The following is a 288,358-nucleotide window of genomic DNA, read 5'->3' on the forward strand; positions in this document are numbered from 1 at the left end:
GCCTAGTCGGTTCATGATCACCGTGTTTCCACCTTTGTCGGATGGTTTTATCACTATGCCCTTGTCATCTCTCAGGGCCTTAATCGCACGGTGTTCTTCAAATGAACAGTTATTGAATCTCAGAGTTCCTTGCATTTCCATCATATCAGCAGTGACAAGTTGCAAGAAGACGTCCAGACATGATACATCTGCTGGCGTCATTTTATTACTCTTATTGCGCAGGAGTGTGAATGGACCCAATCCTTGCAAAGTATGTACATCTGCTGATAGGCTATGCAGTAGTTCAACATCTGAAAGAAGGTCTGTAGGTATACCTAGGTGCTGACATTTCTTCTTATCTATCATTTTGAATGGCTTATGCCACCGAAGTTTACGTTTAAATAAATGCAGATCCTTTACTCATGTGAACATATCATACTGACGAGTAGGGACAAAAGAAAGTCCCTTAGATAAGACCGCCATTTCACTGTTGGAGAGGGTGCAGTTGGAGAGATTAATCACCTCGGCGCCGATTGATCCCGGCTGTTGGGGCGATTCCTCAGGTGATAATTGACACCTTGATCTAAAAAACCGAGGCAGGATTCAAGGCAGTGAGCTATTACCTGAGCATGCGTGGACAGCAGTTCATGGCCCATAATGAATTTGTTCTTCAATTGCTCAGGTTTTTGCTCACACATAACTTTTTTATGTTTGACAGTCGCCTTTACCACCAGCTCAGGGGCACAGCTCAGGGGCACGGCGAGGGTGATTCGATGACCGGGCCCATAACTCTATGGGCCCGGTACATCGATGACATTCTCATAATTTGGAATGCCAGCGAATCTGCCTTCAAACTCTTTGTGGAATCTCTCAATGATAACACTATCGGCCTCCGTTTCCCCTATGAGGTTGATGATACATCACTCCCCTGCCTGGATCTACGTATATCCAAGAAAGGTGGGGGGGAGCTGTCCACAAACATTTTTCGGAAAACAACAGCTACCAATTCGGTCCTTCACTGGCAAAGTCATCCCTTGCCACTGAAGAGAGGAATTCCCTATGGGCAGTACCTATGCATGCGGAGGAACTGCTCAGAGGAGCAAGAATTTAAAGATCAGGCTGCAGATCTCCGACAGAGGTTTCGGGCTAGGGGCTACCCAGATCAGGTTTTGAAAAAGACTTTCCAGAAGGCTGCCAACACCCCTAGAGACACACTCTTGATCCCTAAAAAAAAGCAGGAAGGAGACAGTAGGATACGCTTCATCACCACATTTGATGGCTCCACTAAAGAATCACGAGAGATTCTTGGGCGACACTGGAGTCACGGAGTATATAGGAAAAACGAAACGGGAGCTCCGCAGGCGTGTAGGAGAACATCTCCTGGACATAGAGAAGCGACGAGACACGGCTGTGGCTCGTCATGTATGTGAATTTCACCAAGGAGATTCGAGGGTCATTAAAGTCATGGGCATTGAAGCAGTTAATCCCCCTAAACGTGGGGGAGACTGGGTTAAGATCTTACTACAGCGTGAGGCACGCTGGATCTTCCTTCTACGGACAGTTACACCGACAGGTCTCAATGAGCAACTGAACTACAGTTGTTTCCTGTGAACTAGTAGTTGCCCCTGGATACTACCATCATGTATATAATTTGCCTGACTAGTTTTATCAGCCCCTCTATGCCCTAGTCTTTAACTTGCTACATATAGCTTAGGGGTGATACCCCTTTTTCTCTAGTATTAGTGAGCGTCCTTGCACTAATGAGTTACCTATCTCATTATTGTTTTTTGACAATTCTGCGCTGCCATTATTTATGATTTGTTTATTTATTTATTTATTTTTTGTGCCACAAACAATGGTTTTATTGATGGAAGACCTCCACAATATCTATTTGTTAATGCCACAGGCCGTTTTCTGTTGTTGGACCACTGTCCAGGTGTCTATTTTGTCTTGTATATGATAAATAGCCTCTAATACCTTTTGTAATATTGGGTCCGATTGTGGGCCGGAGTACTTCGGTGGTGATTTGAGGTCCGATCATCTCACCACCAAGGAGTGCATAGGAGCAAGAGGTAAAGTGTATTGCTTCTACTGCGGCTGTCATTACGGCCGGCTAGCGTGATCTCGCATGCGCAAGAGTGCTATGTTTCCTCAAGCACTTCCTTGCGCTCGGGAGTGTTTTGTGGATCTTTAGGGACATATAGCATTTTAGATCTTAGGGACAGGTTCCGGACGGGGTCGTTCTTGTTAGGACGAGTGCCCCGTGGTCAGGCTGCTACTCATAATCTAGAATCAGGGTTATACGGCTAGTCAGCCATAGGGCTTGAACAGGGACCCTGCACAGCCGTGTATCACTGCCAGAATTTTTGTCTATTTGAACATCATCTGTGGATAGGCATCCAACGAATACAGCTGGTGGTGAACGATCTGGTGTCCGTCCCATGGTACCGGTAAGACCTGCTGGTTACTAGTGCCGCCGCGCACTTTATATATATATCTTTTGTATGTATTTCATTTGGGATAATTACCATTGCGTCAATTGGGGGTCCATCACCCTCTATCTCAATGTTTGTCTTTGCACACTATATTTAGGACTCTCATATTTTATCTGCATTATTATTAAATGTTATGTTTTATGATTACCCCTTTCTGAATAATGCAATATATGCAACTTCATATTTTATCAGGTCTGAGTATATATTACTGATCGGTGCACTAAGTATTGTTGTGACATCACAGCACTATGTCTGTAGCATGTATGTATGGACAGCAGAGAAACAGTAATTCCTATCACACTACCTAACACCCTGCACTGGAACCTATCAGCTACACTATATAACTATCTAACCTACACTGACTATCTCCCACTAACTATCTGTATTATATATATATGAGCTAACTAACTCTCTAATGTAATTGGATAAGGAATAGGATCCAGAGGAAAGCACAGAGCACAGTAATGACACTGCTCTCTCTCTCAGAACTGCAAAAAACAGCATACCTCCTTTTAGTGCTCCTAGTATAGTCAATGTCCCCAGATTGCCCTCATGTGATCCAATGACCCGTACTGTGTGCCACTACAAAAAACACTTAGTGCCCCCAGTTAAAATACTCCTATATAGTGCCTCCAGAAGATGCCCCATAGTGCTCCTCCCTGTCCTATATAGTGCCCCCAGAAGATGCCCCCATAGTGTTCCTCCCTGTCGCCATAGTGCCCTTAATAATGTGGCAGTATCAAATGCCCCTATAGACTGCCCAGCATAAATGCCCCCATAATGTTTCTCTCCCCCCTTCACCATAGGGGCACCAAAATGGGTGCCAGTATTAAATGCACCTATATAATGCCCCCATAGTGCTCTTTTCTGCCCTTCTCCATAGTGCCCCCCATAATGTGCCAGTATATAGGGCCCCCATTAGATGCCCCCATAGTGCTCCTTCCCTCCTCTCCATAGTGCTCCCCCCCATAATGTGCTAGTAAATAAGACCCCCATTAGATGCCCCCATAGTGCTCCTTCCCCCCTTCTCCATAGTGCTCCCCCCCACAATGTGCCAGTATATAGGGCCCCACCCCCCTTCTTGCCATACTGTACTAAAAATAATTAAAACAATAAACACTTATACTTACCTCCATGACACTGTGATGAGATGCAGGCCTCTTCCGTCCTGTGTCCCGCTCTGTACGGCTCAGGCGGCGCGATGACGGCATCGCGCCACCTGCACTGGCCTCTGATAGGCTGCAGGCCTAGTGTAGCCTATCAGAGGAACGGGCAAGAGAGACGCCTCTCCCCTGCTCCTCCGCACTATTCATCTGTATCGCTGTCCTGAGGACGGCAATACAGATGAATATGGAGATGAGCGCTTCCACAATGGAAGCGCTTATCTCTCCCTGCCGCTGCCACCGCCGCCGGGCCTGGAATGTTCAGTCCACTGTCCGCCCCTGGCTCTCACTACATTCTCGGGAGGGGGGCAATTGCCCCGTTTCCCCCCCTGGATCCGCCAATAGTTCTAAATGGCTGCTGCTCTGGCCTGCATCATGCCACTTTCTAACCATCACATTCTGTATGGCTGATGCTGCGGTCTTCATCATGCCGCTAATGCCACTTGACAATCATCACGCTTTTTCCCCCCTCATAACTCTGTGTGTGTTTTTAAACATCATCTGCCCCCTGATAAGGGACAGTTTTTGGAAGCTTTGGAATATGAAAAAACATGAGACGTGCAGGTGCGGTGTGTTTTTAAACCCACTGTATGTTTCATGTCACCACAGTTGGCAGTATGTCTGTGCATGTTATTGCTTCCCTCTTTACCAAGCCACATTGAGCCCACTGATTGGTGCCTTTGTGCCTTGGAGCAGGGGGCTTAGGAGGTGAGATGCAGGCCACGGCAGTTGAATTCAGGAGGACATGTGTGGTTGTCGGACCACATTTACAAAGCTTCACAGATAATAGTCTCACAAGTTTAACACATAAAATAAGTGAACTCTTTTAAAAAAAAAATGTTTTATTTTTCAAAACTTATTTCCAATAGTGCAGTTATATGTGGATTTCAATATATAAAAGGATGTAAATGCACAATGTCTGCCGCTTAAAATGTATAGTGTATTACTGTGCTCAATACAATTAGCACATATCTAACTGTTGAAGAGACTGCAGAGGATGATACTAAAGAAAACGAGGCACATTCTGGTGCTTCTGAAGTATACGTCTTTACTTCAGGGGGTGTCAGTAGCATTCCCTGAACCTGTAAATAATCACACAAGTTGTGGGTTTAATTGAGGTGGATCTAAGTATGTATGCAATAACAGGTTAGTATATAAATATTTTTTTTTTTTATAAAGTCCAAAGATTAGTTCATCAAAACATCTTTCAGACTAAAACCTAACTAGGACTTCCTTGTGATGTCTCAGCAGCTTACCTGAGCGATACACATTTGTGATGTCACAGCATATTACCTATTTGGAAACCCAATTGTGATGTCACAGATGCTGACAGCTGTTCGACTAAAACCCAGTTGTGATGTCACAAAAGCTTATTTGATTTAAACAGTTATAATATCATAGCAGTTAATTGGCAGAAATACATCTGTGATGTCACAGCAGTTTACCTGACTAAAACTCACTGTGATGTCACAGCAGCTTACTTGATGGAAATACAGTTGTGATGTCATGGTAGCTTACCAGATAGAAATATGATTATGATGTCACTTCTGATGTCAGCTTACTTGACTAAAACCTACGGTACTTGTCATGTCACAACTGCTGTACTTATGGAAACACTATTGTGAATTCACAGCTAGTTTTATTTATGGCCTCCGTGCACATTAGGCTAGTGTCAGCCAAATCTAATGTTTTTATTGGGCCATTCAACAGTCTAATGTTTAATGGGGTGCCATCAGGTGAGAAAAGGATTATTGTTCTCCCAGGAGACAAATCGCTGCCAGAGATGTGTCTCTCCCCATTGGAAACACACACAGGCTGAGTGTGTATGGGAAAATCAGGAGAGATGTCAGAATAAGTGTTCTGCTGACTTTTTATGGTGTATGGGCACATTTAATTCCGCTGCTGTAATGATGCTGTAGTTAAGAAATATATGTCTGCCTATGTTTGAGAATGGCCCCAGTCTAATAATGATTATTCACATCTCCTTAAGGCATTACTATGAACATATAGTTAACAAATTCTCACAGCTGTCTATTCCTTCCACATAGATTCCCATGAAAAGAAAAAATATTGTTGCTTCCCGTCCAAATAGGTGGAGGCAATGAGCCCAGATATTGGCGGCATGGCATGGGAAAGGAAGGCAGCCAAGATAATTTGTGCTGTTGGGTCTTGGCTGTCATTTTGTAATTGTTGTGATATCTACAGCCTCAGTTCATATGGTAAACATCTGTTCATACCAAGCATTATTTGCCTGTAGTGACAACATCCAACTGACCAATACAGAAAGTGCCTACACTTACACTCCATTCTCTGCTTTCATGTTTAGAACATCTGACGTTGATTGGTATTTGTTTAACATGTTCGTTAAAGGAATTTCCTTTCTTCTTAGACCATTGATAGACATTCATGGCCTCTGTAAAAGTTAGATTGTTGTAGCGTTTTGGACTCTTGATTATAAAGGGCCATGATCTGCAATGCAAAGCAAAAAAGCATTCAGAAGATTTTAGGTCTAGAATATGTATAAAAGAATCCAGTCTATTCACAACATGTGACAATGTACATAATTATTACAATGCCTTAGGATACGTCTGCGCTCTATAAAAAACACATTGTGATGACAGCTCTGCTAAGATATTAGCCAAGATGTCTATGTTCTTCACAACCTGCATTTATTAAAGGCTTATAGACACCATTGGGTGATTTTTATATTGCATTGGGTGTATGATGGCTTAAAAACTCCAATGTGTTCTTGTATATTGCAGGCAGTCCCTTCAGTGTGAAATCCATCAGATGAGCTTTCTGATGGCTCGGTCAGTAGCCCTTCTCTCTTGAATGCTCTTGGTATGAGTGGTCCACAAAATTGGTCCACTATCAGTCAGTATATTAGAACATTAGTGGTCAGTTAGTTTACATACTGTAGATAAATTATATAACAAGATAATAACACATTTATATTGTAATTTGTTTATGTTTCTACTTACGTGACGGGTTTATATATTTCCTTCACTCCAATGAACTGAAGCTGCTCCTTTATGTCTGGGATACTTTCACAACGGGCAAGATTAATTCTTGGATAATACATTAAATAGGAAAGACACATTTCATCTCTTGTACTCAGGCCACCCTAAAATATGATTGATATTTATATAAACAATTAAAGAAATAATAAAAATATTAGTAGTGGTGAAAGTTATAGTTTTGCAACATATGGATTAGTAAGTATAATGTACATTCTCTAAAGCTGCATTTTATGATAATTCTAATGAATACTGTATACTCTACAAGATTACAGAAATATTATTTTAATTGATTCAGGCCCAGGTTATTTAGGATCTTCGGTACCAGAAACAGTTTATCCATTTTTAGTACATGATGCTCAGGTTTTAAGGACCTGTATCAGTTGCTCTCTCTCCCTCTCTTTACATATACAGTACAGACCAAAAGATTGGACACACCTTCTCATTCAAAGAGTTTTCTTTATTTTCATGACTATGAAGGCATCAAAACTATGAATTAACACATGTGGAATTATCTACATAACAAACAAGTGTGAAACAACTGAAAATATGTCATATTCTAGGTTCTTCAAAGTAGCCACCTTTTGCTTTGATTACTGCTTTGCACACTCTTGGCATTCTCTTGATGAGCTTCAAGAGGTAGTCCCCTGAAATGGTCTTCCAACAGTCTTGAAGGAGTTCCCAGAGATGCTTAGCACTTGTTGGCCCTTTTGCCTTCACTCTGCGGTCCAGCTCACCCCAAACCATCTCGATTGGGTTCAGGTCCGGTGACTGTGGAGGCCAGGTCATCTGGCGCAGCACCCCATCACTCTCCTTCATGGTCAAATAGCCCTTACTTTCAAAGTTTTCCCAATTTTTCGGCTGACTGACCTTCATTTCTTAAAGTAATGATCGCCACTCGTTTTTCTTTACTTAGCTGCTTTTTTCTTGCCATAATACCAATTCTAACAGTCTATTCAGTAGGACTATCAGCTGTGTATCCACCTGACTTCTCCTCAATGCAACTGATGGTCCCAACCCCATTTATAAGGCATGAAATCCCACTTGTTAAACCTGACAGGGCACACCTGTGAAGTGAAAACCATTTCAGGGGACTACCTCTTGAAGCTCATCAAGAGAATGCCAAGAGTGTGCAAAGCAGTAATAAAAGCAAAAGGTGGCTACTTTGAAGAACCTAGAATATGACATATTTTCAGTTGTTTCACACTTGTTTGTTATGTATATAATTCCACATGTGTTAATTCCTAGTTTTGATGCCTTCAGTGTGAATCTACAATTTTCATAGTCATGAAAATAAAGAAAACTCTTTGAATGAGAAGGTGTGTCCAAACTTTTGGTCTGTACTGTATATTGTGGGGGTTTGCTCTGATAGGCAGGTTAGCGGACACAGTATAGAGGCAACAACAAAGTCTTTAAATTAAACAGTTCATTGTTTAATGTGAGGAACAGAAGTATTTGAACACCCTGCGATTTTTCAAGTTCTCCCACTTAGAAATCATGAAGAGGTCTGAAATTCACATTGTAGGTGCATTACTACTCTGAGAGACAGAATTAAAATAAGTATTAATATTTGGTACAGAATTACAGAGGTCAAACGTTTCCTGTAGTTCTTGACCAGGTTTGCACACACTGCAACAGGGATTTTGGTCCACTCCTCCACATAGATCTCCTCTAGATTTGTCAGGTTTCGGGGCTGTCACTGAGCAACACGAAGTTTCAGCTCCCTCCAAAGATGTTCGATAGGATTTAGGTCTGGAGACTGGCTAGGCCACTCCAGAACCTTGATATGCTACTTACAGAGCCACTCTTTGGTTATCCTGGCTGTGTGCTTTGGGTCGTTGTCATGTTGGAAGACCCAGCCACAACCCATCTTCAATGCTTTGACTGAGGGAAGGAGGTTGTTGCTCAAAATCTCACAATAAATGGCCCCATTCATCATCTCCTTAATACAGTGCAGTCGTCCTGTCCCCTTCGCCGAAAAGCACCCCTAAAGCATGATGTTACCACCCCCATGCTTCACAATAGGGATGGTGTTCTTGGGATGCAAGTCATCCTTCTTTTTCCTCCAAACACGACGAGTGAAGTTTAGAACCAAAAGTTCTACTTTGGTCTCATCTGACCACATGACTTTCTCCCATGCCTCCTCTGGATCATCCAGATGGTCATTGGCAAACTTCACACAGGCCTGGACATGTGATGACTTGAGCAGGGGAACCTTCCGTGCAATGCATGATTTAAAACCATGACGGCGTAGTGTCATATCGACAGTGACCTTTGAAACTGTGGTCCCAGCTCTCTTCATGTCTTTAACCAGCTCCACCCTTGTAGTTCTGGGCTGATTCTTCACCTTTCTTATCATCAGTGATACCCCACGAGGTGAAATCTTGCATGGAGCCCCAGTCTGAGGGAGACTGACAGTCATCTTTAGCCTCTTCCATTTTCTAACAATTGCTCCAACAGTTGATCTTTTTTCACCAAGTTGCTTGGCAATTGCCCCGTAGCCATTTCTAGCCTTGTGGAGGTCCACAATTTTGTCTCTGGTGTCTTTTGACAGCTCTTTGGTCTTGCCCATGGTAATAGTTGGCGTCTGACTGACTGTGGGATGGACAGGTGTCTTTTAAAGAGCTCAGACAGGTGCTACTAAGTTAGATTAATGAGTAGAGTAGAGGTGGACTTTTTAAAGGCACAGTAACAGGTCTTTGAAAGCCAGAATTCTTGCTGTTTCTCAGGTGTTCAAATACTTATGTTCAGCAGTGCAAGACAAATAAATTGTCACGATCAGTGTGGGGGGAAAACTCCACATTGAACACAGGAGGGAAGGGGAACAGTAACTAGGCCTGGAAACTAGGGATGGAACAGGTCACCTACTAAACAACCCTAATCCGGGCCCTGACTACCTATTAATATGAATAGACCTTGAAGGTAGGAATATTCATATGCTGTATACCTTGGCCCTTATAGCCCTATAATGCCCTGGAATGAGGTAAGGACCCGAGACAACCCATTCCTCCCCAGATGGACGAATGAAAGTCTCTGTTTCAGGCCCAGATACAAACAACAGGGAATAAAACAAACACCAAACAATAAGAAAAGACAAGACTTATCTGAAAGTAGAAAACTGGCAACTCCAGAAGCACCACAGAGTACAACCGACCAGATAGTTAGAAGGCAGGAAGAAAATCTATAAACCACACCTCCAAGTGTGAGAAGCTGCTACTTATGGGAAAGGTAAATTATCAACAAGCAACACCTGAAGCAAGGGGTGTGGCATTCACCAAAACACAGACACAATAAGATCCACAGTGAACTTGTCAATTTAACCTATGAGTTGCCAGTCTCTCCGATCTCCTGATACCTGCCACGGGAACGTCCGTGACATAAATTATTTAAAAATCATACAATGTGAGTTCCTGATTTATTTATTTTTATTCTGTCTCTCAGAGTGGGAATGCACCTACAATGTATCGCAGGGTGTTCAAATACTTCTGTTCCTCACTGTATTCACACATTAAGTAAGTGACAAAACAAAAAGTCAGTTTTAAGGAAAACAGTCACCTTGTGATTCTGGTGTTTGTTCAGAATCCACCTGTTTTGACACCAACAAGGTAGCAGGCCTTAATCCAGGCCCAAACTCCCAGGACCCAACACAGAGACTGACAGAGCTTCACTGTCAGAGAGGAGTAATCCACACCACCTGATAGTGCTGCCTGTGTTTTATAGCCCAAAACCAAGACCCGGCCTGGAACGTGGGGAGTAGTCCCGGCCATACTAAAATAGTAAAGTTTCAATCAGCATTAGCTGCCACTGACACCTGAAAATACCGTCTCTTACTTCACCGAGGCCAGGAACCTCGGTGACACATACCTTCCGTCAACGACGGACCCTTGCGCCTTCCTACAATATATATGTATTAAGGCCGATTAATTGGCCTGCATTTGTGGGAGGGGCGCCCTGCCCTATATCTAGGACGCACCTTTCTCCAGAGGGGACGGACGGCAGCAGTGTTCCTGTTACAGCCGGCGGCGTCAGCATCTCCTAGGCGGCAGAGCGTCACTTCCGGTCGGCGCTTTCTCCTGCAGTCCCGCGTCCTGTTCCTCCTCGTGCGGCTGCCTCAGCGCAGTGTCGGCTCCTTAGTCCGGTCGGTGGGGTCGGTCCCTCTAAGGTATGAGAGAGACATCCCCACACCGGAACGGCAGTCTGGCAGCACGCCCCGCTCCCACGTGACTTGCACGCAGGTAGCAGGAGTCAGCGGGACTCCGTTCGTATATTTGCTGGGGCTACTCGCATTAGGCTCTATCTTTCTGCATTGGGGGAGGCTTGTAAGGGAGTAAGGACGGGGGGAGGGGGGGGAATGTCAATGAGAAGGCTAGTCTTTGAGGGCGGAGTTTCAATCTGCCTGATTAATCACAGCCTAGCTGTTTTTAACTTTTCTGTCAAGATGAATTTTGTATATTCACCATGACTGCTATATGGGGGGCAAAGTCTGGCACGGGCCGCCGTGCTGTCAGTTAGGTAGGGGGTTAATGCCATACAGCGTGATGGTGATGAGTTGTTGGGGGTAGTACCCCCAGTAACAAGCGCCCCTAGACGTAGGCCAGCAGGGGCACGCCAGACCCTTCACATTGTATGGCATTTTATTCCATTGTTCTGTTTCAGATGGGCAGGTTTCTCATTTGCCTGTCTTCATACACTTGTCGCAATTTGCTTGCTACATAGATAGCTGTGTTTTATTTTTTGGCATATGCACGTCAGCCGTTCAGCCAACTTCGTGAGAACCCCGGCAATCTGACAATCGTGTCTCGTCACCCAGCTTCGGGTCACTTGAACGCAGGCGCAAGCGTTGTTAAAAAAATAAATAAATAAAAAATACTTATTCTGCTTAATTCGTGCGGACAGGTCTATCTCCACGGTTGGTTCCTTGTGTTCTTCTCATATCAGCATCGTGTCCTGTTTCCGGTAAGGTCCTCCTTCTTTGTCTCCAATTTATTTTCCACTGTCACACGTCTCCTCTTTCTCCGTACCTCAGCTGTCAGGTGGTCACCAGGGTCGGTTACCTTTGCATGACGGTTTCTGCAGTGGCGGTGGTGGTGTCTAGGCACGGGTGGTAGTCAAATTGTTGCTAAACAGTGGTAGTGACGGTCCGTCTTTTTGCTTGCTTTACAGTCACAGAGAGCATGTCAGCTAGGTTGCCGGGAGACAAGTTGGTTAGGGTCCGCGCAGTCATTCACAGTTTCGTCACTGGTAGGGTCACCACCAAGGTGGAACTGCAGTCGTTGTTAGGCATGTAAATTTTGCGATGCACGTCATTCCTCAGGGTAGGTTTTTGTAGCCAGATTGTTACCACTCCCACTGTCATAGTTATCATCCAGCCATGTCTCAGTTATTCCCACTGTCATAGCTATCATCCAGCCATGTCTGTTATTCCCACTGTCATAGCTATCATCCAGCCATGTCTCAGTTATTCCCACTGTCATAGCTATCATCCAGCCATGTCTCAGTTATTCCCACTGTCATAGCTATCATCCAGCCATGTCCCAGTTATTCCCACTGTCATAGCTATCATCCAGCCATGTCTCAGTTATTCCCACTGTCATAGCTATCATCCAGCCGTGTCTCAGTTATTCCCACTGTCATAGCTATCAACCAGCCGTGTCTCAGTTATTCCCACTGTCATAGCTATCATCCAGCCATGTCTCAGTTATTCCCACTGTCATAGCTATCATCCAGCCATGTCTGTTATTCCCACTGTCATAGCTATCATCCAGCCATGTCTCAGTTATTCCCACTGTCATAGCTATCATCCAGCCATGTCTCAGTTATTCCCACTGTCATAGCTATCATCCAGCCATGTCCCAGTTATTCCCACTGTCATAGCTATCATCCAGCCATGTCTCAGTTATTCCCACTGTCATAGCTATCATCCAGCCGTGTCTCAGTTATTCCCACTGTCATAGCTATCATCCAGCCGTGTCTCAGTTATTCCCACTGTCATAGCTATCATCCAGCCATGTCTCAGTTATTCCCACTGTCATAGCTATCATCCAGCCATGTCTCAGTTATTCCCACTGTCATAGCTATCATCCAGCCATGTCTCAGTTATTCCCACTGTCCTAGCCATCATCCAGCCATGTCTCAGTTATTCCCACTGTCATAGCTATCATCCAGCCATGTCTCAGTTATTCCCACTATGTCATAGCCATCATCCAGCCATGTCTCAGTTATTCCCACTGTCATAGCTATCATCCAGCCATGTCTCAGTTATTCCCACTGTCATAGCTATCATCCAGCCATGTCTCAGTTATTCCCACTGTCATAGCTATCATCCAGCCATGTCTCAGTTATTCCCACTGTCATAGCTATCATCCAGCCGTGTCTCAGTTATTCCCACTGTCATAGCTATCATCCAGCCGTGTCTCAGTTATTCCCACTGTCATAGCTATCATCCAGCCATGTCTCAGTTATTCCCACTGTCATAGCTATCATCCAGCCATGTCTCAGTTATTCCCACTGTCATAGCTATCATCCAGCCATGTCTCAGTTATTCCCACTGTCCTAGCCATCATCCAGCCATGTCTCAGTTATTCCCACTGTCATAGCTATCATCCAGCCATGTCTCAGTTATTCCCACTATGTCATAGCCATCATCCAGCCGTGTCTCAGTTATTCCCACTGTCATAGCTATCCTCCAGCCATGTCTCAGTTATTCCCACTGTCATAGCCATCATCCAGCCATGTCTCAGTTATTCCTACTGTCATAGCTATCATCCAGCCATGTCTCAGTTATTCCCACTGTCATAGCTATCCTCCAGCCATGTCTCAGTTATTCCCACTGTCATAGCTATCCTCCAGCCATGTCTCAGTTATTCCCACTGTCATAGCCATCATCCAGCCATGTCTCAATTATTCTCACTGTCATAGCTATCATCCAGCCGTGTCTCAGTTATTCCCACTGTCATAGCTATCATCCATCCGTGTCTCAGTTATTCCCACTGTCATAGCTATCATCCAGCCATGTCTCAGTTATTCTCACTGTCATAGCTATTATCCAGCCGTGTGTCAGTTATTTCCACTGTCATAGCTATCATCCAGCCGTGTCTCAGTTATTCCCACTGTCATAGCTATCATCCAGCCATGTCTCAGTTATTCCCACTGTCATAGCTATCATCCAGGCATGTCTCAGTTATTCCCACTGTCATAGCTATCATCCAGCCATGTCTCAGTTATTCCCACTGTCATAGCTATCATCCAGCCATGTCTCAGTTATTCCCACTGTAATAGTTATCATCCAGCCATGTCTCAGTTATTCCCACTGTCATAGCTATCATCCAGCCGTGTCTCAGTTATTCCCACTGTCATAGCTATCATCCAGCCATGTCTCAGTCATTCCCTGTCAGGATAGTCCAGTGTTCCTGGACAGTCAAGCGCAAGCGGATTTGAGCATGTGGGACCACTTCTTGAGTCATGGGAATGGCGTGTCCATGTTTGTCCCGGCGGTCTCCCACAACTCCCCCGTCATATTCTCCAACAGCGGGGTCAGCACTGGTTTCGCTGCTATTTTTGGCCCCCATTGGCTGAATGGGGCGTGGCCGGAGGAGTTTTGTGAGGCCACGGGAATTTCCAGTCAACGGAGGCTAGGGACCTGTATCCCGTGGTGGCAGCCTCGCATGTTTGGGGTAACCATTGGACAGGCCGTACTGTGGTCTAAATGACCAAGACCTCCCAGTCAGGTCCCCCTACCCAGGTCAAATTCTTCCCCCACGTCTCACAAATGGGGTCCGGTCCACGTCCTGCAGGGATTGTCAGGGGCACTGGCCGGTCGCGGCACTAACACCCCACTGTTACCCTTCGGGACAGCAGCGTTGTCCACCTCCCAGTTCATAGCGCATGCGCGTATACTGGCGGTCAATCTAGGTTTTGACCCCCTCACGGTGTCAGGGCATTCGTTCAGGATTGGGGCAGCCTCGGCCGCTTCAGGAATCAGGTGCCAGCACACATTATCCGTAAGTTGGGCCGGTGGCGCTCGTCTTGTTACAGCCGATATGTTCCGAACCCCGTTAGCGAGATTTCTTGTGCCTTTCAGAATTTGGCGTTGTAATACGTCAATGAACACGCTTTGTATTTTCATGCTGGGTTTTTGGCCTCTTTCAGGTGTACTCTCGACGGAAGCGGTTATGGCACAACTCAAGCCGCTAGTTCTGTTGGGGCATACATTAGGGGGTAGGTTCTTTCACACATAGCCCCGACCACAAGTATTAAGGCCGATTAATTGGCCTGCATTTGTGGGAGGGGCGCCCTGCCCTATATCTAGGACGCACCTTTCTCCAGAGGGGACGGACGGCAGCAGTGTTCCCCTCCCAGCCCGCCCTTTTCCTTTCACTCTCCTACAGGGTATGCCCTCTTTCAGGTGTACTCTCGACGGAAGCGGTTATGGCACAACTCAAGCCGCTAGTTCTGTTGGGGCATACATTAGGGGGTAGGTTCTTTCACACATAGCCCCGACCACAAATATATATATATACACTGTAAAAGAAAAAGTCGCCACCAAAAAAAAAAGAAAGATTCTCAATGGGGTTAAGTTCTGGACTCTGTGGTGGCCAATCCATGTGTGAAAATTATGTCTCATGCTCCCTGAACCACTCTTTCACAATTTGAGCCCGATGAATCCTGGCATTGTCATCTTGGAATATGCCAGTGCCATCAGGGAAGAACAAAGAAATCCATTGATGAAATCACCTGGTCATTCAGTATGTTCAGGTAGTCAGCTGACCTCATTCTTGGAGCACATACTGTTGCTGAACCTAGACCTGACAAACTGCAGCAACCCCAGATCATAGCACTGCCCCCACAGGCTTGTACAGTAGGCACTAGGCATGATGGGTTCATCACTTCATCTGCCTCTCTTTTTACCCTAATGCGCCCATCACTCTGGAACAGGGTAAATCTTGACTTATCAGACCACATGACCTTCTTCCATTGCTCCAGAGTCCAATCTTTATGCTCCCTAGCAAATTGAAGCCTTTTTTCTGGTTTGCCTCACTGATTAGTGGTTTTCTTACGGCTAAACAGCTGTTGAGTCCCAATCCCTTGAGTTCCCTTCACATTGTGCATGTGGAAATGCACTTAATTTCACTATTAAACATATCACTGAGTTCTACTGTTGTTTTTCTAAAATTTGATTTCACCAAACGTTTAAGTGATCGCCGATCACGATCATTCAGGATTTTTTTTCCGCCACATTTCTTCCTTGAATACTATGGGTCCCCACTATCCTTCCAGTTTTTAATAATGTGTTGGACAGTTCTTAATCTTAACCCAATTTTAGTAGTTTCTTCAATCTCCTTAGATGTTTTCTCTGCTTGATGCATGCCAATGATTTGACCCTTCTCAAACAGACTAACATCTTTTCCACGACCACGAGATGTGTCTTTTGACATGGTTGTTTAAGAAATGAGAAGCAACTCATTGCACCAGTTGGGGTTAAATAACTTTTTGCCAGCTGAAAGATAATCGCCCATGCAATAATTATCCAATAGGAGGCTCATAACTGTTTGCTTAGTTAAATCCAGGTGGTGACTTTTTTTTTTTACAGGCAGTGTATATACAGTATACTGCAAGTGGGCATCAAGCCGCTGCCCAGCCTTCTTCAATAGTTGCACTCTCCTTAAGATAGGCCATCACTAACAGATTATTTGGGGTCAGCACCCTACACCCCCTTGATCAGCTGTTCAGTCTAGCTCCAGTTACTAGAAGTCGGCACTGGCGCTACACACCATCAACATTGTAAAAGAGGGCTAACTACTACAGCACTGCTCTTATTAAAGTCAACACAGATGTAAAAACACCATGAAGTTTGAACTACCATATGTTAAAAATGTGATTCAATTTCTGGATGTGGCGTTAAGGATTGAGGGTGATCGGTTTCAGACCACACACTATACAAAGCATATGGATCAATATAATCTTTTATTGTATTCCAGTTTTCATGTCCTTGATGTCTTTCAAAGTACTGTCAGTTTGTAAGAGCGAGAAGTATCGCGAGTACAGATGATACATATGACAGTAAAAGAGTTAAAATAACAAAGAACTTTGTTAATGGCAGATATCCTAGTAAAATGGTGGACATGCCCCTACATGAAATAGAGAAACTCCTATCTTTAAATATCGAAGAGGTAAAATGGTGAGTGACTTGTTGATTAGAAGCAACGTGAAATGTGAAAGCTAGGATATGTCACCAATGTCAGATAGATGCCACCTCAGGGACCTGCACCTATCTCCAGAATGTGCCTCAGATAGTGAAGGAGAGCACACCACACATTTGCAGAACGTTCTTCGTTCATCTCTATGAGGTTCCAAAAATAGAGTGATCATGCTTGGCTATTTTGTGAAGTTTCATAGAAATGAATAGAGAACGCATTGCACTACGATATGCCACCAATGTCTCAGACGAGACAACCCCTTTAAGAGATACAAACAGTCGAGGATGAAAAATGCAGATAGTGAGTGTATATAAGAACAATCAAAAGAGTGGAAATATGGAGGGACTGCTCTAGTAAAACATTTGGGACATTTGGGATGTTTGCAGGTAATGACATTGAAAATAAGAGGAGGTTTTTATAGCTAGAGACTTTTAGGATTGAGGTGTGTAATCTGAAGGTATTTTTGTGAACGCTCTTTGATTATGTTTTTAAATTGTTATATACATTGTGTTGACTCACGAGCAGCCATTTCTGAATACTATAGGCTAATGGTGTAAAATGTATTAGATTCTTTAAACAGCTTGGTCACTAGTACACATGAGTAAGGAGGTGGGGCCCCTGAGCTGTCGCGCTGGGTGGGGAGTTTCAAACACAGTGTGCTTCTTGATAGCTTTTAAAGAAAAAATCACTCAAAGACTGGACAACCCCTTTAATATGGCACCAGTGGGAACCGATAGCCTTTAGATCATCAAATATTATTATTTTGGGTAACCACAATCATTGTTTAGCTTTAAACAATTCCTCAAACATTTCTGAGCAGTGGCGTACATAGAGAAGTATGGGCCCCATAGCAAGGATCAAACCAGGCCCCTCACATAGGACAGAAGGGTTTCTGCCTAAACCCTTTTCAATGACCCTTGGGCCATTTTTCCCACTGCTTTATTTGCTAAAAGTTGTTCCTTTAGAAGGTAGAGTCCTGACCAAGTTTTCACCTCCCTTGGAAGAGGAGATAATCCCAACTAAGAATGAGCCCCCTCTCGCCCTGGGCCCCATAACAGTCGCATGGTCTGCCGCTATAGTAGTTACGCCCCTGTCTATGAGTTATATTTTGACTGTGTATTCAACTGTAGCTGTAGTTGATTATATTAATGCTGTAATATTAAGGAAGCGGTCAGATCTGTCCTGCTTGAATGACAGAATTTAATTTGATTGTGGTTAAATATGATGGTGGATATTAGACTATATTGTGGATCAGTCTAGGGTTAGAACTGTGTCTAGGGATTATGGGACCTGGAAACCCTAGAATGACCTTAATAAATGTATGATTAAATTAATGGAAACATGTTATAAATAATACATTCTCAAAAACTATATTATAGCTAATCTGTTATGCAGAAGACAAAATGGAAAACATAGAGTTAACTGGTGACTTAAAGGGCTTCTGTCACCCCACTAAACAGTTTTTATTTTTTTTGGTTACTTATAATCCCTATACTGCGATTTATGCATACATACTGTAATTAATCATTTTCGTTCAGCAGATTCTGTTAAAAAACTTTTTTAAAATATGCAAATTACCTTGCTAACAACAAGTAGGGCGGCTCGGTCGCTCCTTCCTCAATGCGCCTGCGCCGGGTGTAGATGTGACGTCATTGGCGCAGGCGCATTGAGGATGGAGCGACCGAGCGAGCATCCGCCTCTCAGTGCGCCTGCGCCGACTGAAGACAGGTACGGCGCAGGCGCCAGATTTTGAATGCAAACAGGGCCAGCAGAGAAAGATCCTGTTCGCTGGCCCTGTCAATCAGCATGTGGAGGGGGTGTCTTTAGGATAGGAGGATGCGGCTGCAAAAAGTAAGTTTTTAACAGAATCTGCTGAACGAAAATGATTAATTACAGTATGTATGCATAAATCGCATTATAGGCATTATAAGTAACCAAAAAATAAATAAAACTGTTTAGTGGGGTGACAGAAGCCCTTTAAATGTTGCATGCACACTAAACAGAACTTTTTATATCAAATTTGATGTTTACAATATCTGAATTGCCTGGGTGGGAGTGTGGTACACCTGTCACACTAGAGCAGATGTGTTTTAGGGATAACACAAGCAGTGTTCCCAGAATGTATGTGCTGGAATGGATAGGGAATCTAGCAGTTACTAGGACTGCAATGTGCATACATATGAAGCATGGAACTGCCTTGTCCATCATATTGCATAATCACATTCTTATTACTACTCATATTACCCATGTATATATTTTGTTTCATTTTATGTTAAAATTAAATCTACAATATAAATGCAAAATTACTTCTGGTCTGAAGGCCATGTGTTCAAATTACACTATTTTAAAGCAATACAGTCAGATTTTAACATAAAGTGCATTGCAAGGTTAGAAAATATTTTGAGGGAGCTTTATCAAGCCTGGAAGTCCGTGCTCCTAAACAGAAATCTATCACAGCTCTGAGCTGCCGTAGATTTCTGGCTTCATTTGCACCAGAAAACTAGTGCAAATGAAGATAAATTTGTCTCTAGTGTTGATCACACCAACTTTAGGAAAATTGACGAGAGGGTGTAAAAAGAGGCACTTGCGACTTTTTTTCTCTCTAGAAAGTCACATTTGAAAGTCACAAACCCACGGCTTGCGACTCTTTAAAGCCACTTTTCTGGCGCAAGGGAGACAATAAATTCCCTCTCCTTAGGCCTAGTTCACACGAACGTATGGCTTTTATAGTTTTTTGCGGTCCGTTTTTCACGAATCCGTTGTTCCGTTTTTGAGTTCCGTTGTGTTTCCATTTCTGTTCCGTTTTTCCGTTCCATTTTTCCGTATGGAATATACAGTATACAGTAATTACATAGAAAAAATTGGGCTGGCCATAACATTTTCAATAGATGGTTCAGAAAAAACGGAACGGAAACGGAAGACATACGGATGCATTTCCGTATGTGTTCTGTTTTTTTGGCAGACCCATTGACTTGAATGGAGCCACGACCCGTGATTTACGGCCAAATATAGGACAAGCTCTATCTTTCAACGGAACGGAAAAAACGGAAATACGGAAACGGAATGCATACGGAACACATTCCGTTTTTTTGCGGAACCATTGAAATGAATGGTTCCGTATACGGACCGTATACGGAACACAAAAAAAGTCCCGTACACTCGCAAAAAAAACGTTTGTGTGAACTAGGCCTTAGTCTCTATAATGAACATACAGTAAGTTGAATCTGGAGCAAGGCTGTAGATGGAGACACTGGATTCCATACTGTCACATACTAAAATCGGATATTTTCGTAGCTAAAACATCATATGCTATGCATCTGCAAACATGAAAAAATGGGAAGTGGCTGCATTATGATTAGCATTGAGCAAATGATTAAATGATTCAAAAGTTTGTTTCGGCTGCTTCACCAAATTTTACAAAAAAAATTTGCTTAATGATGAATGACTTCTTTGTAAGTAGTGGGTGCAATAACAGGGAGAGGTAATTGCGCTGCTGTCTGTCATTGTACCCCTCAGATGCCATGTTCATACATGATCGCGGCATCTAATATAAATAACAGAGTGTAAAAAAAAAATATTATAAAACCATACTCACCTGATCTATTTGCTTGCAAAAGGCCGGGCACCTCCATCTTGCTTGAAGATGTGGTGCAAAATCTTAAGTGGCCTGTGATGACGTCATCATGGTCGCCAGCGTGGTGATGTCATACGTCATCACGCACCGGATTTCGTGTCAGATATTCAAGCAAAGTGGCAGTGTTTTTTTACACATTTTCAGGTTAAAGCAATTACCTACCACGACACACGAGGAAATTCGGCTTTGCGACTAATCAAATTTATCTTGAACAATAATTATGATGAGACATTAGCTTTCTTGCCCCATTGTATAATAGTTGAGACAAATAAATCAAGGTTGTTCCCTGCAGAGGTAATTTTTTTATGTTGTGTTGCAGGAAATATCTGACATTCACTATTTAAATTACTACTTATTTAAATTAAAAATTAAGCACCAATGAATCAGCCTCGAATATATAGTATTTGATCTGATACGCTGTACGGGATTTCGCATATTGCTCATGCTGAACATGTACACGTTGTGGGGTTTCGCACTGGTAGATAGGGTAAGCTGGCGCAGTACAGAGGCAAAATACAAGTTATTAACTCAAAATGGCAATGTTTATTCACACTTAAGGCAATTGCAAAAAACAACACGGAACTTTGCAGTCTTGGTGTTAATTCACACACAGTGGAAAGTTCATATAACACAAGTCACCTTGCTGGCAGTTCTGCCTCCAGTAGTCCACAGCAGGCTTTAGGGGGCCTGTTTCTAAAGCATTCCGCTTTCAGCCCCTCCAGCATCACACAAAGCCTCAGATCCCACAGAGACATCTCTGCTGAGCCCAGCTGACTATTTATGGACAGTCAGATGCTGCCAAAACCTGGACTGGCACTTAAACTCCTGTCCGGTATTTGACCTCACCTTGCTGGAAACCAGCCCATCCGCACATGCTGGGAGGAAAATACCTGCTTTGCCAGGCACAACCCCTCACTGTGTCACATAACCCCTGCTTTTGTTCAACCCTGAGGGGGTGGACACACACCAGACAATGCACCCGAGACAGAGCATCCACGTTTCCCTGCAACCGGCCTGCTGTGTTCTACCGAGAACTTAAAGACAAAAACAATCTGGTGACCCAGGCATTCCTGTTTTTGGCCTGGCTCATCCACTTGAGAGGGGAGTGGTCAATCACCAGGCGGAACTTTCTCCCCAAGAAATAGTAACGGAGAGACTCGAGTGCACACTTGATAGCCAAGCACTCTCTCTCCACTATACTGTACCTGGCCTTGGCTGGGGTGAGCTTACAGCTGAGGAAGACAACGGGATGCTCCTTCCTGTTGACTTCCTGAGACAGTACAGCACCGAGGCCTACTTTGGAGGCAACTGTTTGTACCACAAACTCCCTCTTGAAGTCGGGTGTCACCAAAACCGGTGACCCACACAGGGCCGACACAGCTTTCCGAAGGGAGTCCAATACAGCCTGCACTTTGGGTAGGTGACTTTCCCAGTTGGTACTGTGGATGACAATATCGTCCAGGTAAGCCGAAGCGTGTCGGCGATGTGGACAAAGCAAAATGTCCATTAGTCGCTGAAAAGTGGCGGGGGCGCCATGCATATCAAAGGGTAAGTGTCACGGATGTTGTAGTAGGGGAGAACACCAAAAGACAACAAGAAGGAAGGGGAAAGACACTAGGCCTCACCACTAGGGAAGGAAAAGGGTCCCCACCTATAAAACCCTGCTCCTGGCCCTAACTCATATCCGTATGGGCACCTCTCGATGATATAGATGCCCATACACAGGAACCTAGAAAACCCTGGTGACCCTCGGATGCCCTAAAGGTAATGACAGGGCATAGACAACCCATTCCTTCCCTGGTGAAGGAACCAGCGTCTCGCTGAGGCCTAGTAAACAACTAGGGGTGGGGAATACAAAACACAACAAGCGGAACACTTAAAGGGTTTCTACCACCGCGATCCGCTAGTGTCTGCTCTACCAAACAATGCTATTATAATAGCTTTTTGTGCAGCCGTTTCCATAAAAAACTAACTTTTATTGATATGCTAATGAGCCTCTAGGTGCTATGCGGGCGTCTTTTCAGCACCTAGAGGCTCGGTCTACCTTCACAAAATGCCACCCAGCGCGTCCCTCCAGCCCGCCCATCTCCTCTGGAATGCGATCATCCCTCTGAGTCAGCGGACGAATTCTCGTGCATGTGCCGTGCGCGTCTGTCTTCGGCGCAGGCGCAGTTAATGTCTGACCGCTTTCTGCACAGACATCTCCACGGTCAGACATTAACTGCGGATCGCTAGTGTCTGACAGCTAAATTTCTCAAAACGAGGTGGTAGAAACCCTTTAACTTCTGAGGATGATGGATGAACAGGACTTGAACAAGAACCACACTCCAGCTCTTCCAAAACCAAATGAAGCTATCCAGTGCAAGGAGTGATGGGTAAAGTCAGACTAAATAGGGAGAAGGAAAGGTCACATGATCCACGCCTGAACAGGAGGTGAGGACATACCAGCAACACTCAGACAAAGTGAAAACAAAAGAGGCTGTCAGATCACTCATGTGCAGTCAGTCTTTCAGATCTTCTAACACCTGTCACAGGTGTGACAGTAAGACCTTATATTGATACAGTCCCTCAGGCGTGATGAAGGCAGTTTTCTCTTTGGCAGCCTCCGTTAAGGGCACCTGCCAGTACCCTTTTGTGAGGTCCAAAATAGAAAAATACCAGGCTTGTCCTAACCTCTCGATGAGCTCATCCACCCGAAGCATGGTATAAGCATCGAATTTGGAAACCTCGTTAAGTTTTCGAAAAAACCGCAATGTCCAATCCGGCTTGGGTATCAATACTATAGGACTGGCCCACTCACTTTTGACTCCTCAATGACGTCTAGCTGTAGCATTAGCTGCACCACCTCCGATATGGCTTGTTGCCGAGCCTCAGGTATCAGTATGGTTTTAATCAGACTTTTGCTTGAGGCTCAGTGACAATGTCATGCTGGATTATGGAAGTGCGTCCAGGGAGGTCCAGGAACACATCCATGTTCCAAATAATGAACTCCTTGGCCTCATGAGTCTGTTTAGAGGAGAGGCTGCCAGCAATTTTTACTGTGGCAGCCGCCTCTCTTGCATCAGACAGAGGGGCCAGTACCTCTTCTCCTAGAAAACCCGGCCGCAGGCTGTCTTTTGTACAGGTTTCCCTATCTTTCCACGGTTTGAGTAAATTCACATGGTAAACCTGCTCTGGCTTTCGCCGCCCTGACTGGTGTACCTTGTAGGTTACATCCCCAATTTTCTCAATTACCTCGTAGGGCCCCTGCCACCTAGCCAAGAACTTACTGTCCACGGTCGGCACCAGAACCAAAACCCGATCACCCTGGCTAAAGATCCGGACCTGAGCCTGACGATTTATAGACCCGACTTTGGGCTCACTAAGCTGCCTTCATATGCTCCCTAACAAGAGGCAACACTTTATCTATCCGATCTTGCATCTCAGTAACGTATGTAATGACACTTTTATGTGGAGTGTGTTATCCAAGAGACCGTGAGGGTGTCTGCCATATAGCAGTTCGAAGGGTGAGAACCCAGTAGAGGCCTGGGGTACTTCTCGCACTGCGAACATGAGATAGGGCAGAAGGAGGTCCCAGTCCTTCCCATCTTTAGACACTACCTTTTTCAACATATTTTTTTAAGTTTGGTTAAATCGTTCTACCAGACCGTCCGTTTGCGGATGGTAAACGGATATCCATAGTTGTTTTATGTGCAGCAACTTACAGAGTTCCCTCATCACCTTGGACATAAAAGGGGTCACTTGGTTGGTCAGAACCTCTTTAGGTAGTCCCACTCGGGAAAACATCTCCATTAACTCCTTAGCTATGAGTTTGGCCAAGGTATGTCGCAGTGGCACCGCCTCCGGGTACCGAGTGGCGTAGTCTAGAATGACTAAGATGTGTTGATGCCCTCTGGCGGACTTCAGTACTGGGCTTATGAGGTCCATAGCTATTCGGTCAAACGGTACTTCGATAATCAGAGAGGTACTAGGGGACTACGGAAATGTGGCTGGGGGCTAGTTATCTAGCAGGTCGGGCAAGACTTATAAAACTCTTCCACTTCTTTGAATATGTTGGGCCAGTAAAACCACTGTAGAATATGATCCTGAGTTTTCTGCAGCCCAAGGTGACCCCCGAGAACGTGTTGGTGGGCTAGATCTAACACAAGCTTGCGATAAGCCTTGGGGACCTCCAACCGTTCAATAGGCTCACCCCGTGGTTGGTTTACCCGATACAACATATCTTGATGAACCACAAAACGGGGAAACACTGACTCTGCCCCAGGTTGTTGACTCTGCCCCACATTTTTCCAGGCACAGGATAGGGTTGGGTCCCGATGTTGGGCGGTACCAAAATTTTCCCCGGAGACATTGAGGTCTGCCAATTCAGAACCCCGTGGCAAGTCTTCCATGTCTCCCCCTCTTCCACTGAAGTGGGGGTCACCCCTACCGCTGGCTCTTCGGTCTCAGGTTCCCAGGATTCTGGTCTCCCCCCTGAGCCAGGCTACTCTGCTAGGGTTACCCCTGTCTCATGGGTATCAGTCACTCTCATAGCAGGCCACAGTGCCGGGAATCCCGGGAAGTCTCTCTCTATTATAAGTTCATAGTGTAAATTTGGGGCAACTGCCACTTCGTGAATCCATCTGCCGGCCCTTGTGGTTAGAGACACCAGGGCAATGGGATAGTCTTTTAAGTCTCCATGGATGCATAGGACCCCATTATACTCCACTGACCGTACCAGTGGAGCCCTTACTAAGGACACCAGACTCCCTGAGTCCAGCAGAGCCTCTGCTGGAGTGTCTCCTACCTCCACCTGGCTCCGTTTTTGGGGTACCTGCTGCACACAGCTTCCTGGCATATAGTGACTGACTGTAGCCATAGTTAGTATTCCTGGGTTCCACCTGATGGGGACAGTCAGCTTTTACATGGCCCAGCTCCTGAAACCGCCAGCAGACTATCGGAGCCAGGTCCGTAGAGGGTAAACCCCGGGTGGGTCAGGTTGGTACAAGTCGCCTGGTCTGGGATGGAGATTCACTTGGTTTGACTGCCCCCTCCCAAAAGAACCCTCGTAGTGCTCCACCAGGTCCACTATTTCTAGGGCGTTGCCAGGAGACACCTGGCCGATCCAGTGCTGGAGAGAGGGTGGCAGAGCCCTTCAGAACATATCAGCCAATAGTCTATACAGCATAGCTGTGGGACTCAGCACATCAGGTTGTAGCCACTTTTGCAAGAGGTGTAGTAAGTCACAATACTGGGTCCTCGCAGGCTCAGCCGACTTAAACCCCCACTGATCTACCCACTGGGCCCAGACCAACACATTCACCCCCAGTCTTGCCAAAATCTCACCCTTTACTTTTTGGTAGTCGGCCACTTGATCGTCCGGCAAGTCGAAATACACCCGCTGGGAATCGGATGGCAGGAATGGAGCGACGACCTCAGCCCAATGGTCACAGGGTAGCATTTCCCTGATGGCCACTTTCTCATACATGGCCAAGTAGGTTTTGACGTCGTCTGCAGGGGTCACCTTAGGAATTGCAGCACGGACTGCTTTCCGGGCATCGTGGACGGTCGGGGTTGCTCCTGCTGTCTGCAAAGCCATCACGTGTTGTAGCAGCAACTGGTTAGTCTCCTGCTGCTGCTTATTAGCCTCGCGTTGCTGCAAGTTTGTCTCTCGCTGCTGCAGATTAGCCTCCATGAGGGCCTTTACAACAGCCTCCATTTTGTCTTGGGGCACTGGTTATAATACAGCTGGTTTAATGTACGACACACAACTTTGTCGGGAAAATTTAGAAACCAAAAATATCGGCGTTCACGCCAGCCTCACTGCTCTTGCCCACATCCTATATTAATTGTGGGGTTTCGATCTGGTAGATAGGGTAAGCGGGCACAATACAGAGGCAAAATACAACTTCTTAACTCAAAATGTCAGTGTTTATTCACACTTGAGGCAATTGCAAAAAACAGCACAGAACTTTGCAGTCTTGGTGTTAATTCACACACAATGGAAAGTTCATATAACACAAGTCACCTTGCTGGCAGTTCTGCCTCCAGTAGTCCACAGCAGGCTTTAGGGGGCCTGTTTCTCCAGCATGCGGCTCTCAGCCTTCCAACATGGCACAAAGCCTCAGATCCCAAAAACAGAGACATCTCTGCTGAGCCCAGTTGCCTATTTAAGGACAGACAGGTGCTGCCAAAACCCGGACCGGCACTTAAACTCCTGTCCGGTATTTTACCTCACCTGGCTGGAAACCAGCCCAGCCGCACATTCTGGGAGGAAAATACCTGCCTTACCAGACACAACCCCTCACTGTGCCAAATTGTGTACATTCTCTGTTCTAAAGCACCAGAAATAGTAGATGTTTATTCAGAACCTTGTTAAAGCACTACAAATATTACTTTTACGTCACTACTTTATGATACTTGGCCATAAGAGGTATTCAGAAGTGCCATAGAGATGAGTGAAACCTTGTTAAAGCACTACAAATATTACTTTTACGTCACTACTTTATGATACTTGGCCATAAGAGGTATTCAGAAGTGCCATAGAGATGAGTGGACCAGCACGCCTTTCAAACATGGGACATGCGTCTCCCGTTGTCGTGAGCAGTTGGATTCCCACCAACCGTACAGTCACAGTGATTAGGGGACAACTTTGTCTAATCTGAATACACTTATACATGCAGTGCAGATAGGAAGTAGGGAAAGAGAGAACAAAAGTACATTGCATTTTCTTACCCATGTCATAGTAGATCTGCCTTTTGTGTTGTACTGACATTCAGTAATTAAATGATCACCCTGGAGAAAGCACAAAAAGCAATAGTTATATTTATGTCAAAGTTAAAGAGTCCTTTATGTATATCAGTATAATTAAAGGTCTTTTCCTTCATTTTTTTAGGCATCCTGCTGAATTTTCTAGATTTTAATGCTTTCCCAATCTGATATTATTATCCCAATCACTCCCATTAGCAGTAAGATTGCTCTGTTAAAACATACAGTTGTGGAGAATTTCACATTCCCGATATGAGAATCTTTCAGAAGACTACAACTATGCATCTTATTATTGGTGTTCCTAATTTACTTGAAATAAAATACCTTTTAGTTTAATATGCTCCTCTAGATAATGTCAGCATATGCAGCAGCCCGGGAGAAGCTGGAGAAGAGGATGGGAGTGGTAGTGGCTCTGCCTGTAACAGTCAATCACAGTGGCTTTTCTTACACCTTTGCTTCCTGGGTCCTTACAGTAAAAAGAGGACATACCCTTTCTTCCCTTGGGGCACACTTTGGTTCTGGGGCTTCAGCCTGATGGTAGTTGGGGTGCCCTTGATTTTAAATGTTTGTATAGGTGCAAGACTGGACATGTAGAGTGTAATAGCTGGTGTATGGTGTAGCAATCAGTAACCAAACTGAAAATAATTCCCCAGATGGTTTTGTATGGATTTGCGAAAGGATATAAATTATCATACTCTTTCCTCTCTATATTTCTCAAGTCTCTTTCTGCAGAATCTATGGCTGGCAATCTCACATTTGCAATTGTGCCTGTAATTCGCAACTGAGGCGTACAGATTTTTCAAGATATGACTGGTCAAGTCGTGTCCAAGTGTGAAGTGTGGGTGTCCCCCTCATTGCAGTAAAGTCGAAGTAGCTTAGGTAGCAGGACACCCTACTGACTCCAATGCTCAGCCATGCAGATTGCTGAACGTTCTTGTCTCTTTCTGTCTTTCTGTAGATCATCCAGAGATTGGTGAGTCTTTGTAGCTTTAGTCTAGTCTTGCGAGTAATGGAGTACAAGGAATTGCTTTCTCACTCTTCTATTCTTCAAGCTAACTCCAAGCTAGAACTCTCTTGACTCAACATGAGGCAGATTCAGGATCTACACCCAATCTTTCTGTAGGGACCTGTGCCAGAGTTAATTCACTCCATCGCTTCAAGGCATTACCATGCATAAACATGACAAGCATTAAACAGGAAACAATTCTGCCCTGCTCTAGGGTACTGCACAGATAATACCTCTAGTTCTGAAGTATGATTAGAACAGGCGGCACAACGAATATTATTTGTCTATTAAATCTTTAGACAATATAAAGCTTATAGTATGTCTGGTGTATTCATGAGGATATGACTACCACTATATCCTCCTCCCCTGTCAACCGTGTCTGACTCTCCCACTGTACACAGACTTAAAGAGGACCTTTCACTTGTAAAAACAATGTGAACTAAGTATGCTGACATATAGATCGGTGCCCGGGGATCTCACTGCACTTACTATTATCCCCGGGCGCCGCTCCGTTCTCCCGTTATGCCCTCCGGTACCTTTGCTCTGTAAGTTATAGTAGGCAGTGTCTGACCTTGTCCTGTGGGAGTTTCCTTCTCCTAGGCTGCAGCGCTGGCCAATCGCAGCGCACAGCTCACAGCCTGGGAGAAAAAAACCTCCCAGGCTGTGAGCTGTGCGCTGCGATTGGCCAGCACTGCAGCCTAGGAGAAGGAGACGCCCACAGGACAAGGGCAGACACCGCCTACTATAACTTACAGAGCAAAGGTACCGGAGGGCATAACGGGAGAACGGAGCGGCGCCCGGGGATAATAGTAAGTGCAGTGAGATCCCCGGGCGCCGCTCTACATGTCAGCATACTTAGTTCACATTGTTTTTACAAGTGAAAGGTCCTCTTTAAACAGCCTTCACTCAAATGTGTAGAAGGTGGAAGAGCAGTCTACTAATGAACATGCTAGTTATTGGCAGAACAGGTATTGACTTTCAATGGAGTTCATAACGGATCTGTCTTGGTTATGTTAAAGATAATACATTTTTTGGCATCTTTAGGTACCTTTGGTTTTTTATTTTATTTTTTTGGGAGGTGAGATAGGCAAACATTGCAATTCTGTTTCTGCAATTAATTTTTTATGGGGTTTACCTTGCGGTATATATGATATGATAACTTGATTCTGCATGTCGATACAAATATAGTGATACCAAATGTACATAGTTTTTTTTCATACATTACTAATTTTTCATCATAAAATCAGTTTTTTAATTAGAAATAAGTAGTATTTTTCATCACCAAATACTAACATCCATAACTTATTTTATTTTTCTATCAATGTAGATATCTGAGAGCTTTTTTTTGCAGGAAGGGCTGTAGTTTTTATTGGTGCCATTGGTGCCATGGTACCATATGGCCTTTTGATTGCTTTTTATACCATTTTTATATGGTGCAGTGACAAAAACAGCAATTTTTATTTTTTAACACCATTCACCACACTGGAGGTAGCATGATCCTTTTATAGATCAGATTGTTATGGATGTAGCAAGGCTGACTATGTGTAGTTTATTTTATTTTTTCATTTTGTATCCAATTATAAATGAATGGATACAGGGAAAATATATATATATTTTTTTATTCTTTTACATTTTTATTTGGGGACTCGAAGATACAGTGTATATTATATATATATATATATATATATATATATATATATATATATGTACATACACACACCCACACCCACACCCACATATGTATACTGGAAGTAATTGTGAGACTGTAAGAACTGATAGACTGTAGAAACTGCTGCTCCACAGACAGATTGCATCTGACAAAAGGAATAGGGAGAGAAAATATAGTATACAGTACACTCGGCAGCAGGGAAAAGCTGTTACTGCAACAAACTTTCCTTGAATTACAGTGATTAGCTCTTCCTTGCCCTCATATTAGAGATACCTGACTGAAGGAGGAAGACACCAATAAAGGTAATTTCAGTGAAAGTTTGCTGATCGGTAGGGTAATACAGGGATGAGGTTGTTAATGCTATTTGGTGCCCGGAGGAAGGGGGGAGCTAGGCTTGTAATGCTATATTTTATTACTCAGCCACTGCTGACAGTTTTCAGTGGGGACCTGACTGTTTTGGGTCAGGAGGTTAGTTTTACTCACTACTGAAAAATAGTGTGTTGCAGGGACCTGCTAATCACAGGCCCCTCCTTCTGACAGTGTGATCCGATCTGCCACCAATATAACTGTTCCAAGTGCCCAAAGCAAAGCCAGCCCAGATGGGCACTTTGGAGCTGTATTTCAGCAGCATAAAAATGGTTTTCCTGGACATGGAATAAAGCCATAAGTACATACAGGTATCTTTGGAATGCCTTTGCATTCTTCTGTGGGGCAATACTGTTAATTATATTGGTGAAAATGACGTGATAGACTCCCTTTAAATCAACTATTATTATTTTTATTTTTTTATAATTGAAAAGTATTTTTAGCTGGGGACATAACAAAGACTCAAAGACTTCTTGTGGTACAGTGAAGCCTCTTTGACACTACTACCCAAAATTACATTTAAAAGTGGTCTTTTAGGCGAATGTCCTTTCAAAGACTATGGTCAGTATACATAAAATATTGTGGAACTTAAAATCTGGTCTAGATAAGGAATCTTCTCAAAGAGATGGTCTTTTAGCGGCACTTCACTGTATCTTTAAGACTGATTTAAGATTATGATATGCAAACATTTTAATGTCTGCAATGTGGTCATATCACCTAGACCTCCTGTGGTTCAACTGACCCAAAATAAGATCACAGTAGAATCCCATTTTAATGTGGTTTTGAAGAACCACTGGAACCGTGTGTGTTGTGTGTGCTATACAGATGATGAAATGTGCCAGTTTTACGACTAACTGAAAGCAGGTAATGCCCACATTATGTGTAGACTAACAGACAATAAACGTACAGGCAGAATGGTTCGTTCTTCTTCTAGATATTGGAACTCCTGAAAATTGAAGTCAAATTCATTGTCATATGCAAGTAACTTCTGCTCTTCTCCTTTTCTGAAATGACGTGCACGGAGAACTTGGCCAGCTTGATGAGCATGAAGAAGAACAGCTAGTACATGGATTCCATCTGGTTGTTCATGACTCAGAGCCTGAGAACAATAAAAGATACATTATTTCATCTAAAATTATTATATGCAGATATATTTATTCATCTCCTACAACATAGCTCACTTGCATTTCCTACTTAAATGCAGTCAAGGCAAAGAAGGGAGGAGACAAATTTGTTTCAGGTTTTTCAATGATAGTTTCTCAAAATATTTTAGTGACATTTATCATTGGAGGAACACAACCCTCATTGTTAAGGACAATATACTTTCAATTCATTGATCTCACATCTGGTCTATTTGGGGGAGACTTCCTGGTTAGGCCACAAAAATTCTTTTCACTTCATTGTTTAAAACTCCCTGCAATGAATAAACTGCAGATGTTATGGTGAGAGATGTTATGCACAGCATTATACAATGCTTCTTTTGATTATATATTTCATTAATAGCCTTTGTTTGTGACTTGTACAATCAAAGTAATTGTAGTATATTTGGTGATAATAAAGAGAGGAAACATGACTATGGTATGTGAGGCACATACATGACGGGGTCATGATGGGGTCAGTGGAGAGACAGGGTATTAGCAGTTTAGTGGCGGGCAAGAGGAAAAGATAATATAGCAATTGTAGAAGGGAATAGTCAAAGTAGTGAATGGGAGTAGGGTTATTTATTAATAAGGGGGTAGAAGGAGATATCCATTCACATTTGAACCTGGAAATAGGAGGTGTCTCTGGGCCTTTAGTTGCTCTTCCAGTCTGATTTGAAGGATGACAAGGTCTTTTTGGGATCCATGTGAGAACGTGCTGCTCAGCATGAGATAGCCTGGCTGCAGGGACATTTGGTTGCAAGGTAGAAGGGGCAGGATGTGATGCTGTATTTTATGCAGCTACTCATCCCCACATCAGTTTAGACCATTGTAGAAGCTTAGTCATGTGGCCCTCTTCTGCTACCACTGTGTAAAAGCCCCAACAAAAATGCTCTGGTCGGTTTGGGAGGTGCAAGACAGCCTCTTCTAGTGGCAGCAGACCCAGAAAGAATCCACACAATAGGGTGGCAGCATGGGGGCAAAGAAGAATCCATGCTGGCATCATTCATCAAGAAGAATGGCAGAATACCCTTTTCTGCTAGATGGTGCACATACTGTAGTACTGAGAGGAGGAAAGGTAAACTCGAAAGGTACACAGGGACTTCTTCCAAGACTAGGGCCTATAAGGTGGCCGAAGAAGTTGCTGGGGGAGGCCTGGCCTTAAAATAGTGAATGGGAGGAGACCTGTAGATGTCAGGGGAGCATGATCATGGCTGGGTGCAAGAACTGGGTGCATGAGCTGCACCATTGGCAGCCATTACAGCCTCCAGTTTTCTTGGATATGATGCCATAAGATTTGTGCATGTGGATTTGGGGATTTTCTGCCATTCTTTTTGGCATATCCTCTCCAGTTTTGTCAGGTTGATTGTGGACCATTGGTAGACAGCCTGTCAGGATATGACCGCAATGTAGAACACACACACAGGGTTAGTGTAGCCCTGAAACTCGTATTTGCTATGACGTGCATTGCCAGCTGTGATAACTTATATAGACAGGGGAGTGTCTTTCCAATCAACTGAGTTTACCAAGTGGACTCAGATAAAGGTGAAATATCTCAAAGATGATCAAGAGAAATGGGAGGTCCCCAGAGCAAAATGTCCACTGTCACAGTAAAGGGTCTGAATACTTATGTCCAGGCAAAACTTTAGCTTTTCCTTTTTAATAAATTTGCATATATATATATACCGTACTTTGAGAAAATTTAATCTAGACAGGGAGAATTCTGATGACAGTAAGAATGATAGTATAATTTGACCCAACTTGCTGCAGGCATTTGCAAGATGTAATAGATGAGGATTACTCAGAATTTCTCTATGCTCTTCTACTATGACTTTCATAAACTAGGCCAAGGTGGAAAAGCCTGGCTGTGTTATGGTAAGCCATGAGACAGAGGAAGGTGGTGTGGATTTTATTGTGTTGTGACCATAAGGACATTGGATTTTAGATAATGTGGCAGTAATGGCCGCAACCTAGCCTTTTCTCAGCATGGCTGGGGTTTGGTTGCCAGTGGTAAATCCATGGCCACCCAGAGGTTGTTAGTGACAGTTTAATGAAGTGCAATGCCATTTTGATTCAGTGTGCTGAACAGTTTCAGCCTGCAGCTGGGCCGCTATTTTAAGACAGCTGTGAAGTTGGTGAAAAAGGAACCTCAGTAAAGCTAAGAGCTGTTGTATCTTAATAATTACCCTAATAAGATGGCAGATTATTTTGTTACATAACGGTTTTGTGATTGAGTCTCATATTCCTTCAGATGAAAATGGTGGCTGAACTAAGAGGTGTGCGCTCCATTGTGCATGCATCCCCTTGTCCTCGGAAGGCTTACTAAAGGGGGTGGGTAATTGGCCCAAGGGTTGTGTAAAGTTCAGCAAGGGAGAGAAGAAGTTTTAGTCTTTGCTATAATGCTCCTTCTTTTCTAAATGAACTATTTTGCTCATTATATAATTCCATTTGGAATACAGCCAATCTCCACATGGGCTAGGATTGGCTTCTGGTCTACATATGTGTTGGCTGCTAATGGAACAGCTACATTTTTATATCAGTTTTTGGTACATCAGCTATAATTTTACCATCTGCATGGCAATAGAAATCTAGTCAAAAAGAGGTATAATTTACTTATGCAAGTTATAGAATACATCAAGATTTACTGGAATGCTGTTTGAGGAATAAAATGGCAGTCAGGGGCAGTCACTACACACACCTCTTCCAAACATTCCATAGTGCAGTGTCCTTCGGAGCTGAATGCAGGCATACCTGGTGGGATCATGTGATATAGGCTGACCCAAATGCCTGCCTCTAAAACACCAGCATCATATTTTCTTGTGTGGGGGGTGTAATGCAGTTTAATTCCAGAACTGTCTATTAAACCTACAAAGAACAGAAAGACACATTATAAATGCAAATCCCCTGATACAAATAAAATAAAATGCAGATTTATTAAAACCGGTGAAAAGTAAAATTGTCTTTTACACCGCACGATGTTACAGCTGATCGTCAAGAATGAAGTGTTCTTTCCTGACAGTCGACTGCTCGTTTAGTGAAGGAGATAATTGCATTTACATGCAGCAATCTCTTTCACGGTACGAGCGATCCCTCATCCACATTAGTGATGAGCAGCATAGGCAATATTCGTTTTCACGATATTTCACAAATTTTTGGCCTAATATTCAACATAAATTCGCAAATTCTAGAATTTGTGATCTCCAGTAATTATTTTCTTGATTGCAAAAATCGGCAATGTAATATGCGCATATTGCGTGCGCAATACAGGCGTGGCTCACTTTTGCTAAATTTTTCAAGCTGCTAGACACTAATGCCTATCACATCACAGTAATTCCTATAACACTACCTAACACCCTGCACTGGAACCTATCAGCTTCACTATATCACTATCTAACCTACACTGACTATCTCCCACTAACTATCTGTATTATATATATGAGCTAACTAACTATCTAATGTAATTAGATAAGGAATAGGATCCAGATGAAAGCACAGAGCACAGCAATGACACTGCTCTCTCTCTCTCGGAACTGCAAAAAAAACAGGAGAAAATGGCTGCTGGGGAGTTTCTTATATAGTAAAGGGGTAGGCAACTTTTCTATTGGTTGCTAGGGATGTTGCTAAGCTCAGACAAAGATATTGCAGCCTTCTTATTGGCCCACAAGCAAGAAGCAGTGAGGGTACTGATGAAAATAAATCTAGAATATTCATGATTAGGAAGATATAGCACTATATTCTAGATCTTTGCGAATTCTCGAAGTGCCGATATTCGCAATAAAAATTTGCAATTAGAATATTCGTGATCAACACTAATTCCCATACAGAATCATTGATTTTGGGCAGCAGATCACTGTTTAGACCATACGATCTGCTGCCCAGAAATAATGAGTTATGTGCCTGCAGAAACAACAGGATCATCCGATGAACCAGCATTTTGCTCATTTATTGGGTGATTGGCGGCACATTTAGATGGGCGAGCATTTGCAGTAAATCCACCTTTAGTTACCCATAGCAACCAAGCAGATTGATCCTTTCATTTTCCAAAGGATCTCTGATAAAAGAATGGTTGAATCTAATCAACTGCTATGGGCAACAAAGCCAGTTTTCTTTTGATAAATCTCCCCGGCCCATATGTTTGCTTCAGTGGCCTTCTTGGTGGTCGAATAAGAGTTTCAAAAGTATGTAGTATTTATAAGACATTTTTTTAAATTATTTCTTGTTCCTTAGCCCAATAAAAAGGGTTTTCCATGTTCTGCAAAAAAATGAGCAATGAGAGAAAATATGGTAAAATAAAGAACCATTAATTAACTGGTAAGTCCCTTGCTTGCCCCTCAAAAACATCTCTAGAATCTGTCTTTTTCTTTCTGTAGAAACAGTAAGGGCTGTTTCACACGAGCGAGTCCATTGCGGGAATCACGCTCCATGTGTGAATGTGATCCTCTGCTCTAGACTTGCAGGAGCTCACGGCATTATCATGATTTATAATGCTATGTGTCTCTGCTTGGCCTTTTTTACACAGAATCATAGTGACATAAAGCTGTCAGTATGATTCTGTAGAAATAAGGTGTATAGTGTGGGGTGCTGTATACTGTGGGGGGCTGTATACTGTATACTGTGGGTGCTGTATTTTGTGGAGTGCTATACTACTGTACTGTATAGTGTGGGGGGCTGTATAGTGTGGGGTGCTGTATACTGTGGGGGGCTGTATATTGTGGAGTGCTATACTGCTGTACTGTATAGTGTGGGGGGCTGTATAGTGTGGGGTGCTGTATCGTGTATAGTTTGGGGTGCTGTATACGGTGAGGTGCTATACTGCTCCACTGTATACTGTGAGGTGTTGTATACTGTGGGCTGCTATACTGCTCTACTATATACTGTGAGGTACTGTATAGTGTGGGGTGCTATACTGCATACTGTGTGGTGCTGTATACTGTGGGCTGCTATACTGCTCTACTATATACTGTGGGGTACTGTGTAGTGTGGGGTGCTATACTGCATACTGTGTGGTGCTGTATACTATAGGGTGCTATACTGCATACTGTGGGTTGCTGTATACTATAGGGTGCTATACTGCATACTGTGGGGTGCTGGGGTGCACTGTAATGCTGCACTGTAATGCTAGGGTGAGCCGAGCCCTGGTCTCCTTCCTTCAGAGTGATGCCCACTTCCAGCCTGAGCCCAGCTGCCCAGAGCACTGATCCTGAGCCGCTGGAGTCTTCAGAACTGGAAGTATTTACAGTCATTCACTGTACTCTACCAGATGTGTGGATTTTTTGTGTGTGTGTTGTGGTGGAGGGCGTGATTGAAGGTGTGGGAAGGCAGGATCCAGGGGGCCCAAGTAAATTTTTGCCCAGGGTCCAATCAATATTAAAGACGGCCCTGCCTCTACCGTGTGCCAGTCACTGCACTGGTTGTCCATACATTACTGAATACAATAATATATCACTCACCCACAAAGATCTTCACAGTGCTGCACTACCATATATCTTCTTCCTCATTTTTGTCTACCATCCTACCTGTGCTCTAGGTTCTGCTATTGAGCTAAGAATTACTTCCTCCATAATCTAAATATCTCACTCCCATTTTAGGTTTGTGTTGTTTATATCATTTCCTAATTAGTGTTGAGCGAACAGTTCGAGCATAGTTCGGGTCCGTACCGAATTTTGGGGTGTTCGTGACACGGACCCGAACCCGAACTTTTTCGTAAAAGTTCGGGTTCGTCGTTCGGCATGTATTTTGGCGCATTTTGAAAGGCTGCAAAGCAGCCAATCAACATGCATCATACTACTTGCCCTAAGATGCCATCGCAGCCATGCCTACTATTGGCAAGGCTGTGATTGGCCAAGTGCAGCATGTGACTCAGCCTCTTTATAAGCTTGTGCGCACGTCGGGACGTGCTCACTCCCGATGTGAATAGAACAGGGATAGACGCAGCTGATGCTAGGGCGAGAATAGGCAGGGATAATTGAATAACTGGAAGCAAATTTCTCTCCTCCACCTGTGATTCATCTGAACAACTGCAGCTGAGCTGCTTTTTTGATAGGGATTGGCTATTTTTAGAGTGGCCAGAGTGATTTTTCCATCCACATGTACCTGGGCTGACCGCCGGCCGCCATTTTGCGACTTGTAGTGCTGCAGCAGAAGCTGCCACAGTGTGCATTCCAAAGCTCCAAACAAGTCAGACATCTACACCTGGGAATCAGACCAATAGCGATTTAGCAGCACAGTCCAAGGCTATTTTTTTTAAAGGTTGTGCAGACCATTTTGTGGCACATGTTACTGGGCTGATAGGCGGCGGCCATCTTGGGACTAGTGCTGCAGCACAATCTCTCCCAACGTCCATTAATCACTTGTAATAGTGGTCTGTGCCATAGAAATCCTACATCAGGGACTTGGGTGTGCTTGTGTCACCCCTACTAATACCAGTCCACCTGTAATCCATACAGTGAAAAGCCATAAAGTATTCCAGTGAGGGAATTTTTTTTTTATTTAAAAAAGGCCAAGTTAGTTTATCTGGCGTTCAATATACTAGATACAGTTAGGCCTGCGTTTCATACATCTGGAATTAGCAAACTAATGTGCTGGGGTTGGGAAAACATATATGTACCCATACTAGAATCTGTCAAAGAAAGCGGTACTCACATATAACAGTCATTCCATCTGTAATCCATACAGTCAAAAGACTGAAAGTATTCCAGTGAGGGAATTTTTTTTATTTAAAAAAGGCCAAGTTAGTTTATCTGGCGTTCAATATACTAGATACAGTTAGGCCTGCGTTTCATACATCTGGAATTAGCAAACTAATGTGCTGGGGTTGGGAAAACATATATGTACCCATACTAGAATCTGTCAAAGAAAGCGGTACTCACATATAACAGTCATTCCATCTGTAATCCATACAGTCAAAAGACTGAAAGTATTCCAGTGAGGGAATTTTTTTTATTTAAAAAAGGCCAAGTTAGTTTATCTGGCGTTCAATATACTAGATACAGTTAGGCCTGCGTTTCATACATCTGGAATTAGCAAACTAATGTGCTGGGGTTGGGAAAACATATATGTACCCATACTAGAATCTGTCAAAGAAAGCGGTACTCACATATAACAGTCATTCCATCTGTAATCCATACAGTCAAAAGACTGAAAGTATTCCAGTGAGGGGATTTTTTTTATTTAAAAAAGGCCAAGTTAGTTTATCTGGCGTTCAATATACTAGATACAGTTAGGCCTGCGTTTCATACATCTGGAATTAGCAAACTAATGTGCTGGGGTTGGGAAAACATATATGTACCCATACTAGAATCTGTCAAAGAAAGCGGTACTCACATATAACAGTCATTCCATCTGTAATCCATACAGTCAAAAGACTGAAAGTATTCCAGTGAGGGGATTTTTTTTATTTAAAAAAGGCCAAGTTAGTTTATCTGGCGTTCAATATACTAGATACAGTTAGGCCTGCGTTTCATACATCTGGAATTAGCAAACTAATGTGCTGGGGTTGGGAAAACATATATGTACCCATACTAGAATCTGTCAAAGAAAGCGGTACTCACATATAACAGTCATTCCATCTGTAATCCATACAGTCAAAAGACTGAAAGTATTCCAGTGAGGGGATTTTTTTTATTTAAAAAAGGCCAAGTTAGTTTATCTGGCGTTCAATATACTAGATACAGTTAGGCCTGCGTTTCATACATCTGGAATTAGCAAACTAATGTGCTGGGGTTGGGAAAACATATATGTACCCATACTAGAATCTGTCAAAGAAAGCGGTACTCACATATAACAGTCATTCCATCTGTAATCCATACAGTCAAAAGACTGAAAGTATTCCAGTGAGGGGATTTTTTTTATTTAAAAAAGGCCAAGTTAGTTTATCTGGCGTTCAATATACTAGATACAGTTAGGCCTGCGTTTCATACATCTGGAATTAGCAAACTAATGTGCTGGGGTTGGGAAAACATATATGTACCCATACTAGAATCTGTCAAAGAAAGCGGTACTCACATATAACAGTCATTCCATCTGTAATCCATACAGTCAAAAGACTGAAAGTATTCCAGTGAGGGGATTTTTTTTATTTAAAAAAGGCCAAGTTAGTTTATCTGGCGTTCAATATACTAGATACAGTTAGGCCTGCGTTTCATACATCTGGAATTAGCAAACTAATGTGCTGGGGTTGGGAAAACATATATGTACCCATACTAGAATCTGTCAAAGAAAGCGGTACTCACATATAACAGTCATTCCATCTGTAATCCATACAGTCAAAAGACTGAAAGTATTCCAGTGAGGGAATTTTTTATTTATTTAAAAAAGGCCAAGTTAGTTTATCTGGCGTTCAATATACTAGATACAGTTAGGCCTGCGTTTCATACATCTGGAATTAGAAAACTAATGTGCTGGGGTTGGGAAAACATATATGTACCCATACTAGAATCTGTCAAAGAAAGCGGTACTCACATATAACAGTCATTCCATCTGTAATCCATACAGTCAAAAGACTGAAAGTATTCCAGTGAGGGAATTTTTTTTTTATTTAAAAAAGGCCAAGTTAGTTTATCTGGCGTTCAATATACTAGATACAGTTAGGCCTGCGTTTCATACATCTGGAATTAGCAAACTAATGTGCTGGGGTTGGGAAAACATATATGTACCCATACTAGAATCTGTCAAAGAAAGCGGTACTCACATATAACAGTCATTCCATCTGTAATCCATACAGTCAAAAGACTGAAAGTATTCCAGTGAGGGGATTTTGCTTATAAAAAATAATATATTTCATTGTGGTGCGAGTTCAATCGCAACAATGAAGAAAAATACTATTAAGGGACGAGGACGCGGTCGTGGTGGTGTCCGTGGAGCCTGTGTTGCTGGTAGAGGACGTGGCCGTTCGGCCCCAGGCGCACACAGTAGGGAACGAACTCCCTCAACTAGCCGGCAGAATGTACCGCAATATCTCGTGGGGCCCAATGCCGCTCTTAGGATGGTAAGGCCTGAGCAGGTACAGGCATTAATCGATTGGGTGGCCGACAGTGCTTCCAGCACGTTCACCACATGGTCTTCCACCCAGTCTTCTGCGGAAAGCGCACAGGTGGCACCTGAAAACCAAGCCCATCAGTCTGTCACATCACCCCCAAGCATATCAGGGAAACGGTCTGAGCCACAAGTTATGCAGCAGTCTCTTCTTCTGTTTGAAGACTCTGCTTCCAGGGTTTCCCAGGGGCGTCCACCTAGCCCTTCCCCAGTGGAGGAAGACATACCATGCACTGACGCACAACCACTTATGTCTCCAGATGAAGAGGACATGGGAATACCACCACAGCAGAGTCACCGACTCTCTGATGATGACGAAACACAGGTGCCCACTGCCGCGTCTTTTTGCAGTGTGCAGACTGAACAGGAGGAGGTCAGGGAGGGAGACTGGGTGGAAGACGATGCAGAGGACGATGAGGTCTTAGACCCCACATGGACTGAAGGTCGTGGCGATGACTTTCACAGTTCAGAGGAAGAGGTAGTGGTGAGACCGAGACAACAGCGAAGCCAAAGAGGGAGCAGGGGGCCAAAGCAGACGAGCCGCCGCCCCCAGAGTTCGCCTGCTACTGGACATCGCCAACAGGGACCCAGCCCCACAAAGGCAGCTTCAAAGAGTTCCCTGGCATGGCACTTCTTTAAACAATGTCCTACCGACAAGACCCGAGTGACTTGCACGCTCTGCCATCAGAGCCTGAGGCGATGCATTAACGTTCTGAACCTCAGCACAACCTGCATGACCAGGCATCTACATGCAAAGCATGAACTGCAGTGGGGTACACACCTTAAAAACCAGGCACTCGCTGAGGCTCCCCCTGCTCCCTCTACCGCTGCTGCCTCGGCTTCCGCCTCAAGAGGAGGAATGTTGCCACCTGCCGAGCAGCAAACAGAGGATGTGCCACCGACACCACCACCACCGCCACCGTCAACTAGCGTCTCCACTATATCACACAGCAGCGTTCAGCTCTCAATATCTCAAACCTTAGAGAGGAAGCGCAAATTCCCCCCGAGTCACCCTCGAGCCCTTGGCCTGAACGCCAGCATTTCTAAACTGCTGGCCTTTGAAATGCTGTCATTCCGGCTGGTGGACACAGACAGCTTCAAACAGCTGATGGCCATGGCTGTCCCGCAGTATGTGGTTCCCAGCCGCCACTACTTCTCCAAGACAGCCGTGCCTTCCCTGCACATGCAAGTGTCCGATAAAATCAAGTGTGCACTGCGCAACGCCATTTGTGGCAAGGTCCACCTAACCACAGATACGTGGACCAGTAAGCACGGCCAGGGACGCTATATCTCACTAACTGCACACTGGATGAATGTAGTGGCGGCTGGGCCCCCGGCGGACAGTTCCTTGGCGCACGTCCTTCCGCCCCCTAGGATCGCAGGGCATCATTCTCTGCCTCCTGTAGCCTCCTCCTCCTACTCGGCTTCCTCCTCCACTGCTTCCACCAGCTCATCCGGTCAGCCACACACCTTCACCACCAACTTCAGCACAGCCCGGGGTAAACGTCAGCAGGCCATTCTGAAACTCATATGTTTGGGGGACAGGCCCCACAGCGCAAAGGAGTTGTGGCGGGGTATTGAACAACAGACCGACGAGTGGTTTCTGCCGGTGGGCCTCAAGCCAGGCCTGGTGGTATGCGATAATGGGCGAAATCTCGTGGCAGCTCTGGGACTAGCCGGTTTGACGCACATCCCTTGCCTGGCGCATGTGCTGAACTTGGTGGTGCAGAGGTTCATTCACCACTACCCCAACATGTCAGAGCTGCTGCATAAAGTGCGGGCCGTCTGTGCGCGCTTCCGCCGTTCACATCCTGCCGCTGCTCGCCTGTCTGCGCTACAGCGGAACTTCGGCCTTCCCGCTCACCGCCTCATATGCGACGTGCCCACCCGGTGGAACTCCACCTTGCACATGCTGGAGAGACTGTGCGAGCAGCAGCAGGCCATAGTGGAGTTTCAGCTGCAGCACGCTCGCGTCAGTCGTACTGCCGAACAGCACCACTTCACCACCAATGATTGGGCCTCCATGCGAGACCTGTGTGCCCTGCTGCGCTGTTTCGAGTACTCCACCAACATGGCCAGTGGCGATGACACTGTTATCAGCGTTACAATACCACTTCTATGTCTCCTTGAGAAAACACTTAGGGCAATGATGTTAGAGGAGGTGGCCCAGGTGGAGGAGGAGGAGGAGGAGGATGAGGGCTCGTTTCTAACACTTTCGGGCCAGTCTGTTCGAAGTGGCTCAGAGGGAGGTTTGTTTAAGCAGCAGAGGACAGGTTCACAAGTCGCCAGCCAAGGCACTGTACTGGAGGACGAGGAGGATGAGGAGGAGGAGGTGGAGGGGGACGAGGATGACGCAAGTTCACAGCGGGGTGGCAGCCCAGGCCCATCACTGGTGCGTGGCTGGGGGGATACGGTGGACGATGACGATACGCCTCCCACAGAGGACAGCTTGTCCTTACCCATGGGTAGCCTGGCCCACATGAGCGAATATATGCTCCAATGCCTGCGCAACGACAGCAGAGTTGCCCACGTTTTAACGTGTGCAGACTACTGGGTGGCCACCCTGCTGGATCCCCGGTATAAAGACAATGTGCCCACTTTAATTCCTGAACTGGAGCGCGACCGTAAGATGCGCGAGTACAAGCGCACGCTGATAGAGGCGCTCTTGAGAGCATTCCCACATGTCACAGGGGAACAGGTGGAAGGTGAAGGCAGAGGAGTGGCAAGAGGTCGCCAACGCAGCTGTGTCACGGCCAGCTCATCTGAGGGCAGGGTTAGCATGGCAGAAATGTGGAAAAGTTTTGTCTCCACGCCACAGCTATCTGCACCGACACCTGATACGGAACGTGTTAGCAGGAGGCAGCATTTCACTAACATGGTTGAACAGTATGTCTGCACACCCCTCCACATCCTGACGGATGGTTCCTCCCCATTCAACTACTGGGTTTCGAAATTGTCCACGTGGCCAGAGTTAGCATGTTATGCCTTGGAGGTGCTTTCCTGCCCGGCGGCCAGCGTTTTATCTGAACGCGTATTCAGCACGGCAGGGGGCGTCATTACTGACAAGCGCAGCCGCCTGTCCACAGCCAACGTGGACAAGCTGACCTTCATAAAGATGAACCAGGCATGGATCCCACAGGACCTGTTCCTCCCTTGTGCAGAGTAGTCCTTATTAACTGCCTAAAACATGTCTTGTTGTGCTACGGGCCACTTCTTTATTTGATACAAATTTTATGAAACCCACAGTTGAATGAAACTCTTCTCTGTCTGGGCGCCGGGGCCTAACCAGATGAAAGTGGCCGGTTAAACTAACGGGTGACATGAAGCCATAACCTCTGCCATGCTACCTCTGTCTTCTGTCTGGGTGCTGAGGCCTAAGTCAAATAAAGCGGTCTTCTGCTGTGCTGGGGGATATGAAGCTAATCTCTGACCTCTCTCCTCTCTCTGGGTCCAAAGGCCTAAATCACTGAAAGAGGCCTTCTCCTGTGGTGTGTGATATGATGCCAGAATATGTGCTGTGGGGCCTCTCTCCTCTTCCTGGGTGCAGGGGTCAAATAAACTAAATTGTGGCCTACTCCTGTGGTGGTTGATATGATGCCTGATTCTCTGATGTGGAACCTCTCTCCTCTGTTTGGGTGAAGGGGTCAAAGTAACTAAATGGTGGCTTCTCCTGTGGTGGCTGATATGATGCCAGAATATGTGCTGTGGTGCCTCTCTCCTCTTCCTGGGTGCGGGGGTCAAAGTAACTCAATGGTGGCTTCTCCTGTGGTGGCTGATATGATGCCAGAATATGTGCTGTGGTGCCTCTCTCCTCTTCCTGGGTGCGGGGGTCAAAGTAACTCAATGGTGGCTTCTCCTGTGGTGGCTGATATGATGCCAGAATATGTGCTGTGGTGCCTCTCTCCTCTTCCTGGGTGCGGGGGTCAAAGTAACTCAATGGTGGCTTCTCCTGTGGTGGCTGATATGATGCCAGAATATGTGCTGTGGGGCCTCTCTCCTCTTCCTGGGTGCAGGGGTCAAAGTAACTCAATGGTGGCTTCTCCTGTGCTGATTGATATAAAGCTGATGGTTGTGCCATCTGACATGGTTGCCAGGGTCTGATTCAATGGGGGCCTACTCCTGTGGTGGGTGATCTAAATGCATGATTCTCTGCTGTGAAACCTCTCTCCTCCGTCTGGGTGTAGGGGTCAAAGTCTTTCAAAGTCGCCTTCTCCTGTGCTGATTGATATGAAGCTGATGGTTGTGCCATCTGACATGGTTGCCGGGGTCCCATTAAATTGTGGCCTACTCCTGTGGTGGTTGATATGATGCCTGATTCTCTGATGTGGAACCTCTCTCCTCTGTTTGGGTGAAGGGGTCAAAGTAACTAAATGGTGGCTTCTCCTGTGGTGGCTGATATGATGCCAGAATATGTGCTGTGGGGCCTCTCTCCTCTTCCTGGGTGCAGGGGTCAAAGTAACTCAATGGTGGCTTCTCCTGTGGTGGCTGATATGATGCCAGAATATGTGCTGTGGTGCCTCTCTCCTCTTCCTGGGTGCGGGGGTCAAAGTAACTCAATGGTGGCTTCTCCTGTGGTGGCTGATATGATGCCAGAATATGTGCTGTGGTGCCTCTCTCCTCTTCCTGGGTGCGGGGGTCAAAGTAACTCAATGGTGGCTTCTCCTGTGGTGGCTGATATGATGCCAGAATATGTGCTGTGGTGCCTCTCTCCTCTTCCTGGGTGCAGGGGTCAAAGTAACTAAATGGTGGCTTCTCCTGTGGTGGTTGATATGATGCCTGATTCTCTGCTGTGAAACCTCTCTCCTCCATCTGGGTGTAGGGGTCAAAGTCTTTCAAAGTCGCCTTCTCCTGTGCTGATTGATATAAAGCTGATGGTTGTGCCATCTGACATGGTTGCCAGGGTCTGATTCAATGGGGGCCTACTCCTGTGGTGGGTGATCTAAATGCCTGATTCTCTGCTGTGAAACCTCTCTCCTCCGTCTGGGTGTAGGGGTCAAAGTCTTTCAAAGTCGCCTTCTCCTGTGCTGATTGATATGAAGCTGATGGTTGTGCCATCTGACATGGTTGCCGGGGTCCCATTAAATTGGGGCCTACTCCTGTGGTGGGTGATCTAAATGCCTGATTCTCTGCTTTGAAACCTCTCTCCTCCGTCCGGGTGTAAGGGTCAAAGTCTGTCAAAGTCGCCTTCTCCTGTGCTGATTGATATAAAGCTTATGCTTGTGCCATCTGACATGGTTGCCGGGGTCTGATTCAATGGTGGCCTACTCCTGTGGTGGGTGATCTAAATGCCTGATTCTCTGCTGTGTAACCTCTCTCCTCCGTCTGGGTGTAGGGGTCAAAGTAACTAAATGGTGGCCTACTCCTGTGGTGGGTGATATGATGCCTGGTTCTCTGCTGTGGGACCTCTCTCCTTTGTCTGGGTGCTGTGGTCAAAATAATAGTAAGTGACCTTCTCCATTGGTGGGTGACTTGAAGCCTGATTCTGTGCTATGGGACCTCACTCCAATTAATATTGTTTAATTTTTATTTATTTTATGTTAACTCATCATTTCCCTATCTACATTTGTTTGCAGGGGATTTAACTACATTTTGCTGCCTTTTGCAGCCCTCTAGCCCTTTCCGGGTGTGTTTTACAGCCTTTTTAGTGCCCAAAAGTTCGGGTCCCCATTGACTTCTATGGGGTTCGGGTTCGGGATGAAGTTCGGGTCGAGTTCGGATCCCGAACCCGAACATTTTTCGAAAGTTCGGCCGAACTCGTCGAACCCGAACATCCAGGTGTTCGCTCAACTCTATTCCTAATCCTACTCTTTTCCATTCACCCCTTTTAACAATATTCCTATAAACGTGGAGGGTCATTTATTAAGCAGAAATATGCCTATATTAGATGTATTTCAGGCGCAAGTTGCGGTGCAAAGGTCCTTTGCGCTGCAAACTGAGACTTTATCTTGCTCACGCCAGGTCTAAAAAAGGGGACCTGGTGTGGGCGGGGAAGGAGACGGGCTGGCAGGCCCATCTCATTTACAATTTTCTACGGCTGTTTTAGGTGTAGAACTTGGTCTAATTGCACTGAATGTACATATACAGGTGCTGGCTGGTAGCTGGCTTGTGCATGCAGCATGCAGCTTTATACGTGCTATCCTATTGAGTTAAGATGCCTGGACTATTGCACAAAATAAGCACTTCTCATATTTTAAGTCTCCCTGCTTCCCCATAGATTGTAAGCACTCACAAACAGGATCCTCACTGTTTTGCACATTGTACTGTTTGCACATGTACCCTTTGATTGTAAGGTGCTGTCAAAAATGTTGGCGCTATATTAATAAAGATGATTACTATTATTTTTAACATGCATTTTCTCCTATATACTTGATACCTTTTTCAAGGTGTATTTTTACTTGTATTGTTCTTTAGACATATTTGTACGGTAGAATTTTTTTTAGAGAAGATAAGACTTCAGTTGTAATTTATGTAATAATCTGTTACTGCTTTTGCTTCCTCCAGGCAGAGATAGGCAATAAACCAAAGATGTCTTCAAATCTCCTGGATTTGCCTCCAAGGAACATGTCTTACAGTTCTGAGTACTAAACCAGATGCACATTATAAATGTTTATGTTACTTATTAACTAGAAATGTTTAACCTTTCCACCTACACTTGTCAAAGGATCTCAATTCCATGTACTGAACCATGACAAGCTCCTCTTCATTACAATGGTGAAATATTTCTGCTATTTGGACGAGTACATGCCTATAAAATGTTTGACTTGAGAGTGTCTTGCACAAGCATAACAATAAGATTATATGATTAGTCAACCAGAAGATTTCTGGAATAGTTTTCTAGACATGGAGAGATGAAAAAAACCTTAAGGCAATCTGTGTCTACATATAAAACTTCCTGGGCCTTTCAAATCCTTTTAACTTAAAAATCAACGAAACTGGTGCTGGGTTATACAACAATGAGCCCCTTGTGTAATGATGTTACTTTGTCAATACCTGTTCATGCCCTATAACGGTATATAGATAAGGATCCCTCAGTTTGGTAGAATTTACATCATCCATTGAAAACAATGGCTGGTCGATTGCTCACTGATTTTGGGGTTCATCTGTTGATTCTGTTGATTCTTTGCTTTTGTGGTAGAGGAGTAGCAGGGAAAACTACATAAAGAGGTTATTTTGTCCTTTGGGACCACAGAGCCACAATCAAATTCTTCACTTTTATCACTTTCTTTGTCATTAGGTGCCATAATTAGCAAAAAAAGTAAGACAAAGATTACATGGACCTATGGCATGAATGGGTAAAAAATACATTTGTAGATTACAATTTTATAGTAGAAGAAAAATTATAAGACAAGTGAGACAATGATGCACAGTAAAATTCCATCTATAAGGACATTACCACCCAATGTAATGCCTTGTATTAGATCTGCCGAGGGCCCGCCAGATCGTTAGCTAACAAACGTTTGTAAGAATGCTCGTTAGCGCTGATTTGCCTATGTAAAAGTGCCATTGATTACCCAATGAACAAACGCTCGTTTATCGGGCAAGCGCATCTGTTATGCAGGCGCAAAAATTATTGTTTGCATCGGTAGCATATCGTGCCATCTAATCAAACTCTGCTGCCAACAAATAATGATTCTGTACGAGGAAGAGCAATGTTATTAGCGATCACTCCTTCCCGTACTGTGAAGTAGATCACTGCATGTAATTGCAGTAGTCTTCTATAGTGACCAGCAGGCGATTGTCGGGAAGGAACGCTTCCTTCCTGACAATCATAAGGCTCATCTGTCAGTGTAATACAGCCCTAAGGCACACATCATAGAGTTCTAAACCACGAGTAATCTACTGTAGATCAGTATCGCAAAACCTTTTTAAGCTAAGCACCTTCTAGTAACAAGAAGTTTCAACTGAGTACCCACCAGAGAAATCTTTTGTTATAAAATGAGGCATTGCTCACTCTGCCATCTGAGGATTTTAGATACTTACTCAGCAGTTCCTTCAGATTTGATGGGAAAAATTGCACAGTATTCAGTGTTATTCTTCCTTTCAAAATTACAGACACCACATTAAAGCCCTGATGGACCTCAATATAAGTTAGTGAGGTTCATTGGTGGGTCGTTGGCATTTGCTGTGTGATGGATTCTAGTACTTTTCTATGTCATGTGTAGGCATGCACTGGGTGACATCATAGATGGTAGGTATGTGTCACTGAGGCTGCTACGCTCAGTGATGTAAATCCCGGAGGTAAGTAGTGACCAGTGGTGGTAGATCATTGAGTTGGTGGTAGCTGGAATTTGGGTCCGGGATTTAGGAGTGACTGAAGAGCTTGGGTGGGAAGGTCACTCCCATACTCCATCTCGGGTGTTACCGCCACACACACAGGTGCGAGGGTGATTTTAAAAAGACACTCTGCCAGAGAGCAGGGTGTGTGGATGGTGGTCTGAGAGGAAGACTACTGAACCAAACCTCTTGGCAGTGAGGATTTGCTGGGAGAAAACTGCAGCTGGTGAGAAGCCTGTATCACTGTGTTTTGTTATTTCATTTGGACTGTTCTGTTATTTGAAGAAAGCAAGCCTGTACGGTACTGTGTGCCTAATAAACCCTGAAAAGAGACTGTTTGAGTGGTCCCGTCTCACATATGGTGGAGGATGCGGGCAATTGGTTGCTAGGAGCAACGTCATGAAAACCTGTCAGTGGTGAATGTCGTGGGTTAAGGCAGCAGCAGGATTGCAACAAGAATCTGTTGAAATGGAGGAGCTCAAGCAGATGGTGCAGAGCAATCTGCAGCAGCGGCAGGCACTGGAGCAGCAGCAAATAGCCCATACAGAGGCTTTACAGGCTCAACGGCAGGCTAATGCGCAGCAACACGTGACTAACCGTCTATTGACTGAGCAAATTGCGGCCCTCAGAGATGCTGTGACAGCACCACAAGTGGTGCATATGGCTGGGCAAGCTTCAGGTGGTGTGCGGAAAACTGTGCAGTCTGCTTTACAGAGAATGACAAATGAGGACGACGTGGAGGCTTATTTAACTGTCTTTGAACGTATTGCAGACAGAGAGAAACTGCCTGTAGATCAGTGGGCTGAGGTGCTGGCTCCATATTTGACTGGGGAGCCGCAGAAAGCATACTATGACCTGACCTTGCAGGATTCGAGAGACTAACGCAAATTAAAAGCGGAAATACTGGCTCGCATGGGAGTCAGTCCTGCACTCCAGGCCCAGCGGGTAAAACAGTGGATTTTTTGCCAAGACAAACCACCGAGGTCACAGATGTTTGATCTGTTCCACTTGGTACGGAAGTGGTTGCAACCAGAGTCTTCATCCCCAGAGCAGATGGTGGAAAAAGTGGTAATGGATCGTTACCTGCACTCTCTTCCCAGGCCAGTACAACGCTGGGTTGCCCAGGGAGATCCCCAGAATGCTGACCAGCTGATAAACCTGGTTGAGAGGTACACTGCAGCGGAGAACCTCCTTGCAGGAGCTGAGAAAATAAAAATAACTCCCGGTAACCCCAAGGTTTATGCGGACCCCAGTAAGAGGGGGTTTAAACCCAGGGTAGAGCGGGGACAAGTGCCCGTGGAAACGAAAAAAGAATCACCAGAAACTGGTTCTAGACCTCCACCCTGCCGTCTTGTTTGTTGGAGGTGTCATAACCTGGGGCACATTGCAGCTCACTGTCCCATGACAAATGAACATATGGATTGTGATATGGCACGACGGTGCTCCCTGTTTTCCCATCCCGCCTGCAGTGCCATCCAGTACCAGGCAACCGGGCCTCATATGTGCCAGGTGACTGTCAATGCTAGCCCTGTGACTGCACTACTAGACTCAGGAAGCCTGGTTACACTTGTTAGAGAAAGTCTTGTTCCCGTATTGCCGGCACCTGGTCAGGGCATGGGGGTGATGTGTGTGCATGGGGATGTTAAGAACTATCCAGTTGCTCAGGTCACCATAGCCACTGAATGTGGGACTGTATTGCATACGGTGGGCATGGTGAAGAACTTATTGCATGCCATGATAATCGGGCGGGATCTTCCGTTGTTTTGGGAACTGTGGGGTAAAATGTCACCCAAACAAGTAAAATTTGCACCTGCTTATGATGTGTCTCATGTTGAGGAAATCACAAACCAGGCTATGCCTAGTGAACCAGCTGAGATAGTTGAGGGATTTCCGCTATCTGTCTTGGTGGGAGACGAGAGTGAGACCGTAGAATCTGAGCAGACCATACCCGTTCTGGATATCCCACAAGGGAATTTTGGGACGGCACAGGCGCAAGACCCCACTCTAAAAGGGGCTTTAGCAAATGTGACTGTTCTAAATGGTGTTCCCCAAGAGCCGGGTGCTGACCACAGGTATCCGTATTTTGAAATGCACAATGACCTCTTATATCGGGTTACCAAAGCTCACAATGAGGTGATAGAACAGTTAGTGGTTCCCGGGCCCTATAGAAAAATGGTCCTAGAAATGGCCCATACTCATGTGTTAGGGGGTCACCTAGGTACAGATAAAACCCGCGAACGAATATTTCAGAGGTTCTATTGGCCGGGGTGTTATAAAGAAATAGACGAATACTGCAAATCCTGCCCTACATGCCAATTAAAGGCCCCACTGTCTCATTTTAAAAGTCCGTTGGTGCCACTTCCTATTATTGAGATACCATTTGAAAGGATCGCCATGGACTTAGTGGGACCATTAGACAAATCAGCTAGGGGAAACCAGTATATTCTAGTAGTGCTGGATTATGCTACCCGGTATCCAGAGGCCGTGCCGTTACGAAACTCCTCCGCTAAAACTATTGCTCGGGAGTTGTTTCATATATGCACGAGAGTGGGACTCCCCAAAGAAATCTTGACTGACCAAGGAACCCCATTTATGTCCAGGGTCATGGTCGAGCTGTGTAAACTACTGAAAATTAAACAGTTAAAAACTTCAGTGTACCATCCCCAAACTGATGGCCTTGTAGAAAGGTTCAATAAAACCTTGAAAGCCATGCTGAAAAAGGCCATTGAGAAAGATGGCAAGGATTGGGATTGTTTGTTGCCATATCTGTTGTTTTCAATCCGGGAAGTTCCTCAAGCTTCTACAGGGTTCTCACCTTTTGAGTTGCTTTATGGTAGACACCCTCGGGGTTTGCTTGATATAGCTAAGGAGACATGGGAGACTGAAGTTACTCCATACAGAAGTGTCATTGATCATGTGGTACAAATGCAAGAGAGAATTGCCAAGGTGATGCCCATAGTGAAGGAACATCTCCAGAGGGCCCAGAGAAGTGTGTACAACCGTTCTGCCAGAATTAGAGAGTTCAAGCCAGGGGATCGGGTATTAATTCTGGTACCTACGGTTGAGAGCAAGTTATTGGCTAAATGGCAGGGACCTTTTGAGGTGATGGAAAAAGTTGGGGAAGTAAATTATAGAGTCCATCAGCCAGGGAAAAGGAAACCAGTGCAGGTCTATCATGTAAACTTAATGAAACCTTGGAGAGAACGGGAGTCCTTGTCAGCTACGCTCTTATCTCCCACTGTTTTCGGTCCTGAGTTTGGAAAGGTGACAATTGCTAGTTCCTTATCACGTCCCCAAAGACAGGAAACCAAAGAGTTGTTGCAACGTAATACGGACATATTCTCTAGCTTACCAGGTTGCATTAATGTGGTGGAACATGATGTCATCACTGAACCCCACATAAGGGTTAAAGTAAAACCGTATCGCATCCCAGAAGCCCGTAGACAAGCAGTCTCAGAAGAGGTTCAGAGGATGTTACAATTAGGGGTAATTGAAAGGTCCAAAAGTGAATGGTCCAGCCCAATTGTGTTGGTCCCAAAACCAAATGGAAGCTGGCGCTTTTGTAATGACTTTCGGAAACTTAATGAGGTTTCCAAGATGGATGCTTACCCTATGCCTAGGGTGGATGAACTGGTTGAAAGGTTGGGTCCCGCCAGGTATATAACCACAATAGACCTCACCAAAGGGTATTGGCAAATACCATTAGCAAAAGAAGCCCGAGAGAAAACAGCCTTTTCTACGTCAGAGGGATGTTTCCACTATGTGAGGATGCCATTTGGGTTGAAAGGGGCCCCTGCTACATTTCAAAGGGCAATGGATGACATTTTGCTTCCCCACAGGGAATATGCAGCAGCCTACTTAGATGACATTGTTATCTACAGCCTGGATTGGAAAAGCCATTTAAGTAAAGTCCAGGCCGTTCTAGACTCACTCAGAGAAGCAGGGTTTACAGCCAACCCAGAGAAGTGTGCCATAGGTATGGAGCAAATACTTGGGTTATGTTGTGGGAAGAGGCATGATTAAACCCCAGGCCAACAAGGTAGAAGCCATACAGAGTTGGCCCCGGCCTCTTACAAAAAAACAAGTGCAGGCTTTCTTAGGGATAGTCGGGTATTACCGGCGATTTGTCCCCAACTTTGCCAGTATTGCTGCTCCTTTGTCTGACCTCACGAAAGGGAAAAAGTCAGTTATGGTTCAGTGGTCCCCGGAGGCAGAAAAGGCATTTGTAGAACTAAAGTCCGTTCTTTGTAGGCAACCAGTGCCAATAGTGCCAGATTTCTCCAAGGAATTTATAGTACAGACAGATGCATCAGAGGTGGGACTAGGGGCTGTTATGTCCCAGGAGGTTAACAGAGAAGAGCATCCTGTCATGTATCTAAGTAGGAAACTGAACCCCTGTGAGAGGAATTACTCGATTGTGGAACGGGAATGTCTGGCAATAAAATGGGCCCTAGAGTCCCTAAGTTATTACCTGCTAGGCAGAAAGTTCAGACTCGTCTCAGACCATGCCCCACTGAAGTGGATGAGTCAAAACAAGGGAAATAATGCTAGGGTAACAAGGTGGTTCCTGGCATTACAGGATTTTGACTATGTGGTGGAACACAGGCCAGGTAAATTGCACATCAATGCAGATGCCCTGTCAAGAGTCCATTGTTTGGTTATGGAAGGTGCCAAGCCCCCCGGCTTTAGGCAGAGGGGGGGGATATGTAAGCATGCACTGGGGGACATCATAGATGGTAGGTATGTGTCACTGAGGCTGCTACGCTCAGTGATGTAAATCCCGGAGGTAAGTAGTGACCAGTGGTGGTAGATCATTGAGTTGGTGGTAGCTGGAATTTGGGTCCGGGATTTAGGAGTGACTGAAGAGCTTGGGTGGGAAGGTCACTCCCATACTCCATCTCGGGTGTTACCGCCACACACACAGGTGCGAGGGTGATTTTAAAAAGACACTCTGCCAGAGAGCAGGGTGTGTGGATGGTGGTCTGAGAGGAAGACTACTGAACCAAACCTCTTGGCAGTGAGGATTTGCTGGGAGAAAACTGCAGCTGGTGAGAAGCCTGTATCACTGTGTTTTGTTATTTCATTTGGACTGTTCTGTTATTTGAAGAAAGCAAGCCTGTACGGTACTGTGTGCCTAATAAACCCTGAAAAGAGACTGTTTGAGTGGTCCCGTCTCACACATGCTAAAAAATTTCCTTAAGCCCCTCAAATTTATATAGGACATGTCCCAATTTGAAACACAAACAGTGCATATCACCAAACTCAACAGACCTCAAACTGGATACAGACCTCACACCAGACCCCGTAAATAAAGACATGGACCACAGACCAGAACTTCATGTATAAAGACTTTAGACCTGCTCCCCTTGTTTATACAGCGCTACTAAAATTTAGACTCCTTAGAATTCCTAAAAATGAAAGACCCCAGACCAACCTTATATATACAGGTATTTGTGACAAATAGAAAAGGCCCTTCCTGTTGGCTGATGACACTAGAAGAAGTAGCTTTAATTGCAAAAGTGTTTTAGTGTCATATAAAAGATAGCTTTTAATAGTAGGTTTAAAAATATAAATAATATGTAATCAAAAGACATGCTACTAGCAAAGATAGTAGAAAGCTTCTGCAGGTTGGTAAAGAAGGGTAAAATGATCAGATGTTTAGTGTAGAAAGCTGTGTGAACTTATATCTCTTTGTGCTATGTCTGCAAAAGTGCCCACCACAAATAATTTGTCAGACTGACACCTTGATAAGAGGGAACCTGACCCTCCCTAGGCCCAAATCTTTTATTCCCTGCGCCTTTCATCTGTTAAATCATCTAGGGGCAGTGCTAGGCAAATTGCGGCTCACCAGCTGTTGCAGAACTACAACTCCCAGCATGCAAAGACTGCCTACAGCTTTCAGCCTACAGCAGGGCATGGTGGGAGTAGTAGTTTTGCAACAGCTGGAGAGCAGCAGTTTGTCTATCACTGATCTAGGAGAAAGAAGAGAGGCAATATTGAAAATGCAATTAAAAGTAACAAGAGAGTAAAAAAAAAACTGTAAGGCCTCTTTCACACGGGCGTTGCGGGAAAATGTGCGGGTGCGTTGTGGGAACACCCGCAATTTTTCTGCGCGAGTGCAAAACATTGTAATGCGTTTTGCACTCGCGTGAGAAAAGTCGCGCATGTTTGGTACCCAAACCCGAACTTCTTCACAAAAGTTCGGGCTTGGGATCGATGTTCTGTAGATTGTATTATTTTCCCTTATAACATGGTTATAAGGGAAAATAATAGCATTCTGAATACAGAATGCATAGTAAAACAGCGCTGGAGGGGTTAAAAAAAATAAAATAAAAATTTAACTCACCTTAGTCCACTTGATCGTGGCCCGGCATCTCCTTCTGTCTCCTTTGTTGAATAGGACCTGTGGTGAGAATTAATTATAGGAACAGGACCTTTGATGACGTACCATGTGATGACCGGAGTGACGTCATCAAAGGTCCTGTTCCTATAATTAATGCTCACCACAGGTCCTATTCAACAAAGGAGACAGAAGGAGATGCCGGGCTACGCGATCAAGTGGACTAAGGTGAGTTAAATTATTATTATTATTTTTTTAACCCCTCCAGCGCTGTTTTACTATGCATTCTGTATTCAGAATGCTATTATTTTACCTTATGACCATGTTATAAGGGAAAATAATAATGATCGGGTCTCCATCCCGATCGTCTCCTAGCAACCGTGCGTGAAAATCGCACCGCATCCGCACTTGCTTGCGGATGCTTGCGATTTTCACGCAACCCCATTCACTTCTATGGGGCCTGCGTTGCGTGAAAAACGCAGAATATAGAGCATGCTGTGATTTTCACGCAACGCACAAGTGATGCGTGAAAATCACCACTCATGTGAACAGCCCCATAGAAATGAATGGGTCGGTATTCAGTGCGGGTGCAATACGTTCACCTCACGCATCGCATCCGCGCGGAATACTCGCCCGTGTGAAAGGGGCCTAAAGGTGAAAGAACTGCAGTAGGAGGAGGATGGCAGTGCATGAACAGGCATTGCAGAGAAATCTGCAGGACAGGCACAGCAGTTCCTCTTCCTGCTGCTCGTGGATTGGCCAGCACCACTCATGTGTACAAATGCATCAGGTAGTTTGAGAAACAGTATAACCATCTCACATGACATAATAGTAGTTATGTAATCGGTGGATCTGCAACTGAAAAGATGAAAAAGGAGGGCACTAGGTAATTGTTCTGTTCATTCCAAAAAGTGGCAAAAATCTTGCACAAGTGACCTCAAGAAGTCACAAAGCCTCTATTTTGCAACATTTTGAGGCCACGATTCTGAATTGCAGGACATAAATCCACCAAATGTGCTGCCCAGCAGCTCAGTTCTTCCAGCTCAGGCAGACTGCTCTCCTCCGCACTGTGTGTGTCCTTCTGCTTCTAATGCATAATGTGCATTTGGTAGTCCAAGACAATGGCCAATCTAAAAGCAGGACTGAAAGTATCTTGAACTACCAAACACAGAAACATAAGGTGGTCTGAGAAGGGGTGCAGCCATATTGGATGACAGAACAGGAACATAGGAATTGAAAAAGACAAATAATATCTCCAAAACAGTACAGGGAGTGCAGAATTATTAGGCAAGTTGTATTTTTGAGGATTAATTTTATTATTGAACAACAACCATGTTCTCAATGAACCCAAAAAACTCATTAATATCAAAGCTGAATATTTTTGGAAGTAGTTTTTAGTTTGTTTTAGTTTTAGCTATTTTAGGGGGATATCTGTGTGTGCAGGTGACTATTACTGTGCATAATTATTAGGCAACTTAACAAAAAACAAATATATACCCATTTCAATTATTTATTTTTACCAGTGAAACCAATATAACATCTCAACATTCACAAATATACATTTGTGACATTCAAAAACAAAACAAAAACAAATCAGTGACCAATATAGCCACCTTTCTTTGCAAGGACACTCAAAAGCCTGCCATCCATGGATTCTGTCAGTGTTTTGATCTGTTCACCATCAACATTGCATGCAGCAGCAACCACAGCCTCCCAGACACTGTTCAGAGAGGTGTACTGTTTTCCCTCCTTGTAAATCTCACATTTGATGATGGACCACAGGTTCTCAATGGGGTTCAGATCAGGTGAACAAGGAGGCCATGTCATTAGATTTTCTTCTTTTATACCCTTTCTTGCCAGCCACGCTGTGGAGTACTTGGACGCGTGTGATGGAGCATTGTCCTGCATGAAAATCATGTTTTTCTTGAAGGATGCAGACTTCTTCCTGTACCACTGCTTGAAGAAGGTGTCTTCCAGAAACTGGCAGTAGGACTGGGAGTTGAGCTTGACTCCATCCTCAACCCGAAAAGGCCCCACAAGCTCATCTTTGATGATACCAGCCCAAACCAGTACTCCACCTCCACCTTGCTGGCGTCTGAGTCGGAATGGAGCTCTCTGCCCTTTACCAATCCAGCCACGGGCCCATCAAGACTCACTCTCATTTCATCAGTCCATAAAACCTTAGAAAAATCAGTCTTGAGATATTTCTTGGCCCAGTCTTGACGTTTCAGCTTGTGTGTCTTGTTCAGTGGTGGTCGTCTTTCAGCCTTTCTTACCTTGGCCATGTCTCTGAGTATTGCACACCTTGTGCTTTTGGGCACTCCAGTGATGTTGCAGCTCTGAAATATGGCCAAACTGGTGGCAAGTGGCATCTTGGCAGCTGCACGCTTGACTTTTCTCAGTTCATGGGCAGTTATTTTGCGCCTTGGTTTTTCCACACGCTTCTTGCGACCCTGTTGACTATTTTGAATGAAACGCTTAATTGTTCGATGATCACGCTTCAGAAGCTTTGCAATTTTAAGAGTGCTGCATCCCTCTGCAAGATATCTCACTATTTTTGACTTTTCTGAGCCTGTCAAGTCCTTCTTTTGACCCATTTTGCCAAAGGAAAGGAAGTTGCCTAATAATTATGCACACCTAATATAGGGTGTTGATGTCATTAGACCACACCCCTTCTCATTACAGAGATGCACATCACCTAATATGCTTAATTGGTAGTAGGCTTTCGAGCCTATACAGCTTGGAGTAAGACAGCATGCATAAAGAGGATGATGTGGTCAAAATACTCATTTGCCTAATAATTCTGCACGCAGTGTATAGCTGACAAGGCATGTGTAGAGATGTAGTGTTCTGGGGAAAAAATCAAGCAAAAAACTTTATTCACTCACATTCAGTGAGGATACCAGTCCATAATCAGTTTGGGTAATATGGTCCATAATTCCCATTTAGGCCTCCAAATTAGTAAACCCCATTTGAGGGCCCAAATCAGTGTAATTCCAATTTACACCCCACTTAGTAATAATCCCCATTTAGGGCCCAACTCCACACAGTAGTAATCAACATTTAGGCCCTGTGGGGTTTTGCTCTGGTAGACAGGATTAACGGACGCAGTATAGAGGCAACAACAAGTTCTTTGGATCAAACAGTTCAGTGTTTTATTCACACTTTAGGCAAATGATAAAAGCAGTCATAATCAAGCAAAAAGTCACCTTGCGGTGTTGGTGGTAATTCACACTATGCAGCAATTCTGCCTCAAAGAGTCCTTGACCATAGCAGCACCAACCTGTTTTCACGACAAACAGGTAGCAAGCCTTCATCCAGACGCAAGGCTCCCAGATCCCAACACAGAGACATGGCTTCTGAGCCCAGCTGCCTATTTAAGGAGAGCCAGGTGCTGCCAAAACCTGGACCGGCACTTAAAATCCAGTCCGGTATTTGACCTCACCTGGTTGTAAATCAGCCCAGCAGCACATGCTGAGAGGAAAATACCTTCTTTCCCAGACCAAACCTCTTACTGTGTCACAGTCCCCATGATAATAATCCCCATTTAGGCCCTATGCCCCAGCCCCACTTAAGCTCCAGCTGGGCCAGCCGCATTCACTAACCTAATATTTACATTGCCCATACTCTATAGTCCTTCTATGCATGTTATATGTGCAGTCTCCTATCTTCCCCGTTCTCTGAGGCCTGTGAGATTGAATGTCCAGCAGGGAATATATGCAGTCAGCCCAGGCCGCACTACACCCAGCAAGCAGATGCCACCCTTGCAATTTAATTCCAGGGCAATTGCCCCCACAATACTCCACTTAAAGGAGGGCACCAGGTTAGCCTTCTGTTCATTCCCAGTTTATGTGATTTTTTTTAATGAAATGTAGGGTCACTTTAAGATTTAAATAAGGCAAAATAAATTAAAGATATAAAAAAAAAGAAGAGCAGCCATTCATAGAGTGATTCTCATGGATATAATTCAGCTGAGGATATCCATTAAGGCATATCCCCCTTAATTTATGCCCTCGACTCGACAGATTAACTGTACAGCTCACCAACATCTGGTCAGGATGCACAGACATGTATGGCTCCACACAAAGCAGAAAAAGAAAAATCTAGTATTCAGTAGAATAAAATGCTTCAGGCTTTTTTTTAGCAATCCTTATAAAAGTGACAAAAAGAACGATGGCTTACGCTGTTCAGGTTTCTTCATACCCTTCATCATAGCATTTTATGCTATGGGATGCTGCATTTTTCTTTTTTCGTTTTTAAAGTCGTCAGGTTATTGGTGTCAGGGTCCAGTATTTAACATGTGTGAGTCAAAGAAAAATAAATGAGTATCATTTTTGGAACTAAGGTATACTGTACTGATGTGGGGATCTTGTGATGTTCTGGATCTGATTGCCACCTGGTAAACCATTTAAAGTAAAATAAATAACATTTTGTATACATGGTTAGTAGTGATGAGCGAGCACCAAAGTATTCGGGTGTTCGGCCCAAACACACTGCTATATTCGTGTACTCGGCCGAGCACCCAAGTATAATGGAAGTCAATGGCATACAACCAGGCATTCCCTGCTCGGAAGAGAAGAGGGTGTCTGGTTCATAAAAAAAGGTTAGAAATTGATGGAAACCCCATCAAAATGGTTTGGAAACAGCATTAAGAGGATAACTGGATGCGACTTAGACTCCTATTATGTACGACATACAATAGACAACCACACAAAGGCTGTATGCCAAAAGCCATGGATAGATAGATTGATGGCTTGCACATACCTGGCTTTTGGCATACAGCCTTTGTGTGGTTGTCTATTGTATGTCGTACATAATAGGAGTCTAAGACACATCCAACTATCCTCTTAATGCTGTTGCCAAACCATTTTGATGGGGTTTCCATCAATTTCTAACCTTTTTTTTATGAATCAGACACCCTCTTCTCTTCCGAGCAGGGGGTGCCTGGGATTATCCCATTGACTTCCATTGTATTAAATTGTATTCGAGCACCCGAATTATTCGACCGAGCACTCGGATCTACAGAGCATAGTGATGATCGAGCCGAACAGCAGTTCAGCCGAGCATGCTCGCTCATCACTAATGGTTAGCTGTTAGTTGTTCTGTTAGCAACATTGCAGAAAATTATCTTTCGTTTTCTCTGACTTGAAGCTTTTGTAATCTAGGTCTGTAATCACTAGCAATATCGTCTTCTGTATTTACTCTTCTTGGCTGCACTCTCAGTCCCCTAATTGTGGTTCAACTTTAAAAAATAAAAATAAAAAAATGTATGTATAGAAATTCAAAATTGGATTTGATTTAATTTAAACTGATTTAAATCACTAGTCAGTAAGGCTTGATTTAAATCATAGTTTTCTACATAAAGACTAATTCTTGCTGGTATAACTTATAATATGCAAGTAGATGAAGATTTTTAAAATAACAACTTTTCATATTAGTTTGATTAGGTTGATTCTGTATTCATAGGTTTGTAGAAGTTAGGATTAAGGTCTTTTTCTCAACTCTGTTCATGTTATAACATTTTTGCTGTGAAAAAGAGGCATGTGATCTCTGCCGAGTCAAATTCAGTTTTGAGAACTGCAAAAGTAATTCAAGCATCTGTGATAATATCTTGTAGGCAGAGAAACTGCCCAATAATCTTACAAAAATCTCTGGAAGAGCATGACATTGTGAATGGATTAATGGAATTTATTTACCCAAAAAATGAAACATATACAGCCTTATTCTGCATAATTAACCGCCTCCGGACCGCCTAATGCAGGATCGCGTTCCGGAGGCGGCAGCCCTGCACACAGTCACGCATATATGCGTCATCTCGCGAGACGCGAGATTTCGCTCAAAGCCGGGCCGCGCATGCACATCGCGGGCCGGCAAAAGTTAGAGGACAAGTTCGTCATCAGCCTGCCAGCCAATGATCGTGGCTGGCAGGCTGGCGATTTTCAAAAAAACGAATGAAAAGCCAGATAACACATCATATTAGTAAATATGATGTGTTAAATGGCTTGTCTGCTCCTCTGCTGGTCCTTTTCGTCGGTTGGTTCCAGCAGAGGAGCAGATATCACAGTGAGTAGCACCAAACACTTCACCTTAGCCCCAGATCACCCCCATCACCCGAATTAACCCCTTGATCACCCCTTGATCGCCCCTGTCAATCACCTAGTGAAAGGAAAAAAGTGATCAGTGTAAACTGTCACTTTTTTTTTCCACTGGTATTGACTGTTAGGTTTTAGGATTGTTTAGGCCCCTTGGTTAGGTAGTTTAGCGTCAGTTAGCGCCCAGCCCACTGCACCGCAGTCACTGATTCGCTGATTAGCGTATCGCTAATCAGCATTTGTACTTTTATAGTATCTGTAAGTGATCAAAACTGATCACAGTCAGATCTATAATTGTATTAGTGTCACTTTAGCTCGCCCTCCACCCAAAACGCAGTGTTTGACCGATCAGGCCTGATCGGTCGCCCACACGTGCGTTCACCCACACCCGCCCCGCCGCAGTGACAAAAAATATATATTTTTTTGATCACTGCACAATCACTTTCCAAGCGCTGCGGCGATAAAAAAAACAGTTTTGATATTTTTTATCAACCGCAGCGGCCTCCGGTACTTCGCTAGCCTTCCCTTTGTAAGACAGGCTTGCTTTTTTTCTTGGGTAGTCTCAGGGAATACCCCTAAATTTAGTAGTCCAAATGTCAAACAGGGGGTATTCTTCTGAAGAGGCCTACAGGATTCTGACCCAGTCGGATGAGGAATGGGAACCCTCATCTGACGAATCTAGCGGGTCAGAATATGAACCTGTAGAAAGCAGTGGCAGTCTGACCCAAAGTTCGGACGAGGAGGTGGAGGTCCCTGATAGAACCAGACGTACCCAGCCCCGTGTCGCTAGACCACAGGTTGCGTAGGATCCGCTTCAAGAGAAGCAGAGTGGGCTGGCGCTGTCGGATCACGCGGTGAGGCATACACCAGCAGCGCAGCCCTCCCTGGACCTAGTACCAGCACTGCCGTACAACATGGTGAAGTGGCGAGCACCAGAAGGGCAGTTGAAGCTGGTACGGTGGCACGTGCAGTAGTTACCCCGTCGCAGCCACCGCACAGACAGGCCCGTAGACCCCCTAGAGTCCCTGAGGTGCTGGCAAATCCTGATTGGCAGTCACCAACTTCAGCCGCACCATTAGTTCCCCCTTTCACCGCCCAGTCTGGAGTTCGGGTTGGGACAGCTCAGATCGGTTCGGCCCTGGGATTTTTTGAGCTGTTCTTGACTGCGGAGCTCTTGGACTTAGTCGTGGCAGAAACAAATCGGTATGCCACTCAATTTATATCCGCCAACCCGGGAAGCTTTTATGCCCAGCCTTTCCGGTGGAAACCAGTCCAAGTTTCCGAAATTAAAATTTTTCTGGGCCTTCTCCTCAACATGGGTCTAACCAAAAAGCATGAATTGCGGTCATATTGGTCCACGAACCCGATTCATTACATGCCCATGTTCTCTGCTGCTATGTCCAGGGCACGATTTGAGGCCATCCTGCGTTTCCTGCACTTTAGCGACAACACCACCTCCCGTCCCAGAGGCCACCCAGCTTTTGACCGGCTCCACAAAATTCGGCCCCTCATAGACCACTTCAACCAGAAATTTGCAGATTTGTATACCCCAGAGCAAAACATCTGCGTAGACGAGTCCTTAATACATTTTACCGGGCGCCTTGGCTTCAAACAATACATCCCAAGCAAGCGCGCCCGGTATGGAGTCAAATTGTATAAGCTCTGTGAAAGGGCCACAGGCTATACCCACAAAATTCGGATCTATGAGGGAAAAGATCAGACCCTGGAGCCGGTCGGTTGCCCTGACTACCTGGGGAGCAGTGGGAAGACAGTCTGGGACTTGGTGTCACCCTTATTTGGCAAGGGGTACCATCTTTATGTAGACAATTTCTACACAAGTGTGGCCCTCTTCAGGCATTTGTTCCTAGAACAGATTGGCTGCTGTGGCACCGCGCGAACTACGGCTCGTTACCACCCGTCTTGCAAGGGGGGAGAGGGCTGCCTTGTGTAACGAAGAACTGCTCGCAGTGAAATGGAGAGACAAGCGTGACGTTTACATGCTCTCCTCCATTCACGCAGACACGACAATACAAATTGAGCGAGCAACCCGTGTCATTGAAAAGCCCCTCTGTGTCCACGACTATAATTTGCTCATGGGAGGGGTGGACTTCAATGACCAGATGTTGTCTCCGTATTTAGTTTCCTGACGCACCAGACGCTGGTATAAGAAGGTGTCTGTATATTTAATTCAATTGGCTTCATATAATAGTTTTGTTCTCTACAGTAAGGCTGGGAGAACGGGATCCTTCCTCAAATTTCAGGAAGAGATCATCGAGAACCTCCTGTATCCAGAAGGTTCCGTGGCCCCATCTACCAGTGTAGTTAGCCGTCTACACGAGCGACATTTCCCCAGTGTCGTTCCTGGTACCTCAACCCAACCGTCACCCCGAAAAAGATGTCGTGTCTGTAGCAGGAGTGGAATAAGGCGTTACACCCGCTATTTCTGTCCTGACTGTCCTGACCACCCTGCCCTATGCTTTGGAGAGTGTTTCCGGAAGTACCACACACAGGTACACTTAGCATAGGGATTGCATCTCACAGGACAGGCACACAGGGCTATTAGGGCTCTTTTACTCACAGCTGCTGCAAACCTCTCCTTTCACCTGGGATAAAGTGCATAATGTACTTCGCCACATCTTTGGGCGATTTGCGCTTTGCACATTGTCCCATGGGGAAGGAGAGGTTGTCCTATAAAAGGTAAAAAAAAATAAAAAAAAACACCAGTAAGCAAAAAAGTTAACTTCAGTTCAAAAAGTAAAAAAAAGTTTATATGTTCTGTTCAAAAGTTATTATAAAGTTAATAAAATTTATTGCGTTGCGGCCTGGTTTTTTCTTTTTTGTTTTGTTTTTTTTACCTTCCAGGTGGACCAACCGATCGACTAGCTGCAGCACTGATGTGCATTCTGACAGAAGCATTGTGCTGCTGTCAGATTGCACACAAGTCAGTGTATGTGGCGCTGCAAGATGAGATTTCTCCTCTGCAGTAAAAGATACGTTTGCCGAGGCATATGAGCTGAGGAGGCGGCGGTGTTCATATGCTTTGGCAAACACTTTGTATATATAAAAAAAATAAAAAATCCCGGCAATGATTTATTCATCCACATCGATTGATGTGAATGGATAAATCTGGTTTGCCAGGGCATACGGGCTAAGTGGGTATGGATGTTGGGTGGAGCTCCTATGTCCTGGCAGATGCCTTTCCCCTCCTTTTTTTTTTTTTGGCAGAGTTTTTTTCATCCACATTGATCGATGCGAATGAAGAAATCTGTGCCTTTAATTTTTTTCTTTCAGCCCAGAGGCTGAACGGAAAAAAAAAATCTTATTACCCGTATGCTCAATATAAGGAGAATAGCAGAAACTCCTAATGCTGGCCATACATGTAATGATGGCGGAGACCCTCAAATGCCAGGGCGCACAAACACCCCACAAATAACACCATTTTGGAAAGAAGACACCCCAAGGTATTCGCTGAGGGTCATATTGAGTCCATGAAAGATTGAAATTTTTGTCTCAAGTTAGCGGAAAGGGAGACTTTGTGAAAAAAAACAAAAAAAATCAATTTCCGCTAACTTGTGCCAAAAATTTTTTTTTTCTATGAACTCGCCATGCCCCTCATTGAATACCTTGGGGTGTCTTCTTTCCAAAATGGGGTCACATGTGGGGTATTTATACTGCCCTGGCTTTTTAGGGGCCCTAAAGCGTGAGAAGAAGTCTGGGATCCAAATGTCTAAAAATGCCCTCCTAAAAGGAATTTGGGCACCTTTGCGCATCTAGGCTGCAAAAAAGTCTCACACATGTGGTATCGCCGTACTCAGGAGAAGTTGGGGAATGTGTTTTGGGGTGTCATTTTACATATACCCATGCTGGGTGAGATAAATATCTTGGTCAAATGCCAACTTTGTATAAAAAAATGGGAAAAGTTGTCTTTTGCCGAGATATTTCTCTCACCCAGCATGGGTATATGTAAAATGACACCCCAAAACACATTCCCCAACTTCTCCTGAGTACGGAGATATCACATGTGTGACACTTTTTTTGCAGCCTAGGTGGGCAAAGGGGGCCACATTCCAAAGAGCACCTTTCGGATTTCACCGGCCATTTTTTACAGATTTTGATTTCAAACTACTTACCACACATTTGGGCCCCTAGAATGCCAGGGCAGTATAACTACCCCACAAGTGACCCCACTTTGGAAAGAAGACACCCCAAGGTATTCGCTGATGGGCATAGTGAGTTCATGGAAGTTTTTATTTTTTGTCACAAGTTAGTGGAATATGAGACTTTGTAAGAAAAAAAAAAAGAAAAAAAAATAATTTTCCGCTAACTTGTGACAAAAAATAAAAAATTCTAGGAACTCGCCATGCCCCTCACGGAATACCGTGGGGTGTCTTCTTTCCAAAATGGGGTCACTTGTGGGGTAGTTATACTGCCCTGGCATTCTAGGGGCCCAAATGTGTGGTAAGTAGTTTGAAATCAAAATGTGTAAAAAATGGCCGGTGAAATCCGAAAGGTGCTCTTTGGAATGTGGGCCCCTTTGCCCACCTAGGCTGCAAAAAAGTGTCACACATGTGGTATCTCCGTACTCAGAAGAAGTTGGGCAATGTGTTTTGGGGTGTCATTTTACATATACCCATGCTGAATGAGAGAAATATCTTGGCAAAAGACAACTTTTCCCATTTTTTTATACAAAGTTGGCATTTGACCAAGATATTTATCTCACCCAGCATGGGTATATGTAAAATGACACCCCAAAACACATTGCCCAACTTCTCCTGAGTACGGAGATACCACATGTGCGACACTTTTTTGCAGCCTAGGTGGGCAAAGGGGCCCACATACCAAAGAGCACCTTTCGGAATTCACCGGCTATTTTTTACAGATTTTGATTTCAAACTACTTACCACACATTTGGGCCCCTAGAATGCCAGGGCAGTATAACTACCCCACAAGTGACCCCATTTTGGAAAGATGACACCCCAAGGTATTCGCTGATGGGCATAGTGAGTTCATAGAAGTTTTTATTTTTTGTCACAAGTTAGTGGAATATGAGACTTTGTAAGAAAAAAAAAAAATCATCATTTTCCACTAACTTGTGACAAAAAATAAAAAGTTCTATGAACTCACTATGCCCATCAGCGAATACCTTAGGGTGTCTACTTTCTGAAATGGGGTCATTTGTGGGGTGTTTGTACTGTCTGGCCATTGTAGAACCTCAGGAAACATGACAGGTGCTCAGAAAGTCAGAGCTGCTTCAAAAAGCGGAAATTCAAATTTTTGTACCATAGTTTGTAAACGCTATAACTTTTACCCAAACCAATTTTTTTTACCCAAACATTTTTTTTTATCAAAGACATGTAGAACAATAAATTTAGAGAAAAATTTATATATGGATGTCGTTTTTTTTGCAAAATTTTACAACTGAAAGTGAAAAATGTCATTTTTTTGAAAAAAAATCGTTAAATTTCGATTAATAACAAAAAAAGTAAAAATGTCAGCAGCAATGAAATACCACCAAATGAAAGCTCTATTAGTGAGAAGAAAAGGAGGTAAAATTCATTTGGGTGGTAAGTTGCATGACCGAGCAATAAACGGTGAAAGTACTGTAGGTCAGAATTGTAAAAAGTGGCCTGGTCATTAAGGGTGTTTAAGCTATGGGGGCTGAGGTGGTTAAAAAACGAATCTTTACTTCATGATGGAATAACCTTTGGATGGTAATATATTTTCCTCAAAAAGCATTTTATATAAAAATAAAATCCAATTTAAATTAAAAAAATCCAATTTAAATAAAAATAAAAATCCAATTTAAATTAAAAAAATCATTGATTTTTATACACTCTGATTATATATATATTGAAGAAAAAATGAATGATGCAGAAATAATGATTTGTAATCTTTTTTAAAGCTTTTGTGTTACCTTCCTGTTGAAATGGGTTGTCATAATGGACTTCCATAAGAACATATGTTGGGTCTGTTGGTGTTCCAATGGATAGGCCAACATGGGGTGGGTATGTAAATCCCTATAAAGAACAAACAAGCAGGATAAGCAAAGTTTAAAAGCAACGCTAGGCTGTGAAAGAATGGCTGTCATCCTTAAGGAAGTAACATGTCCAAATAAGTCAGGATAGTGTGCATTGTTAATTAAAGAAGTAGTGAGTTCTGGCAGTTTATTAATGGAAAAATGGTTTGCAAAAAAAACTGTGATGCAATTTTCCAACAGTATCGAGTTACCACTTCTTTCATTTGCAATCTGCAAAGACCAACAGTTATAGTTCCTTGGACTTTTACAGTAAAGAAAACAAATACAGTGCAGAAATATATATATATATATATATATATATATAAATATATATATATTATAGTGCAGGAAATTGTGCTAAGGAAGAATTATGGAATACACCTGGCTTCTCCGACGTGGGAATGGGAGTAGTGGTTGCTCCCATAGCAATAAGGTTGGGAATAATTGATATAGATACTGTAGTTCCTATACTTTTTAATGGATATCATGTGAAAACTTAACTGCAGGAAACAGTTCTTGGGCAAAGAGAGAGAACATACAGGGGCAAATTTACTAAATTGATAGCATGATTTTAGACAGACCATCAAGACATGAACCACATTCATCTCAGTGGCTTAGGCTGGATGATAAATGCAGTCACGGTGCTTGGCTAGGCCCATTTGTTTAAGCATTGGTTGGCTTACTATGAGACAGAATAATACAACAGAATTGTGGTGCAATTTTGATTCAAAACGTATAATCTTAGACCCCATCCTTTTTTGAGCAAATCAGAAAACGTTGTAGAAACCCTATTTTTGCCAAATTGTTCCTTAGTGTGCGAATTTACTCCACTTTTTAGATAGACTATAGGTGCAGACACATTAGTAAATCTGAGGCAAAGTGGCTACGATTGAGTCTATGTTCATGGTTCTTAGAATAGATATTCTCTATAGATTAATGTAAAATCGTTGTCCTTAGAGCTGAGAGCAGAAATTCAGCAATTTATTTGCCTCTATCTCTGCTACACTGAGGATAATACTCAGCAGTTCATTTGTAACATTATATATTATCTATAGAATACTATGTACACTATGGACAGTTTGTCTAATATTCCATTAAGATGACTGGCCTGGTGAACAAAACAGAAAAAGAAATTATCTGAAATTACACGTGGAAATACTAAATATCTAACTGTAGTACTCACCTCCCCACCTATTGCCCAAGCATAAAGGACAGTTTCACATGTATGAAAGATGTCAGGCATATTGGAGTGATAGCATTCATGTCCATATTCAAGTACTGTGTCACCAGCTTCTCTGTCACATTCATACAGTAAAATATGGTGTACAAAACTCTCATGACCTTCCTGTATTAGTGGTTCAACCTAGAAAAGCCACATGAGTATAACTGGTAAATACAGAATAATATTAATAGTCATCTATATTATTTTCAAATAGCACACACCACAAAAAAAAAAAGCTATCTGGGGTACATATATTGAAGACCTATCCTCAGGAAAGGTCATCAATTTCAGATTGGTGGGGTCCAACACCCAACAACCCCACTGATTAGCTGTTTCAGGCAGCCTTGGTGCTGGACACTATAGAGTGTATGGAGCAGAAGCAGAAGGCTCCATACACTGTGTACGTTCCAGCACTGGCGTACTGCAGCTCAGCTTCCAGTCACTTGAATGGGAGCTAACCTTAAGTGCCCGGGCATGGCCACTACACAGGGTACAGAGCTGCTTCACTGTATAGTTTTTGGTGCTGTGGCTGCCCAAAACAGCTGATTGGTGGAGGTGATGGGTGTCAGACTTCCACAGATCTAATATTGATGACCTCTCCTCAGGCTAGGTCATCAATATATGTAGCCTGGGCAATCCATTAAAATTGTAAAACAGACTGGGGGAATTTATCAAGCTCTGCATTCCAGAATTTTGGCTTCAAAAGTCACAAAATAGGGCTTTGCAATTTTTGGGGCTTATTTACATTTAACATATAACATTTTGTGAAATTTTGCATTTCCTCACTACTCACTTTTTTTGTCTGTAAGCCAGATTTATCCACTGCAACTTTTTTAATTGTTGCAAAATTTTTCTTGAAAATATTAGTCCAGTAAAGGGGTGGCATAGAAACTCAAGTAACATCTCAAGACAGAAGTGTTAGACTTACAGATTTATAAATTGATCAAACATAATGTGGCTTTTGACAAATTTGGCACAAGTGATGGCGAAACAGACTCCTACAAAACAAAATGTAAATCTTTCCCTCATGATCAATCTCCTCCTTTCATTATAGTCATATTTGTTTGTTTATAAGTTTAACTATGCTAACTGGAATAAATGAGTTGTTGGCACATCATTATACAAATTTGTGTTGAGTTTGTCCAAAGGGAAGCAGATGGTAAAATAAAAAAAAGGAATTAGATTATTTTCAGAAGTCCTAAATTAAACAGCAGACTTTGTGTTAAAGGGAACTTGACATCAAGTTCATGCTGCCTGAACCATGGGCAGCATGAACTTTAGCAGTGTCCATCATTACAGAGAGTTCATTATAAGCTGGGCACAGGGATAAGAGTCCACAGCACAGCCTTGTTATGTCATGCTTGACTTCATTGGCTAGTGTTTCTCTATTTGTGCATAGAAAGAGACATGTCAAGCTGAGTAGGGCAGGAAGAAACTGCTTAGTGGACTCCTCTCCCCATGTCCAGACTTTTCTACCTGTGACTCGATTTTTAAAAAACATGACCCATATTCACTCATTTGATTGCAACATGGCTTCTTGTAAATTTTCCAAAAAGTGGTGCATTTTTTAGTGCAATTTGTCAAATAAATTTTTAGGAAAATCCACTGCATCATGCTCATATAGGGGGCATAGCTTAGTGACAAAGGGGCATTGTTTAATAGAAAAGGAGGCATGGCCTGTGACAATTTGTGGCAACATTTTGGCACAAAATTTTGTTGAAAAGTAAAACAACCAATAGTTGGTGTACAGTTAGACATACGGGTCTATCTGTGCACCAATCTTATCATTCAGCATAAGCCACTGATATATTATAAAACACTATGTTAGACAGGACTATACAGTGCGGTCTTCATTATTAAATAAAAGGCAGATGCAGGTTAATTGGTCATGTGGTTCTTCACCGCAGCATGGTTGCAACCCTTCCCACAGCACAGCCTGGATATTCCTGATTTATAGTGATTCGTGACAAATTAATTCGTAACAAATCAATTTCTTGGCTAATTTCGGCGAAGTTGCGGAATCCACTTTTTCAAAACTTTGCTCAACTGTACTTATGTTGTGAAAGAATTTTGTGCCAAAATGACGCATGTTCTATCCCAGCACTGGAAGATTCATTTCAGTATCATTACAGATCACGTCTGCTGTATTCTGTAGTTATTAGTTAGGTAACAGCACCATCTAGCGGTGTTAAAAGTGTAATGCGCTTTGTTTTCTTGTTAATAACGTTTATTGTATTGTGGGGAGTGCAATGCATTCTGGGAAGGAGAAGCCCAGTCTACATACAGACTACAGGACATCAGCAGAGCTGTTCCATGCAGTTCTCTTTCTTAAACTCAATTATCCTTGTACATGCATATCTGGTGAGAATTCTATCTTTGTATCAGGGATATGGTTATGCAGAGCTGTTCAGTTAGCTGTAGAATTACTCAGGGAACATGTTATAGCTGTTAGATATTAGATATGTAATCCTATGTATAGACAGCCATTTTGGACATTTGCTCAGAGTTAATGTAATGTTGTAGTACATGTTGTTCTATGCTTTCTGCTGTACATGCTATCTTATATGCCTTATACCTATACATGTCATTTGTATTCTTGTAGTTTTACCAATTCACAATCCTGTTGACCAATAAACAAGTTATACTACAGAAAACAGTCCTCTTATTTGGAAGACAGGAATGGTTTATACTAAATGTCAGCCTGCACACTGTGTGAACGTGTATGAAGACAGAACAACGCATCTTAATCCACATCCATTTCAGCTTAGAGAATACCACATTGGTGAGCTAGCTGCAAGAGATGTTTCTAAAACTAGATGCACCAAAGTTTGTCGCACTTTGCAATTAGGTGTAGCAAAGAACATAGCTCTCTGTCATAAGAAATCTTGTTAGGATTTCATGCAGGTCCATAGTTCAGGCTGCATGAACCTTTCGACAGGTTCCTTTTAAGTAAACTGCCAACCTGTGCGTATTAAAGAGGACCTTTCTTTTTCTTTTTTTTTAGTTTAGATAAATACCTTTTCTTGCGGGGAACCCCTGCTGATGCTGCCCCACTAACTTTTTTTTCAAATATCACTCCTATGCCCCACAGTAGCCCCCTACAGTTTTCCCGCTTTGTATGTTAATACTGAGCATCGGTACAGGGAGGAGGAGATGCCAGGGTTTCTCAATGGGCATCTCCTTCTCCCTGGCTGTGCCATGATCCAATCACAGCAGAGAGAATCATAGCCAGGGAGAAAAAAAGCTCACCTTCTCCGTGGCTGTAACACTCTCTGCTGTGGATCGTGGCACAGCCAGGGAGAGGGAGACACTCCCTGAGAAACCCTGGTGTCTCCTCCTCCCTGTACCGATGCTCAGTATTAGTGGGGTGTAGGAGCGATATTTGAAAAAAACAGGCAGGGTATCAGCCGCAAGTAAAGGTATTTATCTAAACTAAAAAAAAAATACATGAAAGGTCCTCTTTAAGTAAGGGAATGAATGAATGAAAAAATGAATCCAACAGCACATTAGTGTAAAGAAATAAATGAAACGTTTTTGGTTATGAGTCATTTTGGCTCACCCACAGCACTCAGAATAAAGATTTCTCCAGATTGACGGTGAACAGGATTGTCTAAAAAAAAAAAAAGCCCCAATGACTCATAAGATTATTGCACAGTACTGTACACTGACGAATGCCAACTGCTTTTCTATAAAAGCTCCTGTACGCTATGCCCTCAGGAAGTACCCAGTGAATACAAGAAACATCAATGGCACAAATTTGAAGTAATGGGAGGAAAATGACAGACATACAAGCACAAATAAGGATCAGTTCACATTGATTTTGTAGTTTGCAAAGTTTCACAAGGACAACTGTATTCACTTGCTTCACCTTGATGATTATTGTTAGTCTTGCTCCACTGATATCCCAAAGCAGGATTACAATTGCATGTATTGTTGTATCTTCAACTGCACAATGGTATTTTTATATTCACTTTACACACTCAGACCATTTACTTCACATGAGAAACTCTAGTACAGTTATGCCCCTTTCTACCATGGGAAACCTAGCTACATCCCCAAAAAATCAGGTACTGTATGAATCCAGTTAACCCCAATATTCATCTTCTCTTAAATCACACTCACTGAGCTGAGAATTGGACTATTGTACAGGGAGTGCAGAATTATTAGGCAAGTTGTATTTTTGAGGATTAATTTTATTATTGAACAACAACCATGTTCTCAATGAACCCAAAAAACTCATTAATATCAAAGCTGAATATTTTTGGAAGTAGTTTTTAGTTTGTTTTTAGTTTTAGCTATTTTAGGGGGATATCTGTGTGTGCAGGTGACTATTACTGTGCATAATTATTAGGCAACTTAACAAAAAACAAATATATACCCATTTCAATTATTTATTTTTACCAGTGAAACCAATATAACATCTCAACATTCACAAATATACATTTCTGACATTCAAAAACAAAACAAAAACAAATCAGTGACCAATATAGCCACCTTTCTTTGCAAGGACACTCAAAAGCCTGCCATCCATGGATTCTGTCAGTGTTTTGATCTGTTCACCATCAACATTGCGTGCAGCAGCAACCACAGCCTCCCAGACACTGTTCAGAGAGGTGTACTGTTTTCCCTCCTTGTAAATCTCACATTTGATGATGGACCACAGGTTCTCAATGGGGTTCAGATCAGGTGAACAAGGAGGCCATGTCATTAGATTTTCTTCTTTTATACCCTTTCTTGCCAGCCACGCTGTGGAGTACTTGGACGCGTGTGATGGAGCATTGTCCTGCATGAAAATCATGTTTTTCTTGAAGGATGCAGACTTCTTCCTGTACCACTGCTTGAAGAAGGTGTCTTCCAGAAACTGGCAGTAGGACTGGGAGTTGAGCTTGACTCCCTCCTCAACCCGAAAAGGCCCCACAAGCTCATCTTTGATGATACCAGCCCAAACCAGTACTCCACCTCCACCTTGCTGGCGTCTAAGTCGGACTGGAGCTCTCTGCCCTTTACCAATCCAGCCACGGGCCCATCCATCTGGCCCATCAAGACTCACTCTCATTTCATCAGTCCATAAAACCTTAGAAAAATCAGTCTTGAGATATTTCTTGGCCCAGTCTTGATGTTTCAGCTTGTGTGTCTTGTTCAGTGGTGGTTGTCTTTCAGCCTTTCTTACCTTGGCCATGTCTCTGAGTATTGCACACCTTGTGATTTTGGGCACTCCAGTGATGTTGCAGCTCTGAAATATGGCCAAACTGGTGGCAAGTGGCATCTTGGCAGCTGCACGCGTGACTTTTCTCAGTTCATGGGCAGTTATTTTGCGCCTTGGTTTTTCCACACGCTTCTTGCGACCCTGTTGACTATTTTGAATGAGACGCTTGATTGTTCGATGATCACGCTTCAGAAGCTTTGCAATTTTAAGAGTGCTGCATCCCTCTGCAAGATATCTCACTATTTTTGACTTTTCTGAGCCTGTCAAGTCCTTCTTTTGACTCATTTTTCCAAAGGAAAGGAAGTTGCCTAATAATTATGCACACCTAATATAGGGTGTTGATGTCATTAGACCACACCCCTTCTCATTACAGAGACGCACATCACCTAATATGCTTAATTGGTAGTAGGCTTTCGAGCCTATACAGCTTGGAGTAAGACAACATGCATAAAGAGGATGATGTGGTCAAAATACTCATTTGCCTAATAATTCTGCACTCCCTGTATGTAGAAGGCTTGAATTTTCTCTGAGAATGCAGAAGTCATCTATATATTGCTATATAAATTGTTAGGGGAAAAAATGTTGTCCCTTTACCTACAGTGTTACCTCTGCGTTACTTACAGTGACAATAAAATTAGTCTTTGATGCAAGGTTCCTGTGAACAGAAACATAAACCTTAGTTTCTTAGACTTCTGTATGTATTACAAGGGTATTGGAAATTGGAAAAGTAAGTAGCCAGATAAACTGTATTAAATTTAATTTCTTAGAGTTTGGGTAAAGTTAAGATTTAAAGACGTGTGCCGGAAGTAAAAAGAAAAAAAAAGATGACCATTTGACTAATGTAAACAATGAAGGATACATGGCCCATTCATTGGGTGAGGTCCTGTAGGCTAAACACCCACCAATCATTAATGGTCTATTAAAAGGATAGAAAATGAATGTTTAAAGAAGAGTTATCACTAGTGTTGAGTGAATCGAAGCATCTGAAGTGGACTTCGATCCGAATTTCAGTGAAAATTTGATTTGGCGTGAAGCCAAATTTCCTCACATGAATTTCCATTACAGCCTGCTGTTCCGGTCGCCAGATATTTTGATCAGCGCAATGTGGAAATGCAGCTGCAGCCATACAGGGATTGGATAACCCCTATAACACCACTCTCATGAATAGCTTTCAGTATACAGGGAGGTGTTATCAGTGATTGAAATCATTGCTACAGAGAGAGCTGTCAGTCACTTATAGCTATCCTCTTTAAGCTTTGGAAAAATCCTTTTAACATCCCTTTAATCATGTTATTTAATTAGTGTTTAGTGAATCGAGCTTGGGATCATAGAGCTGAAGTCGATTCATTCAAACACTTCGGTTTCAATGTTGTCTTCATACAGCATTAAAATGTATTGCCTCCAAGTAGGCAAAATTTTGTCTCACCCAAAGTCGCATGAGAATTCGGTGAATTAAATTGGTAATCACATCTGTGGGTTTAAAAACATTTTAAAATAGCAATCCAAATTTGGGTTTGGTACCAGCTGGTACTTCGTTACCAAACCCGACTTCAGATTGCTATTTTAAAGTGTTTTATAAAAGGGGCACATGTGATTACCGAATTAATTCACTGAAGTCTGGCGCGATTTTGGGTGAGACAAATTTTGCCTTTAGTTGTTTGTAGCAAGTGTGCAGTTTGTTAGAGAAAAGGTGTAAATTAGATGTGGGATTTATAGTTTTGATTTTGATTTGACATTATGATATGTATTACTCAGAATGATATTTCATGTGTGAAGATGCTGGAACTCATGCTCAAGTGGTATTCCTACAGAAGCTTCTAACTATCCTACATCTTATCTGTTATAAGTCAGACCTGTAGTTTGAGACATACTGTACTTTCAAAAAGTAAGGTGGATTGAGAGAAAAAGACTGAGGATGTTATACTTTGTGAGATTGGTTATCAAAGGTTACCCAAACTATGTTTTGTGATGATCATCTGCTATAGGATTATTAGTATATGGTATGCCTATTTCATTTATGTTATTTATACTTAAAGCAGATCTGAAAAATATGAATAGGCTACTATTTCAGCACATTTCAGGAATAGTTCTGCTATAGGATTATTAGTATATGGTATGCCTATTTCATTTACGTTATTTATACTTAAAGCAGATCTGAAAAATATGAATAGGCTACTATTTCAGCACATTTCAGGAATAGTTCTATCATGTGCATTATTAGTCCAAATGGTGCAAAAATGGAAGCTGAGCAATGATAGATTATTATGGGCAATAAAGACAATTTTTTTTTAGGCTACTTTCACACTTGCGTTTAACTTTCCCAGTATTGAGATCCGGTAGAGGATCTCAATACCGAAGAAAAATACTTCAGTTTTGTCCCCATTCATTGTCAATGGGGACAAAACTGAAGTGAACAGAATGGGATGCTTCAAAATGCATTCCGTTCTGCTTGTTTGCGTTCCCATACCGGAAAGCAAACCGCTGCAAGCTACGGTTTTCTGTCCTGCATGGGATGCGGAGCAAAACAGATCCGTCATGACACACAATGCAAGTCAATGGTGCCAGATCTGTTTTCTCAGACGCAATAGAAAACTGATCCAGCACCAGTTGACTTTCATTGCTATTTTAAAGATAATAAAACCGGATCCGTTCATAATGGATGCAGCCAGATCAGACAAAAACGCAAGTGTGAATGTAGCCTTAGACAGTTTCCAAAATCTGCCCACTAATTATTTTTATAGTCTGAGTAGCTCTATTAGTCAGATGACACAATATTTTATATTCCATTTAGATTAATAGTAGAGCGGACCTGCCACAAGGACCGATCTTCTTGACCCATATACAATCCTGTTGTTGTAGAATTCTATTATGGAATATACCGTGCATATTAGGAAATAACATCACCTGGAGTTTAGTTATATAATATGTGAAAGAAATTAAGTGGTTAATGAACATAATTAGTGCTAATTTTCCTGGATTATTAAGCATTCTCAATTTACAAGTCTTTATGCTTAAGTGTCTGTCTACTAATATCTGATCTTAAAGCATGATTTTTTAGACTGCAAAAAAGAACAGCAATATTATTGTGACATTTGTGTTAAGCAGGATCCATTTTGCCTACCTCCTCCATATATTTAATCATAAGTATATAGCCTGTGTTTTCTTTATTTCCCAATTATCATTAATAAGGAACTTTAATTTAGTTGTATTGGCAAAAAAGGAAACTGCAGAAAAACAGCAAATCATAATTAAATTTAGAAAGTTTATTTTTGCAAGAACACTGCTCATATATGTAATGTTTGATTATAACATATATATCACCCTGTTGCTATACAGTTCTGATTGTTAACTTTAATAAATGTGTTTAATTGGTTATATTGAAATTAAACCTTCCAGGTTATAGTTAAAAAGGAGCTCCATAGGCTGCATCTGTTAGAGAATCCATTACACAACAACAGTGGTGTACATAGCAGTAAGGGCCCTAGAGCAAGGATCAAACCAGACCCCCCCCCCCCACACACACACACACACACACACAGGACAGAAGAGTTTATGCCTAAACCCCCTATGACCCTTGGGCCATTTTTCCACTGCCTCATTTGCTAAAAGTTGTTCCTTTAGAGGGTAGAGTCCTGACCAAGTTTCACCTCCAGTAGAAGAGGGGATGATCCCAGCTAAGACTGGGCCCCCTCTTGCCCTGGGCACCATAGCAGTCGCATGGTCTGCCGCTATGGTAGTTACGCCCCTGCACAGCAAGTTGTCTTTGATTCTTAGGCTAGCCGACTTTTCTTGGCACTGGGGAAGACCATTCACCAATTTGAATCCCACAGACAAGCCAGTTGTAGTCCCCTAGTTTGGGACTTGTCCTAAACTGAAGCTACCTGTTGATGATGGATTCAGCGCATGGGCCAAGACATGCCTCTAGAGAGAGAATGTGTGATCTTCAGTGGTGGGTGGCCGCTAGGCTTCAACAACACTGCCTCCATGTTTGTCCAAGGCATATTCTCAGGCCATCTTACCCATTTCAGAGACTGCAGATTGACTACATTCAGTTTCCAAAGGTGGGACAGCATGAATATATCCTTATCTATCTTGAATTTTCCCTTTAAAGAATAGGAGCTTGAGGTAGTTAAAATTTTCCATGCTAATGCTACAATTTTTACTTGATATGCCATCACAACAGCCGTTGATAAAGTCAAGAAAACTTTTTTTTGCCACTGTTTATTTAACTCGATAACATAAGAAATAAAGAATTCAATATCAATACTTCTTTTATAGCTCTGTCAGCACAATAGAGGTGCTTACAGCAGTCTATATTCTGCCAATGCCTGAAGAAACATGCTGTTTTAATACCCACCATTAGAAAATCAAGTACATTGATAGCATACAAGCTAACATAAAAGGATGTCTGCAGGTCTCTGCCAGGACTTTTAATTTAATTGGCTGCCCTGCAGTATATTATAAGAATGTTCCTGCAGCTAAATGGTGAATATCAAAAATGTTATTGGATCAGAAAATAAAATTTTCATCCAATTCCCTAATTTAAAATCTGCAGTGGACTTGCCACGTGGGAACTTGTGTTTTATGTGTCTGTGGCAATAAAGCAGTTACTTGCTTACATGCAAGTCTATGTAGGATGACAGAATTTTTTTTGTTGCATCAGCCCCCCTCCCCCCATACAAACATTTTATAGTTGACACATTTTTACAATAATTCTTACCAAACATGGTAATTTAAAGTTCACATACAAACTATGTACAATATCAGCACCACAGCTCCGCTCCTTTTAGTATTTGTTACCTGGAGTACACTTGGAGAAAATGTTATTAAAGAGTTATCTTATGTGGTTCCACACTAAACTGTGCCCTCTTTGTGAACTGTTCATGTTTATCCAAAGATCTTTTGGAAACCAGTAGGACACTGCCAAAGTTAAGATCTAAATCCTTTTAATACTGGTGCTTAAAACAACAATTGGCTGCCCAAAACAGACATATCTTTGTTTGAAATCTATTGATGTCTTTTTCCTAACTCTTGCAAATCTCTGCTAGTCAATTGATGTTCTAACAAACTATTTCACTTTTCCTTTAACCCTTTTTATAGTGCATGTGATGGATGAACATTTTCCAAAGGGTTAGCAGTTAAATCAAATAAAAAATAAAAAGTTTGGAGCTATTTTGCAAGTTCTGCTATTGCATATGGAACTTAAATATTTGACTGTGAAGCCTCTGCCAATGAGTATCATTAAAAAAATGTTTAGGGCAAAATATTTTTCTTGTAATATGATATATTCTTTTTTTACTGAGATAAAAATGGACACAATCAAACTGGACATCCATGGGCTCAAAACAGGACCCACTCCCTCTATACAGAACATGTGCACATCCAATTTCACTGTACTGTAATCTTTATTTTTAATGTTACACACAGAAGACATATCATATGAGGTCTAAGAAATGATTTCTTAATCAACTGATAAGAAAAAAAGACACTAATGCAAACTGAGCTCAGAACTGATTGTCTTTGCTGGACCTTTGGAGCCCATTTTTAAACCAGATCATGGAAACAATGGTACCGTCACCACAAAATGCAGTGCAATCTGCAGGTCGGATGTTATAAAAGGAGAAGCTGAGCAGATTGATATATCGTGTTATGGGAAAAGATTCAGTAAAATGTGTAATTCATACAGTCATATCAATGAAATCTCATTGTTCATGTGAGAGGTGTTATCAGTAATTGATAGCATTCTCTGTGTAATGCTGGATTTCTACTGCCCAACCTGGCAGGCAATTATTGGGAAGGAACCAATCAGGTCTGTTTTGTGGTCTAAAAAAATATATTAAGGTGCTTCATTTCATAAAATTGGTGCAGGCACACAAAGCAAAGCCAGACTTAAAACTGACACAAAAACAAAATCAAATGTTAATTGACCCCCATCATTTAAGTTTTACTACTGTTGCACAATAAAACCCTTTAAAAAATGTTTTTTCCATAGTTACATCCAAAAACCCATAACTTTTTATTTTTCTTTCTACAGAGCTTTGTGAGGGCATGATTTTTGTTTGTTTTTTTCAATAGAAGAAGGTGTATTTTTTTTACTTGGCATTTTTTACATTTAATAAAAATAAAATTGAATACAAATCTTTGAATTTTTTTTAAACCATTTAACAGTCTCAAAAGCGGACTTTATTAGGCGATCTTTTTATCACTTCTATAATTCACTGGACTGCTTATGCAATGGACAAAATTATACTGTCATTACTATACAGAGAGGGGCAGCTTGCTAGAATACGCTGCAGGCAGGGATGAGGCCTTCATTAGGTCCCAGCCTGCAGTAAACAGACACCCTACAATTTGATTGTGGGTGCATATGGGAGACACAGTGAGTCAGTTGCATCTGTAACTGCTTAGTTGCCGCAGTCTCTATTGACAGCAGCATCTAAGGGTTAAATGGCCCAGATTGCCACCTCTCAATCAGGGCCTTTAGAGCAATAGTTCAACTCTCATGTAAGGGTACTTTCACACTTGCGTTAAATTTTTCCGGTGTTGAGTTCCATCCTAGGGGCTCAATACCGGAAAAACTGATCAGTTTTTTCCTAATGCATTCTGAATGGAGAGCAATCCGTTCAGTATGCATCAGGATATCTTCAGTTCAGTCACTGTACGGTTTTTGGATGGAGAAAATACCGCAGCATGCTGCAGTATTTTCTCCGTCCAAAATTCCGGAACACTTGCCGGAATTCCGGATCTGCCATTATTTTCCATTTAAATGCATTAATGCCGGATCCGGTCCCAACTGTTCTGGAAAAACGGATCACGCGCAGACCTTTAAAAATGTGAAAAAGATACAGACAATTAAAAAAAAAAATGTGAAAAAGATAAATACTGGATCCGTTTTTCCGGATGACAACCGGAGACACGGATTCGGTATTGCAATGCATTTGTGAGACGGATCCACATCCGGATCTGTCTACAAATGGTATCCATTTGCATACAGATTGCCGGATCTGGCAGGCAGTTCCGGCGACGGAACTGCCTGCCGGAATCCAACAACGCAAGAGTGAAAGTATCCTAAGAGCTTAGCGACTTCACTGCACTGGAGACCCATGGGCAGCTTAATCTAGGCCACTGTAGAATAAGCCTCTTAAAGAGCATCTGTTGACAGATGCCCCTTAATGACCACCATAGAAACCCTTATGAGCAGTTATTAAGGGGTTAAAATTCCTTCAAGCATTAAAATAGGCTAATACATAAAATGATCACCACTTCGGAAATAAGCATAATCTTTCCTGGAAGTTTTATATATCAACATATTACAGCCTAATGCTAACTACCCAAACATTTGCCGAAATCGTGCATCCTCTTTATCCTAGCCTCATATATTGCACATTATCAGCAATGCCATAAGGCTTGTTTTCGAATAGACAAAAACTGTACAGGAAGGCAGCCAATAATGATTGAAAGGACATATACAAAGTGGAAAAGATTATTATTATTTTAATTTTTTTTTGTTTTCAAAAGAGCTTTATTTGAAAGCTTTGTATCATACATCAAGTTTTTGTAACAACATTTGTAATTAACATAAGAGTTAACAAATGTATACAGTGAATGTCTCACATTATATTGAGATATGATAACAACAGTGAAAAAGAATACCGATATGATGGGTCATTTCTTCAAACACTTCAAATTCCTGAAGTGTTCCCAATTTTCCCAGGTAGTTCTGATTTTGGAGTAATTGCGGTTTTCCCAAGCTGCTGTTTCTTCAAACCTATAAATATCATCGACTTTCCCTATCAACTGCTCTAGGGAAGGGAGTCCCAGCTTGAGCCAAAATCTAGGTATTAGAAGACGGGCACTATATAGAAGTATTTTAAAAAGAGGGGGTATCACCACCCCTGGGCATTGAGGATAGAAGCTTAACAAGGCTGATTGGGGAGATATAGAGATTTTCATTTTACATACTTCTTTACTTTTGTTAAAGATCTCCTTCCACCATTTTGTAATCAATGGACATAGCCACCAGACATGGTAATAGGAACCTCTTTCTCCCCTACAGCGCCAGCAAATGTCGGAATTTGTCTGGTCGTACATGCTAGTGATATGGGGAGTTTTGTACCACCTAGACAGAATCTTGTACCCATTTTCTTGAATTCTAACACATCTTGAGGTAATGTGAGGTGTCACGAGTAGTCTAAAGCATTCTTCAGGTGTAAAGGAGCAATCTAGATCCCATTCCCATAAACGTACTAAGGCCAGTTTTGGTGAAGAGAAGGGAGTGTTAAGTACCTTATAAAAGGTCGAGATTGGTTTTGTTAGTGGAGTAGACCTAACTATCAAGCTTTCGAACCAGGTGAGAGGCCTGAGGAGGGCTTGTCTTCGGATGTTTTTAGATATAAATGTTCGGAGAAAGGATAATAAAGAAATATGAGGTTTCAAGACCCGGATCATGGATATAAGGGATTTTCCATCCAGTAACAAACCACTCTCATCAAAGAGGGAAAATACTGGAGTTTTCATTTGTCGAATACATATAGGAAGAGTTTGTCTCAGTGCTAGTGGGGCAGCACTTATTATATCTCTCAGCTGAATCAATAAAGATGGTAAAGGGATCCCCAATAAGGACGATTGAAACCAGTTCCAAGCATCTATAGTGGCCCTGAACACCTGGTTGGTTTGGGCTAGAGGGACAAAGTGGAAAAGATTTGGCAAGTATTCCACCCAACATGCAACAATAGTGGTTGGGTTGCAATGTCTTTATATGCAAGTCTAATCCACCATTGAACTACAGTGCAGAAGGGTATAAGCTCATTTTCTCTCTAGGAGGTACACTTTAAACAAAATGCTAAATCTTTGATCATGTATAGTACAGAGGAATGTTGTTTTCAGACATTATAGCTAGTGTTGAGCAAAGCATCCAAAGTGGAATTTGGTCCGAATTTTAGATAAAATTTCATTCTAAATAAAGCTGAATTTCCTCGTGTTTCGGGGGTAACAAATCCTTTTTTCCGAAAATGATGGCAGGAGTTGTCTTAGAAAGAACAGAAAAATAAAAACCCACCTCATCCACTTTCTCACGCAGAGACAGTCTGCTCCTCTCTTGATTGAAAAAGACCTGGCGAAGGACCAGCACTGAGTGTAATGATGTCACCGTGCTCTCCCAGCGTGATTAGGTGGTGACTATGACATCATCATCACCACACGATCATGCTGGGATTTATTAGTGACATAACCCATTAAGAAGGGTTAATTCTGGTCCATGCAAAAACAGTAGCATTATGAATTAGGACTACATCTCATCTTACCATACTCAGGGTATACTAATAAGTCAACTATATTCCAAGTAAGACTGTAACAAACTAAGACTGGATTAAGGGGGGATTTCCACTTGTCATGAAAGGAATGGTGTTCCTATGGGCAACGGTGCCTTATTTTGAAGAACAAGACCCAATTGTCATTTATACAGGGGGTTCAGTAGTCTTCATTCAATACCCACATATGCACAGTGTAGCTCCATATTGTAAGTGCTGATAGAATAACTGGTTGGGTGTCCTTGTAGGGCTGGCCATGTATTTGATTACAAGACATTTTTTGCATGCCTTTTTGATAAAAAGGTTTGTTAGGTGATTTCTAAGATGCATACCAAAACTATAAAGCAATCCACACCAACTTCAATATGCCTCAAGAGGTAGTTTCCATTTATAGTCAAAATGATAGCATGCAAGAATATTTTTCCATTCTGATCATTAGAGAACATATGTCTTTGTTGTCTGTATGATATTTATCATGCAATAGAATATGTACAAGTAGAAACATCTGTGTTATCTCTAATAACACAGATGTTTTATCAGATAGACAATGAAGAAGATTTATTATACATTTTTGTTTTGTTCTATGCCTCCTGAGGATTAATAATAAGCAGAATTCTAGAGTGGAATTTCAGTTTCTAGCTTTGTAGATTCTTTTTGCAATACACAGAGAGTAAGTAATGTTTATTCTAAAATACTTAAAATGTAGACACCATTAATGTCTATTAATAATGAAGAAAACAATGTAACTAAAACGCAATCCTATGTTCCTCCCAGGAAACACATACAAATACCAGAAGAATCACATAAGCTGTTGCTTTGATTGAACAATTTCACATTCTTGCGGAGTACCACACTAAAAGACTATAAAAAAAAAAACATTACAAAACATTGTAATTAAAAACAGACTACACATCCACAAATATGTTCTGTAGAAAAGAGTCTGAGAAGTAAATTAGCATTATCTGCATTACATCTGGAAATGTACAGTATTTGTTCCCATGTCTCTCAGTGGATCCTTCCCCCTCCCTCTCTTAGCTATCTTCTAAATCAGGGATCAGCAACTTACAGCACCCCATCTGTCCTGAAACTACAACTTCCAGAACCCTCCTTTCACTTCTATGGGAGTTACAAGAACAACGGAGTAAGTGTTCGTGCTGGGAGTTGTAGTTTCACAGTAGCTGTAGTGCCAAAGATGGCAGATCCCTGTTCTAAATGCTCCCTGTACAATTTCTTGCATGATTTGAAGGGGTTGTACTGCCATATATATTGATGACCTGTCATCAGGATAGCTCATCAATATCTGATCAGCTGGGGTCCGACACCCCCGCCGATCAGCTGTTTGAAGAGGAAGTGGCGCACATACTTCCTGTTCATTACACTGCACTTTGTCTCAGAAGTGCAGTGTAATGACAAGTACTCACTTCATTCACTTGGGAATGTAGTGAGTACTTGTAATTACATTACCCATTGTCTCCTATCGATGGAGAGAGTACTTGTCATTACACTACACTTCTGAGACAAAGTGCAGTGTAATAACTAGGGAACAGTGTTAGCATGGAGTGTCGCCTCCTCTTCAAACCTCTGCTAATCAGTGGGGGTGCCGGGTGTTGGACCCCTGACCAGGGCGGCCATTAGGGCAGTACTGATGGTACTGGTGTCAGGAACCCCATGATAAGGCTCTTTTAGGGGGGCCCAGAGGAGGCATCAGATCAAATGCCTTGCCTTTCTAATTTACTTGGACCAAGTGCAGACCCGCAGTCACTCTACTTGATTTTGTTGGCCGCCAGGTCCAGTCAGGCGAGCCTGGTGGTGGTTGGTGGAGGCACCTCTAGTAGACTGCCGCAGAAACGGGATGGGGGAGTTGTTGTTATGTGAAATTCTGGCCAATAGGAGGCATCCTACTATTAAGCCCAGCTCATAACACAGGACGACTGACCGAGAAAAAGAGCAAGCGGGTTACTGAAGTAAGTCCTGGGGATGATATGCGTACATAATGGATGTGTCAGGTCTCAGGAAGTATAACTAGCCTATAAAGCACTGCTTTCAAAGTAGTATGGCACTTATAGTTTTATAACCACTAGGGCATCCTGGAGCTTGTAGTTCTCCAGCTGTTGTATATCAGCTTTCACTGTTAGGGGTAAGGACATCTTGGATCTTCTAGTTTTGTTATTGCAGGTCAGGGACCTCCAGCTTAGTAAAACTACAACTGCAATCTGTCTGGGCATGCAGGGAGTTGTAGCTCTAGTAATACTAGGGACCATTATCCGGCTACAGTAAAACTCTGTAGCTGAGAGAATCTACAACTCCCTGCATCCCAGAGTGCATACAGACATTCTGGGAGTTATAGTTTTGTGACAACTTGAGAGCCACACGTTGGAGACCAACTTTCTCTCTAGAACTATTGCTAATGGTAAATGTGTGATTCTGGGGCATCCCGAGGCTTGTAGTATGTATATGTATTCCCAGATATGTATTCGCAGTCCCTGGGGTAGCTCTCTGAGCGGTTAGTATATATTCATTGCCTTACCCAATAAAGGAGGGAGGGTAACGGCTAGGTCCCCTTCTGTAGACTGACCTGGCTACATCATCATGACGTAACACGGTCAAGTCACATGGTACACAGCTCTAGCAACGCGTCTGCTACAAATCCTGCACGTTTCTTCCAAAGCCCGCAGAGAGCAGGTCATGAATTTGGGAGCAGAGAAAGTCATATTGTGAACTGCTGCTATTTTTTAGTAATATATATTTTGGGGGTTTTGTTTGGGAACTGTTGTGGCTCTGGGGTCAGTGTATGTACGTTATGAGGAAGAGTCTGGGAGCAGTGTACATGGTGGAGAATAAATGGCTCTGCAGTCAGTGTACAAGGGGAGGACAGCTCTGGGGTCAGTCAGTGTACAGGCTGAGGAAAGGTCTGGGAGCAGTGTATGGGGGGATGGGTCTTGGATCAGTGTACAGGCTGAGGAAGGGTCAGTGTACAGGCCTAGGAAGGGACTGTGGCAGTGAACCGGGGGGAGAGGGTCTGGGGTCAGTGTAGAGGCTGAGAAAATGGCTGTGGCAGTGTATGGGGGTACGTGTCTTGGGACAGTATATGGACTGAGGAAGGGTCTTCTCTTCAACAGTAGTGGAAAGACTGCCACAGATGAATGTAGTGTAAGTGGAACAAAAAATGTGGTGTGAAATAGCCCTTACACAGGGTAATTATTGGGAGCAAGCGTTCATATGAACGTTCCTTTCCCATAACTGTCCTGATGAGTGTCCTGGGTAATAGCGCCTTAAGCCGGTCATTTTTTACCTTTGCACATCTGTGGCAGCCTTTCTACTACTCTGTTGAAGAGAAGAGAAGACTGCAAAGGTAATTACAAAATGACCATCTTAAGGCGCCATTATCCAGGACATTTATCAGGAAAATCCCCCAGTTTTCATTCTGGCCAGACTGACGTATCAGGAAGATATCACTTTTCAGCAGTCATCTCATGATCATCACAAGCAGGATTACAATGATAGATAAGACAGGATCCGCCGTGCAGAATAGTTACTATTAGTAGGGTTTACAATCGATATATTCAATATTTGCAGATTGCTGTTGCATTGTGTATGGTTTTACCTCCAATGGATGCCTCTGAAGGATGTCACTGTAAAAACATATTCTGGCATCTATCATCCTGAGGCTTCCATATTTAAAGATGAACCGTTGCTACTGCGTGCCTCTGGATGGAATAGCGCATCAGATTCTTGGCCTCCGTTAGGTAAATGGAGCACATGAATACATTTGGGTGATATTTTCATGGCACATATGGCAAATGAACATTCCAAATACATGTGAAAGTAGCTAGTATCTGATCATTAATTAGGTTGAATCAATATACTGTAGAAGACAGTCTAGACATAATGGCAAAAAAAAAGATTAACCAAGGCAATACATCAGATTTAAAATAAATAAATAAAATAAAATAAATAAATAAATAAATAATCAGTTTTAATAAGGTGAATACCCTGACCAGTTTTGCCCACTCCCCTGGAAATATAAACAATGCTAGATTCCTGGTAGTCCAGTGTTAAAAAAAACACAATGTAATATCCCTAGTGCGGAAGTGGTATGAAGTAAATACCTATACTACCTGACCTATACTACTCAATGATATGTCAGCACTTGATTTCCAGTGGTCCAATGATAAAAGGAGTCACTGTTTCTTGATGGTTCAGTGGTGTATTACCCAGTGGATTCCAGCGGTTATTTAGTTGGAACTAATGTCCTGTCAGCGGTACATGACATGAAATCTCACAGGCTGCATAATAGCTACAGTAGAGCAAAAAGTAATCAGCTGGTCAGCCAGATGTTGGCTATGTATGCCAATTGGCCCATTAAATTTGGGGTCTATTACATACCGTACCTCACAAATACTTCACATTTTAGTGCTCAGGGAAATCAAGATACATATTTGAGCATATCAACAAATAATCCTATCTGAAGGCTGAATTTTCGAATGTACGGGCATATTCCTGTTACCATTTTCTTGTATTTGTTATTTCCAAAGTTTCACACAGTACACACAGATTTGTGCCAATTTGCATACTATGCACGTTACGCTTATCAGGATTCCCACAGAGCAAACTGGTGTACTGCCAACATGTTTCCTGATGCCCAAGTTAAGTTTGGTCATAGCATACAGTGTTCAGAAGGTAGATCTATAGTAAAAAGTTATGGGGTCATTTATTAAGACCAGTGATTTAGACTGCGCTGGCGGTGGATGTGCCTAAGTTATGTAGAGGCGCTGGCCTCTAAATAACTTATGTGCATGTTCTGGCGGTGTACAACAAGCATAAACCTATGCCAGCCCCCTTGCTGGCGTAGATTTAAGCCATTTTCTATGACAAAAAAACTGCCGTAGGCCCTATTACACGCCCATGCCAGGCCCTTTTTTTCTCGGCACTGGCGCGACCGGCGTAAATGAGGGTAAAGTCACAGATTTTGCTGCAAAACACCTTTGCGACAAAATCTGCACCCAGATTTGAATTCGATTTGCCGCAAAGCGAAATTTCCTTGCACTTCGTGATAACAAAAATAATCACAAAATGACAACATAAAGGCGTTTCCTCGCTCTTTGTGGTAGCAAACTATTTTTCCTGATATGGCGGGAAAAAAACATACTCATCTCATCCATTTGCACATGGAGAGGCCATCACGGCCATCTTGATTGAAGATACCGCACAAAATCTCATGCTGGGTCTTCAATCAAGATGACAGAGATGGCCTCTCTGCGAGCAAATGGGTGAGGTGTATATTTTAAACCGGATTAACCCCTGAAAGGCCTTAAAGGGGTTGTCTCACTTCAGCAAGTGGTATTTATCATGTAAAGGATCTATCAGTGGTAGTCGTGCTTGCACACTATAGGAAAAAGCATCAGCCTCTCTGTTGGCCAGGTCCGTGGGATGCACACAGGCTAGTGCTTTTTCCTATATTGTGCAAGCTTTATTGCAGGGTGGTCGTAACCATGGAAACAAGCAGTGTAGAATGTGATGGAAAAATGAATCCAGCCAGTAAAGGAGGCAATATGGATAATAACAATAGATTAGTAAGGGTACTTTCACACTAGAGTTATTATTTTCCGGCATTGAGTTCCGTCCTAGGGGCTCTATACCGGAAAAGAACTGATCAGTTTTATCCCCATGCATTCTGAATGGAGAACAATCCGTTCAGGATGCATCATGAGGTCTTCAGTTCAGTCTTTTTGCCTTTTCAGGACGGAGATAATACCGCAGCATGCTGTGGTTTTAGCTCCGTACAAAATTCCGGAACACTTGCCGGAATGCCGGATCCGGCATTTTCTCCCATTGACATGCATTAATGCCGGATCCGGTCCCGAGTGTTCCGGCAAAATGGATCCGGCATTGCGGTCTGCGCATGCTCAGACCGCAAAAAATGTGAAAAAAATAAATGCTGGATCGTTTTTACCGGATAACACCGGAGAGACGGTTCCGGCATTTCAATGCATTTGTCATACGGATCCAGGATCCTGATCCGTCTGACAAATGCCATCAGTTTGCATACGTTTTGACGGAAATCCTCTGCCGCAAGTGTGAAAGTACCCTTAGTGCCTTGTATTAACTTTCTGTACATGATAAATGCTATTTGCTGAAGTGAGACAACCCCTTTAATTTTAATCTCAGATGCAGACGCATCTGGGAAGTTCAATGACGGGGGGGGGGTATGGGACGTGATCACCGTCCCCCATCATTGCGCCCACTACATACAAAGGAATGGGGTTTGTCATGAATCAAATTTCTTTGTAAAATTCGGCAAAGCAGCTAAATCTAATTTTTCATAACTTCGAACATCACTAGTTGTCATGTCCCTCTTATTGTGTTTCACTTGAAAAGTGAAAAAATGTTTAGATAAGATTATGTGGCACATGCTTTGAGAATACAGTAATTCTATAAATGTCAGAATGTCAGATTATTAGTTACAGAGAAAATGAAAAGCACATGTAGGACTATATAGAAAAGAAAGCCATGGAAACATAAAGCTTCTTCAAAGATGCACTCTAACTGGAGTGGTATTTAACACCTAAAGTTGCCCTTAGCAACCAATCATAGCATAGCTTTCATTGTCTATTCTGCTTTTGAAAAATGAAAGTCGTGCTGTGATTGGTTGCCAACAAAGCCAGTGTTTATTGTAGATAGTCTCATACTGCAAATTGCTACCACAGTCCACATGTGAGTGCTAAAGGGGTTGTGCAGTGATATAAAACTTTATATAAAATGATTATGACAAGTAGTGATGAGCGGCAAAGGCTATATTCGAATTTGCAATATTTGGGCGAATATTCGTCATATATTCGTGAATTCAAGATTATTTTCTTAATTGCAAAAAATCGGCAATGTAATATTTGCGTAATGCGCGCGAAATACATGCGTGGGTGACTTTTGCTACATTTTCTAAGCTGCTCAAAGTTTCCTGAGACTGGAGAAAATGGTTGGCACGGCAGAACATTAAAAATGGCTTTATATGCAGTTAGAGTGCTCCAATATATTCCCGATTGCGCTAATCGGCACTAATGATGCAAATATTTTGGCGCAATATGTGATACTTCACATTTTAGCAGGTCTGCATGTATGTATGGACAGCAGAACCTATCACACTACCTAACACCCTGCACTGCAACAGCTACACTATATCAGGATATAACCTACACTGACTATCTCCCACTAACTATCTGTGTTATATACACTCACCTAAAGAATTATTAGGAACACCTGTTCTATTTCTCATTAATGCAATTATCTAGTCAACCAATCACATGGCAGTTGCTTCAATGCATTTAGGAGTGTGGTCCTGGTCAAGACAATATCCTGAACTCCAAACTGAATGTCAGAATAAGAAAGAAAGATGATTTAAGCAATTTTGAGCGTGGCATGGTTGTTGGTGCCAGACGGGCCAGTCTGAGTATTTCACAATCTGCTCAGTTACTGGGATTTTCACGCACAACCATTTCTAGGGTTTACAAAGAATGGTGTGAAAAGGGAAAAACATCCAGTATGCGGCAGTCCTGTGGGCAAAAATGCCTTGTGGATGCTAGAGGTCAGGAGAATGGGCCGACTGATTCAAGCTGATAGAAGAGCAACGTTGACTGAAATAACCACTCGTTACAACCGAGGTATGCAGCTAAGCATTTGTGAAGCCACAACACGCACAACCTTAAGGCGGATGGGCTGCAACAGCAGAAGACCCTACCAGGTACCACTCATCTCCACTACAAATAGGAAAAAGAGGCTACAATTTGCACGAGCTCACCAAAATTGGACTGTTGAAGACTGGAAAAATGTTGCCTGGTCTGATGAGTCTCGATTTCTGTTGAGACATTCAAATGGTAGAGTCTGAATTTGGCGTAAACAGAATGAGAACATATATCCATCCTCTGATGGCTACTTCCAGCAGGATAATGCACCATGTCACAAGGCTCGAATCATTTCAAATTGGTTTCTTGAACATGATAATGAGTTCACTGTACTAAAATGCCCCCCACTGTCACCAGATCTCAACCCAATAGAGCATCTTTGGGATGTGGTGGAACGGGAGCTTCGTGCCCTGGATGTGCATCCCTCAAATCTCCATCAACTGCAAGATGCTATCCTATCAATATGGGCCAACATTTCTAAAGAATGCTATCAGCACCTTGTTGAATCAATGCCACGTAGAATTAAGGCAGTTCTGAAGGCAAAAGGGGGTCCAACACCGTATTAGTATGGTGTTCCTAATAATTCTTTAGGTGAGTGTATATAAACTATCTAACTAACTATCTAATGTAGTGTGGAAAGCACAGAGCACAGCAATGACACTGCTGTCTCTCTCAGAACTTTAAAAAAAACTGTAGAAAATGGTTGCTGGGAGGTTCTTATATAGTAAGGGTTAGAAATGGCTTTGCGGTTCGCCCGGCAGTCATTTTGCGGCAAACTTTGCTTATTCGCCGAACATGCGAACATATGGCGATATTCGCACGCGCCATATTTGTTTGCATAGCGCCGAACTTTGACCCATGACACATCCATCAGGTGGGACAGGACAGCCAATTGAAACGTTTCAGCACATGGACACACCCACTACCCTATAAATAAACCCGATCTGCCAGCCATTTTACATTCTGTTTTTTTTGCCAGTGTAGGGAGAAGTTGCTTTGTGAAGCAGGGACAGACTGTTAGGGACACCAAACGCTAGCTAATAGGGCCACAAAAGTCCTTTTAAGGACTGGTATAGGTGTGCTATCAATAGGTGTGACATACAGAGGGGTGTGAGATAATTAGAATATACTTTCTAACATAGAAAGTATATTATAGTGCATTTGTATTGTGCAGCAGTTGTGTGCGGTTCTGCTGCGATACTACAGCTATACAGAGGGACAAACGCTATTGGAATAACTAATTGCAACTGGTGTAATATACCTATTACCCCCCCAAAAAAACTGATAGAGGGATGTAATATACCTATAATATACCTTCTAACATAGAAAGTATATTATAGTGCATTTGTATTGTGCAGCAGTTGTGTGCGGTTCTGCTGAGATACCACAGCTAAATAGAGGGACAAACGCTATTGGAATAAGTAATTGAAACTGGTGTGATATACCTGTTGCCTCCAAAAAACTGATTAAGGGGTGCAATATACCTGCTTCCACACAATACTGATTGAGGGGTGTTAAACACCGGCTTCCACCAAATATTGATTAAGGGGTTTGATTTACCAGCTTCGAGCAAATACTCATTATTGGGTTCTAGATACCTGTTTCCACAAAATACTGATACAGGGTATTGATATACCAGCTTCCACCAAATATTGATTGAGGCCTGCGAATCACCGGCTTCCACCAAATATTGATTAAGGGGTGTGATATACTAGCTTCCAGCAAATACTCATTTTTGGGTTCTATATACCTGTTTCCACAAAATACTGACAGAGGGTACTGATATACCGACTTCCACAAAATATTGATTGAGGCCTGCGATACACCAGCTTTCACCAAATATTGATTAAGGAGTTTGATTTACTGGTTTCCAGCAAATACTCATTATTGGGTTCTATATGCCTGTTTCCACAAAATACTGATAGAGGGGACTGATATACCTGCTTCCAGAAAATATTGATTGAAGCTTGCGATACTCCAGCTTCCACCAAATATTGATTAAGGGGTTTGATTTGCCGGCTTCCAGCAAATACTCATTATTGGGTTCTATATACCCGTTTCCACAAAATACTGATACAGGGCATTGAAAATGACAGGCAGAGGTGGTGGTGGTGACAACGTTGCCAATCTGCTGAGCGCGCTGAAACAGGGCAAAATGACACATGTGCTGTGCATGGCACAAGTCCTGAATTTAGTCGTGCAGCGATTCGTTGCCAAATACCCCAGGGTCCAGGACTTCTTGCGGCAGGCCAGGAAAATCTCTGGCCATTTTAGAAGATCTTACACAGTCATGGCTCGCCTTGCTGACGTTCAGCCACGACACCACTTGCCCGTCAGACGTCTGATTTGTGACTGCCCGACACACGCTGGAACTCCACCTTGTGTATGCTTGATAGGCTGCTCCAGCAGAAACGTGCCGTTAACGACATGATCGACGCATGCAGACTTCAGCGGCCATTTGATGAAATCACCAAACTGGTCAGTGGCAGCCAGGGCGCTATCAGTGACATCGTACCTTACGCCTTCTTTCTGGAGTGTGCATTGCGTTGTATCATTGATTAAGCCGTCTAGGAGCTGGAGCAGGAAGATGAGGAAGTCGCAATGCTAAATGAATTCCCAGGGGGGGCTACTGCATCTGAGACAAGTCAGCAGGAGTCTGAAGAGGAGTCAGAGGAGGATGGTGCCTGGGGGGAGGAGGAGGAGGAGGAGCAAGAAGAGCAGGCTTTAAACTTATCTGGGATCCCTGGTGTTATCCGTGGATGGGGGAAGGAGACAACATTCTCCTGGGCGATGAGCAGGAGCCAGGCCGCTCCACTGCTTCCAATTTAGTGCAAATGGGGGCCTTCATGCTCCAGTGTTTGAAGAGTGACCCCCGTATAAAAAGCATAAAAGGCAAGGACCAGAACTGAGTAGCAACGTTCTTAGACCCCCGTACAAACACAAAATGGCAGACATAATACCAGCATCACAGAGGGCTATCAGAATGCAGCATTTCCAGGCCTTGCTTCGAGAGATGCTGCATTTTGCTGTTGCGGGCGCTGGCAGAGGAATGCACCCACAGAGAAACAGTTGCAGGTACCAATCCTACAGCGCATGCAAGTAGAGGGTGGTTTGAAGATGTGTTGGTCACTTCGGATATGAGATCATTCTTGCAGCCAACCCATTGACAGCCGCCCTACAGATCCAGCCTCAGGGAATGCCTAGACCAACAGGTGTCCGACTACATCGGGTTAACGGCCTATGTGGACGCTCTGAGAAGTGAGGAACCCCTTGACTACGGGGTGTGCAGACTTGACCTATGGCCAGAGCTGGCACAATTTGCCATGGAACTCTTGGCTTACCCCTCGTCCAGTGTCCTGTCCGAAAGGATGTTCAGCGCAGTAGGGGAGATGGTGACCGATAAGCGCACTTGCCTAGCTCACGACAGTGTGGACTACCTCACATCTCTAAAAAATAATGAGGCATGGTTCTTGGAGGAATTCAACACCTGTGACGACCACATTTAATTGAATTTCCTCATGCCAGACCACACATATCCGCCACCACCCAGAACAAATAATGGTACCTATCTTATGTAAATACAGCGGAATAAAAGGCGTTTTCTGTCCGGTGAATGCCTAATGTTTGGGGCCACGGAGGAATTCAACACGTGTGATGACCACGTGTTATCGAATTTCAACTATTATCATAAATTTTTTTTTTTAAAGAGAGGGGATTTCGTTAGTCATGTTTTTAATCCAATTTTATATTTTTATTTCTTTTAAACATATGTATTTGGCATGTATTTGTACTGGTCTGCAGTAAAATTGATGTCCAATGACCATCTAATATTCCTCCAGCCACATAATCACTTGTTCTTTTCTGTACCTTTTTGGGCCTGTACTCCACTGGCCTGCATTAAAATTGTTATCCCATGACCGTCTAATATACCTCCAGCCACAAAATCACTTGATGTTTATTGTCTGGTGAATGGATAATTTTTGGGGCCTGTAGTCTACTGGCCTGCAGTAAAATTGATATCCAATAACCGTTTAATATACCTCTAGCCATATAATCACTTGATCTTATATGTACATTGAATGCATAATTTTTGGGGACTATAATCTAACTGGCCAACAGTAAAATTGTTATATGGTGACCGCCTAATGTTCCTCCAGCTACATAATCACTTGCTGTTTTCTGTCCGGTGAATGAATAATTTTTGGGGTCTGTAGTCCTCTGGTCTGCAGTAAAATTGATATCCAATGACCGTCTAATATACCTCCAGCCACATAATCTCTTGATGTTTACTGTCCGGTGAATAAATAATTTTTGGGGTCCGTAGTCCATTGGCCTGCAGTAAAATTGATATCCATCGGCCGTCTAATATACCTCCAGCCACATAATCACTTGATCTTTTCTGTACGGTGAATGCATAATTTTTGGGGCCTGTAATCTAACTGGCCAACAGTAAAATTGTTATACAGTGACCGCCTAATGTACCTCCAGCCACAGTATCAATTGTTCTTTTCTGTCCGGCGAATGCCTAATGTTTGGGGCCTGTACTACACTGGCCTGCAGTAAAATTGATATCCAATGACCATCTAATATACCACCAGCCACATAATCACTTGATGTTTTCTGTCCGGTGAATGCCTAATGTTTGGGGCCTGTACTCCCGTGGTCTAAAATAAAAATTTTCTATGCTTCAGCAGGGCACATTTTTGACAGTTTCCCTTTAAGACACATAAAATGGCCCCTGATTGAAATACATATTTTTTGTGGGAATCTTTGCCATTGATCCCCCTCTGGTATTTCACTGTCTATGTTGTGGGACGATTTGTGCACTTCTAGTAAGTATTTGGTTGCTGCAAATATGACCTGAAAGGTTTTCAGGTTCGCCTACCCTTAAAATGAATGGAGCCCGCCGTGAACATTTGATCCTGCTCGCGCGATCGCATTGGCGAATCGTCCCGGCCAATGTTCGTCCATCACTAGTAAGGGGTAGTCAACTTTCCTATTGGTTGCTAGGGATGTTGCTAAGCTCAGACATAGACATTGCAGCCTTCTCAGTGGCCCACAAGCAAGAAGGAAAGTTACTGATGAAAAAAAAATCTAGATTATTCAAAGTTACGAAAATATATCACTATATTCTAAATATTTGTGAATTGCCGATATTCGCAATTAATATTTGGGATTCGAATATTCACGCCCAACACTAATGACAAGACATTCCATTTGCCGATCATGTCACCTCCTTAGATGGAGCATGTGGGGTAAGCGCCTAGTTTCAGCAGTGCAGGTGCACAGAAATCCCTGAGCTAGTGTTGCCACCTTTCACAACAAAAAATACTGTCCAAGTTAAGCCACACCCAAAGGGGGTGTCATTGTGGGGGCGTAGCTGTCATACTGTGGCTCCCAATAATGTTAATGACCCCCCAGTAATATTAATGCCCCATTAGTACCACCCAGAATTAATAAAGCCCCTATTAGTGCCCCCATTATTAATAATTCCCCCATTAGTGCCCCCCAGCATTGATAATGGTCCCATTAGTGCCCCTAGTAATAGTAATGCCCCCATTAGCGCCCCCCAGAATTAATACTGTCCCCATTAGTGCCCCAGTAATATTAATGCCCCCAATAATTCCCCCCAGTAATAGTAATGCCCCCATTAGTGCACCCCAGAATAATGCCTCCATTAGTGCCCCAAGGAAGAATAATGCCCCCATTAGTGCCCCCCAGGAAAAATAATGCCCTCATTAGTGCCCTACCAGGAAGAATAATGCCCCATTAGTGCCCCCCAGGAAGAATAATGCCACCTAGTAGTGCTCCCCTTAAGAATAATGCTCCCCATTAATGCCCCCAGGAAGAATAACGTCCACTTTCTGGCTACTGTTGATCAATGTGTTTGTGAGATAACTATATGACACTAATATAATCTTTGTTGAAATTCTGCATCATTTTCTTTACAGTATTTTATAAGGTATGCTCCCTTGTTTACAAAGTCTTTTGTGCTGTCCACACAGAAGTCCTGTCCATAAAATGGCCACTGATGTAAGGTCATGTGATCTGGTAAATAACTTCTGAGTTCTCTTCTCTTCAAACACACTACATCTACACTAAACTCCCAACAGAACAAGTGCAGATGACAGATGCAGTGTATTTGAATGGAGGCAGTATTACATGGAAGTGATTTCCCAGGTCACATGACACTCCATCAGCAGCCATCTTATGGACAGGACCTCTGTGTGGAGAGCATAAAAGACTTTGTAAACAAGGGGACATACCTAATAAAATATAGAAAATTATGCAGGTTATCAACAGAGGCTATACAGTATTAGTGTCATATAATCATCTCACAAACACATTGGTCAACATTAACCAGAAAGTAGCCAACCCCTTTAACACTAAAAAAAACTTTGAAAAAAAGGGCAGAGAGCCATAGAAACTTTGTTGTGGCAGGCCTTGGAGCCTTCAGAAGCCCAAGGCTGCCATAGCAACTAAACAGCTCCTTTCGATCTCGGCACAGGGGAGCCTATTGGGCAGCACTCCTGGGATTTCACGTCTCATATGCTGTGGTCTCAATTGACTACAGCATCTGAGGGGTTAAAAGTTCATGATCAACATGATCACTGATCATGGACCCTGCATCCGGCTGTCTGCTGTGGAGGTACCATGTTTGTAAACCTCACATCTGTCATATATGGAAGCAGGATCCTTAGTTTGTTACTATGTAATGTCTGGTTTTGTCTGTACATGTACCCTATGATTTATGTAGTGCAGCAGAATATTTTGGCACTGCATAAAGTTTATTATTAAGACTAAAGTAGATAGGTGGCATCGCCCCTGAGGGAACAGGAGAAAGGAGCTGTGTGCTGTGCTGACAACTATGTCAGAAGGAGCACCACAACCAGCTATTTATAGGAACTGCATGCTCAGACAATCAGAATGATACGAATTGGAAAGTTGCTTTATTTTGCAATTGAGAAGCAAAGGAACAGATACAAAAAAGTCTTCAAAACTGTGTAGTCTTGAAGGTGACCTATTTTCTTCAAGCAGGCCTATCTGCATAGAAGTAGCTGAGCAAATGGATATGTGGGAAAAGCTCCAGTATAATCTGCATTCCATTTATTTAAATCTGTGCTCTTTCTATTCCTAGGAGTGCAGTGGGTGGTCTTCTTCAGGGTCTGTATCTCTGCATGATCGGTCATTTAGGTAAGCTTGCCAATCACTAATTAAAACCACCAATGACCATCTAATATTCCTCCAGCCACATAATCACTTGTTCTTTTCTGTACCTTGAATGAATAATTTTTTGGGCCTGTACTCCACTGGCCTGAAGTAAAATGGTTATCCCATGACAGTCTAATATACCTCCAGCCACAAAATCACTTGATGTTTTTTGTCCGGTGAATGGATAATTTTTGGGGCCCATAGTCCACTGGACTGCAGTAAAATTGATATCCCATGACCGTCTAATATACCTCCAGCCACAAAATCACTTTTATGTATGTTGAATGCATCATTTTTGGGGCCTATAATCTAACTGGCCAACAGTAAAATTGTTATACGGTGACCGCCTAATGTTCCTCCAGCTACATAATCACTTGATGTTTTCTGTCCGGTGAATGAATAATTACTAATCACTAATTAAAACCACCCACATGACTCCCAAGCACAGAAAGAACAGAGAATTAAAGAAATAGAATCAGAAGGAGCTATGAGTGGGCGTCAGCCCCAGGCCCACTGAGGAGGAGGGGTCAACCAAGGGCAGAGATGCTCACTGTGCATGGGAATTCTAGGGCCACCAACCCTGGCAATGTACTAAATGTTCACTATGTGCATTGCCAGGGTGGGTGGCACCAGAGCCCTGAATAAGCGCAAGCTATAGTGCCTATAGTACTCACAGTGCTCACTCTTAATGCCCTAATGCAGCTCTTAACATTCTATGAGACGCTGTCTTCTCTCTCTTGCCATTGCTACCGGAAAAGGAGGAGCACACAACTGCAGCGCAGCAAGAAGGAGGAGTTAATGCTAGTTTGTAGTCCCACGGAACAGACTTCAGGTAACATCTATTACATTACCTGCGCTCAAATAGTTACCACTATGTTATACTGTTTCTGGTGTTACATAGGACTGCAGGTGACATCTACTACATTTTATTTACTCAGAATTATCTCTGTGTTATCTGTGGTCAAAACAAAACCAGCAGTAGCCTGGTGGTGGCTAACGAAGAAGACATGTTATATAGCAGCATATACAGCACTCTTGTTAATTTGGAATCCAATATAACTACTATGATTGGGCTGTGTATCTACATTCAGGTTTTGTTGATGTTTTTGAAGCCAAAACCAGGAGTGGATTAAATAAAAGAGAAATAGTAGCACCTGTTCTGTATACAGTACATTCTCGCTCTTTATGATCCACACCTGGTTTTGGCTTCAAACTATTTAAACAAAAACCTGAACATAATCTGAGTGTAAAATCCTATCCCACTGGGTTGGAGGCCTGATCAGATGTGACCCCCCATGCTTAACTCCTAGCTACACCTCTGCTCTATATTATGCTAGTGATGAACGGCAGGGGCTATATTCAAATTTGCAATATTTCACGAATATTCGGGCGAATATTCGTCATCTATTCGCAAATTCGAGATTATTTTCTTGATTGCGAAAACCCATCAATGTAATATTCGCGTAATGCGCATGAAATACAGGCGTGGGTCACTTTTGCTACATTTTTCAAGCTGCTAGAAGTTTCCTGAGACTGGAGACAATGGTTGGCACGGCAGAACATAAAAAATAGCTTTATATGCAGATAGAGTGCTCCAATATATTCGCGATTGCGCTAATCGGCACTAATGATGCAAATATTTTGGCGCAATATGTGAAACTTCACATTTTAGCAGGTCTGCATGCATTTGTGGACAGCAGAACCTATCATATTACCTAACACCCTGCACTGGAACAGCTACACTATATCAGTATCTAACCTACACTGACTATCTCCCACTAACTATCTGTATTATATATATAAACTATCTAACTAACTATCTAATGTAGTGTGGAAAGCCCAGAGCACAGCAATGACACTGCTGTCTCTCTCAGAACTTAAAAAAAACTGTAGAAAATGGCCGCTGGGAGGTTCTTATATAGTAAGGGGTAGGCAACATTCCTATTGGTTGCTAGGGATGTTGCTAAACTCAGACAAAGACATTGCAGCTTTCTCATTGGCCCACAAGCAAGAAGGGAGGTCACTGATGAAAAAAAGAAAATCTAGAATATTCGAAATTACAAATATATCTTACTATATTCTAAATATTCATGAATTCTCGAAGTGGTGATATTCGCGATTAATATTCGCGATTCGAATATTCTCGCCCAAGACTATATTATGCTAAGGTATCAACAGATAGGACTGCATGTTCAACAGGACAGGTTCCAACCCGATGGTTCTCAAGATATAATCAGAATCTTATTATAACAACCAAAGTATTACAACGTGTGAGAACATCAAATTATCAGTTTAATCTTTTAATCTTCTCTACTTTTTAATGGGACATACTGGTTTAAAGAGGACCTTTCACCACTCCTAACACTGCTGTTTTAATAGCTTAATTCATTCCTTGTGTAATAATTCTGGAGCCTCTATTCTTATGACTCTATGCTGTGCCATCCCTGTATTATTTCTACTACAAGTTATGGATAAATTGCTATTAGCCTTCAGTAAGGTTACAGAGGGGTGGTAACAAGTTGGGGGTGTGTACCTGCACCGACTCTATTCAATCAGTGCTGCCATTTTCAGACTGTGCTGGGAAAATGGCAGCACTGATTGGATAGAGTGAGTCGGTACAGGTACACACCCCCAACTGGTTACCACCCCTCTGTACCCTTACTGCAGACTGCTAGCAATTCATTTATAACTTCTAGTAGAAATAATAAAATAATGGCACAACACAGAGCCATAAGAATACCGCACGCCGTGGAAACACTTAGACCGGCCATCCAGCTTGACAAAGGGCACCGAATGGGCCCGAAACGTTGCAAATAGCAATAAATGTCTTGAGATTGTACCGAGATTATACCACTGGTAAATAAAAGTTGAATATAAAGCTATCCTGCTGCATTGGTGTGCTGTCTCTGAAACACTTATTTAGAGCCATAAGAATAGATGTTCCAGAATTGTTATTTAATGGGGAATGCATGAAGCTACTGTATTAAAACAGGAGTGTCAGGAGTAGTGAAAGCTCCTCTTTAACCCCTTCCCGACATATGACGTAATAGTACGTCATGGCGGCAGGTGCGTTAACGCATTTTGACGTACTATTACTACTGCGGCGGGGACCTGATGGGTAAGAAGGCAGCCTGATGCTGTGCAGAAGCTGCCCAATGCCTTGCATGGCATTGGGACCTGCTTTTTATGGGTGCCCAGAAGATCCAGCCTCAGGCTAGGTCTCCTAGGCAACCTGTTAGAGTATTACTCAGTGTAATACACTAACAGGCAATGCATCACAATACAGATGTATTGTAATGCATTACAGAGGGGATCAGACCTCCAAAAGTAAAGTCCCAGAGTTGTACAGAAATAAAGTTAAAAAAAAACTGTCCAAAAAAAAGAGTTTTAATAAAAAAAAATTATGTTTCAAGTAAAAAGAGAAAAAAATGTCCCTTTCCCCTGATTTTATATAAAAAAAAAAAAAAAAAAAGAAAACACGCACATATTAGGATTGGCCCATCCATAACGACCGGCTCAATAAATATATCACATGATCCACCCCGTCCGATAAACACCGTAAAAAAATAAAATAAAAACGGTTAAAAAAAGCAATTTTTGTCACCTTACATCACAAAAAGTGCAACACCAAGCGATCAAAAAGGAGTATGCCCCCCAAAATTGTACCAATAAAACTGTCACCTAATCCCGCAAAATTTAGAGCCCCTACATAAGACAATCCCCAAAAAAATTAAAAACTATAGCTCTCAGAACATGGAGACACTAAAACATATTTTTTTTTTTGTTTCAAAAATGCAATTATTGGGTTAAAGTGAAATAAATAAAGAGGTATACATATTAGGTATCGCCGCATCCGTAACAACCAGCTCTATAAAAATATTGCATGAGTTAACCCCTCAGGTGAACACAGTAAAAAATAAAAATAAAAACAGTGCCAAAAAAAGCTATTTTTAGTTACCTTACATCACAAAAAGTGCAACACCAAGCGATCAAAAAGGCGTATGCCCCCCAAATTTGTATCAATCAAACCGTCACCTCATCCCGCAAAAAAAGAGCCCCTACCTAAGACAATCTCCCAAAAAATATAAAAACTATAGCTCTCAGAACATGGAGACACTAAAACATAATTTTTTGGATTATGCAATTATTGTGCTAAAGTGAAAAAAAAAAATGTATACATATTAGGTATCGCCATGTCTGTAACAACAAGCTCTATAAAAATATCACATGACCTAACTCTTCAGGTAAACACCGTAAAAAATTAATAAAATTGTGCCAAAAAAGCCACCTAACATCATTTAAAGTGCAACACCAAGCGATCAAAAAGGCGTATGCCCCCAAAAATAGAACTAATCAAACCGTCATCTCATCCCACAAAAAATGAGCCCCTAGCTAAGACAATCGGTCAAAAAAAATATATATATGGCTCTCAGACTATGGAGACACTAAAGCATAATCTTTTTTTGTTTCAAAAATGCTATTATCGTGTAAAACTTAAATAAATAAGAAAAAGTATACATATTAGGTATTGCCACATTCGTAACCACCTGCAATATAAAAATATCACATGACCTAACCCCTCAGGTGAACGCCGTAAAAATAAATAAATAAAAACTTTTTTTGGTCACCTTGCCTCATAAAGTGTAATAATGAATGATGAAAAAATCATATTTACCCAAAAATTGTACCAATAAAAACGTCAACTCTTCCTGCAAAAAATGAGCCCCTGAACAAGACGATTGGCAGAAAAAAAAATATATATATGGCGTTCAGAAAATGGAGACTGAAACAATGTAAAACTGAAACAAACAAAGAAAGTAGACATATTTGATATCATCGCATCCGTAAAAACCTGCTCTATAAAAATAGCGCATGATCTAACCTGTCAGATGAACGTTGTAAAAAATAATTTTTGGTTATCTTGCCTCACTAAAAACGTAATATAGAGCGATTAAAAATCATATGTACCCCAAAATAGTACCAATAAAACTGGCACCTCATACCCGAGTTTCCAAAATGTGGTCACTTTTTGGAGTTTATACTGTAGGGATGCATCAGGGGGGCTTCAAATGGGACATGGTGTCTAAAAACCAGTCCAGGAAAATCTGACTTCCACAAACCATGCAGCAGTCCTTTCCTTCTGCGCCCTGCCATGCGCCCTTACATCAGTTTACGACCATATGTGGGGTGTTTCTGTAAACCTTTAGAATCAGGGTAATAAATATTGAGTTTTGTTTGGCTGTTAATCCTCGATGTGTTAAAGAAAAAAGTGGATAAAAATGGAAAATATACCAAAAAAGGGAAATTTAGAAATTTCATCTACATTTTACTTTAATTCTTCTGGAACACCTAAAGGGTTAACAAAGTTTGTAAAATCAGTTTTGAGTACTACTTGAGGGGTGTAGTTTCTAGAATGGGGTCATTTATGGGGGTTTCTATTATGTAAGCCCCACAAAGTGACTTCAGACCTGAAATGATCCTTAAAAAGTGGGTTTTTGATTTTTTTTTTTATAAAATGACATTTACAAAATGATGTCAACATACAGTAGACATATGGTGAATGTTAAGTAATACATTTTTTATGAGGTATCACTTTCTGTTTTAAAAGCAGAGAAAAAGAAATTTAGAAAAATTAAAGGTGAAATATATTGACTCAAATTTATGACTTTCATGAAGTACAATGTGTCACGAGAAAACAATCTCAGAATCTTGGATAAATAAAAGGGTTCCAAAGCTATTACCACATAAAGTGACACATGTCAGATTTGCAAAATATGGCCTGGGCAGGAGGGCGAAAACTGGCCCGGGGTAGAAGGGGTTAAGAAAAGATCTAGATCCCGAGGCATTTAAAAAGGTACCCAGAGAAGCTGCATGACAACATAAATTAGCTGAATAATGGAAATTAGTTGAACGGATTGTAATAGTAAGGCCTCATGCACACGGACGTTTTTTTTTGCGGTCCGCGAAACGGATTTCCGTTGTTCCGTGATCCGTGACCGTTTTTTCGTCCGTGGGTCTTCCTTGATTTTTGGAGGATCCACAGACATGAAAAAAAAGTCGTTTTGGTGTCCGCCTGGCCGTGCGGAGCCAAACGGATCTGTCCTGACTTAGGCCTCTTTCACACTTGCGTTGTCCGGATCCGGCGTGTACTCCACTTGCCGGAATTACACTCCGGATCCGGAAAAACGCAAGTGTACTGAAAGCATTTGAAGACGGAACCGTCTTCCAAATGCGTTCAGCGTTACTATGGCACCCAGGACGCTATTAAAGTCCTGGTTGCCATAGTAGTAGTGGGGAGCGGGGGAGCGGTATACTTACAGTCCGTGCGGCTCCCCGGGCGCTCCAGAATGACGTCAGAGCGCCCCATGCACATGGATGACGTGATCCATGCGATCACATGATCCATGCGCTTGGGGCGCCCTGACGTCACTCTGGAGCGCCCGGGGAGCCGCACGGACGGTAAGTACACTGCTCCCCTGCTCCCCACTACACTTACCATGGCTGTCAGGACTTTAGCGTCCCGGCAGCCATGGTAACCACTCTGAAAAAGCTAAATGTCGGATGCGGCAATGCGCCGAAACGACGTTTAGCTTAAGGCCGGATCCGGATCAATGCCTTTCAATGGGCATTAATTCCGGATCCGGCCTTGCGGCAAGTGTTCCGGATTTTTGGCCGGAGCAAAAAGCGCAGCATGCTGCGGTATTTTCTCCGGCCAAAAAACGTTCCGTTCCGGAACTGAAGACATCCTGATGCATCCTGAACGGATTTCTCTCCATTCAGAATGCATTAGGATAATCCTGATCAGGATTCTTCCGGCATAGAGCCCCGACGACGGAACTCTATGCCGGAAGACAATAACGCAGGTGTGAAAGAGCCCTTACAATGCAAGTCAATGGGGACAGATCCGTTTGACGTTGACACAATATGGTGCAATTGCAAACGGATCCGTCCCCCATTGACTTTCAATGTAAAGTCAGGAGTCCCTATTATACCATCGGATATCGTGAAACTCAGATCCGACAGTATATTCTAACACAGAGGCGTTCCCATAGTGATGGGGACGCTTCAAGTTAGAATATACTGAGAACTGTGTAATAACTGCCCCCTGCTGCCTGGCAGCACCCGATCTCTTACAGGGGGCTGTGATCCGCACAATGAACCCCTCAGTGTAAACTCAGATCTAAAAAGCTTTTATGCAGACGGATCAGCGGATCCGTCTGTGTGAAAGTAGCCTACGGACACGGATGACGGACGCGGATGACAATCTTTTGTGCATCCATGTTTTTTCACGGACCCATTGACTTGAATGGGTCCGTGAACGGTTGTCCGTCAAAAAAATAGGACAGGTCATATTTTCTTGACGGACAGGAAACATGGATCACGGATGCGGCTGCCAAACGGTGCATTTTCCGAAAACGGAAAAAAAACTGAACCATGGACGCGGATGCACACAACGGTCGTGTGCATGAGGCCTAAAGGACTTCTTCAGTAAGTGTGTTTATGTATTACAATATAAAACACCAGATGTGTTGATTGTTAAGTTCTCCTCTTATTTTTTTGGGCAGTTAAAAATAATTCTCTTTGATTTCACTTCTCTCAATCAACCTTACGCCAATGATTCGTTTTGGTACATAATACACTATTTGCTCCAGTGCCCAGACTAATGTCTCTCCAGTTCCATTTCCCATAAGTGATTTTAGGCACATGAGAGTTCTGAAGAGTTTAGGCCAAAATAGATAACAGTTTCCAAGTTTCTTCAAAATAAAACTCTTTAAAATAAATTCGCCCCACCTTGGAAAATATTGTGTCTTACAATAACAGACTTTTACCTTCTAAAAACATCCTGCATTTAGACATGGAAGATTTGTGAACACTTCGTAATGCTTGATGTTCTGAGTTAAATATCTAATTGAATAAACTTAAAGAGTATTTCCACATACCATGAAAAATGGCCTGAAATACGGTATGTCCCTTATTTTTGTCTAACATACTTTTCTGACATTTCTAAGTTAGGCCTCATGCACACGACCGTTTTTTTTTGCGGTCCGCAAAAACGGGTTCCGTTTTTCCGTGATCCGTGACCGTTTTTTCGTCCGTGGGTCTTCCTTGATTTTTGGAGGATCCACGGACATGAAAAAAAAGTCGTTTTGGTGTCCGCCTGGCCGTGCGGAGCCAAACGGATCCGTCCTGACTTACAATGCAAGTCAATGTGGACGGATCCGTTTGACGTTGACACAATATGGTGCAATTTCAAACGGATCCGTCCCCCATTGACTTTCAATGTAAAGTCAGGAGTTAATATACCATCGGATCTGAGTTTTCTCCAATCCGATGGTATATTTTAACTTGAAGCGTCCCCATCACCATGGGAACGCCTCTATGTTAGAATATACCATCGGATTTGAGTTACATCGTGAAACTCAGATCTGACAGTATATTCTAACACAGAGGCGTTCCCATAGTGATGGGGACGCTTCTAGTTCGAATATACTACGAACTGTGTACATGACTGCCCCCTGCTGCCTGGCAGCACCCGATCTTTTACAGGGGGCTGTGATCAAAACAATTAACCCTTCAGGTGCCGCACCTGAAGAGGTTAATTGTGCGTATCATAGCCCCCTGTAAGAGATCAGGGGCTGCCAGGCAGCAGGGGGCAGACCCCCCTCCCTCCCCAGTTTGAATATCATTGGTGGCCAGTGTGCGGCCCCCCCGGCCCCCCTCTATTGTAATATCATTGGTGGCCAGTGTGCGGCCTCCCCCGGCCCCCCCTCCCTCCCTCTATTGTAATATCATTGGTGGCCAGTGTGCGGCCCCCCTCTATTGTAATATCATTGGTGGCCAGTGTGCGGCCTCCATCGGCCCCCCCCCTCCCTCTATTGTAATATCGTTGGTGGCCAGTGTGCGGCCTCCGTCGCCCCCCCCTCTATTGTAATATCATTGGTGGCCAGTGTGCGGCCTCCGTCGCACCCCCCCCCCCTCTATTGTATTCATATAATTGGTGGCCAGTGTGCGCCCCCCCCGGCCCCCCCTCTATTGTGTTAATATCATTTGTGGCCAGTTGTGGCCACGGATCACAGACGCGGATGCCAATCTAGTGTGCATCCGTGTTCTTTCACGGACCCATTGACTTGAATGGGTCCGTGAACCGTTGTCCGTCCAAAAAATAGGACAGGTCATATTTTTTTGACGGACAGGAAACACGGATCATGGATGCGGCTGCCAAACTGTGCATTTTCCGATCTTTCCACGGACCCATTGAAACTCAATTGGTCGTGAAAAAAATGGAAAACGGCACAACGGTCGTGTGCATGAGGCCTTATGCTGAGTATTTTGTGCCCCAATACAGTAATACTGGCCCCGGCTAATTGTGTAAGCCCTGTCTTTTGTCAGTTTGGTTCCATTTAGTTTTTTTCCAGGACTAGGTTAAGTTCCCAGTCCTCTGGGACTGTCTAAGGATGCACCTGTGTCTCATCATAAATTAGGCGCATCCTCCAGCAGCCCAGGGGATATCATGACCAGTGCAGAAATTGCCGGTCTTGATAAATCTCCCCCACAGTATTCTAATACACAGAGATTAATTTTCTTGTTCTTTGTATTTTCTTCCCCTGGGGGCCACACATCAGGCACATGAATTCTGTTGCAACCCCCTCGTGTCCAGTTGGGCATCAGCACTGAGCTCTGAGTATTGTACCATATGTGAAAATTACTAATTGGCTCAGAGCCTTACAACATTGTGTCTTAAGGAAGGAAAATGAAATCCTACTGATATTGCATGTAGTGTATGTTTCTGCTCTGATGATGTTAATTGCACATGCATTTATTAATACTATGTTTGGTGTACACGTTAATTGATCAATTTGTTACAAGGGTCTAGTAAGTAATCACTAGAGATGAGTGAGGTTTTAGAAAATTCGGCTGCTTTGCCAAATTGTACAAAAAAAATTGTTTTGGGTGCTTCGCCGAATTTTACGAGGCATCTGAGTGTAAAAACAGTGTAAAATTAACATAAAAAACTTAAATAATAAAATAAAATTTACGGCCTCCATTTGCTAGCGATGGGTGAGGCCGCCACCATCTTGCTTGAAGATCTGGCGCAAAATCTTGCACAGCCCAAGATTACATCATACGTCACCACGCATGGGATTTCAGCCGAGATCTTCAATCAAGATGGCTGCGACCAGCCCCTCGCTACCAAATGGAGGAGGTAAGCATGATTTAAAAAAAAAACATTTTTTACACTATTTCAGGTTAAAACGATTCGCTACCTCGAATCACGAGGAGATTCAGCTTCGCGGCAAATCAAAATTAGCTTGAAATTCGGATTGAATTATATTTTGGTAGATTCGATTAGTTCATCTCTATTAATCACTACCCCCCCCAAAAAAAACAACACACCCGTCTAAGGCTGGTTTCACACTTGCTTTGTCCGGATCCGGCGTGAACTCCATTTGCCGGAATTACACGCCGGATCCGGAAAAACGCAAGTGAACTGAAAGCATTTGAAGACGGATCCGTCTTCAAAATGCGTTCAGTGTTACTATGGCAGCCAGGACGCTATTAAAGTCCTGGCTGCCATAGTAGTAGTGGGGAGCGGGGGAGCAGTATACTTACAGTCCGTGCGGCTCCCGGGGCGCTCCAGAATGACGTCAGGGCGCCCCATGCGCATGGATGACGTGATCCATGCGACACGTCATCCATGAGCGTCGGGCGCCCTGACGTCACTCTGGAGCGCCCCGGGAGCCGCACGGACGGTAAGTATACTGCTCCCCACTACACTTTACCATGGCTGCCAGGACTTTAGCGTCTTGGCAGCCATGGTAACCATTCAGAAAAAGCTAAACATCGGATCCGGTAATGCGCCGAAACGACGTTTAGCTCAAGGCCGGATCCGGATTAATGCCTTTCAATGGGCATTAATTCCGGATCCGGCCTTGCGGCAAGCGTTCAGGATTTTTGCCCGGAGCAAAAAGCGCAGCATGCTGCGGTATTTTCTCCGGCCAAAAAACGTTCCGGTCCTGAACTGAAGACATCCTGATGCATCCTGAACGGATTTCTCTCCATTCAGAATGCATTAGGATAAAACTGATCAGGATTCTTCCGGCATAGAGCCCCGACGACGGAACTCTATGCCGGAAGAAAAGAACGCAAGTGTGAAAGAGCCCTAAGCCCAAGGACCTTGACTATTTACTATTATTAAAGAGACACTGAATTCTGTACTGTGCAAGAATTTAAGAAGAATCGCTATCTAAGTTGAATCTAAGAAGAAAGATGATACATAAGCAAGTCTATATCTACATCAATGAGCAGAAAATTGTCCTGACCTGGATCTGTGTAAAATAATGTAAAATAAGCATTTCATGTATGAAAAGCTGCCTACAATAAGTGGAACCATAAATTCAACACTGCTGGGACTGATAGTATGGTAAATTATTCTGATTTATAATGATTTTGGATATATAATAAACAGCTGTACTATGCATTGACTTTGGTTCCATTTTTCGGATATTGCATTGTCTTTAAGGTTTAGAAACCATTCCTTATGACCAGACATCCTGGAGACTGAAAATAGTTGTTTATAGCAGTATATCACTGCATCTATAATAAACCATAAACAAAGTATCGCTGAGACATATCACATTATTTCACTAGGTTCGTAGATATGTACTTACACATAATCTTTTCTACTGCCTTGGATATGATGCAATTAGCTCATAATAAATGAGCCAGTCAATGAGATATAAAGCATGCATTATTTTCTGTCAGTTAATGACCTTTATTAGGTGCTAAAGGTCAAATACTGTCTCTTGTGCACAGTACCAATAATGCTCTGAGACTGTGGCCTATTTGTCTTGTTCAATACTGATACATTCTTTTCTAATATCCAGTGTCTTCCTAGGATACAACATATTTCCTGTTATACCATAGTCAGACGTCGACAAAACATTTATTATATATTACAGTTAAGAAAAAAATAAAAAGTTCAACTCATGTTGTAAGATCCGTGTATGTGGTCCTGATCTTCATCATATGACCATATATAACCATCTCACACATGCTTGTTATATATGGCCGTGACCGTGGTTTTCTATATCTCTTATAGATATCTCTTATATATATAAAAATTAGTTTCTGTCTGTCTGTCTTATATGCGCGACCAAACAACTGGACCGATCTTCACCAAATTTGGCACACAGGTACATCAGGTGTCCGGGAAGGTTTTAGACCGGGTCTCAGCTCTCTAGGACTTACTGTTCCTGAGATATTCCCAACATATGACCTGCATTAGCCAATAGAAGCCTGCAAGCCTTTCACTTAAATCCGAACTGCCATTTACATGGTCACATGTCCCTTATTAGCCAATAGAAGCTCACAGGTCCTACTTGAGGTTTCCATAACAACTGATCACAGGTTTTCGCAGGTCCTTAAATATTCAGTCATATGAGGTGTGTCAGTCAATATAAGTTCATATTTAATTTATCCAGGTTTTAGTAACAACACAGCCATAAATAGACTGTACACACGGTCACATGTCCCTTATCAACCAATAGGTCACAGTTAAAGGGGCAGTCACAGTCCAAGGGGTGGTCACTGTTAAAGGGGTGGGTACTGTGGAGGTCACTTTTAAAGGTGGGGGCACTCTGGAGGTCACTGTTAAAGGGGCGAGCACTGTGGAAGTCCCTTTTAAAGGGACAGGCAATGTGGAGGTCACTGTTAAAGGGGCAGGCACTGTGGAGGTCACTGTTAAAGGGGCAGGCAGTGCGGAGGTCACTGTTAAAGGGGCGGGCACTGTGGAAGTCACTGTTAAAGGGGTGGTCAATGTAAAAGGGGCGGGCACTGTGGAGGTCACTGTTAAAGGGGCGGGCACTGTGGAAGTCACTGTGAAAGAGGCGGGCACTGTAAAGGTCACTGTTAAAGGGGCAGCCACTATAAAGGTCACTGTTAAAGGGGTGGGTACTGTGGAGGTCATTTTTAAAGGGGCGGGCACTGTGAAGGTCACTGTTAAAGGGGCAGCCACTATAAAGGTCACTGTTAAAGGGGTGGGTACTGTGGATGTCACCTTTAAAGGGGCGGGCAATGTAAAGGTCACTGTTAAAGGGGTAGCCACTATGAAGGTCAATGTTAAAAAGGTGGTCAATGTTAAAGGGGCAGGTACTGTGGATGTCACTGTTAAAGGGACGGGCATTGTGGAGGTCCCTGTTAAAGGGGTGGTCACAATTAAAAGGACGGGCACTGTGGAGGTCACTGCTAAAGGGGCAGGCAGTGCAGGGGGTCACTGTTAAAGGGGCGGGCACTGTGGAGGTCAGTGTTATAAGGGAGGGCACTGTAGAGGTCTCTGATAAAGGGGCGGGCACTGTGGAAGTCATTGTTAAAGGGGCGGGCACTATGAAGGTCACTGTTAAAGTGGCGGGCACTGTTGAGGTCACTGTTAAAGGGGAAGGCAGTGCAGAGGTCACTGTTAAAGGGGCGGGTACCGTGGAGATCACTGTTAAATGGGCAAGGTCATTGTTAAAGGGGTGGTCAATGTTAAAGAATAGGACACTGACGTTACAATTTAATAAATTGCAAGAGGCTGTTATAAAGAATAGGACACTGTGGATGTCACTGTTAAAGGGGTGGTCACTTTTAAAGGGGCGGGCATTGTGGAGGTCACTGATAAAGAGGTGGACACTGTGGAGGTCACTGTTAAAGGTGCAGGCACTGTGCAGGTCACTGTTAAACATGCGGTCACTGTTAAAGCGTCGGGCACTGTGGAGGTCACTGTTAAAAGGGTGGGCACTGTGGAGGTCAATGTTAAAGGGGCGGCCACTGTGGAGGTCAATGTTAAAGGGGTGGCCACTGTGGAGGTCACTGTTAAAGGGGCGGGCACTGCAGAGGTTAATAATCAAGGGGCGGGTACTGTAGAGGTCACTGTTATGGGGGAAACTGTTGATATATTTTTACAACACACGGAAACATAAAATTAAATACATGAAATATACCCGTGCGAAGCCGGGTTCTTCTGCTAGTCTCTTATATATATAAAAATGAGTTTCTGTCTGTCTAAACATCTGTCTTGAAGTTCTTTATGCGCGACCAAACGACTGGACCGATCTTCACCAAATTTGGCACACAGGTACATCAGGTGTCCGAGAATGTTTTAGACCGGGTCTCAGCTCTGTAGGACATACCATTCCTGAGATATTCCTAAAAAATGACCTGCATTAGCCAATAGAAGCCAGCAAGCCTTTCACTTAAATCCAAACTGCCATTTACACGGTCACATGTCCCTTATTAGCCAATAGAAGCTCGCAGCTCCTACTCCAGGTTGCCATAACAACTGATCACAGGTTTTAGCAGTTCGCAGGTCCTTAAATATTCAGTCATATGACGTATGACGGCACAACTACACTGCTACATGCATGGGGGTCAGGGGCCACTATTAAACGGTCGGGCGCTGTGGAGTTCACTGTTAAAGGGGCGGGCACTGTGCAGGTCACTGTTAAAGGGGTGGGTACTGTGGAGGCCACTATTATAGGGGAAGGCAGTGTACAGATCACTGTTAAAGGGGCAGGCACTGTGGAGGTCATTGTTAAAGGGGTGGGTACTGTAGAGATCACTGTTATGGGGGAAACTGCTGATATCTTTTTACGACACAGGGAAACATAAAATGAAATAGATGAAATATACTCTTGCAAAGCCGGGTCCTTCTGCTTGTCTCTTATATATATAAAAATGAGTTTCTGTCTGTCTGCCTGTTCTTTATGCGTGACCAAACGACTGGACTGATCATCACCAAATTTGGCACACAGGTACACCAGGTGTCCGGGAAGGTTTTAGACCGGGTCTCAGCTCTCTAGGACGTACTGTTCCTAAAATTAGAGATGGCCTTGCGGTTCGCCCGACGGTCGTTCGCGGCGAACTTTGCTCATTCGTGGTCCGCCGAACATGTGAACCTATGGCGATCTCCGCCGGCACCATATTCTTTTACATTGTGAAAAACTTTGACCCATGACACATCCATCGGGTGGTACAGAACAGCCAATTGAGATGTTTCATCACATCGACATACCCCCTTTCTTATAAATAAACCCAATCTGGCAGCCATTTTATATTCAGTCTTTTGCCTGTTTAGGGAGAGGTTGCTGTGTTGAGCAGGGACAGACTGTTAGGGACACCAAACGCTAGCTAATAGGGGTACAAAAGTCCTTTTAAGGACTGGTATAGGTGTGCTATCGATCAGTTTGACTTACTGAGGGGTGTAATATACTTATAATATATTTTCTAACATAGAAAATATATTATAGTGCATTTGTATTGTGCAGCAGTTGTGTGCGGTTCTGCTGCAATAATGCAGTTACACAGAGTGCCAAACGCTATTGGAAAAAATAATTTCTACTGGTGTGATATACCAGTTCAAAAAAACGGATCGAAGCAGGGGTGTGATATACCAATAATATACTTTCTATATAGTGCATTTGGGTAGTGCAGCATTTGTTTATTAATAATAATAATAATAATAATAATAATAAAAATCTATTTATATAGCTCCACCATATTCCGCAGCGCTTTACAAATTCATAGGGTTCATGTACGAAACAAAACTAACTGACTAATATGCAACTGAAACACTAGGAGTCAGGGCCTTGCTCGCAAGAGCTTACAATCTATAAGGAATTGGGGGTGACACATAAGGTAGTTGATTGTGATAAGTAGGATTTGAGCCATTATTGAACTGACAGGAGTGGTGACGGACGATCTGCTTCGGGTTTGGGACTACTAGAGTATCGAGTTCAGGCCAGAGGAGTTGGTGGGGGAGAGGTTTAGTCGGGGAATAGTCAGTTTAGGTAGCTTGATAAGCCTGCCTGAAAATATGTGTTTTTAAGGCACGTTTGAAGGTGGAGAAGTTGTGAATTGAACTAGTATTCCGGGGCAGAGTATTCCAGAGATTAGGTGAAGCTCGAGAAAAGTCTTGAAGACAGGAGTGAGAGGTACGAATTATGGAGGTTATTAATCTTAGGTCACTAACAGAAGAAAGAGCACGAGTAGGGTGGTAGATGGAGATGAGGGAGGAGATGTATGGAGGTGCAGCACTGTGGAGAGCTTTGTGGGTGAGGGTGAGAAGTTTGAACTGTATTCTGTGTTGAATGGACAACCAGTGAAGTGACTGGTACAGACTAGTAGCATCAGTGTAGTGGATGAATGGATAGATGAGCCTGCCTACAGCATTTAGGACAGACTGAAGGGGGGAGAGTTTAGTGAGAGGGACACCGATTAGTAATGCGTTGCAGTAGTCAAGACGAAAATGAATCAAGGCAACAAGAGTTTTTGCTGTTTCCACCATAAGAAAAGGGCAGATTCTGGCGATATGCTTGAGGTTCAGACAACAAGAGCCTGTGAGTGATTGAATATGGGAAACAAAGGAAAGATCAGAATCAAATGTGGCCCCAAGACAGCGGGCATGTAGCACAGGAGTTATGATAGTGCTGCAGACCAAAATTGAAATATCAAGTTTAAGTAAGTTAGTAGATGGGGGAAAGACAAGAAGTTCAGTTTTTGAGAGGTTCAGTTTTAGATACAGAGAGGACATGATATTATAGACAGCTGGCAGACAAGTACTGGTGTTTTTGAGTAAAGCAGGAGTGAAGTCAGGGGATGAAGTGTATTGTTGGGTGTCATCAGCAAAGAGACGGTATCGAAAGCCAAATCTACTGATAGTCTGTCCGATGGGGGCTGTATAGAGGGAGAAGAGTAGAGGAATTAGTACTGAGCCATGAGGAACGCCGACATTAAGAGGAAAAGAAGAAGAGCCAGCGAATGATACACTAAAGGAGCGACCAGAGAGATAGGAAGAGAACCAAGATAGAGGAGTGTCCTTAAGGCCAATTGAGTGGAGCATGGTGAGGAGAAGTTTATGGTCTACGGTATCAAATGCTGTAGAGAGATCCAGCAGAATCAATAGCGAATAGTCACCATTTCTTTTTGCTTTTAGGAGATCGTTAGACATTTTAGTAAGGGCAGTTTCTGTAGAGTGAAGAGGGCGAAAGGCAGATTGTAAGGGGTCAAGAAGAGAGTTTGCAGAAAGATAACTTATTAAGCGAGAGTAGACAAGATGTTCAAGGAGTTTAGAGATGAAGGGGAGGTTAGAAACAGGTTTGTAGTTAGCAGCACAGGTCGGGTCAAGAGATGGTTTCTGTAATAGTGGGGTGATAATAGAATGTTTAAAAGAGGAGGGAAAGATACCAGAAGAGAGAGAGATGTTAAAAATTGTAATTAGGTAAGTGATGACAGCCGGGGAGAGGGACTGGAGGAGGTGTGATGGAATAGGATCACTGCTACAGGTTGTGGGTCGAGAAGAAGAGAGAAGCCTGGAGACTTCTTCCTCTGTTATAGGGTCAAAAGAGGAGAGAGAGCATGTGGAGGAGTTGGAGGGTGGAGTATTGAAATTATTTGGGGACTGGGAGATTATTTCCTATCGGATACTGCCAAACTTGTCTCTGAAGTAAATGGCCATGCCATCAGCGCAGGGGTCAGTGACAGGTTCTTGAACTTTAGGGCTTAGAAGGGAATGAAAACTGTCAAAGAGTTGTTTTGCGTTATTTGAGAGTAAGGAGATGAGAGAGGTGAGGTACTTTTGTTTGGCAATTTTGCTGCGTTAGTTAAGCTGCAGATGGTGACAAACGCTATTGGAACAAATAATTTCTACTGGTGTGATATACCAGTTGCTCCGCAAAAAAAATGATTGAGGCAGGGGTGTGATATACCTTCTTTTACAAATACTGCTCTTATATAGGGACTTTTGTAACAGGGACATTTGACAGGCAGAGGAAGAGGCAGGCCATTCCGCAGGGGTGGTAGGGGTCGGGCAGGTGCATCAGGCCGGAGCCTAAGTGGGAAGTTGCAGAAGGTGTGTGCGATTACATCAAAGGACGCACCAGACTTGGTTGAGTGGCTCACTCAGCCATCTGCTTCTTTCACCCTCCTCATCCTCTCTATCTGCACCCTCTTCACTCTCTGCTGTGTGCACCCTCAAAGACACCACCACCATATCCCCTCCGATCGAGTCAGAGGAATTATTTTCCCATCCATTCCAAGACCTTACCGATGCTCAGCCATTCTTGGCATCAGATCAGGAAGAGGAGGTATCAACGGTGGCCACCCAGCCATCTGACGACAGTACCCAGATCAGCCCAAGGAGGGTGGTTCCCGCTGTTGCTGCCTACTCCGAGATCTCTAATGTCAGTCGTGGTGAAGGCGGCGATGATGACATGTTGATGGACGTCACGTGGGTGCCGACAGAAGAGGAAGAGGAGGGGAGTTCAGAGGGAGAGATGGAGCAGTAGATAGGGAGAAAAAGGAGGAGAAGCAGGCAGAACTTACAGTGCACAGGAGGCAAAAAGCAGACTGCTAATGTATCTGGAACAAGCCATCCACCATGCACAGTCACATCTGGCGCTCCCAGGACGCCGACACATGACTCCGCAGTGTGGAGTTTTTTTAACATGTCTGCTGCTGACAATAGAGTTGCCATCTGCTGCCTATGCTGTCAATGCATAAGTCACGGTAAGCCCAACACTCACCTAGGGATGACCACCTTAAGAAGGCACCTGGCCTCTCATCACCGAGCCCAGTGGAAGCAACACCTTCAGAACCCACAAAGCCACACTCCCGGCGCTCCACGTTCTGCCTCTTCTCCTTCTCCCCTCTCCTCCCATTTGTCCTCCACTCCACCTTCCACCGTGCCGTCGTCGCGTTTATCTGGCAAAAGGCCATGGCCCAAATGTTCGAGCGTAAAAAGATGATGACGCTGGATAATCCTCTTGCGAAACGGCTGACCGCGGGCTTGTCGGAACTGATAGCCCGCCAACTACTTCCATATAAACTGGTGGACTCGGAGGCCTTTAGAACATTTGTGGCCATTGGCACACCGCAATGGAAGGTCCCCGGAAGGAAATATTTCTCACAGAAGGGCATCCCGCAGCTCTATGGCCACGTTCAGCGGCAAGTGAATGCATCTCTGGCACACAGTGTCGGTGCCAAGATACATCTGACCACAGAAAAATGGTCTAGCAAACATGGGCAGGGAAGGTACATAACTTTTACTGTTAACTAAGTGAACCTTCTGACAGCCATCAAGCATGCAACCCGTGGCACCCGTGTGGATTTGGTGTTACCCCCACGGATTGCATGCAGGCCTGTCTTATCCTCCATCCTCCGTCCCCTCCGCGGCTGACTCCTCCTTTTCCACTGCTACTGCCTCTTCCGCTGCGCCCCCTAATAACCTATTCGACGTGCCAGGTGAGACGTTGCCCTGCTGTGCTGCGGCTGTTGTGCCTGGAAGCCAAGAGCCACACTGGTCCTGCACTCCTTTCAGCTTTGCGGTCACAGGCCGATCAGTGGCTAGCCCCGCTCAATTTGACAGTTGGTAAAGTGGTGTGTGACAATGGTACCAATCTGCTGAGCGTGCTGAAACAGGGCAAAATGACACACGGGGCACACGTCCTGAACTTAGTCATGTAGCGATTTGTTGCCAGATACCCCAGGTCCAGATTGTCTTGCGGCAGGCCAGGAAAATCTCTGGTCATTTTAGAAGATCTTACACGGCCATGACTTGCCTTGCTGACATTCAGCGGCGACACCACCTACCCATCAGACGTCTGATTTGTGACTGCCTGACGCGCTGGAACTCCACCTTGTATATGCTTGATAGGCTGTTCCACCAGAAATGTGCAGTTATTGACTACCTCTACGAACTTCTGCAGCCATTTGATGATATCACCAAACTGATCAGTCGCAGTCAGTGAGCCATCACTGACATTGTACCTTACGCTTGTAGTGTGCATTGCGTTGTGTCATTGATCAAGTCGTCGAGGAGCAGGAGCAGGAAGATGAGTAAGTCGCAATGCTGGATGAATTCCCAGGGGGAGCTACACCATCGGAGACAAGTCAACAGGAATCTGAAGAGGAGTGAGAGGAGGATGGTGCCGGGTCGGAGAAGGAGCAAGAATAGCATGCTTTAAACTTTTCATGGATCCCTGGTGTTGTCCGTGGCTGGGGGAGGAGACCGAGGACGACATTCTCCCGGACGATGAGCAGGAGCCAAGCCACTCCACCGCTTCCAGTTTAGTGCAAATATGCCTTAATGCTCCAGTGTTTGAAGAGTGACCCCCTTATAAAAAGCATAAAGGGCAAGGACCAGTACTGGGTGGCAATGTACTTAGACCCCCGGTACACACACAAAATGGCGGACATGTTACCAGCATCACAGATTGCTGTCAGAATGCAGCACTTCCAAGCCTTGCTTCGAGAAATGCTGCATTCTGCTTTTCCAGGTGCTGGCAGAGGAATTTCCCCTCACAGTGAAACAGTTGCGGGTACCAATCTAACAGCGCATGCAAGAAGAGGGCGGTTTGAAGATGTGTTGTTCACTTCGGTTATGAGATCATTCTTGCAGCCAACCCATCGACAGCTGCCCTCCGGATCAAGCCTCAGGGAACGCCTAGACCGACAGGTGTCCGACTACATTGGGTTAACGGCCGATGTGGATGTTCTGAGAAGCAAGGAAACCCTGGACTACTGAGTGTGCAGGCTTGACCTGTGGCCAGAGCTGGCACAATTTGCCAAGGAACTCTTGGCTTGCCCCTCGCCCAGTGTCCTGTCCGAAAGGACGCTCAGCGCAGCAGGGGGGGATCTTGACTGATAAACGCATTCGCCTAGCTCACGACAGTGTGGACTACCTCATATATATAAAATGAATGAGGCATGGATCTCGGAGGAATTCAACACATGTGTCGACCACGTTTAATTGAATTTCCTCATGACATCACACAAATATCCTCCACCACCCAGAACAAATAATGGTCCCTGTCTTAGGTAAATATATTGGCATAAAAGGCCTTTTCTGTCCGATGAATGCCTAATGTTTTGGGCCTCGGAGGAATACAACACCTGTTACAACCATGTGTTTCAACTATTATCATTAGGGTATTTTTCAAGAGGGGGGATTTCGTTAGCCATGTTTTTAATCCAATTTATATCTTTAGTTCTTTTAAACATATGTATTTGAACTGTATTTGTACTGGCCTTCAGTAAAATTGTTATCCATTGACCGTCTAATAGACCTCCAGCCACATACTTACTTGTTATTTTATGTACAGTGAATGCACAATTTTTGGGGTCTGTAGTCCACTGACCTGCTGTAAAATTGATATCGAATGACCGTGTAATCTACCTCAAGCCACATACTTACTTGTTGTTTTCTGTACGCTGAATGCATAATTTTTGGGGACTGTAGTCCACTGGCCTGCTGGAAAATTGATATCCAATGATCGTGTAATCTACCTCCAGCCACATACTTACTTGTTCTTTTCTGTACGGTGAATGAATAATTGTTGCGGCCTCGGAGGAATTCAACACCAGTGATGACCACGTGTTATTGAATTTCAACTATTATCATTAGGGGTTTTTGCAAGAGGGGGGATTTCGTTAGCCATGTTTTTAATCCAATTTTATATTTTTAGTTATTTTAACCCCTTGGGGACTTAGGACGCACCGGTATGCCATGTTTGCCGAGTCCTTAAGGACCCAGGAAGTACCGGTACGTCCTAACTTTAAAACGACATTGCTGCGCGGCAGGGGTTAATCGGAACAGGACGTCTGCTGAAATCATTCAGCAGGCATCCTGTCACAATTCAGACCTGCGGTTTGCGGTTTTACCTTATCCGGCGGGCGGCGGTGCCATCGGGTCCCCACGCGGCTGTAGGGGGGACCCGATGGCATGGAAGGCAGCGTGATGCCTTCCTGAGGCATCGCGCTGCCTTCCGGTGACGAGCCTGTGATATCCAGCCCCCTGGATCTCACAGGCCAGAAGCTGTATGAGTAATACAAACAGTATTACTCATACAGCCAATGCATTCCAATACAGAAGTATTGGAATGCATTGTACAGGGGATTAGACCCCCAAAAGTTCAAGTCCCAAAGTGGGACAAAAAATAAAGTTAAAAAAAATGTTGAAAAAATAAAGTTTTCCCCCCAAAAAATGTAAAGTTTCAAGTAAAAATAAACAAAAACTTCATTTTCCCCAAATTAAGATAAAAAAAATTGGTAAAAAATAGGGGGAAAAGTATACGAATTAGGTATCACCGTGTCCGTATCGACCGGCTCTATAAACATATCATATGAACTAACCCCTCAGATGAACACCGTAAAAAATAAAAAGTAAAAACTGTGCTAAATAAACCATTTTTTGTCACCTTACATCACAAAAAGTACCACAGCAACCGATCAAAAAGGCGTTTGCCCACCAAAATAGTACCAATCTAACCGTCACCTCATCCCGCAAAAAATGAGCCCTTTTCTGAGACAATCGCCCAAAAAAAAAAAAAAACTATGGCTCAAAATATGGAGACACTAAAACATCATTTTTTTGGTTTTAAAAAAGCTGTTATTGTGTAAAACTTATTTTTTGTCACCTTACATAACAAAAAGTGTAATATCAAGCGAACAAAATGTCATATGCACCCCAAAATAGTGCCAATCAAACCGTAATTTCATCCCGCAAAAAATGAGACCATACCTTAGATAATCGCCCAAAAACTGAAAAAACTATGGCTCTCAGAATATGGAGACACTAAAACATGATTTTTTTTTGTTTCAAAATATTATTGTGTAAAATTTCCATAACTAAAAAAAAAGTATACATATTAGGTATTGCCACGTCCGTATCGACCGGCTCTATAACAATATCACATGACCTAACCCCTCAGATGAACACTGTAAAAAATAAAAAATAAAAACTGTGCTAAATAAAAAAAAAATTGTCACCTTACATCACAAAATGTGCAATAGCAAGCGATCAAAAAGTCACACGCACCCCAAAATAGTGCCAATAAAACCGTCATCTTATCCCGCAAAAATCATACCCTACCCAAGGTAATCGCTCAAAAACTGAAAAAATTATGGCTCTCAGACTATGGAAACACTAAAACATGTTTTTATTTACTTCAAAAATGAAATCATTGTGTAAAACTTACATAAATAAAATAAAGAGTATACATATTAGGTATCGCAGCGTCTGTGACAACCTGGTCTATAAAAATATCACCTGATCTAACCTGTCAGACGAATGTTGTAAATAACAAAAAATAAAAATGGTGCCAAAACAGCTATTTCTTGTTACCTTGCCTCACAAAAAGTGTAATATAGAGCAACCAAAAATCATATGTACCCTAAACTAGTATCAACAATACTGCCACCCTATCCTGTAGTTTCTAAAATGGGGTCACTTTTTTGGAGTTTCTACTCTAGGGGTGCATCAGGGGGGCTTCAAATGGGACATGGTGTCAAAAAAAAAGTCCAGCAAAACCTGCCTTCCAAAAACCGTATGGCATTCCTTTCCTTCTGCGCCCTGCTGTGTGCCCGTACAGCGGTTTACGACCACATATGGGGTGTTTCTGTAATCTACAGAATCAAGGCCATAAATATTGAGTTTGGTTTGGCTGTTAACCCTTGCTTTGTAACTGGAAAATAAAAATATTAAAATGGAAAATCTGCCAAAAAAGTGAAATTTTGAAATTGTATCTCTATTTTCCATTAATTCTTGTGGAACACCTAAAGGGTTAACAACATTTTTAAAATCAGTTTTGAATACCTTGAGGGGTTTAGTTTATAGAATGGGGTCATTTTTGGGTGGTTTCTATTATGTAAGCCTCGCAAAGTGACTTCAGACCTGAACTGGTCCCTAAAAATTGGGGAGAGATGTGTCAAGCGCTTATGCGGTAGACACAGTGTTGCTGAAAACACTTTTAAAAAGAATATTGGATAGGGAGACTGCAGGGACAGTGCAGGGAGAGTTTTTTGAGATTATAGTGAGAGCATAGGGAGACAGCAGGGAGACTGCAAGTTGAGTGTAATCACCAGGTGCATCTTATCCAACTGCTGCAACATTTATAGTTAATCTGTAATTTTACAGATAGACTTACTGTACCTCAGTATTAAAGGGCAGTCTAATATATTGCCGTGTGCATCTTGTCCAACTGCTGCCACATTTATAGTTAATCCATTACTTTACAGATAGACTTACTGTGCCACAGTATTAAAGGGCGGCCTAATACTGTACAGTCGTGGCTAAAAGTTTTGAGAATGACACAAATATTAGTTTTCACAAAGTTTGCTGCTAAACTGCTTTTAGATCTTTGTTTCAGTTGTTTCTGTGATGTAGTGAAATATAATTATACGCACTTCATACGTTTCAAAGGCTTTTATCGACAATTACATGACATTTATGCAAAGAGTCAGTATTTGCAGTGTTGGCCCTTCTTTTTCAGGCCCCTGCAATTCGACTGGGCATGCTCTCAATCAACTTCTGGGCCAATTCCTGACTGATAGCAACCCATTCTTTCATAATCACTTCTTGGAGTTTGTCAGAATTAGTGGGTTTTTGTTTGTCCACCCGCCTCTTGAGGATTGACTACAAGTTCTCAATGGGATTAAGATCTGAGGAGTTTCCAGCCATGGACCCAAAATGTCAACGTTTTGGTCCCCGAGCCACTTAGTTATCACTTTTTGCCTTATGGCACGGTGCTCCATCGTGCTGGAAAATGCATTGTTCTTCACCAAACTGTTGTTGGATTGTTGGAAAAAGTTGCTGTTGGAGGGTGTTTTGGTACCATTCTTTATTCATTGCTGTGTTTTTGGGCAAAATTGTGAGTGAGCCCACTCCCTTGGATGAGAAGAAACCCCACACATGAATGGTCTCAGGATGCTTTACTGTTGGCATGACACAGGACTGATGGTAGCGCTCACCTTTTCTTCTCCGGACAAGCCTTTTTCCAGATGCCCCAAACAATCGGAAAGAGGCTTCATCGGAGAATATGACTTTGCCCCAGTCCTCAGCAGTACATTCACAGTACTTTCTGCAGAAGATCAATCTGTCCCTGATGTTTTTTTTGGAGAGAAGTGGCTTCTTTGCTGCCCTTCTTGACACCAGGCCATCTTCCAAAAGTCTTCGCCTCACTGTGCGTGCAGATGCGCTCACACCTGCTGCTGCCATTCCTGAGCAAGCTCTGCACTGGTGGCACTCCGATCCCGCAGCTGAATCCTCTTTAGGAGACGATCCTGGCACTTGCTGGACTTTCTTGGACGCCCTGAAGCCTTCTTAACAAGAATTGAACCTCTTTCCTTGAAGTTCTTGATGATCCTATAAATTGTTGATTGAGGTGCGATCTTAGTAGCCACAATATCCTTGCCTGTGAAGCCATTTTTATGCAACGCAATGATGCACGCGTTTCTTTGCAGGTCACCATGGTTAACAATGGAAGAACAATGATTTCAAGCATCACCCTCCTTTTAACATGTCAAGTCTGCCATTTTAACCCAATCAGCCTGACATAATGATCTCCAGCCTTTTGCTCGTCAACATTCTCACCTGAGTTAACAAGACGATTACTGAAATGATCTCAGCAGGTCCTTTAATGACAGCAATGAAATGCAGTGGAAAGTTTTTTTTGGGATTAAGTTAATTTTCATGGCAAAGAAGGACTATGCAATTCATCTGATCACTCTTCATAACATTCTGGAGTATATTAAAATTGCTATTATAAAAACTTAAAGAGGACCTTTTACTAGTTTAAAAACTAAAAACTAACTATATCAGTGGGCAGGGCGGCGCCCAGGGGTCCCCCTGCACTTACTAGTATGTCTGGGCGCCGCTCCGTTCGCCCGGTATAGGCTCCGGTGTCGGCAGCTTCCTCTGTTGTACTGGGCAGAGTTTTTGTATTAGGGTTGTCCCTTGCTGCATCGCTGGCTAATCATAGCGCACAGCTCATAGCCTGGGACTCCCAGGCTATGAGCTGTGCTCTACGATTGGCCAGCGCTGCAGCAAGGGACAACCCTAATACAAAAACTCTGCCCAGTACAACAGAGGGAGCTGCCGACACCGGAGCCTATACCGGGTGAACGGAGCGGCGCCCAGACATACAAGTAAGTGCAGGGGGACCCCTAGGTGCCGCTCTGCCCACTGATATAGTTAGTTTTTAGTTTTTAAACTAGTGAAAGGTCCTCTTTAAGCAGCAACTTTTCCAATTTCCAATATTTATGTAATTCTCAAAACTTTTGCCAACGACTGTATATTGCCACGTGCATCTTGTTCAGCTGTTGCCACATCCATAGTTACTCCATTATATTACAAATAGACTCACTGTGCCTCAGTATTAAAGGGTGGTCATATATATTTCTGCTAGCATCTTGTTCAACTGCTGCCACATTCATAATTAATCCGTTATTTTACAGATAGACTTAATGTGCCTCAGTATTAAAGGGCAATTTAATATATTGCCTTTGCCACATGTATCTTGTTCTACTATTGGAACATTCATAGTTAATCCGTTACATTACTGACACAGTTACTATATACTATGGCCACAGACAGTTGCCTGGGCTCTCCAAAGGCATGGGCAGTGGCAAAAATGTTGCTGTAGCAGGCACAACTAGCAGCAGAAGAAGGGTGGGTGGTAGCAGCCGCAGCATCAGGCCAGAGCTGCCACTGTGTTTTGACCAATAATCTAGCTTTACTGGAATGGTTGACTCGCTCTTCAAAACAGATACACACAGCCAGGAATTGGTGGGTTCCTCCTACACCATGGGCATGGCTCAGGAACTGCCTCTGTGCCCTCACCTGTCCTGAACTTGCCTCTTGCTTTTGCTACTCCTTCTACTAGCCAAGTAATTTATGCAGCTGCCTCTGCTCTGCTTTTCAGCGAGGATGAGCTTTGTGAGGACAGTCAGCAGTTACAAGCTAGCACAGACTTGGAGGAGAGGTGCTCTGCAGACTCCTCTAGGCGTGCAACTAGCGATGAAGACAGTTGGGTGGGAGCACATGTGAGTGGTCAGGGACGTGAGCAAAAGACGGGTGAGGGTGAAATAAGTCACGACCAAAAAGATGTAGCTGATGATGTAGCATGCTCAACCTGCGGCCCTCCAGCTGTTGTAAAACTGCAACTTCCACAATGCCCTGCTGTAGGCTGTTCAGGCATGCTGGGAGTTATCGTTTTGCAACAGCTGAAGGGCCGCAGGTTGAGCATGCCTGATGTAGCCAATCTCACATGGGAGTTGGGTGAAGAGGGGGGATTGTTATCGGGGGCAAGGATAGCATCATCTCTCTGAGACAGCAGGGTAGAAGCTTGCCCATGAGTCAGCAGGGTGGAAGCATTGGGAGATCTGCATTAAAATGCAGGAGGAGTACACAGTCTGCTAGTTGGGAAACTATCTATGAGGAATACACTAGTAGTGCTTGGATTCATAAAAGCAATGGCAGGCAGGCATCATGCAGTGGTGGAGGGAAAATCACCAGTGTGGGAATTTTTCACCAAGTCGCTGGGGAACATGCAGGCGGTATGCAGGATGTGTCGGCAGAAGATGAGGTCAACACAGGGAGCGTTACCATAAACTGTCGTGGGAAAACTGTGCCACTCATTTAGTGTTACAGCCTGATGCAGTAACTGCTGCATCTCCCACTGACCCGCACCCCTTCTCCATCAGTTAGGGATCGACAACATCAGCAGAAGGAATCTGTTGTTCCTTCCAATTGACCTCAATGTCGTCTATTGCTCCTGATGCTCCTCCTACTCCTCGTCAGTTGTTTAGACAGCACTTGATTACCGAGGCTATTGCAAAAAGACAACAGTATGTGTGCACTCATCCAACGGACCAGAATCTGAATGTGCACTTGGTCAAGTTGCTGGTATTACAGTCTCTCCCTTTCCATGTAGTTGACTCTGCACACTTTAGAGAACTGGTGGCTTTTGCCCAGCCAAGGTATAGAGTCCCAAGCCGACATTACTATTTCAAAAAACCTGTGCCAGCCCTGCACACGTACGTTGAGAAGAAGGTGGGCCAGTCCTTAGGCCTCTCGGTGTCTGGAAGATTTCAGGCCAATCAAGATGGCCACAGCGGCCTCTTCATGCATAAATGGATGAGGTGAGTATGTTGTTTTTTTTTTTTTTTACTGCCATTTCATGGAAAATTTATTCGTTACCACAAAGCATGAGGAAATTTGGCTTTGTGACGAATAAAATTTTCCCTGAAATTTGGATCAATGCCCACTTTGGAACTTTGATTCGCTCAACCCTAATATTTAGCCTAGGCAATTTACCTTCACTTTGGGCACATAAGGAACATGCAGAGCCAAAACAATGCTCCTAAACCAAATTTTTTAACCCTATTATTTATCTAGAAAAGTTCACCGGTGATGACCTTCATGTTGATCCTACTGCAAACCTCTGTAAACAACATCATAAGGCATCATGCACATGGCCGTTGTTAGCCTGCGCCTGTGCTGTGGACTAGTGTTGCAAATTTTTGTAATGCGAATTTTCGCAATGCAAATTTTTCAATTGCCGAGTAAAAACATGATTCCTCCCTGCTTCTTGCTTGTGGGCCAATGACTCATTGGCCCACAAGCAAGAAGCAGGGAGGAATCATGACTTTAAATGGGAAAAATGATAAATATTCTAAAAAACGAATATATAGCACTATATCGAATATATTTGTTTTTTCGAATATTCGTAATATTCTAAAACAAGAAAATATAGCAATGTAGCGAATATTAGAAAAACAACGAATATAGGCAATTTAGCTAATATAGTGCTATAATCTTCTTTGTCTAATAGTTGTAATTTTTTCTCATCTGAAGTTCAGATTGGAAAAAAAATTCAACTATTGAAAAAAAAATTATAGCACTATATTAGCTAAATTGCTCTATATTACTTTTTTTCGACTATTCGCTATATTGCTATATATTCTTGTTTTAGAATATTACGAATATTCGAAAAAACAAATATATTCGTGTTTTCGAATATTCATAATATTCTAAAACAAGAATATATAGCAATATAGCAAATATTTGAAAAAAATAATAGAGCAATTTAGCTAATATAGTGCTATAATCTTTTTTTTCAATAGTTGACATTTTTTTCCAATCTGAACTTCAGATGAGAAAAAAATTACAATTATTAGACAAAGAAGATTATAGCACTATATTAGCTAAATTGCTCTATATTAGTTTTTTTTCGAATATTCACTATATTGCTATATATTCTTGTTTTAGAATATTATGAATATTCGAAAAAACAAATTTATTTGTTTTTTCGAATATTCGTAGTATTCTAAAACAAGAATATGTAGCAATATAGCGAATATTCGAAAAAATAACTAATATAGAGCAATTTAGCTAATATAGTGCTATAATCTTCTTTGTCTAATAATTGTATTTTTTTTCTCATCTGCAGTTCAGATTGGAAAAAAAATTCAACTATTGAAAAAAATGATTATAGCACTATATTAGCTAAATTGCTGTACATTTGTTTTTTTGAATATTCGCTGTATTGCTATATTACGAATATTCAAAAAAATGAATATATTCGATATAGTGCTATGACTCATTGGCCCACAAGCAAGAAGCAGGGAGGAATCATGTTTTTGCTCGCAATTGAAAAATTTGCGATTATGAATTCGCATTACGAAAATTTGCATATTACACGATCATTATCTTGTTGATTTTTCAAGTAAAAAAAATCGTACTATATAACGAATATTCGAATTTGCAAATATTCTACAAAATATTTGCGAAATATCGCAAATTCGAATATGAGCCCTGCCGCTCATAACTACTGTGGACCAGCAAATTGCAGTCCACAATGCATGGGCACTGACCATGTAACCGCCGTATGCAGACCCATTTACTTGAATGGGGTGTGTCATCGGCATCCAATGGCCTGCACCACAAAAAAGTAAGCGCATGCACTATATTTTTACGCTGCGGAGGCACAAACAGAAAACCTATGGAAGCACGATTTAGTGCTTCCATGGTTTTCCGTGTCTCCGTTACGCACCGCACCTTCCGGACCCACTTGAATCTGCATCCTTGATACAGTACACAAACGGCCGGTGGCCATATAGTGCCAACAACAGCTGTGTCTCAAAAGCTTAGCTTCTTGAACCCATTTAATAGCTTATTCTAAAAAAAAGAAAAAGAAAGATTAAAAAAAAAGAAAAGAAACATGGGTTATGACTGTCTTGTTCGCAGGAAAAAGGTATGGAAGATAAAATTTATACTTGGAAGAATTTATCAGCTTTTTTTAAAAAAAAATAAAAAAATATATATTTTTTATTTAAAAAACAAACAAACAAACAAAGAACATCAAAACTAAATCAGAAATGCACAGTGTGAAGAAAAAATAACAGTAGTATAACTGTACCAAAGCAGCAAGGAGCTAACAGAACATCTCATCAATTATATTGTAAATCTTTTACAGTACCTTAATAATGTGATGCTTCTTGTCCAGTGTTGGCATCTTAAACATCTGGCACCAATATGTTGTGTCTTTATCTGGAATAGGAACCTGTCTTAAAAAATACATATAGCTTCATATTTATCATGTTTTTCAAGTTACAATGGTATTATGAAAAGTATGCATAAACTCCTAAGATCGTGTTCAGACAGAGCAGTTTTGGTGATATTTTAGTGTTTTTTTCCCAAGCAAAAAACAATAAGTGAACTCAAGAATAAGTTTAAAATACACATTTTTATTTCCCTTTTTTGCTCAAATACAATTTTTGCTTTGCTAGCTGTTTTGATACTCAATTCTTGTATTTTCCTGGGGAAAAAGACCCAAAATTGTCCCTAAATTGCTCTGTGTGAACATGGACTATGCACATAAGACACAGGATTTTTAGAACATCCCAGTTACGGCTAAAAAAAATAAAATCTAAAAAACTGCACCAAACTGGCTAGCGTGACCTGGCCTGATAAACAGTGGTGTAATACAGCTCAATATAACTCAACGTTACATAGAACAATTATAAAGAGCCATGGCCTTATTGTACCTCCCTATGCCTATGTTTTCTTTTGGATTACTTATTAATTCTATTGGCGAAAAAAAAAAATGATGCTATGTTTCATTAGACATCTTATATGGTGCTATTCTAACCTGGAAGCATTATTTCGGTGGGAAGTAGATCTTGTATATAGTGCCATACAGAGGCACCACATAATAGCACATGGATTGCCTACAGCTTCACAGTATGAAGTTGCTATGACTACATAGGTTGCATGTGGCTTTGTGAACACAGCTCAGAAGCATTCAGTGAAATCCTATCACCCAAGTAATTATGTATGTAGAAATATTTTTAAATACAGCACAATATGACAGTATCTTCTTGCCATATGTGCATATTATATCCCTTTGCATGTTATTGCATAGTTAAAGCCTGATGGAGCATTGATAGGTAAAAAATAGCAGATTATTCATTAAAACGTACGTACTGATTTGTGAAATTGAAAGATGGAGTCTCATCAGATATATAATTTTTTCTTTCTGGATTTAACAATCGTAAACTCTTCTGACCGCGATTTAATCCATGGTAATTTGGACCAGTGGCTTCAATATCATTAGCATGGTATGCCCAAATTACTCTTACTGTGCTTTCCTGTAATGGCAGAAAATGTTATTACTTTTTTTACTACAGAGTACACTTTATTATATGAATATGGCACTATACTTACATCCTATGATGGCTACTGTTTTTTAATTATTGAAAAAAACTCTTTGCATTACTTATTATTATAAAATTATAATCTGTATTAGACCTCCATCACAGCATTTATTTTTGGCATTTTAATTTGGTGGTAAAAAATCCCATCCATTTATTTTGTGTTTTTCATGTTTTTCCCTTTTTATCTGCTGTATTTTTGCAGCATTTTTAAAGGGAGTTTTCCGGGAGTACAATATTGATGACCTGTCGTCAGGACAGGTTATCAACATTTTATTCATATATATTATCAGTACTGAACTTCTGGAAAATTCCTTTAACTAATGTTTTTTCAGGTGTTTTTCAACGACCATAGGGATTCATATTGGAAAAATGCATTAAATAGGACCTGTCATCTCTCCTGATTTGCCTGTTTTAATAGCTTCATGCATTCCCCATGTAATAACAATTCTGGAACATCTATTCTTATGGTGTTGTGCCATTCCTGTATTATTTTTACTAGAAGTTATGAATGAATTGCTAGCAGTCTGCAGTAAGGGTACAGAGGGGTGGAAACCAGTAGGGGTGTGTACCTACACAGTCTGACAATGGCAGCACTGACTGGATATAGTCAGACTGGGCAGGGACCCCCCTTCCCCCCCCCCCCCCCCCCGAACTGGTTAACACTCCTCTGCATCATTATGAAGACTGCTAGCAATTCATTTATAACTTCTAGTTGAAATAATAAAAGGCACCATGGTATCAAAGAGTCATAAGAATAGTTGATCCAGAATTGTTATTACATAGTTGTTAAAACAGGCATGTCAGGAGAGGTGACAGGTCCTCTTTAAAAAAAAAATATTATATATATATATATATATATATATTCATATTTATATACAACTTGCCACATTTTTACAAAAATGTCAAAACTGCTAAAAATGCACAAAGATCACACAAAAAAGGCATAATAAAATATTCTTTGTAGTGAATTTCATAATTCACAAATTTAACGTATCATCTGGAAAACTGTGAAAATAACATTAAAATACTATGAAAAATATAGAAAATAATTGACATTGACAATTTACAAAAATGTTTGTAAAATAAGTCCCATTCATTTGAATTTGTTTTTTTTTTCTACTGTGTATGCATGTTTTTTTGCAAGCCACACTCAGATGAATGGATTAGTCACAGAAACTTCTGTGACAAATCTGCCACGTGGGAATTAATCTTTGGGGTACAGTAGGTCCACATGAAATGTACAGTCTTGTGAAAAAATTAGGACACCCTTTGAAAGCATGTGGTTTTTTGTAACATTTTTAATAAATGGTTATTTCATCTCCGTTTCAACAATACAGAGAGATTAAAGTAATCCGACTAAACAAAGAAAACTGAAGAAAAGTCTTTTCAAGATCTTCTGTAAATGTCATTCTACAAAAATGCCTATTCTAACTGAGGAAAAAGATAGGACACCCTTGCCCCTAATAGCGAGTGTTACCTCCTTTGGCTGAAATAACTGCAGTGAGACGGTTCTTGTAGCCATCTACCAGTCTTCGACATCGGTCTGAGGAAATTTTACCCCACTCCTCAATGCAGAACTTTTTCAGCTGTGAGATGTTTGAGGGGTTTCTTGCACGTACAGCCCTTTTCAAGTCACCCCACAGCATCTCAATGGGATTCAAATCTGGACTTTGACTTGGCCATTCCAGGACTCTCCATTTCTTCTTTTTCAGCCAATCTTTGGTTGATTTACTAGTATGTTTTGGGTCATTGTCATGTTGCATGGTCCAGTTCCGCTTCAGCTTTAATTTTCTAACTGATGGTCTCACATGTTCTTCAAGCACCTTCTGATACACAGTAGAATTCATCGTGGATTCTATGATGGTGAGCTGACCAGGTCCTGCTGCAGCAAAGCAGCCCCAAACCATGACACTTCCACCTCCATGCTTCACAGTTGGTATGAGGTTCTTTTCTTGGAATGCTGTGTTTTGTTTACGCCAAACATGTCCTCTGCTGTTGTGTCCAAATAATTCAATTTTGGACTCATCTGTCCAAAGAACATTATTCCAGAAGTCCTGGTCTTTGTCAACTTTATCGCTGGCAAATGTCAGTCTGGCCTCGATGTTTCTCTTGGAAAGCAAAGGTTTCCTCCTTGCACACCTCCCATGCAAGTTAAACTTGTACAGTCTCTTTCTGATTGTAGAGGCATGTACTTCTACATCAACAGTAGCCAGAGCCTGCTGTAGTTCTCGAGATGACACTTTAGGGTTTTTGGATACCTCTTTTAGCATCTTGCGGTCTGCTCTTGGGGTGAACTTGCTGGGGCGACCAGTCCTGGGCATGTTGGCAGTTGTTTTGAAAGCCCTCCACTTGTAGACTATCTTCCGGACAGTGGAATGGCTGATTTCAAAATCTTTTGAGATCTTTTTAAATCCCTTCCCAGACTCATAGGCTGCTACAATCTTTTTTCTGAAGTCCTCTGACAGCTCTTTTGCTCTCACCATGGTGCTCACTCTCACTTCAACAGTCAGGAGCACACCAAACTAAATGTCTGAGGTTTAAATAGGGCAAGCCTCATTCAACATGCAGAGTAACGATCTACTAATTATGTGCACCTGGTGTGATATACCTGTGTGAGATCTGAGCCAATTTAAGAGGGAATACATGTGAGGGTGTCCTATCTTTTTCCTCAGTTAGAATAGGCATTTTTGTAGAATGACATTTACAGAAGATCTTGAAAAGACTTTTCTTCAGTTTTCTTTGTTTAGTTGGATTACTTTAACCACCTCAGCCCCCAGTGCTTAAACACCCTGAAAGACCAGGCCACTTTTTACACTTCTGACCTACACTACTTTCACCGTTTATTGCTCGGTCATGCAACTTACCACCCAAATGAATTTTACCTCCTTTTCTTCTCACTAATAGAGCTTTCATTTGGTGGTATTTCATTGCTGCTGACATTTTTACTTTTTTTGTTATTAATCGAAATTTAACGTTTTTTTTGCAAAAAAATGACATTTTTCACTTTCAGTTGTAAAATTTTGCAAAAAAAACGACATCCATATAGAAATTTTGCTCTAAATTTATAGTTCTACATGTCTTTGATAAAAAAAAAATGTTTGGGTAAAAAAAAAATGGTTTGGGTAAAAGTTATAGCGTTTACAAACTATGGTACAAAAATGTGAATTTCCGCTTTTTGAAGCAGCTCTGACTTTCTGAGCACCTGTCATGTTTCCTGAGGTTCTACAATGCCCAGACAGTACAAACACCCCACAAATGACCCCATTTCTGAAAGTACACACCCTAAGGTATTCGCTGATGGGCATAGTGAGTTCATAGAACTTTTTATTTTTTGTCACAAGTTAGCGGAAAATGATGATTTTTTTTTTTTTTTTTTTTTTTCCTTACAAAGTCTCATATTCCACTAACTTGTGACAAAAAATAAAAACTTCTATGAACTCACTATGCCCATCAGCGAATACCTTGGGGTCTCTTCTTTCCAAAATGGGGTCACTTGTGGGGTAGTTATACTGCCCTGGCATTCTAGGGGCCCAAATGTGTGGTAAGGAGTTTGAAATCAAATTCTGTAAAAAATGACCTGTGAAATCCGAAAGGTGCTCTTTGGAATATGGGCCCCTTTGCCCACCTAGGCTGCAAAAAAGTGTCACACATCTGGTATCTCCGTACTCAGGAGAAGGTGGGGAATGTGTTTTGGGGTGTCATTTTATATATACCCATGCTGGGTGAGAGAAATATCTTGGCAAAAGACAACTTTTCCCATTTTTTTATACAAAGTTGTCATTTGACCAAGATATTTATCTCACCCAGCATGGGTATATGTAAAAAGACACCCCAAAACACATTCCTCAACTTCTCCTGAGTACGGGGATACCAGATGTGTGACACTTTTTTGCAGCCTAGGTGGGCAAAGGGGCCCATATTCCAAAGAGCACCTTTCGGATTTCACTCCTCATTTTTTCCTGAATTTGATTTCAAACTCCTTACCACACATTTGGGCCCCTAGAATACCAGGGCAGTATAACTACCCCACAAGTGACCCCATTTTGGAAAGAAGACACCCCAAGGTATTCCGTGAGGGGCATGGCGAGTTCCTAGAATTTTTTATTTTTTGTCACAAGTTAGTGGAAAATGATGATTTTTTTTTTTTTTTTTTTTTCATACAAAGTCTCATATTCCACAAACTTGTGACAAAAAATAAAAACTTCCATGAACTCACTATGCCCATCAGCGAATACCTTGGGGTCTCTTCTTTCCAAAATGGGGTCACTTGTGGGGTAGTTATACTGCCCTGGCATTCTAGGGGCCCAAATGTGTGGTAAGTAGGTAAATGACCTGTGAAATCCGAAAGGTGCTCTTTGGAATGTGGGCCCCTTTGCCCACCTAGGCTGCAAAAAAGTGTCACACATCTGGTATCTCTGTATTCAGGAGAAGTTGAGGAATGTGTTTTGGGGTGTCTTTTTACATATACCCATGCTGGGTGAGATAAATATCTTGGTCAAATGCCAACTTTGTATAAAAAAATGGGAAAAGTTGTCTTTTGCCAAGATATTTCTCTTACCCAGCATGGGTATATGTAAAATGACACCCCAAAACACATTCCCCAACTTCTCCCGATTACGGAGATACCAGATGTGTGACACTTTTTTGCAGCCGAGGTGGGCAAAGGGGCCCATATTCAAAAGAGCACCTTTCGGATTTCACAGGTCATTTTTTACAGAATTTGATTTCAAACTCCTTACCACACATTTGGGCCCCTAGAATGCCAGGGCAGTATAACTACCCCACAAGTGACCCCATTTTGGAAAGAAGAGACCCCAAGGTATTCGCTGATGGGCAAAGTGAGTTCATGGAAGTTTTTATTTTTTGTCACAAGTTAGTGGAATATGAGACTTTGTATGAAAAAAAAAAAAAAAAAAAAATAAGCATTTTCCACTAACTTGTGACAAAAAATAAAAAATTCTAGGAACTCGCCATGCCCCTCACGGAATACCTTGGGGTGTCTTCTTTCCAAAATGGGGTCACTTGTGGGGTAGTTATACTGCCCTGGCATTTTCCAGGGGCCCTAATGTGTGGTAAGTAGGTAAATGACCTGTGAAATCCTAAAGGTGCTCTTTGGAATATGGGCCCCTTTGCCCACCTAGGCTGCAAAAAAGTGTCACACATGTGGTATCGCCGTATTCAGGAGAAGTTGGGGAATGTGTTTTGGGGTGTCATTTTACATATACCCATGCTGGGTGAGAGAAATATCTTGGCAAAAGACAACTTTTCCCATTTTTTTATACAAAGTTGGCATTTGACCAAGATATTTCTCTCACCCAGCATGGGTATATGTAAAATGACACCCCAAAACACATTCCCCAACTTCTCCTGAGTACGGCGATACCAGATGTGTGACACTTTTTTGCAGCCTAGATGCGCAAAGGTGCCCAAATTCCTTTTAGGAGGGCATTTTTAGACATTTGGATACCAGACTTCTTCTCACGCTTTGGGGCCCCTAGAATGCCAGGGCAGTATAAATACCCCACATGTGACCCCATTTTGGAAAGAAGACACCCCAAGGTATTCAATGAGGGGCATGGCGAGTTCATAGAAATTTTTTTTTTTTGGCACAAGTTAGCGGAAATTGATATTTTTAATTTTTTTCTCACAAAGTCTCCCGTTCCGCTAACTTGGGACAAAAATTTCAATCTTTCATGGACTCAATATGCCCCTCACGGAATACCTGGGGGTGTCTTCTTTCCGAAATGGGGTCACATGTGGGGTATTTATACTGCCCTGGCATTCTAGGGGCCCTAAAGCGTGAGAAGAAGTCTGGAATATAAATGTCTAAAAAATTTTACGCATTTGGATTCCGTGAGGGGTATGGTGAGTTCATGTGAGATTTTATTTTTTGACACAAGTTAGTGGAATATGAGACTTTGTAAGAAAAAAAAAAAAAAAATTCTGCTAACTTGGGCCAAAAAAATATCTGAATGGAGCCTTACAGAGGGGTGATCAATGACAGGGGGGGTGATCAATGACAGGGGGGGTGATCAATGACAGGGGGGTGATCAATGACAGGGGGGTGATCAGGGAGTCTATATGGGGTGATAACCACAGTCATTGATCACGCCCGTGTAAGGCTTCATTCAGACGTCCGGATGCGTTTTGCGGATCCGATCCATCTATCAGTGCATCCGTAAAAATCATGCGGACATCTGAATGGAGCTTTACAGGGGGGTAATCAATGACAGGGGGGTGATCAATGACAGGGGGGTGATCAGGGAGTCTATATGGGGTGATCACCACAGTCATTGATCATGCCCCTGTAAGGCTTCATTCAGACGTCCGGATGCGTTTTGCGGATCCGATCCATCTATCAGTGCATCCGTAAAAATCATGCGGACATCTGAATGGAGCTTTACAGGGGGGTAATCAATGACAGGGGGGTGATCAATGACAGGGGGGTGATCAGGGAGTCTATATGGGGTGATCACCACAGTCATTGATCATGCCCCTGTAAGGCTTCATTCAGACGTCCGGATGCGTTTTGCGGATCGGATCCATCTATCAGTGCATCCGTAAAAATCATGCGGACATCTGAATGGAGCTTTACAGGGGGGTAATCAATGACAGGGGGGTGATCACCACAGTCATTGATCATGCCCCTGTAAGGCTTCATTCAGACGACCGGATGCGTTTTGCGGATCCGATCCATGTATCAGTGCATCCGTAAAAATCATGCGGACATCTGAATGGAGCTTTACAGGGGGGTGATCAGGGAGTCTATATGGGGTGATAACCACAGTCATTGATCATGCCCCTGTAAGGCTTCATTCAGACGTCCGGATGCGTTTTGCGGATCCGATCCATCTATCAGTGCATCCGTAAAAATCATGCGGACATCTGAATGGAGCTTTACAGGGGGGTAATCAATGACAGGGGGGTAATCAATGACAGGGGGGTGATCAGGGAGTCTATATGGGGTGATCACCACAGTCATTGATCATGCCCCTGTAAGGCTTCATTCAGACGTCCGGATGCGTTTTGCGGATCCGATCCATCTATCAGTGCATCCGTAAAAATCATGCGGACATCTGAATGGAGCTTTACAGGGGGGTGATCAATGACAGGGGGGTGATCACCACAGTCATTGATCATGCCCCTGTAAGGCTTCATTCAGACGACCGGATGCGTTTTGCGGATCCGATCCATGTATCAGTGCATCCGTAAAAATCATGCGGACATCTGAATGGAGCTTTACAGGGGGGTAATCAATGACAGGGGGGTAATCAATGACAGGGGGGTGATCAGGGAGTCTATATGGGGTGATCACCACAGTCATTGATCATGCCCCTGTAAGGCTTCATTCAGACGTCCGGATGCGTTTTGCGGATCCGATCCATCTATCAGTGGATCCGTAAAAATCATGCGGACGTCTGAATGGAGCTTTACAGGGGGTTGATCAATGACAGGGGGGTAATCAATGACAGGGGGGTGATCAGGGAGTCTATATGGGGTGATCAGGGGTGATTAGGGGTGATCAGGGGCTAATAAGGGGTTAATAAGTGATGGGGGGGGGGGTGTAGTGTAGTGTAGTGGTGCTTGGTGCTACTTTACTGAGCTACCTGTGTCCTCTGGTGGTCGATCCAAACAAATGGGACCACCAGAGGACCAGGTAGCAGGTATATTAGACGCTGTTATCAAAACAGCGTCTAATATACCTGTTAGGGGTTAAAAAAAACACATCTCCAGCCTGCCAGCGAACGATCGCCGCTGGCAGGCTGGAGATCAACTCTCTTACCTTCCGTTCCTGTGAGCGCGCGCGCCTGTGTGCGCGCGTTCACAGGAAATCTCGCGTCTCGCGAGATGACGCGTATATGCGTGACTGTGCGCAGCGCTGCCACCTCCGGAACGCGATCCTGCGTTAGGCGGTCCGGAGGTGGTTAATCTCTCTGTATTGTTGAAACGGAGATGAAATAACCATTTATTAAAAATGTTACAAAAAACCACATGCTTTCAAAGGGTGTCCTAATTTTTTCACATGACTGTATATGATACAAATTTTCGATCCTGGTTTTGTATTACACCTACAACATGTCAATTTATGCTGTGGATTTCCACAGCAAATTTCATCTGCACAATGCATTGGGTGAAATCTGCTAAAAATCAGCAACGAATCAGCATGTAACACATGGATTTTGCTGTTGGTTCATTGTGGATTTGCAATGCACTCACGGACCACTGCATAAAGGGTTAATGTGCTTGGCTGTACATATGGATAAGGGGTTAGATATAGTTGCCCGGTGTAGGCTAGTCCCACCCTCTTGGAGTAGAAGCTGCTCAGTGAAATGCAGGGAACGCTGTGTGAGTTGAAGAGACTCCAGTTCAGTTATCGTAGAGCAGTCAGTAAATTGGCAGCCCTAAGAGAAAGAATTGCTGGATATAGCAAAATGTTTCAATTAGCAGCCATAAAAGGAATAATGCTGAACAAGTGTCAGAAAAGGTGAAGCATACACTTTGGCTGTAGGCTTCCCTGCATCTTGGTTGTGTTGAGGGTACTGTGGCAATACTGATATAGAGAGAACAAGAGGACAATTGTGTAGGTTATTTGGAAAGGAACTCAGAGGGGACTTCTGTATTGCCTTCACCCCCTATACACAGCTTTAGCAAAGCTGTCTATGCAACGTGTGTGATAATAACTGTGCCTACCTCTGCCAGAATGTTTATTTGTGAACTGCTGAAGTTTCTAGTAAATTGGTTCATCTGTTACCTCCAAGACTGACGTTTGCCTGTACCATTTTTAAGACATTGTATTTTGCCAGTTCCATGAGATCCCTGATTTGCACCTCAAAAGTTCACCTACACCAAGGGCACCCCACCTAACACCAGGCAGGGGCACCAAACCTAGGGTATGCCCCAAGGGGAGGAAAGAGAGTGCCTCCCTTTACTCTGTAGGCAACCGAGAGTGGGAGAAAGATCACTACCATAAGTGCTATCACTTGCCATAGCCATTACTCCCATCCTCTCTGCCTCACCACTACCCCGCGGGCTGCTGCAGATTTTGCCACATAATTGCAGCAAAATCCATGTCCGAAAATCCATCTCATGTGGACATAACCTTGTACTGTAGTTTTGTGCTGCATTCATAATTCTGCAGGGTTACATAAAAAAATAATCTCCCAGCATTCTTTCCAGGTTCTGATTTTTTTCTGTTGATTTACATTCTGGTAACACAAAATATATGAAAGGGTCACCCCAGGCAAAAATCCTTTGGTCAAAGTCATGCTTCTATAAACCAAGAAAAGTGTCTGTACCTTGTGTCTTGTCTACTGATTCTGCAGATTACCGTTTTATACAGATTCATTCAATACATTAGAAACTGTAAAGTACTATACTTGGCAAGTAAACAATAAGAAAAATCTGTGAAAATCCTAGCATCCCCTTTTGCTCTCTGGAATCATCTATTAGTTGACTTAAATGATAGTTTAGTATGGTGTTTGCATTGCTTACCGTTATATTTTTATCATGTGGATCACATGTTTGCAGAGGTCTGCTGAATTTAAGTGTTGTATGTGTTCCATTTTCCATTGCATATTCAAGTTTATAGCTTTGTTGAGGGTCCATGTGAAGGACTCTGTTGTCATCTGTAAAATAATCCTATTAGGAAAAAAGATAAATGCATTGATATGGTGAACAGAATTATTTCCTGCTTCTAAAGCGACAGTATATTCAGTAGCGCTGTATAAATATTATCATTATTTACATAATTTACTGCTGCCATAGAGGCTCATGATCAAATTTTCTCAATTTCAAACCCATGCAGTACATATACACACTATGTCCAATATCATTCAAAATGATGTTTGTGGAGTAAACCATCTGGAAATGTTTTTGATTCTAGCCCTACTAGATAGATAATAAAAACGAAGGTAGTAACAGAAATAACACATTTTCTGCCTGTTATATATATCAGTACTATGTTCAATTCATTTGCTTTTTGCTACAAAGTAGTTACTTCACTAATTATCAGTGGAATATAGTACCATAAGCACTAAGAGTGTCTATATTTTTCTGGCACACAAGCTATGGTTTGCAGTAATAATTTCTATGTGAACATACCCATAACTTGAAACTCCTAAAGGGGGTGCACTAGCCCTAGACCCTACAGGGAAATTTCCAGGTGGGCCTATGCCCTGAGGGTCACCCAAGACTTCCTCATGGCAGCAGGCCAGGTATGTGCTCTGATGAATTTAACTTCAGGACAACGATACAGTTGAATACTGCAACAGAGGCTGCAGTAGTTTGTGCTGCACTGTGGTGTCTGGTTCTGCCTGGGTGGTATATTGTGCTCCACAATGATATTGGTGGCCATGCCCACTTCTGCTGTCCCTCCCTACTTGTGTTAGCTCTGACTACTTGTGCTGCTCTGCCTTCTGTCAATTTGATTGGCCAGTGCAGCATGTGACCCAGGCTCTATATAAGCTGGAGTCACGTAGCGCTGCACGTCACTCTGCAGTTACAAGTGTAGGGAGAGGATGCTGCTGGACTGGTGATTTCAGGGAGAGAATAGGAGAGAATCTAACTCAGCGATCTACATAAAATTAGTTGTGTGGGTGCAGGGAACAATCTTTTTACCCTGCCCTGAGCCCATTGACCGAAAAAAAAATTACTTTTATCCGTCTGTCAGTTAGGTCGGCGGCGGCCATTTTATGCAAGCTCAGTGCACCAGCACTGCATCTGAGCTTTTGTGACATTCTAATCCAAGCTTGAAAAACTGCACTAATAATCTGGTTGTAAAAAATCACCCTTTTTTTTGGCAAAATACAACATCTGGGGCATTTGCAGGATTAGTCAGTGTGCAATTTTAGCTAGAAATACAGGCATAATCTTCTGGGTTTTTAAAAACACCCTTTTTGTGCAAAATACACAATTTTACATCCCTAGCTGCATCTGGACGTGTGAAATTCAAACGTTATATACAGTTTTCATATTCTGTTAGTAAAAAACCCACTTTTTTGGCATTATACAACATCTGGATTAGTCAGTTTGCAATTTAAGCTAGAAATAAAGCCATAATTTTCTGGGTTTTTAAAAACACACATTTTTTTGTTGTTGTTGCCAAAAACCACTATTTTACAGCAAGCCTACAGCTTTCATATTCTGTTAGTAAAAAAAAAAACTTTTTTAGCAATATGCAACATCTGGAGTAGTCAGTGTGTAATTTAAGCTAGAAATACAGTCATAAACTTCTTGGTTTTTAAAAACACACTTTTTTTTGCCAAAATACACCATTTTACAGCCCTTGCAGCATCAGCACGTGTGAAATTCAAGGGTTATATACTGCTGTCATATTCAGTTATTAAACAAACACCTGTTAGGGCAAAAAAAAGTTTATTTGGCAGCCTTTGCTGCATATGTCATTGTGAGATACACCCTTTATATATTTGGTTTATATTCAGATATTTGAAATACCGCCATTTGCTGCACAAATCTTTAATTGAGGCCTAGTGTGGGTCAGGGCGTGTGAGATACACCCTTTAAATACAGGGGTTCTGTTTAGGTATTTGAAATACAGCCATTTTGTGCACAAACCTTTAATTGCGGCCTAGGATGGGTCAGGGCGTGTGAGATACACCCTTTATATACATGGGTTATATTGTTCTATTAATAAAACATCTTTTTTTGGGCAAAATACACAATTGTTGCGCCCTTGCAGTATCAAGACATTTGAAATTCCAGGGTTATATACTGCTGTCATATTCAGTTATTAAACAAACACCAGTTTGGGCAAAAAAATTTTTTTGGGGCAGCCTTTGGTGCAGATGTCATTGTAAGATACACCCTTTATATATTTGGGTTATATTCTGATATTTGAAATACCGCCATTTGGTGTGGGTCAGGGCGTGTGAGATACACCCTTTAAATACAGGGCTTTTATTCAGGTATTTGAAATACAGCCATTTTGTGCACAAATCTTTAATTGCGGCATAGTGTGGGTCAGGGCGTGTGAGATACACCCTTTATATACAGGGGTTATATTGTTCTATTAATAAAACACCCTTTTTTGGGAAAAATACACAGTTGTTGGGCCCTTGCAGTATCAAGACATTTGAAATTCCAGGGTTATATACTGCTGTCATATTCAGTTATTAAACTAACGCGTTGTGGGCAAAAAAAAATTATTTGGCAGCCTTTGCTGCAGATGTCATTGTGATATACACCCATTCTATATTTGGGTTATATTCAGTTACTTGAAATACAGCCATTTTGTGCACAAACCTTTAATTGCGGCCTAGTGTGGGTCAGGGCGTGTGAGATACACCCTTTATATACAGGGGTTATATTGTTCTATTAAAAAAAAACACCCTTTTTTGGGCAAAATACACTGTTGTTGCGCCCTTGCAGTATCAAGACAATTGAAATTCCAGGGTTATATACTGCTGTCATATTCAGTTATTAAACAAACTGGGCAATAAAAGTTTATTTGGCAGCCTTTGCTGCATATGCTATTGTAAGATACACCCTTTAAATACAGGGGTTCTATTCAGATATTTAAAATACCGCCATTTTGTGCACAAATCTTTAATTGCGGCCTAGTGTGGGTCAGGCCGTGTGAAATACACCCTGTATATACAGGGCTTATATTCTATTCTTGCAGCATGAAGACGTTTGAAATTCCAGGGTTATATACTGCTGTCATATTCAGTTATTAACCGCCTCCGGACCGCCTAACGCAGGAACGCGTTCCGGAGGCGGCTCACTCAGGCATAGTCACGCAAATACGCGTCATCTCTGCAGGTAAGTGAGTGGATCTACAGCCTGCCTGCGGCGATCGTTCGCTGGCAGGCTGTAGATGCAATTTTTTTAACCCCTAACAGGTATATTAGACGCTGTTTTAATAACAGCGTCTAATATACCTGCTACCTGGTCCTCTGGTGGTCCCTTTTGCTTGGATCGACCACCAGAGGACACAGGCAGCTCTGTAATAAGTAGCACCAAGCACCACACTACACTACACCCCCCCTTGTCACTTATTAACCCCTTATTAACCCCTGATCACCCCATATAGACTCCCTGATCACCCCCTGTCATTGATCACCCCCTTGTCATTTATCACCCCCCTGTAAGGCTCCATTCAGACGTCCGTATGTATTTTACAGATCCACGGATGCATGGATCGGATCCGCAAAACACATACGGACGTCTGAATGGAGCCTTACAGGGGGGTGATCAATGACAGGGGGGTAATCACCCCATATAGACTCCCTGATCACCCCCCTGTCATTGATCCGGATCTATACACTGCATGCAGAATTATTAGGCAAATGAGTATTTTGACCACATCATCCTCTTTATGCATGTTGTCTTACTCCAAGCTGTATAGGCTCGAAAGCCTACTACCAATTAAGCATATTAGGTGATGTGCATCTCTGTAATGAGAAGGGGTGTGGTCTAATGACATCAACACCCTATATTAGGTGTGCATAATTATTAGGCAACTTCCTTTCCTTTGGCAAAATGGGTCAAAAGAAGGACTTGACAGGCTCAGAAAAGTCAAAAATAGTGAGATATCTTGCAGAGGGATGCAGCACTCTTAAAATTGCAAAGCTTCTGAAGCGTGATCATCGAACAATCAAGCGTTTCATTCAAAATAGTCAACAGGGTTGCAAGAAGCGTGTGGAAAAACCAAGGCCCAAAATAACTGCCCATGAACTGAGAAAAGTCAAGCATGCAGCTGCCAAGGTGCCACTTGCCACCAGTTTGGCCATATTTCAGAGCTGCAACATCACTGGAGTGCCAAAAAGCACAAGGTGTGCAATACTCAGAGACATGCCCAAGGTAAGAAAGGCTGAAAGACGACCACCACTGAACAAGACACACAAGCTGAAACGTCAAGACTGATTTTTCTAAGGTTTTATGGACTGATGAAATGAGAGTGAGTCTTGATGGGCCAGATGGATGGGCCCGTGGCTGGATTGGTAAAGGGCAGAGAGCTCCAGTCCGACTCAGACGCCAGCAAGGTGGAGGTGGAGTACTGGTTTGGGCTGATATCATCAAAGATGAGCTTGTGGGGCCTTTTCGGATTGAGGATGGAGTCAAGCTCAACTCCCAGTCCTACTGCCAGTTTCTGGAAGACACCTTCTTCAAGCAGTGGTACAGGAAGAAGTCTGCATCCTTCAAGAAAAACATGATTTTCATGCAGGACAATGCTCCATCACACGCGTCCAAGTACTCCACAGCGTGGCTGGCAAGAAAAGGTATAAAAGAAGAAAATCTAATGACATGGCCTCCTTGTTCACCTGATCTGAACCCCATTGAGAACCTGTGGTCCATCATCAAATGTGAGATTTACAAGGAGGGAAAACAGTACACCTCTCTGAACAGTGTCTGGGAGGCTGTGGTTGCTGCTGCACGCAATGTTGATGGTGAACAGATCAAAACACTGACAGAATCCATGGATGGCAGGCTTTTGAGTGTCCTTGCAAAGAAAGGTGGCTATATTGGTCACTGATTTGTTTTTGTTTTGTTTTTGAATGTCAGAAATATATATTTGTGAATGTTGAGATGTTATATTGGTTTCACTGGTAAAAATAAATAATTGAAATGGGTATATATTTGTTTTTTGTTAAGTTGCCTAATAATTATGCACAGTAATAGTCACCTGCACACACAGATATCCCCCTAAAATAGCTAAAACTAAAAACAAACTAAAAACTACTTCCAAAAATATTCAGCTTTGATATTAATGAGTTTTTTGGGTTCATTGAGAACATGGTTGTTGTTCAATAATAAAATTAATCCTCAAAAATACAACTTGCCTAATAATTCTGCACTCCCTGTATGGGGTGATCACCCCCCTGTAAGGCTCCATTCAGACGTCCGCATGTGTTTTGCGGATCCGATCCATGGATCCGTGGATCCGTAAAACACATACGAACGTCTGAATTTAGCCTTACAGGGGGGTAATCAATGACAGGGGGGTGATCAATGACAGGGGGGTGATCAGGGAGTCTATATGGGGTGATCACCCCCCTGTCATTGATCACCCCCCTGTAAGGCTCCATTCAGATGTCCGTATGTGTTTTGCGGATCTGATCCATGGATCCGTGGATCCGTAAAACACATACGGACGTCTGAATGGAGCCTTACAGGGGGGTGATCAATGACAGGGGGGTGATCAATGACAAGGGGGTGATCAGGGAGTCTATATGGGGTGATCACCCCCCTGTCATTGATCACCTCCCTGTAAGGCTCCATTCAGACGTCCGTACATGTTTTGCGGATCCGATCCATGGATCCGTGGATCCGTAAAACACATACGGACGTCTGAATGGAGCCTTAGAGGGGGGTGATCAATGACAGGGGGGTGATCAGGGAGTCTATATGGGGTGATCACCCCCCTGTCATTGATCACCCCCCTGTAAGGCTCCATTCAGACGTCCGTGTGTGTTTTGCGGATCCGATCCATGGATCCGAGGATCCGTAAAACACAGGCAGCTCTGTAATAAGTAGCACCAAGCACCACACTACACTACACCCTCCCCTTGTCACTTATTAACCCCTTATTAACCCCTGATCACCCAATATAGACTCCCTGATCACCCCCTGTCATTGATCACCCCCTTGTCATTTATCACCCCCCTGTAAGGCTCCATTCAGACGTCCGTATGTATTTTACAGATCCACGGATCCATGGATCGGATCCGTAAAACACATACAGACGTCTGAATGGAGCCTTACAGGGGGGTGATCAGTGACAGGGGGGTGATCACCCCATATAGACCCCCTGATCACCCCCCTGTCATTGATCCCCCCCCTGTAAGGCTCCATTCAGACGTCCGTGTGTGTTTTGCGGATCCGATCCATGGATCCGAGGATCCGTAAAACACAGGCAGCTCTGTAATAAGTAGCACAAAGCACCACACTACACTACACCCTCCCCTTGTCACTTATTAACCCCTTATTAACCCCTGATCACCCCATATAGACTCCCTGATCACCCCCTGTCATTGATCACCCCCTTGTCATTTATCACCCCCCTGTAAGGCTCCATTCAGATGTCCGTATGTGTTTTACAGATCCACGGATCCATGGATCGGATCCGTAAAACACATACAGACGTCTGAATGGAGCCTTACAGGGGGGTGATCAGTGACAGGGGGGTGATCACCCCATATAGACTCCCTGATCACCCCCCTGTGATTGATCACCCCCCTGTCATTGATCACCCCCCTGTAAGGCTCCATTCAGACGTCCGTATGTGTTTTACGGATCCACGGATCCATGGATCGGATCTGCAAAACACGTACGGACGTCTGAATGGAGCCTTACAGGGGGGTGATCAATGACAGGGGGGTGATCACCCCATATATACTCCCTGATCACCCCCCCTGTCATTGATCACCCCCCTGTAAGGCTCCATTCAGACATTTTTTTGGCACAAGTTAGTGGAAATTGATTTTTTAGCTTTTTTGTTTTTTTGTTTTTTCTTACAAAGTCTCATATTCCATTAACTTGTGACAAAAAATAAAATCTCAAATGAACTCACCATACCCCTCACAGAATCCAAATGCGTAAAATTTTTTAGACATTTATATTCCAGACTTCTTCTCACGCTTTAGGGCCCCTAAAATGCCAGGGCAGTATAAATACCCCACATGTGACCCCATTTTGGAAAGAAGACACCCCAAGGTATTTCGTGAGGGGCATGGCGAGTTCATGTAAAATTTTATTTTTTGTCACAAGTTAGTGGAATATGAGACCTAAAGTGTGAGAAGTAGTTTGGAATCCAAATGCGTAAAAAATGCCCTGTGAAATCGTAAAGATTCTCATTGGAATTTGGGCCCCTTTGCGCACCTAGACTGCAAAAAAGTGTCACACATGTGGTATCGCCGTACGCAGGAGAAGTAGGGAAATGTGTTTTGGGGTGTATTTTTACATATACCCATACTGTGTGTGAGAAATATCTCTGTAAATGACAACTTTAAAAAAAAAATTATACAAAGTTGTCAATTTACAGAGATACTTCTCTCACCCAGCATGGGTATATGTAAAAAGACACCCCAAAACACATTGCCCTACTTCTCCTGAGTACGGCGATACCACATGTGTTACACTTTTTTGCAGCCTAGGTGCGTAAAGGGGCCGAAAGTCCAACGAGTACCTTTAGGCTTTACAGGGTTGCTCACAATTTAGCCCCTCCCAAAATGCAAGAACAGTAAACACACCCTACAAATGACCCCATTTCGGAAAGTAGACACTCCAAGGTATTCGTTGAGGGGCATATTGAGTCCATGAAAGATTGAACTTTTTGTCCCAAGTTAGCGGAAAGGGAGACTTTGTGAGAAAAAACCCCAAAAAATCAATTGGCGCTAACTTGTGCCCAAAAAAAAAAAATCTTCTATGTACTCGCCATGCCCCTCATTGAATACCTTGGGGTGTCTTCTTTCCAAAATGGGGTCACATGTGGGGTATTTATACTGCCCTGGCATTTTAGGGGCCCTAAAGCGTGAGAAGAAGTCTGGGATCCAAATGTCTAAAAATGCCCTCCTAAAAAGAATTTGGGCCCCTTTGCGCATCTAGGCTGCAAAAAAGTGTCACACATGTGGTATCGCCGTACTCAGGAGGAGTTGCGCAATGTGTTTTGGGGTGTCATTTTACATATACCCATGCTGGGTGAGATAAATATCTCGGTAAAATGCCAACTTTGTATAAAAAAATGGGAAAAGCTGTCTTTTAGAGAGATATTTCTCTCACCCAGCAAGGGTATATGTAAAAAGACACACCAAAACACATTGCCCAACTTCTCCTGAGTACGGCAATACCACATGTGTGACACTTTTTTGCAGCCTAGATGGGCAAAGGGGCCCACATTCCAAAGAGCACATTTAGGATTTCACATTTTGATTTCAAACTACTTCTCACGCATTAGGTCCCCTAAAATTCCAGGGCAGTATAAATACCCCACAAGTGACCCCATTTTGGAAAGAAGACACCCCAAGGTATTCCGTAAGGGGCATGGCGAGTTCCTAGAATTTTTTATTTTTTGTCACAAGTTAGCGGAAAATGATGTTTTTTTTTTTTTTATTTTTTTTCTTACAAAGTCTCATATTCCACTAACTTGTGACAAAAAATAAAAACTTCCATGAACTCACTATGCCCATCACGAAATACCTTGGGGTGTCTTCTTTCCAAAATGGAGTCACTTGTGGGGTAGTTATACTGCACTAGCATTTTAGGGGCCCGAATGCGTGAGAAGTAGTTTTAAAATCAAAATATGTAAAAAATGCCCTTTGAAATCCTAAAGGTTCTCTTTGGAATGTCCACCTAGGCTGCAAAAAAGTGTCACACATCTGGTATCGCCATACTCATGAGAAGTTGGGCAATGTGTTTTGGGGTGTCTTTTTACATATACCCATGCTGGGTGAGAGAAATATCTCTCTAAAAGACAACTTTTCCCATTTTTTTATACAAAGTTGTCATTTGACAGAGATATTTATCTCACCCAGCATGGGCATGTGTAAAAAGACACCCCAGAACACATTGCCCAACTTCTCCTGAGTACGGCGATACCACATGTGTGACACTTTTTTGCAGCCTAGGTGGGCAAAGGGGCCCACATTCCAAAGAGCACCTTTAGGATTTCACAGGGCATTTTTTACACATTTTGATTTCAAACTACTTCTCACGCATTAGGGCCCCTAAAATGCCAGGGCAGTATAACTACCCCACAAGTGACCCCATTTTGGAAATAAGACACCCCAAGGTATTTCGTGATGGGCATAGTGAGTTCATGGAAGTTTTTATTTTTTGTCACAAGTTAGTGGAATATGAGACTTTGTAAGGAAAAAAAAAACAAAAAAAAAACATCATTTTCCGCTAACTTGTGACAAAAAATAAAAAGTTCTATGAACTCACTATGCCCATCAGCGAATACCTTAGGATGTCTACTTTCCGAAATGGGGTCATTTGTGGGGTGTTTTTACTGTCTGGGCATTGTAGCACCTCAGGAAACATGACAGGTGCTCAGAAAGTAAGAGCTGCTTCAAAAAGCGGAAATTCACATTTTTGTACTATAGTTTGTAAACGCTATAACTTTTACCCAAACCATTTTTTTTTTTTACCCAAACATTTTTTTTTTATCAAAGACATGTAGAACAATAAATTTTGAGTAAAAAATGTATATATGGATGTCGTTTTTTTTGCAAAATTTTACAACTGAAAGTGAAAAATTTCATTTTTTTGCAAAAAAATCGTTAAATTTCGATTAATAACAAAAAAAAGTAAAAATGTCAGCAGCAATGAAATACCACCAAATGAAAGCTCTATTAGTGAGAAGAAAAGGAGGTAAAATTCATTTGGGTGGTAAGTTGCATGACCGAGCAATAAACGGTGAAATTAGTGTAGTGCAGAAGTGTAAAAAGTGGCCTGGTCATTAAGGGTGTTTAAGCTAAGGGGGCTGAAGTGGTTAAAGGACTATCCCACTGCCATGGTGTCTCTGTCCATGGTGTCCGGCAGGTGGACCCACGAGGTGGCCGTCGCCACCAATTTACATTATGAACTTATAATTGGGAGAGACTTCCCAGGTTTCCCGGCACTGCGGCCTGATATGAAAGTTACCGATAGCCTTGAGAGTGGCGTAACCCCAGTAGAGTGGACTTGCTCAGGGGGGAGGCCAGAACCCTGTGAACCTGAGACTGAAGGGCCAGCGGTAGGGGTGGCCGCCACTTCGGTGGAAGAGGGGGAGACAACCCGGCTGAGTGTAATGGTGGGAGACATGGAGAATTTTGCTGCCGGGTCCTGAGTTGGCAGACCTCAACGACTCCAGGGAAAATTTCGGTACAGCACAGCACCCAGACCCAACACTATCTCGGGCCTGGGAAAATGTTGTAATAGTTGATGTGAACCTCAACAACTGGGGGCCGAGTCAATGTTTCACCGTTTTTTGGTTCATCAGAAGATGCTGTATCGGGTAAACCCACTACGGGGTGAGCATGTTGAACAGCTAGTGGTGCCCAAGGCGTATCGCAAGCTCGTGTTGGAGCTAGCCAACCAACATGTTCTTGGGGGACACCTGGGATGGCAGAAAACGCAAGACCGGATACTACAGCGGTTTTACTGGCCCAGTGTGTTCAGAGAGGTGGAAGAATATTGTAAGTCTTGCCCAACCTGCCAGATAACTAGCCCCCAGCCACATTTTCGTAGTCCCCTGGTACCTCTCCCGATTATCGAGGTTACGTTCGAGCGAATCGCTATGGATCTCATAGGCCCAGTACCGAAGTTCGCTAGAGGGCACCAACACAACTTGGACGTCCTAGACTATGCCACTCGGTACCCGGAGGCGATGCCCCTGCGACATACATCAGCCAAACTCATAACTAAGGAGTTAATGGAGATGTTTTCCTGAGTGGGGCTACCTAAAGAGGTTCTGACCAACCAAGGGACCGCTTTTATGTCAAAGGTCATGAGGAAACTCTGTAAATTACTGCACATAAAACAGCTACGGACGTCTGTTTATCATCCGCAAACGGACGGCCTGGTTGAAAGGTTTAATCAAACATTAAAAAAAACATGTTAAAAAGATTGGTGTCTAAGGATGGGAGGGATTGGGACCATTTTCTGCCCTATCTCATGTTCACAGTGCGAGAGGTGCCCCAGGTTTCTACTGGGTTCTCGCCCTTCGAACTGCTATATGGTCGACATCCTCGCGGTCTGTTGGACATAGCCAAAGAGGAGTGGGAACAACAACCCACACCATATAAAAGTGTAATTGAATATGTCACTCAGATGCAAGAGCGGATGGAGACAGTGTTGCTGCTTGTTAAGGAACATATGGAGGCAGCCCAGTGAGCCCAGAGTAGGGTCTATAATCGGCAGGCTCGGGTACGGATCTTTAACCCGGGAGATCGGGTTTTTGTTCTGGAACAGACGGTCAACAGTAAGTTCCTGTCTAGGTGGCAGGGACCCTATGAAGTACTAGAAAAAGTAGGTAAACTACAAGGTACACTAGTCAGGGCAGCGCGAATGCCGGAGCAGGTTTACCATGTGAATTTACTCAAACCTTGGAAAGATAGGGAGACCAGTACAGACGACAGCCCGCGGGCGGGTTTTCTAGGGGAAGAGGTTCCAGCCCCACAGTCTGATATAAGGGAAGCAGTTGCCACAGTGAAGATTGCTGACAGACTTTCCTCTAAACAAACTCAGGAGGCCAGGGAGTTCATCAGCAGGAACACAGACGTGTTTACGGACCTCCCTGGACGCACACTTCTATCATCCAACATGACATTGTCACTAAGCCTCGGGCCAGAGTCCGGTTGAAACCATACCGGGTACCCGAGGCTCGGCGACAAGCCATCTCGGAAGAAGTGCAGCTAATGCTACAACTAGACGAAATTGAGGAGTCAAAAGCCAGACGGGACGTTACGGTTCTGTAACGATTTCCGCAAACTAAATGAGATTTCCAAATTTGATGTGTATCCCATGCCTTGGGTGGATGAGCTTAATGAGAGGTTAGGCCGAGCCCGGTATTTTTCTGTTTTGGACCTCACCAAAGGAAACTGGAAGGTACCCTTAACGGAGGATGCCAAAGAGAAAACTGCCTTCATCACACCGGGGCTGGATCAGTATAAGGTGTTACCCTTTGGTCTGCACGGTGCCCCCGCCACCTTTCAATGACTCATGGATATTCTGCTGCTTCCACACCGTGGGAACGCTTCGGCTTACCTGGACGATATTGTCATCCACAGTACCGACTGGGAAAGTCAACTACCCAAGATACAGTCTGTTGTGGACTCTCTTTGAAAGGCTGGACTAACAGCTAACCCAAAAAAATGTGCGATAAGAATAGAGTAGACGTAATACATGGGGCATGCCATTGGGCGCTGAGTCATCAAACCCAAAGTGAACAAAATAGAGGCAATACGGAATTGGCCCGACCTGTCACTACTAGGCAAGTAAATTTGTTCCTGGGAATGGTGGGATATTATATGAGGTTTGTCCCCCACTTTGCTACAGTGGCTGCATCCTTGACAGAGCTCTTGAAGGGACGCAAGTCAGTGATGGTTCACTGGGATGATCAGGCGGAAAAGGCTTTCTCCGCTTTGAAGTCGACCCTGTGTGGGTCCCTGGTTTTGGTGACGCCGACTTCAAAAGGGAGTTTATAGTACAGACCGATGCCTCCAAAATAGGCCTTGGTGCTGTACTGTCTCAGGAAGTCAACGGGGAGGAGCATCCCATTGTCTTCCTAAGCTGTAAGCTTACCCCAGCCGAGACCAGGTACAGTATAGTGGAGAGAGAGTGCCTGGCTATCAAGTGGGCATAAGAATCTCTCCGCTACTATTTGCTGGGGAGAAAGTTCCACCTGGTGACGGACCACTCCCCTCTCAAATGGATGAGCCAGGCCAAGGACAGAAATGCCCGGGTCACCCGGTGGTTTCTTTCTTTGCAGAACTTTAATTTTTCGGTGGAACACAGGGCAGGGAAACGCGGTTGCCCTGTCATGGGTATACTGTCTAGTGTGTGTTCACCCCCTCAGGGTTGAACAAAGGGGGGAGGTATGTAGGAAGGTACAAAGGGTCATCATTGATGGTAGGTATGTGTCACTGAGGTTCCTGGCCTCGGTCAAGTAAGAGCCGGTATTTTCATGTGTCAGCGGCAGCTAATGCTGATTGACACTTTTTGCTATTTAGTATGGCTGTAAATAGCTGATCCGAGATGGCTCTTATTGGGAGGAGTCAAAGTGCTGGGTGGGTGACTACTCCCCACGTTCCAGGCCAGGTTTTGACAGCTACAAAGAAAAAGACACAAATGCAATGGCACTCTGCAACCAGCATTCTGCCCTGCCTCTATGCTGGATGAGGCATTGGTGTACATTTTGGCCAAAGCGTAATAAGCCACTCACCACGTCAAGGTCGCCTCTATGGAGTGGTCCCTAACACTAGTTCCTACCTGTTTGTGGGCCATGACAGCCACACAAAGTCCAGGGAATGCAGGTGCAGCATGGACGCCAAGCACACTCTGCTTTTAACCCCGTCCGGTGCCATTACAGCTTTCATCGGATCCAGGGATGCAAGTACCAACATGCATGCTGAGCCCACTATATACTTCTCCTGGAGCCAAATGGCTACTGGTAGGTGCTAATATGCAGACTCAGTTTTATACTGACTTTAAAACCAGCCTCCAGGACAGATTGACTGGTCAGGTGTGCAAACTGAGTCTGCATATTAGCACCTACCAGTAGCCATTTGGCTCCAGGAGAAGTATATAGTGGGCTCCGCATGCATGTTGGTACTTGCATCCCTGGATCCGATGAAAGCTGTAATGGCACCGGACGGGGTTAAAAGCAGAGTGTGCTTGGCGTGCATGCTGCACCTGCATTCCCTGGACTTTGTGTCTTTTTCTTTGTATATGTATTTCGCCATAGCAATGTGCACCTACATATAGGGTTGTGCTGATTGAATCTCCCACATTTTTTCTTTGTAGTATATATTGGAGGCGTGGCGATCTCCATGCAGTCATGCACACCTGACCAGTCAATCTGTCCTGGAGGCTGGTTTTAAAGTCAGTATAAAACTGAGTCTGCATATTAGCACCTACCAGTAGCCATTTGGCTCCAGGAGAAGTATATAGTGGGCTCAGCATGCATGTTGGTACTTGCATCCCTGGATCCGATGAAAGCTGTAATGGCACCGGACGGGGTTAAAAGCAGAGTGTGCTTGGCGTGCATGCTGCACCTGCATTCCCTGGACTTTGTGTGGCTGTCATGGCCCACAAACAGGTAGGAACTAGTGTTAGGGACCACTCCATAGAGGCGACCTTGACGTGGTGAGTGGCTTATTACGCTTTGGCCAAAATGTACACCAATGCCTCATCCAGCATAGAGGCAGGGCAGAATGCTGGTTGCAGAGTGCCATTGCATTTGTGTATTTTTCTTTGTATATGTATTTCGCCATAGCAATGTGCACCTACATATAGGGTTGTGCTGATTGAATCTCCCACATTTTTTCTTTGTAGTATATATTGGAGGCGTGGCGATCTCCATGCAGTCATGCACACCTAACCAGTCAATCTGTCCTGGAGGCTGGTTTTAAAGTCAGTATAAAACTGAGTCTGCATATTAGCACCTACCAGTAGCCATTTGGCTCCAGGAGAAGTATATAGTGGGCTCAGCATGCATGTTGGTACTTGCATCCCTGGATCCGATGAAAGCTGTAATGGCACCGGACGGGGTTAAAAGCAGAGTGTGCTTGGCGTGCATGCTGCACCTGCATTCCCTGGACTTTGTGTGGCTGTCATGGCCCACAAACAGGTAGGAACTAGTGTTAGGGACCACTCCATAGAGGCGACCTTGACGTGGTGAGTGGCTTATTAAGCTTTGGCCAAAATGTACACCAATGCCTCATCCAGCATAGAGGCAGGGCAGAATGCTGGTTGCAGAGTGCCATTGCATTTGTGTCTTTTTCTTTGTATATGTATTTCGCCATAGCAATGTGCACCTACATATAGGGTTGTGCTGATTGAATCTCCCACAGGTTTTGACAGCACCTGGCTATCCTTAACCACCTCAGCCCCCAGTGCTTAAACACCCTGAAAGACCAGGCCACTTTTTACACTTCTGACCTACACTAATTTCACCGTTTATTGCTCGGTCATGCAACTTACCACCCAAATGAATTTTACCTCCTTTTCTTCTCACTAATAGAGCTTTCATTTGGTGGTATTTCATTGCTGCTGACATTTTTACTTTTTTTGTTATTAATCGAAATTTAACGATTTTTTTTGCAAAAAAATGACATTTTTCACTTTCAGTTGTAAAATTTTGCAAAAAAAAACGACATCCATATAGAAATTTTGCTCTAAATTTATAGTTCTACATGTCTTTGATAAAAAAAAAATGTTTGGGTAAAAAAAAAATGGTTTGGGTAAAAGTTATAGCGTTTACAAACTATGGTACAAAAATGTGAATTTCCGCTTTTTGAAGCAGCTCTGACTTTCTGAGCACCTGTCATGTTTCCTGAGGTTCTACAATGCCAAGACAGTACAAACACCCCACAAATGACCCCATTTCTGAAAGTACACACCCTAAGGTATTCGCTGATGGGCATAGTGAGTTCATAGAACTTTTTATTTTTTGTCACAAGTTAGCGGAAAATTATGATTTTTTTTTTTTTTTTCTTACAAAGTCTCATATTCCACTAACTTGTGACAAAAAATAAAAAGTTCTATGAACTCACTATGCCCATCAGCGAATACCTTGGGGTCTCTTCTTTCCAAAATGGGGTCACTTGTGGGGTAGTTATACTGCCCTGGCATTCTAGGGGCCCAAATGTGTGGTAAGGAGTTTGAAATCAAATTCTGTAAAAAATGACCTGTGAAATCCGAAAGGTGCTCTTTGGAATATGGGCCCCTTTGCCCACCTAGGCTGCAAAAAAGTGTCACACATCTGGTATCTCCGTACTCAGGAGAAGGTGGGGAATGTGTTTTGGGGTGTCATTTTATATATACCCATGCTGGGTGAGAGAAATATCTTGGCAAAAGACAACTTTTCCCATTTTTTTATACAAAGTCGTCATTTGACCAAGATATTTATCTCACCCAGCATGGGTATATGTAAAAAGACACCCCAAAACACATTCCTCAACTTCTTCTGAGTACGGGGATACCAGATGTGTGACACTTTTTTGCAGCCTAGGTGGGCAAAGGGGCCCATATTCCAAAGAGCACCTTTCGGATTTCACTCCTCATTTTTTCCTGAATTTGATTTCAAACTCCTTACCACACATTTGGGCCCCTAGAATACCAGGGCAGTATAACTACCCCACAAGTGACCCCATTTTGGAAAGAAGACACCCCAAGGTATTCCGTGAGGGGCATGGCGAGTTCCTAGAATTTTTTATTTTTTGTCACAAGTTAGTGGAAAATGATGATTTTTTTTTTTTTTTTTTTTTTCATACAAAGTCTCATATTCCACAAACTTGTGACAAAAATAAAAAACTTCCATGAACTCACTATGCCCATCAGCGAATACCTTGGGGTCTCTTCTTTCCAAAATGGGGTCACTTGTGGGGTAGTTATACTGCCCTGGCATTCTAGGGGCCCAAATGTGTGGTAAGTAGGTAAATGACCTGTGAAATCCGAAAGGTGCTCTTTGGAATGTGGGCCCCTTTGCCCACCTAGGCTGCAAAAAAGTGTCACACATCTGGTATCTCTGTATTCAGGAGAAGTTAAGGAATGTGTTTTGGGGTGTCTTTTTACATATACCCATGCTGGGTGAGATAAATATCTTGGTCAAATGCCAACTTTGTATAAAAAAAATGGGAAAAGTTGTCTTTTGCCAAGATATTTCTCTCACCCAGCATGGGTATATGTAAAATGACACCCCAAAACACATTCCCCAACTTCACCCGATTACGGAGATACCAGATGTGTGACACTTTTTTGCAGCCTAGGTGGGCAAAGGGGCCCATATTCAAAAGAGCACCTTTCGGATTTCACAGGTCATTTTTTACAGAATTTGATTTCAAACTCCTTACCACACATTTGGGCCCCTAGAATGCCAGGGCAGTATAACTACCCCACAAGTGACCCCATTTTGGAAAGAAGAGACCCCAAGGTATTCGCTGATGGGCATAGTGAGTTCATGGAACTTTTTATTTTTTGTCACAAGTTAGTGGAATATGAGACTTTGTATGAAAAAAAATAAAAATAAAAAATAAGCATTTTCCACTAACTTGTGACAAAAAATAAAAAATTCTAGGAACTCGCCATGCCCCTCACGGAATACCTTGGGGTGTCTTCTTTCCAAAATGGGGTCACTTGTGGGGTAGTTATACTGCCCTGGCATTTTCCAGGGGCCCTAATGTGTGGTAAGTAGGTAAATGACCTGTGAAATCCTAAAGGTGCTCTTTGGAATATGGGCCCCTTTGCCCACCTAGGCTGCAAAAAAGTGTCACACATGTGGTATCGCCGTATTCAGGAGAAGTTGGGGAATGTGTTTTGGGGTGTCATTTTACATATACCCATGCTGGGTGAGAGAAATATCTTGGCAAAAGACAACTTTTCCCATTTTTTTATACAAAGTTGGCATTTGACCAAGATATTTCTCTCACCCAGCATGGGTATATGTAAAATGACACCCCAAAACACATTCCCCAACTTCTCCTGAGTACGGCGATACCAGATGTGTGACACTTTTTTGCAGCCTAGATGCGCAAAGGTGCCCAAATTCCTTTTAGGAGGGCATTTTTAGACATTTGGATACCAGACTTCTTCTCACGCTTTGGGGCCCCTAGAATGCCAGGGCAGTATAAATACCCCACATGTGACCCCATTTTGGAAAGAAGACACCCCAAGGTATTCAATGAGGGGCATGGCGAGTTCATAGAATTTTTTTTTTTTTGGCGCAAGTTAGCGGAAATTGATATTTTTAATTTTTTTCTCACAAAGTCTCCCGTTCCGCTAACTTGGGACAAAAATTTCAATCTTTCATGGACTCAATATGCCCCTCACGGAATACCTGGGGGTGTCTTCTTTACGAAATGGGGTCACATGTGGGGTATTTATACTGCCCTGGCATTCTAGGGGCCCTAAAGCGTGAGAAGAAGTCTGGAATATAAATGTCTAAAAAATTTTACGCATTTGGATTCCGTGAGGGGTATGGTGAGTTCATGTGAGATTTTATTTTTTGACACAAGTTAGTGGAATATGAGACTTTGTAAGAAAAAAAATAATAAATTCCGCTAACTTGGGCCAAAAAAATATCTGAATGGAGCCTTACAGAGGGGTGATCAATGACAGGGGGGTGATCAATGACAGGGGGGTTGATCAATGACAGGGGGGTTGATCAATGACAGGGGGGTTGATCAATGACAGGGGGGTGATCAGGGAGTCTATATGGGGTGATCACCACAGTCATTGATCACGCCCCTGTAAGGCTTCATTCAGACGTCCGGATGCGTTTTGCGGATCCGATCCATCTATCAGTGGATCCGTAAAAATCATGCGGACGTCTGAATGGAGCTTTACAGGGGGGTAATCAATGACAGGGGGGTAATCAATGACAGGGGGGTGATCAGGGAGTCTATATGGGGTGATCACCACAGTCATTGATCACGCCCCTGTAAGGCTTCATTCAGACGTCCAGATGCGTTTTGCGGATCCGATCCATCTATCAGTGCATCCGTAAAAATCATGCGGACATCTGAATGGAGCTTTACAGGGGGGTGATCAGGGAGTCTATATGGGGTGATCACCACAGTCATTGATCATGCCCCTGTAAGGCTTCATTCAGACGTCCGGATGCGTTTTGCGGATCGGATCCATCTATCAGTGCATCCGTAAAAATCATGCGGACATCTGAATGGAGCTTTACAGGGGGGTGATCAGGGAGTCTATATGGGGTGATCACCACAGTCATTGATCATGCCCCTGTAAGGCTTCATTTAGACGTCCGGATGCGTTTTGCGGATCGGATCCATCTATCAGTGCATCCGTAAAAATCATGCGGACATCTGAATGGAGCTTTACAGGGGGGTGATCAGGGAGTCTATATGGGGTGATCACCACAGTCATTGATCATGCCCCTGTAAGGCTTCATTCAGACGTCCGGATGCGTTTTGCGGATAGGATCCATCTATCAGTGCATCCGTAAAAATCATGCGGACATCTGAATGGAGCTTTACAGGGGGGTGATCAGGGAGTCTATATGGGGTGATCACCACAGTCATTGATCACGCCCCTGTAAGGCTTCATTCAGACGTCCGGATGCGTTTTGCGGATCCGATCCATCTATCAGTGGATCCGTAAAAATCATGCGGACGTCTGAATGGAGCTTTACAGGGGGTTGATCAATGACAGGGGTGTAATCAATGACAGGGGGGGTGATCAGGGAGTCTATATGGGGTGATAACCACAGTCATTGATCACGCCCCTGTAAGGCTTCATTCAGACGTCCGGATGCGTTTTGCGGATCCGATCCATCTATCAGTGGATCCGTAAAAATCATGCGGACATCTGAATGGAGCTTTACAGGGGGGTAATCAATGACAGGGGGGTGATCAATGACAGGGGGGTGATCAGGGAGTCTATATGGGGTGATCAGGGGTGATCAGGGGCTAATAAGGGGTTAATAAGTGACGGGGGGGGTGTAGTGTAGTGTAGTGGTGCTTGGTGGGACTTTACTGAGCTACCTGTGTCCTCTGGTGGTCGATCCAAACAAATGGGACCACCAGAGGACCAGGTAGCAGGTATATTAGACGCTGTTATCAAAACAGCGTCTAATATACCTGTTAGGGGTTAAAAAAAAACACATCTCCAGCCTGCCAGCGAACGATCGCCGCTGGCAGGCTGGAGATCAACTCTCTTACCTTCCGTTCCTGTGAGCGCGCGCGCCTGTGTGCGCGCGTTCACAGGAAATCTCGGCCATCGCGAGATGACGCATATATGCGTGACTCTGCGCAGGGCTGCCACCTCCGGAACGCGATCCTGCGTTAGGCGGTCCGGAGGTGGTTAAAAAGGCAGCTGAGACCCGTGTGTTGGGAGAGCAGGCCACCTAAAGCCTGCATTTAGACTGCTGGAGGCAGAACCGCCGACAAGGTGACGTTTTTTGTTATGCATGAACTTTCTACTCGGTGTGAGAAAACACCAACCCTGCAAAGTTTTTTGTTTGACCTTATGTGTGAATAAACACGGACATTTGAATTACAAAACAATGATTGAGGGCTGCGATATACCTTCCATAAAATACTGATTAAGGGGATTGATATACCTACTTCCACAAAATACAGATTGAGGCCTGCAACATACCTGCTTCAACAAAATACTGATTAAGTGGTTTGATATACCTGCTTCCACAAAATATTGATTGAGGGTTACGATATACCTACTTCCACAAAATATTGATAAAGGGGATTGATATACCTGCTTCCACAAAATACTGATTGAGGGCTGCGATATACATGCTTCCACAAAATACTGATTAAGGGGATTGATACACCTGCTTTCACAAAATATTGATTGAGGGCTGCAATATTCCTGCTTCCACAAAATACTGATTAAGGGGATTCATATACCTGCTTCCACCAAATATTGATCGAGGCCTGTGAGATACCTGTTTCCACAAATACTGCTCTTCTTTAGGGACTTAGGCACAGGGTCATTTTGAAAATGACAGGCAGAGGAAGAGGCAGGCCATTCTGCAGAGGTGTTAGGGGTCGGGCAGATGCACCAGGCCGAAGCCTAAGTGGGAAGTTGGAGAAGGCGCATGCGATTACTTCAAAGGACGAACCAGAGTTGGTGGAGTGGCTAATTCAGCCTTCCGCTTCTGCACCCTCCTCATTCTCTGTATCTGCACCCTCCTCACTCTGTGCTGTGTGCACCCCTAAAGACACCACCACCACAGCCCCTCCACTCGAGTCAGAGGAATTATTTTCCCATCCATTCCCAGACCTTACCAATACGCAGTCATTCTTGACATCAGATGAGGAAGAGGAGGTAGCAACGGCTGCCACCCAGCAGTCTGACGACAGTACACAGATCAGCCCAAGGAGGAAGGTCACCGCTGTTGCTGCCTCCTCCGAGATCTCAAATGTCAGTGGTGGTGAAGGTGACGATGATGACATGTCGATGGACGTCACATGGGTGCCCACAAGAGAGGAAGAGGAGGGGATTTCAGAGGGAGAGACGGATCAACAGAGAGGGAGGAGAAGAAGGAGAATTAGGCAGAGCTTGCAGGGCACAGAAAGTAAAAAGCAGACTGCAAATGTATCTGGAGTGAGCCATCCACTGTGCACGGTCACTTCTAGCGCTCCCACGATGCCTGCACATGGCTACGCAGTGTGGGCTTTTTTTTAACGTGTCAGCTGCTGACAATAGTGTTGCCATCTGCAACCTGTGCTGTCAACACATAAGTTACGGTAAGCCCAACATCTAGGGAGAACCGCTTTAAGAAGGCACCTGGCCTCCCATCTTTGAGCCCAGTGGGAGCAACTCTGTCAGAACCCACAAAGCCACACTCCCGGCGCTCCACGTCCTGCCTCTTCTCCTTCTCCTCTATCCTCCCATTTGTCCTCCACTCCACCTTCCACCGTGCAGTCGTTGCATTCATCTGGCAGAAGGCAGGCTTCCATGGCCCAAATGTCTAAGCATAAAAAGTTGATGACGCCGCATAACCATCTTGCCCAACGGCTGACAGCTGGCTTGTCGGAACTGCTAGCTCGCCAACTAATGCCATATAAACTGGTGGACTTGGAGGCCTTTAGAAAATTTGGGGCCATTGGCACACCGGGAAATATTTCTCCCAGAAGGGCATCCCAGAGCTATGTGGCCACGTTCAGTGGCAAGTGAATATATCAGTGTCGGTGACAAGATACAACTGACCACAGAAGAATGGTCTAGCAAACACGGGCAGGGAAGGTACATAACTTTTACTGTCCACTGGGTGAACCTTCTGACCGCTGTCAAGCATGCAAACCATGGCTCCCGTGTGGATTTGGTGTTACCGCCACTGATTGCATGTAGGCCTGCCTCTTCTTCTCCTCCTCCTACTCCATCCTCCGTCTCCTCCTTGGCTGACTCCTCCTTTTCCACTGCTACCGCCTCTTCTGCTGCGCCCCCAAGCTCCCCAGAATCTATTCGACGTGCCAGGTGAGACGTTGCCATGCTGTACTGTGGTTGTTGTGCCTGGAAGTCAGCTCTGCCATCACAGGCCGATCAGTGGCTAATCCCGCTCAATTTGACACTTGGTAAAGTGGTGTGCGACAACGGTGCCAATCTGCTGAGTGCGCTGAAACAGGGCAAAATGACACACGTGCTGTGCATGGCACATGTCCTGAACTTAGTCGTGCAGCGATTCGTTTTCAAATACCCCGGGGTCCAGGATGTCTTACGGCAGGCCAGGAAAATCTCTGGCCATTTTAGAAGATCTTACACTGCCATATCAAGCAATTCAGCGGCGACACCACCTGCCCGCCAGATGTCTGATTTGTGACTGCCCAACGCGCTGGAACTCCACCTTGTATATGCTTGATAGGCTGCTCCAGCATCAACGCGCCATTAACGACTACCTGTACGAACTCTGTGGCAGGACAGGTTCTGGGGAGCTTGGTTTCTTTTCACCGCGCCAGTGGGGGCTACTCCATCTGAGACAAGTCAGCAAGAGTCTGAAGAAGAGTCAGAGGATGATGGTGGCTGGGGGGAGGAGGAGCAAGAAGAGCAGGCTTTGAGGGGGACTTTAAACTTTTCGGGGATCCCTGGTGTTGTCTGTGGCTGGGGTAGGAGACCGAGGAAGACATTCTACTGGGCAATGAGCAGGAGCGAGCGCGCTCCACCACTTCCAATTTAGTGCAAATAGGGGCCTTCATGCTCCAGTGTTTGAAGAGGCACCCCCGTATAAAAAGCATAGGGCAAGGATCAGTACTGGGTGGCAACATACATAGACCCCCGGTACAAACACAAAATGGCGGACATATTACCAGCATCACAGAAGACTGGCAGAATGCTGCATTCTTCTGTTGCGAGCGCTGGCAGAGGAATTTCCACCCACAGCGAAACAGGTGCGGGTACCAATCCTACCACGCCTGGAAGAAGAGGGCGTTTTGAAGATGTCTTGGTCACTTCGGATATGAGATCATTCTTGCAGCCAACCCATCGACAGCCTCACTCCGGATCCAGCCTCAGGGAATGCCTAGACCGACAGGTGTCCGACTACATCGGGTTAACGGCTGATGTGGACGCTCTGAAAAGCAAGGAACCCCTGGAATACTGGGTGTGCAGGCTTGACCTGTGGCCAGAGCTGGCACAATTTTCCATGGAACTCTTGGCTTGCCCCTCATCGAGTGTCCTGTGTGAAAGGACGTTCAGCGCAGCAGGGGGGATCGTAACCGATAAGCGCACTCGCCTAGCTCACGACAGTGTGGACTATCTCACATTTCTAAAAATGATTGAGTCATGGATCTCTGAGGAATTCAACACCTCTGACAGCCATGTGTAATTGAATTTCCTCATGCCAGCCCACACATATCCGCCACCACCCAGAACTAAGATTGGTCCTTGTCTTATGTATATACAGCGGCATAAAAGACCTTTTCTGTCAGGTGAATGCCTAATTTTTGGGGCCTGTACTGGCCGACAGTAAAATTTGTATCCAGTGACCGCCTAATGTACCTCCAGCCACATCATCACAAGTTCTTTTCTGTCAGGTGAATGCCTAATTTTTGGGGCCTGTACTGGCCTACAGTAAAATTTGCATCCAGTGACCGCCTAATGTACCTCCAGCCACATCATAACAAGTTATTTTCTGTCAGGTGAATGCCTAATTTTTGGAGCCTGAACTCCCGTGGCCTAAAATAAAATTTTTCTATTCTCCAGCAGGGCACATTTTTGAGAGTTTCCCTTTAAGACAAATAAAAATGGCCCCTGATTTAAATACAGATTTTTTTGAGGGAATTTTGGCAATGATTCCCCTCTGGTATGTCAATGTCCATGTTGTGGGACTATTTGTGCACTTCTAGTAAGTATTTGGTGGCTGCAAATATGACCTGAAGGTTTTTCAGGTTCACCTGCCATTAAAGTCAATGGGGCCTGCCGCGAACGCCCGGGCAATGTTTGTCCATCACTATATATAAATATATATACATATATATATATATATATATATATATATATATATATACACATACACACACTGTATATATGTCTTTTTTTATTAGTAGTAAGAAAAAGGTTTTTTGTGACTATCCCAGAATTTTACATTCAATTAACTTGCTCGCCATGGGGCAGTCTCTTTCCGTTCTTCAAACAGCTGTCTTAGCACTCTTACTCAGAAAATCTCTGCCTTCATGTGAATGTACTTTCAAGTTACTTTCAAGTTACTGCTTGTTTCCTTTTATCTCCAAGATCTTAGAAAAAGTCTTGGTGGAACAAATAATGTTACTTGTCATCTCAATCTAAGCTCCTGTTGCTCTCTTTTTCTAGAGAAAGGAAATGATTTTGATGGTTGTGTTCCCAGATGTTCATAAAAGTCTGAACATCTTTGAAACTTTATATAGATGTATTATATATGTATTTTAATTGATTTTACTCTGTGTGCCTGACCCACTGATATGCCCTTTTTATTGTAGTAAATATGTTATTAACTGGACTTATTCAGGCACTGAATCATTTCATTATATAGTCACGTAAAAGGCAAAACAGAGTCATAATAATCCAATATAGCCTCATGCAACCCTATAATTTCACCATAATAGACACTAATATCAAGTTTACAATAATATCATAAAAAATCATGCCACACCTTACTGTTCTCAAAGTATTTCATTGTCATTTTGTCTCATAATCCCAATATAAGCTATCATGCCTGGCCATTGTGCAGCCAATTCATGGCAATTCCACAGCATATTTTGCAGTGGATTGTAATGTGGATATAGTTGCATATTTTATCCTGTGCATTAAGTATGCAAATTAGTTCTCTTTCAAGAAGAAAGTTGAGCCTCTAATACCACCAGAGGTAAGGTAGTTATCCTATAAGTTAATGCTCAACCTATTAAACAGGCCTTGAGACATAACTCAGATTATATCTAAACCAGCACCTTATCTGCCGACAGTGGTTTCGATGTAATTGCCTCTCAGTAGTGCAGAGCAGAGAGAGCTCAATTAACTGAGTGAGAGGCCTTTGTCAGCAGTGATGGCAGTGATTATTCCCAAGTCCGGCGATGAAGAGGTAAGTCCTTACCTGTGCCTGCGCCGCGAGCCGCTCTGACACACATGCGGTCACCGGGAGCAGGCAGTTCCGAGCACTGACTTGTAAGATACCGACATTATATCCAGTGGCTTGAGAGGCTCTGTTTTCAGAAAGAAAGCTAGTTTTCATACCTTTTTTCCCCACAGGAACATTGTCTGGCCTATAATATTCCTTATGCATACTAGGCACTCTCAATAAGAAGAACTAGTACCCTAAAATCCTGTGCATTAAAAAGAACAACATATGTTGTATAAAATTTGCAACTATTCCACACAAATATGAGCACAATGAAGATTTAAAAATCTGCTGCATGATCATGTTTCTGAACAGCTATTTATTGCCGCTGTGTGGGAATGGGGTTTTAAAGCCAATCCCACATGTATTTTGTGTCAGTAGCTATGGCTTTGTGGTGCAGAGTCTGCCCCACAGATCTGCAGCACTTCAGCTGCAACATCTGAGCATGATCTAAAGCAATGTGCACAGGACAGATTTTCTTCCACAAACAAAATCTGAGCTCAGGCTCTTTGTGTTTTCAGTTTGTCTGTTAAATGATAAAAGGGTCATTTGATGCCTCAATAACTTCAATCACTCTTTGCTTTCAAACTTCTTCTATTTACAAAGTCTTTTGTCTCATTGAGACCATGTATGCGTCTTTTGTTTTCTAACTAAATACAGGTCCTTTAGGCATTACATTTCCTATTATTTTCTTCCATGGGAGTTAAGCACCTTTCATTAATGTAGAGTAAACTGCTTTGATCAAAGATGATCCAATGTGTAATTTTGGTAAGGATTTAATAAACTGAATACATTTTAAAAATACGATATTTGGAATATCTGAAAACCTCAAAATTCAGCATTTTGCTCTTTAAATTTACGGAGTATATTTATGGTTTATATTTCCTCTTAGATTGCATAAAATGTTCATTACTTATTTATGTACTGTATTAACACGTTATACAGGGTGGACCACAAAAAAGTAGTCCACCTCCAGAGATAGTATGACAAGATGAAGGAGCAAGTGGATTATTTTTTTATTTTTATTAATCACAAGTCACAAAAGATGCTGAAAGTGGTCCTCGTTCACCTCTATGCATTTCTGGGCACGTCGGATTATGCTGCTGATACTGCTTGCATCTTCGTGATGCTGCGGATAGGGTTTGTGATGTTTTCCTTGAGTTCATCCAGGGGATTTGGATTGTTAGCAGACACTTTCTGGTTTACATTTCCCTACATGTGGACAAGTCTGGAAAACGTGTCCACAATTCGCTTCTCCATAAACAGTTCATGAACTTGTGCCGGTGAGTTGCCTCATCATGTTGGAAAATGCTTTTTTTCTTCCGCAGCATCACTGTTGAAGAGCTGCAAGCAATATCAGCCAACATAATCCAACATGCCCAACGATAGACATGAACGAGGACCACTTTTAGCATTTTTTGCGACTTGTGGGTAATTAAAAAAAAACGTTCATCTTGTCATACTATCACTAAAGGCGAGCTACTTTCTCATCCGCCATCCTTATAAAGGGCACTACTTGGGTATTGGCACTACATGGGTATTGTATGAGCATGTCTTCTTATTCCTGATTGATTTTTATTTGTATATTGCATTACACGTTATCTGCATGCTACTTTGTACTACATAGTATTTTAAACCATGCAATGTATTTGGACACTCTACATTGTAAATATGTCAGATTGTATCATTTACTCTTTTGGGGCTTCATAGCAGGGATCCTTACTTTTGGACCCCTGCCCTTTCCCCTATACAGTGGGATGCTAAAATTTGGGCAACCTTGTTAATCGTCATGATTTTCCTGTATAAATCGTTGGTTGTTATGATAAAAAAATGTCAGTTAAATATATCATATAGGAGACACTCACAGTGATATTTGAGAAGTGAAATAAAGTTTATTGGATTTACAGAAAGTGTGCTATAATTGTTTAAACAAAATTAGGCAGGTGCATAAATTTGAGCACTGTTGTCATTTTATTGATTCCAAAACCTTTAGAACTAATTATTGGAACTCAAATTGGTAAGCTCAGTGACCCCTGACCTACATACACAGGTGAATCCAATTATGAGAGTATTTAAGGGGATGAATTGTAAGTTTCCCTCCTCTTTTAATTTTCTCTGAAGAGTAGCAACATGGGGGTCTAAAAACAACTCTCAAATGACCTGAAGACAAACATTGTTCACCATCATGGTTTAGGGGAAGGATACAGAAAGCTGTCTCAGAGATTTCACCTGTCTGTTTCCACAGTTAGGAACATATAGAGGAAATGGAAGACCACAGGCTCAGTTCAAGTTAAGGCTCGAAGTGGCAGACCAAGAAAAATCTCAGATAGACAGAAGCGACGAATGGTGAGAACAGTCAGAGTCAACCCACAGACCAGCACCAAAGACCTACAACATCATCTTGCTGCAGATGGAGTCACTGTGCATCGTTCAATCATTCGGCGCACTTTACACAAGGAGATGCTGTATGCGGAGGAGAGTGATGCAGAGGAAGCCTTTTCTCCGCCCACAACACAAAAAGTGCCACTTGAGGTGGGCTAAAGCACATTTGGACAAGCCAGCTTCATTTTGGAATAAGGTGCTGTGGACTGATGAAACTAAAATTGAGTTATTTGGCCATAACAAGGGGCGTTATGCATGGAGGAAAAAGAACACAGCATTCCAAGAAAAACACCTGCTACCTACAGTAAAATATGGTGGTGGTTCCATCATGCTGTGGGGCTGTGTGGCCAGTGCAGGGACTGGGAATCTTGTCAAAGTTGAGGGACACATGGATTCCACTCAGTATCAGCAGATTCTGGAGACCAATGTCCAGGAATCAGTGACAAAGCTGAAGCTGCGTCGGGGCTGGGTATTTCAACAAGACAACGACCCTAAACACTGCTCAAAATCCACTAAGGCATTTATGCAGAGGAACAAGTACAATGTTCTGGAATGGCCATCTCAGTCCCCAGACCTGAAAATAATTGAAAATCTGTGGTGTGACTTAAAGAGAGCTGTCCATGCTCGGAAGCCATCAAACCTGAATGAACTAAAGATGTTTTGTAAAGAGGAATGATCCAAAATTCCTTCAACCAGAATCCAGACTCTCATTGGAACCTACAGGAAGCGTTTAGAGGCTGTAATTTCTGCAAAAGGAGGATATACTAAATATTGATTTCATTTATTTTTTGTGGTGCCCAAATCTACAGGGAGTGCAGAATTATTAGGCAAGTTGTATTTTTGAGGATTAATTTTATTATTGAACAACAACCATGTTCTCAATGAACCCAAAAAACTCATTAATATCAAAGCTGAATATTTTTGGAAGTAGTTTTTAGTTTGTTTTTAGTTTTAGCTATTTTAGGGGGATATCTGTGTGTGCAGGTGACTATTACTGTGCATAATTATTAGGCAACTTAACAAAAAACAAATATATACCCATTTTAATTATTTATTTTTACCAGTGAAACCAATATAACATCTCAACATTCACAAATATACATTTCTGACATTCAAAAACAAAACAAAAACAAATCAGTGACCAATATAGCCACCTTTCTTTGCAAGGACACTCAAAAGCCTGCCATCCATGGATTCTGTCAGTGTTTTGATCTGTTCACCATCAACATTGCGTGCAGCAGCAACCACAGCCTCCCAGACACTGTTCAGAGAGGTGTACTGTTTTCCCTCCTTGTAAATCTCACATTTGATGATGGACCACAGGTTCTCAATGGGGTTCAGATCAGGTGAACAAGGAGGCAATGTCATTAGATTTTCTTCTTTTATACCCTTTGTGCCAGCCACGCTGTGGAGTACTTGGACGCGTGTGATGGAGCATTGTCCTGCATGAAAATCATGTTTTTCTTGAAGGATGCAGACTTCTTCCTGTACCACTGCTTGAAGAAGGTGTCTTCCAGAAACTGGCAGTAGGACTGGGAGTTGAGCTTGACTCCATCCTCAACCCGAAAAGGCCCCACAAGCTCATCTTTGATGATACCAGCCCAAACCAGTACTCCACCTCCACCTTGCTGGCGTCTGAGTCGGACTGGAGCTCTCTGCCCTTTACCAATCCAGCCACGGGCCCATCCATCTGGCCCATCAAGACTCACTCTCATTTCATCAGTCCATAAAACCTTAGAAAAATCAGTCTTGAGATATTTCTTGGCCCAGTCTTGACGTTTCAGCTTGTGTGTCTTGTTCAGTGGTGGTCGTCTTTCAGCCTTTCTTACCTTGGCCATGTCTCTGAGTATTGCACACCTTGTGCTTTTGGGCACTCCAGTGATGTTGCAGCTCTGAAATACAGTATGGCCAAACTGGTGGCAAGTGGCATCTTGGCAGCTGCACGCTTGACTTTTCTCAGTTCATGGGCAGTTATTTTGCGCCTTAGTTTTTCCACACGCTTCTTGCGACCCTGTTGACTATTTTGAATGAAACGCTTGATTGTTCGATGATCACGCTTCAGAAGCTTTGCAATTTTAAGAGTGCTGCATCCCTCTGCAAGATATCTCACTATTTTTGACTTTTCTGAGCCTGTCAAGTCCTTCTTTTGACCCATTTTGCCAAAGGAAAGGAAGTTGCCTAATAATTATGCACACCTAATATAGGGTGTTGATGTCATTAGACCACACCCCTTCTCATTACAGAGATGCACATCACCTAATATGCTTAATTGGTAGTAGGCTTTCGAGCCTATACAGCTTGGAGTAAGACAACATGCATAAAGAGGATGATGTGGTCAAAATACTCATTTGCCTAATAATTCTGCACGCAGTGTATGCACCTGCCTAATTTTGTTTAAACAATTATAGCACACTTTCTGTAAATCCAATAAACTTCATTTCACTTCTCAAAAATCACTGTGTGTGTCTCCTATATGATATACTGTATTTAACTGACATTTTTTATCGTAACAACCAACGATTTATACCGGAAAATCATGACGATTAACAAGGTTGCCCAAACTTTTGCATCCCACTGTAATTATCCATGGTGAGGATGAAGTGGCCAACTGCAGTTTAAAATGGTAGAAGAATTGAAGTGGCAGGGGGAGACAAGTGAACAAAAATAGAGGGAATACATTAAAGTGCTTCTGTCACCCCACTAAAGTGTTTTTTTTTTTTTTGGGCTAGTTAAATTAGTTATATTGCGATATATGAAAATATAATGGTGTTACTTACTTTGATCCAGCAGTTTCTTCCAAAAACGAAGTTTTATAATATGTAAATTAGGTCTCTACCAGCAAGTAGGGCGGCTACTTGCTGGTAGCTGCTGCAGAAAACCGCCCCCTCGTCGTGTTGATTGACAGGGCCAGCCGGGATCTCCTCCTCCGGCCAGCCCTGTCGGCATTTCAAAAATCGCGCGCCTGTGTTCATTCGGCGCAGGCGCTCTGAGATGAGGAGGCTCGTCTCCTCAGCACTCCCTCATTGCGCCTGTGCCGATGACGTCTTCTATTTCGGTGATGTCATCGGCGCAGGCGCACTGAGGGAGTTCTGAGGAGACGAGCCTCCTCATCTCAGAGCGCCTGCGCCGAATGAACACAGGCGCGCGATTTTTGAAATGCCGACAGGGCTGGCCGGAGGAGGAGATCCCGGCTGGCCCTGTCAATCAACACGACGAGGGGGCGGTTTTCTGCAGCAGCTACCAGCAAGTAGCCGCCCTACTTGCTGGTAGAGACCTAATTTACATATTATAAAACTTCGTTTTTGGAAGAAACTGCTGGATCAAAGTAAGTAACACCATTATATTTTCATATATCGCAATATAACTAATTTAACTAGCCCAAAAAAAAAAATATCACTTTAGTGGGGTGACAGAAGCCCTTTAAATACTGGTAGATTTGATATTATATTTAGTTTTGTAGAATTATGTTTAATTTTAGGTTAAAAGGGTTTTCTGATCTTTTTTTTTTTTTTACTGATGATCTTTCCTCAGGATTCCATCAGTATGTGATCAGTAGGGGTCTGACAGCCAGGACCCCCACTGATCAGCTGTTTGAAAAGACAGCGGCGCTCCTATGAGTGCCACGGGCTTCTCAAAGCATTCCCTAGGCATGTGATGTCATGTTAATCGGTCACATGGCCTAGGAGCAGCTCAGATACATAGAAGTGAAAGGGGTGAACTGAGATAACAAGCATAGCTGCTATACTATGTATGTGCTTGGTGAGCTTATTACAAATAATAATTGAATCAACCTTTTGAAAATGCAGAGCAGCTTATGATCAGGTTGAGGAAGTCAGAGTTAGAAAACAGTCAGCAAGGATATTTTTCAGAAAAGCATGTTGGACAATTCAACCATGCAAAATAATGTTAGAGTTAGGACTTCCATTTGTTGCTATAACAGCCTTCACTTTCTGAGAACATTTTTCTACAAGATTTTGGAGGCTGTCTGGGGGAAGTTGGGAAGATCCACTTCAAACATGTTTATTTGGCTGAGGTCAGAACACTGTGCAGGCCACTTGAGACCATCCACACCAAATTCATGAAACCATGTCTTTATGGACCTGTCTTTTTGCACAGAGGCATAGTATTGCTGGAACAGACCTTCCCTAAACTGTTGCTGCAAACGCGGAGGCATCCAGCCTCTACATAACTTTGGCACATCCAGCACCAGTCTAGATCTAAGCCAGCTTCCCACTTTTTTAGACATGATGTGAGCGGAGAAAAGTAACAGAGTGAAGTGCAACTAAACATTGCACAGCAATCTGCACCTGAAATACGCCTAATCTAGGTGTATTTCAGGATAATAAATGACTCCCAAAGTCCCAAATACATGTTCAGCTATCTCTCTGCTCTTCTTATCACGAGATCACATAACTAGGGTTGAGCGAACCCGAACTGTAAAGTTTGGGTTTGTACCAAACTTTAATATTTTTTGACCCCGGACCCAAACCCGAACATTTCAGTAAAAGTTTGGGTTCTAGTTCGGTGTTCGGCGATTTAATGGCGCGTGTTGAAAAGCTGCAAGGCAGTCAATCAACAAGCGTTTAACTCGTGTGCCCTACTAATGGCATGGCTGTGATTGGCCAGTGCACCATGTGACCCAGCCTCTATATATACTGGAGTCACGTACCACCGCACGTCACATCAGCTCTTACTAGTGTAGTGAGAGGATGTTGCAGCTGTGAGAGAGAGATTAGGAAACAATTCTGGTGTCCTTGGTGTTAAATCTTCAAACTACAGCGATTATTTTTGTGGGTGCTATGCTACATTTTTTTACCCCTGAGCCCAGTGCCACAGAGAAATAAGCTTTATCAGTCTGTTTGTTAGGTGGGCGTCGGCGACTATTTTTGGAAGTGCAGTGCACTTGCAACTGCATGTGTGCCAGGGACATTACTTTAATCCTGTTCTGGTAGCTCAGCGGGCAACATCTAGGCATTTTTTAAGGACACCTGCACTGCATAAGTGCCACGGGAAGGGAAAATAATATAGGTAATCCGTCTGTGACTTCAGGGCCCCAGGGGGGGACATATTCAATTTTTTTTCTGTGAAGTATTCCTGTGCTGAATATCTGACAGAGAAAATCTATTCATTAAATCGATCAGTTAGATTCCAGGGGGACAAATTCCCTTTTTTTGGCGGTCAAGTACCCTTGCGGCCTGCAGTGCATACCTGCCAGTGAAAATAATTAAATTACATTAGTCTGTCACATATTTGTTTGACCTAAAGCGATTTTTTCTCTATCTGGCACTGCATATCTGACAGTCAAATGAAACCAGTAAATACTGTTACATTGATGGTTGAAAAAAGCACACTTTTTGTGCTAGATAGTACATTTGCGGCCTGCGCTGTATTTATGACATTGTTACATTGTTGGTTGACAAATTCAAATTTTTTGTGACTGTGAAGTAATTGAATTAAATTTGCCTGTCACACTGTTGTGTGACCTCAAGAAATGTTTTCTCTTTATGACACCGACACAGCCTTACTGTCAGTGAACTTAATTGTTGACTATTGGCGGTTACATTGTCGCTTGACATAAACCATCTGTTAGTTTGGTGGGTGAATGCAAAGAATGAGGAGAGCATCAAATAAGGGACGTGGCCCTGGTCGTGGTGCTGCTGGTGTTGGTAAAGCTCCTGTTGCAGGGAGAGGACGTGGTCTATCTGTGTCAGCTACACGCACAAGTGAAACATTTTGCTCAGGTGCGAGTAGGCGACAGAACCTTCAGCATTATTTGGTAGGGGTGTATGCAGCTCTACAAATGGTGAGGCCAGAACAAGTAAAGGCGATAGTAGATTGGGTGGCTGACAGTGCCTCCAGTTCCTTCCCATTGTCTCCCACCCAGTCCCCTGCTGAAAGATCAGAGTTGGCACCTGCAGCCCATGGCCATCAGTCTTTCACCTCATCCCCTTGCAAATCAGCCAAGCAGTCTGAGCCCCAAATCATGCAGCAGTCTCTTCTGCTTTTTGATGACTCTGCAAGCAGGTTTTCCCAGGGCCAACCACATAGCCCTACCCCAGAAGTGGAAGAGATTGAGTACACTGATGCCCAACCACTTATGCTTCAGGATGAGTACATGGGAGGACCACTGCAGCACGTCTCGGATGATGACGAAACACAGGTGCCAACTGCTGTGGCTTTCTGCAGTGTGCAGACCGACAAGGAGGGCAGGGGTGAAGACTGGGTGGAAGATGATGTGGAGGACAATGAGGTCCTCGACCCCACATGGAATCAAAGACATGCCAATGACCTGTGTAGTTCGGAGGAAGAGGCGGTGGTCACACAGAGCCACCAGCACAGCAAAAGAGGGAGCAGGGTGCAAAAGCGGAGCGGCCGTCCCCTAGACAGTATGCCTGCTACTGCCCACCGCACCAAGGGACCGAGCACACCAAAGCGAGCTCCAAGGAGATCCCTGGTGCAGTTCTTCAGACAATGTGCTGACGACAAGACACGAGTAGTTTGCACGCTGTGCAATCAGAGCCTGAAGTGAGGCATAAACGTTCTCAACCTGAGCACAACCTGCAAAGCACGAGCTGCAGTGGAGTAGACACCTCAAAAACCAAGAAAGGTCTCTGGCTCTTCCTGCTTCCTCTTCTGCTGCAGTCTCGGCCTCTTCATCCCCCTCTGGAGTGAAAGTGGCACCTGCCACCCCGCAAACACAGGATGTGCCAGCAACTCCACCACCTCGGTCACCAAGCATCTCCACAATGTCCCACCTGAATGCCAGCATTTCCAAATTCCTGGCCTTTGAAATGCTGTCATTCAGTCCGGTGGACACGGACAGTTTTAAGAATCTGATGGTGGTGGCTGTCCCACATTACAAAATCAGGTGTGCACTGCGCAACGCCATCTGTGGCAAGGTCCACCTAACTACGGATACGTGGACCAGTAAGCACGTTCAGGGCCGTTATATATTTCTCTAAAAGCACACTGGGTAAATGCAGTGGCGGCTGGGCGTGAGGCGGATAGCAGTTTGGCGCATGTCCTTCCACCACCGAGGATTGCAGGGTGTTTCTCTTTGCCTCATGTTGTTTCCTCCTCCTACTCCACTTCCTCATCCTCTACCACCTCCTCATCCGGTTAGCGTAACAACTTCAGCACAGCAAGGGAGAAACGACAGCAGGCAGTTTTGAAACTTATCTGTTTGGGGCACAAACCTCACACTGCGCAGGAGCTGTGGATGGGCCTTGAACAACAGACCGATAAGTGGTTGGTGCCAGAGAGCCTCAAGCCTGGCCTGGTGGTGTGCGATAATGGGCGAAATCTCGTAGCAGCTCTGGGCCTAGCCGGTTTGACGCACATCCCTTGTCTGGCGCATGTGCTAAATTTAATTTAATAACTTGTCCCACATTTCCACCCAATCAGATTTCAGCCTTTGACCTCCCTTGGATGTGGTATCACTTTCTCAGGCTCCCTCTCCGGCATGGAACCCTGATTCCCCGTTATCCATGATCACCATGGTAGGCGCATAAAAGAACATCGAAAGTTGATAGGGAAGATACCCAATTGGATTGTGGACCTCACGGGGACGTGCGATCAGGCAGAAGCTATCTAGAGTCAACAAAGCGGCAGCAGGACCTCTACTGTATAACGTTTCCTAATCCAAAATACCCCAGTGACATTCTCTGTAATTTTGTATTACTCATTCCAATAACAGGGCATCTTAACAGTCCTGTATTGTTATTTATCGTCACTACCCCTCCGAGTCGTGAGTGGGTAATTGCCGCGCGCCCCCTCCTTTCTTCGATTCTTCCGCTTTAATAAGTTGTCCCACATTTCCACCCGATCAGATTTCCGCCATTGACCTCCCGTGGATGTGGTATCCCTGTCTCAGGCTCCCTCTCCGGCATGGAACCCTGATTCCCCATTACCCGTGATCACCATGGTAGGCGCATAAAAGAAAATCGAGAGTTGATAGAGAAAATATCCAACTGGATCGTGGACGTCACGGGGACGTGCGACATGGTGGAGCAGTATGTGTGCACACGCCTACACGTACTTACTAATGGGTCTGCCCCCTTCAACTTCTGGGTCTCCAAATTGGGCACATGGCCTGAGCTTGCCCTTTATGCCTTGGAGGTGCTGGCCTGCCCTGCAGCCAGTGTATTGTCTGAATGTTTGTTTAGCATGGCAGGAGGGGGTTATCACAGACAAGCACAGCCTCCTGTCCACAGCCAATGTGGACAAGCTCACGTTCATTAAAATGAACCAGGCAGGGATCCCACAGGACTTGTCCGTACCTTGTGCAGAATAGACATGTATACCGGCCTCATCCAGCCATTGTTGTACTCCAGCGCACTTTCTCTTTGTTTTATTTTTTTATATTTCCCAATGTTTTGGGGTCTACCCAAATTTGAACAAAATAAATAAATAAATAACAAAAAACATCTACCGCCTCCTCAACCTCCTACTTCATATGGACCTCCTAGATCAAGATTATTATTTTTACGTATTTTATGCTATTTTAAGTCATTTCCCTATCCACATTTGTTTGCAGAGCACTTGCCATGCTCTGAACCACATTTTGATGCCTTTTGCAGCCCTCTAGCCTTTTCCATGACTTTTTTAGAGCCATCTTAGTGCTCCAAAGTTCGGGTCCCGAACTCGAACTTTTTTGCGAAGTTTGGCCGAACCCGTCGAACCCCAACTTCCAGGTGTCCGCTCAACTCTACACATAACCTTTGTTTTCATGACTCGTGGGTATCCCAGTTGTATGACAATGAAACATATGGCATTTAATGCATGCCTTTTTGATAAGGCAAGAATCATTGTGGTTGAATTATCATTTAATATATTGTAGGTGGTGGCACAGCCATTGAATCAAATATTTCGGAGAAGCAATCTTTTTATACCTTCGCCTTTACGCATAACAAGTGGGCATCTTCTACTGCATGTCCAGAGGAAATACAGTTACACCATCAACACAGATATACGGTATATTCTTTACTGTAAAGGCCTGGATGCTTTTTTTGAAATTCATAATATCTCAATTTTCTATGTACAGCAGTAGCTGAAGTTACAATATTATTTGGTTCTGTGATGATCATTGTATGCTAAATGCATTGTAACTTAGGTCCATAATTCTATGGAAAACTAGTAATTGGCTCCAAAGACCCACAATAAGAGACAATGAAGATTTAAGAAAAATAAACAGATAACTAAGGCTGAATTGATGTCACGTTTTTGCCCTACGTTTAACATATCGGTTTAAAAAAAAATTGCATACAAAAGCAATGTATATTACTCTTTTCCATCCTTCAGAGTCTAGCAACAAAGCGTATATGTTAACGTATGTATATTTTTACAGTAAAACTCTATGGTGATGGATGCCACTGTATGGCATTTGTCAGAAGCATCCAATTAACATATATGTTTTTTGTATACGTTTAACATAAGAAAGATAGTGATGTGAACCTAGCCTAAGACAAATAAAGCAAGTCTATACATACAACAGTCAGTAATAGATGATGGGAGCTGTAAACCCCCCATCTGGCAATAGAGAGCCTATATGTCTGAAAAAACTTCTCTTACACACTCCGAGTGCATCAATAAAGCTTTCAAATACCTCCGAAGTCTGGCATGGGTAAAATTCTACACTTCATGCGTTAGGACATCCCGGCCGGCATAGCAAGCACGACAAGTGCAAGAGGGAGGCAGAGACTGGTAAGAGATATCTATCTCTATGTATTTAACAGTGAAAAAACCAATGTAATTGGAAGCATCTCCAGTGATATTAAACTGTGCAGTACAAGATATTATGGGAAGTGGCTATTAGCGCTGTCAAAACAGCATTGCAGCGCGGCACCCAAAGTTGGTGCAGCTAATCTATCTAACTGCAGAAGTGTCCACAAATATAACAGAGAGAACTACTACAAGATATACAGGTCTACATTATCAATTGCAACAATATCAGTGGAAACTGTTACAACTTTTACAAATAACATTAGTGGATCTAATACAAGAGTGTGAAAAAAAGGCCACTAAGCCGTCATTCATAGTATTCCGCATGCGAACATATACATAAAAGAGGACCAAGACTGTCTGACTATTTTATGAACTATTATATAAATTAATGTTTTTAATATTATATGTACTTTTATATTTATTAAACATAATTATGTTACTGTGAGCCAGCCATTTTATATATTATCAGTTGTAATTCTCCAAATGCTATTGGGTACAAGGCAGGCAGTGCTCCAGTCTATTGTGGTGCCTGGTGAGTGTCCCCATCAAGATAATGTTACGATATGCTGAATTGCATTATGGATTCCGTTACATGACGGAATGCATAACGGTATGCCTTTAGAGGCATTTCGTTACACATTCCGTCATAATAGAAGTCTATGGCCAGCATAATGGATCAGTCCAGTTTCCGTTATACAGGAGATGATCCGATGATTGTATGCCAAGTCTAGTTTCAACATTTGATTGCCCAGGAAAAGCCATTGTAAGTTGACAATATTGTATCCTGAGGCCATTGTATCATAAAGGACCAGTGTACTAGAATCTGAAGATGGGAAGTTGATCCAGGGAATTATTCTGATTGCGATTTTTGGCATCAGGAAGTAATTTTCGTCCTAATATTGGATCATTGGCATAGAAGCATAGAAACATAGAATGTGTCGGCAGATAAGAACCATTTGGCCCATCTAGTCTGCCCAATATATCTGAATCCTATTAATAGTCCCTGGCCCTATCTTATATGAAGGATAGCCTTATGCCTATCCCATGCATGCTTAAACCCCTTCACTGTATTTGCAGCTACCACTTCTGCAGGAAGGCTATTCCATGCATCCACTACTCTCTCAGTAAAGTAATACTTCCTTATATTACTTTTAAACCTTTGCCCCTCTAATTTAAAACTGTGTCCTCTTGTGGTAGTTTTTCTTCTTTTAAATATGCTCTCCTCCTTTACCGAGTTGATTCCCTTTATGTATTTAAAAGTTTCTATCATATCCCCTCTGTCTCTTCTTTCTTCCAAGCTATACATGTTAAGGTCCTTTAACCTTTCCTGGTAAGTTTTATCCTGCAATCCATGTACTAGTTTAGTAGCTCTTCTCTGAACTCTCTCTAGAGTATCTATATCCTTCTGGAGATATGGCCTCCAGTACTGCGCACAATACTCCAAGTGAGGTCTCACCAGTGTTCTGTACAGCGGCATAAGCACTTCACTCTTTCTACTGCTTATACCTCTCCCTATACATCCAAGCATTCTGCTGGCATTTCGTGCTGCTCTATTACATTGTCTTCCCACCTTTAAGTCTTCTGAAATAATTACTCCTAAATCCCTTTCCTCAGATACTGAGGTCAGGACTGTGTCAAATATTCTATATTCTGCCCTTGGGTTTTTACGCCCCAGGTGCATTATCTTGCACTTATCCACATTAAATTTCAGTTGCCAGAGTTCTGACCATTCTTCTAGTTTTCCTAAATCCTTTTCCATTTGGCGTTTCCCTCCAGGAACATCAACCCTGTTACATATCTTTGTGTCATCAGCAAAAAGACAAACCTTACCATCGAGGCCTTTTGCAATATCACTTATGAAGATATTAAACAAAATTGGTCCCAGTACAGATCCCTGTGGAACCCCACTGGTAACATGACCTTGTTTTGAATGTTCTCCATTGACTACAACCCTCTGCTGTCTGTCACTCAGCCACTGCCTAATCCACTCAACAATATGGGAGTCCATGCTCAATGACTGCAGTTTATTGATAAGTCTTCTATGTGGGACAGTGTCAAAAGCCTTACTAAAATCTAGATATGCGATGTCTACTGCACCTCCACCGTCTATTATTTTAGTCACCCAGTCAAAAAAATCTATAAGATTTGTTTGACATGATCTCCCTGAAGTAAACCCATGTTGTTTTTCATCTTGCAATCCATGGGATTTTAGATGTTCCACAATCCTATCCTTTAATAGGGTTTCCATTAATTTGCCTACTATTGATGTAAGACTCACTGGTCTATAGTTGCTCGATTCCTCCCTACTACCTTTCTTGTGAATGGGCACGACATTTGCCAATTTCCAATCTTCCGGGACGACTCCTGTTACTAATGATTGGTTAAATAAATCTGTTAGCGGTTTTGCCAGCTCACCACTAAGCTCTTTTAATAATTTTGGGTGTATCTCATCAGGCCCCTGTGACTTATTTGTCTTCACCTTAGACAGCATTCCTCTTAGAACATCTTCCTCTATAAAGATACATGCATCAAATGATTTATTAGTCATCCTTTCTAGTGGAGGTCCTTCTCCTTCTTTTTCTTTTGTAAAAACTGAACAGAAGTATTCATTAAGGCAGTCGGCTAGCCCTTTATTCTCTTCTACATACCTTCCGTCCTTTGTTTTTAATTTAGTTATTCCCTGTTTTAATTTCCTTTTTTCATTTATATATCTGAAGAATGTCTTATCCCTTTTTTTCATAGACTGAGCTAGTTTTTCTTCTGCCTGCGCTTTAGAAGTTCTTATAACTTGCTTGGCCTCTCTCTGCCTAATCTTGTAGATTTCCTTATTTTCATTGCTCTGGGTTTTTTTATAATTACAAAATGCTAGCTTTTTATTTTTAATGATTTGGGCCACTTCTGCTGAGTACCACAGTGGTCTCTTCCTTTTTTTGCTTTTACTGACAAGTCTAAATTTTAACATCCATTTTAACGGGTTTTTGCATTCCTCTGGATCAACCCAATAGGATAATATATTGACTAGATGGAGCTATGTCTTTTCCAACCTTATTTTCTATATAACTATGTAACTCATGACACATAACTTAATAACTTCCCAATATTAAAATATGTTAAAATCCCTGTTTGGTTGAGTAACTAAAGAGGCAGCTGCTTTGTAAAATAAATCTCACAAGCTGATACATATCAAATAGTTTCATAGCATTTCAGTTATACCACCACAGTTGATAAACTAAGGCACCTTAAGGGCATTGATGTGGAGAAATATTTTTCTCTGTAAAGAGATTATTTTTGGAAATGTCAGATAGAAAATGTACCATGACATTTCAAGTCAGAAAGTATGAAAGGGCAGTGGGAAAGAATATGGTGGACTGTTATTTAAAGCTTAACTTTTAGTAATGTTGAATACAATTATACCACTGAGTCCTTCTGTAAATCTTACTCAACATTAAATAAGGCGATATGCTTGGGTGATCCTTGTTACAAAATAAAATGTTAGCATTCTCAAAATGTCACCTGCTGTTTTACTGGCTTTAACTCTGCTAAAGGAAAATATACTCTATTAATAACCAACTGTTGTGTACCCAATGAAATAAAACAAATATCTGTTAAACCAGACTTCATGGTGTAGCACAGCATAGTTACATTTTAATCCATTTAAGAATGCAATGTAGCTGCAGAGTAGAAAAAGTAGTATTAGAAGTTCAGTGCCATGTTTAGGCTACTTTCACACTCGCGTTTTGGCTTTTCGTTTGTGAGACCTGTCATGGGCTCTCACAAGTGGTCCAAAATGGATCAGTTTTGCCCTAATGCATTCTGAATGGAAAAGGATCCGCTCAGAATGCATCAGTTTGCCTCTGATCAGTCTCCATTACGCTCTGGAGGTGGACACCAAAACGCTGCCTGCAGATTTTTGCTGTCCGCTTGACGAAACTGAGTCAAACGGCTCAGTCCTGGCACACAATGTAAGTCAATGGGGACGGATCCGTTTTCTCTGACACAATCTGGCACAATAGAAAACTGATCCGTCTCCCATTGACTTTCAATGAAGTTCATGACGGATCCGTCTTGGCTATGTTACAGATAATACAAACGGATCGGTTCATGACGGATGCATGCGGTTGTATTATTGTAACGGATCCGTTTTTGCAGATCCATGACAGATCCACCCAAAACGCAAGTGTGAAAGTAGCCTAATGCACTCTATGAAAAATTCTTCCCAAGAAGGAAATACACTAATAAGAATCAATACATATATCAACAAAAACGTATAATCTGAAAAATCCAAAGCGCATACAAAGTAAGATAATGTAAGAAGATCTTAGATTTTACTATATAGAGACTTGCAACACATGACCTACTAAATACAAATTGCATTTGGATGACATCAACATTGAAATTGCAACACCAAGAAGGACAACCTGTAAGGTTATGCAAATCAAGGAAGTAGCAGGTATCACTAAAATCAGCAGATGATCAAGTTTTAAAGCATCTAACTCCAATCTGTGGCATGTGGGAGGGGCATAAAAGCTAGATTGAAACCCTTAGCAGTATGAAACCTCAAAAATCATATCATGTCATGTGGGATGATTGTGCGGTGCCTCCTTTTTATCAACGTGCCAGTTATCACCATATGATGGAAACTGAGGAGGACAGAATCCTTGAACTGAGAGACCTTGGTTTATCATTCCTGAAGATTACTAGGTGTCTAGGCAGAGATGTTAGCACTGTTCAACTTTGCGTGCCCCAGTAGTTGAGAGAACAACAATGAACTAGAATGATAGATAGATGTGCAGAGAGGTGAAACTCTGCACAGACAGATAATCTGATTAGAAGACTGGGGTGTAGTGATTAATTCTGTACTGCAAGTGAAATTAGACATCACATCCCAAGTCTAGGGTGACAAACAGTCTACACAAACCATCATAAGGCATTTGCACAACATTGGTCTATGATCCAAAGATCCAGCTAGAGGTCTTCCACTGATCTCGTGCCACCAGAAGACAGCAATGTAGGCTAGAATTAAAGTCTGTCCTACTTTTGTCTTAGACGCAGTGTTATGTCACCCCACAAGTTCCCATATAGAACTTGTGGGGTGACATAAAAAGATGCAGTTTGTGAGGCAAAACCCCAAAATGCTGAACTGTGGAATGTAGTCCAATCGTCCTAGACTGAAATACCTGTTAAGAGGTGCCACAAGGTGGTCCACTCTGGGCAACACAGATGTCAAGCAGTTCTCAAAAACCATGGTTCTGCCACTAAATATTACTTCAGTAATTCAAAGTAAAGGGAAATCTCAAACATTTTTTCAGTTTATACATTTACTGTTTGACTTTTTTAAGAAAGATGTTGGCCTGCTATTTTTTCAAACAGCCTATTGTTCCTCTTATTTTCTGTAAAGGATTAACATAAACTGAATACATTTTGTTATTGTTTTGATTTGGAAATAAATGTGTAGCATTTCCAGTGCATTTGCATTTGTTTCTAGAAGTAAAAGTTATTATAAAGATTAAGCAATTTTGTATTGAGGATGTGCGATCCAGTTTCACTCTTATATTTCACAAGATTTTGCAATTTATTAGCTATTTTAAACTTCATGTTTTTTCTTGAAGATATATATAAATACAACATATTATAGAGAAAATTATCAAAATCTATTTACACTTAGCAAAACACTAAACTTGCTTTATGTAATAAGTCTAATTGACAAAATTCATAGTCTGTTTCAATGTGACAAAGCTGTTAAATATCAGAGAATTGCATATTTTAGCTAACCAAACTGATTATGACACAATGTCGCATGTTTCCTTTCTAAATAAAAATCCAATCAGTAACCCTAGCATAGATTTTTTTAGTTTAGTTTTAAGTATACATACCTGCAAATAAGGTTTGCTTTTTGCAACACCTCCAATAACTATATCTGAAGATGCCATGGCTCCATTGGGAGAAAAACCCAATCCGACATAGCCCAGGGTCTCCACCTGTACAAGAAATGTGATTATGTTTTCCTTGTGCATCCAGTAAATTTTATATTTTCCCTGAGGATCCAGAACAGCATGGTGATGATAATTCTGTAGATCTAAGTTCATTGCTGCAGTAAAAAGAGGTAGCAGAAACATGTACACCAGCATCTTCATATAAGTTATCCTTTCTAGGTGAAGTAATAGGGTTGAAATATGCTTTCATCCAGCTATTCCTTAGTTAACAAACTACGTAACACGGAGTGCTGTAGCTCAAGAGTATGTTCTCTGATGACCAGAGGAGGAGGGAGATGCATGAGACTCTTCAGTAGTGAGCTTGCGCTGCTTGTCCCTTTCAGTAAGTAAAAAGCATGGCTTGAGCCTTAGTCAGTTAACTAAGCTGCTCACTAGCCTTGGGCAAGACAGCCTTGATGTACACTGGAGTGGGCATGCTACTACAAGTGGGTACTTGTCTTTGTATGTAAGGGATGTTTCCTTTTGTATTAATCCTGTGTGCCAAAAATAAAGTGCACAGACCACTGCAAATGCACAAATGTCAGGTTTTTTATGTCTCTATGCTTTAATTTTAACCCCCTCTCGTGGTGAGAGTCTGTAAGAAGTATTTCACTTTAATAATAGAATTTGTTTTTCTAAGTATTCCTCATCTTCTGCTTGAGGAAACAAATATAAATCACTAAGATAATATTAAAGAAGTGATTTCATACAAAAAAAACTCAACAAAGCACTAGCAAAACTGGGCTAATGCTTTCTGAAATGGACAGATTGTACTCAAAAGTCCATTTTTCTTGTTCGCTCTGAAAAGAAAGAAATTAGGCCTTATTTTCTGTGACTTAGAAAGGGGGAGTTGTGAAATAAAAATATAAGATTATATTATAGCAGCAAAAAAACAAGCAATGCAACAGCACTCTGCAAACACAAATAATAAAGTAAATGCAATAGTGCCATGCTCACTATAGAAAATGTAAAATGCTAATGCTGTGTTATAAATGTGAGATTCTTGGCAAATACATTATGTACAAAATTATTTGTGCCTGTCCATCGTGGTCAAGACTATCTCTTTAGGACAGGAACCTAATACTAAATACCACATTCACTGGTGCCATACCGGCCTCCATTACATTCAGGGAATTCAGGCTCCACATGCATGCTGAGCCCACCCTATATTATAACTCTTGTGGTGCCACAATGGCCTCCATTACATTCAGGGAATTCAGGCTCCACATGCATGCTGAGTAGAGTTGAGCGGACACCTGGATGTTCGGGTTCGACAAGTTCGGCCGAACTTGAAAAAAAAGTTCGGGTTCGAGACCCGAACTTGACCCGAACTTGAACCCGAACTCGATTCCCATTGAAGTCAATGGGGACCCGAACTTTTGGGCACTAAAATTGCTCTAAAATTGTCCTGGAAAGGGCTAGAGGGCTGCAAAAGGCATCAAAATGTGCTTAAGAGCATGGCAACTGTTCTGCAAACAAATGTGGATAGGGAAATGACTTAAAATAACATAAAATACAGAAAAATTAAAAATAACAATCTGGATCTAGGAGTAGGAGGTTGAGGAGGCGGTGGAAGGGTGGATGTGGCAGTGTAGGTTGACGTGGCGGTGTAGGTGGAAGCGGCGGTGAAGGAGGAATAGGTAGCCAACACTGATTTGTGTTATTTTTTATTTTTAAATTGGGGTATCCCCCAAAATATTGGGACATATAACAAAATAAACCAAAGAATAAGTGCACTTGAGTACAAGAATGGATGGTTGAGGCTGGTATAAATGTCTATTCTGCACAAGGTACGGACAAGTCCTGTGGGATCCATGCCTGGTTCATTTTAATAAACTTAAGCTTGTCCACATTGGCTGCGGCCTGTGATAATGCTCTCTGCCGTGCTAAACACACGTTCACACTATACACTGGCTGCAGGGCAGGTCAGCACCTCCAAGGCTGACAAAGCTTTTCCACATTTTGGCCATGCTAACCCTGCCTTCTCAGGTGCTGGCAGCGCCCCAGCTGCATTAACGACCTCTTCCTCCTCCTCTGCCTTCGCCTTGTGCTTCCACTGTGCCCCCCGCTGTCAGGTGGGAATGACATCAGCAGCGTGCGCTTGTAGTCACGCATCTTCAGATCAGTATAAGATGTTTTCACTAAATTATGTTCCTTGTCAGCAATGCAGACCAGGGGTTCATTCACGGCAAAAGGGGGTTCATGTCACCCAGCAATAGAACAGAGGATTTTGAGAGAACGAGGCCCATGTCACCCAGGCACAGCAGGGGTTCATTCACGGCAAAAGGGGGTTCATGTCACCCAGAAATAGAACAGAGGATTTTGAGAGATTTAGGCCCCTGTCACCAAGGCACAGCAGGGGTTCATTCACGGCAAAAGTGGGTTCTTCTCACCCAGCAATAGAACAGAGGATTTTGAGAGATTTAGGCCCCTTTCACCCAGGCACAGTAGGGGTGTCACGGCGGGCGTGCACTCAGAATAACAGAAAACCTACCAACCAGGCTCTGGGCGAGAGACAGGGGAAGGGTCACCTCCTAGCTAATCCCTGACCTCTTTCCCTGCATTGCTCAGCCCACCTGCAGACCTTTAAGGTAGGTATGAGGTGTCCCTGTGCCTGGGCTGACAAAACCCTAACTTCCCTGAGATGGTAAAGAGGGGAAATAGGAGCAGCCTGCTCGCACAGAACCTGGATGGAAAAGATGACACAAAATAACTAAACCAGAAATCACACTTATCTCTCTGAGCTGGAACAGACAGAGAACCTTCCAAGACCACAATGATTTGTATAATCCGCTCAGAGCACTGGGCTGGTGAGCCCTTTAAACTAATGACCCCACCCAGTGCACCTGATGAGAGGCGGATCCAGCACGGCTCCAAAACAAACACTAAACTCGTGCTGCAATCCTGGCCGACGTCCGGACATTGTCAGAGTGGGGCATGAGAGTACCCTCCTTCTACGGGTGACCTCCGGACACCCCGGACCAACCTTATCCGAGTGGGGACCTATGAAAAGCCCTCACCAGTCTGCTGGCGTTGACATCCACCGCCGGAACCCACATCCTCTCCTCAGGACCGTATCCCCTCCAGTGCACCAGGTACTGAAGGGAATCCCGAACTCTCGAGTCGAGAATCCTGGAGATCTCAAACTCCAAGTTTCCCTCGACCAGAACAGGAGGAGGAGGCAATGGCGATGGTTCCACCGGTCTCACGTATTTTTTTAGTAAAGACCTGTGGAACACATCATGGATCCTCCAAGTCTGCGGAAGATCCAGCCGAACCGCCACAGGATTGATTACCGCAGAAATTTTATACGGACCAATAAATCTAGGACCCAGTTTCCAAGATGGCACTCTCAATTTGATATTCTTAGTGGACAACCACACCAGATCACCCACACACAGGTCCGGACCAGTCACACGTCTCCTGTCAGCCATTCGTTTATACCTCTCACCCATCCTCTCCAAATTCCCTTGAATCCTCTGCTAGATGGAGGATAAGGCAGAAGAGAATCTCTCCTCCTCTGGCATCCCAGAGGAACCAGACCCAGAAAAGGTACCAAACGGAGGAGGGAAACCGTATGCGCCAAAAAATGGCGACTTACCCGTGGACTCCTGCCTACGGTTATTCAACGCAAATTCTGCTAAGGACAAGAATGAGGACCAGTCCTCCTGATTCTCAGCCACAAAGCACCTCAAGTAGGTCTCCAGGTTTTGATTAGTACGCTCCGTCTGACCATTCGACTGCGGATGAAAAGCCGAAGAGAATGAAAGTTGAATGCCAAGCCGAGAGCAGAACGCCCTCCAAAACTTGGAGACAAACTGCGTGCCCCTATCAGAGACCACGTCTGAAGGAATACCATGCAATTTCACAATATTATCAACAAAAATCTGCGCAAGAGACTTAGCGTTAGGCAGATTCGTTAGTGGTATAAAGTGAGCCATTTTACTGAAACGGTCAACTACCACCAAAATCACTGTTCTCCCGGAGGAACTCGGCAGATCCGTAATAAAGTCCATAGACAAATGCGTCCAAGGACGAGACGGAATAGACAATGGAAGAAGCGAACCAGGCGGTCGAGTATGAGCAACCTTTGACCGAGCGCAGGTTTCACAAGCTGTCACGTAATTCTCAATGCTCTTACGTAACCCTGGCCAACAGAACCTCCGGGATACTAGATCACAGGTGGACTTACCACCAGGATGTCCAGCGAGAACAGTATCGTGATATTCCTTGACCACCTTGCAGGGGCGTACCTAGAGCATTTGGCACCCGGGGCGAACCCTTTGTTTGGCCCCCCCCCAAGAAAGTTAAGAAAACATGCACAAACTTTTTTCAATGTTTTCAATAATATTTATTACAAATTTGTAAGCTCTATATCAACTTGAAAAAACTATAACTGTGAAAAATAAATTAACTTGGAAATAAATTAAACTTAAATAATTAATGAACAGCTTTCTAGAAACAAAAAAAACACAGATCCAAAGTGACCACTCAGTCTATTAGGCCGAGGTAATTTGAAAGGATACATTTATTAAAACCCCTTAATAAAATAAAACCCCTGCTCACCCCCTTAACTAAATAAAACCCATTACCCCCCCCCTTAATAAAACCCCTTAACCTCCCTTAATAAAGTAAAACCCTGCACCCCCTTAATAAAATAAACCCCTGCACACCCCCTTAACGAAATAAACCCAAAACCCCCCTTAATAAAATAAACCCCTGCACACCCCTTAACAAAATAAAACCCCTTAATAAAATAAAACCCCTGCTCACCCCCTTAACTAAATAAAACCCATTAACCCCCCTTAATAAAACCCCTTAACCTCCCTTAATAAAGTAAAACCCTGCACCCTCCTTAATAAAATAAACCCCTGAACACCCCCTTAACTAAATAAACCCATTAACCAACCCTTAATAAAATAAACCCCTGCACACCCCTTAACAAAATAAAACCCCTTAATAAAATAAACCTCTGCACATCCCCTTAACGAAATAAACCCATTAACCCCCCTTAATAAAACCCATTAACCACCCCTTAATAGACCCCTTAACCCTTCCTTAATAAAATAAAAACCTGCACCCCCTTAAAAAAATCACTTTCCATCTGCACCAAAAAGAAAAAAAATCCAAATCCCCATCAATAAAATGAACAAATCCTGCACCCCCCCTTAATTACACCCTCTCTTCTCCCCTTAATTACACCCCCTCCCTCCCCACCTTAATTACACCCCCTCCCTTAATAACACCCCCCGCTTAATTACACCCCCTCCCTCCCCACCTTAATTACACCCCCCATTAATTACGCACACCCCCCCTTAATTACACCCCCTCTCTTCTCCCCTTAATTACACCCCCTCCCTTAATTACACGTCACCTCCTCCCTTAATTACACCCCCTCCCTCCCCACCTTAATTACACCCTCTCCCTTAATTACACCCCCCCCTTAATTACACACTCCCCCCTTAATTACACCCCCTCCCTCCCCACCTTAATTACAAACCCCTCCCTTAATTACACACAGACATCCCTTAATTACACCCCCCCCCTTAATTACAAACCCCCACTTAATTACACACACACACACACCCCTTAATTACACAATTATTTACTCACATTTTGATGATGCCTCAGGCTCCGTCCGACCGCTGGTAATGGATCCTTCCGCTTCTTTAAAAGATCCGTGAAGGCGGCGCGGCGTCAGCGTCGTGACGTCATGTTGCGCGCCGCCGCAATAATCCTTCCACAGAAGACGCGCCTGGCGGAGTCGCGTCGCGGTGCAGCAGTGGATGGAGGGGTGACTCCGTCATGGCACCCCCCTTGTGAGTGCCCCCCCCGCCCCCCCTTGGTACGCCACTGCCACCTTGTATCGTAGGCCCTCAGGAACAAACAACCTTACTGGGGGACAAGAACCAGGAGCCCCCTCCTGGGCTCCCAACACCTCCATCTCCAATTCAGGGTACAGAGCAGAGACCACCACCCCTTCCGACAAAATCGGAGCAGGATCTTCTGAATCACCTCCCCCAGGAAAGCTGCGAGACAAGGCATCTGCCTTGACATTCTTGACCCCTGGGCGAAAAGTAACCACAAAATTGAACCTGGTAAAAAACAGTGACCATCTGGCCTGCCTAGGGTTCAGACGCTTGGCAGATTGCAGGTAAGCCAAATTCTTATGGTCAGTATACACCGTAATGGGGTGAGACGCCCCTTCTAACCAGTGACGCCATTCCTCAAAGGCCAACTTGATAGCCAACAACACTCTATCTCCAACATCATAATTCCTCTCGGCGACCGAGAGCTTCTTGGAGAAGAAGGCACACGGGACCCACTTGCCAGGAGATGAACCCTGAGACAGCACCGCCCCGACCCCCACCTCTGATGCATTAACCTCCACTACAAATGGTTGAGACACATCCGGCTGCACCAGAATGGGGGCAGACGCAAAACGCTCCTTAATAGCCGAAAAGGCCTGCAATGCCTCATCCGACCAGACAGAGACATTGGCGCCCTTCTTGGTCATATCAGTAAGGGGTTTTACTATGGTAGAATAATTCGAAATACATTTTCTATAATAATTCGTAAACCCCAAGAACCGCATCAAAGCTTTCTGATTCTCTGGTCGGTCCCACTCCAGAACCGCCCGGACCTTTTCGGGGTCCATACGAAAACCGGAATCAGAAAGCATGCATCCCAAGAACGGAAGCTCTTGCACCGCAAACAAACATTTCTCTAATTTGGCATACAACTTATTCTCCCGAAGGATCGTCAAAACCTGTCTCACATGATCCTGATGGGTCTTCAAATCAGGAGAATAAATCAAAATGTCATCCAGGTAAACTACTACGAACCTCCCCACCAAGTGATGAAAAATGTCATTGACGAATCGCTGAAATACTGCTGGCGCGTTCGTCAACCCAAAAGGCATCACCAGGTTCTCAAAATGACCCTCGTGCATATTGAAGGCTGTTTTCCACTCATCCCCTTCCTTGATTCTGATCAGATTGTAGGCCCCCCTCAAATCCAACTTGGAGAACACCTTGGCTCCAACAATCTGATCAAAAAGATCAGAGATCAAAGGAAGGGGATATGGATCCCGGACTGTAATGCGGTTCAATTCCCGGAAATCCAAACACGGTCTCAGTGATCCATCCTTTTTCTTTACAAAGAACAAACCTACTGTCACTGGAGACTTAGATGGTCTAATATGACCCTTTGCCAAACTCTCGGCGACATACTTTCGCATGACCTCTCTTTCGGGTTGAGAGAGGTTGTAAAGCCGAGACTTTGGCAACTTAGCCCCCGGAATGAGATTAACTGGACAATCATAGTCTCGATGAGGGGGCAATTCCTGAGCCCCACCCTCCGAAAAGACATCCGCAAAATCCGAGAGATACTGAGGTAAAGCCGTAATGGACACACCAGAGATAGATGTGCCAAGACAATTATCCGAACAAAACTCACTCCAAACAATGATTTGTCTCGCTTGCCAGTCTATAATTGGGTTATGTCTAGTCAACCATGGCAACCCCAAAACTAAAGTAGCTGGCAAATCCTTCATGACAAAACAAGAAATAATTTCAGCATGTGAATCACCCACCCTTAAATGAATACCATGAACAATGTGAGTAAGGCTCCTTTGAGAAAGAGGGGAAGAATCAATTGCAAAAACACAAATCTCATTCTCCAAAGTGCAAGTACTTAGTCCTAGGTTTTGAAGGAAAAGAAAGTCAATTAAGTTTACCTCAGCACCACAATCAAGGAATACATCAACAAACAAATTTTTTGACTCTAGCGCCACCATAGCTGGAAGGAGAAAACGGGAACTGCAGGGAGCTTGCATACCTGTCTGCTCCACCACCCAAGTGTGAAGGAAGTTTTTTTTTCATGTCACCCAGCAATATAACAGAGGATTTTGAGAGATTTAGGCCCCTGTCACCCAGGCACAGCAGGGGTTTATTCACGGCAAAACTAGCTTCATGTCATCCAGCAATATAACAGAGGATTTTGAAAGATTTAGGCCCCTTTCACCCAGGCACAGTAGGGGTTCATTCACGGCAAAAGGGGGTTCATGTCATCCAGCAATATAACAGAGGATTTTGAGAGATTTAGGCCCCTGTCACCCAGGCACAGCAGGGGTTTATTTACGGCAAAACTAGCTTCATGTCATCCAGCAATATAACAGATGATTTTGAAAGTTTTAGGCCCCTTTCACCCAGGCACAGTAGGGGTTCATTCACGGCAAAAGGGGGTTCATGTCATCCAGCAATATAACAGAGGATTTTGAGAGATTTAGGCCCCTGTCACCCAGGCACAGCAGGGGTTCATTCACGGCAAAAGAGGGTTCTTGTCGCCCAGCAATAGAACAGAGGATTTTGAGAGATTTAGGTCCCTGTCACCCAGGCACAGTAGGGGTTCATTCACGGCAAAAGGGGGTTCATGTCATCCAGCAATATAACAGAGGATTTTGAGAGATTTAGGCCCCTGTCACCCAGGCACAGCAGGAGTTCATTCACGGCAAAAGAGGGTTCTTGTCACCCAGCAATAGAACAGAGGATTTTGAGAGATTTAGGTCCCTGTCACCCAGGCACAGTAGGGGTTCATTCACGGCAAAAGGGGCTTCATGTCACCCAGCAATAGAACAGAGGATTTTGAAAGATTTAGGCCCCAGTCACCCAGGCACAGCAGGGGTTTATTCACAGCAAAACTAGCTTCATGTCACCCAGCAATAGAACAGAGGATTTTGAAAGATGTAGGGCCCTGTCACCCAGGCACAGCAAGGGTTTATTCATGGCAAAAGGGGGTTCTTGTCACCCAGCAATAGAACAGAGGATTTTGAGAGATTTAGGCCCCTGTCACCCAGGCACAGCAGGGGTTTATACTCGGCAAAACTAGCTTTATGTCACCCAGCAATAGAACAGAGGATTTTGAAAAATGTAGGCCCCTGTCACCCAGGCACAGCAAGGGTTCATTCATGGCAAAAGGGGGTTCTTGTCACCCAGCAATAGAACAGAGGATTTTGAGAGATTTAGGTCCCTGTCACTCAGGCACAGCAGGGGTTTATACTCGGCAAAACTATCTTCATGTCACCCAGCAAAAGAACAGAGGATTTTATGAGATTAAGGCCCCTGTCACCCAGGCACAGCAGGGGTTTGTATACACCAAAAATGGTAAAATGTCAACCGACAATTGAAAATACGATTTTTTTTCAATTTAGGGCACTAAAATTGGCACTTTTTTGCATTAAAATGGCTCTAAAATAGTCCTTGAAAAGGCTAGAGGGATGTAAAAGGCAGTAAAATGTGCTTAAGAGCATGGCAACTACTGTGCAAACAAATGTGGATAGGGAAATAACTTAAAATAAAATAAAATAACTAAAAATTTCAAATTATTAACCTGCAACTCAGAGGAGGAGGTGAATATGGAGTCGGAGGTTGAGGAGTCGGTGAATGTGGTGTTGTAGGTGGAGGCCGCAATGGAGGCGGAGGTAGCCAACAATGTTTATTTTTTATTTTTTATTGGGGTAGGTAGCCCCCAAAATATTGGGACAAATAAAAAAAAAGAAAACAAAGAATCATTGCACTTGACTTGAGTACAAGAATGTATGTTTGATGGTGGTATAAATGTCTATTCTGCACAAGGTACAGACAAGTCTTGTGGGATCCAAGCCTGGTTCATTTTAATGAACGTGAGCTTGTCCACGTTGGCTGTGGACAGGCGGCTGCGTTTGTCTGTAATGACGCCCCCTGCCATGCTAAATACACGTTCAGACAATACACTGGCTGCAGGGCAGGCCAGCACCTGAAAGGCATAAAGGGCAAGCTCAGGCCATGTGCCCATTTTGGAGACCCAGAAGTTGAAGGGGGCAGACCCGTCATTCAGTACGTGTAGGCGTGTGCACACATACTGCTCCACCATGTTGATGAAATGCTGCCTCCTGCTAAGACGTTCCATATCAGCTGGTGGTGCTGGTTGTTGTGGCGTGCTGACAAAGCTTTTCCACATTTCCGCCATGCTAACCCTGCCTTCTGAGGTGCTGGCGGTGCCCGAGCTGTGTTGGCGACCTCTTCCTCGTCGTCTTCTTTCGCCTTGTGCTTTCACTGTGCCCCCGCTGTCAGGTTGGAATGCCATCAGCAGCGCATCTACCAGCATGCGCTTGTACTCACGCATCTTACGATCACGCTCCAGTGACGGAATTAAGGACGGTACGTTGTCCTTGTAACGGGGATCCAGCAGCATGGCCACCCAGTAATCAGCACAAGTTAGAATGTGGGCAACTCGACGGTCGTTGCGGAGACACTGCAGCATGTAATCGCTCATGTGTGCCAGGCTGCCCAGAGGCAACGAAAAGTATCGTCTGTGTCCTCTGTATCCCCCCATCCACGCACCAGTGATGGCCATGAGCTGGTCTGGGTGCCACCCTGTTGTGAACATGGTTCCTCCTCCTGCATCTCCTCCTCCTCATACTCCACCTCCTCATCCTCCAGAACTGTGCCCTGGCTGGACAATTGTGTACCTTGGATTCGTGGGTGCAGGAACCCACCCTCGGAGCCACTTGGGAATAACTGGCCGTAAACCCTACGAAATGATTGCTCTTCCTCCTCCTCCTCCTGTGCCACATCCTCTTCCATCATCGCCAGAAGCGTTTTTCAAGGAGGCATAGAAGTGGTATAGCAACGCTGAGAACGGTGTTATCGGCACTAGCCATGTTGGTGGAGTACTCGAAACAGCGCAACAAGGAACACAGGTCTCGCATGGAGGCCCAGTCATTGGTGGTAAATTGGTGCTGTTCCGCCGAGCGACTCACTCATGCGTGTTGCAGCTGAAACTCCACTATCGCCTGCTGCTGCTCGCACAGTCTGGCCAGCATGTGCAAGGTGGAGTTCCACCTTGTGGGCACGTCGCATATGAGGCGGTGAGCGGGAAGGCCGAAGTTACGCTGCAGTGCTGACAGGCGAGCAGCAGCAGGGTGAGAACGCCGAAAGCGCGCACAGACAGCCCGCACTTTATGCAGCAGCTCTGACATGTCGGGGTAATTTTTAAGGAATCTCTGCACCACCAAATTCAGCACATGCGCCAGGCAAGGGATGTGCGTCAAACCGGCTAGTCCCAGAGCTGCTACGAGATTTCACCCATTATCGCACACCACCAGGCCGGGCTTGAGGCTGACTGGCACAAACCACTCATCGGTCTGTTGTTCAAGGCCCGTCCACAGCTCCTGCGCGGTGTGGGGTTTGTCCCCCAAACAGATAAGTTTTAAAACTCCCTGCTGTCGTTTACCCCTGGCTTAGCTGAAATTGGTGGTGAAGGTGTTACGCTGACAGGATGAGGAGCTGGTAGAGGATGAGGAAGCAGAGTAGGAGGAGGAAGCAATACTAGGCAAACTGAAGCACCCTGCAATCCTTGATGGTGGAAGGACATGCGCCAAACTGCTATCCGCCTCAGGCCCAGCCGCCACTGCATTTACCCAGTGTGCTGTTATGGAGATATAATGGCCCTGACCGTGCTTACTGGTCCATGTATCCGTAGTCAGGTGCACCTTGCCACAGATGGCGTTGCGCAGTGCACACCTGATTTTGTCCCATACTAGGTTGTGAAGGGAAGGGATAGCATCTTGCAGTTGATGGAGATTTGAGGGATGCACATCCAGGGCACGAAGCTCCCGTTCCACCACATCCCAAAGATGCTCTATTGGGTTGAGATCTGGTGACTGTGGGGGCCATTTTTAGTACAGTGAACTCATTGTCATGTTCAAGAAACCACTTTGAAATGATTCGAGCTTTGTGACATGGTGCATTATCCTGCTGGAAGTAGCCATCAGAGGATGGATACATGTTCTCATTCTGTTTACGCCAAATTCGGACTCTACCATTTGAATGTCTCAACAGAAATCGAGACTCATCAGACCAGGCAACATTTTTCCAGTCTTCAACAGTCCAATTTTGGTGAGCTCGTGCAAATTGTAGCCTCTTTTTTCCTATTTGTAGTGGAGATGAGTGGTACCCGGTGGGGTCTTCTGCTGTTGTAGCCCATCCGCCTCAAGGTTGTGCGTGTTGTGGCTTCACAAATGCTTTGCTGCATACCTCGGTTGTAACGAGTGGTTATTTCAGTCAACGTTGCTCTTCTATCAGCTTGAATTAATCGGCCCATTCTCCTCTGACCTCTAGCATCCACAAGGCATTTTTGCCCACAGGAATGCCGCATACTGGATGTTTTTCCCTTTTCACACCATTCTTTGTAAACCCTAGAAATGGTTGTGCGTGAAAATCCCAGTAACTGAGCAGATTGTGAAATACTCAGACCGGCCCGTCTGACACCAACAACCATGCCGCGATCAAAATTGCCTAAATCACCTTTCTTTCCCATTCTGACATTCAATTTGGAGTTCAGGAGATTGTCTTGACCAGGACCATCCCCCTAAATGCATTGAAGCAACTGCCATGTGATTGGTTGACTAGATAATTGCATTAATGAGAAATAGAACAGGTGTTCCTAATAATTCTTTAGGTGAGTGTATATCTTTGCACAAAATGTCTGTATTTCAAATGGCTGTATTTCAAATGGCTGAATCAAAACCCTGTATGTATAGGGGGGATCACACACGCCCTGAATCAGTGTAGGCCTAAAGTAAATATATCTTTGAACAAAATGGCTGTATTTAAAATGCCTGATTCAAACCCCTGTATGTAGAGGTAGTATCTCAGAGGGCCTGAACCTCTGTAGGCCTGCAGTAAATATATCTTTTCACAAAATGGCTGTATTTCAAATGGCTGAATCAAACCCCTGTATGTATAGAGGGGATCACACACGGTCTAAACCAGTGTAGGCCTGAAGTAAATATATCTTTGCACAAAATGGCTGTATTTCAAATGGCTGTATTTTAAATGGCTGAATCAAACCCCTGTATGTATAGGGGGATCACACACACCCTGAATCAGAGTAGGCCTGAAATAAATATATCTTTGCACAAAAAGGCTGTATTTCAAATGGCTGTATTTCAAATGCCTAATTCAAACCCCTGTATGTATAGGGGGGATCACACACACCCTGAATCAGTGTAGGCCTGAAGTAAATATATCTTTGCACAAATAGGCCGTATTTCAAATGGCTGTATTTCAAATGCCTAATTCAAACCCCTGTATGTATAGGGGGATCACACACGCCCTGAATCAGTGTAGGCCTGAAGTAAATATATCTTTGCCCAAAATGGCTGGATTTCAAATGGCTGCATTTCAAATGGCTGGATTTCAAATGGCTGAATCAAACCCCTGTATGTTTAGGGGGATCACACATAGCCTAAATCAGTGTAGGCCTGAATTAAAGATTTCTTTGCACAAAATGGCTGTATTTCAAATGGCTGTACTTTAAATGGCTGAATCAAACCCCTGTATGTATAGTGGGGATCACACACGCCCTTAATCAGTGTAGGCCTGAAGTAAATATATCGTTGCACAAAAAGGCTGTATTTCAAATGGCTGAATCAAACCCCTGTATGTTTAGGGGGGATCTCACACGCCCTAAATCAGTGTAGGCCTGAAATAAATATATCTTTGCACAAAAAGGCTGTATTTCAAATGGCTGTATTTCAAATGCCTAATTCAAACCCCTGTATGTATAGGGGGATCACACATGCCCTGAATCAGTGTAGGCCTGAAGTAAATATATCTTTGCACAAAATGGCTGTATTTCAAATGGCTGTATTTCAAATGGCTGAATCAAACCCCTGTATGTATAGGGCGGATTTCACACGCCGTGAATCAGTGTAGGCCTGAAGTAAATATATCTTTGCACAAAAAGGCTGTATTTCAAATGGCTGTATTTCAAATGGCTGAATCAAACCTCTGTATGTATAGGGGGATCACACACGCCCTGAATCAGTGTAGGCTTGAAGTAAATATATTTTTGTACAAAAAGGCTGTATTTCAAATGGCTGAATCAAACCCCTGTATGTTTAGGGGGGATCTCACACGCCCTGAATCAGTGTAGGCTTGCAGTACATATACAGTGGGATGCGAAAGTTTGGGCAACCTTGTTAATCGTCATGATTTTCCTGTATAAATCGTTGGTTGTTACCATAAAAAATGTCAGTCAAATATATCATATAGGAGACACACACAGTGATATTTGAGAAGTGAAATGAAGTTTATTGGATTTACAGAAAGTGCGCTATAATTGTTTAAACAAAATTAGGCAGGTGCATAAATTTGGGCACCACAAAAAAGAAATGAAATCAATATTTAGTAGATCCTCCTATTGCAGAAATGATAGCCTCTAAACGCTTCCTGTAGGTTCCAATTAGAGTCTGGATTCTGGTTGAAGGTATTTTGGACCATTCCTCTCTACAAAACATCTTTAGTTCATTCAGGTTTGATGGCTTCCGAGCATGGACAGCTCTCTTTAAGTCACACCACAGATTTTCAATTATATTCAGGTCTGGGGACTGAGATGACCATTCCAGAACGTTGTACTTGTTCCTCTGCATAAATGCCTTAGTGGATTTTGAGCAGTGTTTAGGGTCGTTGTCTTGTTGAAAGATCCAGCCCTGGCGCAGGTTCAGCTTTGTCACTGATTCCTGGACATTGGTCTCCAGAATCTGCTGATACTGAGTGGAATCCATGCGTCCCTCAACTTTGACAAGATTCCCAGTCCCTGTACTGGCCACACAGCCCCACAGCTTGATGGAACCACCACCATATTTTACTGTAGGTAGCAGGTGTTTTTCTTGGAATGCTGTGTTCTTTTTCCTCCATGCATAACGCCCCTTGTTATGGCCAAATAACTCAATTTTAGTTTCATCAGTCCACGGCACCTTATTCCAAAATGAAGCTGGCTTGTCCAAATGTGCTTTAGCCCACCTCAAGCGGCACTTTTTGTGCTGTGGGCAGAGAAAAGGCTTCCTCTACATCACTCTCGCATACAGCATCTCCTTGTGTAAAGTGCGCCGAATGGTTGAACGATGCACAGTGACTCCATCTGCAGCAAGATTATGTTGTAGGTCTTTGGTGCTGGTCTGTGGGTTGACTCTGACTGTTCTCACCATTCGTCGCTTCTGTCTATCCGAGATTTTTCTTGGTCTGCCACTTCGAGCCTTAACTTGAACTGAGCCTGTGGTCTTCCATTTCCTCAATATGTTCCTAACTGTGGAAACAGACAGCTGAAATCTCTGAGACAGCTTTCTGTATCCTTCCCCTAAACCATGATGGTGAACAATCTTTGTCTTCAGGTCATTTGAGAGTTGTTTTGAGACCCCCACGCTGCTACTCTTCAGAGAAAAATAAAAGAGGAGGGAAACTTACAATTGACCCCCTTAAATACTCTTTCTCATAATTGGATTCACCTGTGTATGTAGGTCAGGGGTCACTGAGCTTACCAAGCCAATTTGAATTCCAATAATTAGTTTAAAAGGTTTTGGAATCAATAAAATGACAACAGTGCCCAAATTTATGCACCTGCCTAATTTTGTTTAAACAATTATAGCACACTTTCTGTAAATCCAATAAACTTCATTTCACTTCTCAAATATCACTGTGTGTGTCTCCTATATGATATATTTAACTGACATTTTTTATCGTAACAACCAACGATTTATACAGGAAAATCATGACGATTAACAAGGTTGCCCAAACTTTCGCATCCCACTGTATCTTTGTAAATCACAGAAAAAATGCACCAAACGGATATGCCACTGACTATACTGGCTAGTCATAAATACAGATATTAAAAGCTGAGACTTTCGCCAATATATTCCTGTCAGGAAAATATCGGAGCCCATCATTGCACCACGTCACGGTCACTCAGCATGGCAAAGGGTCCTACCACTACGCTACCTATGGTGTGAACACGGTCTGAAGGCGATGTAATCCAGCTCGCAGCCAGGCTTCCACACAAACGCCTAGCAGGACAACTAGTGCAATGTGAACAAAGCCAAGGCTGCAAGCCACGCCCATATCAGACCCTGTGATGGAGGTCACCAGGTGCAAAAGAGTGTTTGAATGCCAGGTAACGGCACATACACTACATATAGAACAAGACAAAAACACAGAAATATAGTGGCAATACTGGAGGAGCGGCTCAACCCCTAACACTGTAGCGTGTTTTACATTGGGGGAGCAGCCCCACCGCATGTGGACCGCAGCAAACGACTATCCCCAGCAAAAAATGCATACGGTGGAGGATGTCGGCGCGGTCCACATGCACCACAAGAGCATCCTACACAAAACGGAGCATTGTGCGGATGTAAATATAATCATATAAATCACAGAAAAAATGCACCAAACGGATATGCCACTGACTATACTGGCTAGTCATAAATACAGATATTAAAAGCTGAGACTTTCGCCAATAAATTCCTGTCAGGAAAATATCGGAGCCCATCATTGCACCACGTCACGGTCACTCAGCATGGCAAAGGGTCCTACCACTACGCTACCTATGGTGTGAACACGGTCTGAAGGCGATGTAATCCAGCTCGCAGCCAGGCTTCCACACAAACGCCTAGCAGGACAACTAGTGCAATGTGAACAAAGCCAAGGCTGCAAGCCACGCCCATATCAGAGCCTGTGATGGAGGTCACCCGGTGCAAAAGAGTGTTTGAATGCCAGGTAACGGCACATACACTACATATAGAACAAGACAAAAACACAGAAATATAGTGGCAATACTGGAGGAGCGGCTCAAGCCGCTCCTCCAGTATTGCCACTATATTTCTGTGTTTTTACATATATCTTTGCACAAAATGGCTGTATTTCAAATGGCTGAATCAAACCCCTGTATGTATAGGGGGGATCACACACGCCCTGAATCAGTGTAGGCCTGAATTAAAGATTTCTTTGCACAAAATGGCTGTATTTCAAATGGCTGTATTTCAAATGACTGCACTTCAAATGGCTGAATCAAACCCCTGTATGTATAGGGGGATCACACACGCCCTGAATCAGTGTAGGCCTGAAGTAAATACACTAACCTAAAGAATTATTAGGAACACCTGTTCTATTTCTCATTAATGCAATTATCTAGTCAACCAATCATATGGCAGTTGCTTCAATGCATTTAGGGGGGCGGTCCTGGTCAAGATAATCTCCTGAACTCCAAACTAAATGTCAGAATGGGAAAGAAAGGTGATTTAAGCAATTTTGAGCGTGGCATGGTTGTTGGTGCCAGACGGGCCAGTCTGAGTATTTCACAATCTGCTCAGTTACTGGGATTTTCACGCACAACCATTTCTAGGGTTTACAAAGAATGGTGTGAAAAGGGAAAAACATTTAGTATGCGGCAGTCCTGTGGGCAATAATGCCTTGTGGATGCTAGAGGTCACAGGAGAATGGGCCGACTGGTTCAAGTTGAAAGAAGAGCAACGTTGACTGAAATAACCACTCGTTACAACCGAGGTATGCAGCAAAGCATTTGTGAAGCCACAACACGCACAACCTTGGGGCAGATGGGCTACAACAGCAGAAGACCCCACCGGGTACCACTCATCTCCACTAAAAATAGGAAAAAGAGGCTACAATTTGCACGAGCTCACCAAAATTGGACTGTTGAAGACTGGAAAAATGTTGCCTGGTCTGATGAGTCTCGATTTCTGTTGAGACATTCAAATGGTAGAGTCCGAATTTGGCGTAAACAGAATGAGAACATGTATCCATCCTCTGATGGCTACTCCCAGCAGGATAATGCACCATGTCACAAAGCTCGAATCATTTCAAATTGGATTCTTGAACATGACAATGAGTTCACTGTACTAAAATGGCCCCGACAATTACCAGATCTCAACCCAATAGAGCATCTTTGGGATGTGGTGGAACGGGAGCTTCGTGCCCTGGATGTGCATCCCTCAAATCTCCATCAACTGCAAGATGCTATCCTATCAATATGGGCCAACATTTCTAAAGAATTCTATCAGCACCTTGTTGAATAAATGCCACGTAGAATTAAGGCAGTTCTGAAGGCAAAAGGGGGTCCAACACCGTATTAGTATGGTGTTCCTAATAATTCTTTAGGTGAGTGTATATCTTTGCACAAAAAGGCTGTATTTCAAATGGCTGTATTTCAAATGGCAGAATCAAACCCCTGTATGTTTAGGGGGGATCTCACATGCCCTGAATCAGTGTAGGCCTGCAGTAAATATATCTTTGCACAAAAAGGCTGTATTTCAAATGGCTGTATTTCAAATGGCTGAATCAAACCCCTGTATGTATTGGGGGGGTTACACACGCCCTGAATCAGTGTAGGCCTGAAATAAATATATCTTTGCACAAAATGGCTGTATTTCAAATGGCTGAATCAAACCCCTGTATGTATAGGGGAGGGGGGGGGGGGGTCACACACGCCCTGAATCAGTGTAGGCCTGAATTAAAGATTTCTTTGCACAAAATGGCTATATTTCAAATGGCTGAATCAAACCCCTGTATGTATAGGGGGATCACACACGCCCTGAATCAGTGTAGGCCTAAAGTAAATATTTCTTTGCACAAAAAGGCTGTATTTCAAATGGCTGTATTTCAAATGCCTAATTCAAACCCCTGTATGTATAGGGGGGATCACACACGCCCTGAATCAGTGTAGGCCTGAAGTAAATATATCTTTGCACAAAATGGCTGTATTTCAAATGGCTGAATCAAACCCCTGTATGTATAAGGGGGATCTCACACGCCCTAAATCAGTGTAGGCCTGAAGTAAATATATCTTTGCAGAAAAAGGCTGTATTTCAAATGCCTAATTCAAACCCCTGTATGTAGAGGTGGTATCTCACAGGGCCTGAACCTCTGTACGCTTGAATTCAATATTAGTGCACCAAATGGCGGTATTTAAAATCTCTGAATGTAACCCAAATGTATTAATGGTGTATCTCACAATGACATCTGCAGCAAAGGCTGCCAACTAAATTTTTTGTGCCCAAACGACTGTTTGTTTAACAACTGAATTTGACTGCAGTATTTAAGCCTGTAATTTCACACATGCTGATGCTGCAAGGCCTGAAAATTGTGTTTTTCAAACCCCAGAAAGTGATGGGTGTATTTCTAGCTTAAATTGCACACTGACTAATACAGATGTTGTAGATTGCCCAAAAAGTCATTTTTTGCTAACAGAATATGAATGCTGTATATATTAAACTTGAATTTAACACTTGCAGATATGGAAAATACTGTTTTTTGAAAAAAAAAGTGTGTTTTTTAAACCCCAGAAAATGATGGGTGTATTTCTAGCTTAAATTGCACACTGACTAATCCAGATGGTGATTTGCAATGTCCCAAAAGCTCAGATGCAGTGCTGGTGCACCGAGCATGCATAAAATGGCCGCTGCCACCACCCACCTAACTAACAGAATTATAAAAGGTTTTTTTTTTTGGTCAATGGCCTCAGGGCAGGGTAAAACGATTGTGTCCTGCACCCACACAACTATTTCTAGGTAGATCGCTGAGTTAGAGTCTCTCCTATTCTCTCCCTGAAATCACAAGTCCAGCAGCATTCTCTCCCTACACTTGTAACAGCAGAGTGACGTACAGCGCTACGTGACTCAAGCTTATATAGAGCCTGGGTCACATGCTGCTCTGGCCAATCACAGCCATGCCATTAGTAGGCATGGCTGTGATGGCCTCTTGGAGCAAGTAGTATGACAATTGTTGATTGGCTGCTGTGCAGCCTTTCAAAAAGCGCCAAGAAAGCGTCGAACACCGAACCCGAATTTGAACTTTTACGAAAATGTTCGGGTTCGGGTCCGTGGTCCAAAAATCCTAAAGTTCGGTACGAACCCGAACTTTACAGTTCGGGTTCGCTCAACCCTAATGCTGAGCACAAACTATATTATATCTCTTGTGGTGCCACAATGGCCTCCATTAAATTCAGGGGATGCAGGCTCCACATGCATGCTGAGCCCACACTATATTATACCTCTTGTGGTGCCACAATGGCCTCCATTAAATTAAGGGAATGTAGGTTCCACATGCATGCCGAACCCACATTATAATGTACCTCTTTGGTGCCATACTGGCCTCCATTTTGTTCAGGGAATGCAGGTTTTACAGGTATGCTAAGCCCACTCTGTATTCCTTTGTAATATATTACAGCGTTATGAGCAGAGTTATGTCTTACTAGTTTTCATTATTAAATTGAGGTGATTGGACAAACTAAGGTAAGCTATGTTCACATCTTTCAAGCGATCATTAGATGACCCCAGTGCAGATTCCAACAAAAGTGGTGGGCAAAATAGTGCAGCATGCAGTGCTATTTTACACCACAGATCAATACTAAGGGCATTCACATAATACATCGCATGGGTATACCAAAACTACAATCACCTACAGTAATTACCATAAGATACAAATTAATAAAATATAAATCTTTATTAGTTCATCAGTATCATAATAAAATAATGGCAAAGCGCATAACAGGAGATCATAAAAACATGAGAATTCACCTCCCTGGTGGTGATTATAACAGTATATTGTATCCAAAGTAGATAAATATAACCAAAAAATAAAGCAAAAAAAGGTAATGGCAATGGTAAAAAAAAACAGAACTTCGGTTCTCCCCGAAGAAGCTAAGGTGAAACGTACATCAGAGTTTTCTTCCTCCCTGGTCGGTAATATGTTTAGATTTTTATTAGATGTGGGTTTACCTGGGGCGGTTAAATAATCTGCTTACCTGCAATTCATGTCAGGTTTATATACCACTTATTTTTAGATACCTTCTTTTCTAGCTGCCAGATATCTCCAAAATCATTATTCCAATTGCTTTGTTAGATTTATTTCAGGCTGGCAGCTTAGGGGTTGTACACTTTCTTAAGAGGCGTGTCCTTTCTACTGCAGCTGGTGGCAGTGAAGGATGGATCTAAGCATGTGCTTCCATCTCAGCGAGTAGGGCAGAGAAATTAGAAAAAGAGCAGGTGGTGCTATACAGATGTATTTCAGTTAATAACTCAGTGGCTATGCTATGTTTTTAATTACATGCAGCTACAAAAGTATGCAGATCCAGTGCTGGTTTGAAAAATGTAGAATATTTTTTGCGGGACAACCCGTTTAATGTGTTCTATTGGGTGCCATTAGTGTCTGTATGGAGATGGATTAGACACCGCTGGGAAGTTAAAATCTCCCATTATGACCAGTGTACCAGCCTGTGCCGCCCGCTCTATTTGGTTATTTAGTTGCGTTTCTATCTCCTCTGTGATGTTAGGGGATCTATAGATTACACCAAGTATCATTTTTTTTCTGTGCTTTTATCACTTTGAACTTCCACCCATAAGGTGTCCACATCTGTAACATCCCAGAGTTATGTTACTAAGCTCTTTTTCCCCGCTACTATTTGTTGGTAACATGTGCCTTGTCATCTAATGTGATTTTATTTAATATTTCTCACAAATGTGCATTTTCTAAGCCTGTTACATGTATTTGCTGTAATTTCCATGTACACCAGCAGGTGGCAGCAATGTGTTTAGCAGGGCCTTAGTAACAGTTTTGTATTTCTAGGCTGGAATAGTACATTCCAGTTTAGCTCCCCCTCTTTGATGAGGTGTGGAATGTTCCCACATCCTGCCTCATGGGTGGAGAAGGAAGTTACAGTTAGAGTGTGCCAGCCACCCCGGCTAGGGGAAGGCAGTGCAAGTAGGAGCTCCCAGAAATAGGGATCCCAAATCAGGATCTCGTCTCGGTTGAGACCAAAGATCACCCTTCCCAGTCTGAGCCCTTCAGCCTCAACTGGTGACAAGCAAGCAGCCATCTCCAGAACTTCAGGATGAACTATTCCCTGTGAGCATAACTGTGAGTAACATCCAGAGACCAGGAGAAGCCAAATTCCTCCTCAGCTAGTCAGTCCCATACACACCAGAAGATAGACAGAGCAGAAGATATAGATTCCTGCCATATTCTCCAGGCACATGATATAAGCAGAAGAGATATTGATCCCTGCCATACATTGCCAATACCTGCTGGGACCAGAGACTGGATCTCATTCATTGCTACCAAGTTCCTCAATTACTCCTACTAGCAACACACTCATTTATTGCAAGTGAGCCAGGATCAAGGAGTCCAGCCGTACCAAGGTAGGAGACACTGTTTACACTATACCTACTACCACACAGTTACATTACACCACTCTGGCATTCCTCACCTGGTACGTGAGTTGCAACACCTTAAAGGGCCCTGAGACTGTACCCTGCGCACGCTGCAATTGGCGTCACGAACAAAAAACATAGACTATTATACCCATATCCGGACCCACTGCATATTTTGGCGTCCGCCTAACCATACCATGGTCCTGCTCATTGCATTTTTGGTGTCACTGGAACAGGATAGAGCTGTGTGCCAACAGGATCGAGCTGTGTGCCAACAGGATCGAGCTGTGTGCCAACAGAACCGGATCTAATTGTGTGCCACAACAGAACCGGATCAAATTGCATGTTTCACATTACTGCAAGTTCTGAGAATTGTACAAAAACCCTGAAAATTTACTTTATTGCCTTGTTGTGGTGCCAGAAAGCGCTAAAACGTGCGCTCCAGCACTCAAAGGGTTAATTTGCCATATTCGCAAAATGGCGCTGCTTCTTCATGCCCAGAAGCGGGAAAACACAGGAACGCCCTCTCAAGAGCGCGAAGATGCCGAATACTCCCCCCTAGAAGCGGGAAATCTAAAGCCTGCCCACCAAGAACTTTGCATTGTGAGCCAAGGGAGTGAAGAATCCTCCCTCTGGGCTCCACCCTTGACTTCCTGAAAGCACCCCGACAGTGGAGCCAAGGAATATAGCGCTCCCTTCTCCAAGATGGGACCAGATGGCGATCCAGGGAGAGTTTGTCTATGAGACCACCGTACCTGATATCCGGGTCTCTCAGCTTGTAAAGAGAGCTGGCCCCTGTGCATTCAAAGTGTCACCAGAGCCTGTGCATGCTGAAACTAGTGGAGAGACAGCCGCCAACGACCAGACATCCCCCAAGATGGCCGCCGACGCTAAGCCTGCTCCCGCGGAAGACGCCGCCGACACAGCCGCCCAGGCCTTGGACCAGCCTGCACCGCAGACGGCACCTGAAGCCCACGATGACTACCAGGAGGCACCGGAACCGGCCGTTTGGCCGCGACAACAGGTAGGAGCAGATGCGCTCCCTGAGGCCCAGGCCCGGTCCGTACCTGCCCCTGCACCGCTCCCTGTGGGTCCCGATACCCCAAACAGGCCTAGGCCTGCTCCGCCAAGGACACCTACTGGTGCGGCGGAGGCGGCCGGAACTTCCACTCCGCCGCCCAGTGCTGCAACTACTGCCAGAGCGGGACGCTTGAACCCGGAGGTCCCCATAGTGATCCCTGAGCTCCCTGCTGCCTCAAATCTACAGGTGGGGCAAATAAATAACTTAGTAATGACTTTCAGTCCCAGAGTACAGGGGAACATCTTACCCACAGAGGTCCGTAAGTTGTCCCTCATCATGCCGGTTGGCACGGCGGAAGCGGCCAAAGCTCCCACTCCACTGCCCAGAGAGAGCGCTCCCTCCCTGTCGTCACCACCACTGGCGATACCTTTGCCAGAACCACTACAGCCAGGAGTTCTGAGTCCTTCTGCCCCGGCAGGAGTTCCCGATGTACAGCAGCACACCGCAGCTTTGACCAGCCTCACTACCCAGACAGTACCAGAAACCGCCACAAGAGGTCAGTGGAGCTCCATCACAGCAGCCAGCCTGAGCTACAAGATGCAGGAGCGCCCTCTTGTGTTCCTCAACAGTTCCTGCAGTGATGAAGAGGTCACCTGGCAGGATAACCTTGCCCAATGGAAAGCCCGCAGGTGGAGTAAATTACAGGACTTTCTAAAAAGAGGGGAAGAACGGAAAAATATACAGAGGATGTTTAGTGATGAAGCCTCCAAGTCTTCTTCTCAGCCGCCTGCTGAAGACAGCACACCTGATATGACTCTATCAGAACCAGCATCGGATCCGGAGATCTTTGCTATGAAAGACCAAGGGTCCGTCCTTTATTGCTGTCCAGAAAACCTGTCACCTACAAGGAAAAAGCCAAGGCTTACAGAGGATTTGCCAGAGAAAGTTGATCCTACAATTCCAAGTTCTGCCACAGAAAGACACCAGGAGATTACAGATGAAGTTTCTGCTGGATTTACAGCTGCCGAGAGCACCAGACAGCTTAAAAAAGAACTTTTGCGTCCTCAAATATGGGACCCAGGAGGATGTTTTCCAGACTTTCCTGTGAGGAAAACTACCCACTGTAACAATTACCCACTACCTTGTGTGGATTACAATTAACTTTATTGTTGCCCATTGGATTACAAGTGACTTATGGACTTTTTGTTCCTGTCCACAGTCAAGCATTTCAAGTAAAAGGACTCAAGTCATATTTTAGCGTATTATGATAGTATTGATTGCACTGATATTTGCATAATGTTTTTGCACTAATTTAATTTCAAGTTTACAGGTTATGCAACGTTTAAGAATCTTATGCCCATTGTGTGTATTCTTTTCCAGGTGCCGCAATATGACCTTCCTGCACTATTTGTGATGATTGCACTTAACCAAAAAGTCTGGATCTCATTCATTGCTACTAAGTTCCTCAATTACTCCTACTAGCAACACACTCATTTATTGCAACTGAGCCAGGATCCAGGAGTCCAGCCGTACCAAGGTAGGAGACACCGTTGACACTATACCTACTACCACACAGAGACATTACACCACTCTGGCATTCCTCACCTGGTGTCAGCCACACCAACTACATCTATGTGTTCTTCTAGTACCATAGCCTCCAGCTCCCCCATTTTTCCAGCTAGACTTGGCATTTGTGAAAATACATTTTAAATTACTATTACCTATAAATAGAGTTGAGCGAACCCGAACTGTAAAGTTCGGGTTCGTACCGAACTTTAAGTTCTTCGGCACCCGGACCCGAACATTTACGTAAAAGTTCGGGTTCGGGTTTGGTGTTCGGCGCTTTCTTGGCGCTTTTTGAAAGGCTGCATAGCAGCCAATCAACAAGTGTCATACTATTTGCCCCAAAAGGCCATCACAGCCATGCCTACTATTGGCATGGCTGTGATTGGCCAACTGCAGCATGTGACCCAGCCTCTATTTAACCACCTCAGCCCCCAGTGCTTAAACACCCTGAAAGACCAGGCCACTTTTTACACTTCTGACCTACACTACTTTCACCGTTTATTGCTTGGTCATGCAACTTACCACCCAAATGAATTGTACCTCCTTTTCTTCTCACTAATAGAGCTTTCATTTGGTGGTATTTCATTGCTGCTGACATTTTTACTTTTTTTGTTATTAATCGAAATTTAACGATTTTTTTGCAAAAAAATGACATTTTTCACTTTCAGTTGTAAAATTTTGCAAAAAAAAACGACATCCATATATAAATTTTGCTCTAAATTTATTGTTCTACATGTCTTTGATAAAAAAAAAATGTTTGGGTAAAAAAAAAAATGGTTTGGGTAAAAGTTATAGCATTTACAAACTATGGTACAAAAATGTGAATTTCCGCTTTTTGAAGCAGCTCTGACTTTCTGAGCACCTGTCATGTTTCCTGAGGTTCTACAATGGCCAGACAGTACAAACACCCCACAAATGACCCCATTTCGGAAAGTACACACCCTAAGGTATTCGCTGATGGGCATAGTGAGTTCATCGAACTTTTTATTTTTTGTCACAAGTTAGCGGAAAATGATGATTTTTTTTTTTTTTTTTTTTCTTACAAAGTCTCATATTCCACTAACTTGTGACAAAAAATAAAAAGTTCTATGAACTCACTATGCCCATCAGCGAATACCTTGGGGTCTCTTCTTTCCAAAATGGGTTCACTTGTGGGGTAGTTATACTGCCCTGGCATTCTAGGGGCCCAAATGTGTGGTAAGGAGTTTGAAATCAAATTCTGTAAAAAAATGACCTGTGAAATCCGAAAGGTGCTCTTTGGAATATGGGCCCCTTTGCCCACCTAGGCTGCAAAAAAGTGTCACACATCTGGTATTGCCGTACTCAGGAGAAGGTGGGGAATGTGTTTTGGGGTGTCATTTTACATATACCCATGCTGGGTGAGAGAAATATCTTGGCAAAAGACAACTTTTCCCATTTTTTTATACAAAGTTGGCATTTGACCAAGATATTTATCTCACCCAGCATGGGTATATGTAAAAAGACACCCCAAAACACATTCCCCACCTTCTCCTGAGTACGGAGATACCAGATGTGTGACACTTTTTTGCAGCCTAGGTGGGCAAAGGGGCCCATATTCCAAAGAGCACCTTTCGGATTTCACAGGTCAATTTTTACAGAATTTGATTTCAAACTCCTTACCACACATTTGGGCCCCTAGAATGCCAGGGCAGTATAACTACCCCACAAGTGACCCCATTTTGGAAAGAAGACACCCCAAGGTATTCCGTGAGGGGCATGGCGAGTTCCTAGAATTTTTTATTTTTTGTCACAAGTTAGTGGAAAATGATGATTTTTTTTTTTCATACAAAGTCTCATATTCCACTAACTTGTGACAAAAAATAAAAACTTCCATGAACTCACTATGCCCATCAGCGAATACCTTGGGGTCTCTTCTTTCCAAAATGGGGTCACTTGTGGGGTAGTTATACTGCCCTGGCATTCTAGGGGCCCAAATGTGTGGTAAGGAGTTTGAAATCAAATTCTGTAAAAAATGACGAGTGAAATCCGAAAGGTGCTCTTTGGAATATGGGCCTCTTTGCCCACCTAGGCTGCAAAAAAGTGTACACATCTGGTATCTCCGTACTCGGGAGAAGTTGGGGAATGTGTTTTGAGGTGTCATTTTACATATACCCATGCTGGGTGAGATAAATATCTTGGTCAAATGCCAACTTTGTATAAAAAAATGGGAAAAGTTGTCTTTTGCCAAGATATTTCTCTCACCCAGCATGGGTATATGTAAAATGACACCCCAAAACACATTCCCCAACTTCTACTGAATACGGAGATACCAGATGTGTGACACTTTTTTGCAGCCTAGGTGGGCAAAGGGGCCCATATTCCAAAGAGCACCTTTCGGATTTCACTCGTCATTTTTTACAGAATTTGATTTCAAACTCCTTACCACACATTTGGGCCCCTAGAATGCCAGGGCAGTATAACTACCCCATAAGTGACCCCATTTTGGAAAGAAGAGACCCCAAGGTATTCGCTGATGGGCATAGTGAGTTCATGGAAGTTTTTATTTTTTGTCACAAGTTAGTGGAATATGAGACTTTGTATGAAAAAAATAAAAATAAAATAAATCATCATTTTCCACTAACTTGTGACAAAAAATAAAAAATTCTAGGAACTCGCCATGCCCCTCACGGAATACCTTGGGGTGTCTTCTTTCCAAAATGGGGTCACTTGTGGGGTAGTTATACTGCCCTGGCATTTTCCAGGGGCCCTAATGTGTGGTAAGTAGGTAAATGACCTGTGAAATCCTAAAGGTGCTCTTTGGAATGTGGGCCCCTTTGCCCACCTAGGCTGCAAAAAAGTGTCACACATGTGGTATCGCCGTATTCAGGAGACGTTGGGGAATGTGTTTTGGGGTGTCATTTTACATATACCCATGCTGGGTGAGAGAAATATCTTGGCAAAAGACAACTTTTCCCATTTTTTTATACAAAGTTGGCATTTGACCAAGATATTTATCTCACCCAGCATGGGTATATGTAAAATGACACCCCAAAACATATTCCCCAACTTCTCCTGAGTACGGCGATACCACATGTGTGACACTTTTTTGCAGCCTAGATGCGCAAAGGGGCCCAAATTCATTTTAGGAGGGCATTTTTAGACATTTGGATACCAGACTTCTTCTCACGCTTTGGGGCCCCTAGAATGCCAGGGCAGTATAAATACCCCACATGTGACCCCATTTTGGAAAGAAGACACCCCAAGGTATTCAATGAGGGGCATGGCGAGTTCATAGAATTTTTTTTTTTTGGGCACAAGTTAGCGGAAATTGATATTTTTTATTTTTTTTCTCACAAAGTCTCCCGTTCCGCTAACTTGGGACAAAAATTTCAATCTTTCATGGACTCAATATGCCCCTCACGGAATACCTGGGGGTGTCTTCTTTCCGAAATGGGGTCACATGTGGGGTATTTATACTGCCCTGGCATTCTAGGGGCCCTAAAGCGTGAGAAGAAGTCTGGAATATAAATGTCTAAAAAATTTTACGCATTTGGATTCCGTGAGGGGTATGGTGAGTTCATGTGAGATTTTATTTTTTGACACAAGTTAGTGGAATATGAGACTTTGTAAGAAAAAAAAATAAAAAATTCCGCTAACTTGGGCCAAAAAAATGTCTGAATGGAGCCTTACAGAGGGTGATCAATGACAGGGGGGGTGATCAATGACAGGGGGGGTGATCAATGACAGGGGGGTGATCAATGACAGGGGGGGTGATCAATGACAGGGGGGTGATCAGGGAGTTTATATGGGGTGATAACCACAGTCATTGATCACGCCCGTGTAAGGCTTCATTCAGACGTCCGTATGCGTTTTGCGGATCCGATCCATCTATCAGTGCATCCGTAAAAATCATGCGGACATCTGAATGGAGCTTTACAGGGGGGTAATCAATGACAGGGGTGTAATCAATGACAGGGGGGTGATCAGGGAGTCTATATGGGGTGATAACCACAGTCATTGATCATGCCCCTGTAAGGCTTCATTCAGACGTCCGGATGCGTTTTGTGGATCCGATCCATCTATCAGTGCATCCGTAAAAATCATGCGGACATCTGAATGGAGCTTTACAGGGGGGTAATCAATGACAGGGGTGTAATCAATGACAGGGGGGTGATCAGGGAGTCTATATGGGGTGATAACCACAGTCATTGATCATGCCCCTGTAAGGCTTCATTCAGACGTCCGGATGCGTTTTGCGGATCCGATCCATCTATCAGTGCATCCGTAAAAATCATGCGGACATCTGAATGGAGCTTTACAGGGGGGTAATCAATGACAGGGGTGTAATCAATGACAGGGGGGTGATCAGGGAGTCTATATGGGGTGATAACCACAGTCATTGATCACGCCCCTGTAAGGCTTCATTCAGACGTCCGTATGTGTTTTGCGGATCCGATCCATCTATCAGTGCATCCGTAAAAATCATGCGGACATCTGAATGGAGCTTTACAGGGGGTTGATCAATGACAGGGGTGTGATCAGGGAGTCTATATGGGGTGATAACCACAGTCATTGATCACGCCCCTGTAAGGCTTCATTCAGACGTCCGGATGCGTTTTGCGGATCCGATCCATCTATCAGTGGATCCGTAAAAATCATGCGGACATCTGAATGGAGCTTTACAGGGGGTTGATCAATGACAGGGGGGTAATCAATGACAGGGGGGTGATTAGGGAGTCTATATGGGGTGATAACCACAGTCATTGATCATGCCCCTGTAAGGCTTCATTCAGACGTCCGGATGCGTTTTGCGGATCCGATCCATCTATCAGTGCATCCGTAAAAATCATGCGGACATCTGAATGGAGCTTTACAGGGGGTTGATCAATGACAGGGGTGTGATCAGGGAGTCTATATGGGGTGATAACCACAGTCATTGATCACGCCCCTGTAAGGCTTCATTCAGACGTCCGGATGCGTTTTGCGGATCCGATCCATCTATCAGTGGATCCGTAAAAATCATGCGGACATCTGAATGGAGCTTTACAGGGGGTTGATCAATGACAGGGGGGTAATCAATGACAGGGGGGTGATCAGGGAGTCTATATGGGGTGATAACCACAGTCATTGATCATGCCCCTGTAAGGCTTCATTCAGACGTCCGGATGCGTTTTGCGGATCCGATCCATCTATCAGTGCATCCGTAAAAATCATGCGGACATCTGAATGGAGCTTTACAGGGGGTTGATCAATGACAGGGGTGTAATCAATGACAGGGGGGTGATCAGGGAGTCTATATGGGGTGATCAGGGGTGATCAGGGGCTAATAAGGGGTTAATAAGTGACGGGGGGGGGGGGGTGTAGTGTAGTGTAGTGGTGCTTGGTGGGACTTTACTGAGCTACCTGTGTCCTCTGGTGGTCGATCCAAACAAAGGGGACCACCAGAGGACCAGGTAGCAGGTATATTAGACGCTGTTATCAAAACAGCGTCTAATATACCTGTTAGGGGTTAAAAAAAACACATCTCCAGCCTGCCAGCGAACGATCGCCGCTGGCAGGCTGGAGATCAACTCTCTTACCTTCCGTTCCTGTGAGCGCGCGCGCCTGTGTGCGCGCGTTCACAGGAAATCCCGGCTCACGCGAGATGACGCGTATATGCGTCGCTGAGCGCAGGGCTGCCACCTCCGGAACGCGAATCTGCGTACAGCGGTCCGGAGGTGGTTAAGCTGGAGTCACATAGCGCCGCCCGTCACTCTGCTCGGATTAGTGTAGGGATAGGCTGCAGCTGCTGTGAGGGAGAGATCAGGAAGAAATCTTATGAAGAACTGCTTTTTTACTCATCGATCTACAGCAAATGTGTTTTGTGGGTGCAGTGCACAATTTTTTTAAGCCTGCCCTGAGCCAACTACTACTGAAAACGAACTTTTTTTTACTTCAGTTTGTCATTATCAATACATAATCGGCAGCCATTTTATGCAACGATAGTGCACCAGCACAGGATATCTGCATGTCTGCAAGTCCAGAAATACAGCTTTTTGCTTACTGGGGTTAAAAAAATACTTTTTTTCATATAGTGCACATTTAGGATTAGACGTGCATAAGTGAGTGTCACATTTAGGCCAGAAATACAGCTTTTTGCTTACTGGGGTGAAAAAAAAACATCTGTTTCATATAGTGCACATCTAGGATTAGACATGCATAAGTGAGAGTCACATTTAGGCCAGAAATACAGCTTTTTGCTAACTGGGGTGAAAAAAAACCATCTGTTTCATATAGTGCACATCTAGGATTAGACGTGCATAAGTGAGTGTCACATTTAGGCCAGAAATACAGCTTTTTGCTTACTGGGGTGAAAAAAAAACCATCTGTTTCATATAGTGCACATATGGGATTAGACGTGCATAAGTGAGTGTCACATTTAGGCCAGAAATACGGCTTTTTGGTTACTGGGGTTATAAAAACCCTCTGATATACTGCACATCTGGTATTAGATGTGCATAAGTGAGTGTCACATTTAGGCCAGAAATACGGTTTTGCTTACTGGGGTGAAAAAACCCTCTGATATACTGCACATCTGGTATTAGATGTGCATAAGTGAGTGTCACATTTAGGCCAGAAATACGGTTTTGCTTACTGGGGTGAAAAAACCCTCTGATATACTGCACATCTGGGATTAGATGTGCATAAGTAAGTGTCACATTTAGGCCAGAAATATAGCTTTTTGCTTACTGGGGTGAAAAAAAAACATCTGTTTCATATAGTGCACATCTGGGATTAGACGTGCATAAGTGAGTGTCCCATTTAGGCCAGAAATATGGCTTTTTGCTTACTGGGGTGAAAAAACCCTCTGATATACTGCACATCTGGGATTAGACATGCATAAGTGAGTGTCACCTTTAGGCCAGAAATACGGCTTTTTGGTTACTGGGGTTATAAAAACCCTCTGATATACTGCACATCCAGGTGTCCGCTCAACTCTACCTATAAAGTGAATATCCGGGATTTTTTTGTTACCTTGGTTCACACTAAATCCCCACTGTCCCCTTCTATAACCCACTCTCTATCTACACTATCTACCCCCTTATTAGTATGACCCCCCCCCCCCAAATCCTAGTTTAAAAGCTCCTCCAGCCGTCTAACCATTCTTTCCCTCAGGTCAGTTGCACACTCCCCATTAAGGTGCAGCCCGTCCCTACTGTAGAGCCTGTAACCGACCAAAAAGTCGGCCCAGTTCTCCATGAACCCTAACCCTTCCTTCCTCCACCAGCTTCTGAGCCACTTATTTAACTCCTTAAGCTTCCGTTGTCTCTCTGGTGATGCTCGTGGCACTGGTAGTTTTTTTGAAAATACTACCTTGGAGGTCCTGGACTTGAACTTCTCACTTAGTTCCCTAAAATCGTTTTTAAGGACCTTCCATCTCCCACTGACTTTGTCATTGGTGCCAATGTGTACCATGACAGTCGGGTCTTCCCCAGCCCCACCCAGCAATCTGTCAATCCGATCCGCAATATGCCGAACCCGAGCACCCAGCAGACAACACACTGTTCGGCATTCACGGTTTCGGCGACAGATGACCCTGTCTGTCTGCCTAATAATAGAGTCCCCTACCACCAGCATCTGCCTGATCTTTGCTGCACTCCTTTTCCCATCCTTCCTTCAGCGGTCATCCTCCTGGTTGCTAGGATAAACGCCCTGCTGCAGTGTTGTTGGCCCTGGGCTTTCATCCCTAATATCAGCCTAACAGGCATATTTACAAGGGCGTGCCAGCTCAGGACTAGCCTCCCTGGCACTTTTCCCTCTACCCCTTTTTCCTACATTAACCCAACTGCACACCTGATAATCTTGATCTTGCCCTCCTCCTCCCACCTCCATTTCACTGACCCCAGTCAGTGCCTGCACAGTGAGGTCTAAGCCTCTCTCCAGGTCTGCAATGCCCCTAAGTATTTCAAGCTGCTTATTTAGATCAAAGATATGGGCTTCCAAATATGCAACATGATTGCATCTAGTGCAATTGTATTCACCCTCGAAAGGCTCTTCAAGGCACGCATATATTGCACTGGACACACACTTAGTGACATTGTCCATGGAGCACATGTTTAAATGGGGAACAGTTAATATGAGTTAGAATTAGACCCTGCCTTCTGTAGTTGGAGGACTAACTAGAATTAAGTAAACAACACAGAAGGAAATTCTATCAAACCTTAGTTTCTTGCTCCTTCTCATAAAGTCCGGTTCTTTAAACTCCACTTAATCAGCAGACACTTGGTACAGCAAGCCTCAAGTAGAGCAATTTTTACTCTAGTTCTCTCTGTTCTGGACCCCTCAAAGGCTCCAGGGCCTTGGACTGCATACAAGAACTGTTGCAACCCTGTAATCAAGGCTGTTGCAGACAGTAGCCTCTCTTGGTCCCACAGGGCATGGGACCATCATGCTGTGTAACTCTGCAAGCGAATGTAAGCATTTTCCCCAGCAAAATATAATTTATAAAATGTGGCAGAGCCTCTTAAACACATATTATATTATCGTCACTGATCATCGTCACTTTTTATGCTGATCCTTATTTTTTCTGTTCAGCTCAGACCACCATGATGACCTCTTTCAGCCATATCACATCTCTGCAGTTTGTCACACAGACATCTTAGATTCTTCACATTTCCATTATGTTACCTTCTCAACACAAACTGCCCATCATGATGCCCCTATAGAGCCATACTTCTTTTACTCCCAATACTGTGCTTGTCATGCTTCCCAATGCCCAAATACTACACTGCAAAAATAATATTGTCAAACTATTAGTCCCCCTGAAAATGCTAAAACCATACAAAACAAATGGTGTCAAGCACAGTGCCCTCAATAGCTTTAGTCCTTATTTTTAGTGCCCCAAGTAGCACTTACCTCCTTCTTATGCTCCTTCTTATCGCAACATATAAAGAGGGGAGCCATAATGTGATCACTTACTTGGTTTGAGGCTCTGATCAGCGGCCCTTCAACTCCTACTAGACTTATTTTGCAATTACACAATAGACTTACTTCCTCAAACCCTCTTACCAAACCTGCATTTATTGGATATTGGAAAAAATACTTATCCTGGGAGTTTACACTTTTAGAGCAAACCTCCCTACGTGTAATTTCGCATACATCCTCCTGTTGTGTCCGTATTCAAGAAAACAGCTACAAGCTTCAAACATGCTGATACAAAACCCCAGATACTGTAAAACAGGTCATTACTCTGCCTCTACCTCGGATACATGCTGGAGGTGCTGTCACGGATGGTGTTGCAGAAAGCTGGAACTTATAAATAAACATCCGACTGGCTTGATCCCAAACTAAGGAGCATATGGGTGAGCCCTAAAAAAACCCTAGAGCTCTCCCTGACTGCCATGCCCATGCAAAGGTCTTTATGGTAGACGATTGCATGTCCACGTACCTTATACTATGTGACACCTGAAAACCCTATAATATTGAGGGGACACGACCACCGGCTCCCTGCACTTAATACTGACGGAGTCAGGGTCACCTACAATCAAGCCAGCTAGGAAACACAAATAAAGGAAACAGACTTATCTGAGGAATCAGGAGAAGCAGCATCCAGCAGTGAACAACTCATCCAGGAAGAAGTATAAACCGCAAAGTGAGGCAGTATGGGAGGGGATATAAAGGGAGACAATTAGTGTAAATAGGTGACAGCTGGGAGAAGGAAAGGAGATGACAAAATGAAACCAAAACAAAGAAAGTCATGAACGAGGTACTGGAGAGAACCGCGGATAATGCGAGAATCCACAATCCTAGAGACCTGAAATTTAAGATTACCATCAACAAAAATCGGAGGAGGAGGAAAAGAGGAGGGTACAGTGTGTTGGACATAAGGTTTTAATAGGGACCTGTGAAAAACATTATGGATCTTCCAAGTCTGAGGAAGATCAAAACGGAAGGCAACAGGATTGATGACGGACAAGATCTTGTAAGGCCCAATAAACTTAGGAACCAACTTCCAGGAGGGAACCTTCAGTTTGATATTCTTTGTAGACAACCACACCAGATCACCCACATTCAGGTCCGGACCAAGCACACGTCTCTTATCCGCCACACGCTTATATCTCTCACTCATCCTCTTCAGATTACCCTGAATCTTTTGCCAAATAAATGACAAAGACGAGGAAAATCTCTCCTCATCAGGTAAACCAGAAGACCCCTCTCCAGAGAATGTCCCAAACTGAGGATGAAACCCATATGCACCAAAAAATGGTGACTTATCAGAGGACTCCTGGCGACGGTTATTTAAAGCAAACTCAGCAAGGGACAAAAAAGAACACCAATCCTCCTGATTCTCTGCCACAAAACAGCGCAGATATGTCTCCAGATTCTGATTGACACGTTCGGTCTGACCATTCAACTGTGGGTGAAAAGGAGAAGAGAACGACAACCGAACCCCCAAGCGAGAACAGAAGGCCTTCCAGAATCTGGAAAAAAATTGCGTGCCCCTATCAGAAACAATGTCTGAAGGGATGCCATGCAATTTAACAATGTGATCAACAAACGCTTGCGCCAGCGTCTTAGCATTGGGTAACCCAGGAAAGGGAATGAAATGCGCCATTTTGCTAAAATGGTCCACTACTACCAGAATCACAGTCTTCCCCGAGGAACAAGGCAGGTCCGTAATGAAGTCCATGGACAGATGCGTCCAAGGACGGGAAGGGATGGGTAACGGGAGGAGAGAACCCGATGGCCGTGAATGAGGGACCTTGGCATGAGCGCAGGTCTCGCAGGCTGCCACAAAACCCTCAACCGTCTTACGAAGAGCCGGCCACCAGAATCTCCGAGCAATGAGATCCACTGTGGCTCTGCTCCCCGGGTGCCCAGCAAGGACAGTATTGTGGTGCTCCTTAAAAACCTTGTGTCGTAAAGAGAGAGGCACAAACAACCTCCCAGGGGGACAAAGATCAGGAGCCTCAGCCTGGGCTGCCTGAACCTCTGCCTCCAGATCAGGATAAAGAGCAGAGACGACCACCCCTTCAGCCAAAATGGGGCCTGGGTCTTCAAAGTTCCACCCTCCCGGAAAACAACGTGACAGGGCATTCGCCTTCACATTTTTAACCCCAGGGCGGAACGTAACAACAAAATTGAACCTAGAAAAGAACAAAGACCATCTGGCCTGTCTCGGGTTCAGACGCTTGGCCGATTTCAAGTAGGCCAGATTCTTATGGTCTGTAAACACGGTAATAGGTTGTCTGGCTCCCTCTAACCAATGGCGCCATTCCTCAAAAGCTAATTTGATGGCCAACAACTCCCTATCTCCCACATCGTAATTTCTCTCTGCAGAGGAGAGTTTCCTTGAGAAAAAGGCACACGGTCGCCATTTGGCAGGAGAGGGACCCTGAGATAAGACCGCACCCACACCCACCTCAAAAGCATCCACCTCAACAATAAAAGGTAGAGAGACATCAGGTTGTACCAAAATGGGAGCGGAAGCAAAACTCTCTTTGATACTAGAAAATTCTTTAAGCGCATCTACCGACCACAAAGAAAAATCGACCCCCTTTTTAGTCATATCAGTGAGTGGCTTAACAACAGAGGAATAATTCAAAATGAACTTTCTGTAATAATTGGCAAAACCCAAAAACCGCATCAGCGCCTTCTGATTCTCAGGAAGCTCCCAATCAAGCACAGCGCCGACCTTCTCAGGGTCCATGCGAAATCCAGAAGCGGAGAGAAGAAAACCAAGAAATTGAATCTCCGGAACCGCAAACACACATTTTTCCAGTTTAGCGTACAATTTATTATCCCACAGAATCAGCAAGACCTGACGTAGATGGTCTCGATGAGTCTTGAAATCAGGAGAAAAAATCTAAATGTCATCCAGATACACCAGTACAAATTTCCCCATTAAATGATGAAAAATGCTGTTCACAAAATGTCGGAAGACGGCCGGAGAATTCATCAAACCAAAGGGCATAACCAAATTCTTGAAATGACCCTCAGGGGTATTGAAGGCCGTCCTCCATTTGTCCCCTTCCCTGACCCTGACTAGGTTGTATGCCCCTCTTAAATCCAACTTAGAAAAAACCTTAGCCCCAACAATCTGGTTAAACAGGTCCGGGATCAGAGGAAGCGGATATGGGTCACGAATCGTGATACGGTTCAGCTCCCTGAAATCCAGACAAGGTCTTAAAGAACCATCTTTTTTCTTAACAAAAAAAAAACAGCGGCAACAGGTGACTTCGAGGGTTGGATGTGTCCCTTTCTCAGGCTCTCAGAGATATAAGTACGCATAACGACTCTTTTAGGTTGGGAGAGATTGTTTAAACGTGATTTTGGCAGTTTGGCGCCTGGGATAAGATTAATAGGGCAGTCGTACTCCCGGTGTGGGGGCCACTCCTGGAAACCACTCTCGGAAAACACATCCGAAAATTCAGAGAGAAAAGATGGCACAGTCTTGGTAGAAACCTCTGAAAGAGATGCCGTGAGGCAATTCTCTCTGCAAAACTCACTCCAATCATTTATTTGCCTTGCTTGCCAATCAATGGTGGGGTTATGTTTAGTGAGCCAGGGTAGCCCCAACACTAGAGGAGTAGGTAATCCGCTTAAGACGAAACATGACATATCCTCAACATATGCGTCACCCACAGTCAAACGGATATTGTGAACTATGCCCTTTAACGATCTTTGAGAAAGTGGAGTGGAATCGATAGCAAAAACAGGTATATCCTTTTCCAAAGTGCATACCTGGAAACCATGCGTTATTGCAAATTGATTATCAATGAGATTGACAGCTGCTCCACTATCTACAAAAATCTCACAAACAATGTTCTTGCTGTCTAGCGCCACCCTGGCAGGTAGGAGAAAACGGGAACTACAAGTAAATGGCAAACCTTCAATTTCCGCATCAACCTTGCCAATAGTGGCAAATGGCAAGTTTTTATAGTGTTTTTTTCTTTTTGTTTTTCTTTTATTACTCTCAGAAAACTCCATAATTCTCCTAGAGGGGCAAACATTAGCCAAATGATTTATACCCCCACAACAGAAACAAACCCCCCTCTGAGAGCTGAATCCTTTACTATCAGAGGCAAGCAAATCCAGCTGCATGGCCTCCTCCTCAGAGGGGATTGAGAGAGACTGAGACCCCTGCACACTGAATGAGACAGCCCCACTGTCCTTGGACTGAATATGACAGGAAGGAGTAGTCTCCTCTCTCTCTCTAAGACGCCTGTCAATACAAACAGCTAGAGACATGGCAGATTCTAACGAGGCTGGTCTCTCATGAAAAACAAATGCATCTTTCAATCTTTCTGAAAGACCATGGCAACTGAATGAGACAGCCCCACTGTCCTTGGACTGAATATGACAGGAAGGAGTAGTCTCCTCTCTCTCGCTGAGCTCTCCCTGACTGCTATGGCCATGCAAAGGTATTTATGGTAGACGATTGCATGTCCACGTACCTTATACTATGTCACACCTGAAAACCCTATAATAGTGAGGGGACACGACCACCGTCTCCCTGCACTTAATACGGAGTCAGGGTCACCTACAATTAAGCCAGCTAGGAAACACAAATAAAGGAAACTTATCTGAGGAATCAGGAGAAGCAGCATCCAGCAGTGAACAACTCATCCAGGAAGAAGTATAAACCGCAAAGTGAGGCAGTATGGGAGGGGATATAAAGGGAGACAATTAGTGTAAATAGGTGACAGCTGGGAGAAGGAAAGGAGATGACAAAGTGAAACCAAAACAAAGAAAGTCATGCAAGAGGTAGCGAAGAACGTCTAACAGACCTTCTCACAGAGCTGGCGGTGACAGGTGCCTGTAGGAGCAAGGTACCTTCCTCCATTTTAGTGGGATTGTCCTCTGGTGAAAAAGTGGCGGGAGGAGATATTCCTCAAGTGCAACCAGATCTGTGGCACCAGGGTTCAGATACAGTATCTCCCTATTAAAGAACTTTTATGCTACTTTGACTACATACACACCCTATCACATCTGAGATGGCAGGTAACAGACGTGCGGCGCAGAGGGGAGGCAAGAGGAGTACCCTTCCACTAGGGAGAGGGAAGAGTGGTGACACCTAGCTCACCTGGCACTGGCACCTGGCTGCCTGACGTCCCTAGATGGGCTGCTAACCCGCATGCTGATCACGTGCCTTGTCCCTGGCTTACCCTGAAATAAGCCCTAGGTAGTGAATAGGGCGGTGGGAGCACTAGTCCTCACCACTGACACCTAGGGTAACAACATGGAAAGGACAAATAACACAAACACAATCAACAATCCCCAAAGGGAGACAACAACAACAGGAGACAACAACAGGAGTGAACCGGAGATCCAACAGCTCCAGTTCCAATGGCTCCACCTCAACTGTTGTCCACCTGAGGTCAGAATAGAATATCTGGAAGGAAGGTCTATATCTGGCAACAAGGGAAGCTGAAAGGGAGAATATATAGTAGCTGGGAGTGGCTGACAGAGAACAGCTGAAAGGAAAAGCTGCAGATTCCTAAATGGGACAAAAAGGATCACAAGCCTAAGCAGAAAAACCTGGACTGAAATCCATTCTCACCATTAGGTCATGGAGCGATCCCTTGAGAGACCGAGCACATAACCACCCGCTGCGACCTTCTGACCCCAGGTACAACAAGGTCAGCGATAGGTCGTGACACCATCGTGACACACCCACTCACATTTTTATTCAAACAGCAGGTGATAGCAGCTCATCTTCTTATTCCAAAATACTGGCTATCTACAACATTGCCCACCATGGAGCAGCGGAAGCAAAAGGTAGATCAATTATACCGCTTTGAGGGAATTTCCTCATGCTAAATTCCTTAAGCAATGGGAAGCTTGAAAGTCATTCCGGAACATAGAGCCTTCTCCACCAAGATAATTGAAATTACCTTCCACCGTCTCTCTACTCTCTCAAACTTTTCCTACACTACACTCTTCTTGAAATTGCTATACTTGTGTTGATCTTTGACATCTCTCTTGATCTCATTTTCTGTGTATTGTGGGTTATCCCACTTTTCAGAATGATTTAATGTAAATACTTTTAAAGGGACACTGACAGGCCCAAAAAGCATATTTAGGTATATATATGACACTACAGGTCTTATAAAGTGTATTAGAATCATCTAAGTAATCCCCCCTGTCCACCTTATAACTACAGTAAAATGAAGTTTTATAACCTGCTTGAATCGTGTTCAATCTGCCCAAGGGGCGGTGTTTCATCTCAACTTGCGCCCAGCCAGCCTCGCCACAACTGCTGTTTGAAGCACCGCCCAGCTCATCAATATTCACTTCGCTGGGCGGCTACAATGAAGCGCTGCTCTGAACTGTGCCCGGCGCATGCGCATAAAGCAGAGGCTGCATCGGCCTCTGCGATCCCGGCCAGTGAGGGTACCGGGCGCATGCGCTGAAGATGGCCGGGGACACTAGTAGCCGCCCAGCGAAGTGAATATTGATGAGCTGGGCGGCACTTCAAACGGCAGTTGTGGCGAGGCTGGCTGGGCGCAAGTTGAGATGAAACACCGCCCCTTGGGCAGATTGAACACGATTCAAGCAGGTTATAAAACTTCAGTTTACTGTATTTATAAGGTGGACAGGAAGGATACTTAGATGATTCTAATACACTTTATAAGACCTGTACTGTCATATATATACCTAAATATGCTGTTTGGGCCTGTCAGTGTCCCTTTAAGTACCATCATTTTCAACCATTTATTGAGGATTGCATGTCCTAGATTAATAATTATTTGATGATTTGATGATTATTGCAAGTGGACTGGCTCCTTTCATTTTCATTTTTTTTTCTTCTTTCTGTTAACTCTTTATATATTGCAATAAAAAGTTATAAAAAAAGGACCCTATAATGACATGTAATCCACAGGGCTGGCGCTTAGCAAATGTGATGCCAATATTCAAAATAGGGTCAAAAACAGAGCCCGGAAACTATCGGCCAGTGAGTCTACCATCTGTAGTGGGTAAATTGTTTCAGGGTTTTCTTAAGAGATGCTATTCTACAGTATCTCAATAGCGATGAGCTTGGCCGAATACCTGTTCGGCTCGAGCATCGCTATGCTCGGCACATGGCGGCACTTGGCCGAGTACTACATGTGCTCGAGCGGCATGCTCGAGTCTTCTCCCCGCACGTTTTGCAACTGCTAAGCATCCAATAAACGTGTTTTTATTACAGTGATTGGCTGGCCGGAACGCGTCATCGAGTGCTATATAGGCTCATTGCGAGTCAGGGAGAGCTGCGCTTAGGAAGGGACAGATAGTGTAGGAAGATTGTGAGCGCAATAAATTCCTGTGAATAACGTTTCAAAGACCCAAAAGTCCTTTTAAGGACTATTGTGTGTGGTGGCAGCAATTTAATTGTGCAAAGTAGTACTCAAATATTTTTTTTATACTTTGCAAAATAGCAATTCTTTTGCTATATAGAAGGTGTCTGCAGTGACTTGTGACATCTGTGCAGCATTACCTTCTGTGTGTCAGGGGCAGAGATAGGAAGAATATTAGTGAAAACAATAATTTTTTTCCCATAATCTATCCACATTTTTGCTGTCAACGGTGTAATCCGTGAATTGTGTGATCTGCGCTTCATCATCTTGTGTGGTTGTTAGGCCCAGATATAGGGAAAAAATTATAATACAGAAAACACTATTTTTGTTCTCCATAATCTATCCACATGTTTGCTGTCAACGGTGTAATCCGTGAATTGTGTGATCTGTGCTTCAATACCTTGTGTGGTTGTCAGTCCTAGATATAGGGGAAAAATGTTAAATACAGAAAACAATTTTTCTCCCATAATCTATCCACATTTTTGCTGTCAACGGTGTAATCCGTGAATTGTGTGATCTGCGCTTCAACAACTTGTGTGGTTGTCAGGGCCAGATATAGGGAAAAAATTTCAATACAGAAAACTATTTTTCTCCCATAATCTGTCCACATTTTTGCTGTCAATGGTGTAATCCATGAATTGTGTGATCTGCGCTTCAATACCTTGTGTGGTTATCAGTAGAGTTGAGCGAACACCTGGATGTTCAGGTTCGAGAAGTTCGGCCGAACTTCCCGTAAATGTTCGGGTTCGGGATCCGAACCCGAACCGAACTTCGTCCCGAACCCGAACCCCATTGAAGTCAATAGGGACCCGAACTTTTGGGCACTAAAAAGGCTGTAAAACAGCTCAGGAAAGAGCTAGAGGGCTGCAAAAGGCAGCAACATGTAGGTAAATCCCCTGCAAACAAATGTGGATAGGAAAATGAATTAAAATTAAAATAAAAAAAATAAAAATGAACCAATATCAATTGGACAGAGGTCCCATAGCAGAGAATCTGGCTTCACGTCAGCAGAGAATCAGTCTCTTCATGCCATAGCAAAGAATCTGGCTTCATGTCAGCAGAGAATCAGTCTCTTCATGCCATAGCAGAGAAACTGGCTTCATGTCAGCGCAGAATCAGTCTTCATGTCATAGCAGAGAATCAGGCTTCACGTCACCCACCACTGGAACAGGCCACTGTCACACATTTAGGCCACGGCACCCAGACAGAGGAGAGCGGTCCCGTAACAGAGAATCTGGCCTTATGTCAGCGCAGAATCTGTCTTCATGTCATAGCAGAGAATCAGGCTTCACGTCACCCACCACTGGAACAGGCCACTGTCACACATTTAGGCCCCGGCACCCAGACAAAGGAGAGCGGTCCCGTAACAGAGAATCTGGCCTTATGTCAGCGCAGAATCTGTCTTCATGTCATAGCAGAGAATCAGGCTTCACGTCACCCACCACTGGAACAGGCCACTGTCACACATTTAGGCCCAGGCACCCAGGCAGAGGAGAGAGGTCCCGTAACAGAGAATCTGGCTTTATGTCAGCGCAGAATCTGTCTTCATGTCATAGCAGAGAATCAGGCTTCACGTCACCCACCACTGGAACAGGCCACTGTCACACATTTAGGCCCAGGCACCCAGGCAGAGGAGAGAGGTCCCGTAACAGAGAATCTGGCCTTATGTCAGCGCAGAATCTGTATTCATGTCATAGCAGAGAATCAGGCTTCACGTCACCCACCACTGGAACAGGCCACTGTCACACATTTAGGCCCAGGCACCCAGGCAGAGGAGAGAGGTCCCGTAACAGAGAATCTGGCCTTATGTCAGCGCAGAATCTGTATTCATGTCATAGCAGAGAATCAGGCTTCACGTCACCCACCACTGGAACAGGCCACTGTCACACATTTAGGCCCCGGCACCCAGACAGAGGAGAGCGGTCCCGTAACAGAGAATCTGGCCTTATGTCAGCGCAGAATCTGTCTTCATGTCATAGCAGAGAATCAGGCTTCACGTCAGCCACCACTGGAACAGGCCACTGTCACATATTTAGGCCCAGGCACCCAGGCAGAGGAGAGAGGTCCCGTAACAGAGAATCTGGCCTTATGTCAGCGCAGAATCTGTATTCATGTCATAGCAGAGAATCAGGCTTCACGTCACCCACCACTGGAACAGGCCACTGTCACACATTTAGGCCCCGGCACCCAGACAGAGGGGAGCGGTCCCGTAACAGAGAATCTGGCCTTATGTCAGCGCAGAATCTGTCTTCATGTCATAGCAGAGAATCAGGCTTCACGTCAGCCACCACTGGAACAGGCCACTGTCACACATTTAGGCCCAGGCACCCAGGCAGAGGAGAGCGGTCCCGTAACAGAGAATCTGGCCTTATGTCAGCGCAGAATCTGTATTCATGTCATAGCAGAGAATCAGGCTTCACGTCACCCACCACTGGAACAGGCCACTGTCACACATTTAGGCCCCGGCACCCAGACAGAGGAGAGCGGTCCCGTAACAGAGAATCTGGCCTTATGTCAGCGCAGAATCTGTCTTCATGTCATAGCAGAGAATCAGGCTTCACGTCAGCCACCACTGGAACAGGCCACTGTCACACATTTAGGCCCAGGCACCCAGGCAGAGGAGAGAGGTCCCGTAACAGAGAATCTGGCATTATATGTCAGCGCAGAATCTGTATTCATGTCATAGCAGAGAATCAGGCTTCACGTCACCCACCACTGGAACAGGCCACTGTCACACATTTAGGCCCCGGCACCCAGACAGAGGGGAGCGGTCCCGTAACAGAGAATCTGGCCTTATGTCAGCGCAGAATCTGTCTTCATGTCATAGCAGAGAATCAGGCTTCACGTCAGCCACCACTGGAACAGGCCACTGTCACACATTTAGGCCCAGGCACCCAGGCAGAGGAGAGCGGTCCCGTAACAGAGAATCTGGCCTTATGTCAGCGCAGAATCTGTATTCATGTCATAGCAGAGAATCAGGCTTCACGTCACCCACCACTGGAACAGGCCACTGTCACACATTTAGGCCCCGGCACCCAGACAGAGGAGAGGTTCATTCAACTTTGGGTTGTCCCGCAATATAATGGTAAAATGAAATTAAAAATAGTATTGAATGAGGAAGTGCCCTGGAGTAGAATAATATATTGTTAAGGGGAGGTAGTTAATATCTAATCTGCACAAGGGATGGACAGGTCCTGTGGGATCCATGCCTGGTTAATTTTTATGAACGTCAGCTTGTCCACATTGGCTGTAGACAGGCGGCTGCGTTTGTCTGTAATGACGCCCCCTGCCGTGCTGAATACACGTTCAGACAAAACGCTGGCCGCCGGGCAGGCCAGCACCTCCAAGGCATAAAAGGCTAGCTCTGGCCACGTGGACAATTTGGAGACCCAGAAGTTGAATGGGGCCGAACCATCAGTCAGTACGTGGAAGGGTGTGCACAGGTACTGTTCCACCATGTTAGTGAAATGTTGCCTCCTGCTAACACGTTCCGTATCAGGTGGTGGTGCACTTAGCTGTGGCGTGTTGACAAAACTTTTCCACATCTCTGCCATGCTAACCCTGCCCTCAGAGGAGCTGGGCGTGACACAGCTGCGTTGGCGACCTCTTGCTCCTCCTCTGCCTTCGCCTTGGGCTTCCACTGGTTCCCCTGTGACATTTGGGAATGCTCTCAGTAGCGCGTCTACCAACGTGCGCTTGTACTCGCGCATCTTCCTATCACGCTCCAGTGTAGGAAGTAAGGTGGGCACATTGTCTTTGTACCGGGGATCCAGCAGGGTGGCAACCCAGTAGTCCGCACACGTTAAAATGTGGGCAACTCTGCTGTCGTTGCGCAGGCACTGCAGCATGTAGTCGCTCATGTGTGCCAGGCTGCCCAGAGGTAAGGACAAGCTGTCCTCTGTGGGAGGAGTATCGTCATCGTCCTGTGTTTCCCCCCAGCCACGCACCAGTGATGGGCCCGAGCTGCTTTGGGTGCCACCCCGGTGTGAACATGCTTCATCCTCATCCTCCTCCACCTCCTCCTCATCCTCGTCCTCCTCGTCCTCCAGTAGTGGGCCCTGTCTGGCCACATTTTTACCTGGCCTCTGGTGTTGCAAAAAACCTCCCTCTGAGTCACTTCGAAGAGACTGGCCTGAAAGTGCTAAAAATGACCCCTCTTTCTCCTCTTCCTCCTGGGCCACCTCCTCTTCCATCATCGCCCTAAGTGTTTTCTCAAGGAGACATAGAAGTGGTATCGTAACGCTGATAACGGCGTCATCGCCACTGGCCATGTTGGTGGAGTACTCGAAACAGCGCAACAGGGCACACAGGTCTCGCATGGAGGCCCAGTCATTGGTGGTGAAGTGGGTCTGATCCGCAGTGCGACTGACCCGTGCGTGCTGCAGCTGAAACTCCACGATGGCCTGCTGCTGCTCGCACAATCTGTCCAGCATATGCAAGGTGGAGTTCCACCTGGTGGGCACGTCGCATATGAGGCGGTGAGCGGGAAGGCCGAAGTTACGCTGTAGCGCAGACAGGCGAGCAGCGGCAGGGTGTGAACGCCGGAAGCGGGAACAGACGGCCTGCACTTTATGCAGCAGCTCTGACATGCCGGGGTAGTTGCGAATGAACTTCTGCACCACCAAATTCAGCTAATGCGCCAGGCAAGGGATGTGCGTCAAACCGGCTAGTCCCAGAGCTGCAACGAGATTTCGCCCATTATCGCACACCACCAGGCCGGGCTTGAGGCTCACCGGCAGCAACCACTCGTCGGTCTGTTGTTCTATACCCCGCCACAACTCCTGTGCGGTGTGGGGCCTGTCCCCCAAACATATGAGTTTCAGAATGGCCTGCTGACGTTTACCCCGGGCTGTGCTGAAGTTGGTGGTGAAGGTGTGTGCCTGACTGGATGAGCAGGTGGAAGAAGAGGAGGAGGAAGCTGAGTAGGAGGAGGAGGAGACAGGAGGCAAAGAATGTTGCCCTGCGATCCTTGGCGGCGGAAGGACGTGCGCCAAATAGCTCTCCGCCTGGGGCCCAGCCGCCACTACATTTACCCAGTGTGCAGTTAGGGAGATATAGCGTCCCTGGCCGTGCTTACTGGTCCACGTATCTGTGGTTAGGTGGACCTTGCCACAGATGGCGTTGCGCAGTGCACACTTGATTTTATCGGACACTTGTTTGTGCAGGGAAGGCACGGCTCTCTTGGAGAAGTAGTGGCGGCTGGGAACAACATACTGTGGGACAGCAAGTGACATGAGCTGTTTGAAGCTGTGTGTGTCCACCAGCCTAAATGACAGCATTTCATAGGCCAGTAGTTTAGAAATGCTGGCATTCAGGGCCAGGGATCGAGGGTGGCTAGGTGAGAATTTACGCTTTCTCTCAAATGTTTGTGAGATGGAGAGCTGAACGCTGCCGTGTGACATGGTTGAGATGCTTGGTGACGCAGGTGGTGGTGTTGGTGGTACATCCCATGTTTGCTGGGCGGCAGGTGCCAACGTTCTTCCAGAGGCGGAGGAAAAGGCCGAGGCGGCGGCAGCAGCAGCAGAAGAGGCCGAGGCGACAGCAGCAGAAGAGGTAGCAGGGGGAGCCTAAATGACTTCCTTGTTTTTAAGGTGTTTACTCCACTGCAGTTCATGCTTTGCATGCAGGTGCCTGGTCATGCAGGTTGTGCTAAGGTTCAGAACGTTAATGCCTCCCTTCAGGCTCTGATGGCACAGCGTGCAAACCACTCGGGTCGTGTCGTCAGCACATTGTTTGAAGAAGTGCCATGCCAGGGAACTCCTTGAAGCTGCCTTTGGGGTGCTCGGTCCCAGATGGCGGCGGTCAGTAGCAGGCGGAGTCTCTTGGCGGCGGGTGTTCTGATTTTGCCCACTGCTCCCTCTTTTGCTACGCTGTTGGCTCGGTCTCACCACTGCCTCTTCCTCCGAACTGTGAAAGTCAGTGGCACGACCTTCATTCCATGTGGGGTCTAGGACCTCATCGTCCCCTGCATCGTCTTCCACCCAGTCTTGATCCCTGACCTCCTGTTCAGTCTGCACACTGCAGAAAGACGCAGCAGTTGGCACCTGTGTTTCGTCATCATCAGAGACGTGCTGAGGTGGTATTCCCATGTCCTCATCATCAGGAAAAATAAGTGGTTGTGCGTTAGTGCATTCTATCTCTTCCACCCCTGGGGAAGAGCTAGGTGGATGCCCTTGGGAAACCCTGCCAGCAGAGTCTTCAAACAGCATAAGAGACTGCTGCATAACTTGAGGCTCAGACAGTTTCCCTGATATGCATGGGGGTGATGTGACAGACCGATGGGCTTGGATTTCATGCGCCATCTGTGCGCTTTCTGCAGAAGACTGGGTGGGAGATAATGTGAACGTGCTGGATCCACTGTCGGCCACCCAATTGACTAATGCCTGTACCTGCTCAGGCCTTACCATCCTTAGAACGGCATTGGGCCCCACCAAATATCGCTGTAAATTCTGCTGGCTACTGGGACCTGAGGTAGTTGGTTCACTAGGACGTGTGGCTGTGGCAGAACGGCCACGTCCTCTCCCAGCACCAGAGGGTCCACTAACACCACCACGACCATGTCCACGTCCGCGTCCGCGTCCCTTATTAGATGTTTTCCTCATTGTTCCCGTTCACCACAATTTTGAGAATGGCAAATTTGGGAATGCTTTTTCAACCCAGAACAAAAAGTCTGCTTTTACGGTCACTACAAATAACTTGACCAGCTAAAACTGTGCAGATTTGGTTGAATAGAGATGTGAGACCTGTTTTTTTTTGCGCTGTGTGACAGTTATAGGTTTAATCACAGAATGACACTTCTATCAGCACGCTAGCGTGTGTCTTAGGTTTTTCTGAATGACACTATCAATACCTTTAATGTAAGATTTTCTTTTTGGGATAGATTTCAAGTAGGCCTCAAATACCACAAACTAGTTATTTTCAGAATGGCAAATTTGGGAATGCTTTTTCAACCCAGAACAAAAAGTCTGCTTTTACGGTCACTACAAATAACTTGACCAGCTAAAACTGTGCAGATTTGGTTGAATAGAGATGTGAGACCTGTTTTTTTTTGCGCTGTGTGACAGTTATAGGTTTAATCACAGAATGACACTTCTATCAGCACGCTAGCGTGTGTCTTAGGTTTTTCTGAATGACACTATCAATACCTTTAATGTAAGATTTTCTTTTTGGGATAGATTTCAAGTAGGCCTCAAATACCACAAACTAGTTATTTTCAGAATGGCAAATTTGGGAATGCTTTTTCAACCCAGAACAAAAAGTCTGCTTTTACGGTCACTACAAATAACTTGACCAGCTAAAACTGTGCAGATTTGGTTGAATAGAGATGTGAGACCTGTTTTTTTTTTGCGCTGTGTGACAGTTATAGGTTTAATCACAGAATGACACTTCTATCAGCACGCTAGCGTGTGTCTTAGGTTTTTCTGAATGACACTATCAATACCTTCAATGTAAGATTTTCTTTTTGGGATAGATTTCAAGTAGGCCTTAAATACCACAAACTAGTTATTTTGAGTGGCAAATTTGGGAATGCTTTTTCAACCCAGAACAAAAAGTCTGCTTTTACGGTCACTACAAATAACTTGACCAGCTAAAACTGTGCAGATTTGGTTGAATAGAGATGTGAGACCTGTTTTTTTTTGCGCTGTGTGACAGTTATAGGTTTAATCACAGAATGACACTTCTATTAGCACGCTAGCGTGTGTCTTAGGTTTTTCTGAATGACACTATCAATACCTTCAATGTAAGATTTTCTCTTTGGAATAGATTTCAAGTAGGCCTCAAATACCACAAAATAGTTATTTTGAGAATGGCAAATTTGGGAATGCTTTTTCAACCCAGAACAAAAAGTCTGCTTTTACGGTCACTACAAATAACTTGACCAGCTAAAACTGTGCAGATTTGGTTGAATAGAGATGTGAGACCTGTTTTTTTTTGAGCTGTGTGACAGTTATAGGTTTAATCACAGAATGACACTTCTATCAGCACGCTAGCGTGTGTCTTAGGTTTTTCTGAATGACACTATCAATACCTTCATTGTAAGATTTTCTTTTTGGGATAGATTTCAAGTAGGCCTCAAATACCACAAACTAGTTATTTTAAGAATGGCAAATTTGGGAATGCTTTTTCAACCCAGAACAAAAAGTCTGCTTTTACGGTCACTACAAATAACTTGACCAGCTAAAACTGTGCAGATTTGTTTGAATAGAGATGTGAGACCTGTTTTTTTTTGCCCTGTGTGACAGTTATAGGTTTAATCACAGAATGATACTTCTATCAGCACGCTAGCGTGTGTCTTAGGTTTTTCTGAATGACACTATCAATACCTTCAATGTAAGATTTTCTTTTTGGGATAGATTTCAAGTAGGCCTCAAATACCACTAACTAGTTATTTTGAGAATGGCAAATTTGGGAATGCTTTTTCAACCCAGAACAAAAAGTCTGCTTTTACGGTCACTACAAATAACTTGACCAGCTAAAACTGTGCAGATTTGGTTGAATAGAGATGTGAGACCTGTTTTTTTTTGCCCTGTGTGACAGTTATAGGTTTAATCACAGAATGACACTTCTATCAGCACGCTAGCGTGTGTCTTAGGTTTTTCTGAATTACACTATCAATACCTTCAATGTAAGATTTTCTTTTTGGGATAGATTTCAAGTAGGCCTCAAATACCACAAACTAGTTATTTTCAGAATGGCAAATTTGGGAATGCTTTTTCAACCAAGAACAAAAAGTCTGCTTTTACGGTCACTACAAATAACTTGACCAGCTAAAACTGTGCAGATTTGGTTGAATAGAGATGTGAGACCTGTTTTTTTTTGCGCTGTGTGACAGTTATAGGTTTAATCACAGAATGACACTTCTATCAGCACACTAGCGTGTGTCTTAGGTTTTTCTGAATGACACTATCAATACCTTTAATGTAAGATTTTCTTTTTGGGATAGATTTCAAGTAGGCCTCAAATACCACAAGCTAGTTATATTCAGAATGGCAAATTTGGGAATGCTTTTTCAACCCAGAACAAAAAGTCTGCTTTTACGGTCACTACAAATAACTTGACCAGCTAAAACTGTGCAGATTTGGTTGAATAGAGATGTGAGACCTGTTTTTTTTTGCGCTGTGTGACAGTTATAGGTTTAATCACAGAATGACACTTCTATCAGCACGCTAGCGTGTGTCTTAGGTTTTTCTGAATGACACTATCAATACCTTCAATGTAAGATTTTCTTTTTGGGATAGATTTCAAGTAGGCCTTAAATACCACAAACTAGTTATTTTGAGTGGCAAATTTGGGAATGCTTTTTCAACCCAGAACAAAAAGTCTGCTTTTACGGTCACTACAAATAACTTGACCAGCTAAAACTGTGCAGATTTGGTTGAATAGAGATGTGAGACCTGTTTTTTTTTGCGCTGTGTGACAGTTATAGGTTTAATCACAGAATGACACTTCTATTAGCACGCTAGCGTGTGTCTTAGGTTTTTCTGAATGACACTATCAATACCTTCAATGTAAGATTTTCTCTTTGGAATAGATTTCAAGTAGGCCTCAAATACCACAAAATAGTTATTTTGAGAATGGCAAATTTGGGAATGCTTTTTCAACCCAGAACAAAAAGTCTGCTTTTACGGTCACTACAAATAACTTGACCAGCTAAAACTGTGCAGATTTGGTTGAATAGAGATGTGAGACCTGTTTTTTTTTGCGCTGTGTGACAGTTATAGGTTTAATCACAGAATGATACTTCTATCAGCACGCTAGCGTGTGTCTTAGGTTTTTCTGAATGACACTATCAATACCTTCAATGTAAGATTTTCTTTTTGGGATAGATTTCAAGTAGGCCTCAAATACCACTAACTAGTTATTTTGAGAATGGCAAATTTGGGAATGCTTTTTCAACCCAGAACAAAAAGTCTGCTTTTACGGTCACTACAAATAACTTGACCAGCTAAAACTGTGCAGATTTGGTTGAATAGAGATGTGAGACCTGTTTTTTTTTGCGCTGTGTGACAGTTATAGGTTTAATCACAGAATGACACTTCTATCAGCACGCTAGCGTGTGTCTTAGGTTTTTCTGAATTACACTATCAATACCTTCAATGTAAGATTTTCTTTTTGGGATAGATTTCAAGTAGGCCTCAAATACCACAAACTAGTTATTTTCAGAATGGCAAATTTGGGAATGCTTTTTCAACCAAGAACAAAAAGTCTGCTTTTATGGTCACTACAAATAACTTGACCAGCTAAAACTGTGCAGATTTGGTTGAATAGAGATGTGAGACCTGTTTTTTTTTGCGCTGTGTGACAGTTATAGGTTTAATCACAGAATGACACTTCTATCAGCACACTAGCGTGTGTCTTAGGTTTTTCTGAATGACACTATCAATACCTTTAATGTAAGATTTTCTTTTTGGGATAGATTTCAAGTAGGCCTCAAATACCACAAACTAGTTATTTTCAGAATGGCAAATTTGGGAATGCTTTTTCAACCCAGAACAAAAAGTCTGCTTTTACGGTCACTACAAATAACTTGACCAGCTAAAACTGTGCAGATTTGGTTGAATAGAGATGTGAGACCTGTTTTTTTTTGCGCTGTGTGACAGTTATAGGTTTAATCACAGAATGACACTTCTATCAGCACGCTAACGTGTGTCTTAGGTTTTTCTGAATGACACTATCAATACCTTCAATGTAAGATTTTCTTTTTGGGATAGATTTCAAGTAGGCCTTAAATACCACAAACTAGTTATTTTGAGTGGCAAATTTGGGAATGCTTTTTCAACCCAGAACAAAAAGTCTGCTTTTACGGTCACTACAAATAACTTGACCAGCTAAAACTGTGCAGATTTGGTTGAATAGAGATGTGAGACCTGTTTTTTTTTGCGCTGTGTGACAGTTATAGGTTTAATCACAGAATGACACTTCTATTAGCACGCTAGCGTGTGTCTTAGGTTTTTCTGAATGACACTATCAATACCTTCAATGTAAGATTTTCTCTTTGGAATAGATTTCAAGTAGGCCTCAAATACCACAAAATAGTTATTTTGAGAATGGCAAATTTGGGAATGCTTTTTCAACCCAGAACAAAAAGTCTGCTTTTACGGTCACTACAAATAACTTGACCAGCTAAAACTGTGCAGATTTGGTTGAATAGAGATGTGAGACCTGTTTTTTTTTGAGCTGTGTGACAGTTATAGGTTTAATCACAGAATGACACTTCTATCAGCACGCTAGCGTGTGTCTTAGGTTTTTCTGAATGACACTATCAATACCTTCATTGTAAGATTTTCTTTTTGGGATAGATTTCAAGTAGGCCTCAAATACCACAAACTAGTTATTTTAAGAATGGCAAATTTGGGAATGCTTTTTCAACCCAGAACAAAAAGTCTGCTTTTACGGTCACTACAAATAACTTGACCAGCTAAAACTGTGCAGATTTGGTTGAATAGAGATGTGAGACCTGTTTTTTTTTGCGCTGTGTGACAGTTATAGGTTTAATCACAGAATGACACTTCTATCAGCACGCTAGCGTGTGTCTTAGGTTTTTCTGAATTACACTATCAATACCTTCAATGTAAGATTTTCTTTTTGGGATAGATTTCAAGTAGGCCTCAAATACCACAAACTAGTTATTTTCAGAATGGCAAATTTGGGAATGCTTTTTCAACCAAGAACAAAAAGTCTGCTTTTACGGTCACTACAAATAACTTGACCAGCTAAAACTGTGCAGATTTGGTTGAATAGAGATGTGAGACCTGTTTTTTTTTGCGCTGTGTGACAGTTATAGGTTTAATCACAGAATGACACTTCTATCAGCACACTAGCGTGTGTCTTAGGTTTTTCTGAATGACACTATCAATACCTTCAATGTAAGATTTTCTTTTTGGGATAGATTTCAAGTAGGCCTCAAATACCACAAACTAGTTATTTTGAGTGGCAAATTTGGGAATGCTTTTTCAACCCAGAACAAAAAGTCTGCTTTTACGGTCACTACAAATAACTTGACCAGCTAAAACTGTGCAGATTTGGTTGAATAGAGATGTGAGACCTGTTTTTTTTTGCGCTGTGTGACAGTTATAGGTTTAATCACAGAATGACACTTCTATCAGCACGCTAGCGTGTGTCTTAGGTTTTTCTGAATGACACTATCAATACCTTCAATGTAAGATTTTCTTTTTGGGATAGATTTCAAGTAGGCCTCAAATACCACAAACTAGTTATTTTGAGTGGCAAATTTGGGAATGCTTTTTCAACCCAGAACAAAAAGTCTGCTTTTACGGTCACTACAAATAACTTGACCAGCTAAAACTGTGCAGATTTGGTTGAATAGAGATGTGAGACCTGTTTTTTTTTGCGCTGTGTGACAGTTATAGGTTTAATCACAGAATGACACTTCTATTAGCACGCTAGCGTGTGTCTTAGGTTTTTCTGAATGACACTATCAATACCTTCAATGTAAGATTTTCTTTTTGGGATAGATTTCAAGTAGGCCTCAAATACCACAAACTAGTTATTTTCAGAATGGCAAATTTGGGAATGCTTTTTCAACCCAGAACAAAAAGTCTGCTTTTACGGTCACTACAAATAACTTGACCAGCTAAAACTGTGCAGATTTGGTTGAATAGAGATGTGAGACCTGTTTTTTTTTGCGCTGTGTGACAGTTATAGGTTTAATCACAGAATGACACTTCTATCAGCACGCTAACGTGTGTCTTAGGTTTTTCTGAATGACACTATCAATACCTTCAATGTAAGATTTTCTTTTTGGGATAGATTTCAAGTAGGCCTTAAATACCACAAACTAGTTATTTTGAGTGGCAAATTTGGGAATGCTTTTTCAACCCAGAACAAAAAGTCTGCTTTTACGGTCACTACAAATAACTTGACCAGCTAAAACTGTGCAGATTTGGTTGAATAGAGATGTGAGACCTGTTTTTTTTTGCGCTGTGTGACAGTTATAGGTTTAATCACAGAATGACACTTCTATTAGCACGCTAGCGTGTGTCTTAGGTTTTTCTGAATGACACTATCAATACCTTCAATGTAAGATTTTCTCTTTGGAATAGATTTCAAGTAGGCCTCAAATACCACAAAATAGTTATTTTGAGAATGGCAAATTTGGGAATGCTTTTTCAACCCAGAACAAAAAGTCTGCTTTTACGGTCACTACAAATAACTTGACCAGCTAAAACTGTGCAGATTTGGTTGAATAGAGATGTGAGACCTGTTTTTTTTTGAGCTGTGTGACAGTTATAGGTTTAATCACAGAATGACACTTCTATCAGCACGCTAGCGTGTGTCTTAGGTTTTTCTGAATGACACTATCAATACCTTCATTGTAAGATTTTCTTTTTGGGATAGATTTCAAGTAGGCCTCAAATACCACAAACTAGTTATTTTAAGAATGGCAAATTTGGGAATGCTTTTTCAACCCAGAACAAAAAGTCTGCTTTTACGGTCACTACAAATAACTTGACCAGCTAAAACTGTGCAGATTTGTTTGAATAGAGATGTGAGACCTGTTTTTTTTTGCGCTGTGTGACAGTTATAGGTTTAATCACAGAATGATACTTCTATCAGCACGCTAGCGTGTGTCTTAGGTTTTTCTGAATGACACTATCAATACCTTCAATGTAAGATTTTCTTTTTGGGATAGATTTCAAGTAGGCCTCAAATACCACTAACTAGTTATTTTGAGAATGGCAAATTTGGGAATGCTTTTTCAACCCAGAACAAAAAGTCTGCTTTTACGGTCACTACAAATAACTTGACCAGCTAAAACTGTGCAGATTTGGTTGAATAGAGATGTGAGACCTGTTTTTTTTTGCGCTGTGTGACAGTTATAGGTTTAATCACAGAATGACACTTCTATCAGCACGCTAGCGTGTGTCTTAGGTTTTTCTGAATTACACTATCAATACCTTCAATGTAAGATTTTCTTTTTGGGATAGATTTCAAGTAGGCCTCAAATACCACAAACTAGTTATTTTCAGAATGGCAAATTTGGGAATGCTTTTTCAACCAAGAACAAAAAGTCTGCTTTTACGGTCACTACAAATAACTTGACCAGCTAAAACTGTGCAGATTTGGTTGAATAGAGATGTGAGACCTGTTTTTTTTTGCGCTGTGTGACAGTTATAGGTTTAATCACAGAATGACACTTCTATCAGCACACTAGCGTGTGTCTTAGGTTTTTCTGAATGACACTATCAATACCTTCAATGTAAGATTTTCTTTTTGGGATAGATTTCAAGTAGGCCTCAAATACCACAAACTAGTTATTTTGAGTGGCAAATTTGGGAATGCTTTTTCAACCCAGAACAAAAAGTCTGCTTTTACGGTCACTACAAATAACTTGACCAGCTAAAACTGTGCAGATTTGGTTGAATAGAGATGTGAGACCTGTTTTTTTTTGCGCTGTGTGACAGTTATAGGTTTAATCACAGAATGACACTTCTATCAGCACGCTAGCGTGTGTCTTAGGTTTTTCTGAATGACACTATCAATACCTTCAATGTAAGATTTTCTTTTTGGGATAGATTTCAAGTAGGCCTCAAATACCACAAACTAGTTATTTTGAGTGGCAAATTTGGGAATGCTTTTTCAACCCAGAACAAAAAGTCTGCTTTTACGGTCACTACAAATAACTTGACCAGCTAAAACTGTGCAGATTTGGTTGAATAGAGATGTGAGACCTGTTTTTTTTTGCGCTGTGTGACAGTTATAGGTTTAATCACAGAATGACACTTCTATTAGCACGCTAGCGTGTGTCTTAGGTTTTTCTGAATGACACTATCAATACCTTCAATGTAAGATTTTCTTTTTGGGATAGATTTCAAGTAGGCCTCAAATACCACTAACTAGTTATTTTGAGAATGGCAAATTTGGGAATGCTTTTTCAACCCAGAACAAAAAGTCTGCTTTTACGGTCACTACAAATAACTTGACCAGCTAAAACTGTGCAGATTTGGTTGAATAGAGATGTGAGACCTGTTTTTTTTGCGCTGTGTGACAGTTATAGGTTTAATCACAGAATGACACTTCTATCAGCACGCTAGCCTATGTCTTAGGTTTTTCTGAATGACACTATCAATACCTTCAATGTAAGATTTTCTTTTTGGGATAGATTTCAAGTAGGCCTCAAATACCACAAACTAGTTATTTTCAGAATGGCAAATTTGGGAATGCTTTTTCAACCCAGAACAAAAAGTCTGCTTTTACGGTCACTACAAATAACTTGACCAGCTAAAACTGTGCAGATTTGGTTGAATAGAGATGTGAGACCTGTTTTTTTTGCGCTGTGTGACAGTTATAGGTTTAATCACAGAATGACACTTCTATCAGCATGCTAGCCTATGTCTTAGGTTTTTCTGAATGACACTATCAATACCTTCAATGTAAGATTTTCTTTTTGGGATAGATTTCAAGTAGGCCTCAAATACCACAAACTAGTTATTTTGAGAATGGCAAATTTGGGAATGCTTTTTCAACCCAGAACAAAAAGTCTGCTTTTACGGTCACTACAAATAACTTGACCAGCTAAAACTGTGCAGATTTGGTTGAATAGAGATGTGAGACCTGTTTTTTTTGCGCTGTGTGACAGTTATAGGTTTAATCACAGAATGACACTTCTATCAGCACGCTAGCCTATGTCTTAGGTTTTTCTGAATGACACTATCAATACCTTCAATGTAAGATTTTCTTTTTGGGATAGATTTCAAGTAGGCCTCAAATACCACAAACTAGTTATTTTGAGAATGGCAAATTTGGGAATGCTTTTTCAACCCAGAACAAAAAGTCTGCTTTTACGGTCACTACAAATAACTTGACCAGCTAAAACTGTGCAGATTTGGTTGAATAGAGATGTGAGACTGTTTTTTTTTTTGCGCTGTGTGACAGTTATAGGTTTAATCACAGAATGACACTTCTATCAGCACGCTAGCGTGTGTCTTAGGTTTTTCTGTATGACACTATCAATACCTTCAATGTAAGATTTTCTTTTTGGGATAGATTTCAAGTAGGCCTCAAATACCACAAACTAGTTATTTTGAGAATGGCAAATTTGGGAATGCTTTTTCAACCCAGAACAAAAAGTCTGCTTTTACGGTCACTACAAATAACTTGACCAGCTAAAACTGTGCAGATTTGGTTGAATAGAAATGTCAGGTCTATTTTTTAGGCGCTGGGTGACAGGCTCAACTTGCCCCTGATGTAATATATGGCCAAAAAATAACCACACTGTTGATGGTTAAATGCACTTGGGTGACACAGGCTCAGCCTGCAGCTGATGTAGTATATGGCCAAAAAATAATCAGACTGTTGATGGTTAAATGCACTTGGGTGACACAGGCTCAGCTTGCAGCTGATGTAGTATATGGCCAAAAAATAACCAGACTGTTGATGGTTAAATGCACTTCGGTGACACAGGCTCAGCCTGCAGCTGATGTAGGATATAGCACAAAATAACCACACTATCGATGGTTAAATACACTTGGTGATAGCTCGTGCTGGCGCACCACAAGTCATAAAATGGCCGCCGATCACCCCAGAAAAAAAGTGATCTAAAAACGCTCTGGGCAGCCTCAAAAAAGTGAGCAAGTCAATAATAGCACTTCAATGATCCACAGCTGCAGATCGATCACAGAATGAAGTCTTTTGGAGGAGTTAATCTGCCTAATCTCGCCCTAACGTCGCAGCTGCAACCTCTCCCTATACTGATCATAGCAGAGTGACGTGCAGCGCTACGTGACTCCAGCTTAAATAGAGGCTGGGTCACATGGTGCACTGGCCAATCACAGCCATGTATAATATAATAGTAGGCATGGCTGTGATGGCCTCTTGGGCCAAGTAGTATGACGCTTGTTGATTGGCTGCTTTGCAGCCTTTCAAAAAGCGGCAAGAAAGCGCCGAACACCGAACCCGAACCCGGACTTTTACGAAAATGTTCGGGTTCGGGTCCGTGTCACGGACACCCCAAAATTCGGTACGAACCCGAACTATACAGTTCGGGTTCGCTCATCCCTATTTATCAGGCCTAGATATAGGGGGAAAAAATTAAAGACAGAAAACAATTTTTATCCCATAATCTCTCCACATTTTTGCTGTCAACGGTGTTAGGGCTCTTTCACACTTGCGTTCTTGTCTTCCGGGATAGAGTTCCGTCGTCGGGGCTCTATGCCGGAAGAATCCTGATCAGGATTATCCTAATGCATTCTGAATGGAGAGAAATCCGTTCAGGATGCATCAGGATTTCTTCAGTTCCGGAACGGAACGTTTTTTGGCCGGAGAAAATACCGCAGCATGCTGCGCTTTTTGCTCCGGCCAAAAATCCGGAACACTTGCCGCAAGGCCGGATCCGGAATTAATGCCCATTGAAAGGCATTGATCCGGATCCGGCCTATGTATGTAGCAGGGAGCGGGGGAGCAGCATACTTACCCTCCGTGCGGCTCCCGGGGCGCTCCAGAGTGACGTCAGGGCGCCCCAAGCGCATGGATCATGTGATCGCAATGATCACGTCATTCATGCGCATGGGGCGCTCTGACGTCATTCTGGAGCGCCCCGGGAGCCGCACGGACTGTAAGTATACCGCTCCCCCGCTCCCCGCTCCTACTATGGCAGCCAGGACTTTAATAGCATTCTGGGTGCCATAGTAACACTGAACGCATTTGGAAGACGGTTCCGTCTTCAAATGCTTTCAGTACACTTGTGGCAAGTGGAGTACACGCCGGATCCGGGCAACGCAAGTGTGAAAGAGGCCTTATCCGTGAATTGTGCGATCTGCACTTCAACACCTTGTGTGGTTGTCAGGCCCAGATATAGTGACAAATATAAATATAAACTACATCAGAAATGTTCTGCTTCGCGTTATTGAACTGTTGTATAACACTAGTCAGACAGCTTAACAATAATTCAGAAGTCAAGTGAGACATCAGATCTGTATGTATTCTTTTTTCTGAATAACTTTGTAAAACTACAACATAAGCATAAACAAAACATATGTGTCAGTACATTAAACATTATACAGCAACCACACTCCATCAGTGAGAGTACTCACAGACAATTCCATCATTAGTCCAGGAATAGATCAAGAGCTCCTCTGCATGCAGTCTGCTAGATCCAGGAGCAGTCATGAAATGGAGGAAATACAGTTCCAGGTTAAAGGTTACTGCCTCTGACTCTGAGAAAAATACACTTCCTGTAAAGTTCTGGCAAGGTAGTAACTAACTTTGACCACTAGATGGCAGCAACGTCAAACTAACATTTCAGTATAATCATTACAGCACATTACATACATTTACTATGCACAATATGGGCAAAACAAGAAAACAGTCTCTGTACCGCAGATTCCAATAATCTGGGCATAAGATAGTGTCCATATTCTGTGGTGTTCTGTGACATATACTGTCCTGCATCTGAAAACTGTTTATTTAGGGCAAATTCCAATAATCTGGGCCTAATATAGTGTTCATATTCTGTGTGTTTCTGTGACATATACTGTCCTGCATCCGAAAACTGTTTCTTTAGGGCAAATTCCAATAATCTGGGCCTAATATAGTGTCCATATTCTGTGTGTTTCTGTGACATATACTGTCCTGCATCCGAAAACAGTTTCTTTAGGGCAAATTCCAATAATCTGGGCCTAATATAGTGTCCATATTCTGTGTGTTTCTGTGACATATACTGTCCTGCATCAGAAAACTGTGTCTTTAGCGGACTGTAAAAAAATCTGCACCACATCTAGTGACAAAACCATTAATATGAAGAAGGCGAGCACTAAGGGACGGGGAAGTGGGTGTGATGCTGATGGTGCACGCAGAGGCTGTGGCCCTGGGCGCAATTAAACTGTGCCTGCTGCAAGTGCACCAGAAAAAAATAAAATAATCCACCGTACCCCGATTCATGTTCAACTTATCTGGGCGGTGCAGGACAACACTGTCAAAGTCAGACCAGTGCGAACAGTTGGTTGGTTGGATTGCTGAAGATAATGCTTCCAGTCGGTTAAGCACCACCCTCTCTTCCACCAAGTCCAGTCTCTGTAGCCAAGAGTCTGGTCAACCGAAACCCCACTCTGATCATCCTTCCTCCCACCATGGAGAAGCTTGCCAAACGAGTGATCCCACACTCGGATATTCCGAGGAGCTCTTTCCAGCGCCAATATTACATTTGGCCCTCGCGCCCAGCACGCTTGAAGAGGGACCTGAGATATTGTGCCCTGATTCCCAACCTCTTGAGCCTTTACAGTCTCAAGAAGATGACGGTGGTGAACGGCAATCATTCATTCACAAGGTGAATGATGATGAGACACAGTTGTCAATCAGTGAGGTTGTGGTTAGGTCAAGTCAGGAGGATGAGCAGAGTGAGGAAGTGGAAGAGGAGGTGGTTGACGATGAGGTCACTGCCCCAACATGGGAAGGTGAAAAGCCGAGCGAGAATAGCAGTACAGAGGGGGAGTGAGCCACAGCACCGCAACAGACTGGAAGAGGCAGTGGGGTTGAAAAAGGGAGAAGTCAGCCCATACCAAACAGACCCGCAACCAAGCACCCCCATGCGTAAATCTACCTTGCCAAGGGTAGGTGTTCCGCAGTATGGCGCTTTTTTGAGGAAAGTGCAGACGACAAAAGAGTGGTAGTTTGCAACCTGTGCCATACCAAAATGAGCCAGGGCGTTAACACTAGCAACCTCACCACCACCAGCATGATCCGCCACATGGCATCCAAGCACCCTAACAAGTGGGCAGAATGCCTGGGTCCACAATCTGGGTCTGCGAGTCACACCACTGCCTCCTCTTCCCCCTGTGTTACGCACTGCTGGCCAATCCTGTGTGGAAGGCACAGGCCCGGATGCCCCTCGCCCTACACCTGGACCTTTGCATGAACCATCAGCAACAACATCCACTTCCCTGTCCCAGCGCAGTGTCCAAATGATAACACAGTCATTTGAACGCAAGCGCAAATACCCACCCACCCACAGGCCATAGGACTAAATGCGCAACTTTTTAAATTACTGGCCCTTGAAATGTTGCCATTTAGGCTTGTAGACACTGAGGCCTTCCGCAGCCTGATGGCGGCCGTCCCTCGGTACGCAGTCCCCAGCAACCACTATTTTTCACGGTGTGTCCCAGAACATCACCCATGCCCTGACCAACGCAGTTACTGGGAAGGTCCACTTAACCACGGACACATGGACAAGTGCTGGTGGCCAGGGACGCTACATTTCCCTGACGGCACACTGGGTAAATGTTGTGAAGGCCGAGAGTGAGTTGTACCCTGGGATGGCACAGGTGCTACCCACGCCCAGGATTGCGGGCCCTACGTCCATCAGGGTCTCCGCCAGCAGCTATGTTACTGGCTCCAACCCCCACTTCTCCTCCTCTGCCACCTCCTCCTCCACTTCCACCTCCAGCAGCAGTCCGCCATCAGTCGCTAGCTGGAAGCAGTGTAGCACTGCTGTGGGTAAGCGTCAACAGGCCGTGCTGAAGTTGATCTGTTTAGGGGACAAACAGCACACCGCCGCAGAGCTGTGGCAGGGTATAAGGGACCAGACCAAGCTGTGTGTCTCTCGCCACTCAACCTACAACCAGGCATGGTTGTGTCTGACAATGACCGTAACCTGGTGGCGGCTTTGGAGCTTGGCAACCTGACACGCATCCCATGATTAGCCCACGTCTTAAACTTAGTGGTTCCGCGGTTTATCAAAACCTACCCTAATTTGCCAGAGCTACTAGTGAAGGCGCGCCATGTGTGTGTCCATTTCCGTAAGTCGTCCACAGCTTCAGCCGGTCTGTCACTGCTGCAGCAGCGCTTGCAGCTTTCAGCTCACCGACTGTTGTGCGACGTGAGCACGCGTTGGAACTCTTCATTCCACATGTTGGCCAGGCTTTGTGAGCAGCAGAGGGCAGTTGTGGAGTACCAGCTGCAACATGGTTGTCGCCTTTTGAGTCAACTGCCACTATTCACAAGTGAGGAGTGGGCATTGATGTCAGACCTCTGTGAGGTTTTAAAAAACTTTGATGAATACACACAGATGGTTAGTGGCTATAACGCTATTATCAGCGTAACCATTCCACTGCTGTGTCTACTGAAACGATCGCCCACCCTCAGTTCGTCTTCTCAGCGTGAATTGGACCATGAAGAGGGGGAGGAGCTGGAGACAGTTGCCTCTGCTACAGAGGGTAGTACCCATGGGACTTTAATTTTATCTGTTCAGCCTGGATGGACAGAAGAGGAGATGGAGAGTCATCCTGATGTCGACATCGACATCTTGCCTGTACTCTGGCACACATGGCTGACTTCATGTTAAGCTGCCTTTCCAGCGACCCTCGCGTTATACGCATTTTAGATTACATGGATTACTGGGTGTTCACCCTTCTCGACCCCCGCTACAAAGAGAACTTCTCATCTCTCATTCCTCTGGTGCAGAGGATGAGCAAAATGGTGCAATACCAGAAAATCCTTGTTGGAAAATTGCTCCAAAATTTGCCATCTGACAACGCTGGCGGCAGAGTCCGTACTTCCTTGGCCAACCAAGGAGGGGAGACAAGGGGAACACACAGCAGTTCGAACAGAGGCAGGGCAACACTCTCCAAAGCCTGGGACAGTTTCATGACACCCCACTAGCACCCTCACCCTCACCCTACTGCCACAAGGAGAGAAAATTTTTGGGAGATGGTGATGGAGTACATAGCAGACCGTCTCAGCGTCCTCAATGATCCCTCAGTGCCTTACAACTACTGGGTGTCCAAGCTGGACACGTGTCAAGAATTGCCTCTCTACACTTTGGAGGTGCTGGCCTGCCCATGTGCCAGCGTATTGTTTGAGCGTGTATTTAGTGCTGCTGGTGGCATTATAACAGATAAGCGTATCCGCCTGTCAACTGAAAATGCTGACAACTTGACTCATATAAAAATGAACAAGGCCTGAATTGACCATGACTTCTCGACTCCAACAGAGGAAGGCCTCATGCACACGACCGTTGTGTGTTTTGCGGTGCGCAAAACACGGATGGCGTCTGTGTGCGTTCTGCAAATTTGTGGAATGGCACGGACAGCCTTTAATATAACACAAGGAGTGCTGTCCGCATCTTTTGTGGCCCCATTGAAGTGAATGGGTCCACATCCGAGCCGCCAAAACTGCTGCTTGGTGCGGACCAAAACAACGGCCGTGTGCATGAGGCCGAATGCTGATGAACATAAAGGCACTTTACATGTGTTGTTTATAATGTAGTTAATAGACTGTATTCCCATGCACCCCTTCCACCACAAACAAGGGTATGTGGTTGAATCTTCCTTTTCTCAGCCTCCTCCTCCTCTTCCGTCATATCAACATGCATTGCTTATTCGTCACATATAATGCCCTCGCATATATGGCCTTCGAATATAATTTTTTAGAGGGTCCACTCACCAGCAGGCCCTCACATCTAATTTTTTAGAGGGTCCGCTCACCAGCAGACCCTCCCCATAAAATTTTTTACAGGGTCCGCTCACCTGCAGGCCCGCAACTCAAATCTTTTACAGGGTCAGCTCACCTGCAGGCCCACAACTCAATGTGAATAAGGCCCTCTTTATGTGATATACAGGTTGTATCGGAGTGCCTTTTCCTTGTAATTTTTGGCAGCACTTGCACTTTATATACAAGTACATATACAGGAAATAATATTTTCAATAATTTTTTCCTATAAAATCGATTGTTTACTTTGGTTTTGTGCGTAAAACCTTAATTAGATTGTGGGCCTGGTGATCACTTTATGCCCTTTTAGGATGCATCAGCAACAGCATGGTGATAAAAATGAGTGGCAAGGTGACATGGTGTGGAGATGGCAGCATGAGGAGGCCACATAGTGGCACAATGACTGAGTCTGGATAAAAGACTAAGGCCCCTTTCACACGGGCGAGTATTCCGCGCGGATGCGATGCGTGAGTTGAACGCATTGCAGCCGCACTGAATACCGACCCATTCATTTCTATGGGGCTGTTCAGATGAGCGGTGATTTTCACGCATCACTTATGCGTTGCGTGAAAATCGCAGCATGCTCTATATTCAGCATTTTTCACGCAATGCAGGCCCCATAGAAGTGAATGGGGTTGCGTGAAAATCGCAAGCATCCGCAAGCAAGTGCGGATGCGGTGCGATTTTCACGCATGGTTGCTATTTGACAGTCTATTCACTGTATTATTTTCCCTTATAACATGGTTATAAGGGAAAATAATAGCATTCTGAATACAGAATGCATAGTATGTGATCAATTGAGGGTTAAAAAAAAGGTCCTTTAGCCCACAGTTCATCATTAAAGAAGTAAAGAAGAGACCGGGAACTACGCGAACAAGAGGAGAAGGTGAGTTAATAAAAAAAAAAAAATATGTAACCCTCAATTGATCGCATACTATGCATTCTGTATTCAGAATGCTATTATTTTCCCTTATAACCATGTTATAAGGGAAAATAATAACATCTACACAACACCGAACCCAAACCTGAACTTCTGTGAAGAAGTTCGGGTTTGGGTACCAAATATGCGTGATTTTTCTCACGCGAGTGCAAAACGCATTACAATGTTTTGCACTCGCGCGGAAAAATCGCAGGTGTTCCCGCAACGCACCCGCACATTTTCCCGCAACGCCCGTGTGAAAGAGGCCTAAGGCCACAGATTGCTTAGAAAGATGCAGATGGAAACAAAATGTGGAGCGGTATCACAATCACCTGCAGATTAATGCAGACCAGGGCCGTAGCTATATGGAAAGCAGGGGAAGCTGCAGCCCTGACCCAGAAGGGGCCCGTCCCGGAGGAGGAGGACTAAAGGATTTGGTCAGGGCCCCCTCAACAATATTATGCAATGAAATTATATACAGTGACAGTATAGACAGTGTATAAAACTGATGGAACAGCTGCCGTCCCTGGTCTGAGAGAGCGATCTTTACAAGCCACAGGACTGGGGGCGGCATGAAAGGAAGATGTCGCTAAAAAAAATAAAAAATTACTGTGGGGTGGAGCCCCATTCACAAATTTGCTGTGGGTCCCAGTCATTTCTAGCTACGCCACTGATGCAGCCCACAAAAGCAAGTTTATCGATTATAAAACCATAATTAAATTGTGAGCCTAGTGATCACTTTAAGCCCTTTTAAGCTGCATCAGCAGCGGCATGGTGATAAAAATGAGTGGCAAGGTGACATGGTGTGGAGATGGCAGCATGAGGAGGCCACACAGTGGCACAATGACTGAGTCTGGATAAAAGACTAAGGCCACAGATTGTTTAGAAAGATGCAGATGGAAACAATCTGTGGAGCTGAATCACAGTCACCTGCCGATTAATGCAGCCATCAAAATCAAGTTGGGTTTGTCAGTTCTGCCTCAGCTCGCCAGCAGGCCCGCACCTAAAATCTTTTACTGGGTCAGTTCACCTGCAGGCCCGCAACTCAAATCTTTTACTAGGTCAGCTCACATGCAGGCCCGCGACTGAAATCTTTTACAGGGTCAGCTCACATGCAGGCCCTTGCATAGAACATTTTAGAGGGTCAGCTCAGCTGCAGGCCCTCGCATAAAATCTTTTACAGGGTCAGCTCACCCGCAGGCACTAGCATATAATGTTTTACAGGGTCAGCTCACCAGCAGGCCCGAACCTAAAATCTTTTACAGGGTCATATCACCTGCAGGCCCGCAACTCATGCTGCCTTGCTTTGAAGTAGTAGCCATAGCCGTTTATCAGGCTCCCTCTCCGAAATCGAACAATGATTCCCCGTTACCGGTGGTCACCATGTTAGGCGCATAAAGGAACATTGAAAGTTGATAGGGAAGATATCCAAATGGATCATGGACGTCACGGGGACGTGCGCTCAGGCAGAAGTAATCTAGAGTCAACAAAATGACAGCAGGGCCTCTCCTGTATAACGTTTCCTCATCCAAAATACAGCAGTGACATTCCCTGTAATTTTTTATTACTCATTCCAATAACAGGGCATCTTAAAGGGCTTCTACCACCAGAAATACTGTTATGTAGCTGACTGACATTAGTGAGGCGCTAATGTCAGCATTACATAACAGTATGTTTCTAACATTTGTCCCTGCAGCCGTTTTTGTAAAATAACCACTTTATAATATGCTAATGAGCCTCTAGGTGCTATGTGGGCGTAAAATCAGCACCTAGAGGTTCCGTCTACTCACGCTTTATCCCGCCCAGGTCCCCTGTTCTGCCCGCCCCGCGCCTCTTGATTGATGTCACGGTCCACCGCATCGTTGCCAAAATCCCTCACCTGCGCTGTTCACTTCTGTCTTCGGCGCAGGCGCAGTGAGTGAAGGCCGCTCACCTGATGCCGGCTTCCTCATTGTAATGTAGTCGGCGCAGGCGCAGTGAGAAATCCGGCACCAGGAGCGCACCATTCACTCACTGCGCCTGCGCCAAAACCAGAAGTGAACGGTGCAGGCGCGGGATTTCGTCAACGATGCGGTGGACCGTGGCATCAATGAAGAGGAGCGGTGCAAGCAGAACAGGGGACCTGGGTGGGATAAAGCATGAGTAGATGGAGCCTCTAGGTGCTGATTTTACGCCCACATAGCACCTAGAGACTCATTAGCATATTATAAAAGTGGTTATTTTACAAAAACGGCTGCAGGGACAAATGTTAGAAACATACTGTTATGTAGTGCTGACATTAGCACATCGCTAATGTCAGTCAGCTACATAACGGTATTTCTGGTGGTAGAAGCCCTTTAAGAGTCCTGTATTGTTATTTATCGTCACTACCTCCCCGAGTTGGGAGTGGGTAATTGCCGCGCGCCTGCTGCCTTCCTTGGATGTTTCTGCTTTAATAACTTGACCCACCCTCTCTGGGTGGTTCACAATTTGGGGAAAAAAAGGGGCAAGGCAACAACAGACAATAATATTTCAGCCATTGAAATATCCCTTTCTCGAGCTCCCTCTCTGGCATCGAACCCTGATTCCCCGTTACCCGTGATCACCATGGTAGACGCAGAAAAGAACATCGAAAGTTGATAAGGCAGACATCCAAATGGATCGTCGTCGTCACGGGGATGTGCAATCGCCTAGAGGTAATCTAGAGTCACCAATGCGACAGCAGGCCCTCGCCCCTAAGGTCTTAGATGGTCAAATCAGCAGGCCCTTGCTCCAAATGTTTTTGAGGGACACCAGCAGGCCAATCAATCATAAGTTTTCAAGGGTGTGTATGATGCCCTCCTTTATGTGTAACAAAGGGTGTTTAGTGCCGGTTCCTTGTAATTTTTGGCAGCCCTTTCACTTAGTGCATAGGCTTTATGAGTGTAGGAGTCCCACTACCTGAACAATTGTACCACAATGTGAATGAGGCCCTCCTTTATGTGATATACAGGCTGTTTCGGAGTGCCTCTTGCTTGTGATTTTTTGCAGCACTTGCACTTTATATACAATTGAATATACAGGAAAGAATGTTTCCTAACAATTTTTCCTGTAAAATTATTATTTTTTATTTTTTTTTTGGGGGGGGGGGGGTTTGTGAGTATTTTTGTCATTCTGTAAAAGTGGCGTAAAACTGGGACAAAATTGTTCCCAGCAGCGACTTGGGAGTCCAAGATGCATACAGACATCATCCCCATGGTGTTCCCGATCCATTTCGGTGGTGTTTCTGTCACTTTCTGACCTTTTCCAATAGACCAGGCACTCTCCCCTCTTCAGAGCAGGGGGTGCCTGGTTGTCTCCCTTTGACTTCCATTATACTCGGGTGCTCGGCCGAGCACACGAATATAGCAATGTGTTCGGGCCGAACACCCGAATACTTTGGTGCTCGATCATCACTATATCTCAATGAAAATAAGCATATAACTAGAGTTGAGCGGACACTTGGATGTTCGGGTTCGGCAGGTTCGGCCGAACTTGAAAAAAAAGTTCGGGTTCGGGACCCGAACTTGACCTGAACTTGACCCCGAACCTGAACCCCATTGAAGTCAATGGGGACCTGAACTTTTGGGCACTAAAATAACTCTAAAATAGTCCTGGAAAGGGCTAGAGGGCTGCAAAAGGCATCAAAATGTGCTTAAGAGCATGACAACTGTTCTGCAAACAAATGTGGATAGGGAAATGACTTAAAATAACATAAAATACAGAAAAATTCTAAATAACAATCTGGATCTAGGAGTAGGAGGTTGAGGAGACGGTGGATGGGTGTATGTGGCGGTGTAGGTTGACGTGGCGGTGTAGGTGGAAGCGGCGGTGAAGGAGGAATGGGTAGCCAACACTGATTTGTGATATTTTTTATTTTTAAATTGGGGTATCCCCAAAATATTGCGACATATAACAAAATAAAACTAAGAATAAGTGCACTTGAGTACAAGAATGGATGGTTGAGGCTGGTATAAATGTCTATTCTGCACAAGGTACGGACAAGTCCTGTGGGATCCATGCCTGGTTCATTTTAATAAACGTAAGCTTGTCCACATTGGCTGCGGCCTGTGATAATGCTCTCTGCCGTACTAAACACACATTTACACTATACACTGGCTGCAGGGCAGGTCAGCACCTCCAAGGCTGACAAAGCTTTTCCACATTTTGGCCATGCTAATCCTGCCTTCTCAGGTGCTGGTGGTGGCCCAGCTGCGTTGGCGACCTCTTCCTCCTCCTCTGCCTTCGCCTTGTGCTTTCACTGTGCCCCCGCTGTCAGGTGGGAATGCTATAATCAACGTGCGCTTGTAGTCGCGCATCTTCCGATCAGTAACAGATGTTATAGCTTGCTGCTTTTCCAAGGCTGCTATTCCAAGTGCTGATCTACAAGTGCATTGGAGATACTCAGGAGGTAATCTGGAGGGGGATACAATCTAAACAAGTAAGATTTGTTTGTTTAAAATCTTTACCCTCTTTACTATGGCAGACCTGGTTCTGTGCAGGAATTGTTGTGCTTTTATTTCAGGTTCCACTCTTCAGAGGTTTGGATACTGTCTGATCTGTAGACAGCTCTCCATAATGCAGCAGGAAATTACCTTTTTGAAATATGAGATTTGTAAATTAACCATTAAACAAACTCAGGCTGAGAACATTGCAATGCCACTGCCACAGAGGCCGCCTAGAAATTGAAGATGGGTTACTGTAGGTTCTGGTAGACTGAGAGTTGTGGATAGAAGACATGTCCCACAGTCTGTGGCTCTCCATAATTCATTTGTAGCACTTTCAGAGTGCAAGAGCAACATGGAGGACACAGTGGGTGAGAAACAATCATCTCCCATGCCTAAAGTTTGTAAGACTGCAGCCAAAGACAAATGGGAGAAGGTGAGGATTGATAGTAAGCAGCTGTTGGTGGGCGATTCCATCATAAGAGGTGTGAAGTTTGAGGAGAATGGTGTTGTGAGATGTCTCCCTGGTGCTACCGCTAGCAGTGATAGACGACGGATCCTTAATATTGTTAGGCAAGCAAAGCAGGAAAGGGAAGTGGATGTTATTGTCCATCTTAGGACAAACGATCTGGCTTGCAATGAGGTTTCAAAGGTGAAAGAAGCTTTTCACACACTTGGAAAGGATATACGGGAGGTTGAATCAACTGTTTCATTCTCTGCAGTTTTGCCTGTGCATAACCTTCAGCATGACAGGAAGATGCACATTAAGGAATTCAATGTATGGCTTGGTGAATGGTGTCTGAACCAAGGGTTTGGCTTTGTGTCTCATGTTAGCTCTTGTTGGAATGGAAAAGAACTGTACAAGAAAGATGGTTTGTATCTTTCTCTCAAGGGAACGAATGTCCTCGGTGAACAGTTCCAAGTATTTGCTAAGGAGCATTTAAACTAGGAAAGGGGGGGAAAAGAGTGATAATCCAGCAGTTCAACTGCCCCCCGGAACAATGCCAGAAGATGCCAGTAGCACAAATGTTAAGAAATGACAAGCTCAGATTCTTGTCTACAGTTTAGGGAATAAGATCAATGAACTTGAGGCTATAATGGCATCTGAGAATATAGATTCTAGAATATATATGGCTGTTACTGAGACGTGGTTCAAGGGGAGTAATGACTGGGATATATCAATACCAGGGTTCTCTCTATACAGGAAAGACAGAGAAGGCAAGAAGGGGGAGGGGTGGCCCTGTATGTGAAAGATAGCATAAAATCTAATTTGATACAAGTTAGCGAGAACAATTTAGAGTCAGTTTGGGTTACCTTGCAGATCTGACCACCTAGCCAAGTCAAAGAATTAGATGATCTACTAGTTGAGGAAATAGCTAAAATGACATTGAAGGGGGAAGTTATCATTATGGGAGACTTCAATCTTCCCGATGTAAACTGGAAAACCAAAATAGCTAGTTCTGCCAGGAGTACAGATATTCTAAATTCCCTACTGGGATTATCTCTACAGCAAGTAGTTGAGGAGCCAACCCGGAAGGAGGCCATTTTAGATTTAGTATTCACAAATGGGAATTTGGTATATAATGTTACTGTAGGGGAAAGCTTGGGATCTAGTGATCACCAGTCAGTGTGGTTTACTATAAGTACAGTGACTGAGTCACACCACACAAAAACAAAAGTTTTAGATTTTTAAAACAAAACTGACTTTTCTAAAATTAAATTAGTGGTATACGAGTCCCTATCAGATTGGAACAGTTTCATTGGAGTCCAGGAAAAATGGGACTACTTAAAAGTGGCATTATTGAAGGCAACAGAAAATTGCATTAGGCTTGTCAGTAAAAGCAAAAAAAGGAAAAGACCACTGTGGTACTCAGGAGAAGTGTCCAAAATCATTAAAAACAAAAAGATAGCATTTAGGAATTATATTAAAAAAAAAAACGAGGATGACAGGCAAATTTATAAGATTAGGCAGAGAGAGGCCAAACAAGTTATAAGAGCTTCTAAAGCACAGGCAGAAGAGAAATTAGCTCAGTCAGGGAAAAAAGGCGATAAGGCATTCTTCAGATACATAAATGAAAAAAGGAAACTAAAACAAGGAATTACCTATTAAAAACAAAAGAAGGAAGGTATATGGAAGAAGATAAAGAACTAGCTGACTGCCTCAATGAATACTTCTGTTCAGTTTTTACAAAAGAAAATGAAGGAAAAGGACCTCAGTTAGGCAAGAAAACTAATGAATCTTTTGATGCATGTGTCTTTACAGAGGAAGAGGTTCTAAGTCAGCTGTCTAAAATTAATAGAAATAAGTCATAGGGGCCTGATGGGATACACCCAAAGCTATTAAAAGAGCTCAGCGGTGAACTAGCAAAACCATTAACAGATTTATTTAACCAATCACTGGCAACAGGAGTCGTCCCAGAAGATTGGAAATTAGCAAATGTTGTGCCCATTTACAAGAAAGATAGTAGGCAACTATAGGCCAGTAAGCCTGACATCAATAGTGGGGAAATTAATGGAAACCATACTTAAGGAGAGGATTGTGGAACATCTAAAATCCCATGGATTGAAAGATGAAAAACAGCATGGGTTTACTTCAGGGAGATCATGTCAAACTAATCTTATTGATTTTTTTGATTGGGTGACTAAAATAATAGATGGAGGAGGTGCAGTAGACATCGCTTATCTAGACTTTAGTAAGGCTTTTGATACTGTCCCACATAGAAGGCTTATCAATAAATTGCAGTCTTTGGCTTGGACTCCCATATTGTTGAATGAATTAGGCAGTGGCTGAGGGACAGGCAACAGAGGGTTGTAGTCAATGGAGTATATTCAGACCAAGGTCTTGTTACCAGTGGGGTACCTCAGGGATCTGTTCTGGGACCCATATTGTTTAAAGAGGACCTTTCACTAGAATAAAACATCTAAACTAACTATACAGACCTGTAGAGCGGCGCCCAGGGATCTCCCTGCACTTACTGTTATACCTGGGCGCCGCTCCCTTCGCCAGGTATAGCCTCCGGTATCTTTATAGTTAGGCTCCACCCAGGGGAACCTGCCGGCGTCTCCTTCTCCCATGCTGTAGCGCTGGCCAATCGCAGCACTCAGCTCCCTGGGCGCCGCTCTACATGTCTGTATAGTTAGTTTAGATGTTTTATTCTAGTGAAAGGTCCTCTTTAATATCTTTATCAGCGAAATTGCAGAAGGCCTCGATGGTAAGGTGTGTCTTTTTGCTGATGACACAAAGATTTGTAACAGGGTTGATGTTCCTGGAGGGATACACCAAATGGAAAAGGATTTAGGAAAACTAGAGGAATGGTCAAAAATCTGGCAACTAAAATTTAATGTTGATAAGTGCAAGATAATGCACCTGGCGCGTAAATAGAATATAAAATCAGTGATACAGTCCTAACCTCAGTATCTGAGGAAAGGGATTTAGGGATCATTATTTCAGAAGACTTAAAGGTAGGCAGACAATGTCATAGAGCAATTAGAGGGAGAGGAATTACCAGTAGAAAGAGGGAGGTGCTCATGCCTCTCTACAAAACACTAGTAAGACCTCATTTGGAGAATTGTGCTCAGTACTGGAGACCATATCTCCAGAAGGATATTGATACTTTGGAGAGAGTTCAGAGAAGAGCTACTAAACTGGTACATGGATTGCAGGATAAAACTTAGCATGAAAGATTAAAGGACCTTAAGATGTATAGCTTGGAAGAAAGACGAGACAGAGAGGATATGATAGAAACTTTTATATACATAAAGGGAATCAACAAGGTAAAAGAGGAGAGAATATTTAAAATAAGAAAAACTGCTACAAGAGGACATAGTTTTAAATTAGAGGGGCAAAGGTTTAAAAGTAATATCAGGAAGTATTACTTTACTGAGAGAGTAGTGGATGCATGGAATAGCCTTCCTGCAGAAGTGGTAGCTGCAAAAACAGTGAAGGAGTTTAAGCATGCATGGGATAGGCATAAGGCCATCCTTCATATAAGATAGGGCCAGGGGCTATCCATAGTATTCAGTATATTGGGCAGACTAGATGGGCAAAATGGTTCTTATCTGCCAACACATTCTATGTATTCACTAAATTTTGTTCCCTGTCAGCAATGCAGAGCAGGGGTTCATTCACGGCAAAAGGGGGTTCATGTCACCCAGCAATAGAACAGAGGATTTAGAGAGATTTAGGCCCCTGTTAGCAATGCAGAGCAGGGGTTCATTCACGGCAAAAGGGGGTTCATGTCACCCAGCAATAGAACAGAGGATTTTTAGAGATTTAGGGCCCTGTCAGCAATGCAGAGCAGGGGTTCATTCACGGCAAAAGGGAGTTCATGTCACCCAGCAATAGAACAGAGGATTTTGAGAGATTTAAGCCCCTGTCAGCAATGCAGAGTAGGGGTTCATTCACGGCAAAAGGGGGTACATGTCACCCAGCAATAGAACAGAGGATTTTTAGAGATTTAGGCCCCTGTCAGCAATGCAGAGCAGGGGTTCATTCACGGCAAAAGGGTGTTCATGTCACCCAGCAATAGAACAGAGGATTTTGAGAGATTTAGGCCCCTGTCAGCAGTGCAGAGCATGGGTTCATTCACGGCAAAAGGGGGTTAATTTCACCAAGCAATAGAACAGAGGATTTTTTGAGATTTAGGCCCCTGTCAGCAATGCAGAGCAGGGGTTCATTCACGGCAAAAGGGGGTTCATGTCACCCAGCAATAGAACAGAGGATTTTGAGAGATTTAGGCCCCTGTCAGCAATGCAGAGCAAGGGTTCATTCACGGCAAAAGGGGGTCCATGTCACCCAGCAATAGAACAGAGGATTTTGAGAGATGTAGGCCCCTGTCAGCAATGCAGAGCAGGGGTTCATTCACGGCAAAAGGGGGTTCATGTCACCCAGCAATAGAGCAGAGGATTTTTAGAGATTTAGGGCCCTGTCAGCAATACAGAGCAGGGGTTCATTCACGGCAAAAGGGGTTCATGTCACCCAGCAATAGAACAGAGGATTTTGAGAGATTTAAGCCCCTGTCAGCAATGCAGAGTAGGGGTTCATTCACGGCAAAAGGGGGTACATGTCACCCAGCAATAGAACAGAGGATTTTTAGAGATTTAGGCCCCTGTCAGCAATGCAGAGCAGGGGTTCATTCACGGCAAAAGGGGGTTCATGTCACCCAGCAATAGAACAGAGGATTTTGAGAGATTTAGGCCCCTGTCAGCAGTGCAGAGCATGGGTTTATTCACGGCAAAAGGGGGTTAATTTCACCAAGCAATAGAACATAGGATTTTTTGAGATTTAGGTCCCTGTCAGCAATGCAGAGCAGTGGTTCATTCACGGCAAAAGGGGGTTCATGTCACCCAGCAATAGAACAGAGGATTTTGAGAGATTTAGGCCCCTGTCAGCAGTGCAGAGCAGGGGTTCATTCACGGCAAAAGGGGGTTCATTTCACCCAGCAATAGAACAGAGGATTTTTAGAGATTTAGGTCCCTGTCAGCAATGCAGAGCAGGGGTTCATTCACGGCAAAAGGGGGTTCATGTCACCCAGCAATAGAACAGAGGATTTTGAGAGATTTAGGCCCCTGTCAGCAATGCAGAGCAGGGGTTCATTCACGGCAAAAGGGGTTCATGTCACCCAGCAATACAACTGGGGATTTTGAGAGATTTAGGCCCCTGTCAGCAATGCAGAGCAGGGGTTCATTCACGGCAAAAGGGGGTTCATGTCACCCAGCAATTGAACAGAGGATTTTTAGATATTTAGGCCCATGTCAGCAATGCAGAGCAGGGGTTCATTCACGGCAAAAGGGGGTTCATGTCACCCAGCAATAGAAAAAAGGATTTTGAGAGATTTAGGCACCTGTCAGCAATGCAGAGCAGGGGTTCATTCACGCAAAAGGGGGTTCATGTCACCCAGCACCCAGATTTAGATGCCCTGCGATCCTTGGCGGCGGAAGGTCGTGCGCCAAACAGCTCTCCGCCTGGCGCCCAGCCGCCATTACATTTACCCAGTGTGCAGTTAGGGAGATATAGCGTTCCTGGCCGTGCTTACTGGTCCACGTATCTGTGGTTAGGTGGACCTTGCCACAGATGGTGCTGCGCAATGTACACTTGATTTTATCCGATACTTGGTTGTGCAGGGAGGGCATGGCTCTCCTGGAGAAGTAGTGGCGGCTGGGAATGACGTACTGTGAGACAGCAAGAGACATGAGCTGTTTGAAGCTGTCTGTCTCCACCAGCCTGAATGACAGCATTTCAAAGGCCAGTAGTTTAGAAATGCTGGCATTCAGGGCCAGGGATCGAGGGTGGCTAGGTGGGAATTTACGCTTTCTCTCAAAGGTTTGTGAGATGGAGAGCTGAACGCTTCCGTGTGACATGGTGGAGATGCTTGGTGACGGAGGTGGTGTTGTTGGTGGCCCATCCTCTGCTGGGTGGCAGGTGCCAACATTCCTCCAGAGGCGGAGGAAAATGCCGAGGCAGCAGCAGAAAAGGGAGCAGGAAGGGCCTGAGACCTTTCTTGGTTTTGAAGGTGCTTACTCCACTGCAGCCCGTGTCTCGCATGTAGATGTCTGGTCATGCAGGTTGTGCTAAGGTTAAGAATGTTAATGCCTCACTTCAGGCACTGATGGCACAGCGTGCAAGCCACTCGGGTCTTGTCGTCAGCACATTGTGTGAAGAAGTGCCATGCCAGGGAACTCCTTGAAGCTGCCTTTGGTGTGCTCGGTCCCTGTTGACAGTGGCCAGTAGCAGGCGAACTGTTTTTGCGACGGCTGCTCTGCTTTTGCACCCTGCTCTCGCTTTTGCTACCCTGTTGGCTCGGTCTCACCACTGCCTCTTCCTCCGAACTCTGAAAGTCAGTGGCACGACCTTCATTCCATGTGGGTTCTAGGACCTCATCGTCCCCTGCATCATCTTTCACCCAGTCTTCCTCCCTGGCCTCCTTTTCGGTCTGCACACTGCAGAAAGACGCAGCAGTTGGCACCTGTGTTTCGTCATCATCAGAGACGTGCTGAGGTGGTATTCCCATGTCCTCATCAGGAAACATAAAGGGTTTTGCGTCAGTGCATTCTATGTCTTCCACCCCTGGGGAAGGGCTAGGTGGATGCCCTTGGGAAACCCTGCCAGCAGAGTCTTCAAACAGCATAAGAGACTGCTGCATGACTTGAGGCTCAGACAGGTTCCCCGATATGCACGGGGGTGATGTGACAGACTGATGGGCATGGGTTTCCGGCGCCACCTGTGCTCTTTCTGCAGAAGACTGGGTGGGAGATAATGTGAATGTGCTGGATCCACTGTCGGCCACCCAATTGACTAGCGCCTGTACTTGCTCAGGCATTACCATCCTTAGAACGGCATTAGGCCCGACCAAATATCGCTGTAGATTCTGGCGGCTACTGGGACCTGAGGTAGTAGGTTCAGTAGGACGTGTAGCTGTGGCAGAATGGCCACGTCCTCTCCCTGCACCAGAGGCTCCACCAACACCACCATGACCGCGTCCCTTATTAGATGTTTGCCTCATAGTTAGCGTTCACAAAGCAAAGTGAAATGTGGTTAAGTATGTTAAAAATAATTAACCGCCAATATAAACCCTGATGTAGAGTATTGCCACCCAGCAAAAGCTGTATTTCTGTCCTAAATGTGACAGTGACTTATGCACGTGTAATCCTAGATATGCAGTATATTAGAGGGTTTTTTCACCCTAACCAGAAAGATGTATTTCTGTCCTAAATGTGACAATCACTTATGCTTGTCTAATCCCAGATGTGCAGTATATTAGAGGGTTTTTTCACCCTAACCAAAAAGTTCTATTTCTGTCCTAAATGTGACAGTGAGTTATGCTTGTGTAATCCCAGATGTGCAGTATATTAGAGGGTTTTTTCACCCTAACCAAAAAGCTGTATTTCTGTCCTAAATGTGACAGTCACTTATGCTTGTCTTATCCCAGATATGCAGTATATTAGAGTTTTTTTTTACCCCAGTATGCCAAAGCTGTATTTCTGAACTTGCAGATAGCCTATGCTGGTGCACTATCGTTGCATAAAATGGCTGCCGATCATATTGATTAACTGAAGAAAAAAAAAGTTTGTTTTCAGCAGTAGTTGGCTCAGGGCAGGCTTAAAAAAATGGTGCACTGCACCCACAAAACACTTTTTCTGTAGATCGCTGAGTACATAAACCAGTTCTTGATAAGATTTCTCCCTGATCTCTCCCTCACAGCAGCTGCAGCCTCTTCCTACACTAATCTGAGCAGAGTGACGGGCGGCGCTATGTGACTCCAGCTTAAATAGAGGCTGGGTCACATGCTGCAGTTGGCCAATCACAGCCATGCCAATAGTAGGCATGGCTGTGATGGCTTTTTGGGGCAAGTAGTATGACGCTTGTTGATTGGCTGCTTTGCAGCCTTTCAAAAAGTGCCATTAAATTCGCCGAACACCGAACCCAAACTTTTACGTAAATGTTCGGGTTCGGGTCCGGGTGCCGAAAACCCTAAAGTTCGGTACGAACCCGAACTTTACAGTACGGGTTCGCTCAACTCTACATATAACACCATATCAGCATGACCTCGAGGGATCGGTTTTGTCAAACAAATTTTATCAGTTTCCATAAGGAGTTCTATACATAACTGGGGTGAGTCAATGGATGTCATATATCTTGACTTCTCCACAGCATTTGATATTTTGCCACATAAAAGGTTAGTTTTAAAGTGAGAATAAGTAAACTAGGGCAAAATGTGTGTAGGTAGGTAAGTAACTGGCTTAGTGATAGAAAACAGAGGGTAGTTATTAATGGTACATACTTAGGTTAGATCACCATTAGTGTTGAGCGAATCTAAGTGAAATTAATTGAATTCAATCTGAATTTCAGGAAAAATTTGATAGACGCGTTTACTTAGTTCATCTGCTGCACCATTAATAATTAATCTGTTTTGTTATGCATAGACTTACTGTGCATCGGACTTAGTCTCAACAGGTGGTCTAGTATATAGGCGTGTTTACCTTGATCACCTTCTGCACCATTAACCACCTCCGGACCGCCTAACGCAGGATCGCGTTCCGGAGGTGGCAGCGCTGCGCACAGTCACGCATATACGCGTCATCTCGCGAGACGCGAGACTTCCTGTGAACGCGCGCACACAGGCGCGCGCGCTCACAGGAACGGAAGGTAAGAGAGTTGATCTCCAGCCTGCCAGCGGCGATCGTTCGCTGGCAGGCTGGAGATGTGTTTTTTTTAACCCCTAACAGGTATATTAGACGCTGTTTTGATAACAGCGTCTAATATACCTGCTACCTGGTCCTCTGGTGGTCCCCTTTGTTTGGATCGACCACCAGAGGACACAGGTAGCTCAGTAAAGTAGCACCAAGCACCACTACACTACACTACACCCCCCCGTCACTTATTAACCCCTTATTAGCCCCTGATCACCCCTAATCACCCCTGATCACCCCTGATCACCCCATATAGACTCCCTGATCACCCCCCTGTCATTGATTACCCCCCTGTCATTGATCAACCCCCTGTAAAGCTCCATTCAGACGTCCGCATGATTTTTACGGATCCACTGATAGATGGATCGGATCCGCAAAACGCATCCGGACGTCTGAATGAAGCCTTACAGGGGCGTGATCAATGACTGTGGTGATCACCCCATATAGACTCCCTGATCACCCCCCTGTCATTGATTACCCCCCTGTCATTGATTACCCCCCTGTAAAGCTCCATTCAGATGTCCGCATGATTTTTACGGATGCACTGATACATGGATCGGATCCGCAAAACGCATCCGGTCGTCTGAATGAAGCCTTACAGGGGCATGATCAATGACTGTGGTGATCACCCCCCTGTCATTGATTACCCCCCTGTAAAGCTCCATTCAGATGTCCGCATGATTTTTACGGATGCACTGATAGATGGATCGGATCCGCAAAACGCATCCGGACGTCTGAATGAAGCCTTACAGGGGCATGATCAATGACTGTGGTGATCACCCCATATAGACTCCCTGATCACCCCCCTGTCATTGATTACCCCCCTGTCATTGATTACCCCCCTGTAAAGCTCCATTCAGATGTCCGCATGATTTTTACGGATGCACTGATAGATGGATCGGATCCGCAAAACGCATCCGGACGTCTGAATGAAGCCTTACAGGGGCATGATCAATGACTGTGGTGATCACCCCATATAGACTCCCTGATCACCCCCCTGTAAAGCTCCATTCAGATGTCCGCATGATTTTTACGGATGCACTGATACATGGATTGGATCCGCAAAACGCATCCGGTCGTCTGAATGAAGCCTTACAGGGGCATGATCAATGACTGTGGTGATCACCCCCCTGTCATTGATTACCCCCCTGTAAAGCTCCATTCAGATGTCCGCATGATTTTTACGGATGCACTGATAGATGGATCGGATCCGCAAAACGCATCCGGACGTCTGAATGAAGCCTTACAGGGGCATGATCAATGACTGTGGTGATCACCCCATATAGACTCCCTGATCACCCCCCTGTCATTGATTACCCCCCTGTCATTGATTACCCCCCTGTAAAGCTCCATTCAGATGTCCGCATGATTTTTACGGATGCACTGATAGATGGATCGGATCCGCAAAACGCATCCGGACGTCTGAATGAAGCCTTACAGGGGCATGATCAATGACTGTGGTGATCACCCCATATAGACTCCCTGATCACCCCCCTGTAAAGCTCCATTCAGATGTCCGCATGATTTTTACGGATGCACTGATACATGGATTGGATCCGCAAAACGCATCCGGTCGTCTGAATGAAGCCTTACAGGGGCATGATCAATGACTGTGGTGATCACCCCCTTGTCATTGATTACCCCCCTGTAAAGCTCCATTCAGATGTCCGCATGATTTTTACGGATGCACTGATAGATGGATCGTATCCGCAAAACGCATCCGGACGTCTGAATGAAGCCTTACAGGGGCATGATCAATGACTGTGGTGATCACCCCATATAGACTCCCTGATCACCCCCCTGTCATTGATTACCCCCCTGTCATTGATTACCCCCCTGTAAAGCTCCATTCAGATGTCCGCATGATTTTTACGGATGCACTGATAGATGGATCGGATCCGCAAAACGCATCCGGACGTCTGAATGAAGCCTTACAGGGGCATGATCAATGACTGTGGTGATCACCCCATATAGACTCCCTGATCACCCCCCTGTCATTGATTACCCCCCTGTCATTGATTACCCCCCTGTAAAGCTCCATTCAGATGTCCGCATGATTTTTACGGATGCACTGATAGATGGATCGGATCCGCAAAACGCATCCGGACGTCTGAATGAAGCCTTACACGGGCGTGATCAATGACTGTGGTTATCACCCCATATAGACTCCCTGATCACCCCCCTGTCATTGATCACCCCCCCCTGTCATTGATCACCCCCCCTGTCATTGATCACCCCCCTGTCATTGATCACCCCCCTGTCATTGATCACCCCTCTGTAAGGCTCCATTCAGATATTTTTTTGGCCCAAGTTAGCGGAATTTTTTTTTTTTTTTCTTACAAAGTCTCATATTCCACTAACTTGTGTCAAAAAATAAAATCTCACATGAACTCACCATACCCCTCACGGAATCCAAATGCGTAAAATTTTTTAGACATTTATATTCCAGACTTCTTCTCACGCTTTAGGGCCCCTAGAATGCCAGGGCAGTATAAATACCCCACATGTGACCCCATTTCGGAAAGAAGACACCCCCAGGTATTCCGTGAGGGGCATATTGAGTACATGAAAGATTGAAATTTTTGTCCCAAGTTAGCGGAACGGGAGACTTTGTGAGAAAAAAATTAAAAATATCAATTTCCGCTAACTTGTGCCAAAAAAAAAAAATTTCTATGAACTCGCCATGCCCCTCATTGAATACCTTGGGGTGTCTTCTTTCCAAAATGGGGTCACATGTGGGGTATTTATACTGCCCTGGCATTCTAGGGGCCCCAAAGCGTGAGAAGAAGTCTGGTATCCAAATGTCTAAAAATGCCCTCCTAAAAGGAATTTGGGCACCTTTGCGCATCTAGGCTGCAAAAAAGTGTCACACATCTGGTATCGCCGTACTCAGGAGAAGTTGGGGAATGTGTTTTGGGGTGTCATTTTACATATACCCATGCTGGGTGAGAGAAATATCTTGGTCAAATGCCAACTTTGTATAAAAAAATGGGAAAAGTTGTCTTTTGCCAAGATATTTCTCTCACCCAGCATGGGTATATGTAAAATGACACCCCAAAACACATTCCCCAACTTCTCCTGAATACGGCGATACCACATGTGTGACACTTTTTTGCAGCCTAGGTGGGCAAAGGGGCCCATATTCCAAAGAGCACCTTTAGGATTTCACAGGTCATTTACCTACTTACCACACATTAGGGCCCCTGGAAAATGCCAGGGCAGTATAACTTCCCCACAAGTGACCCCATTTTGGAAAGAAGACACCCCAAGGTATTCCGTGAGGGGCATGGCGAGTTCCTAGAATTTTTTATTTTTTGTCACAAGTTAGTGGAAAATGATGATTTTTTTTTTTTTTTTTTTTTCATACAAAGTCTCATATTCCACTAACTTGTGACAAAAAATAAAAACTTCCATGAACTCACTATGCCCATCAGCGAATACCTTGGGGTCTCTTCTTTCCAAAATGGGGTCACTTGTGGGGTAGTTATACTGCCCTGGCATTCTAGGGGCCCAAATGTGTGGTAAGGAGTTTGAAATCAAATTCTGTAAAAAATGACCTGTGAAATCCGAAAGGTGCTCTTTTGAATATGGGCCCCTTTGCCCACCTCGGCTGCAAAAAAGTGTCACACATCTGGTATCTCCGTAATCGGGAGAAGTTGGGGAATGTGTTTTGGGGTGTTATTTTACATATACCCGTGCTGGGTGAGAGAAATATCTTGGCAAAAGACAACTTTTCCCATTTTTTTATACAAAGTTGGCATTTGACCAAGATATTTATCTCACCCAGCATGGGTATATGTAAAAAGACACCCCAAAACACATTCCTCAACTTCTCCTGAATACAGAGATACCAGATGTGTGACACTTTTTTGCAGCCTAGGTGGGCAAAGGGGCCCATATTCCAAAGAGCACCTTTCGGATTTCACAGGTCATTTACCTACTTACCACACATTTGGGCCCCTAGAATGCCAGGGCAGTATAACTACCCCACAAGTGACCCCATTTTGGAAAGAAGAGACCCCAAGGTATTCGCTGATGGGCATAGTGAGTTCATGGAAGTTTTTATTTTTTGTCACAAGTTTGTGGAATATGAGACTTTGTATGAAAAAAAAAAAAAAAAAAAAAAAATCATCATTTTCCACTAACTTGTGACAAAAAATAAAAAATTCTAGGAACTCGCCATGCCCCTCACGGAATACCTTGGGGTGTCTTCTTTCCAAAATGGGGTCACTTGTGGGGTAGTTATACTGCCCTGGTATTCTAGGGGCCCAAATGTGTGGTAAGGAGTTTGAAATCAAATTCAGGAAAAAATGAGGAGTGAAATCCGAAAGGTGCTCTTTGGAATATGGGCCCCTTTGCCCACCTAGGCTGCAAAAAAGTGTCACACATCTAGTATCCCCGTACTCAGGAGAAGTTGAGGAATGTGTTTTGGGGTGTCTTTTTACATATACCCATGCTGGGTGAGATAAATATCTTGGTCAAATGACAACTTTGTATAAAAAAATGGGAAAAGTTGTCTTTTGCCAAGATATTCCAAGTGGGCAAAGGGGCCCATATTCCAAAGAGCACCTTTCGGATTTCACAGGTCATTTTTTACAGAATTTGATTTCAAACTCCTTACCACACATTTGGGCCCCTAGAATGCCAGGGCAGTATAACTACCCCACAAGTGACCCCATTTTGGAAAGAAGAGACCCCAAGGTATTCGCTGATGGGCATAGTGAGTTCATAGAACTTTTTATTTTTTGTCACAAGTTAGTGGAATATGAGACTTTGTAAGAAAAAAAAAAAAAAATCATCATTTTCCGCTAACTTGTGACAAAAAATAAAAAGTTCTATGAACTCACTATGCCCATCAGCGAATACCTTAGGGTGTGTACTTTCAGAAATGGGGTCATTTGGGGGGTGTTTGTACTGTCTGGGCATTGTAGAACCTCAGGAAACATGACAGGTGCTCAGAAAGTCAGAGCTGCTTCAAAAAGCGGAAATTCACATTTTTGTACCATAGTTTGTAAACGCTATAACTTTTACCCAAACCATTTTTTTTTTACCCAAACATTTTTTTTTTATCAAAGACATGTAGAACTATAAATTTAGAGCAAAATTTCTATATGGATGTCGTTTTTTTTTACAAAATTTTACAACTGAAAGTGAAAAATGTCATTTTTTTGCAAAAAAATCGTTAAATTTCGATTAATAACAAAAAAAGTAAAAATGTCAGCAGCAATGAAATACCACCAAATGAAAGCTCTATTAGTGAGAAGAAAAGGAGGTAAAATTCATTTGGGTGGTAAGTTGCATGACCGAGCAATAAACGGTGAAAGTAGTGTAGGTCAGAAGTGTAAAAAGTGGCCTGGTCTTTCAGGGGGCTGAGGTGGTTAAAGGGAATCTGTCACCTAGTTTTACCCTATAGAGCTGCAGACATGCACGGATAGATCTCCACTAGCATGTCCGCAATATACCTGTCCCATAGCTCTGTGTGGTTTTATTTCGTTTAAAAAAAGATTTTATAGATATGTAAGGGCTCTTTCACACTTGCGTTCTTGTCTTCCGGCATAGAGTTCCGTCGTCGGGGCTCTATGCCGGAAGAATCCTGATCAGGATTATCCTAATGCATTCTGAATGGAGAGAAATCCGTTCAGGATGCATCAGGATGTCTTCAGTTCCGGAACGGAACGTTTTTTGGCCGGAGAAAATACCGCAGCATGCTGCGCTTTTTGCTCCGGCCAAAAATCCGGAACACTTGCCGCAAGGCCGGATCCGGAATTAATGCCCATTGAAAGGCATTGATCCGGATCCGGCCTTAAGCTAAACGTTGTTTCGGCGCATTGCCGGAGCCGACATTTAGCTTTTTCAGAGTGGTTACCATGGCTGCCAAGACGCTAAAGTCCTGGCAGCCATGGTAAAGTGTAGCGGGGAGCGGGGGAGCAGCATACTTACCGTTCGTTCGGCTCCCCGGGCGCTCCAGAGTTACGTCAGGGCGCCCCACGCGCATGGATCATGTGATCACATGGATCACGCCATCCATGCGCATGGGGCGCTCTGACGTCACTCTGGAGCGCCCCGGGAGCCGCACGGACTGTAAGTATACCGCTCCCCCGCTCCCCGCTCCTACTATGGCAACCAGGACTTTAATAGCGTCCTGGGTGCCATAGTAACACTGAACGCATTTGGAAGACGGTTCCGTCTTCAAATGCTTTCAGTACACTTGCGTTTTTCCGGATCCGGCGTGTAATTCCGGCAAGTGGAGTACACGCCGGATCCGGACAACGCAAGTGTGAAAGAGGCCTAAATTAGCCAAGTAAGGTGCCCAAGGAGTGGTTACTTAGGGTTAAGGAGCCCAGCTAAGCACCCTGTGAAGGAGCCCAGCACCGCCTGCATCCAGGAATCTCTTCCTTACTCACAAAGTTACAGTGTCATAGTTTTGCGATGCGCAAGCTAGCGCATGCTCAGTTCCTTCGTGTTATTCTATATTTATTATTTTTTGTCTTAATAAACTACATATATTTTATATGAGTGTTCTCTAATTTTTCAATGGGGTTATTGGTTTTTCTTCTTTGGTTGGTTCCAGTTCATTCAGTGAGGCTGATGCCAGCAAAGGGAACAAACACTTTGCCGACACTGCGCATGCGCTAGCTCGTGCATCGCGAGATTACGGCACTGTAACTTCATGAGCAAGAAGGAGATTCCTGGATGCAGGCGGTGCTGGGCTCCTTCACAGGGGGCGTGGCTGTGCTCCTTAACCGTAAGTAACCACGCCTTGGGCACCTTAATTGGCTAATTTACATTTCTATAAAATCATTTTTTTAATAAAATAAAACCACACAGAGCTATGGGACAGGTATATTGCGGACATGCTAGCGGAGATCTATTTGTGCATGTCCGCAGCTCTATAGGGTAAAACTAGGTGACAGATTTCCTTTAATTATAGTTTAAAATAGACTTACTGTGCATCTGACTCATTGTGAACAGGCAGAGTAATATATAGGCACGTTTATCGAGTTTATCTGCTGCGCCATTCATACTTAAACCTATAATGCCAAGATGGCTATGCATTCCATGGATTTTTAGCATACCCTTATCCTAATAGGATATGCCTTTACACCGCATAATATTTTTAGGACGGTGATGAAGCATGGGCAACTTGGTCCTATACAGTGACTTCGGGGGATTTGGTGAATCAGCATGTTTACTCCTGTCACCAGGCGTTCCGCTGTGGGTCACTGGAACTGCAGATGTACTTCAAAATAGTGCGGCAGCCACTCATAGGGTGCATTTTATATACTGTATCTGTATGTCAGTGGGTACAGGCATGCAGAATTAGAATATCAAGCACTTTTTGTCACATACATTGTTTCACCTTTGTATTTCATTAGGTTATTAATATTATGACCATTTATGCCAATGAATTCCGTTGGCTCTTTAACTTATATACACCCCATTGGCTAATCGGGGGGTTTGGCTCTTCTCTTTAGGTCTACCGGGGGATCAGCCCTTCCTATTTTACATCTGTATAGATTTATTTGTTCCCCCGTACTCACAGTAACTAAAGCAAGTAAGATATCACAGTACGAAGTGTTTACTCTGACGCCGATAGCATTAGAATAATGACAGGAGGAGGTACGAAAGTTACGTTACCCGTACCCCATTGGTTCCTGTCTTGGAGGCCTGGCGGATAAGAGGGCGGAGTGTTCTCCATTTAAACAACGCCGTAATCGCACGCGCTACGGCGCTCATAGTGCCGGAGGCTCTACTCTGCTGCACGCATGCCTGACTGTTACATTTGGTGAAGAACCAATCTTTTAATTGTGAATTTAATAAAGTATCTTTTTAATGTACCTTATTCAGGCAGTTAATATCAATATGTGAGATGGGCCAACCACTTTAAACAAACAGTTCAGTATTGCATTGTGCTGTTTGTTATACTAGACCTTCCGACCTGCAGTTATAATATGCTGCCCTTAGTTTCCTAATCACATAAAGTGGTGACATATACAGTATCTAGGATAGATCTGCTTTGACTCTTCATACCCACCAATATTATAGCCTCAATGTACAGTACATTTTATTATGCAAGCCATAGATTTCCTAGGGTGAAGTCAGTACCTAAAAGGATGCACCTGTATACACCTTCAGCACATACTTGCTTACATCACACACATGCACACTGTAATACACACATACACACATACATTACATATATGGACATACATATCCACATTAACCACATACAGTGAGGAACAGAAGTATTTGAACACCCGGCGATTTTGCAAGTTCTCGCACTTAAAAATCATGGAGGGGTCTGAAATTCACATTGTAGGTGCATTCCCACTCTGAGAGTCAGAATTAAACAAAGAAATTCAGGAAATCACATTGTATGATTTTTAAAGAATTTATTTGTCTTGCACTGCTGAACATAAGTATTTGAACACCTGAGATTTGGATTTAGGTCTGGAGACTGGCTAGGCCACTCCAGAACCTTGATATGCTTCTTACGGAGCCACTCATTGTTTATCCTGGCTGTGTGCTTTGGGTCGTTGTCATGTTGGAAGACCCAGCCATGACCCATCTTCAATGCTATGATTGAGGGAAGTAGATTGTTGCTCAAAATCTCACGATAAATGGCCCCATTCATCTTCTCCTTAATACAGTGCAGTCGCCCTGTCCCCTTCACAGAAAAGCACCCCCAAAGCATGCTGTTACCACCCCTATGCTTCACAGTAGGGATGGTGTTCTTGGGATGCAACTCATCCTTCTTTTTCCTCCAAACACGACGAGTAAAGTTTAGACCAAAAAGTTCTACTTTGGTCTCATCTGACCACATGGCTTTCTCCCATGCCTCCTCTGGATCATCCAGATGGTCATTGGCAAACTTCAGACGGGCCTGGACATGTGATGACTTGAGCAGGGGAACCTTCCGTGCAATGCATGATTTGAAACAATGGCGGCGTAGTGTTCTACCGACAGTGACCCTTGAAAGTGTGGTCCCATCTCTCTTCATGTCATTGATCAGCTCCACCCTTGTAGTTCTGGGCTGATTCCTCACCTTTCTTATCATCAGTGATACCCCACGAGGTGAGATCTTGCATGGAGCCCCTGTCCGAGGGAGACTGACAGTCATTTTTAGCCTCTTCTATTTTCTAACAATTGCTCTAACAGTTGATCTATTTTCAACAAGCTGTTCGGCAAATGCCCTGTAGCTCTTTCCAGCCTTGTGGAAGTCCACAATTTTGTCTCTGGTGTCTTTTGACAGCTCTTTGGTCTTGCCCATGGTAGTAGTTGGCGTCTGCCTGACTGTGGGGTGGACAGGTGTCTTTAAGGAGCTCAGACAGGTGCTACTAAGTTAGATAAATGAGTGGAGAAGAGGTGGACTTTTTAAAGGCGCAGTAACAGGTCTTTGAGAGGCAGAATTCTTGATGTTTCTCAGGTGTTCAAATACTTATGTTCAGCAGTGCAAGACAAATAAATTCTTTAAAAATCATACAATTTGATTTCCTGAATTTTTTTGTTTAATTCTGTCTCTCAGAGTGGGAATGCACCTACAATGTGAATTTCAGACCCCTTTATGATTTCTAAGTGGGAGAACTTGCAAAATCGCAGGGTGTTCAAATACTTCTATTCTTCATTGTACAGTACATAGAGTTATGGCCCCTTGCCACTGAGGCCAGGTGAGATGAAATAGAGAGAGGACCAGGAGTTTGTGTTTTTAAGGCTACACATAATTTTTTTTTTCTTTTTAATAGGAAAGGGAGCAAAATTAAGTTGCAAGTTATTGAGAATACATCTAAAAATGTTTGTCCATGTTGGCCATTAAATACAATGCCTCTATAACATACTGAATTACTAATTGACCATATGGTGTGGATGTCATTGACTTCTAGTACATGTTAAAATAAATATGTTTAATTGCACATATTGGTCCCTTGTTAATACCTGCGCACTGATGATTCAGGAGCACTGGCAATATGGAATTAAACTGGACGCAGGCTAATTATCACCGTATAACCCGCCACGTCCAACATCTAAACATCTTAGGTAATAATGAGACCCAATGGTGTCAATTTACCATCAAATATTTGATGCCGTGAAATAAACTGTGAAATTTTACTCTGTGGATTACTAGTGAGAATTACTAATTTAAAACTACTTGTTGTTGACATATTTAACTGAAGTGTTAATAGCCGCAATGGTATAAGTTGCCTTCTCTGTAAAATAGCTCATTAGTGTAATTAATATTCTCCACAGATGGTAGCGTGATATGACATCTTCAGGCCCACACCACATAAACAAGCAGTGACAAAAAGAAAGAATATCTTTGATTTTATTCTTTGAGCTGTCAATTCGATTTTTCACAAGCTGTAACAGGTATACATGAACATTTAATTCAAATACACACATCAGAATAAAAAACATTTAGTAGAATAAATGAATATCAGGATTATAATGCCAGCATACAATATTTCACCAATCAAAGAAGTCTTTCAGTAAAAGATGCTGCCTACTTAAAGAAGTAGGCATCTACAAAGTATGGGAAATCGAGAAGCTGCAAATTGGGGGGGGGGGGGGGGGGTCATAACTCTATGGCCTCATGCACATGACTGTTTCCATTTTGCTGTCTGCAAAATATGGATATGGTCATTTTGTCATCGGCATTTTTTTGTGGACCCATTAACTTGAATGAGTCCATGGTCTGCATTTTGCAGTCAAGTATAGGACATAGACTATCTTTTTGAGGAATGGACATGCAGTTTATGTGCTTTCCGCATCCATAAGTAATATGTCCCTTCCGCAAAACGATAGAATATGTCTGCAAAATGCAGACAGTGAACCCATTGATGTCAATGTGTCTGCAAAAAAATATGTACAGGACATGGACCACATCCATATTTTGTTGACTGAAAAATGGAAACAGTAATGTGCATAAGGCCTAAAAGTGATGACCACCCCCAATTAGTAGCTTCTGGACAGGCCATCTATCCTTTGTATCTGCCTGCTTCTATAAGAGGGCTACATCTTTTATTGAAGAACTACTCAGACATGTATTAATTTTATTTATATCATGTATATATATATATATATATATATATATATACACACAGTGGATATAAAAAGTCTACACACCCCTGTTAAAATGTCAGGTTTCTGTGATGTAAAAATAATGAGACAAAGATAAATCATTTCAGAACTTTTTCCACCTTTAATGTAACCTATAAACTGTACGACTCAATTGAAAAAACATATCTTTTAGGTGGAGGGAAGAAAAATAAATAAATAGATAAATAAATAATGTGGTTGCATATGTGTGCACACCCTCTTATAACTGGGGATGTAGCTGTGTTCAGAATTAAGCAATCACATTCAAAATAATGTTAAATAGGAGTCAGCATACACCTGCCATCATTTAAAGTGCCTCTGATTAACCCCAAATAAAGTTCAGCTGCTCTAGTTGGTCTTTCCTGAAATTTTCTTAGTCACATCCCACAGCAAAAGCCATGGTCCACAAAGAGCTTCCAAAACATCAGAGGGATTTGATTGTTAAAAAGGCATCAGTCAGGAGAAGGGGACAAAAGAATTTCCAAGGCATTAGATATACCATGGAACACAGTGAAGACAGTCATCATCAAGTGGAGAAAATATGGCACAACAGTGACATTACCAAGAACTGGACGTCCCTCCAAAATTGATGAAAAGACGAGAAGAAAACTGGTCTGGGAGGCTACCAAGAGGCCTACAACAACATTTAAAGGAGCTGCAGGAATATCTGGCAAGTACTGGCTGTGTGGTACATGTGGCAACAATCTCCCATATTCTTCATATGTCTGGGCTATGGGGTAGAGTGGCAAGACAAAAGCCTTTTCTTACAAAGAAAAACATCCAAGCCAGGCTACCCATCTGAAGTCTCCCAAAAGCATGTGGGAAAAGGTGTTATGGTCTGATGAAACCAAGGTTAAACTTTTTGGCCATAATTCCAAAAGATATGTTTAGTGCAAAAACAACACTGCACATCACCAAAAGAACACCATACCCACAGTAAAGCATGGTGGTGGCAGCATCATGCTATGGGGCTGTTTTTCTTCAGCTGGAACTGGGGCCTTAGTTAAGCTAGAGGGAATTATGAACATTTCAAAATACCAGTCAATATTGGCACAAAACCTTTAGGCTTCTGCTAGAAAGCTGAACATGAAGAGGAACTTCATCTTTCAGCATGACAACGACCCAAAGCATACATCCAAATCAACAAAGGAATGGCTTCACCATAAGAAGATTAAAGTTTTGGAATGGCCCAGCCAGAGCCCAGACCTGAATCCGATTGAAAATCTGTGGGGTGATCTGAAGAGGGCTGTTCACAGGAGATGCCCTCGCATTCTGACAGATTTTGAGTGTTTTTGCATAGAAGAGTAGGCAAATCTAGCCAAGTCAAAATGTGCCATGTTGATAGACTCTTACCCAAAAAGACTGAGTGCTGTAATAAAATCAAAAGGTGCTTCAACAAAGTATTAGTTTAAGGGTGTGCAACCATATTATTAAATTTTTTTATTTTTTCTTCCCTCTACCTAAAAGATTTCAGTTTGTTTTTCAATTGAGTTGTACAGTTTATGAAATGATTTATCTTTGTCTCATTTTTTTACTTCACAGAAACCTGACATTTTAACAGGGGTGTGTCAACTTTTTATATACACTGTATATATATTGTGCTTCACTGACTGTATATCTGCTTTGTTTAGCAGGTTGTTTGGATAGTGACCACAGTGCCCTATGGTGCCATCGCATGTGTATTTTCTTTGACTGTGAGATAGGATTAGCATCTTCTAGGATGAAGTTTGCAGGGAAGGGACAGAGGGCTGGCTAGGCTCAGGAAATGCTTGGCAGTGGATGTGGACTAGGCATAGTGACACTGATAACGCTGAGCCACAGGGCTATTAGGAGGTAGTGATGTCGCGAACATAAAATTTTCAGTTCGCGAACAGCGAACGAGAACTTCCGCAAATGTTCGCGAACTGGCGAACCGGGCGAACCGCCATAGACTTCAATAGACAGGCGAATTTTAAAACCCACAGGGACTCTTTCTGGCCACAATAGTGATGAGAAAGTTGTTTCAAGGGGTCTAACACCTGGACTGTGGCATGCCGGAGGGGGATCTATGGCAAAACTCCCATGGAAAATTACGTAGTGGACGCAGAGTCGGGTTTTAATCCATAAAGGGCATAAATCAACTAACATTCCTAAATTGTTTGGAATAACGTGCTTTAAAACATCCAGTGTGTGTATACGATCAGGTATGATGTTGTATCGATCAGGTAGTGTAAGGGTTACGCCCGCATCACAGACATTGACAGACCAAACTCCCCTTTTAATGCACCGCAAACAGTTCATTTGCACAACCGCAAACTCCCCATTTGCACAAGGTTGGATACCAAGCTAGCCACGTCCCGGTGATGTCATTGAAGGTTTCTTCCTCCACCCAGCCACGTACAACACCAAGGGTCCCCGAAAGGTCAATTGAATTGATTTTTCGAACGGGGAGATGGTTAAAAAAACGCTGGCTCCCTCCCCTTTGTTTTTATCCACGGTGACTGCGTCTGCGCCGTGCAATTTACTGTCACACCCGATATGAGTGGTATTTTCTGTAGTACTATTCTCATCAGTTTAATCCCTCTAACGTCCCCAATCTGGGTGCCATTTATTGAATAGATTTTTCGAACGGGGAGATGGTATCAGTGGTTGGCACTGGCAGTGGGCACACTACAGTCAGTAGAAGCGGGCCTGACACACACTGGCAGCAGGCAAGCAACTGAAATTACACTAAAGTGTAAAAATTAAATGCCTTATTTATCGGCAAGCTACTGTGCCACCCGGTATGAGTGGTTGGCACTGGCAGTGGGCACACTACAGTCAGTGGAAGAGGGCCTGACACACACTGGCAGCAGGCAAGCAACTGAATTTAGACTACTGTCTAAAAATTAAATGCCTTATTTATCGGCAAGCTACTGTGCCACCCGGTATCAGTGGTTGGCACTGGCAGTGGGCACACTACAGTCAGTGGAAGCGGGCCTGACACACACTGGCAGCAGGCAAGCAACTGAATTTAGACTACTGTCTAAAAATTAAATGCCTTATTTATCGGCAAGCTACTGTGCCACCCGGTATCAGTGGTTGGCACTGGCAGTGGGCACACTACAGTCAGTTGAAGTCGGCCTGACACACACTAGCAGCAGGCAAGCAGCTGAAATTACACTAAAGTGTAAAAATTAAATGCCTTTTTTATGCAAAGTCCTGTGCCAGCCGGTATGAGTGGTGGGCACTGGCAGTGGGCACACTACAGTCAGTGGAAGTCAGCCTGACACACACTGGCAGGCAACTAACCTTAGATTAAAGTGTAAAAATTAAGTGCCTATTTTTTAAGCAAAGTCCTGTGCCACTCGGTATGACAGGGGTGGGCACTGGCAGTGGGCACACTACAGTCAGTTGAAGTCGGCCTGACACACACTAGCAGCAGGCAAGCAGCTGAAATTACATTAAAGTGTAAAAATTAAATGCCTTTTTTAAGCAAAGTCCTGTGCCAGCCGGTATGAGTGGTGGGCACTGGCAGTGGGCACACTACAGTCAGTGGAAGTCAGCCTGACACACACTGGCAGGCAACTAACCTTAGATTAAAGTGTAAAAATTAAGTGCCTATTTTTTAAGCAAAGTCCTGTGCCACTCGGGATGACAGGGGTGGGCACTGGCAGTGGGCACACTACAGTCAGTTGAAGTCGGCCTGACACACACTGGCAGGCAACTAACCTTAGATTAAAGTGTAAAAATGAAGTGCCTTTTTTTTAAGCAAAGTCCTGTGCCAGCCGGTATGAGTGGTGGGCACTGGCAGTGGGCACACTACAGTCAGTGGAAGTCAGCCTGACACACACTGGCAGGCAACTAACCTTAGATTAAAGTGTAAAAATTAAGTGCCTATTTTTTAAGCAAAGTCCTGTGCCACTCGGGATGACAGGGGTGGGCACTGGCAGTGGGCACACTACAGTCAGTTGAAGTCGGCCTGACACACACTGGCAGGCAACTAACCTTAGATTAAAGTGTAAAAATGAAGTGCCTTTTTTTTAAGCAAAGTCCTGTGCCACACGGGATGACAGGGGTGGGCACTGGCAGTGGGCACACTACAGTCTGTGGGCCTGCAGCTCCTCACACACAGGCAGGCCAGGCAACTGCAATATGTATATAAAGGAAAAAAAAAAAGCAGACTAATGTTGCAGCCCTAAAAAGGGCTTTTTGGGGTGCTGTCAGGACGCTGTCCTTACAGCAGAGATCAGATGAGTCTTTCAGGACTGGAGTGGACACTGAATTCACTAGCCTAGCTATCGATTTCCCAATTAAATCAGCAGCAGTTACAGTCTCCCTCCTCTCACTAAGACTGCAGCTTCAGAATGAATCTAAAATGGATGCTGTGCAGGAGGTGGGAGGGTCTGGGAGGGAGGGTATGCTGCTGATTGGCTGGAATGTGTCTGCTGACTGTGAGGTACAGGGTCAAAGTTTGCTCAATGATGATGTATAGGGGGCGGACCGAACATCGCATGTGTTCGCCCGGCAGAGGCGAACGCGAACAAGCTATGTTCGCCGGGAACTGTTCGCCGTCGGATAGTTCGGGCCATCTCTATTAGGAGGGGGCAGAGGAGAGTCTATAATAGATGTATTTGCACTAAAATGAGTGAGTACAGGTAGTCCATATGAGGTGCTAGACTTGAGTGATAAGGGTTTGTGTGGAGTATCAAGACCTGGTCATTTTGAGAAGCAAGTTTGTCCTACTATTGCAGAGGAAGTCTGGAGTAGACTATTGGAGGTTTGAAGACACAATGCAGGCCAGAATGAGTCTCTGATTGGAGAGCAGTATGGCTGCTTTGTTAAGTGGAGTCTAGAAAACTTGTCATAGAGTGGATGGTAAATTAGTAAAGGGACCAATAGTAGCCTGAGGTAGATCGTGAAAGAGGTGGGTCTCATAGTCTGTGAGGACCACCACTGGAGTGGTGATGGCTGAATCATATTGTCCGTCTGTATGGGCCCGGAAGTGTGTATACAATGAAGGGAACACATGATGGCATGATTCCGTTCATTGTATAGGTGTATGTGGTGTATAATAAAGATTTCTTACCTAGCAACAGGATTTGATTGGTGAAGTCATTGGCGAATGATGTCTGGGAAAAGTTGTAGGTGCCCTTGGAGAATGGTGAATGGTCCTTCTCTTCAACAGACATTCGAGGTACCTGTAAAAGAAGGAGATAACTGTCAGTGCGCATTCACGGCACTGGACAACAAACAGTTAGGACCTATGCCATACTTACCATGGAGAATCTTCTAAAACAGCTTATCTTGAAGGCTGAAACGAAAGGAGGAATCAAAAATGCTTATCTGATCAGATGAAGCTCCTGGATCTTCTTCTTTAGTCTGCTGTGCCGCAGCCCCGTGCGCGAGCCCAGAGCTGGTCGATATTTCAGACATCTTGGTGTGCACATGCGCAATGACCCTGAAAAGGAAACCTTACCTTCCAAACGGAGTTGCCGAGATTACTCTCCTCCTCCGCCGCCGGAAAATAAGAAAAGACCTGAGAAGAAACGCAGTCACTCACCTAATAATCCGTCTTCAAAAGTATTAGGCCTCTTTCACACGGGCGTTGCGGGAAAATGTGCGGGTGCTTTGCGGGAACACCCGCGATTTTCAGCACGAGTGCAAAATATTGTAATGCGTTTTGCACTCGCGTGAGAAAAATCGCACATGTTTGGTACCCAAACCCGAACTTCTTCACAGAAGTTCAAGCTTGGGATCGATGTTCTGTAGATTGTATTATTTTCCCTTATAACATGGTGATTCACCATGGTAAAAGATCATGTAACGTACCATGTGATGACCGGAGTGACGTCATCCAAGGTCCTTGACCTATAATTAATGCTCACCACAGGTCCTATTGTCACGGCCAGGCCCATGACCGTGACTTCTTACCGCATGCAGTTGCCGGCGGTTTTGCATGGGTCTTCAACCACGGGTGAGGGCCGCTTGTCTGTGGTCTCACTTGTGGTTGCCGCGGGCAACCAGTGTTGGGGTTTAGCAGCAGAGTAGCCTGAGCGTTGCTAGGCAGCTTGCTGCCCTGGCATGCGGTCACACCTGGCAACCTTTTTGTTAGGTATGTGTGTTGTGCACTGTGTTGTTTGTTATTGTGTGCACTTTCCTTTATGTATGTGTGTTTCCCTTCTTTGGTTCTGGAAGGGTTAACTCCCTTCCCAGTGTGTGTGATGTCACTGGGTGGATCTGACTGTTGGGTGTGGCCTCTTAGGCCTATATAGCCTTGGTGTTTGACAGGGCTCAGTAGGTTGCTTCAGCATGCTTGCTGATAGCAACCTCCTGTGTATACCAACTGCCTGTGAGAGCTACCCTTGTGGTTCATAAACCATATGTCACATTTTAGTTTTGTTAAGTTTATGTGTGATGTCTATTTGATGTTTTCTTGTGTTAGTGCAGCTTATGGATCTGGATTCCTGTTTGCACAGGGATCCAGTCAGCAGGGCTGTGGCAGGTAGGTGGAACTCGGATAGTTCACCTGCCATATCCGTAAGTTTGTTTGTGTTCCCCTTTTTCCTGCAGCTTGGCCAGTGAGACCCCTGTTCCTCCGTGTCCAGTAGGAACAGGCCGTCTTACCTTGACTCCTAGTCCAGGGACCGGTCGGAGGGTGAGTTAGGGATCCGAGGTTCCGGAGCATGGGTCCTCCTACCTTCAAGGTCGGCCCATGCAGCTAGGAGTTAGGGTCAGGTTAGGGACGCTTTAGGAGGTGACCTGCTCCCTAATCCTGTTGTCCTGGCCCGAGCAGCCAAAACATCAACTGGCATCGCACGGCTGAGGATTTCCCCCATCCTCAGCCGTGACACCTATTCAGTAAAGGGGACAGAAGGAGATGCCGGCATCGCGAACAAGTGGACTAAGGTGAGTTAAATGATTATTATTTTTTTAACCCCTCCAGCGCTGTTTTACTTAGCATTCTGTTTTCAGAATGCTATTATTTTCCCTTATAACCATGTTATAAGGGAAAATAATAATGATCGGGTCTCCATCCCGATAGTCTCCTAGCAACCATGCGTGAATATCGCACCGCATCCGCACTTGCTTGCGGATGCTTGAGATTTTCACGCAACCCCATTCATTTCTATGGGGCTTGCGTTACGTGAAAAACACACAAAGAGGAGCATGCTGCGATTTTCACGCAATGCACAAGTGATGCGTGAAAATCACCGCTCATGTGAACAGCCCCATAGAAATTAAGGGGTCAGGATTCCGTGCGGATGCTGTGCGTTCACCTCCCGCAATGCATCCGCGCGCAAAACTCGCTCGTGTGAAAGGGGCCTTAGGCGATATAGGTCTTCATTTAGCCTTCCTTGCGCCAAAGTCAGTTGGACCTAACAGTGATGGTGAGAACAACGGTCAAAACTGTCAATCTAATACACAGATATTGCACAATTCTTCTAATCTAATACCTCAATTTAATGAGGACAAACTTTATTTATTCCAGGAGTTTTTAAGGTTTATGTCATTTACAAATAAGGAGGATTCTCACTACTTAACTGAGGTTTGGATCGACAAGCCAACCATTAATACACAATTGGCTCTAACAAAATCATAGACATGAAGAACGATTCTACCTCAGTTTGAAACCCTTAAACTATCAGTTTGGAAGGTGTTAAACAATCCTGCTTCAAGGAGGCATTAGTCTGTCAAATTTCTCCTCTGGGATACCACTTGTCAGGCTCGGTAAAAGATAAAATATGGAATAGGGAATACATTGATTTATATTCCCTACTCCCATATTCTGTTCATAAATCGGACTTAAAAGAAAGTAAGCATACTGACTCAAAGCTCCCCAAGAATAAATCAATTTTTAATTGGTTACAGGCATTTTTCATTTATGCCGCTGTCATGGGATAACGTGAACCTGAGATATGCTGCGGATTATTTTACCACATGGATTCTATTTTAGAAGCATATCGCAGTTTCGGCGGAATGGCTTGGAATTATTATGACGAGTCTTTCAGACAGAAACTGTCGGTTTATCCGAATATGCAATGAGGAAGTAAGGATGTTGGCCTATGGCTAAATCTTATGTTACCTCAAAAGAACTCAAATTTTCGTCAGCAAAGTATCAAAAGAGGCATTTGCTTTGCATTTAACAAAAATACATGCAAATGGACCTCAAATTGTAAGTATAGGCACGAATGCTCCTTTTGTGGATGAAGCCACCCAGCATTGAAATGTTTCAACTGTTGGTTAAACTGTTATCCTACCAAAGCTATGGCTAGGTTGTTATTATTTGGTTTTTCCTTTGGTTTCTATGTCCCGGAATTCTCTGGGACTGGATGTTTATGGACAGAAAACCAAAAATCGGTTAAACTACATCCTTCCATAGTTAAAGATTTTTTTTTCAAGGAAATCAAATTGGCCCGTGTTGTAGGCCCGTTTTCCGCCCCTCCATTTTATAATTTTCATAATTTATAAAAGAAGGAGACACCGCGCTAAACCTAATTCACCTGACCCTTATTAACCTCTGGTTCCGTTCGTGTGAAACCTATCTACTTCAGTTGGCAAATAGCAAGATTACCTTGGTTCTGATGTGTGGAATTAGGGGACCACCTTCTCAGGCGTTCCAATATACACGTTCTCTTCTGCGCAGAGGCAAATAGCAGGTAGAAAATAGGCTGTATGGAGTTCGCCCCGGACGGTAGTGAAACTCCGTTTGTACTTACGCTCACAAGGGGAGCTGGTGACGTCACCTGTCAAGCTACGGTCTGCTGTAAGCACCAAAAAACCAGCCTATTTTCTACCTGCTATTTGCCTCTGCGCAGAAGAGAACGTGTATATTGGAACGCCCGAGAAGGTGGTCCCCTAATTCCACACATCAGAACCAAGGTAATCTTGCTATTTGCCAACTGAAGTGGATAGGTTTCACACGAACGGAACCAGAGGTTAATAAGGGTCAGGTGAATTAGGTTTAGCGCGGTGTCTCCTTCTTTAATAAATTATGTGTATAATCCGTTTATAACAGCTATTGCGGAGCTGTTTTTGACACTGCAGCTCTAATATTGTAATCAGCGCCGGTGGTATATCTTTGTATTGCTATATTTTATAATTTTCGTTTATCCCCACTAGGCCTAGTCCCTAAAAAAGAAACCAACTAATTTTGATTAATCCACAACCTTTCATTTCCTAGGTACAATTCATTAAATGATGAAACAGACAAAAGTTTAGCTTCAGTTTCTTATTCTTCTTTTGATTTAACCATATTAAATTTAAGAAAATTGAACAGGTATGCTCTACTAGCCAAAATTGATATAAAATCCGCATACAGACTTCTTCCTATTCACCCAGGAGATTTAATTATCTCGAATTTCAATTCCAGGGCCATTATTTTTTCGACAAGACTCTACCTATGGGTTTTACCCTTTCATGTTTTTACTTCAAAGCTTTTTCTTCTTTTCTCCAATAGGTTATTGAACAATTTCACATTGATGGTTGCATAATGCATTATTTAGACAACTTCCTTTTCATGGGAAGAGGAGATTCTAACAATTGTCAATTATTGCTGGAAAAACTTTTCTAAGTAAGTAATGAATTTAATATTCCATTAGCAGAAGAGAAAACAGTGTTCCCTCCTAATAATTTAACTTTCCTAGGTAATACAATAGATACATCCAAAATAGACACATCCCTCCCCTTTCAAGCATATTAGATTAACTAGGGATTTAAGAGAGGATCTACAGGTTTGGTTACTATTTCTGTCTAATTTCAATGGTAGAACAATATGGCAACAAGTATTCATAGATTCTGACACATTACAATTATACACGACGCAGCAGGCTCCATAGGTTATGGTCCGTTTTTTAATCCTTTCTGGTCTGCAGAAATGTGGCCTTAAAAATGGAAAGAAAAAGGTTTATTAAAAAATTGTCTTCATTGAATTAATTCCTGTTTTGGTTGCTTTACATATTTGGTGGCCAAATTTTGTTAATAAAAGAATCCTGTTATTATCCGACAACATGGATGTAGTATTTGCCATAAATTGTCTTGCATCAAAATCTATACTGGTTACAGTTCTACTCCGGGAATTCTTTTTTTTTTCCGTCTCATTAATAATATTAGGTTAAAGGCAAAATTTGTTCCTGGAAAGTCAAATTTATTAGCAGATGCTTTATCTCGCCAGAATCTAAAACTCTTCAAAAAAATTGTTCCAGAAGAGGCAACCTTCAACTCTTCTTGCCCGGCACATCTATGGGAGTTAAGTTAAGATTTGTGAGGGGCTTAATATGGAAATCTCTTTCCCCAAATACCTTGTCTGCTTACTCATCGGCTTGGAATCTATGGACATCTTTTTGTGTCAACAAAAATTTAGATTTTTCCAATGATTCTTTTCCTTTAATCGAATTTCTTAATTATCTACTGATAATTAATAATTATTTCCACACTATTACCAAAAATTTTATTGGCATTTCCTTCTTTTTCAAAATTTTAGGTCTTCAACCAGTTAAAAACAAGTTTATATTGAATCAGGCCTTAAAAGGTCTGAATAAAAATACAGTCAGGAAGAAAAAAAAACAGACCAATATCTAAAACAATTTTATTACATATGATATTTTACCCAAAGTATGTTCTTCGGATTTGGAAACATTGCTTTTCCGGTCAGTCATTCTTTTTGCTTTCTTCGCTGCACTGCGGATCAACGAATTTACGGCTGTGAATAGGCAAAGCATATCACCTATTAGTATTTGTGACTTAATATGCAATAAAAAAAGTTTTGAAATTTTTTATTCGTAAGTCAAAAACCGACCAAAGTCAAAAAAGTCATTGGATAACTTTACATCCCCTAATACAACTCTCAATTATGCCCTATATTGGCTATGCTAAATTTGTTGCACAGTAGGCCCAAAGGGCCTTTATTCCTACATCAGGACCATTCTACTTTTACAAAATTTCAATTTAAGGCAATTTTAAAGAAGAGTCTCAAAATAATAGGTTATCACGAATATAATTTCGAATAGGAGCAGCCACCTTAGCTGCTCAACAAGGTTTGCTTCCTTGAAAAAAAATTTGGGTAGATGGAAATCTAATAGGTATAAGATGTACATACGTCTGGAATTGTTAATAGATTAGTTTCATTTGCTTTACAGGTTATCACAAGATTTAGATATTTGGAAACCACATTGTTAGTGGAGCATTAAATCGAGCTTACCATAGAAAGTTTTCAAATGACCTTGGTCTAAAATTAAATATTCATTGGTCTGCACAATCAGATTTAAAATCTAAAAACGTATGGTATTTATGTACTTCCCTATCATTTTACTTACCTCTCCCAGATCTCATTATTCTACATTTTGGTGAAAATGACTTAGGCCGTATAAATTTTCTGGAATTAATTAATAACTTTACATCTACGTTTAGGAATATTCGTTCTTTATTACCTAATGCTGTCCTTACATTCTCAGAAATTATTCCGAAGTGCAACTGGTCTCGCAACGATTTTAGTTTCTTAGACAAAATCGGGAAAAAAGTTAATCGTCAGATGAATGAAATTTTACCTCAATTGAATGCTTTCTCATACAGACTCATGGAACTTGAAGGATTTACTGGAGGTCTTTACACTTCAGACTATTGGCGTTTTTCCGATATAGACAATGATATTCTTAACGTGGGTTTCCAAAACATGATGGAGGAAAGTTCTGCAATGTTTAGGGGGTGCAATCTGAAACATGGCTTGTGGGTGAAGTCGCTCATTAATTGAGTGAATGTATTGTTCATTATTATCTCTATTTAAACAGTTTATTAGTTATTTAAAGAATTAACATCGCAGCCTTTACCTCCACATACAGTCAGGTCCATAAATATTGGGACATCGACACAATTGTAACATTTTTGACTCTATACACCACCACAATGGATTTGAAATGAAACGAACAAGATGTGCTTTAACTGCAGACTGTCAGCTTTAATTTGAGGGTATTTACATCCAAATCAGGTGAAAGAAGTAGGAATTACAACAGTTTGCATATGTGCCTCCCACTTGTTAAGGTACCAAAAGTAATTGGACAATTGGCATCTCAGCTGTTCCGTGGCCAGGTATATGTTATTCCCTCATTATCCCAATTACAATGAGCAGATAAAAGGTCCAGAGGTTATTTCAAGTGTTCTATTTGCATTTGGAATCTGTTGCTGTCAACTCTCAAGATGAGATCCAAAGAGCTGTCACTATTAGTGAAGAAAGCCATCATTAGGCTGAAAAAACAAAACAAACCCATCAGAGAGATAGCAAAAACATTCGGCGTGGCCAAAACAACTGTTTGGAACATTCTTAAAAAGAAGGAATGCACTGGTGATCTCAGCAACACAAAAATACCCGGAAGACCTCGGAAAACAACTGTGGCGGGTGACCGAAGAATTCTTTCCCTGGTGAAGAAAACACCCTTCACAACAGTTGGCCAGATCACACTCTCCAGGAGGTAGGTGTATGTGTGTCAAAGTCAACAATCAAGAGAAGACTTCACCAGAGTGAATACAGAGAGTTCACCAAAAGATGTAAACCATTGGTGAGCATCAAAAACAGGAAGGCCAGATTAGAGTTTGCCAAACAACATCTAAAAAACCCTTCACAGTCCTGGAACAACATCCTATGGACAGATGAGACCAAGATCAACTTGTACCAGAGTGATGGGGAGAGAAGAGTATGGAGAAGGAAAGGAACTGCTCATGATCCTAAGCATACCACCTCATCAGTGAAACATGGTGGTGGTAGTGTCATGGCGTGGGCATGTATGCCAATGGAACTGGTTCTCTTGTATTTATTGATGATGTGACTGCTGACAAAAGCAGCAGGATGAATTCTGAAGTGTTTTGGGCAATATTATCTGGTCATATTCAGCCAAATGCTTCAGAACTCATTGGATGGCGCTTCACAGTGCAGATGGACAATGATCCAAAGCATACTGCAAAAGCAACCAAATAGTTTTTTAAGGGAAAGAAGTGGAATGTTATGCAATGGCCAAGTCAATCACCTGACCTGAATCCGATTGAGCATGCATTTCACTTGCTGAAGACAAAACTGAAGGGAAAATGCCCCAAGAACAAGCAGGAACTGAAGACAGTTACAGTAGAGGCCTGGCAGAGCATCACCAGGGATGTAACCCAGCATCTGGTGATGTCTATGCATTCCAGACTTCAAGCTGTAATTGACTGCAAAGGATTCGCAACCAAGTATTAAAAAGTGAAAGTTTGATTTATGATTATTATTCTGTCCCATTACTTTTGGTTCCTTAACAAGTGGGAGGCACATATGCAAACTGTTGTAATTCCTACACCGTTCACCTCATTTGGATGTAAATACCCTCAAGTTAAAGCTGACAGTCTGCAGTTAAAGTACGTCTTGTTCGTTTCATTTCAAATCCATTGTGGTGGCGTATAGAGCCAAAAATGTTACAATTGTGTCGATGTCCCAATATTTATGGACCTGACTGTATATACTGATATATCATTTCCTTAATAAATGTTATTCAGTAGTTAACTGGTCTTGGTAGTAATTTCTGGAACCTATGCCCATCATGAGTGTTTAGCTCTGTGAAGTCTACTGGGGAACTGGGATAAGTCAGCTGCTGAGGGAACCTGTGGTGATTTGAGCAGTACAGTGCTTAAACCTGGGGGTTATTGCAGTTATATTATTTATTTGGGATAAGGAAGATAGCTGCAGTGACATTTGGTTGCTATGTAAAGTCTGAGATATGGCCTGATGGTAAAGTGTTAAACTAGAGTGAACTGTATGAAAGCAGAACCAAGATGGGGAAGTTGCCTTACAGTGGACTGAGCAAGTGTTCAACCATGGGAATTGGTTGATGGTTGAACAGCAGTTAAATAATCATCTGGTGAACGATCATTTTGCAGATACAAGTACATACATACACATTTTAGTTCATATGGGTCATTACAGTTGTTTAAACTAGCCATTCACATTTGATGAAACGGGGCGATGGACGAAAGATTCTTGAAAAGTGCTTTCAAAGAAAGATGTTTCGTCCATAAACAATCCTTCATAGAACAAAACATTTTTTGTCTATTGGACAAAATATTAAACTCGGGCAATTTCTTTTCAGATGATGTTGGTCTGGATTTGGATAGTAGAAATTATTATTTGTTGTTAAATTTCAACAAATGACTTCGATTTGGTTGAAATTGTCAGTTTAACTGTTAAACTTTAGACTAATATGTTTGGCCACCTTTACCCCTTGACTACCAATATGCCTTCTTACGGTCATCATTTATAGGCCTTGTTCTAGGCTACTTCCTTTTTATGGTGGCCTAAAATAATCAATCCATGGGTCCCCCATGCAGTGAAGAGCAGGGGCTTCACTCCCCTTTGACAGCCTGGCTCCTACTCTAACAGTTGGGACAAGCAGAAGTGACAATCCCAACCATTTAACCCCTTGGTTGCCATGGTCAATACTGACTGTGGAATCTAAGAGGCTCCCTCTGTCAGCCATTGAAGGCCCCTAGGTCTGTCCTATGTATATGCCTTATGAGGTCATGCCAAAAGTGTGACTTAATAGATTGCCTGTCAGAATCCTTCTGAGCACAATACACTACACTACATCCAGTATCTCACAAAAGTGAGTACACCCCTCCCATTTTTGCAAATATTTTATTATATCTTTTCATGGGACAACACTGAAAATATGATACTTTGATACAGGGCAGTCTTTAGTGTGGGCCCAGTTGCTCCTGGGGGGCCCAAGGCAGCTGCCTCTTGAGCCCCTCTGGCCACTGCCCACAATCGCAGGCTCCGTGTCCTGATCCTATCTTTCACTATGCGAGCGGCATGGCTCGCATAGTGAAGGACTTACCCGGAGTGCCGAGAAGTGGTGAAAGCTCTATACTCACTTCTTCCTGGTCCTCGGCTCTCCGCTGTGAAGGCTGTGCAGATGTGAGGTCACGCTGTGCACACCAGTTCACAGCACAGCAGACTGAAGAGGAGGAAGACCGAACGCGGGCGGTGAGGAGCAGTGGCGTCCGGAGCAGAAAAGGTAAGTGCTTTATTTTACTTTTTATGAGACTGATAAAGGCATATTGGGCAGAAGAGAGGCATATGGAGCTTAAGAGAGGCATATGGGGGCTGAAGAGAGACATATAGGGTTGGGGGCTGAAGAGAGGCATATGGGGGCTGATATGAGGCATATGGGGGCTGATATGAGGCATGGGGCTCTTATATGAGGTCTGATTGGGGGTAATTCACATTGGAGTCTGAGCTGAGGTCTGATTGAGTGCAACACTGGCATTCACGCTAAACACTCCTCATAGAAATGCATTGATTCAAAGCATCTCTATGAAGCCATGCATGCTCAATAGCCTCCAAATGCTTCCCTATGGGAAATCAGTGGGTGGCTATGATATACTCACACACTGCACAATATTTTTTTGTGTGTGTTGTGGTGGAGCGCGTGAATGCATGCTAGGGTGTGGGAAGGCGGGATCCAAGGGACCCAAGTAAATTCTTGCCCATGGTCCAATGATTATAAAAAGACGGCCCTGCTTTGATATAATATAAAGTGTACAGCTTGTATAACAGTGTAAATTTGGTGTGCCCGAAAAATAACTCAACACACAGCCATTTATGTCTAAACTGCTGTTTACACCCCTAAGTGAAAATGGCCAAATTGTGCCCAAAGTGTTAATATTTGTGTGGCCACCATTATTTCCAGCACTGCCTTAACTGTCTTGGGCATGGAGTTCACTAGCGCTTCACGGGTTGCCATTGGAATCCTCTTCCACTCCTCCATGATGACATCACAGAGCTGGTGGATGTTAGAGACCTTGCTCTTCTCCACCTTCTGTTTGAGGATGCCCCACAGATGCTCAATAGAGTTTAGGTCTGAAGACATGCTTGGCCAGTCCAGCACCTTTACCCTCACTTTATTTAGCAAGGTAGTGGTCGTCTTGGAGGTGTGTTTAGGGTCATTATCATGTTGGAATACTGCCCTGTGGCCCTGTGGCTTCAGTATGTCACAGTACATGTTGGAATTTATGGTTCCCTCAATGAAATGTAGCTCCCTACAGCCAGCAGCACTCATGCAGCCCCAAACTATGACACTCCTACCACCATACTTGACTGTAGGCAAGACACCCTTGTCTTTGTACTCCTCACCTGGTTGCCGCCACACACGCTTTACACCATCTGAACTAAATAAGTTTATCTTGGTCTCATCAAACTACAAGACATAGTTCGAGTAATCTATGTCCTTAGTCTACTTGTCTCCAGCAAACAGTTTGCCTGCTTTCTTGTTCACTATCTTTAGAAGAGGCTTCCTTATCGGAGGACAGCCATTCAGGCCAATTTGATGCAGTGTTTGGCGTATGGTCTGAGCACTGACAGACTGACCCCCCCCCCCAACCTCTGCAGCAATGCTGGCAGCACTCATAAGTAGGGATGAGCGAACCCGAACTGTATAGTTCGGGTTCGTACGGAATTTTGGGGTGTCCGTGACACGGACCCGAACCCGAACATTTTCGCAAAAGTCCGGGTTCGGGTTCGGTGTTCGGCGCTTTCTTGGCGCTTTTTGAAAGGCTGCAAAGCAGCCAATCAACAAGCGTCATACTACTTGGCCCAAGAGGCCATCACAGCCATGCCTACTATTGGCATGGCTGTGATTGGCCAGTGCACCATGTGACCCAGCCTCTATTTAAGCTGGAGTCACGTAGCGCCGCACGTCACTCTGCTATGATCAGTATAGGGAGAGGTTGCAGCTGCGACGTTAGGGCGAGATTAGGCAGATTAACTCCTCCAAAAGACTTCATTCTGTGATCGATCTGCAGCTGTGGATCATTGAAGTGCTATTATTGACTTGCTCACTTTTTTGAGGCTGCCCAGAGCGTTTTTAGATCACTTTTTTTCTGGGGTGATCGGCGGCCATTTTGTGACTTGTGGTGCGCCAGCACGAGCTATCACCAAGTGTATTTAACCATCGATAGTGTGGTTATTTTGTGCTATATCCTACATCAGCTGCAGGCTGAGCCTGTGTCACCGAAGTGCATTTAACCATCAACAGTCTGGTTATTTTTTGGCCATATACTACATTAGCTGCAGGCTGAGCCTGTGTCAAAGAAGTGCATTTAACCATCAACAGTCTGGTTATTTTTTGGCCGTATACTACATCTGGTGCAGGCTGAGCCTGTGTCACCCAAGTGCATTTAACCATCAACAGTGTGGTTACTTTTTGGCCATATATTACATCAGGGGCAAGTTGAGGCTGTCACCCAGCCCCTAAAAAATAGA

The 288,358-nt window shown here is 43.5% G+C and overlaps 1 protein-coding gene across 2 annotated transcripts; it reads right to left on the reverse strand.

The window, feature by feature from the left end:
* Window positions 1-4,465: 4,465 nt before the first annotated feature.
* Window positions 4,466-182,595, reverse strand: MOXD1 (monooxygenase DBH like 1). 2 transcript variants are annotated; one of them, XM_040429153.1, is made up of 12 exons: window positions 182,028-182,595; window positions 138,810-138,956; window positions 129,084-129,251; window positions 128,081-128,164; window positions 68,350-68,529; window positions 67,065-67,167; window positions 34,110-34,276; window positions 31,180-31,371; window positions 27,199-27,258; window positions 6,619-6,761; window positions 5,938-6,106; window positions 4,466-4,719 (listed from the first exon to the last, which is right to left on the reverse strand). In XM_040429153.1, exons 1-12 carry the CDS (start codon window positions 182,286-182,288, stop codon window positions 4,564-4,566), a joined length of 1,830 nt encoding a protein of 609 aa, XP_040285087.1. In that variant the 5' UTR covers window positions 182,289-182,595; the 3' UTR covers window positions 4,466-4,563. The 2 variants fall into 2 exon arrangements, with proteins under 2 accessions (XP_040285087.1, XP_040285086.1); XM_040429152.1 differs by having other exon boundaries at window positions 128,081-128,168; window positions 129,088-129,251; window positions 182,028-182,594.
* Window positions 182,596-288,358: the final 105,763 nt, after the last annotated feature.

This window comes from Bufo bufo, chromosome 4, assembly GCF_905171765.1.
Source record: "Bufo bufo chromosome 4, aBufBuf1.1, whole genome shotgun sequence".
Lineage (NCBI taxonomy): Eukaryota > Metazoa > Chordata > Amphibia > Anura > Bufonidae > Bufo > Bufo bufo.

Excerpts from the sequence above, each read along its gene's own strand:
- MOXD1 (XM_040429153.1), bottom strand. The coding sequence starts at position 182,288 with ATGAAGATGCTGGTGTACATGTTTCTGCTACCTCTTTTTACTGCAGCA. Across the intron at positions 27,259-31,179 it reads AAGAACGAACCATTCTGCCT|GGTGATCATTTAATTACTGA; the intron begins GTACGTTTATTG and ends TGCTTTCTCCAG. Across the intron at positions 6,107-6,618 it reads GAAATATATAAACCCGTCAC|ATCATGGCCCTTTATAATCA; the intron begins GTAAGTAGAAAC and ends TTTGCATTGCAG.